The following is a 288,358-nucleotide window of genomic DNA, read 5'->3' as shown; positions in this document are numbered from 1 at the left end:
GAGAGCCCCGCAGGGAACCGACGGCAGGAGCAGGCCTGTGCCACCTCTCCCGCCCACATGGCTGTCAGTTCAGGCCACCGGGATCTCCTGGGACGCGGCGGCCTAGAGCGGGGGACAGCGTCTCTGGCCCCAGGGCCACCAAGCAGCGCGGGCGAGTGCATTTCATCCGACCGGCTGCGGCCAAGGTCTTGGCGGTCTCGGCATCGGCGCCGCTCCCGCCCTCCGTCAAGTCCCAGGGTGGCAGGGGTGGCAGGCAGGGGCCCCTGGAGCATCTCCTTCCCGCAGCACCGTCCTGCTTCAGGGATGGTCCAAGCAGCCTCTGAGTGCCCCCAGGAGAAGGGAGCGGGAAGCCAGGGCTGTTTAGCACAACACAAGCGTCTTTGGCAGCACCAGCGCCACCGCAGCCCTGCTTGCACGGCTCCTTTGATAGTGACTGAAGGGCGGGAAGTGGGTCACTGACCAAAAGATTCCTACATTTTACTATCCATGCCAGAGCCTGTGGGAATACAGTCCTAATCTCCAAAAGTTGAGCCAGGCGGGCCAGGGCCTGTGAGGAAGACAGAGATGAAATTGAAGGGGAGGCTCCCCGTCTCCCTGCCTGGGAGTGTGGGGGAGAGGCTGAGGGGAGGGACACTCCAGTGGGATGGCACCTCATCCCCCAACAGCCCTGCCCTGTCAGACCCTGAAGTCTTGGCCATGTGCTGGGTTACCTGGTCTAGACAGTCTTACCGCCAATCTCCATCTCATCCAGAACCTGCATACAGGCAGCAGGTTGTGGTCACCTCCCCCACTGAGTTTCTGACTGGCTGGTGACAGCAGCCCTTCATTGCCTGCCCAGTGTAACTGCAAAGGCCTCCTGCTGACTCACTGAGAAGCTAATGGACCAGCTTCCTCCTCTGGGGAAGAGGTACACACCTGGTTTCTCCTCACCTGAACCAAAGGGATTTCTGTGGTAGGGAGCAGGGAGCTGAAGTCCGACACTCTCTAAATGGGATTGGTGTGACCACTTTAAAATGCTCTTCACTCCCTTTTCCAGGGCCTGTTTCTCATCATTAAAAGGGGAAGGAGGAATTGTTCTCTTACAGCACCAACTTCTTAGGATTGCCAGTGGGCCTTCACAGAGGGACCTCCCCCCACAAGAAATACAAACAACAGCAGACACACCTAAAAGGTAGTCTTGCAAAGGCCCTCAGAATGCACCAGTACTGTGGTAAGAAGACCTTCAAAACAGGCCAAGTGGATGATGGAATAGTCCAACTCTGAAAAGGATGGCACTTGTGCTGACCTCAGGTGTAAGTCTCAGCTTCAGTCTGTTCTGGGCACAGCAGTCAGAGGGATCCTGCTAAGTCAGACCTTGTCTCTCCTCTGCTCGGGCCCCTCTCTGGGCTCCCCATCTCCCCAGGGTAAAGCCCCAGTCTCCACAATAGCCCTCAAGGGTGTGCACAAGTTGCCCCCCAGCACACACACCTCTGATTCCATCCCTCCATTCTCTCCTTGCCCTGTTCCAACCTCACTCAGGAAGAGCTGCCTCAGGACCTTGGCACTTGCTCTTTCCTCTGCCTGGGACACTCTTCTCCCATAAATCTACAAGGCTCTTGCCCTTACCTCCTTTAGGGCTTCACTCAAATGTCACTTCTCTGACCACCCTATTACAAATCAAAGCCCTTAGCTCAGCATCACCTACCCCATTTCCTCTGCTTAATTTGTCTACATGCATTTCACACCAGCTAAGGTACTGCCCCTTTACAACAGCTATCTTGCTGATTGGCTGTCTTCCCACCCTCACTCTGTTTTGTTCTCTGCTGTCTCCCCATTACATGGCACACAGCATGCATGCCATTAAAAATTGTTTAACAGGCCAGGCGCGGTGGCTCATGCCTGTAATTCTAGCACTCTGGGAGGCCGAGGCAGGTAGATTGCTCAAGGTCAGGAGTTCGAAACCAGCCTGAGCAAGAGCGATACCCCATCTCTACTAAAAATAGAAAGAAATTAATTGGCCAACTAAAAATATATAGAAAAAATTAGCCAAGCATGGTGGCACATGCCTGTAGTCCCAGCTACTCAGGAGGCTGAGGCAGGAGGATCACTTGAGCCCAGGAGTTGGAGTTTGCTGTAAGCTAGGCTGATGCCACAGCACTCCAGTCAGGGTAACAGAGTGAAAAATTGTTGAACAAATGAATGATTTTCCATTGACCTTGGCCGCTCCCCTATCATGCCCTGGGGCAAGAGGACTTCCAGACATCTTCCAGGCAGAATCCCTGCCCTAAAGAAACTTGCAATCTAGAGAGAGCAGACACACCTACAGCTATGAATGGAGTGTGGAAGAAATAAATGCCAAATAGAGGGATAAGCAAAGGTGAAGAGGAAGGCTGTATTTCTGAATGTGGGCAGAGTGGGGTCTTGGAAGGCTTAATGGACAAAGGAGGGAACTTTGAGATGGATGCAGACAGTTAGGATTCCATGGGAAGTAAAGGATTAAGTTATCCCAGCTTGGGGAGAGTGTATTGCTAACTGGTGAGAGGACCTGAAGGCTAGTGTCCAAGGACACAGAGGTGGGGCACAGGCTTGGCAGGCCAAGGCTGATTGTGGCAGAGATTGTCATCACAGGTTCTCACCAGCATACAATGTGGAGCTATGGCACATCTTGAGCAAGGCAGTGACCCAATCAAATCTCTACTTGAGAAAGCTCTGTCTGCTGCTCTGGGGGGGATTGGCCAGAATGGGAAAGAGGGGGATGAGCAGGGGCATAGGAGAGAGTGGGTGGGAAGGGGGCAGAGGCAGAGAGAGCCCGGGGAGGAGATCACAGGCCACAGCTGGTGGGCCCTTGGATTTGGGATATTGGTAGTGAAGCTGGGGAGAAGTAATTGAATTTGTGCCCCATTCTCCTCCCAGCCAACCTCCAGCCAAGAGAAAGTGTAATCTTTCTTCACATTGTAAATTTGACGATCATGTCGTCCCTCCAATGGCTTGTCCTCTCATTGCAGTGAGGATGACCCCCTCTTCTCTGGATCCTGGACACGGCTCCGCCTGTCTGTGCAGTCTCTTCTCCCTGGCTTCCTCTTCATTCTTTTAAAAAAATTATTATATTTTTATCCTTTTTTTCTTTTCTTTTCCCCTCCACTCTTTTTGTTTGTTTGTTTGTTTGTTTGTTTGTTTGTTTGTTTGTTTTTGAGGCAGAGTCTCACTCTGTTGCCCAGGGTAGAGTGAGTGTCATGGCGTCAGCCTAGCTCACAGCAACCTCAAACTCCTGGGCTCAAGAAATCCTGCTACCTCAGCCTCCTGAGTAGATGGGACTACAGGCATGTGCCACCATTCCTGGGTAATTTTTTCTATATATATTAGTTGGCCAATTAACTTCTTTCTATTTTTAGTAGAGACGGGGGTCTCGCTCTTGCTCAGGCTGGTCTCGAACTTCTGAGCTCAAACAATCTTCCCGCCTCAGCCTCCAAAGTGCTAGGATTACAGGTGTGAACCATCGCACCTGCCCCTCCCCTTCACTCATAATGCTAACTTGGCCTTTTCTCCTTTCCCTCACTGGGAGTGCACTGGCTCAGACCCTCCCGACCCCTTGCCCAAGCAAGCACCACCCACCCTCAAGACCTCAGCCCAATCACCAGCACCTGGAAGGTTCCCTGACCTCCCAGCCCATATTTTCCCTTTTTCTCTGGTCCCGCTTGTGGCACTTCTCATATCCATCATTTGGCCACCATTTGGGTGGATACTTGTTGAAAGTCTGTCTCACCCAGGCTTCTCCACAACCAACAGAGGGTGTGGGGCCCAGGGGACACTGGGAAACATTTGGCAAATGAAGATTAAAGCAAGTAAAGGAATGCCTCTGTTATTGGGTGCTGGTTGTGGAGGGCATGCCTTCTCCCTGCACTTGTGGTCTGCTTGACTCAAACAAGGAAGAAGACGTGGCTGTGGGGAGGGACAATGAGAAAACCAGAGGACAAAAGCCAACCCCACAGAGGACTTAATTTAGAGGACTTAATTTAGTCATGCTGGGGCTTCCTTGTATATCTACCTAATGCCTTGAGAGAGGCCCCAGGGCACTCCTCTTTGGCTGCCACAGGGTAGAGCTGGGGACCTGAGGGAGGCTGAGTACCAGGAACACCCTCATTCTATATTTCTGAGCACCTCAGTCCTATAGTTGACTTGCAGCACTAATTAGGGCTGTGACTTGCAAAGACAGTTCCAAAGTCCACCTGGGAGCTGAATAGCATTTATTTAGGTGGGGCGTGGTGCAGAAGAGCAGGAACCACTCTGTGTAGCCCACCACTTGCTGTGTGCCTCAGACAAGTGACTTCACTTCTCTGTGCTCCAGTCTCTCCATTTTCAAAATGAGCCTAGTAATAGTACCCACCTCATAAATTGTTGCGGGGATTAAATGAAATAATCCATATGAAGCACTTAGAGCAATGCATGGCACAACATAAGCGCTCAAGGATTCACTGTTTTAATAGGAGTGAAATCGAAGGTGACCCCAACTCTTCAGACAATGTAGAAGAGCAGCATTTGCAAGACAATCCAAACATCAGTGGCACAAGCCTGAACCCTGTTTGACTACAATCAAAAGAGTTGCCCCTGCTGAGAATTCCATCTTCCCTAGCAAATCACCTCTCTCTGGGTTGTCTGTGACCTGCTATAGGATCAAGACAACATGGCCCAGTACATCTGAACACACTCACCCACCCAACGCTAGATCTATCTCAACAAACATGTGTGCTGCAACACCTGGTCCTGTGGACCTTGCTCTATGTGGGAGGTGAAAAGGGGGCACTTAGGCCACAGCACTGGTGGGGGTTACCAGAAGCTCCCTCCAGAGCAGGGACTGAGTCCCATTCTTCTTTCAGTGGCTCCACCTGCATGGTGCCCAGCCCAAGCCCTGGCATGGAGTATAAACTTGGTGAGTATTTGCTGTGAGGGAGGTTTTGTCCCCAGTAGAACTAATGTGCACTTGGGAAATGGGGGTTCTGAGCAACCTGCGAGGGCCAACCACATCCTTGCATTGTGGCTGAACAGGTGATACCACTCCATGAAGTAAGTATTGGGCAAATAGCTCTATACTGCCAAAACCAAACTGACAAAGGTGCTGTAGAAGGACTAATAACATAGGAGCCACATGCTGTGGCTCTGCTCTCTGCTCTTCTACAGCTTTCGTGAGTCTTAGAAAATCCCTGGGCAAATCTCTGAGCTTTGCTTGTCCTCAGTTTCCCTTCTGTCCAGTCATTGGGTAGGTACTAGATGATCTCCATGGTCTTTTCTTATACTAATATCCACTGGAGTATCAGCTCCTCAAGGGCAGGGATTTTGTTTTGTTTTGTTTTGGTTTTACCCTTGATGTTTCCCAAATGCCTAGAAGAAAGAATATTGTATGTGCTCAGTGAATAGTTGCTGAATGAATGGATGCAGATACTCTGATCCTAGTCTTGTAGTGAAGTGAAAAAGGTATGTTTGTATTTATAAACAGATCTCCTCTGTTTGGCAATCTTTTCTAAGGATTCTGGACAGCTTTTAAAGTGTGGTGCACCTTTTAGATCAGCCTTGCTTGAGATGTTTCAAGTGAAAGCCTTTGTTTTAAACATGATTTATCTATACTATCATCTCAACCTTACATTTATTTTTGGTTATGTTTGTACATGGCCTGCACGATTCACTGGTTATCAGAGAAAAGGATGATCAATAAGAGTAAGGAACTGTACACAGAAACTACAAATGGCTCCAGTCAGATCCAAGAAGACTGCAATGATGATAACACTGCTTATCCTACCTTGCATTTTGTTCCTTGACATTTTGCAAGGTGCCTGCATATCTACTATCTGACTTGCACCCCATAGTGAGCATGTGAAATGTTTTGACATATTTTGGAAAAACTGAAACCCAGAGAAGGCAAGTATTTTGCCCATGTGCACTAGACTACCAGTGATAAAACTGGAACTAGAACCAATGCCATCTGTGCCTCTAAGCCCTTTTAACAGACATTACTGCCTGGTTGTTTTCAGTGAGCAAACAAACCAGGAGAGGGTTGAATGCACAGAGGGCATTTCCCGTGTCAATGACCATTCAGGACTCTGCTATCTACAGACGTGGCAGAGAAGGACAGCAAAGGTCAAAGGGCCTGAGGACAATTGCTGAAGTCATCAGATGAGTGACCTGCCACTTCCACCTGCCATTTTCTCACCCCAGCTTGTCCCAAACTAAACTCCCCAACCTCGGCCCCTGTCCCCATGTCCCACCAGCATCCCCTCAGCTCCCCTCTCTTCCTCACCTCCCACATCCAGCCCATCACCAAATCTCCCACTGCTTCTCTCTACTTCTCGATACCAAGCAATCAGCTCTGTCCTCTGAATGGCCACCCCAGCACCTAACTCGTCTACCTGCTTGGCCCTCTCCTATTATCCAAAGGGAACTTTTATAAATGTGCATTTTTCTGTCTACTTTAAAATCCTTCCATGACTCTCCATAATCTTGAGAGAAAGCCACAGAAAGACCCTTCAAGATTTGCTTCCAGCCAGGTTCCTGCTACCGACCTCCCCAACCCCCACCACACTCCGAGGTCCGGTAATCACGGTAATCACGTCAGCACTGCTCTGCATCTCAGCATTTCCTTGCTACTATTCCTAAGAGCCTGAATACCCTTTCCCCTTCATCTCTATGGAGATGCTGCTTACTCTTCAGTCTCAAACAAATCCTTCTTCCATAGGCTTCTTTTATGCCAATGCACACCTTAGATTGAGGTGAACCACCACAGCAAACACAGCACTTGATTGGCAGCTCTGCAAGAGCCCAGAGCCAGGCAGGCCGGAGGTTCCAGTTGGTTTTGTATCTGCCTGGCTCCTCCGCTGGACCTGGAGTGCCCCTAGGGTGGGCACCACCTCCCATAGCTCTCTATACCTCCCATTGCCCTGTAGAGGGTTTTGTTCCTTACTGGGAGTAAAATTGAAACAGAATTGAATTAGCTTGCCAGTGTTCAGAGATGAGGGGCAGCATCATTGGGTAATAAGTGCAGCAACCTAAAAATCTCTGAGGGAATAAAAGGGATGAAGAGAGAGAAAGAAAGATCTGCAGTGGCCTTGCTCTTGCTGCTGCTGCTGTTGCTGCTGCGGTGGCCTCTGGGAAGTGCCTCCCACCAGCTTCCTGCCTTTAGTCTTAGGAACTGGGTGATGATAATAAGTGAGGGATCCCACAGAAATCCAGCTTCTGCAATGCTTGACTGGGGGATCTAGAGGGCAGAGAGGACCAAATTAGGCATCGCCCTCTCTCCTCTAGATCTCACTCCACTAACATGGCTCCTAATTATGTGATGAGCTCAGCATATGTTGCCAGCTAATTTAAATATTTATGGTGGGTTTGCAAATCACCTCTTAACATACCAGCATGTTGATACCCTATAAATCATACACTTTACAGGTGAAAGGGCCATTAGCATCTGGTATAGACTTTTCCTTTTCTATGTGGGTAACTGAGTCCCAGAAAGGGCGGGGAGCTGGCTCAAGGTCACATAGGTGTAACCAGCAGAACGGGCCTGGAACCCAGGGCTCCTGCCTCACTGCATAGGGCTCTCTGCCCACTGCACTGTACTGCCTGCCTCTTCCACCAGAGTGAGGACTGGAAAACTCCTGACACTTTGGAAATGGATGTGAGCCATGTTTATACTGCACCAAGGGAAAAAGAGGCACATAATTTTCTGGGAAAGGAAATACAGGAAATGGATATAGATGGCAAGATAATTCATTTAAGACTCAGAGACGTGCACATGACCTCCCACCATCTCACCTGACCCCTACTCCAGCAAAGCCACTCTGTAGGGGTGGTGCCATTTCTGTTGTCCTGCCTGTGTGAACAGTCTTTGGAATATACCACTCTGCCCCTCCCTCCAAAGAGGCTGAGTAGAGGGAGAGACTCTTCAGGGCCTGCTGATGGAGTCTTGCTTTTCCCAAGCCTCTTGATCAACTGCTAGCCAGATGAACACCACACCAACTGCACTTTGCCTCCAGAAATTCAGAATGGTACAGCAGCCTTACAGAATGAGACTTCAAGCAAGACAGGATATAATTCAGTCCTGGAAAGGATACATCCTGAAAAGAACACATCCTGGTGAGGATATGACCTGGTAGGACTATATTCTGGTGGGCATACAGTCTTGCTGTCATAGCGTCTCGAGAGCTTTGAATACAAAATGGTACTGAGGGCATGTGGTGGGTGCAGAGGTCAAAAACACTGGCTCTGGAGTCAAAGGGACCTGGGTTCTTGTCTAAACTCTGTGCCTTCCTAGCCGAGCATCTTTGGGCTGATTGCTAAAGCTCTTTGTGTATCAGTTTCCTCATGTGTAAACTGGGTATGATAATACACACCTTGAAGGGTTGCCATGAGACTTTTAGGGGGAAAAGTACAAAGTGTACTTAGTTCTGGCCCAGGCACATAGAGAGTATTCAACAAATGCGGTCACCCTGGAAATGCAGAATGATGGGTGATCTTTTATTCTATACCTTTATACTAAGCAGAAATTACTTTAACTTTTTTAAAATTAATTAACTAATTATTTTTAGAGGCAGGGTCTTGCTATGTTGTCCAGCTGGAGTGCAGTAGCTATCCAAAGGCACAATCATAGCTCACTATAGCCTCTAATTCCTGGGCTCAAGTGATTCTCCCACCTCAGCCTCCATAGTAGCAGGGACCACAGATGTGTGGCACCATGCCCAGCTAGGAATTACTTGTATGACCAGAAAAAAATAGAGTACAAAGGTAGAAAAAAACTATCCTTGCAACAACATATTTTTCAAACAGATCCTAGAAGGCACTGCTGCGAGGCCTCTCAAGTGTTCTCCCCATTGTCAGGGGGTGGACAGATGATGCCAGGTCACAGTGCAAATGAAAGAGCCCAAGCTGGGGGTCATGTACCAGGACTTATGGTCCTAACATGTGCCATGGGACCAACACTCAGTGTTTCTCTTTATACTGCCCCATGGTTATGTATGGCACATGGTATCTTCCAGCAGCAAGACCAAACAAAGCAGAACCAGCCCATAATTACCATTACAGTTATAGAAATAAAAACATCACAGCTCAGGTGGGACTCTCAAATCCACACTTTTATAATGAAGGAATGAAGTTTGGATTCCCTATTCTGGAGTTGAATAAAAAATAATGCTGTGGTTTTAGGTTCGCTTAGACATTAGAATGTAGGGAAAGCTACTGAGATGGGGATTATTTGGGGGGAAGGGGATCTTAGAACCTCCCACCTTGTATGAAGATTGAGGCTACAAATTGGTCCCCCAATAGATATTTACATCCTAATCATCAGAACCTGTGAACATTAACTTATATGGCAAAAAAAAGTTTATGCAGATGTAATAAAGTTCAGGATCTTTAGATGAGGACATTATCCTGGGTTATCTGGGTAGGCCCTAAATGCAATCACATATATCCTGATAAGAGGGAGGCAAAGGAAGATCTGACACACAGAGGAGAAGGTGATGTGAAGCTGGAGCAGAGAGAGATTTGAAGATGCTGGTCTTAAAGATCGGAGCCATGTGGCCACAAGCCAAGGAATGCAGGCAACCAGCAGAAGCTGGAAGAGACAAGGAATGGATTCTCCACACCTTGCTATCAGTTCAGTGATGTTGATTTCAGACTTCTGGTCTCCAGAACAGTGAGAGACTAAATTCCTGTTGCTTGAAGTCCCCCAGTTTGTGGTACCTTGTTATGACAGTCCCAGTAAATTAACACAGGGTCCTTAGCATTCATCTAGTCCAATGGTTTTCACATATTTTTAGCAGCAAAACCAATTACTTTTCAAATGAAATCATTGCCTATAGAGATAACAGATGCAGATAGATGGGGTATGGTTGAAACAGAGGATCTGCATCTCCACAGTGGCTCCTGAAGCACCTCCTAGAACCTTCCACATACAGAGTGTGAAAACACGCATCTAGTTCCAACCACTTCAACTGTTCAGATGAGTAATTTGAGTCTCTCTGGGGGTTGAGTGATTGGCTGAAGGGCTCTCTCAGAGGGTAGCAAGAACATTTGTGAGGGAGAAACAAGACAAGCTAGCGCTGCCTGCTCTCTCGTCTCTCCTTGCCTGGTTTGACTAAATCTTTGTCTCCCAAGCAAACAACTAAGAATATATTGGTGTCTCTAGACGAATTTTGTTTTTAGCACAAGTTTCTGTTTTGAACAAGGACTGCCAACTGTGTCAAATGTGGTGAGGCTCAAATGAAATATTTGCTCAGGAAGAGCACAGACCTTGAACATCTTTGGAGTTGAAAAAGTGCCACTTGATTCCCATCTGGGTATGGAGTCTCCTGGGTGTGAGTGTAACAGTGGGAGTCAGGAGGTGGACAGGAATGAGTAGCAAAGCTAAGCAGCTGTTGGTGAGCCCCAAAATATGAATCTTTAAGTGGATCTAGGAGAGCCCAGACAAGAACACAGCTGAATGCCACAATCAGATTTCTCTGGTTGTTAGATTTAAAAATATTGAAGGTCAGTTTTGCTAAAAGGCCTTCGTGGAGGATAAAGAAAAGGTTACAATAAAATATTCCTCCCCTTTTCCCTCTGGCCTTGGTACTAACAGACAAAATATCAAAAGTCAGGTTCTTTTGATAAGTGTCTGGATTCGGTTAGCTAAGATTTTGTTGAAAATTTTTGCATCTATATTCATTAGGAATATTGGTCTGTAGTTTTCTTTTTTTGTTGCATCCTTTCCTGGTTTTGGTATCAGAGTAATATTTGCTTCATAAAAAGTGTCGGGGAGGTTTCCGTTCTTCTCGATGTTGTGGAATAGTTTCTGCAAGATAGGTACTAGTTCTTCTTTGTAAGTGTGGTAAAATTCGGGTGTGAAGCCATCTGGACCAGGACTTTTCTTTTTAGGGAGATTTTTAATTGCTGTTTCTATTTCAGCTGTTGAGATTGGTCTGTTCAGGGAATCTATTTCTTCCTGGTTGAGCCTAGGGAGGCTGTGTGTTTCTAGAAATTTGTCCATTTCCTCCACATTTTCCAGTTTGTGTGCATAAAGATTTTTGTAGTATTCATAAATTGTATCTTGTATCTCTTTGGGATCAGTTTTGATATCTCCTTTTTTATTCCTGATGGAGCTTATTAGATATTTCTCTTTTCTGCTTCTCGTTAGCTTAGCCAATGGTGTGTCAATTTTGTTTATTTTTTCAAAGAACCAACTTTTTGTTTTATTAATCTCCTGAATAGCTTCCCTGTTTTCAATTTCGTTTAGTTCTGATTTGATCTTGTTGATTTCACTTCTTCTGCTGGGTTTGGGGTTGGTCTGTTCTTCTTTTTCCAGCTCTTTGAGTCGTTTCATTAGATTGTCTATTTGTGATCTTCTTGTCTTTTGGTTATAGGCATTTATGGAGATAAACTTTCCTCTGAGAACTGCTTTAGCTGTGTCCCAGAGGAGTTGATAACTTGTCTCTCCATTGTCGTTTTCTTCATAGAACTTTTTTATTTCCGTCTTGATTTCTTCATTTACCAAGTAATCATTTAGTAGGAGGTTGTTTAATTTCCACATTTTTGTGTAGAAATGTGAGTTTCTGTTAGGGTTGATTTCTAGTTTTATTCCACTGTGATCTGAGAAGGTACATGGTATGATTTCTATTTCTTTAAATTTCTTGAGATTTTCTTTGTGTCCTAGGATATGGTCAATCTTAGAGAATGTCCCGTGAGCTGATGAGAAGAACGTATATTCAGTGGATTTTGGGTAGAATGTCCTGTAAATGTCAGTCAGACCCAATTGTTCTACAGTTTTGTTTAAGTCCATTATTTCTTTATTAATTTTCTGTTTGGAGGATCTGTCTTGTGCTGTCAGTGTGATGCTGAAATCTCCGGTGATTATGGAGTTGCTATTAATCCATTTGCTTAGCTCCAGTAAGGTTTGCTTTATGAATCTGGGTGCACCTAAGTTGGGTGCATATATATTTAAAATTGTTATCTCTTCTTGTTGAACTGTGCCCTTCACCAATATATAATGACCCTCTTTGTCTTTCACTACTTTTGTTGCTTTAAAAACTAAATCATCTGAAATTAGAACTGCCACGCCAGCCTTCTTTTGGCTTCCATTTGCTTTGAATACTGATCTCCACCCTTTTACTTTTAGTCCATATGCATCCTTGCAGGTTAGATGTGTTTCCTGAAGACAGCATATACTTGGCCTGTATTTTCTTATCCATTCAACCAGCCTACGTCTCTTGAGTGGAGAGTTTAAGCCATTCACATTTATTGAGAGAACTGATAGGTAAGGTAGATTACTGTTCATTCTGTTGGGTTGGATGTTGTTGCTATGATTTCTGTCTTGAGCCATTGTAATATCTGGCCTTTAATATCTTTGGGTTTTGGTTGTTTTTATATTCGTGGGTTATTATTATGATGTTCCGTGCATAACGCTGTTTTAAGTACTTCTTGTAGGGCTGGTCTTGTCTTGGTGAATTCTCTGAGCCTTTGCTTGTGTGAGAATGTTTTTATTTCTCCTTCATATATGAATCTTAGTTCTTCCCCAAGCATAGTCAAGATAGGATGGTGTTTTCAAAGGGAGCTTTACAAGGAACTATGAGGAAGCCAAGAAGAAATTAAACATGATCAGACCTTCTTCCAAGGGGTTGAAAATGGCTGATCATTTACCAAAATGATTCAGAATTCATGACCATTTATGTTACTATTTCCAGGGACACTGGCCTCATTCTAGTTTGATCCTTGCTACTTCATCAAGTGGCATTGGGAGTGTTCCAAGAATCTGAACTGAGACTAGTGGGTGAGCCAACAGCATCAACTGCCCACTCAAGGCTGTGGGGAGGCAGCACTCAATACAGGAGATGGAAAACAACTGTCAGGCGACAGCAAGTGGCATTAAGTGTGGCTTCCTTTGTTCTTTCGTGTTGCCAAGGAGGGCGTCCTCCACTCTGGAGGCCACATTGTTTCTCCCTCCCCTAAAGGAAGGGCAGGATGAAGCTTCCTGGCTGCCACCCACTACTGCTGCAAACTAATGGGACTGTGTGTCTTTGTGCAAAACACACTGAGGCACTCCCAGAATGGGCCAGCCTTCCCAAGAAAGGACCCATCACAGGCTTTTTCTTTTCCCTTGTGTATTTTGGCCTTCAGGTAATGCCATCATTGGCTTGTGAAGTCTGGTCAGATCAAACTATCCAGTCATTGTAATCATTGTTTTCCACTCCAATTCCCCTCCCCTTAGTGGCAACCACTCTAATGTGTGCTCTGGCAAACTGTGTAGTGTGTGTGTGTGTGTGTGTGTGTGTGTGTGCGCGCGCGCGTGCGCACGTGTGTGTGTGTGTGCACGAGCCCGCCTGTGTATTTCCATTTCCAGAAGCAGTACTTCCCTGGAGAGCATGTTCAAGCTCTTACTGGGTACTCTTCCAGTTCAGCCTTATGTGTGTTAACTATTCATGCTGCTGTGTTTTCCGGAGCTGGCTACTTACAATCACCAGTTACCTCTCCTTTTCTCCAGTGGTGGACACGTAGGTTGCCTCCAGCCCTCTGGTAGCATAAGCACTGTGCAGCGAACATCCTTGTGTGGGTCCCTGTAGCAGGCAGAGTCATGGCTCCCAGAGACTACCAGGTTCTAATCCCTGGGGCCTGTGAATGTTACATTATATGGAAAAAAGGATCTTTGCAAATATGATTAAATTGGATATTTTGATATAGGGAGATTATCCTGGATTACCAGGGTGGGCTGGAAATGCAGTCATGTGTTGAATTAATTTCCTGTGGCTGCTGTGACAAAGTACTGTCCGGCAAACTTGGTGGCTTAAATCTATGCTCTCATAGTTCTGGAGGCCAGAAGCCTGAAATCAAGGTGTCTACCAGGGCCATACCCCCTCTGAAGGCTCTAGGGAAGAATCCTCCCTTGCCTCTTCCAGATTCTAGTGGCTCCAGGTGTTTCTAGGCTTGTGACAGCATCACTCCAACCTGTGCCTCTGTCTTTACATGGCCTTCTCTGTGTCTCTGTGTCCTTTCCTCCTCTTATAAGGACAATAGTCATTGGATTAAGAGCCCCACCTAATCCAGTATAACTTCAGTTTAACCAACTACATCTGCAAAGACTCTAATCCAAATAAGGTCACTTTTTTTTTCTTTTTTTTTTTAGACAGAGTCTCACTCTGTCACCCTGAGTAGAGTGATGCAGTGGCATCATCATAACTCACTGCAGCTTCAAACTCCTGGGCTCAAGCGATCCTCCTGCCTCAGCCTCCCAAGTAGCTGGGACTACAGGTGCTCACCATGATGCCCAGCTAATTTTTCTATTTTTTTTGTAGAGACAGGGTTTCACTCTTGCTCAGACTGGTCTCAAACTCCAGACTTCAGGCAATCCTCCTGCCTTTGCCTCCCAGAGTGCTAGGATTATAGGCATGAGCCACCACACCTGGCCTGCAGTCACTCTCTTAGGTTCTGGGTGAACATGAATTTTGCGGAAGGCTTTTCAACCCAGTACATGTGTATTCTTATAATAGGGAGTAGGTTTCATGCACACACAAACACACACACACACACACACACACACACACACACAGAAGGCAAAGTGAAGACAGAACAGAGAATGATTTGAAGACACTGGCCTTTAAGATCAAAGTGATTCGGCCACAAACCAAGGAATGCCAGTGGCCACCAGAAGCTGGAAGAGGCAAGGAATGGACTCCCCCCTAGAGCCTCCTGAGGGAGTGTGGCCCTGCTGACACCTGAGTTTCAGCACATAGATAGTAATTTTTGACCTCTGAACCTGAGAATGATGAGAGAATAATTTCTGTTGTTTTAAGCTACCAAGTTTGTGATAATATGTTATAGCAGCCACAGGAAACTCACAGTCCCCTGGTGGGCCTGCAGGAGAATTTCTTGAGGATATACCCAGGAAAGGGCTTACTGGGTCAGTGTGGGTCTGGACGCTTGATTTGGCTAAATGCTGCCAGGTGGCCCTCTAAAGCCACTGCATGGATGTAGCTGGACTCCCAGAAGTAGCACACACACAATGATTCCTCTTTCTGCTTATCCTAGCCAACACTTGGCATTGTGCAGCTGATTTTTGCCAATCTGACATGTGCATATACTATCTCATTGTTTTCATTTGCATTTCTCCTATTACTAATGAATCTGGAATCTGAGCATCTCTTCCCATACTTACTAAGCTAGCCTTTTCGGTTTCTCCTTCTGACAATCGCCTATTCATATGCTTTGCTCATTTTCCTGTTGGGTCTTTTTCTTGCTGATTTGAAGAATTTTCTTGTGTATATTATCCATTAATCTCTCATCAGTTTTAACCAGCAAATCTCTTCTCCCCATCTGTTATCTTTCTGTTAACTCTATTTGTGCTGTTTATGGAAAGAAATCCTTCATTTTGCTGTAATCACATCTATCTAATTCATGATTGACAACAGAGGGGTGGACAGGTCAGGGACTATTGTCCAAACAGAGTGAGTGTTGCTGCGTCTGTGTGCACGTGCATGTGTGTGTGCCGTGCATGCATGCAACCAGACTGTGCGTGAACACCTCTGACTAAGTGTCAACCCCCAGGGATGGGCCTGTCATCCACACTTGTTGCTTAACTGCTCCCCAGCTCCTTCTGCTAATACAAACCATTCAATACAGTGGTTCTCGCACTTCAGTGTGCACTAGCATCACCTGGATCCCTGGGCACCACCCCCAGAGTTTCTAAGTCAGGAAATCTGACTTAGACTTGAGAGGGTTTGCATTTCTGATAAGCTCCCAGGTGCTGCTGCTGCTGCTGGCCTGGGACCATGTCGCGCCCGCCTCGCCAGCAAGGAAAACGCGGCAACCGGAGTTCTTCTGACAGCGCTTTAATGGGGATTGCTTAACTGGTTACATGCGGAAGACGCCGAGGCGTTCTCGGCGGCTGCTTATAAAGGCAGTAAGTACACTGGGCATTGTCTGATTGGATAAGGCACTTGGAAGGGAGGAGACAAACTCTGCACATGCGCTGAGCACTTGTTTGTCAGACTAACAGCAGGGTTTGACCAGGAAGCGGGCGCCATCTTGGAATGGCATTGCCACCGCCCCCCACATCTCCCCCTATTTTATTAATTAAATGAGAACTGAGCAACCGTTTAGCAAGGATGCAGAGCCTCACTTACCCAACAACAACCACCTTACCTCGTGCAATGAGCAAAACTCTGAGGTGTGCAAAGGCTGGTTGTGGGACTGGTGACATGCCTTCTCTGGTGCAATGGGAGAGATCCCTCAGAGTGCAAAGGCCATGTCTGCCAAATGCCTGGGGGTAGGAGCGGGTGCAACCCAAACCTAGGCTAACCCTTAAGCATGGTCAACCACACCTGTGTAGACTGTCCCAGTTCAAGCGCAGCAAATGCCTGTACCAATACCACATGGTCCCTCCGTCTCTGGGCCTGTAGCCTACAGATGCACCACAGCCCACCAACAGCCGCAACGATCAGCAAAACAGCCACGGCTGCAAGACCGGACCATTCCTTCAGATGATGGGTGGCTTGTTGAATCCATGCTGTCAGTCCTGTGGCAAGGCTCAGATCCACACGAGTGGAGTTCACGTGCACGATGGCCAGTCTCAGGTCTCTGAGTGAGGAATCAAACTGTGCAGACCAGTTGCCTGTTAGATGCCTAGACAACTGTCTAGAAAGATTAGCGGCAAAGGTAAAGTTCTCATAGAGCACAGAAGTGACACAGAGGCCGGTCATTCTCCACTCACAACCCAGCTGCGCAAGCTGCCAAAGAGTGTCCACCTGGTCCTGTACTAAATCCACTCGCTGATTCAGAAGCATAATCCCACCCTTCACATGGGCATTCAGAGTGGCTTGAGTGTCGAGGGCTGCGGCTACTCCAGCAGATAGATTGTTGAGAGCCTGAGCAGTATGAATCGCAGCTGTGATCCCGAAATCTCTGCGAGATCTAAACAGAGTCATAGAGCTAGGAGCTTCAACAGGAACAGGAATGTATCAGTAGTCAAGCAGGCATCTCCTCTGTCTTTGTCATTTTTATTTTTGGTACCTTTACATTTCTTTCTCCCTTTTCTTCTTTCTCGGCCTTCTCTTTTGGTACCTTTACATTTCTTTCTCTCCCTTTTCTTCTTTCTCTCCCTTTTCTTCTTTCTCTCCCTTTTCTTCTTTCTCTCCCTTTTCTTCTTTCTCTCCCTTTTCTTCTTTCTCTTTTCTCCTGGCGCTCTGGCTCTGGCTCTGGCTCTGGCTCTGGCTCTCGCTTTCGCGCCTGCCTTGGTCTTCTTTCTTGTCTGACTCTGAAGTACTGTCTTGATGGTCAGAGAGCACCTTTTGCCCTGCCTGTAACGAAAGCAGGGAGCTCACGGGCTCTCAATAACAGTCTACCTTGGTCAGCAAAGGTCCGAATTCGATTCTGTCCCACGCATCAGTTCTGAACTCTCCTCTATCGAGGTCGTCTCTGCTGGTGCCTCAAAGTTGTTTCGGTTCCCGGGTTTCGGCACCACTTGTCACGCCCGCCTCGCCAGCAAGGAAAACGCGGCAACCGGAGTTCTTCTGACAGCGCTTTAATGGGGATTGCTTAACTGGTTACATGCGGAAGACGCCGAGGCGTTCTCGGTGGCTGCTTATAAAGGCAGTAAGTACACTGGGCATTGTCTGATTGGATAAGGCACTTGGAAGGGAGGAGACAAACTCTGCACATGCGCTGAGCACTTGTTTGTCAGACTAACAGCAGGGTTTGACCAGGAAGCGGGCGCCATCTTGGAATGGCGTTGCCACCGCGCCCCACAGGACCACACTTGGAGGGCCACTCTATAGTATGTAGGGAATGCCAGTGTGTTGGTTAAGAGGACATTCCATCTTGCTGATGTTCTGAAGAAATGGAAACTACTGACGCTTGCCCATTGGCCTAGCAGTGCCAGGGATTCTGGAGAGGACAGGAAAATGACAGTGCTGAGAGACACCTCCAGGACCACAAAGGCCAAAATGTTTGACAGAGGAGGAAAATGAGACCTAAATGGGGGCAGTGACTTGACCAAGGTCACACATTGAAATGGTGGCTGAGCCCTGACTGCCTGGTCATTGTCCTTTCCTTTTCATGCTCCCCTCAGCCCCATTATCTTAAGGGACACATATATGCCCCTCCACAGGTTGGGGACTTACTTTGGAATGGCCAAGGGGCCTCCTGAATAGTCACCCTATATTTCCCACCAGCATGACCCTTATTGTGGCTTGTCCAGCAGAAAGAAGACAAGCAGTACCTAGGAGGCATCCACGTGGTACAGCGCTCTGTCATCACTAGCTCTTCCTTCTCAGGCACTTTGTGTACCCAAGAAAGGAGCGTGGGGTAGTGGACAGCCCCCTGACCCCCGAGATTCCATCCCTGCTTGCCTCTCCCAACTGCAGCTGACACCAGGCTTCATGAGGCTTCCTCGTGCCTGCTGGCCCTGCTGTGGGGACCCACTGCCTCTCCCCACTCCCCAGGCAGGAGAGCAGGACGGCAAGGAGATCTGATCCCAGCCTCGTCCTGCACCTGGCAAGATGGCATATTTTCTGGGCCAGCAGCAAAGAACAGAAGGAGAGCGAAGAGGCTAAAGCCAGGGGAAGCAAGGCCTGTGCCCTGCACAGCAGCCAGGACAGGGGGCTGAGGAGAGGAGGGGAAGAGAGAGAAACAGAGGGGAAGGTCACTGCTGGGCTAGGGAAGGAAATAGAGGGAGGACGGAGGGGAAAATCTGAAAGGGGTACAGAGAGGGGAGGGCAAGGAGAGGGAGGGGAGGAGAACAGAGTGAAAGGAGTAGGGAACAGCCTTGGAGAGAATATGGCTGCAGGTGGCTCCTCCAAGCAGGAACCCCCAGAGTGTGTGCAGGGAGGCAGCTGGGTGAGGTGGAAAGAGGCCCCATACCCCAGCCACAACAGGCACAGGGAAAGCTGGCTCAGCATGGGCCCCTGGTGCCCTGGGTGCTCTTGTGGGGAGGAGAGTAGATGGGAGAGGCTTTGGAAAGGGTGGTAGTACAGTGGGATATTCCTGACCCTCCACCCCCCACTTCACTCCCCACCCCTGCTTCTACACCCTCCCGTCCCACCCCAGCTGGCATTCCCCATCTAACTTTCGGTTCTAGAAGTGCAGCTATCCCTAATTTTTAGCCAAACACTGGCCAGGCTGGGGAGATTGGCAGGGCATTCAGAGACCGCAGTGCCCTGGGTTGCCCCACCATGCCAATTTGACCTTCCACCACTCACTGGGCTGCCGGGCACCTCATGGCACCAGGCCCTGCTGGCTGTGGGGCCAGAGAGTGGACTCAGGCTTGGACCCCCTGGGCTGGCACTTGGCCACTGCTGAAGGGCTGCTTTGGGACCTGACCCTCACTGTGAGTCTTCCTGAGGCCTTTGCATCAAATAGCAGGGAGTGGGCCAAAGGAAAGAGGCAAGAGGATGTGGCCCAGAGTGACCTTAAGCCCCTTGGCCTGCCAAGCTCTTGTCTGCTGCTACTCTGGCTGTCCACTGTCCCAGCAGCTGTCACCACCACTTACCCCTGAGCTCATAGTGTCTCATAAAAATGGAGTCCTGGGAGCCAGTGAGGAACCTCCTTTCATTCATTCATTCATTCATTCATTCATTTATCCAAATGCATTTATTGAATCTTTTGAGTCTTCACAATTTGCCAGGCACTGAGCAGGACGCTGGGGCTTTCAGGGCCACTGCTCACAGGGGAGCTGCCATGAAATGGCCAGGGTGGTTCCAGTACTGCCCCAGCTTTCCTAAGTTTCCCCAAATCCCACTTCAGCCAAATTCCCTGGGGGCTGGCTCTGGACAGGCACTTTTCCAACAAGCTGTCAGGCCAGCTGGCCTCTGGCCTTCAGCATGTATTCCACTTCCCAGCAAGAGTGGAGGGCACTGCCCTTCCCCGGCCAGCACGGGGAGCCGGCCCTGCCACATGCCCTCCCTTGAACTGCATGTCCTTCTCTCCCTGTGCCTCAAGTGCCTGGCCAGGCCCTTGCCTTCGTCCTTACCCCAGAGGTAATCCTCTAATCAGCCATCCCCAGCCCCGAGCACTGTTCAGTCGCCCCACTAGCATGTGACACCACTGACTGCTTGCTGCTTCCTGCCTTCCAGATTTTCCTCCTCCTCCTCCTCCTTGGTCTCATTCAGACCTGTCTTCCTTTTTTTTTTTTTTTTCCTGTTGAGACAGTCTCTCTCTGTCTCTTGGGCTAGAGTGCTGTGGCATCAGCCTCGCTCACAGCAACCTTAAACTCCTGGACTCAAGCGATCCTCCTGCCTCAGTTCCCAAGTAGCTGGGACTACAGGCATGTGCCACCATGCCTGGCTAATTTTTCTATTTTTAGTAGAGACGGGGATCTTACTCTTACTCAGGCTGGTCTCGAATTCCTGATCTCAAGCGAACCTCCTGCCTTAGCCTCCCAGAGTGCTGGGATTACAGGCGTGATCCACCATGCCCATCTTAGACCTGTCTTCCTTAACCTATCTCTTATATGTCCACATCCACAGAACAAGTGCTGGAAAGATGTGGAGACTCTGGAACCCTCACACTCTGCCTATGGGTATGTAATGTGCAGTTGCTGTGGAGAACAGTTTATTTCCTCAAAACGCTGAAAATAAATTACCATATGATCTGGCAATCCATTCCTAAGTATATACTCCAAAAAACTAAAGCCAGGGACTCAGGAATTGTACACCAAAACAGGGATTGCACAGTGATTTCACTGTGGCATTATTCATAAGAACCAAAATGTGGAAACAGCCGAAATGGCCACGAGCAGGTGACTGGACACACAAAATGGAGTCTGTCCGTACAGTGGAGTATTGTTTAGTCATAAGGAGAATGAAGCACTGATCCTCGTGCTGCAACGTAGATGGATGTTGGAAGCATTACGCTAAGTGAGAGAAGCCAGACACAAAAGGCCATATACTGTGTGATTCCAGTGATATCAAATGTCCAGTGTATGCAGATCCATAGAGACACAAGCAGATGAGTGGTGGTCAGGGGCTGGGGGAGGGGACTGGGGAGTGACTGCTAGTAGGGACAGGGTTTCCTTTAGGGGTGATGAAAATGTTCTGGCACTAGATAGAGGTAATGGTTGCACAACATTGTGAATGTACTCAATGTCATTGAGTTGTACACTTTAAAATGGCTAAAATGCTAAATTTCTTGTTATATGTATCTTACTACTAAAAAAAAAGCCGGCATCCATTCCCTTTTGTCCTGGGCCCCTTTCTCACTCCACACTCTTCCTCTGCTTCAAAGCCCAGCTCGGGCATCAGGTCCTGGCCCCCCACACCATTCTGGGCTCCCTTTCCTCTCTGCCTCCCCCAAGTCCTCGGGCCCCATCCTGTTCTTCGGGACCTGGGGCTTCGTCCAATTTCTTTCTGCATCCCCGGCACCTGGAATAAGCCTGAAATACAATAGGTGCTTAATGCATATTTGGCCAACAAGCGAATGAATGAATGAATCGAGTCCTACCCTTTGTGTTCGGATGGAGAAAGTGAGGACCAGTGAGGGGAGGTGACTTGCCCAAGGTCCTAGGTTGGCCAGTGGCAAAGTGGAGACTAGAAGCCTTGGCTCTGCCCCTTCAGCAGGTGACTTTTCTATCCTACTATGCCCCTTTCTTCCCACTCTTCAGCATCTTTTCCCTCTGCTTGCCCTCATGGGTCCCCATCTCATGTTCTTGGCTGCTTCTGGAACAAATGACCTCTGGGGTCTTGGCAGCCCTGAAGCCCTGGAGTCAGTGTTGCCCTCCACATTCACCCCAGTGGTTACTAGCTGTTGTATGCAAAGGAAACCTGTGGGACCCAAAGGCAGCTGATAAATAGCCCCTGGTGCCAGGAAAGCCTCACCACCCCTGAGACAGTGCTCCCTACACAGGAAAACCTCAGGGAACAGGTGGAAGGGGAAGCCTGTGTGTCCACTACATGCTTGGCTCTTAAGGACTGAATCTCCTGTCTCTGCCTAGAACTTTCAGCTCTGTATGTGCTGCTGCAGGCGTGCTCCGTTCTGACCCCAGTGAGAAGAGGCCAGCAGGCAAAACCCTGCCTGGCCTTTGCAAAGTTCATACAGCTCCACTGTGCACCAATACCACCGTGCACTACTTCTACCCTGGTTTGCAGAAAGGGTACGGGTATGGAAGCTCACAGAGAGGCCCCAGGAGCAGGCTGGAGGGCAAGGACCCCTGAGGGCAAATAGGCCAGGGCAGGGCCAGTGGGCAAGTGGGTAGGGCATCTGGCAGGGTGGGGGACAAAAAAGAAAATAGGAATTCTATGAAGTGCCAATGAACCAATCTCATGTTATTTTGCAAAACGATACCACTTAATTTCACTGCTGCATTTCTTCTTCTCCAGGGCTACTCTGCGTCAGTCCCTGAGGAAGGAGCACTGCCTGGGGAGTTTGGCATCTGGCCTCCTTGTGCAGCCATTCCCTGTCTTTGTGCCAGGAGGAATGGCATGGATTTCTGGGTTTTGGCTCACATGCTGGGGGGAATCGGAGGAAAGGCCAGCAGCAGATCAGAGCTGCAGGCCGGTCCTCAGGGCAGATCCCCACTCCAGTCCCCAGACTTAAGGAGGCAGGAGAGCCTTGAGGGACCATGGCTGAAGTACTGGGGCTGCTTTAATGGCAGCTAGAGGAGTCTACAGGGTTTGAAAAACTCTGCAGGCCTCCCACAGACCTAAATTCCATCATTAGAGATGCAATTCTTTGAGTTGAATATTGCCCTTTTTCCTCTCTTTCCTTTTGAACTCTATAATAATATTTCTAACAATGCTTGCCATTTGTACAAATTAGACATCCCTCCTTCCTGCAGTCATTGCACTAGTGCCTGCAGGCAGGCAGGGCAGGGATTATGAATCTGATTTTTATCACTGCAGAAGCCAAGGTCCAGAGAGGGCAATTGACTTGCTCTAAGGAGCCCAACTAGCCCAGTACTCTTGACCTTGGGCTCATCTCTCGCTACCCACTGTTACAATCAGTCCACAACTGATTGTAACATCTTCCCCCAATACAGGACAAGTAAACAACTCCAAAACAAACCTTTGCTTAGAGGTCCAGAATCCACTTGGAGGCTACTGGCTTTAGAGTTTAGAGTTCAAACTACAATTCATTCAGCCAGCCTGCAAACATCTTCTGGAAAATATCTCTTGTGCGCAGGGCCCTAGGCTAGGTACTTGAGGGGTATGGGAGGCTAACAATGGTTCCTAATCCCTGGAACCTGTGAATGCTACTTTATGTGCAAAAGGGTCTTTGTGGATGTGGTTAAATTTAAGGTCTTGAGATGGGGAGAGTGCCTGGGGTTATCCAGGTGGCCCCAGATGGAATCACACACATCCTCATAACAGGGACATTTTATGACACACATGCAGAAGAGGAGGAGCTCATGTGAAGAAAAAGGCAGAGGTTGGAGTGACATGGCCGCAAGCCAAGGAATGCCTAGAGCCACCAAAGCTGGCAGAGGCAGGGTGTTGGTGGGGGATTCATTCCTAAGGCCTCCAGGGAAAGCATGGCCCTCCAATGCCTTAGTTTTGGACTTGTGGCCTCCAGAACTAGTAGACAATAAATTTCTGTCATTTTAAGGCACTAAATTTGTGGTAATTTATTACAGCAGCTACAGGAACAAGGTTCAGTGTCTGCCCTTGTGGAGCACCCAGTGAGTTAAGCTGATAAATTCTGCAAAAGGGGGATAAATGCCCAAGTGCAGTCACCTTTTTCACAATCCCAGAATGCTGTCCAGGAACCAGAGGGATCCCGGGAAGACACTGTCTGCTTTTAACACGTAGTAAACGTAAAACTGGCTCTCTCTTAGGTTGATGCCTGGATTTCCTATAACAGAGTTCTGCCCCACCCCCTCAAGTTTCAAGATCACAGGTGAGTATAAAGGATGGATTTATTACCATTCCCAGAGACACTTGCCTGCTAACAGGTGCTAAAATGTCAGATCAAAGAACTGAGTCTAATAGTGGGAATTCAGGTCCCTGAAGTTCTCTCATTATCAACCCAGCTGAAGTGGGTTGTAGCCAAGAGCAATAAGGGATTCACCCCCCACTTCATGCCCTCCTGGGTTGTCCATCCTGCTTGTGATGGAGAGAGGGGAACCCAGACCTGGACAGAATTAATTTAGTGTTCCCTCCACCCCCACCACCCCAGGCAGATATCCCTTCCCTTCCTGGAGCTCATTCACGGTGTTTCTCCCATGGAGATGGTGTCAGTGGGATGTTCAAAATATCCATTAAGTCATCCCAAGGAAAGATCAGCTACCCTGTGGAAGTGACATGGAGCCAGTGACACGTGTGTACTCCATTATTTTTCCCTCTTTGGCATTTCTTACTGAAGCTTGACGCTCAGTAGCTCCAAGCTGAACCTGCTATTTGATGATGGCAACGGTAGTGCACGTTCTCCTTAGCTGTTGCTATGGCCAGGATGTTTGCTTCTCCCAGATTCACATGTGGAAGCCTTAACTCCCAATGTGACTGTATTTGCATATAGGGCCTGTGAAGAGGTGATAAAAGTTAAACAAAGTCATAGTGTGGGTCCCTCCCTAATCAGGCAGGGATAGTGCCCTTATAAGAAGAGGCAGAGACACCAGAGATCTCTCTCTCTCCATGTAAGGATACCATGAGAAGGTGGCCATCTGCAAGCCAGGGAGAAAGCCTCCACCAGGAACTGAATCAGATAGCTTCTTGATCTTGGATTTCCCATCCTCCAGAACTATGGCTGAGTCAGTCTATGTTATTTATTGTGGCAGCCTGAGCAGATTGATACAACTATGGTTTCTTTCTGCATCATCAGTGGCTTGATGCACACATCTTTTTTTTTTTTTTTTTTTTTTTTTTGAGACAGAGTCTCACTCTGTTGCCCTGGCTAGAGTGCCATGTTGTCAGCCTAGCTCATAGCAACCTCAAACTCCTGAGCTCAAGCGATCCTCCTGCCTCAGCCTCCCAAGTAGCTGGGACTACAGGCACTCACCACCACACCCGGCTAATTTTTCTATTTTTAGTAGAGACAGAGTCTCACTCTTGGCTAGGCTGGTCTCCAACTCCTGGCCTCAAGCGATCCTCCCACCTTGCCCTCCCAGAGGACGCACACATGTCTTTATTAGAAGCTACTTCAAGTCCTTTTTGGAAGTAGTGGGATATATATCATAGATTTGTATCAAAGACTTGAAGGCCATGTGATGGAGATTGGAACCCAGGGTTTCTGCTTTCTAGACCCAGAGCCCTTTCCCTGAATTTCATCCTAGAAGATCCTCTCACCAGAGGCCAGGGGCCAGATCTGGGCTCCAACTGGGCCAGCACCTCCCCGCTGACTAGCTCCTGGTCACCAGTGAACACACACACACACACACACACACACACACGCTGTCTTGTGTGCCCCAGGGGCTCTTTCCTACCATCTTTGGTTGGGGGAAGGAGAGAAAAGGAGAAAAGGAGAATAGGAAACGAATACAGTTGCCCTTCCATAGACATGAGCCTTTTCGAGCTGAAGCCACACTCCCTCAGGTCTGACGTGACCCTTCCCCTTCGTGCACTCCCCTCCCGGTGCAGGCTTCCACGCGCGGGCATGAGAGTTTGGTGAGCTGATGCAGTGGTTCTCCAAGAGTGATCCTTGAACCAGCAGTATCAGGTCACCTGTGAACTTCTAAGAAATGCAAATGCTCTGGCCCTACCCCAGACCTACTGAATCAAAAACTCTGGCCTAGGACCCAGGAATCTGTGTTTTAACAAACCATCGGGGAGATATAGATGCACCCTCAAATTTGCCAACCACTGAGCTCATTTATTTGCATGTCTGCTTTCCCTCCGTAGAGCAGGCAAGAATGATTGCTCCCTGGGGTTGTCTTTGGCCAGGAAAGGGACCTTCCTCGGTGTGCCCTCAGAGTGCCCTTGTCCCAGCAGTTCTTGGGCCACGTTGTCATTCTCTGTTTATATGTATTTCCCACTAGACTGTGAGTTCTGCCAGGGCAGGAGCTGTGTCTTCTTGTTCAAGGTGAAAGGTGATATATATTCTTGACATCTTCATGCTTAGTAGGTGCTCAGTCAATATTTAAGAGTATCTGACTGACTGACCGACTGAGTGCATGAAAGGTGCTTCCCTGTTGCTTATGAGGCACTCGTGCTCTGTATTTGCTGCCCCCTGGTAATGAGATCTAGAGGCTTGGTCAAAGGAGTGTATTTTTGAAACACTCTCTAGGTGTTTAAAAAAAAAAAAATCAAACTCTGTCCTATTCCCCTTTCAACCTAGGTACCCACCCTCCTTTTCTCACAGCTTTGTGAAAACCATATTCTTCACGCAGACTTCTGGAGCTGCTTGTTTCCCCAGCTCATGAGGATACCCAGGTGGCCTGGCCAGGACTGCCCCAAGTGACTGTGGAGAGAACCATAACTGGGATAAGTGAGCGGGAGGGTGTACAGGTGTGTGTGAATATATGCAGGTTTGTGTGTGTGAGTGACGGAGCATGTGGGAGAGTGTGGGGGTGTGTGTGTGAGTGAGGGAGTGACATGTGTGTGTGTGTGAGAGAGAGACAGAGACAGAGACAGAGAGCTGAGTAAGTGTGAGGGAGGGAGTATGAGGGGGCATGTGAGTGTGACAGAGGGGATGAGTGAGATATGCATGTGTTGGGGAGAAGGCTGCACAGTGACAGTGGGTGTCTGGCCTCTGCTACACAGGAAGGGGTGTGACCACCAGCCACATGCAACTGTGGGCCTCTGCAAAACTGAGGCCCCTGGGCTTTACAACTCTAGGCAGGTACTGGGCCTGGGCCTGGGAAGAACAGAACGACAGAGGTCAGGGCCAGAGCTGCTGCTTTACCTTGTAACTTCAGGGCACCTGCCAGGAAATATGGGTTACATTGAATTGAAAATAATTACTACTGGCTTCAGAGGGCTCAGTGAGAGTTTGCCTTGTCTGCTCTCAGGCCCTTCCCTGCTGCTCTCCTCAGGGGCTGGGACCACCCTGGGCTCCCTGCCTACGCAAGCAGCTATGGATCAATGAATCAACAGCCCAAGATAAGTGGGTTATGATATGGTTTTCAAAGTCTGTAACAAATAATCACTGACTGCTAACAGTTTATAAAGCATACAATTATGTAGGAGCTGGATTAATCCAATAGGATCCAAGCAGGCTTGTTGCTTACAAGCCTGGCCTATGAGCTCTGTCACTGTGGGTCCCCTGCCTTACTACAGATGTACTAGGTTAAGAGGTAGACAGTGCTTTGGGTGCTGCTGATGAGCAGTTTGGAGGATAGTGCCATGCAGGGGGCAGAAAAAGGCCCAGGCTGTTGGGGCCAGCCCTCTGTTCATGTGCCAGCCATGAGCACTCTGGAGAGGCCAGGTGACCTCTAGGAGAGTTCTGAGCCTTCTCGGGAAGGTAGAGTCAGAGGAGGAATGAGAGGCTGGCTTCAGGCTCTAGACAAGGGAGGGAATGGGGTGGGAAGAGTAGCCAGGGCACCAAGAAGTACCGGGCTGTGTGAGGACCTGCCACAGTGTGTCACCTGTGCTAGGGGGTGATATGACCCATGTATATTATTTTCAATATACATGGTTACATTGCTTCTGGGCATGACCGCATCTCCTCTCCAAGCCTGAGCAGGAGGGAAGACAGTAGTGTTATCAGGGATTGATTCCAGGCCACTGCTGGGTGCCCACTTTAGCAAAAATTCGGCATGCACCACTGGGGCTGAGTGATGTGAAAGGGGCCTACTCTATTGAAACCGTCAATGGAGGATTTACATGTGACCCTTCAGGAACGTCTGAATCCTCAGAGCCTCCTGCAAATCCTAGTCGCTTGCCTGGAGGAGAGGGTGCTTAAAGACTGAGGAATCCATAGGGTTGAATGGGGCCCATGTGGATGAACTGGCGACCAACTCAGGCTTCCTTCAGGTGAGAGACGTTGGGGATCTTCATGTTAGATGATCTCCCAGGTGATTCCACCATCCAAATGTTAAACTCCATTTTCTGGAGTTTAACGAAAAGAGTCACTCCAGAGATGCAAGAGGGTCACAGGCCAGGACCCCACAGGGGATCCCACTCAGCCAAGGTGAGCCACTGTTCCTCCTCCCCTTCCCTTCTACCCTCTGCCTCCTGCCCCGGCTCTTCTTTTTCTGTCTGATGCTTCCCCACCCCAACTGCCCAATACCCAGATCTTGGCCTGGGCCCCACTTTCTCTGCCCAGAGAGCTCCCCCCTCCTTTTGTGCCTCTTCTGAATTCTGTGCCTTCATCTGCTTGTGCACCACCCCACCACTAGCAGTTCTCCCTCCCAATCTCCAGTCTTTGCCTGAGGCCTCTCCATAAGTGCTGCAGCATGGGGAAGGTACTCTGACCTTAGCCATCCCAGTTTCTTGTCCCCTCCTCTGCCTCTGCCACTGCCTTAGTTCCTACACCTATTCCCCCTCTCTGGACTCTCGCAACAGCCTCCTAACTGGACTCCTCCTTGATTGTGTCCCTCCCTCTGCCAGCTCCTCCCTCCCCTCCCACACTCCAGCAGATGCAAGTTTGGTCTGCTGGCTCCAGTTGACACACGACCCAGTACTGATCCAGACTCCTTCTTCCTTCAGGAGCTGCCCACACTCGCCCACACTGAGCTCCAGTTTGAGAAGCACTGACCCAATCCAAACTCCTCATTCTCCAGGAGGGGAAACAGAGCCCACATCTCTCACCTCATCCTATGCCAGTTGCCACCTTGCACTATGGCCACACACATAGCACTCTGCACATTGCTCAGAAGAGGTACGAACCTCTGCCAGCCACTCCCTTTACCTGGACCAGAAAAAGGGAGTGGGCCAAGGTCACACAGCAGGTTGGTGTCAAGTTCAGTTCATCAGTTGCCTGGGCAGAGTGCTTCAGCAGGTATAGCTGGCAGCTTCAGTGGGGCCACATCTGAGAAGGCCTTTGTGGCTAGGACAATAGTACCATATGAGGAAACTGAGCAAAAATAGTAAATATGTTGAGTATTATAAGAACCAGTTTTCTCATTGTAGGGAAAGGGAAGTGCAAATATGGAAGAATGGAGTGCACGAATAAACTCTGGGTTGTTCGATGTGAGTGGCAGGAATTGGTGTGACTTCCTGGTTTTAGATAAATGGCTGTTTTTTCACTGGGTGCTCATATGGCAGAAGGGGCAAGAAAACTCCCTGGGCTTTATAAGGGCACTAATCCCATTCATGCAGCTCCACCATTGTGACCTAATCACCTCCCCAAGGCCCCACCCCCTCATATGATCACTTTGGGGGTGATGATTTCAACATAAGGAATTTGGGGGGCACAAACATTCAATCTATAGCAGTGTGTGTATATGTGCATGATTATACACACATCTATTTCCTAGTTCTACCCACTGAGAGAGACTAGAAGCAGACACCCCGTAGCAATGAGCACACCTAGCACCCAGATATTGGTTTCTAAACAATACTGTGTTGTCCACTAAAAGGAACCATGATTCCTCAGAGAAAAGGTTGATTCTTTGGGATAGTGAAGTTTCAAGATGAGCCTGGAACATCCTGTACTCCAAGAAAGGACGTGCTCAGAAAATGACAAGGCCATGAGAAAAAGGGCTCTCACTAATCAAGTCTGAAATAATATGAGCATCAAAATAAATAACAAATAATATATAATCCATGCAATAAAATAGGAATTCATGAGCCCATGCCGATATAAATAAACAAGCAAATGGGAGGGAAGGAAAAGATCTTCCTACAGCAGAATGGCAAATAATATATGTAGAAGGAACGATGGCATTAGAAAGTCATGGTTTGACAACCATGGTAATAACAATTGATTCCGGCAAGAATTATCAATAGATGCTAAAACCAGTGGGTGAAAGCTTAATGAGGAACAGATGATATTTATACAATTGCAAAGTACCTCCCCCCAAATGCTTATTACTTGTAATTAGTAAGTACAAAAGCCCTACTATTTCACCTTACAGTAGAAAAAGCTGGGAAACAGTGTCAGGGCATTCCACCAAAACCCTCCTGTTTCGCTTATCCCGCTCCTAAATTGAGCAGCTACTAATACTCACAGCTGATGAGGTGATTTGGGGTCATACTTCTGATTGGTTGACTACCATGTAAATGAAGTAACTTTTGGGACATACTTCTGATTGGCTGACTACTATGTAAATGAAGTAACTTTTGGGACATACTTCTGATTGGCTGACTACTATGTAAATGAGGTGACTTTTGTGAAAACTTGCCATTGGCTAACTGTAATCCCCCAAAAGGTATAAAACTAAAAGAAAACGAAAAAGGGGTGCTCAGAGTTTGGTGGCAGATATGCCTCTCTGAGCCCACCAGTGAAATAAAGCTGACTCTCCAACTCTCCGTGTGCCGCTCGGATTTTTCTTCAGCCAAGAGCTGTTCACACCTGCCGGAACAACAGCACTTTAATCAACTAACCAAAGTTAATGTTATCAGTAATGGGACAAATCCATATCCTATACCTCCTGATGTGATGTACTGAGAACACATCATTCCCTGGGTGTTCCTCAAGAAATACCAAGCAAGCCCAAGTTGAGGAACATTCTATAAAATACCTGATAGGTACTCTTCAAAAATGTCAAGGTCATAAAAAAATAAGGAAAGACTGGCCGGCGCGGTGGCTCACGCCTGTAATCCTAGCACTTTGGGAGGCCAAGGCGGGCGGATTGCTCAAGGTCAGGAGTTCGAAACCAGCCTGAGCAAGAGTGAGATTCCCGTCTCTACTATAAATAGAAATTAATTAGCCAACTACTATATATAGAAAAAAAATAATTAGCCGGGCATGGTTGTGCATGCCTGTAGTCTCAGCTACTTGGGAGGCTGAGGCAGCAGGATTGCTTGAGCCCAGGAGTGTGAGGTTGCTGTGAGCTAGGCTGACGCCAGGGCACTCACTCTAGCCTGGGCAACAAAGCGAGACTCTGTCTCAAAAAAAAAAAAAAATAAGGAAAGACTGAGAAATTATTCCCCATTGAAGGAGACTAAAGAGACATAACAACTACATGTAACATATGGTTGGGGATTGGATTGGATTGGATCCTGGACCAAAAAGGAAACTGAGTAAAAGAAAGTTGTTGTTGTTGATGATGATGATGGCATAGATTGTTTTTGTTTGTTTTTGCTACAAAGAGCATTAATTATTTGGAGAATCAGATAAATTTGGGGTATGTGGATTAGGTCATAGTGTCAAATATTAATGTCCTGATTCTCATTGGTATACTATGGTTTTATAGGAGAGTGTCTTCAGTTTTGGAAAACACACAGAAGTGTTTAAGGGTAATGGAGCATTATGTCAGTAACTTACTTTCAAGTGGTTTGGCAAAAATAACAATGAAAGAGAGAGGGAGGGAGAGAGACAGCAAGAAAGAGAACCATAAAACATGTGGTAAAATGTTAATAATTGGGAATCTAGGGAAGGGTATACGAGAGTTATTTGTACTATTCTTACAACTTTTCTGTAACTTTAAAATCATTTCAAAATTAAAACTTCTCTTTAAAAAATGTAATGAACCCAGGTCTCCTGCTCTTTTTCTTTCCACCAAAACTGATTCATATGTTTATTTTATTTATTTATTTATAATGTGAGCTACATGGAATTTTTTTTATAGCCAGGTTCTCACTATGCTGCCAAAGATGTCCATGTCCTAATTCCCAGAACCTGTGAATGTTACCTTACATGGCAAAAGAGACTTAGCAGATGTGATTAAGGATCTTCAGATGGGAAAATTATCCTGGATTATTTGGGTGGGCCCAATGTAATCACATAGCGTTCTTATAAGAGGGAGGCAGGAGGATCAGAGTCAGAGAAGGTAATGTGATGATGGAAGCAGAGGTTGGAGTGATGTGTCCACAAGCCAAGGGATGTAGGCAGTCTCTAGAAGGTAGATAAAGCAAGGAAACAAATTCTCCCCAGAGAATCCAGAACAGACACAGCACTGCCTTGACTGTAATAAGATCCATTTGGGACTGCTGACCTCTAGAACTGTAAGATAATAGATTTGTGTTGTCTTAAGCCACTAAACTTATGGTCATTCATTGCGGCAGCCATAGAAAACTAATACACATTTTTTCCTCCACTGTAAAGAATATGGGGCTCTCCAAGGCCTGAAGTATGCCTTGTTCATGTTCCCATCCCTTGCAAGGCCTTCTCACCTGAACCTTGACCCCATAGTTAGTACTCAGGAAATGTGTGTTGAGTTTATTCAGCCAGGGAAGGCATTGAGGGAAGGAGGGGCATGGCAAGTGTGTGAAGCTTCTTGGACTATAGTTACACCTCCAGCTTCAGGGATAGTATGTGTGCCTGCTGGGGATTGGGATGGAGGACATTTTAACGTGTGGGAAAGAAATCCCGGACCTAAGCATTCTGCCCAGAATGCATCTGGAAGCTTCCTTACCCTGGCTCCCAGCTGTGCAGGTATCAGCGGGGCCCAAGTATTGAGCTCTAGACCTGCAGGGTCCCAGAGCTCCTGGTCTTTGCTCTGCTATCCTGGCCAGGCAGGGGAAACAAGTCCCAGAGAGGAGGAAAGACTTGTCCAAGGTCTCATAACCACTCAGTGGCAGAGTTGGGTTGAGAACCCAGGTGGTTGGGCCCTGGGTCACTGAGTTTTTCACTCCCTGTATCCAGGGAGGGGGAAAAAGGGGACATCTTGCACCCCTAGGTGTATCATAATATGGGGCAGTATATGGTTTAAAAGGCCTATTTAGTGATGGAAATGTTCTAAAAAGTGATTGCAGTGATGGTTGCACAATTCTATAAATTTCCCTAAAAATCACTGAGTTGTACACCTGCAATTTATGGTATCTACATTGTACCTCAATAAATCTGGGGAGAAAAGGCATTATAACATCTCTTTGGAAAACCCATAAAGAAAGCTATATTTTTACAGTGCACACTACTGGAAGTTAAGCTTGCATTAATATTTTTGTCTAGTGAGGTGTGAGTTTAAAAAGCTGGGGCCCCTCGGCAGCATGCCAGGGACTTGCTGTGGCAGACGCTCTCAGGGGAGCACACAGCTCTCTTTTGTCTACAGATGCCCCCTCTCTGCCCTCAAGGAGCTCAGAGGAGGGAGGGAGATAAGATGCAAACAGAAATATCCAGAATGCCAGGGATACCCAGGAATGACAGGGATCAGTGTTGCCAGGGGGAGCAGACTCTGTACCAGGGACTCCAGGGTGGAGAGAGGAACCCACAGGAGACAGAGTTCCCAGACTTTGGCTCCAGTGCCTCTCCCCCAACCAAGCCTCTCACGAGCCCCACTCACCAGCTGCCTCCCCCTGCATTCCCTCCAGCCCTCCTTCAGCTCAATCCATTATCTTCTGTTTACAGCCTCTTCAGACAGTTTTCCTTGGCTTGATGCCAAGCCAATTTGAATTAATTTTCCAAGCATGACCCTGTGAGTCACTATATTAAATGCCTTCCAGATAGTTCTCATTGCTGCATACACACAGTGCATTTGGCCAACCATCTGCAATCACAATGAAGTGTCCAGCCCAACGGAGTGGCGCCCAACACGAGCAACAGCAGCCCAAGAATGGTGCTGGGCAGGCCAGGCAGACAGTCTCACCATGTGTGTTCTTCTGGGGCTCCTTGGAAATTTTATCTATCTATCTATCTATCTATCTATCTATCTATTTATTTATTTATTTATTTTAGAGACTCAGTTTTGCTCTGTCACCCAGGCTGGAGTGCAGTGGCATGATCACAGCTCACTGTAGCCTCGAACTCCTGTGCTCAAGCCATCCTCCTGCCTTAGCTCTCAAGTAGCTGGGACTACAGGCACGTGCCACCACGCCCTGCTAATTTTTTAATTCTTTGTAGAGATGGGGGTCTCCGTGTTGTTCAGGCTGGTCTCAAACTCCTGGCCTCAAGCAATCCTCCAGCCTTGACCTCCCAAATGGCTGGGATTACAGGTGTGAACCACCACCCAGCTTCTGGGAATTTAGAGAAAAGTAGGATAGCTAAGGAAAGACTGCCCAATGATGGGCTTTCTTTTATTTAATTAACAAAACAGTTTTATTGAGATACAATTCATATACCACACAACTCACTAATTTAATGTGTACAGTTCAATGGCTTGTAGTATATTCAGTTGTGCAATCATCACCAGTAAATATTAAAACATTTTTGTCACCCCAAAAGAAAACTTATACCCTTTAAGCTACTTATTCTCCTACCTCTCCTGCCCCACCCCTGGCCCTGAGCACACTAGCCTAGCTCCTGCCTTTACAGACTTCCCTAGTCTGGATTTTCATTTGAACGGAATCATATGATTGTGGACTTTATTGCTCAGCTTTTTAAAAGCAAAATTGTCAAGGGACTGAAGAACAGGATTTGGGGAGTAGGAGGTGGGTTCCTCTGTATTGAGAGGAGGGTGAGCAGAAAAAGGAGAGGCCCTAACCCTATCTTTGCAGGAGCATTCCAAGGTAGGGTGTTTAAGGGGTTGCCCCCCACTCAGTGTGGACCAGCTCCACCTGGCCACAGCTTCTTCCCCAGCGGAAGGGCCTCGGGCTCTGTGCCCACAGACACCTACCCTCCTTGTGCCTTTATTGCACCCCCTAACCCCCACCTGGCCTCTCCTGGAGCTGCTGTCCCAAGAGGAGAGGGAGAGAAGGAGAACGACCTATTTAACTTTCAGGAGGGAGCCCTGTTTTCCTGTGTACACCAGGAGGAAAGGTACACACAGCCAGTACACACACACAGGCAGCCAACCTGGCAAAGAGCAGCTTCTCCACCTACTCACAGAATCCATTTCCTGAAGGGTGCCTGCCATCACATTAATTTACTGTCATCCTCCTTCCTTCTCCTCCTTGCTGAAACAAATTGGCCTTTCTCCAGTTTACAAGAGCATCACGGAGGTTGGCAGCCTCCCCATGGAGTTATCACCTGACTCACTGTGTAATCCACAAAACTTGAGCTTCTCAAGGTTGGAGGCTTAGAGGTCTGGCCCAGACTGCTACGTGCAGCGTGGACCCATCCACAGCAGCCGTGCCAAGGGCTCGTCTAGGCTCTACTTGCACACCTTCAGTGTCCTGTTCCTCACTACCTCTCAAGCAGCCCCTTACCTCCTGGTAAAGCCTTATAGAAAATTCTCCCCTACCTTGGGCTGAAGCCTGCTTCCCTATACCATCCTTCTTTTGCTCCCATTTTTACCATTCAGGCTTGGGGAAAAAATCGAATTCTTTCTCTCCTGGTAGCCCTAAAGAGATTTGAAGACAGATATTAGCCCACCTTGAGTCTTCTCTTGTCCAACTGAGAATAACAACCACACCACAACCGTAATTATATCATCACTGACTACATTTATTAAGTGCAGTACACACACACACACACACACGAAGTAATTGGCCAAGAATTTTCTTGATTGGCTATCTGCAGGCTGGAGAACCAGGAAAGTCAGTGGTGTAATTCAGTCCAAGTCCAAAGGCCCAAGAATCAAGAACTCTGATGTCCAAAGGCAGGAGAAGATGGATGTCCCACAGAGAGGACAGAGCAAATTCACCTTTCCTCTGTCTTTTTGTTTTATTAGGGCCCCCCTCCAAAGATTGGCCTATGCCTACCCACACTGGGGAGAAAGGTTCTGCTTTACCCAGTCCACCAATTCAAATGCTAATCTCTTCCAGAAACATCCTCACAGACACACCCATAAATAATATTTTACCACATACCTGGGCATCCCTTAGCACAGTCAAGTTGATACAGAAAATTAAGCATCACAGTAGTTTGTGTTTTTGGTGCCATATCTAAGAAACCATTGCCTGATCCAAGGTCACAAAGATTGACACCTATGTTTTCTTCTAAGAGTTTTATATTAATAGATTTAGCTCTTGAATTAAGGTCTCTGATCCATATTGAGAGAATGTTTGTGGTGTGGAGTAGGAGGTCCAAATTCATTCTTTTGTATGTAAATATCTAGTTTTCCCAGCACCATTTGTTGAAAAGATCATTCCTTCCCCATTGAACTGTAGTGGCACACTTATAGAATATCATTTGGCTATAATGTGAAGTTTCATTTCTGGACTCTCAATTATATTTCATTGATATATATGTTTATCCTTATGCCAGAACTATGCCCATTAGATTTTTATTCAGGGCTATCAAGATAATATAACTGCAAGTAAGTATTCTCAACAGGACATATCCTTTGAAGCAGAAATGTTTTTAAATTTTATAAAGTCCAATTTATCTATTTTTTCTTTGGTTGCCTGTACTTTAGTTATAATATGGAGTAAACCATTGCCAAGGTCACAAAGATTTACCCTTATGTTTTCTTCTAAGAATTTTATAGTTTTATAGTTGTAGCTCTCATATTTAAGTCTTTGATCCATTTTGAGTTAATGGAAAGGATGAATGGTTTGATTTACATTATGTCTAGCTCAAAGTCTCAATTTCCTAAGGCTGTTTCACTTTGAGTTTCTGAAGGTGAAATTCAGTCAGTGCTCATTTTGCCACAACTTGATCAAGAAGTTTGGAAAAAGCAAGATTCTATCAGTAGAGCCTGAGGAGCCTCTCGCCACACCCCCACAGCTTTTGGAGAGAGGAGCTGAGCACAGGGATTTTAACCAACCCCAACCCTAGCCCCAGCTCTCTTTCAAATGAGCAGACTTAGTTTCAAAGATCACACAGCCAGCGGATTCACAGCTGAACTCTAATCCATAATCCATGTTTCCTTCCTTTTCTTTCTTTCTTTCTTTCTTTCTTTCTTTCTTTCTTTCTTTCTTTCTTTCTTTCTTTCTTTCTTTCTTTTTGTTTGTTTGTTTTTTGAGACAGGGTCTCACTCTGTCACTGGGCTAGGCTAGAGTGCAGTGGCATCATCATAGCAACTGCAACTTCAAGCTCCTAGGCTCAAGCAATTCTCCCACTTCAGCCTCCTGAGTAGCTGGAACCACAGGCACACATCACCACGCCTGGCTAATTTTTTCTATTTTTTGTAGAGACGGGGTCTTGCTCTTGCTCAAGCTGGTTTCGAACTCCTGACCTCAAGCAATCCTCCCACCTCGGCTTCCTGGAGTGCTGGGATTACAGGTGTGAGCCACTGTGCCTTGTAACATGGCCAATCCATGATTTGTGACGCAAGCTGAAGCGAGCTGTCCGTGGGTCAGATTGGCCGAGACCCAAAGCCAGCAGAACAGGAGCCCATTGCTTGTTCCCACAATTAGCAGGACGTAACTTGTTGACCAGCCAAGAGAACTGTTTCTCCGGGAAAATGGCCAAGGACCTGTGGTCTCCCATGAGAGCCAAGGTTGTCTGGTATCCTGCACGTGGTGCCAGACGTTGCAAGACGGCCAAGGACTTGTGGTTTCTCACTCGAGCCAAGATTGTTTGTTATCCACAAACAGTATCAGGCATAAAAAGGCCATGTCTTGTGGAGGGCCATCTCTGATGCTTTGACTCAAGAAACAGGTGTTGTTGGCCGTGGGAAGTCGCGTACCAAAAAGTGGCTGGGAAAGTAGCTGGCATGAGAAAATAGCTGTGCAACATTTGCCCAATTAAACAGTATAAAAATAAAATGACTGGCACTTTACGGTGCTGCAGTCTCCAACTGTGTCTCTGTCTCTGTGTCCTTTATTTTTCTGGGACTGCAGCCAACTCTGTCTGCGTCTTATGTCTATGTCCTATATATTCATCCCCCGTCCTGCAATCCGGCCACGATATTTTGTGATTACAAATCCTTATTCTTTCTATTCTGCCATGATATCTCACTACAATGCAATAAGCAAGAATCAGCCAGGGTCAGAAACCAGGCCAGTGGGGAAAGAAGGAAAGACAGTGACTTTATAGCAGATCACTCAATGAGTATCTCTTAGCAGTGAAAGATTGGACATAGGAGAGTTTCTGGGTCTTTTAGAAGAATAGGAGTAACGTTTGTCACAGTGTGGGTAATTTCTGAGAAAGCAAGCCTTGGGAAGAAAGCATAAAGGAATTGACATGTTTTCACCTTCCCAAAAGGCGTAACAGTAAATTAATGGTGCTTTTCCAGACTACAGATGTTCTGTTCAGAAGGTTTCATACACTTGCCCTGAGAAGCAAAAAAGAGAAAACAAAATGGGCTTCCATCATGGTAGGAGAGATTTAAATTAGCTCCCAAGAAGAGCTGCTATGAGTGGAGTTGTTAATTAAAAAGATTCTTTAGTGATGACCTTGAAACAGCCCATTCACTGGGATCTTTTTAGTCTGACCTCCATCCTCTCCTGGGGCTGGCACCCAGTGAGCCTTGAGCTAGTGGTTACCAAGCAGGTAGTATATGCAAAGCAGTGCCACCAGGACTGGAGGCACCAATCCCTCCCATTGCCTTGGGAGGAGAGGCTACTTCACACAGGAAGCAGGAAATTTTGCCTCGTGGCATTTTCAAATGGCAGGATCCTCTACAGAAGACACAGAATAACTAGGTTGCAAAGTCTCTTCATTTCAACTCTCACCGGTAGTCTTGGAACTTCACTGTGGGCTGAATAACAGACCCCAAGATGTTCATGTCCTAAATGCAGGAACCTATGAATATGCGACCTTATGTACTTAATTAACCACTTTGGTAGGAGCGTCGACTATAGTCGATAGCCACAGATAAATGCACACAGCGACTTTAGCCAACAGCTGTGATATGACTTTTCTAATTTTTCATTTATCAAAACAAAATTGTGAACATTCTAAAGAAGACAGAAGACTGGCCAACAAACATATGAAGAAATGCTCAACATCTCTAATCATCAGGGAAATGCAAATCAAAACCACAATGAGATATCACTTAACCCCAGTGAGAATGGCCTTTATCAAAAAATCTCCAAACAATAAATGCTGGCGTGGTTGCAGAGAGAGAGGAACACTCCTACACTGCTGGTGGGACTGCAAACTAGTTCAACCTCTGTGGAAAGCAATATGGAGATACCTTAAAGCGATACAAGTGAATCTACCATTTGATCCAGCAATCCCATTGCTGGGCATCTACCCAAATAATCCAATGACACTCTACAAAAAAGACACCTGCACTCGAATGTTTATAGCAGCACAATTCATAATTGCAAGGCTGTGGAAACAGCCCAAGTGCCCATCAATCCAAGAATGGATTAATAAAATGTGGTATATGTATACCATGGAGTACTATTCAGCTCTAAGAAACAATGGTGATATAGCACATCTTATATTTTCCTGGTTAGAGCTGGAACCCATACTACTAAGTGAAGTATCCCAAGAATGGAAAAACAAGCACCAGATATATTCTCCAGCAAACTGGTATTAACTGAGTAGCACCTAAGTGGACACATAGGTGCTACAGTAATAGGGTATTGGGCAGGTGGGAGGGGGGAGGGGGGCGGGTATATACATACATAATGAGTGAGATGTGCACCATCTAGGGGATGGTCATGATGGAGACTCAGACTTTTGGGGGGAGGGGGGAAATGGGCATTTCTTGAAACCTTAAAATCTGTACCCCCATAATATGCCGAAATAAAAAAAAAAGTGAAAAAAAAAAAACCTAGATCCTCTGCTGAGAGTATATATGCTCAGCAAATATTTGTTATAAATAAACATTTATATTTATATAAACATATTTATAACATTTGTTATAAATAAAAAAAATAACGTAATGAAAACATATATGTATATGTTACCTATTCTGATTTACACTACAAGTAAAGCTGCCTGTAAAGTAAAACAAGCTTTCAGTGCTTTAAAGCTTTCCTCATCACACAAGAGCAAAACGGATTCATCGTCAATGTACAGCACAAACTATCGTGTGGATTATGAGTGCCGGCTGTGGGCAAGGTTTCTCGGATGGTGAGCGCCGTACCGAACTGGTTAAAGGGACTTTGCAGGTGTGATTAAGTTAATGATCTTGAGATGGGGAGATTAGTTTGGATTTTCCAGGTGTGTGCAATGTCATCGCAAGGGTCCTTGGAAGAGGGAGGCAAGAGAGAGTCAGAGAGAGAGATTTTTGTTTTTGAGACAGAGTCTCACTCTGTTGCCCTTAGTAGAGTGCCATGGCATCAGCCTAGCTCACAGCAACCTCAAATTCCTGGGCTCAAGCAATCCTCCTGCCTCAGCCTCCTGAGTAGCTGGGACTACAGGCATGCGCCACCATGCCCGGCTAATTTTTTCTATATATTTTTAGTTATCCATATAATTTCTTTCTATTTTTTTAGTAGAGACGGGGGCAGGAGGGGGAGGGTCTCTTGCTCAGGCTGGTCTCTAACTCCAGACCTTGAGCAATCCTCCCACCTAAGCAACCCAGAGTGCTAGATTACAGGTGTGAGCCACTGTGCCCAGCCCAGAGGAGAGATTTGAAGGTGCTACACTGCTGGCGTTGAAGATGGAGGAAGGAGCCTTGAATCAAGGAATGCTGGCGCTTCTAAAAGCTGGAAAAGGAAGGAAATGGATTCTCCCCTAGGCCTCCAGTAGGAATGCAGCCCTGCTGATACCTCCATTTGTAGAGTTTTTGACATCCAGAACTGTAAGATAATAAATTTGCATTGTTCGAAGTCACTAAGGTTGTGTTAATTTGCTACAGCAGGAGCAGGAAACTAATCCATTCACTAAGGTAAAGGCCAGTCTTACTATTATTATATTAAAAGAACAAGACAGAGTAAGGGAAAATACCAATTATCTTAAAGAATGAAGTGCAGTTTATTTAGTAAACTTAGGTTTCGTTGTTGCATGTCAATTGAATCCAAGTGATAATTTTAAAACATGGGTGGGACTGAGCAGAAGATTCTGAGTTCTTGCCATTGGTTGTTCACAGTCGGTTACAGGTGGAACTCCTTGTTCTACTCTTTCCCCCTTCCCACCACTGCACTTGACTAGTCTAAACACAAATTTAAAGAATACAAAAAGTATATATATTTGTGAGATTACCCCAATGTAATTAAACAAAACAACCATGTAACAACAAGATAGTTGAGTGTGAGACCCTCAAATAAGCATAAGTAAAATGGGAACTATACATTATATATGTATTCTATATACTATGTACAGATAGCAAGAATCTGTAGCACATTTTTAAACAACTTTATTGAGATAATTTTCACATTCCATACAATTCGCCCATTTAAAGTATACAATTTAATGGTTTTTAGTATATTCAAAGAGTTGTACAATCATCACCACAATTTTAGAACATTTTCATCACCCAAAACAGAAACTCCATGCCCTTCAGCTATCATCCCCCCATTATCTCCCACCCATCCCCCACCAGGCCCTAAGCAACCACTAATCTATTTTCTGTCTCTATAGATTTTCCTGCTCCGGACTTTCATATGAATGGAATCATACAAGTGGTCTTTTATGGCTGGCTTCTTTCACTTTGTAAAAAGTTTTCACAGGTTCATCCGTGCCATAACATGAATCAGTACTTCACTCCTTTTTACAGCCTAATAATATGGTTGCTTTTCTATTCATCAGCTGATGGACATTTAGGTTGTTTCCACCTTTGGACTATTATAGATAATGCTGCTCTGAACATTAGTGTACAAGTTTCACTTGATCCAAATTTGGGGCAGAGTGTAGGGCGAGTAGTATTTGAGGCAGGCCTGTGAGATTAGCTACTTCTCCTCACGGAGCCAGGTCCCTAAGATAGGGGTCGCCACAGAGGATAAGGAAATTGATAGGCAACAGAGAGAAATAAAAGAATTCACAGAGACTAAGGTATAGTTTATAGTTTTATATATATATATATGAAGATCAGATATAACACAGCGGGGGTCACCTAGGGGACTGGCGGATCTCCATAACCGCCAGCAATACGGTTAGATTCATGCAGGTTTTTATAATCACAGACATCAATTACCAGTTGTCAGGGTAATATATTTGCATATCAGGGAATGCAGATGCTAAGGGATACAGGTAGTGGGTTAGGGTCAAAAGTCCCCTCAAGGGGCTTCTAATCTATCTAGGTGAACAAACAGGTACAAAGTTTTTCAAGGGCTAACTTTTAAAGAGGTCGTTGTCAATTAACAAAGGTAAAACAGGCTGGGCGCGGTGGCTCACGCCTGTAATCCTAGCTCTTGGGAGGCCGAGGCGGGCGGATTGCTCAAGGTCAGGAGTTCAAAACCAGCCTGAGCAAGAGCGAGACCCCGTCTCTACTATAAATAGAAAGAAATTAATTGGCCAACTGATATATATATAAAAAATTAGCCGGGCATGGTGGCGCATGCCTGTAGTCCCAGCTACTCGGGAGGCTGAGGCAGAAGGATCGCTCGAGCCCAGGAGTTTGAGGTTGCTGTGAGCTAGGCTGACGCCATGGCACTCACTCTAGCCTGGACAACAAAGCGAGACTCTGTCTCAAAAAAAAAAAAAAGGTAAAACAAAAGAGGTATAGGGGCTCTATATTTCTTTGATTAATTATGGTGGACTTAAATGTAGACAGACAGGAGAGAGCAGGAAGCCCATCTCTATAAAACAGGTTGTTTATAACCACCGGGGTGCTTCTCTGGGAAAAGTGCACCCATTGTCTCCAGTTCCATCCTGTGGGCCATATTTGCCTTGTCTTATCTTTCAAGACACAGGGAAGCTCACAGATTTTGAGATACCAGGAAGCCTTCCTGGAAAACTTCCCCACCAGAGATTTGAGAGCTCTCCCATGATAGCAGCCTCTAATAAGTGAACCATTGAGTCCACACACTCCTTCAGGGTAAAACCCTGCAAACTTCTGTTTCTGTCTTTAATATAGTAATATTGGGTTATATAATAGAATAATGACCTTATGAGCCACATTTCATTAATTCCTCAATCATATTTCCTGAACATCAGAGGAGTGCCTATCATTGCTGATAGCCCCTCTCAGCTATGCTTGCTTGACTGAAGCCAGCCAGGAGACTGATTGTTTCACAGTGTCTGGAGTATCCATGTTTGTTTCTCCACCTACTGTCAGCCAGGGGGGGAAGGTTGACTGAGACTACTGGCCAATTTGAATACCCCAGCCCTGGAGATGGCAGCTTCTCATCCTCATGTCCTAGCTAACAGAAGGAAGAAAAACACAGATGGCACTGGATGGGGGGACTGTCAGCTTTGCTCCAAAGCAGCAACATAATTCCAAGACTGGAAGGTGTTGTGGATTGAATAACATCCCCTAAAAAGATATGTTGATGTCCTAATCCTTGGTACCTGTGATGTGACCTTATTTGGAGATAGGTTCTTTGCAGATATAATCAAGTTAACGTATGGCCATACTGGAGTATAGTAGGCCCTAAATCCACTGACTGGTGTCCTTGACCAAAGGCCATGTGAAGATACAGGAACACGGAGATATATATGAGGAGAAGGCCATGTAAAGACAGAGGCAGAGATTGGAGTGATACATCTATAAGCCAAGGTACCCCCAGAATTGCCAGCAACAACCAAATGCTAGGAGAGAGGCCTGGAACAGATTGTTCCCTAGAGCTTCAGAGGAAGCATAACCCATGGTGAATGTTTGGTGAGTGAATAAGCAAATACAGCCAGCCCTCTGTATGCATGGGTTCCAAATCTTTGGATTCAACCAACCTCAGATTGAAAATATTCTGGGAAAAAAGAAACAATAAAAAATAACAATATGATAATAATAAATGCTATACATTTTTAGAATCAATATGGTATAACAACTTTTTTATTAATACATAGCATTTATTAATATATTGTGTTAGGTATTATAAGTAATCTAGAGATGACTTAAAGTATAGAGGAGGATGTTCATGGGTTGTATGCTAATACCATGCCATTTTATAAAAGGACTTGACCACCTGTGGATTTTGGTATCCATGGGGGTTCCCAGAACCAATCCCCCTCAGATACTGAGAGATGACTGTGGAGCTCAGTCTTTAAGCCAAGGTGAGGGCACATGATAGAAACTCAGAAAGGCCTGATGATTGTTAGATAAGCCAAGAGATACCTGGGAAAGAGCCAGGAATATGAGACCACAAAACAGCCTGGGAAAATGTATGTGCTTCCAGGCTACAAGGCAGAATTTCTAGGGCCCATAGACCTTTGCTTCTTTCCTCCTCACTTTCTGATCCACTAATAGTCTTTCAAGCCTGGAGCATGGTCCAAACCAGAGAGAGGTGAGATCTAAGGAGTTCCCTGGAATTCCTTTCATTTCATGTGATTCCACTCCCCTTGAGGTCTCACTTTAATTTCTCACCCAAAACTCTGAGGTTCCTCTAAATTAGCAGGACTTGTTTGAAAGGAAGAGAGAAGTGCTTGAATTAAGTCACTGGATCAGGAGTTTTAGTCATTTCTTGGAGGAGACCCTGCAGAGTAGGCTTTTAAGACAATGAAAGAATACCCCTTGTGACCACATTGTGCCCTGATACTGTCAGATAGCACTTTCAGATGCCTCAGCAGAGTTGGGTAGGACAAGCCCTGCCCACAATCCTAGGCTAAGGGAACAGGATCCTGTACACTGGGCAAACTGGTCTACTAGGACTGAAGAGTGTGTCCATCCCTCTTCTATATCTCCCATTATTCCATGAAACATTCCAGCAAGTCACAGAGCAGTCAGGGCACTTATTGCACATTCTGAGTTGCAGAACTCAGGCCGGTGTACACAGTCCTTGGTGAGGAGAAAATGGACACCAAATATCCTGTTCCTGAACCCAAACCTCTGATTGCAGTAGCTCTTTAAAGATCACATCTGGGCTGGGCCCAGTGGCTCACATCTGTAAACCTAGCACTCTGGGGGCCAAGGCGGGAGGATCACTTGAGGTCAGGAGTTTGAGAACAGCCTGGGCAGGGGCAAGACTCCATCTCTACAAAAATTAGAAAAAAAAATAGCCGGGCATAGTGGTGTGCACCTGTAGTTCCAGCTACTTGAGAGGCTGATTTTGAGGTTGTGGTAAGCTGTGATGACACCACTGTACTCTAACAGAAGTGGGACTCTGTCTCAATAACAAATCGCATCAGGGGAGTTGTATCTGTTTCCTGTGCCTGCTGTAACAAATTGCTACCAACCTGTAGCTTAAAACAACATATATTTATTCTCTTACATTTCTGGAAGTCAGAAATCCAAAATCAGTTTCACAGAGCCAAAACCAAGGTGCATGTCAGGCTGGCCTCCCTCAGGAAGCTCTAGGGGAGAATCCATTTCCATGTCTTTGTCATCATTTAGAGCTGTCTTCTTTACACTTCTTGGCTCATGGTCCCTGTCTCCATCTTCAAAGCCAGCAGCACAGCATCATGCTTCAGTGCTTACACCTCCTTCTCCCCTGTGTGCAATGTCCCTATGCTTCTCTCTTATGAGGACACTTGTGATTTCATTTCAGATCCACCCACATAATCCAAGGTAATCTCCCCATCTCAAGAGCCTTAACTAAATCCAACTGCAAAGTCCCTTTTGCTGTGTAAGAGCATATCCACAGGTTGTCAGACTCAGGATGTGGCTATATTTGCAGGCCCTTACTCAGCCTCCCATAGATGCAGAGGGGAAACCGTCTGCCGATGAGTTTGGAGTCTACATTGACAGGCCAAACCTTCTTCCCAAAATGGCAATGGGAGAGGCTTCAGGATCCCTCAGGAGGTCCCCTTTCTGTTGTCTCAGTTACAGCAGCCACCAGCCCTAGGCCTGCACCACATTCCCTGACTACTGCTTCTTGTCAGTAGGCCATCTGCTTTTGTATGCTGATGTATCATGGCACTTTCCAGCTTTCATATACATAGCAGAGCCTGTTATAAACACTGCAGAGTGGGCCACATCTACTCCCCAAAGGAAAGCCCTGCTATCAATGCTAGTCTCCTTGACTATCCTCCTGCCCCCTCACTGCCCCAGAATGAACTTCCCAATGTCCATGTCTCCCCATGTCACACCCCATAAGCCCTTCAATGGCTCCCCATGACTGATGGCTGGATCAGGCTCCCTACTTGGCTTCAAGGCACCCCATTGTGAACTAAAATGCTCAACCCCTACCGGCTGACTAAATGGACCCCCTCGTGGCCAGAAAAATATTCAAGGGCAAAGTTGCCTGCCAAGAAGAGGGAGGTCAAACAGGCCTTATCATGCCCCCCTCCCTTCTTAGAGACTTCCTTTGTAACCCATTAACAGGCCTAAGGGTATGCAAGACAAACCTGCAGGCCCTCAATTTGCAACAAAATGGTGGCTTATCTCTGGTAAACAGTTTATGTTAAAACATTCCAGTCTTTAGACAAAGCTTCATGTCTTTAGCCAATTACAATCTAAAGAATCTTTAAACCCACCTATAACCTGTAAGCCCCTGCTTCGAGATGGCCCTCCTTTTTAGGCCAAACCAATGTATGCTTCCCACACATTGATTGATAGATTTACCCATAACCCTTGTCTCTAAAATATATAAAAACCAAACTATAACCCAGCCACAGCGAGTCCACTTGCCCAAGGCCTCTTGGCAGTGGCTCCGGGTCATGGTCCTCAAATTTGGCTCAGAATAAATCTCTTTAAAATTATTTTACAGAGTTTGGCTTTTTTTCCGTTAACAATTTTGGCGTAGTTGGCAGGACTTCAGAGAAGACTCAGGGCCGCCTAAGGAGCAGCGCGGACTCGGCGCCAGGTACTGGCATGGCCCTTTTAGGCCTCTGACTCCAAGCTTCTCCTTTGGCGGGAACTGGTAAGTCCTCCTGAGATCCGGACCTCCCGTTTTTGGTTGATGGTCTTGGTTTATTCTGAGCTGGTTATTTTCCTAGGAATTGTTGTTTGGGATCCTAATTTAGTTTTAGAGGTGCACTCTAAAGGGCTTTCTCCGTTGCCTTTTTTCCACTTAAGAGTGAGGAAGGGCAAAGAAAATGACTCCTGTTGGGGCACCCCAGTTGGTTTTGTTAGGGACCGGCTTCCTGCACCCCGCCAGGCAGACGAACAAAGACACCAAGGATGCAATCACTCAAGAGGAGCTTTATTTTCTGGCTAGCCAGGGTCCAGGCCCTAGAGTGCCAGCGCAGTGGCCGCTCTTACAGGCAAGGACCCTGACCAAAGCTGGGGCTCCCCTTTTATCCCCCCTCCTTCTTGAACACCCACGCTGTACAAGCTGATTGTGCGTGTTAGTCTTTAAAATGATTGGTGGACTGGTAGCCGGCAAAGGGGGCTTTCTCCCTTATCTGGCACCATACCTATGCGTCCAGCTGCAAGCAAGCGATTCTCAGAAGCAGAAATATGCGTTTAGCCGATAGCTCTACCTTTGGGCCCCAAGCTAGCAGTTTCCAGGAGCCGATTACTCCTCTCCTGGGCCCATTTTCTGTTATCCGGGCTCGCACAAGTGAGCCAGCAGCTTTGGGGTGCAATCAGGCCCTTACATTCCCCCCTTTCTTTAGACCATTGACGAGCACTCTTGCTCGTCCCTTGTGTTTAGCTTTTGGTATTGTTGTTGCAACACTAGAAGCTGTACAGTGCTAATCCGCTCTTTTATAAATGCCACTAGTCTATTAACTAGACAAGGCCCAAACGTGAGGGCTAAGAGTATTATAATGAGTGGGCCCAGTAGGGTGGATATCAGTGTAGTTAACCACGGGGAGCTGTTAAACCAGGACTCAAACCAGCCTGCTTGCTGCTCCTGTTCTCGTTTGCGGCGGGCAAGTCCTTCCCTGACCTTAGCCATGGATTCTCTAACAACTCCCGTATGATCTGCATAGAAACAACATTCTTCTCTAAGAGCAGCACATAGTCCTCCTTGCTGGAGGAACACTAGATCTAGCCCCCTCCGGTTCTGGAGCACTACCTCGGATAGGGAGGTTAGTGACTTTTCTAGGTGTGAGATGGACTCTTCTATTCTCGCTATATCCTCATCTATGGCTGCTCTTAGGCTATGAAACCCCTTTTGCTGCATTGCCAGGGAAGAGATACCAGTTCCTGCTCCGATTGCTCCTAAGCCAAAAAGAGTAGCCAAGGTTATGGCTGTGATGGGCTCTCTTTTTCTTCTAAAAATTAGGTTAGCAGCTCTTTGCCCTATCATACCCTCATACATTGTCTCTTTAGTGTGGTATATTATTTTTGGGAACACTAATACCATTATACAGTAATCTTCAGACTCATTGAAAATAGACATACTAAGGCAAGGAGTCAGACCGGTCTTGGAACAAACCCACCACCCACCTGGCCCGGGGATAACCCACTTTGTTTTCTTAGATAGGCTTAGCGTCCTGTTACCCTTGGCACAGAGTGGTGCATGGCTGGGAGGCACTGTTCCTAAACAGATACCTTTACCAAGAACTGACTGGAGGGTGAGTCCGGGGCCCTTACGATCCCACTGGCACGTTTTAGGGGAGTCTTCTGAAGACAGGTTAAAATAAGTGGCCAGCCCCACTGCCTCATAAAAAGGGGGCCTTATGTCATAGCACAACCAACAGGCCTGTGTGGCATTGGGACTTGTACGGTTCAGTGCATTATATGCTGCTGTCAGCATTTTCCATAAGGGATCTGTGAGCTCTCCATTGGGCGATGGGCCTCGGGGACTACTTGTGCTAGCCATTAGTTTGTGGAGAGTCCCTTTGCTGGAGGTGGTCTGGGGTGCTGCCGGGCTGGGCCTGGCAGTAGCTGGCCATGGATGTAGTACCTGGTTGGGTCCTACTGCTGTTGGGAGCGGGGTAATTTTAAGTTTGATATATATTAGTGAGCAAACGTGTGGTCTTTGGTAGAGACATATCCCCCATGAGAGTCCTGTTATCCACCGCCTATCTTTCTTTCCCTTTTCTGTAAATTTTACCCTTATTAGGTTGCAGTCTCTGGCATACCTGTTTTTAGTACAAGGTTGGACATAGGACATGCTAATGAGAAGAGGTTGTGCCTGCCATTTCCATTCCCCATCATTGGTGGTCACACACCACCATTTGGCACAATAATAACTTCCAATACCCCCACACTGACGGTTTTCCTGAGGGGGCCAGAATCCCGGACAGGCATAAAACCCATGCTGGCTCATAGAGGTTCGTTCTATATCTTCCCTCCATGGTCCAGTTACCCAAGTACTGGGGATTGGGGCAGCACCAGGGCCTCCTGAGGATGTCGCTATTGTCTGTGCTGGCTTTTCTAGGGGGTTGACTTTTTCTAAGTTAAAATATAAGTCCGGCCACCAACTGTTTAAGGGGGCCACCCCAGAGGTCACGTTCCAGACCTCATGAGTTTCTTTTTTTTTTTTTTTTTGAGACAGAGTCTCGCTTTGTTGCCCAGGCTAGAGTGAGTGCCATGGCATCAACCTAGCTCACAGCAACCTCAAACTCCTGGGCTCAAGCGATCCTTCTGTCTCAGCCTCCCAAGTAGCTGGGACTACAGGCATGAGCCACCATGCCCGGCTAATTTTTTCTATGTATATTAGTTGGCCAATTAGTTTCTTTCTATTTATAGTAGAGACGGGGTCTCGCTCTTGCTCAGGCTGGTTTCGAACTCCTGACCTCGAGCAATCCGCCCGCCTCAGCCTCCCAGAGAGCTAGGATTACAGGCGTGAGCCACCGCGCCCGGCCTACTCATGGGTTTCTTGATTGACAATTTCCCATGTCAGACTATGGGGTTTGTGGGGATTGAAATTGTTCATCACACTTACAACACCCCCACCCATTAACAAAATGCTCTCAAGGAGATATAAAACAAACCCTGCATACATTTTTGTAGTGAGGTCCAATCTCCAGGTGCCACAGCCCCAAGTCTGAGTCTAGACAGTATAAGCAGTAGTCCAAGAGGAATAGGACTCAGCTGGCTTCTTGTGGCGCTGCTGCTACTCGAGTCAGCCTGACCTTCAGTGGGTTCTCTGGGTCCACCGTCGCTCTCCACTGGCTCTGGCACCGTTCTAGGTCGTTCTTGTTGGCTGGTCTTACGTGGGAGTGGTGTATCCAAGTTGATATGCCGTCTACCTTGAGAGCAGTGGGGGTAATGAGAATAATTTGATGAGGTCCCTTCCACCTGGGCTCCAGGGTTTTACTATTATGTCTCTTTACCCACACCCAGTCACCCGGTTGGTGCAGGTGATAAGGGAGGTCAGCATCTGGTCCTGCCGCATCGTATACGGCCTGAAGTGCTGGCCATATCCGACTGTGGACATGCTGTAAGGCCTGTACAGCTTGTAATATTTCTTTAGGGTGTTTTGGAAGTGCCCCACTGCATTTTGGCCTAGGCACCACTGGTGGGGGAGTACCATACATAATTTCAAATGGAGTTAGTCCCAGATGGTAGGGGGTGTTCCGGACTCGGAACAGGGCGAAGGGAAGGAGGGTCACCCAGTCTCCGCCAGTTTCTAGTGCCAATTTAGTCAAAGTCTCCTTTAGTGTTCTGTTCATTCTTTCTACCTGTCCTGAGCTCTGGGGGTTGTATGCACAATGTAACTTCCAATTGATCCCCAGGGTTTGGGCTAATTTTTGATTTATCTGACTTATAAATGCAGGTCCATTATCGGAGCCCATTCCTTCTGGCACCCCGTATCTAGGGATAATTTCTTCTAATAACTTTTTGGCTACAGTTAGGGCAGCTTCATTTTTAGTAGGGAAAGCCTCGACCCACCCAGAAAATGTATCTATCATGACTAGTAAATACCGGTATCCGTATTTCCCAGGTTTTACCTCTGTGAAATCTACTTCCCAGAACAGTCCTGGCTGCCTCCCCCTTTCCCTCGTACCTGTGTGAGTCCCCTTGGTTTTTCCCGGTTGCATAACCTGACAAGCTTGGCAGTCATGGACGATATCGGCGGCCACCTGTCTCTGTGACTTGAACCTCAATTGAGCAGTATCCAGCAGCTGGAGCATTTTGTTTTTTCCTAAATGGGTGGTCTGGTGTAGATGCTGTAACACATACCGTCCCAAAGCTTCTGGCATTATCATGCGATGCTCTTTGTCCCATATCCATCCGTCCTCGCCTTGGTGTGTATTTTTCTGTTCTTCGGCCCAGGCTTTGTCTGTCTCTGTATAGGTGGGCACTGGGGGTATCTGTACCATTCCCGGAGGCGGCAGGCCGGGGCCCGTGTGTAGGACGCTTAGTGGCATGCCCTCGTACGCAGCCTTTTTGGCTTCTGCGTCTGCCTGCCTGTTTCCTTTTGCTTCTAGGGAGTTCCCACTTTGGTGTCCCGGGGTGTGGACTACCGCCACTGCCTTTGGCAGTAGGATGGCTTCTAGCAGGTGGAGAATCTCGGGCTTGTGCTTGATCTCTTTTCCCTCTGCCGTGATGAACCCCCTTTCTCTGTAGAGGGTCCCGTTTATATGCACCGTCCCAAATGCATAGCGACTGTCGGTGTATACAGTCAGCCTCTTTCCCTGAGCCCGGCGGAGTGCTTCTGTCAGCGCTATCAGCTCTGCCTTCTGAGCAGATGTTTCCTGTGGAAGGCAGGCCGCCCAGATAAGCTTGCCCTGGTTATTGACTATGGCCGCCCCTGCATACCTGTGTCCCTCTCGGACGAAACTGCTCCCGTCCGTGAACCAGATGAGGTCGCTGTTCGGAAGGGGGCGGTCCTTCAAGTCTCTCCGGGCCATCTGGGTTTCAGCCAGGATTTCGAGACAGTCGTGCTCGGGTGCTGCTGATTCTGGAACAGGCAGGAGTGTTGCCGGATTCAGGGTGGCGGGGGCCTGGAACTCGATGCGAGGTGCATCCAGCAACAGTCCTTGGTAGTGAGTGAGCCTTGCATTTGTGATCCATTGCCCCGGAGGCTGCTTTAAAACCCCTTCTATGGCATGCGGAGTAGTGACTATCAGTCTCTGTCCCAGGGTAAGTTTATCAGCATCTTTTACTAATAGGGCTGTGGCCGCGATCACTCGTAAGCACGCCGGCCATCCGGCTGCCACCGGATCTAACTTCTTTGACAGATAGGCCACTGGTCTCTTCCAGGGCCCTAGGGTTTGTGCGAGCACCCCCTTTGCAATGCCCTTTTTTTCATCTATATAGAGGTGGAATTCTTTGGTGGGGTCAGGGAGCGCTAGAGCAGGTGCTTTTAGCATGGCCGTTTTTAGGACTTGGAAGGCATTTGCCATTGTCTCAGTCCATTCCCATGTTTGCCCTGTTTTGCATCTTTCATATAAAGGGCGGGCCTTTTCCGCGAACCCCGGGATCCAAAGGCAGCAGTAGCCTACCGACCCCAAGAATTCTCTTAACTCTCGGCTCGAGGTCGGAGTGGGTATTTGTAACACAGTCTGCTTCATAGCTTCAGTCAGCCACCTTTGGCCCCCTCTTATCTTATACCCGAGATAAGTGACTTTATCTCTGCAAATTTGGGCCTTCTTTGCACTGGCTCTATACCTCAGCTCGCCGAGTGTTTTAAGTAAGTCTTTGGTACCTTTTAGGCAAGTCTGGGGGTCAGGGGCAGCCAGCAGCAGGTCATCCACATACTGCAGCAAGGTTACCTCGGGGTGGTTGGCGCGGTACTCACTCAGGTCATCCTGGAGGGCCTCGTTGAAGAGGGTGGGTGAATTTTTGAACCCCTGAGGCAGCCTGGTCCATGTCAGTTGCCCATAGACCCCTCTCTCTTCGTCCTGCCACTCAAAGGCGAAAATCTCTTGACAGCGTGTCGCCACAGCCAAACTGAAGAAAGCATCTTTTAGATCTAGAACTGTATACCAGGATAACGTGGGAGAGAGCGAGCTTAGCAGAGTGTAGGGGTTTGGAACGGTAGGGTGGATGTCCAGAGTCCTTGCATTGACTTCTCTAAGATCTTGTACTGGTCTATAATCTTTTCCTCCAGGTTTCTTTACCGGCAACAGGGGTGTATTCCAAGCTGACTGGCATTTTCTGAGAATCCCACTGTCTAGGAGTCTCCGAATGTGGGGTGTTATCCCCGCCTTTGCCTCCCGGGACATGGGGTACTGTCTGACACGAGCCGGCTCAGCACCCGGCTTTAGTTCGATGTAGAGGGGCGGCCTGTGCTTGGCCCACCCCGTACCCCCGTCTCAGCCCAAGCCATGGGAAATTCTCGGAGCCATTGATCTATACTGTCTCCCCTGCTCTTTGTGGGCTGGTACAGTCTATATTCATCCGCCTGTGTCAATGTTAGAACCTGGGTGACCCGGGGGCCACTGAGGGGTCTGCCTTCATTGTCAGTTACCATTATCCCCCCCTCTTCGAAGTGAATTTGGGCCTTGAGCTTGGTGAGTATGTCTTTGCCTAGTAGTGGTGTGGGGCACTCAGGAATGACCATGAAAGCGTGACTCACTTGTCCTGTTCCCAAGTCTAGTCTTCTCTGTGTGGTCCACTGATATAACTTAGTTCCAGTCGCTCCCCGCACCCAGCTGGTCCTTTTAGATAATTTCCCTTTATCTTGACTTAGTACAGAATGTTCAGCCCCGGTATCTATGAGGAAGTCTACTGGATTCCCCTCCACCTGTAGAGTTACCCTGGGTTCGGGGAGGGGAGCCGAACCCCGTCGCCCCTAGTCATCCTCTGCTTGACCCACCACCATGACCCCTTTAGATCCCCCCAATCCCTGCCCCCCTTTCTTCTTGGGGCACTCTTTTGCCCAGTGCCCATGTTCTCTACAACAGGCACACTGGTTCCTGTCAAGCCTCTCTCTCTGGAATCTGGGCCCTGCTCTGTTCTCTGATCTTTCCTCCCACCTTCTCTCTCTCTCGGCTAGCAAAATTTTAGCCATTTCTTTATTTGCTTTCCGCATCTCTCTAGCCTGAAATTTTCTGTCTTCTTGTCTTATCCTCTCTGTCTTTTCTTCTGATGTCTCTCTATTATTGTAAACTTTTTCTGCTACCTCTAATAGGTCCTGTAAGGTTTTCTCTCCTAGTCTGTCTATCTTTTGCACTTTTCGCCTTATGTCTGAAGCAGCCTGATTCACAAAGGCCATCAAGACAGCGGCCTTACTTTCCTCTGAGGTGGGGTCTATGGGGGTGTACTGCCGGAAGGCTTCCATGATTCTTTCTAAATATGCTGCCGGGCTTTCTTCTGGGCCCTGACGCACATCTCCTACCTTGGCCAAATTGGTCGGCTTTTGCGCCGCCATGCGGAGACCGGCCATCAGAGTCTGGCGGTAGACCCGGAGACGCTCCCTACCTTCAGCCTCATTGTAGTCCCACGGAGGTCGTTCAAGGGGGAACACTTGGTCAATGGTCCGTGGGTTTGTTGTAGGTCTACCATCTTCTCCTGGGACCAATTTCCTTGCTTCCCCCTGTATCCTTTCTCTCTCTTCCGTGTGAAGAGCACCTTAAGTAGCTGTTGGCAATCATCCCAGGTGGGTTGATGCGTGAAGAGAACAGAGTCTAATAGGTTAATTAAATCTTTAGGGTTATCAGAGAAATTAGAGTTTTGGGCTTTCCAGTTATAAAGATCACTGGTGGAGAAAGGCCAATATTGGTAATTCTGTGTCCCATCTCCCCCCCGGGATCCGACTGCTCGCAAGGGGAATGTTTTTACAGGCTCCGGGTCGGGGGTTCGACCCGTGCGCTGTCTGGTGCCATAGGCTGGCCCTTCTTCCCCTCCCACAGCTCTTAGTTGGGGCGCTGTTGCCTCGGAGATCGTGGGTGCTGTCCTGGGGTTATAAGGAGGAGGGGCATCAGGCTCGGTCAGCCCAATCAAGTCTGGGTAAAGGTTGGACTCCGGGAGCACCTGGGTGGATGGGGAGTCCTGCTGTTCTTTCTTAGTACTACCTCGCACAGTGAGGACCTCAGAGGACCCCCTAAAGGGCGGCACGAATGCTTGCATCCAAGGTGGGGGATCTCGCACTAAATCCTGCCAGACTATAATGTATGGAATCTGGTCTGGGTGCCCAGGGTGCCCAAAGACTTTCTCTTTTACTTTTTTTTACCATGACTCTGTCAAAGGATCCCTCTCTAGGCCACCCAACATCAAACTCGGGCCATTCAACTTTACAAAGGGTGACTAGTTTGCCCCTCCTGATTTCCAGGGACAGACTATGGGCCCTTTCCCTCACGTCCTTAAAGTGGCCTGTTAGGAGAGAGAGAGGCGTTGTCATGGCTTGCCCCATAGTTGTGGCGGAGTCCGAGGGCGCGGGCCCCCCTCAGGGCTTAGGCTGGGGCAGGATTCCTCTGAATCTACTATGGGCAGGTGGCGGTACCGGCACTGGCCTAGGGCAGAGGCCTCTGGGGTGAGGATCCGACAGCAGATGACACAACAGGGACCTTTGGCCAATGCTGGTCTGCCCCGGATCGTGGCTCTAAGTTCCTCCTCTGCTCCTCTTCGCAGGTTTCCTAAATTGAAAATCTTGCTCTCGAGACCCATGCACACTCTCACTCTCCCCGGTGGTAACAAACAGTGATGACAGACAAAACGTGATGACAGACAAAACAGACAACAGAAGCTAGACAGATTACAAGAGACAATGCCCTAACCTGGTCCGGACTTCCTTTCTCCGAATTCCTCCTGGCCCCCCGCCTCTGGCGGCGAGACCAGTACCGGAGTCCTCCCGGAGCCAGAGGACGTCTCCGTCTGGCTCCGACCGGCGACCCTCCAGCGCGTCCGCCTAGGTCCTGCGCCGGCTTAGCAATCCCGGGAATCGTTCCTCGTCCTAATACACAATCGGCTAGTCCGGGTGTGGGGTCTCGCTCACTCCTCCCTCAGCTTTGTGTTCTACTCAGCGGATTGCAGGGGAGCCTTATCCCGGACGAGCCCCCAAATGTTAGGGACCGGCTTCCTGCACCCCGCCAGGCAGACGAACAAAGACACCAAGGATGCAATCACTCAAGAGGAGCTTTATTTTCTGGCTAGCCAGGGTCCAGGCCCTAGAGTGCCAGCGCAGTGGCCGCTCTTACAGGCAAGGACCCTGACCAAAGCTGGGGCTCCCCTTTTATCCCCCCTCCCTCTTGAACACCCACGCTGTACAAGCTGATTGTGCGTGTTAGTCTTTAAAATGATTGGTGGACTGGTAGCCGGCAAAGGGGGCTTTCTCCCTTATCTGGCACCATACCTATGCGTCCAGCTGCAAGCAAGCGATTCTCAGAAGCAGAAATATGCGTTTAGCCGATAGCTCTACCTTTGGGCCCCAAGCTAGCAGTTTCCAGGAGCCGATTACTCCTCTCCTGGGCCCATTTTCTGTTATCCGGGCTCGCACAAGTGAGCCAGCAGCTTTGGGGTGCAATCAGGCCCTTACAGTTTGTGACGTCTCTACTTGCAAGTATTTTTGTAAACGAAAAGATTCAAAGGCATGCCAGGTTTTCTAGAGCTCCAGCTGGTTATAGCTAATTCTTGTGCACAAGGTTTTAAGAAAGGGCAAAATTACATCAAGAAAAATTCAGAGCTGAAATGGTCGACCCCCCACTATTAAAATGTCTCAAGCTATCTTCCTTTCTGGCTACTCTAAAATCTGCTAACTTTTTCTAGTGATATTAAGATAACTCATTGTTTGTGGTATTTACAATTGAAAGGCTACCTGGAGACCTTGCAGCCAGTTCCAGCTAAAATGCTAACATAGAAAACTCATTTTGCACTAAAGAAAAAAAAAATCAAACTGCCATAGAAACTGCTTTACCCAAAACTTTGATCCACAGGCCTAATTAAGTTACCTATCAGGTCAACTAAAGTTTGCCAGGTGTACAAGTTCCAGTCTCATTAGAAGAAATTTAGATCCAGCTTTCTTTTACAGACTGGTGAGTTTGTGTTACCATTTCATGGCTAACATTCTAAGGTAAAATTTATCAGAACTTTGTGTGTATGTATGCGTCTGAGAGAGTGTATATGTTTGGGTATGTTTTTTTTTATCTTTTTTTTTTTTTTTTTTAACACAACGTACATCTGTTAAATGTTTGGGTATGTTTTATGTCTGTCCATGTATCACATGTTTGTGCTTATAGGTTTCGGAGTGTTTTAAAATTAAGGAAGCGCTCATAAATTAAACCCAAATGCTTCATATACATTTAGTAACCGTTGGTAAATAAGCTGTGTTATTATTAATAAATAAGAAGGTGTTATTAGTAAAGTAATAGTAAAAATGCTTTCAAACTGTCAGCATACATTTGTTTTTGCCTGGGTTTTACTGGACATTTTTAAGTTCTTGAGGTGTAAAGGTTTGATAAAAATGTAAACTCAGCTAAAGACAAAAGTAATGGGTGATTTTTGATAAGTAAAGTAAATTTAATATTTGGTCAAATAATATTAACTGAATCTGGGTTACCAACAAAAATACTTGTGTGTTTAACTTTAAGGTAAAAATGCAAATGTGCGTGAGCCAGCAAATTAGAATAAATAAAACAACAAATAGAGGGAAAAAAACCCAAATTTAATCGTTACAGGTGTATAAAAAAAACCAAAACATTTCGGTTTTGATCTTTTAATCCTAACTGCAGAAATAGTTTACCTCCACTCATTCAATGCCTGTAGAGAGGTGCACAAGGTGTGTTCAACTCATTTAACAGTACTGTTAGGGATTGAAAGTTGTCCTGAAAGTTGAAAGATCTTAAATTGAAAGCTTTAGTGTTACCTTGGTCTTGTCCATTTTTGTCCTACTCTTTACAATCTAGCTGGTTATAATTACATTGTGTTACTGTAATAAAGTTTTTGCCTAAAAAAAAAATTTCTAAATTAATTTTTATATAGCAATTTATTTTAAGATAAAAAGTGAATGATGGTTAAAATCCATGAGAATCTCAAAGTAATCTTACTCTATAAATGTGCTCAGGTTTATGCACTAAACATTGTTTTGAGACCATTTAAATAGTTTTTTATTAACAGCTTAATCTTAAGCCTCATGTAAAAAGCATGTTACCACTTTGTATCATTGTTTGAGGTGCTAACAAATGATGCTAAAAGTTTTTTTCCTCAGTCTACAGCCAAGAGATCTTATGTTAATAGGATCAAAAAAAAAAAAAAACTAGCTTAAAATAAAGGCTTCAAAAGCAAAATTTTCTGACCTTGCTTGCCTCTTGTGCCAATTCTTCCCTGAAGCTAGCCATAAAACCTAAAATTATTCTATGTAAAATGGCCATAAAGCAATTATCTGACCTACTTTGTTTGTACTTTGTTTTACTATAAAACCCCATGCCAAAAAGGGCTTTGTCCTACACCCAGAAGAGAAAATGCACACTCAAGAGGCCAAGCAAAATCTAAATATAAAATGCCTTGCTGGTTCTGCCACTAAGCCTGTTAGAATTAGCTCATATCCTTTTTGTCCAATCATCTTTCTACACAGCTGTCCATACTTTAAACATAAAAAATGGACAATTTCCCCTGCATCTTTGTGTTCATTCTAAAAACGTCCATGTATAAGTTTTAAGTCCTTCTCTTATTAATCCTATTAATTTTAATGTCAGTAAATTTTCAGCAAGCCTTTAAGAGAACAGTGGCCTTTGCTCCCAAACTTTGGGTGCCAGAGACATTCCCCTATGATGCCAATAGATTTTGTTTAGAGATGTAATATTTTAGAAAGATCTAATTAGCAAATACCTTTAAACAAAATATTCTAAAATGACTACTATGTTTACAAAATTTAAAAGTGATGTTATATTTTGTTTAAAATAACAAGTCTTATTTAAATGCTTATTGTTTCTAATAAGATTTGAGTTTCTATTTTAATCCATGTTCTGTTATATATATCTAGTTTACAAGGTATAAAAATGGTTAATAAAGTAACTTAAACTTTTAATAGCTAAAATCTAAGTAAGCTGCTAATATAGATAAATTAAATAAATACAAATGCAATAAATACAAATAAATCTTAAAGTCATGTTAAGTTAAAAAATAATCATAAAATGTCATTATATGTCCCTTATAAATGGGTCATTTGTAAGGTAAAATACTAAAACATCAGTTCTTAAATATAAGTTTAAGTTTATACCTTCATAGCTTTATATTTAAGAATATTAATACAATTGGTGACTAACAGTTCAAAATTAATTTAACTTCCTAAGTTTTTCTAAGAGTTAATATTATAATCAGTACATATAATTAAAACTTCTAAATAAAAGAAGAACAATTCTATACAAAAATTCTTTTAATAAAATGTTATACAGCATAAGTATTAGTTTTGTTAAAAAATAATTTTGTTGGCCGGGCGCTGTGGCTCACGCCTGTAATCCTAGCTCTTGGGAGGCCGAGGCGGGCGGATTGCTCAAGGTCAGGAGTTCAAAACCAGCCTGAGCGAGACCCCGTCTCTACTATAAATAGAAAGAAATTAATTGGCCAACTGATATATATATATAAAAAAAAAAAAATTAGCCGGGCATGGTGGCGCATGCCTGTAGTCCCAGCTACCCGGGAGGCTGAGGCAGAAGGATCACTCGAGCCCAGGAGTTTGAGGTTGCTGTGAGCTAGGCTGACGCCACGGCACTCACTCTAGCCCGGGCAACAAAGCGAGACTCTGTCTCAAAAAAAAAAAAATTAAAAAAAAAAAATAATAATAATTTTGTTTATAGGCATTTATAGAAACAAACTTTCCTCTCAAGACTGCTTTAGCTGTGTCCCACAGGTTTTAATAACTTGTGTTTAATAACTTGTGTTGTCATTTAGTTAAAAAAAAAATCTTTTAATTTCCATCTTAATTTCCTCATTTATGAAGTGATCATTTAATAGAAGGTTGTTTAGTTTCCATAATTTTGTGTAAAAATGAGAGTTCCTGTTAGGGTTAATCTCTACATTTACTCCATTATAATCTAAAAAAGACATGGTATAATTTCTATTTTTTTTAAAAAAATTGTTTAAAATATGCTTTGTGTCCTAAAATATGGTCAATCTTAGAGAATGACCCATGAGCTGATAAAAAGAATGTATATTCAGTGGTTTTGAGGTAGAATGTCCTATAAAATGTCAGTCAGGCCCATTTGTTCTAGAGTTCTGTTTAAGTCCATTATTTTGTTTAATTTATTTGTTTCTTTAAAACTACTTATTCAATATGTAAATAATCATTAAAAATTAAGTGGCTATAAAAGTTAAAAGTTATAAAAGGTTTATAAAAGTCTTATAGTCTTATAGGTTAAAATTAGATAAATTTATTTATAAAATTTTATTAAAATTAACTTTAATCATTAATACACTAATACAATAAAATTTGGTTTCCTCTTTTAAACTAAATTATCATATAATATTAATAAAAATAACAAAATTTTTCACCTTTTAATAAACTGAAAAAAAAAAGAAAAAAAAATACACAGATTCAGTTTCCTTAAAACTTGCACTGCAGTCTGTCTAGTAGGTCTTATACTTGGTTGAGACACTAAGTCTCCTTTCTTAAAAAAAAAATATGATTTTGGCAAAAAATTATATATTTAAATTACTAATTTGGCTATAATTTTATAATAACCTACAATTTTGTTTCATGACAAGTGTCTTATAATAAACAATTCATGACTTTTTAAGCTTTCACTAAAATTTAAAGTTACTAAAAATAAGAATTCTAGTCAATATATATAATTCTATATATAAAGTGTACCAAAAAATAGATTTTTTAATAAGAAAAATTATAAAACAAAATGTTCTTATTAAAATGTATAACTTTGTCTAATTCAGAGGTTATTTAAGGGTTAAATCAAAATAAATTTAAAAAGGAAATAAAAACAAAATTCCACTTGTGTAAAAAAAAGATATAAAGGGACAATAAATATAAAAATATATTTTTGGTACAAAAGGTTAAACAGAAAAAATAATATAAAAAAAAATCTTGCATAAAATTTTTGTCCTAAAATAAATAGTTATTTAAAAAAAAAATGTTAGGACAAAACCGAAAGTTTTAAGGTATGTTTTGTAAATGGTGTGTGGTACGGTCCAGGTAAAAATAAAGTTTATAAAAAAATTTATTAAAAAATTTTAGCTAAAACAAAAATTTCTGTCAATATTAATTTACTCTTAATAAAATAACAATGTGTACTCATTTTAATTTTATAACATGTTTTTTTCTTTTAATATAAAAAGTAGTATAATACAAAATATTTTTGTTTAATTTTGGTAATTGGCATTTTATGCTTTAGTAAAACATTTTATACTTTGTCAAATAATCCGTGTGCTCTCTTTATTAGGTTCTGACTAACTAAAAAAACTAAAAAAAAAGGGTTAAGATTTATATCCATATAACTTTATCACCTTTAAATTTATTTAATGTCTCTCTTTCTTTGTTAAATTATTTTATAGTGATTTATAATTATATATAAACAAATGCTTTAAGCCTTTAATATTTAATGACCTTTCCGAAAGTTAAATTCTAAATCCAGCCTTTTGACCTTAAACTAGCTTTTTATACATTAAAATCACTAAAAGTCTAAAAAAGACATTAAATTTATTTAATGTGTCAAAACCATCCAAAAAACATTGTCAAATATAAAATGGTGTTTAATTTTCTTTAGACTGTACTTATATGTTATTAATATACTGGTTTTGCGAAATATTGGCATGTCTTAGTATATGTATCAATAATAATTATGGTTATTATGTAAATTGCTATGTCACAAAATAACCAATTTGGTTTGTCAACTGTCTGTAACCATGGCTAGTCAAGTTTTATCATCTTTTAAGTTATTATTTTACTTTAATTCATTTCAAAAAGTAGTTCTTTCTAGCTAAGTCTAAAATTGGCTTCTTCAAGTAAAGGCCATAAAAAAGACTAACAAATCCACTTAAATACTGGTTTCTAATAACTTTAGAGACTATATATACCACTAAACTAAAACATAACAAAGTTCCAAGACTTTAATTAAAAATCTGGTATGACCATGAGTATAGCTAACTCAAACCTCATGAGACAAAACTAAATTTTCATATAAAGACTCTATTTAAAACATTACTAATTCTTTTGTTTTCCAGAGTCCTGACAAATTTTAAATAATTAGCAAGTTTACCTAATCTCTGGGACCTTAAAAAACCATAAAATCTGCCAAAGCCCTGTTAAAATATCCTCCCTCTGAGCCCAAAAAATATCGCAAAAGAGGGGGTGTGCCAGATTATAAGGGCCAATTCTAAAGAATAAAATTAGTTACTCTCCAAATATAAGAGAGATGCTCAAAAGCCTAAAAAAATACTAAAAAAAAATACTTTGTCTTTTCAAGCCACATGCTCCAGATATCCATCCCAATCATAAAAGTTCTTTTTTTTCCTGCTTTTTATAAACTTAAAATTTACTAAGTGTAATTTTTATCAGTTATAAATTATACAAAAAATATAATGAGTAATTTATCAGCCACCTTAGTATAAATTACTAAGCTTCCTTAGCTTAAATGTTAATTAATAATGCTTATATTTGCTACAAGTCTATCACTAAACCCAAAAATATAGTATATCTCAATACTTATAAATAAATTAGTTTTATAGCCTTGCCTTTAATATTTTGCATTTTACCCTTATGTCATCTAAAAAATTTTAGCGTATTAATAAATGCCTGTCTACCTCCCATCCTATATGGCTTATTTAATTGGCTATAAGCCCCAGTTTGGCTCCTTGGTCCTCTTGACCACAGGATCCCACCGAGAGACTAAATAGACCCAGGGCAGGTAGCCACACCACCCTGGCAACAGATGAGACAAAATAAAAGTTTGGCCATAAATGCTGCCTATAACAAATCTTAGCCAAAAAGAGAGAATTGTAAACTAAAATGCTCAACCCCTACCGGCTGACTAAATGGACCCCCTCGTGGCCAGAAAAATATTCAAGGGCAAAGTTGCCTGCCAAAAAAAGGGAGGTCAAACAGGCCTTATCATGCCCCCCTCCCTTCTTAGAGACTTCCTTTGTAACCCATTAACAGGCCTAAGGGTATGCAAGACAAACCTGCAGGCCCTCAATTTGCAACAAAATGGTGGCTTATCTCTGGTAAACAGTTTATGTTAAAACATTCCAGTCTTTAGACAAAGCTTCATGTCTTTAGCCAATTACAATCTAAAGAATCTTTAAACCCACCTATAACCTGTAAGCCCCTGCTTCGAGATGGCCCTCCTTTTTAGGCCAAACCAATGTATGCTTCCCACACATTGATTGATAGATTTACCCATAACCCTTGTCTCTAAAATATATAAAAACCAAACTATAACCCAGCCACAGTGAGTCCACTTGCCCAAGGCCTCTTGGCAGTGGCTCCGGGTCATGGTCCTCAAATTTGGCTCGGAATAAATCTCTTTAAAATTATTTTACAGAGTTTGGCTTTTTTTCCGTTAACACCATGATCAGGCCCCGTAGATGAGTCAGCCCCACCTCCACTGACACCTCCCTTTACTACCCACAGCCTCTACTTCCACCTCCCTGGACTACTTTTTTTCTCCTGGAACAAACCATACAACTGCTACCTTTGTACCTTTGTTGGTGCCATTTCCTCAGCCTGGAATGCCTTCACCTGCTTCTCAAATTCTCCAAATGCACTCAGCATTCAAGGCTCCACATATTTCAGAGCATTGAGGAGGCAGTACATGCTTACTGGGCATCAGGCCCTTGCTGGGTCACATACAGTATCTTTCCTTCAGTCATGCAACAGCTCTGCAAGGTAGCAAAGACTAGTCCTGTTTCCTGTTTTCCTCCAGATATTAAAACTAAAGCACTGAGATGAAAAGTGACTTGTTCAAGACCACCTAGCTAAAAGGTTATGAAGTCTGTGTTTGGTTCAGTAATGACCCCCAAAGGCGTCCACATTCTATTCCCTAGAATCTGTAAATGTTACCTTATATGGCAAAAGAGACTGTCAGATGTGATTGAGTTAAGGACCTTGAGATGAGGAGATTATCCTGGATTGTCTGGATCAACTCTAAATGCAATCACAAGTGTCCTTATAGAGGGGAGGCATAGGAAGATGACACACAGAGGAGGAGGAGAAGTGAGGATGGAAGCAAGAGCTTTGAGGGGCCAGGGGCCAAGGGATGCACACAGCCTCTAGAAGCTGTAAAGGGCAAAGAAATGGATTCTCTCCTAGAGTCTCCAGAAGGAACACAGCCCTACCTACACCTTGATTTTAGCCTAGTGAGACTGATTTTGGGTGTCCGTTCTCTAGTACTGTAAGAGAATGAATGTGTGTTGTCTTAAGCCACTAAGTTTGTGGCAATTTGTTACAATAGCCACACTAAACTAATACCAAGCCAGAATGTGAACTCAAATCTCTCTGGCTCCAGAACTCATGTTCATGCTTCTCTCTGTGCAGCTTCCCAGGGGTCACTTCCTCTAGGACAATTTCCCTCACCACCTTCTCCAAAAGAAATTCTTTTGTTCTCTGTCCTTGCACTTGTGTGTATCTGTTATTCACTGTGAAGGCCTGTCTCACCCATGCCACTAGAAGCCCCCTCAGGATAGGGACTGGGATATGCACATATCTGTGTCCCCAGCAACTGCAGAGGGGTTCCAAATACACACATGAAACAATATATGTACGAATGGCCACATACAGCCCAGTGGGCTCATCGGGGGTTGATTGGCCCCCATGCCTTGACATCAAGGTTATTTAAGAGAGCCCTGCTCCTAACATGCAGGGAAACCTCACATCAGGACATAATGCTTTTTAAATTGAGATAAAATTCACATAAGATAAAATTTATTTTAGAAATTCCGATACATGCTACAATGCAGATGAACTTTGACGACATTATGCTAAGCGAAATAAGCCAGACACAAAAGAATGAATTCTGTAAGGCTCCACTTATATGAGGTACCTAGAATAGTGAAATTCATAGACAAAGAAAGTAGAATAGAGATTGCTAGGGGCTGGGGGCAGGGAGTAATAGAGAGTTGGTGTGTAATGGGTATGGAGTTTCAGTTTGGGATGATGAAAAAGTTCTGGAGATGGCTGGGCACAGTGCCTCACACCTGTAATCCTAGCACTCTGGGAGGCCGAGGCGGGCGGATCTCTCGAGGTCAGGAGTTCAAAACCAGCCTGAGCAAGAGCAAGACCCCCGTCTCTACTATAAATAGAAATAGAAAGAAATTAATTGGCCAACTAATACATACAGAAAAAATTAGCCGGGCATGGTGGCACATGCCTGTAGTCCCAGCTACTCGAGAGGCTGAGGCAGGAGGATTGCTTGAGCCCAGGATTTTGAGGTTGCTGTGAGCTAGGATGATGCCACGGCATTCACTCTAGCCTGGGCAACAAAGCGAGACTCTGTCTCAAAAAAAAAAAAAAAAAAAAAGGTTCTGGAGATGGATGGTGGTGATGGTTGCACAACAATGTGAATGTACTTAATGACATTGAATTGTACACTTAAAATGATTAAAATAGTAATTTATGTATATTTTGACACAATAATATTTTTCAAAAAGACAACATTTACCATTTAACCATTTTAAAATATACTATTGGTGGCTTTTAGTACATTCACAGAATTGACCAGTTGCCACCACAATCAACTTTAGAATATTTTCATCACCCCAAAAATAAACCCTGTACCCATTAAGTAATCATTCTTTATCCCTTTCTCCCCCCAGCCCCTGGCAATCACTCATCTGCTTTCTTTTTTTTTTTTTTTTTTTTTTTTGAGACAGAGTCTCACTTTGTTGTCCAGGCTAGAGTGAGTGCCGTGGCGTCAGCCTAGCTCACAGCAACCTCAAACTCCTGGGCTCAAGCAATCCTGCTGCCTCAGCCTCCCGAGTAGCTGGGACTACAGGCATGCGCCACCATGCCCGGCTAATTTTTTATATATATATCAGTTGGCCAATTAATTTCTTTCTATTTATAGTAGAGACGGGGTCTCGCTCTTGCTCAGGCTGGTTTTGAACTCCTGACCTTGAGCAATCCGCCCGCCTTGGCCTCCCAAGAGCTAGGATTACAGGCGTGAGCCACCGCGCCCGGCCTTCATCTGCTTTCTGACTCTATGGATTTGTTCATTCTGTACATTTCATATAAACAGAAGCATACAATATGTGACCACCTGTGTCTGGCTTCTTTTATAATGTTTTTAAGGTCCATCCATGTGCCAGTACTTCATTACTTTTTATGGTCAAATAATATTAATATTCCATTGTATGGATAGACCACATTTTGTTTATTAATCCTCTACTTGACAGACATTTGGGTTGCTTCCACTTTGGCTACTATAAATGAGCTTTGGCTGCTGTGAACTTTCATGAACAACTATTTGGGTGAACATGAGTTTTTATTCCTCTTGGGAATGCATCGAGCAATGGAATTGCTGGCTTATGTGGTAATGCTATGTTTATCAAGACGCAACTTGCAGTAGAATCCAGTGCATCAACTCTGAGTCTCTGAGCTAATGGAGACATAGCCTAGAAAACAGAGAGCCAAAGGCAATTGAAAGAATCTCCTTTTTAGCTCATGCTTCCATTTCTCTCCCCTCTGCAAACTGCCACTGGGGCTGTTACTGTGTCACAAAATTCACGAGTTTGAGTTTCAGCTCCCCTCCTGAGCCATGAAATGACCCCAAGAGCAGGATTGCAGGTGGGGAAGGGATAGCCCACTGGTGCATCTGGAGTCCATTTCATCCATTATCTTTCTAATCATCAGTTTAGACTAGAAAACATTTGCCTTCAGAACTGTTGGGCCAAAATCTAAAATCAGCTTGTGAAAGTGCTATCCCACAGCATTCTTATATGTGATAATTTGTCCATACTTGATGCACAAATAACTATTTTATAGTGACTGTTCCTCTACCTAATCCATTCAAGTGAATCTCTTTGAAGACATGCTACCTACAGGTCAGGGTATTTCAACATCATTTGAACTGTTTCCAAGTACAATCTGTAACAATTTCTCCATTTTCACAATATTTGCCCTTTGAAACTGGCCTTGAGCTTGTGCATTTAAAGGGGGAGTGGGATTTAGAGAATGTCGAGCAGGCCAAATGGTTTAGGTTGGTTCGTTCTGTTCTGTGCCCGTGAATAGCGCTTGATTCATGGACCAAGTGGAACGTTGAACAGGATGGGCTCATCGTGGGGTACAGCAGAATTAGACTCGGCAAACTCTCCGAACTTCTCTCTCTCCCACCAGATGGGCAAGCCAAACCCCAAATAAGCACAAATCCTCTGATAACCGCTTACACTTTAGAGCAGCCCACAGGAATGGGACCCTTGATAAGAGAATCAGCTTCACTTGTAAATCACAAGCATTAACTTACTAACATTTAAACTGGCAATTATCACCACTTCACATGCTGGGCTCCATCAGAAAGAGAGTCAAGCTGTTCAGCTGTTGGGTCAGTGGCTGGTCCCTCCTGTGGTTTGTTTACAAGTGAAAAACCCTGCTGCTAGTTGAGAACCATTCTGCTTGATTTGGACTTGGAAGAAGAGTCTAGTACAAAGGAAAAGGACTCTTAAAAGCAGGGAGAACAGGACAGTAGGTGCAGCCCCCAGTGGGCCACTGAGCAGCCATAGCCCAGAAAGCCACACCGCCCATAACTCTGCAGCGGCGCTGAGTCCACATGGAGACAGGAGGAGGCCTGGTTTACATTACCACTACCTTGCTATGTGACCTTGGACAAGCTGCTCCACCTCTCTGGGCCTCAGTCTCTTCATCTGCAAATGGGGGGCTGAAGCAGATGATACTGAAGGAGCCTTCTGCTCTATTGTGCTGTGCTTGGAAAATCTTCCATGTACCTTTCAATGGAGATCTGATGAAGAACTCTACAAAGGCATGGATTATATTTAAATGGCAGTATTTAATTTTCAAACGATGAAGGGGAACATTAAGAAATGCACTTTACAATGTGTTGTTTGGAAAGGATGGGTTGGCCCCCAATTCAGCAGCAAGACCCTGGCCTTGCAATCCTAGGAATTGTTTCAGTATGTAGCCTTCCCCATTCAGCCATTCATCCTGTTTCTAAAGAAAAGATAACACCTTCTCTTGACAACTAAAAGCTCCTGGCAGGAGTTGTCTCACGGTCTCACTCCTTCAGTTCCAGATCACAGGGTGAGTGTGGGAAGGTGAAGAGAAAAATGTGCTATGGTTCAGTTCAGCCACAGGCAGGACATGACAGAGCCTCAAAGGTGTGTCTCAAATTTGGGCTCAGACTAAACAAAGGACCTGCCAAACCCTCTTGTTGCTTTTCTTCAGCAATTTTGGAAACTAGCCTTCCATTTAAGCCTGGCTCAAACCCGGTGGAGGAGGTGAGTGAGTCATAGGGCCTCCAGGTTGGAAGGGACCTCAATGGGAGACAAGATAACCAGGCTTAAACATCCCCAAGAGGCCAGCCAGCTGGGATAGCTATCTCAAGGAATGGGAATTCCCTCCCTACAGAGGCAGCTCCTCCATCTTGAGGTTGCTCTGCCTCTTAGAAAGTTTCAGAATCCATCACCCCATACCTTGTCCCCTTTATATTTATTTCCACAAGTTGAGGCCACACACAACAGAACAAATCCCCCAGGAGTTTCCCCCAGGCCTCTCCCCCATCATGCTTTTCCCTTTTGCCCCTTAAATTCATCTTTTCTCCTGCCCAGTCATTCCCCGAGATTATTCCTTGTATGAAAAATTCTGAGTTCCCTTTAACATCCTGATCACTGGTTCCTGGAGAAAATCCAGCCTGTTAATGCCTCTCAGAGAGGCTACTGGTACCCAGAACAGGGCATGCATCCAGGCACTGTGGGATGACCAGGAGGCAGTAGGACTTCACCTCCTTCTAGAGCAGAACAAGCTCCTTACAGGGAAAAAAAGATGTACAGATCTTTCCATTGTGGTTCAGGAAGCATCTATAACTGTCTTCGTCTGTTTTCTGTTGCTTATAACAGAATACCTGAAACTGAGTAATTTCTAAAGAAAAAGAATTTATTTCTTACAGTTATGGAGGTGGAGAAGTCTTGGTTACATCTGGTTAGAGCCTTCTTGCTGGTGGGGACTCTACTCTCTACAGAGTCTCGAGATGGCACAGTGTATCCTACAGCAAGGGGCTGAGTGCGCTAGCTCAGGTCTCTCTTCCTCTTCTTATAAAGCCACCAGTCCCACTCCCATGAGAACCCATTAATCTGTTAACTAATTTGAATCTATTAATCCATTCACCTCTTAAAGGCCCCATCTCTCAATACTAGCACACTGGGGATTAACTTTCAATGCGGGCTTTGGAGAGGACGTACATTCAAACCATAGCAATAACCCAGATGTTTGTCTTACTGTGCCTCCTTCCCTCTCATTGACTTAGCCAAACAAAATAAAAAGCTATCATTTGTTGAGAGCTTACTATGTATCAGGCGCTGTTCTGTACACTTTCTGTGTGTGTTAATATCCTTTCTTTACACAAAAGCCCTAAAATATAAGTGCTATTGTTTTGCCCACTTTGTAGAGCAGGCCACTGAGGTCCAGAGAAGCAAGATAACTTGTCCAAGGTTACACAGGTTGGCTGGCTCCAGAGTCTGTGCTCTCTACCTCTACAGATGAGTGCCATCCTCTATACACTGAATGACCCATTCCTTTGGGCTCTCACTAGCAACAAGCAATATCAAACCCCAATATTGGTGTGAGGAGCTCCCTTCCCTGTGCCTCATGTCCATGCTGCAAGGTTTAGCATGTATAGAGGCAGAGACCCTGCTCTGGCATCAGGAAGGTTGAAGGCCACAGATGCTCACCTTGGCTCTCTCCTAGTTCCCCTGAACAGAGCCCTGGGACAACAAGCACCTCTGCTGGCTTGGCTTGGTCTACCAGCCCTTATTTCAAGGTCAAGGCAGGGCAGAGGGCAGCAGAAACCCACTCTATGAAGCTCTTCTGGATGGAAGCAGAAGACCCCCTTCCCACTGTCCTGGCCTTTGTAAAAAGGATCTGGAGGCTTTGGCCTGTCTAGGGATATGGTAGAGATCTGGCCACTAACTTCTTAGACTCATTCTGCCAGGACTACCCAGGAAAACACAGCTATTGGGGACCCCTTGAACTGTTTTTCTGAAGCAGTGCTAATGAGGAACCAATTATATTTTTTCTGGCTGCAAACCCTGTAGCACACATTTGTCTACCTGAGAGGCAGGAGTTTGCAAGCCAGGCTCCCTGGGTTCATGTCCTGGTGCTGCCACTTACAGGCTGAGTGACCTTAACCACTTCGGTACGGCCCTCACCAGCCACGAAACCTTGCCCACAGCTGGCACTCATAGTTTGCACGATAGTTTGTGCTGTGCATTGACGATGAATCCGTTTTGCTCTTGTGTAATGAGGAAAGCTTTAAAGCACTGAAAGCTTGTTTTACTTTACAGGCAGCTTTACTTGTAATGTAAATCAGAATAGGTAACATATACATATATGTTTTCATTATGTTATTTTTAAATGTTCACAATTTTGTTTTGATAAATGAAAAATTAGAAAAGTCATATCATGGCTGTCGGCTAAAGTCGACGCTCAGCTGTGCTCCTTCATATCACGGTTGTCGGCTAAAGTCGCTGTGCGCGTTCATCTGTGGCTATTGACTATAGTCGACGCTGGTACCGAAGTGGTTAAGCAAGCTATTTTTTATGTCTCAATTTCCTCTACTGTAAAGTGGATATAAGAATAGTATCTACCTGTCTTAGCTCAGGCTACTATCTCAAGATACCATAGACTGGGTTGCTTAAACAACAGAGATTCTTACACTTCTGGAGTCTGGGAAGTCTAAGATCAAGATAGGGGTAGATTCAGTTACTGGAGAGGGCTCCCTTTCTGATTTGCAGACAGCTGACTTTTCACTGTAGCCTTATGTGGCAGAGGGAAACAGCTCTTGTGTCACTTCTTCTTACAAGGACACTCATCATAGGCACTCACACTCATGACCTATTATGATTACCTCCTAATAACATCACCTTGGGGGTTAGGGCTTCAACCTGTAAATTTTTTTGGGGGGGAGGCACAAATATTCAGTCCATTACATTACTTTATAGTGTTTTGATGAGCATTGGGTAAATAAGCATTGGGCAAACCACTTGTGCAGTGTCCAGTATGGAGCAAGTGCTCAATATACACTTGCCAATTGCTTTCCTTTTTTAACAGTTTTATTGAGATATAATTCACATACCATGTAATTCACTCTTTTAAAGTGTACAATTTAGTGGTTTGTAGTATATTTAAAAAGTTGTGCAACCATCACCACTATCTAATTCCAGAACATTTTCATCACCACAGAAAGAAACCCTGTAACCTACAGCTATTGCCCCCCTAAACTTCCTTCCACCCCAGCCCCTGGAAACCACTAATCAGCTTTCTGTATCTATGGATTTGCCTGTTTTAGACATTTCATGTAAATGGAATCACACAACATGATCTTTTGTGTCTGACTTTTTTTACTCAGCATCATGTTTTTAATGCTCATCCACATTGCAGCACATATTCATATTTCACTCCTTTTTATAGCTTAATAATACTGCATTGTATGTATATGCCACATTTTGTTTATTCAAATAAACATCTATTCATCTGATAATGAACATTTGTGTTGTTTCCACCTTGGCTATTATGAATAAAGGTGCTGTGAACACTCGTGTACACATCTTTGTGTGGACATGTGCTTTCAAGTCTCTGTTTATATACCAAGGAGTGGAATTGCTAGGTCACATGGTAACTCTACAGTTAACTTGTTGAGGAACCCCCATAGTAGCTGTACCATTTTACACTACCACCAGTAGTGTATGAGGGTTCCAATTTATCTATACTTTCACCAACAGTTGTCATTGTCTGCCTTTTTTATTATAGCCTCCCTAGTGGCTATGAAGTGGGATCTCATTGTGGACTAATTGCTTCCTTTAGAGAGTATTTATTGGCTTCCTACTGGGGCCAAGCTTCATACTGGGATTAAGACCTGGGGCAACAGGCTTCAGAGAGGAGGTGAATATCTCAGGATTGGTTGTGGGTGGTCAGAAACAGAGGCGAAAGATGTCCAGGAGGAGAGAACTGCCCAGACTGAGCCCCAGATGCATCAGTGTGCTCACTTCATTTTGGAAATGGACAAGTTTGTGCTGCAAGTGCAGAATCAGAGGTGTAGGAGGCATATCAAAGGCTGACATTTGGGGTGACTGGAACCCCACCCTCAGTGGCTTGGTTTTAGCTTGAAGATAAGTTGCCATTTGTGAGCTGGGGACTGAAAGGAAGAAATCTGTTTCAGGATGGCCACTCTGACTGATGGATGGAGGCTGGGTTCATGGGGGCAGCACTGAAGGCAGTGGAACCAGGAAGCAGCTGGCCCAGTAATTCCCATTCGAGATGGAGACATCTGGAACCAGGCAGAGGCAGTAGTGGCAGTGAGGAGGGGGGACTCCCGGAAGACAGAGTGAACCGCCAGTGAGCAGATCTCTGAGTTGGGTACTTTCACACAGTTCTGTCCTGATCATTCAACACAAGAAGATAGTCTTGGAAAAACTCAAAAATCAGAGTTTCTAAAGGAAAATTCCCATAGATGACAGGGACAGGGGTTAGCAGCCAGGGCACTGCTCACCTCCCCATGCTCTGGGGTCAGGGCCATGCCCCCATGCTGGAGTCTGATGGAAAAAGAGACCCCAAGTGCCAGGAACACCAAATATTTCCTTCCCTCTTCGCCAAGCCAACTTGGCCAATGTTCATTTTGTGCCAATCACATGCACAGCTCCTGGAGAGAAACTTAAGGTAAGTTGTGTCCCTGGCTTCCAGAAGTTTTTTTCTAGAGATAAAATCAACATCGGGGTATTTTTGAAAAATAATGGAAAATGGAAATGCCCACCCAAGGGAATCACAGATGATTCCTTGCTAAACAGATAATATATGCCCTCCAAAGCCTTCGAGAAAGAGGTGCATCTTGATCTGTGGCTCAAGAGATATTAGCATTTGGATACCAGGATGAAAGGCTAAGAGAAGGTACAACAGGCAACAGGAACCACATAAGCAAAGGCAAGGAGGCAGGAAGGCACAAAGCCCATTCAGGGAACAGTGAGACCACCTGTTGGGCCAGATACACTAAGATAGGAAGGCTGGGCATGGAAAGCCAGGCCAAGGCACAGTGGCCTGGTCCTGTAGGCAATGGGGAACCAAGGGGAGATATTATATCCAAGAAAGGAGATGATTGAGGTGGTGGATGGTCTAGAAGGTAGCTACCACTTATCAGCAGGAAAATCAATATGCCTTCCAAGGACAAACAAGGAAACTTGCAATCCCGAGACTCTGTCAGAGATCAGCAACAGAGTGCTCAGAGGTACAAAATGGTAAATGGCACCCCCAGGGCCCTTTTAGACCTGGGCAGGGGCCAAAAAGAAGTTGCAGGGCAGGGCGCGATGGCTCACGCCTGTAATCCTAGCACTCTTGGAGGCCGAGGCGGGAGGATCACTTGATCCCAGGAGTTTAAGACCAGCCTTGGCAACATAATGAAACCTCATCTCTGAAAAAAAAAATAGAAAATTTAGCCAGACATTATGGTGCATGCCTGTTGTCCCAGCTACTCAGGAAGCTGAGACAGGAGGGTCATTTGAGCCCAGGAGTTTGAGATTGAAATGAGCTGTGATGATGCCACTGCACTCTACCTGCGGCAACAGAGCGAGACTCTGTCTCAAAAAAAAAAAAAAAAAAAAAGAAGTGGCAGAAGTGGAGACCTGAGATCACAGGGGGGCTGGATATAGAGGATGATGAAGAGTGAAAAGAAATAAGAGGAGATAAAGGAACACAAGCCTCTTTCTCTTTAGGACTCTGCCTATGCAGAAGGAAGATGATGAGAACCAGATTCAGGGAGTTACAAAGAGAGGCTTCAGGTAAGTCATTCCAGAGGCAAGGCGAGGTGGCAGGAAGTGTGCTGTGGGCCAAGCAGTGGGTGGGAGCTGAGAGTCCAGCTGGTGGTCCTGTATTCGAGGAGGGCAGCCTTCCATTTCTTTTTCTAAAATGCTTTCCTTAGAAGCTCACATTTTTTTTTTTTTTTTTGAGACAGAGTCTCGCTTTGTTTTCCAGGCTAGAGTGAGTGCCGTGGCGTCAGCCTAGCTCACAGCAACCTCAAACTCCTGGGCTCAAGCGATCCTCCTGCCTCAGCCTCCCGAGTAGCTGGGACTACAGGCATGCGCCACCATGCCCGGCTAATTTTTTTTATATATATATCAGTTGGCCAATTAATTTCTTTCTATTTATAGTAGAGACGGGGTCTCGCTCTTGCTCAGGCTGGTTTTGAACTCCTGACCTTGAGCAATCCGCCCGCCTCGGCCTCCCAAGAGCTAGGATTACAGGCGTGAGCCACAGCGCCCGGCCGCTCACATTTTTTAACAGTTTTTTTTATTATTGTGGTAAAATATACATAACATAAGATTTATCATTTTAACCATCTGTAAGTGCACAATTCAGAGGCATTAATTACATTCACAATATTGTGTACTCATAACTACTATCTATATCCAAAATATTTTTTCCTGGATTTTCTTCTTTATTAAAACTGAATAACATTCCACTGTATGTATATACATTTTACTTATCCCTTCGTCCATCAATGGGCATTTATTTTTTTCCCCTAATCTTGGATATTGTAAATGATGCTGCAATGAACCTGAGGGTATAGATATCTCTTTGATATCATGTATTCAATTCCTTTGGATATGGTCAGAAGTGGGATTACTGGATCCTACAGTAGTCCCGATTTTCATCTTTTGAAGACCCTCCATACTGTTTCCATAGCAACTACACCAACTTACATTTTCACCAACAGTTTGCAAGGATGGGTTCAAGTTTCTCCACATCCTTACCAATATTTGATATCTTTTGTTTTTATGGTAATTGCTTCCTAAAAGGTTTGGGGTGATCTTTCATTGTGGTTTTTATTTGCATATCCTTGGGGATTAGTGATGTTGAACATCTTTTTATATACATGTTGGCCATTTGTATGTCTTCTTTGGAGAATGCCTACTCAAGTCCTTTGCTCATTTTAAATCTAATTATTTGGGTTATTTTGCTATTGAGTTGTAGGAATTTATAATATATTTTGGATATTAACATCTTATCAGATATGTGGTTTGCAAATATTTTCTCCCATTCTGTAGATTGTCTTTTCACTTAGTTGACTATTTCCTTTGCTCTGCAGAAGCTCTCTAGTTTTATGTAGTCCCATTTGTCTATTTTTGCTTTTTGTTGCTTGTGCTTTCAGTGTCATATTCAAGAATTCATTGTCAAGGCCAATGTCATGAAATTTTTTCCTTATTTTTTCTTCTAGATGTTTTATAGTTTCAGGTCTAACATTTTAATATTTATTTATTTATTTATTTTCTGCATATTATGGGGGTACAAACGTTTAGGTTACGTAAGTTGCCCTTGCCCACCACCCCCCCCTCCAAGTCAGAGCTTCAAGCCTGTCCATCCCCCAGATGGTGCCCCTCGCACTCATTATGTATATACCCATCCCCTCCTTCCCTCTCCCATCTGCCCGACGCCCGACGCCTGATAAATGTTATTCCTATATGTCCACTTACGTGTTGATAAATGAAACCAATTTGCTGGTGGGTACATATGGTGCTTTATCCAAAATATTTTTCATCATTCCCAACATGAACTCTGTAGTTATTAACTAATAACTTCCTCTTCCTCCCCAGTTCCTCCCATGGTAACTTCTATTCTATTAATACTTTTTCTGTCTCTAAGAATTCACCCATTCTGGGTGTATCATACAACTTTTGTCAACTTTTATCCTTCAGTGTCTGGCTTATTTCACTAAGCATGTTTTCAAGGTCCATTTGTATTGAAGGATATATCGAAATTTCATTCATTCATTCATTTTTATGGCTGAATAGTATTTCATTGCGTGTATAAGTCATATTTTGTTCATTCATTCATCTTGTCAATGGACACTTGGGCTGTTTCCACCTTTTGACTGTTGTGAATAATTCTGGTATGAACATGAAGGCACAAATATCTGTTCAAGTCCCTGTTTTCAATTCTTTTGGGTATATACACAGAAGGAATTTCTGATAATTCTATGTTTAATTTTTTGAGGTACCACCATACTGTTTTCCATTGCAACTACATAATTTTACATTTCCACCAGCAATGTATGAGGGTTCCAATTTCTCCACATTCTTGCCAACACTTCTTATTTTCTATTTCTTTTTTTAAATTATAGCCATCCTAGTAGGTGTGAAGTACTATCTAATCCTGGTTTTGATTTGCATTTCCCTAATGACTACTGATGTTGAGAATCTTGCTTACTGGCCATTTGTATATCTTCTTTGGAGAAATGTCTGTTCAAGTGCTTTGTCCATTTTTTAATTGAGTTGTTTTTTGTTGTTGAGTTATAGGAGTTCTTTATATTAATCCCTTGTCAGATATATGATTTGCAAATATTTTTCTCCCATTCTATAGTTTGTTGCCTTTTCACTCTGTTAATAGTGTTCCCTGATGCACAAAAATTTTCAATTTTGATGAAATACAATTTATCTTTTTGTTGTTGTTGGCTAGGCTTTTTTGGTGTCATATGCACAGTCATTGCTAAATCCAATGTCATGAAGATTTTCCCCAATGTTTTCTTCTATGAGTTTTATAGTTTTAGCTCTTAAGTTTAGGTCTTTGATTCATTTTGAATTAAATGTTGTATATAGTGTAAGATAAGGGTCACATCAGGTTTTGTATGTGCTTTTATTTTTTGGTCTTATGAGAAGTAAGGGTTGAAATGATCCAGTACTACACATTTGTTCCAAAGTCACTAAAGTACTAGTTACGGGAGCAACTGGTCTCATGGAATGAGCTTCAGCTTTCTCATTGGTAGACTGTGGAATAATATTGCCCTTTGTACTGGGTTGAATAGTGTCCCCTAAAATTCATGTCTACCAGGAATCTTAGAATGTGACTTTATTTGGAAATAGGGTAATTGAAGATGTAATTAAGTTAAGGATCTCAAAATGAGATCAAACTGGATTTAACATGAGCCCTAAATCCAATCCCTGGTATTCTTATAAGAAGGCCATGTGACGATAAAGCAGAGAATGGAGTGACGCACCTACAAGGAAAGGATTCTCCTCTTTAGCCTGCAGAGGGAGTGTAGCCCTGGTGACACTTTAATTTTGGACTTTTGGTCTCCAGAACTGCGAAAGAATAAATTTCTGTCATGTTAAGCCTCCAAGTTTGTAGTAATTTGTTACAGCAGCCACAGGAAACTAATATACCCCCAATATACACCCTCATGGAGTATTGAAATAATTTTTTATTTTTTTTAATTTTTTTCCCTTCTCCAGATACCAGCAGGAAAGTATTGAAATAATTAAACATGATATTTGTTAAGTGCTTATCACAGGACAGCATTGGGTACATTGCCCAAGGCTTCTCAAGAAATTATTATTATTCTCATCTTGGATCTTACTCACAGCTGCCCACATCGACAACACAAAACACACCAGCTACCACCTGCCAATGTGCCCTCCTCACCTCAACAATTTTGCTGAGGCCTCATCAGCTTAAATGGCAGGCCCGTGGCATGTCTTTCTTACAAGAGCGAGTGGGGTTAGCTGGACATAAGTTTGAACACTGTGTTGGCCACTGACTTGCTGGGTGACCTGACTAAAGTCACTTTTTCTCTCTGAAGATTTGTTGTGCCATCTGTAAGACTGTGTTAATAATAGAAATGGTGCCCTCCTCTGTGGGTTGCTGGGAGGACTTGACAAGATAATGCAGATGACAGTGCTTGGTACTGTGATCATCAGAGAGCTTGGAACCTCAGAGATGGTCTTATTCAACTGACTCATTTCACAGAAGAGAAAAACAAGGCCCAGAGAAGGAGAATGCCCTGCCCACAGCCATGAAGTGATCTCCTAACACCTCCCCCACCCCATCGACATCTGTATGAGGGAGTGGAAATGCCTCAGCTCCTGGACACTGGGCACCACAGCCCCAACCCCAGTGGAGCTTCCCCAAGCTCTAGAGAGGCAGCTCTAGAAGACAGTGAGTTTCCAGCAGTGAAACTGAAGAAAGTATTTCAGGCAGTAGAGAGTGATCAACTGTGCCCACAGCTGCTGAAAGATCAACTAACAAGAGGACTGAGAATCGATGAAGGTAAGGGCTAGCAAACTTTTTCTGTAAAGGACCAGAGAGTAAATATTCAGCGTTGTGGGCCACACAATGTCTGTTGCATCTCCTCAACTCTGACCTGGTAGCATAAAAGCAGTTATAGAGAATTCATAAACCAATCAGTGTGGCCGTGTGCCACTAACACTTTATGGACACTGAAATGTAACTGTCACACCATTTTTGCATGTCACAAAGTATTCTTCTTCTTTTTTATTTTTCTCAACCATTCTTAGCTTGCAGGCCATGTGAAAGCAGGCAGTGGGCAGGACTTGGCCCACTGGCCTCAGTTAGTCCAGCCATGATCTCAGCCTTTAGATAAACATGAATGCCTTAGCCTACCCAGACCAAGTACATCGAAAACTTGGAGAGTAGGGCTTGGGCAAGTGTAATTTTAACCTGTACATGCATGTGCATAGCAGCATTATATACAACAGCCCCAAACTGGAAACAACCCAAATGTCTATCTACCCATGAATGGATAAATAAACATGGTATATTATACAATGGAATATTATTCAGCTATAAAAAATCATTCAATTCTGATATATGGTAGAACATAGATGGGCCTCAAAGTCATGATGCTAAATGAAAGCAGCCAGACACAAAAGGCCACCTATTGTATGATTCTGTTTATATAAATTATCCACAATAGGCAAATGCTGTTAGACATAGAAACAGAAAGGAGATTAGTGGTTGCCAGGGGCTGGGAAAAGGGAGGGAGGGAGCAACTGCTTAATGGGTCTGGGGTTTCCTTTTGGAAGGATGGAAATGTTCTGGAACTAGATAGAGGTGATGATTGTAAAACATTGCAAATACAGTAAATACCACTAAACGACACTTTAAAGGATTAATTTCATATTATATGAATTTCATCTCTATTTTTTTAAAAGCTTCCCTAATGATTCTGTCATGCTGACAGGGTTAAGAAACAGGGGACCAGTGTGAGGAGACATCAAATTTCAAAGCAAGTGGAACTCAAAACTGAACTCATTCTGCAGAAGAATGGGTTAAAAAAATACTGGACTCAAAAGCTCATCATTATAGTGAGCACAGGGTCTGTGGAGTAGAGGGCATGGACCCCTAACTCTTCCTTGCTTGGGAGGGAACAGGATGTTCTAGTGTGGACTAAGGGATGAACTGGGGCCAGTCAAGTGAAGAAGGGAAGGAAAGTCATTCCTGATAGGTGGAATGGTGGCATCAGGGAGGCGATGGAGGTGGGTAGAAGGGAAGTGCTGGTGAAGAATGAGTTGGACAGGAAGCAGGGGCCAGATCCGATCATGTGAGGCTTTTGTAGGCTATGGACAGGAATTTGGATTTACCAGGAGTGAAACAGAGGGCCTTGGCTATGACCCTGGAGGGTTTTAAGCAAGGGAACAACATGGTCTGATTGACTTTTTAAGAGTCTCTCTCTGGTTGCCAGGTAGAGCATGGGCAGGTGTGAGTGCACTCATGCAAGACTATTTAGAAGGCAGAGTTCTCCAGACTGGGTCATGGAATGGGAGAAACCCAGGGAGGGGTCTAAGGCTGCCTCCTAGGTTTGGGTGGTGCCACTTACTAAGATGGGGGAACACTAAGGGGAGAAGTAGAGTGATTTGGGGGACAGGGACATACAGTTCTGTTTTGGACATTGCAATGCCTCTGAAAAAGTCATTTCTGAACAAAATGTTATTGCTATTACTTGGATGTTGTATTCCACATTTGTGTTCTGTAACTTTTTCTGGGTGTTTCTTGGGCTGCTTCAATTACATGAAAAGACTTAACACAAACAGACCAAATGTTAGTTTCTGCTATTTGAGTCTCCCCCACTAAGTGCTTCAAGGAGACTTCTCTGGGTAAGTTACATAAAGCCCTATTCCACATTTGGGAGGCAAATGTTAAGTCCTGTTCCTATAGAGGTCAGGATTTGGAGTAGAAAATACTGCCTTGGAAATATTGCAGAGACATAAGTTATTTCTTGCCAAGTGCTTATGCAAATTCCATATTAACTCGACTGAGCACTAGAAAGAAATTTACAGAACATTCTCGCATTAGGAAAACATGCAAGTATAAGGTTTTGCCCTGCCTGACTTGGCATGTGTGCAGGCTTCTTGAATACAGCTGGGTGTTCTGCATTTAGATTTCCAAGGAAGAGGATGCCTTCTCATGATAATGAGCCTTGAAACGAAGTTGGGACCCACTGGCCTTTTGCACTGCCTTCTTTTCCTTCAGAATTGTTGTTATCATGTCCATTTTTGCCATTATTGTCACCATCGTGTAGTCATTGGTATGTTAAGAAAACCCCTCAAACCCCAAGTGGGCATTCTAACATGAATCAAAAAGGATGAGATGATTCGTAACTGTGGGAATTTGTTACATTACATTACCAAATGCCCTGCTCAGAAGGTCCTTTTGGGGAATGAGCAACTCTGTTGCACGTAAGACAAGAGGGATTTGAGGTGAGAGTGGTGGTGGGGGGGTGTCTTTGCAGAAACACAGGGATGGCAGACGCCCTGCCTGTGGAGCTGCTGCTCCTGACCGGTCACATTGGGTTGTTTCCGGGGACGAGCAGGCAGGGCAGGAGAGCACCCATGCCACCTTGCCCATCCTCCTGAGCCTGCTGAAGCATTCTCGGACTTCTGCACTGGCCGCCTCGCTCTTCTCCCTGCCTCCATTCTCCACCCCAATCTCTCCTCCACCTTTCCTGGCTCTGCATTCTTTAATGGCTCCTATCACCTAGAGAAGCATCTTCTGGGGTCTATACAACAGAGTCCTGAGACTCCCTGGAGAAATGGATCCATGAGATGCCAATCTGATATTGTCACCCTGCAGCACCACCTCCAACCCGTCTTAAAACTCTTGGGGTTCACAGTTGCCTTTGGGTAGAGCCCAAACTTCATCTGGTCTATAACCCCTGTATGACCTGGTTCCTGCCAACTCGAATTCCATTTGTCCTGCTTTCTCTCATTTCTGGCCCTTCCACTTCAGCAGTTCTCTTGGAACACACTGCCATCTGTGTGGTGAACTATTCCTTTTCCTTTAAGTTGGCCCTACCCTGACCATGCAGCTGAGAAAGGGGCTGCTCCTCTGTGTCCCCACCATGCCCTGTGCTCCCCTCTTTAACTGCCTGTATCACACGGAATTATAATTGCCTGTCATCTGCCTCCTCCCTACAGGGCACCACCTGAGTCCCTTGGACTTCCTGTTCTCTCCTGCCCTGAGAACATGGCCAGACAAACTCAGCCCCTCTTTTCTTATGGCCACTGCTACCTCCACCACATCCGCACGCTAAAGCCAAACCCTTCTCTCCAGCTCCATGGCTCCCAGCCTCTCCCCATACAGGATGCCAGCAGCACTACTGTGGACCACTTCCTTGGCACTGCTGCTTAAAGCTCAGAACCCTTCTGTGGCTCCCGTCTGTTCTCTGGACAAAATCTTTGCTCATTAGCATGGCATTCGAGGCCCTGCTTGACCTTGCCATACTATAAAATCCAAGAGAGGAGAGACTAAGAAGTCTGTGGAGAGGCGGAGGAGACTGAAGGATAATCTGCTTACAACTCAAATATCAGAGGGAACATTGTTTTAGAATCCATTTTCAGGGCTTCTGTTTACATATGGGGTGTGTTCCAAAAATTCCTATGTGTCAGGGCCCTGGGTGGGCTGAATATTGCTGGGATAGCCAGTGGTTCCCAGACTCGTTAATTTCACCAATGAGTAGATTTTTTTTTTTTTTAATTTGAGGACGGGTAGGGTTGCCAATTTTTTATTTTGCTAAGAAGCACATTAAATAAAACACTACCATCTTTTCATGAAATAAAGGACTTTTGTATAAAAAAAATGCATGATTTCAGAATAAAGGTCAATACTCTAGTTTTATGGGGGAAAACTTGCCACAACAACCTCATTTTTCTTATTTCTCCCGGGACTGGTGAAACTTGAGTGTGAAGTCAGGCATTTGGAGAAATTTTCATAGAGCCCTGAGTGCCCCTCCCCCAGCTGGCCAGAGCAGTTCTCATTCCCATTGATATGCAGGGAGTCTTTGTCTCTTAATTGGCCAGCACTGTGTGGAGTCCAGTGGGAAGGGAGAGTGTTCTGTCCTTTTCCCACCCCCTTCCCAGTCTGGGCTGTCAAACAGGTTTGGTTAGAGGATTAAGGCCAAGGCTTAGAGGTTAGAGGAAGCAGAAGGAAGGTCTGCTGAAGCCTGAGCACCAGCTGAGCTGCTTTGGGCCCCAGGGGACACAGAGTGACCCAGGGACAAGACCTTGTCCTTGCCCTCACCCCCCCCATGTGGACTCCCTCTCAGCTCTGGTCCCCTAGGATCAGTGGTGGCAACAGTGGGATATTAGGAAAGGGCACTGTCACCATGGACAATGGTGCTCTCCTTCAGCAGTGGTGGGGGCCCTGGGTGGGGCTTATTTTGGCCTTGGGTGAGGAAGGCCCCCTTCGGAACTCCCCGCAATACCAAGGGTGGGGACTTCGCTAGGAGGGGTTTTATGTCAGTTGGGAGCAAGACCAGGAACTCTGTGCTGGTGATGGCAGTGGGACTTCGTATGTTCTGGCAGGCTGCTGAGGCCCAGGACTGAGAGATAACAGGTAGCTGTAAGGTTTTTCGGCGGTGGTGAAAAGAAAAGAGACACAGAAAGAGAAAGAGTGGGGGGCCAAACCACGTGGCTTTATTATACACTCGTGGACGAGGTTCTGGGGCCCCAAGAGCAGGGGCCCCAGAAGCTGCCGCAGTTTGAAGGGGCTGAGGCCTTTTATATCCTTTGGGCCTGGCTAGGGACTTTTGGCGGGAAGAGCTGGGGATTTTAGGAGGGGCTGGAGGTGTTTGTGGAATCCAGGAGCCAAAACATTCTTATCTAGGTGGACATCTGGGTGTGGATCCTCTCAGCAGGGCCTGACAGCTTTGTCCTTGGCGGGTCTGGTCTCATGAGTCTTCTCTTTTTGATCCAGGGAAGGGAGGGGGCCCGCCACCAGCCTTACAGTAGCTATTTGGAATCTGTGCCTCTCCTGTACTCACAGGCTAGCCTGGTGACCATTTGCATGCTACCCCTCTCTGCTTGGGCCAAAGTTGGGAAAAGGTGGACATTTTAAGAGAGGAGTTTGTCAGACCAAGTGGTTTTTCAATTCGTGGCAATTTTCAGGGCATGAGAAGTTCAGGGAGAGACTAGGTATACCAAGAGGAAGGTAACTAGGTGGTCATCTGTAGATAAGGCAGGCTTGGCCAGGAGTTAGTCCCAGAACCCATGTCCATTGGCAGTGGGAGTATGTGTGTGTATGGGGGGGGGTCGCACACAGATCATGGTTTCTAAGTGCAGAATTTTCTGTAAGTCAACTCCCTGTTTGTAAGGTTTTTCGGTGGTGGCGAAAAGAAAAGAGACACAGAAAGAGAAAGAGTAGGGGGGCCAAACCACGTGGCTTTATTATACACTCGTGGATGAGGTTCTGGGGCCCCAAGAGCGGGGGCCTGGAAGTCGCTGCAGTTTGAAGGGGCTGAGGCCTTTTATACCCTTTGGGCGGGGCTAGGGACTTGTGGCGGGAAGAGCTGGGATTCTCTATTGTGACCTTGGAAGGGTCTGGAGGTATTGTGGAATCCAGGAGCGAATCCAGGTGGAGATCTGGGTGTGGTTCCTCTCAGTGGGGCCTGGCAGTTTGTCCTTGGCAGGTCAGGTCACTAAGCGTTTTCTTTTTCCATCTAGGGAGGGGAGGGGGCCCCTGCCACCAGCCTTACACTGTTCAGTTGCAATTCAGCAGGGTTAGCGGTATCTGACTGGGAGGCTCACAGAGCCCCAGGCAGGTCCTCAGTCTGGCAGGCACACGGGCCATCTGACTAACATTAACCTAACTTACAAGAGACTGAGAGACAACCAGGACTCCGATGAGTCATTTTACAAAGGCAGAGGTATCTGGTAGGATAACTGATCTCAAACATTTGCAATATTTCTATTAAACTTTTTTTTTTTGAGTGGGCATCCTTTGGCCACAATAATAAAGATTGTCCTTTTCTCTTGGTTCTTATTCCTGTATCAAAGCAGGTTATCTTCTGAGTTCATGCTGTGTTTTAGAGGAGCACACTCTTTAGGTCCCACATTATCACCTGTTAATTAATATACATCCTTGCCATGGTTCAATCTACTAGGATGGAGGTCAGCAAACTTTTTTTTTGTTTTGGAGACGGAGTCTCGCTTTGTTGCCCAGGCTAGAGTGAGTGCTGTGGTGTCAGCCTAGCTCACAGCAACCTCAATCTCCTAGGCTCAAGCGATCCTCCTGCCTCAGCCTCCTGCGTAGCTGGGACTATAAGGCATGCGCCACCATGCCCGGCTCATTTTTTTCTATATATATATTAGTTGGCCAATTAATTTCTTTCTATTTATAGTAGAGACGGGGTCTCGCTGTTGCTCAGGCTGGTTTCGAACTCTTGACCTCGAGCAATCCTCCCGTCTCAGCCTCCCAGAGTGCTAGCATTACAGGCATGAGCCACCACGCCCAGCCAGCGAACTTTTTCTGTAAAGAGCTGGATAGTAAATATTTTAGACTTTGTGGGCCCCATAGTCTCTGTTGCAACTATTCAACTCCATCCTGGTAGCGAAAAAACAGCCACAGGAAATACAGAAACAAATAGATGTGGCTGGGTTCCCATGAACTTCATGGACCCTGAAATTTGAATTTTGTATAACTTTGCCATGTTATATGATTTTTTTCAATTATGTAAAAATGCAAAAACTACTTTTAGCTAAAAGGGTGTACAAACAGGTGGGGCTGGGGGCAGATTTGGTCCATGGACTGCAGTTTGTGAACTTCCCCTCATCTAGAAGATGGTCATATTGCACATTCCAGTTGGGTGTGACTATGTCCACTGTATGTTGACTGAGGTGGCCTCAACTTAGAGGCTGTACTCTCCTCACCTCCTCCTTGTAGATGAGAGTATACGCTCCAGGGTTCAACCATCAGAGTCTAAAGGGCTCTCAACGTCCAGGAAATCTAGCGCCTTCCTAGTAGAGGGCAAGGGAATGGCTCAGGGCACTCAGACTTAGTGGGAAAGTTGGGGACATGTCCCCAGCCTGGAATACACAGTAACCTCCCACCCTTACAGTGGCCAATATTTCTTTAGCTGTTACAAGATTAACAAGTAACATCCGCCTCCCTGACTGTGTGCCAGGCCACCTACCTTCCACCATCTCATTTGACCCCTAGCACAGTCTTGTTGGATCTAGCCAAGATTTGTACCTGGTCTGGCTCTAAAGCACATGTTCTTATCCATTTACCCGCTGGGGTTCCTAGTGATCCTCTGCTCCCTTTGACACTTATGAGGCTGGACCTGGCTAACTCTCTAACCTCAAGGAATCTCCATTTTGCTCCTTTCCCCTGGTTATTAGGCGACATATAAGGCCATTATGAGAAATAACAAAGGCAAAGTGCCTGGAATATTTCATGTATATATAGTGTGTGTTCAATAACCACCAGCTGTTTCTGTTAATTCTCCAGCTAGTTAGTGCCATAGAATAAGCAATGCCCGGAAAATGGGAAGATCCACTCCTTAGATGCTGTTTTGGTTTTGCAGCCCCAGGATTCAGGCAGTAGATGTAAATCACAAGGGAAAAATCTCCGCTCCATCTCAACGAGCCCCCCGCCCCACGCTACGGCTGAGGGGTCGGCAGGAGCCACTGGGGGGCCTCCAGCAGGCTGGTGCTGGCAGATGGGGGGCTGCTGAACGAATACTGGGGTGAGGTAGTAGTAGCCGCTGGCTAAGGAGGATGTGGCCCAGGGCAGCCTATGCCGCCTAATGGCAGGGACAGGCGCACACTGCCACTCTGAAGAGTAGCAGCATTTCCTCTTTGTCCTCAAAAGCTGGTAGCAGCCCGGGTTGTTTTGGGGAGCGTTCACGTCAAAGGCTGCATCTTGCTGGTCCAGTTAGTGTTGGAATCTGATTTCTTCAGGTCTGGGAGACGGACTCCGTTTGCAGAGGTTCATGGGAAAGGACTGCAGCGCGTTTGTCAGTCATTAAGCATGTCTTTCAGATCGACCCTGCAGATGTGAACTTGCACTTTCAGCGCATTCATCAAAGCTTAGGGAGAGCCGACCCAGTCCCACCCTTGAGTCTCTGGAGCCCGTGGCGCTCCGGACCCCGGCCGTCCCGCCACCCCTGCGCCCCCGCCTGCCCCGGTGTCCCTGGCCTCAGCCTTGTTTCCCCAAGACTTGCCGCTGTTTGCCCTTTGCTTTAGTCTCCTGACAGGGTTCCACTACTGCTGCCAGCAGGTAAGGGAGGGGAGGGGGCAAGAGCACGGATGCTTGGTACTAGAGCCGCAGCTGCAAGGGTCTCTAGGGAACAGCTTTTCACCGCGAGAACACCAAGGCAAGAATGGGGACGAGCCCTGTCCAAGGTCACCCGGCTGGCAGGCGCAGCTGGCGTGGGTGCCGCCTTGGGTCCCGCCTCGGGCCAGGAGGAATCGGGCGCGCCAGTGGAAATCAGCGAGCACCCTCGCCGCGGCCGCCTCCGGCTTCACGGCTACTGGAGACTCCCTGCTCGGGGTTCGCGGGGGCCAGCTCTGAGCGCCTGCATGGGACCCGGTCTGCAGACAAGGAGCTGGTGCCAGACCCAACCCAGAAGGCCCAACCCACCTGGTGCCCGCGGGCCCCGCCTCGAGCGCCAGTCCCGCCCCTCATCCAGTGTCCTGGTCCCCAGGCCTAGGCCCCGCCCTCAGCCTCGCCCCAGTCGGGAGCCCCCAGGCGCTGGCCCACACGCGCGCCCTCCCTCCGCCCTCCCGGGGTCGCGCTGCGCGCGTGCGCCGGCTCTGGGCGCGGCCCTGCAGTGGCGGTAGGGCTACACTCCGTCCGGGCTCCTCCTCGGGCTCTCCCCACCTTGGGCGCTCTAGCGCTAACTGTGCTCCTCTGGAAGCGCTCCGCCTGCTCCCAGCCATGGCCTGGCGCTCGGCGTTCCTCGTCTGCCTCGCTTTCTCCTTGGCCACCCTGGTCCAGAGAGGTAAGGCGGGCGAGGGGCGCGCGGGGACCCCGCCCTGCGGGCCGAGGGCGGGGGAGCGCTCTGCGCATGAGCGGCGCGGCCCCAGCCTCGCGGGCCTGCGGTGGAGGCCGCAGCAGGCCGGGCTTTTCAGGCAGAGGGGCGGGAGTCCGAGCCTTGAGCCCACGAGGGCAGTCCCCGCTGCGGTCTGAGTTGCGGGAGAGGAAGGATGGGATTCTTCCTGATGCTGGGCTAGACACAGCGGGATAGCACCCGCTAAAATCCTGAACAAGCAGGTGTCCACAAGAGTTTACCTTTGAGAACACCTTGAAGAGACCTGTCATTTTCAAAATTTGCTCTAGGCCACCTACAGCAGGAGCACCTGAGGAGTTTCCTGAGCAGATTCCTACCCCCTTTCCTGCGGATCCTGACGGGGAAGGGGCGGTGGGGGGGGGGCGGCGATGTGTAGGTCTGACCAGCTCCCTAAATACTTCTGGTGTCCGCTCCATTTTTTGAGACTTTGGTCATATTTTGCCAAGGAGGGGGACAGAGAAATTCTGCTGAAACAAGGGAGCAAGTTTATTAGACCCTCTGCTACTCCAAATGTGGTCCGGGGTCCAGCTGCATAGACATCACCTGGGAACTTGTTAGAAATGCGGCATCTCACGCCCTGCCCCTGACCTACTGAGTCAGATTCTGCATTTTAACTAGATTCCCGGGTAATTTGCAGGCACAGTCAAGTTTGAGAAGCATTTTCTTAGAATAAATGAAGGCTGTGGTTAAAAATAGGGTCTTAAACATCAAACAGAATCTTCTGACATTTATATCCCATGTCCACATCAGAAAAAGGGATTAAGGAAAACACTGTAATTGAGCCCAGAATTGTGCTTCCTGACAATGAAAACAAATCCAGCTGGTGAAAGACATGAGCTCAGCAAAAAACAAACTTTGTCCTACTACTGAGTCTAGTAAGATTTATGTCACATAAAGGAACACTGGAGGCCGGGCGCGGTGGCTCACGCCTGTAATCCTAGCTCTTGGGAGGCCAAGGCGGGTGGATTGCTCAAGGTCAGAAGTTCAAAACCAGCCTGAGCAAGAGCGAGACCCCGTCTCTACTATAAATAGAAAGAAATTAATTGGCCAACTGATATATATATAAAAAAATTAGCCGGGCATGGTGGCGCATGCCTGTAGTCCCAGCTACTCGGGAGGCTGAGGCAGAAGGATCGCTCGAGCCCAGGAGTTTGAGGTTGCTGTGAGCTAGGCTGACGCCACAGCACTCACTCTAGCCTGGACAACAAACCGAGACTCTGTCTCAAAAAAAAAAAAAAAAAAAAGGAACACTGGAGAACAGTGGACGGTACTAGCCAAGGTAGTTTTGCAAAAGATGCAGAAATATTTTTCATGTGGGCAACACTCCTGGAGTCCATACAAGAAGGGCCATTCAACATTCTGCAAAGGTGTCCTCGTGGAGCTGATGTTCTGGTGGGGGAAAGAAAGGAAGCACAAACGTCAAAATCTATATAATGTATTGTTAGTGCCGTGAAGCAAAATAAAACAAGTTGCAGGGGTAAAGAGTTTTTGAATTTTTTTCTCATTTTTCCCTTTGGGGATAGAATGTTTATTTTGTCTACGATGCCTTTATGGGGAAAAGTATGATCACTTGATTGACTTGCATCTAATGACATGGAATTTTTGAAAGTGGAATCAAAACAAAAGTTAGAAAAATGGTACTCCCTTTAAGACTATCTTCTGAAAGTCTTCAACATGGTATGCACATTGAGGTGAGGAATATAAATGAGTAGGTCTCAGGTCTTCACTGTTGTCTGTTATACTGGTTGATTTAGGAGGTGGTGGAGGAGACTGAGAACCAGTGCAACCATTTTACAGATGAGGAAATGGAGGCACAGAGAGGTGAAGTAACTGATCTCAGGCCACACAGTGATTAACTGGCAGTTAGCATTTGATCCCAGGCTTGTCTGACTCCACACTTGCTGCCTTTAAGCACTAGTTATAATGCCTTCATACCTGGAGGCGGCCCCACTTCTACCACTTAGTGGCCTTAGGAAAATGAATTCTCTGAACCTCTGTTTGCTCATCCATGTATCACCTAAAAATTACAAAAGTGTCTTGAGGGGACCAGGCATATGTCACTCTTAGATCTGCAGCCTTGTCACCAGCTATCATCCCCTGAATGCTTGCTGTGTGCCAGGTACTTTACATATATTGTTTGAAATGGTCTCAACAATTTTGCATTTAGGTATTATTGCTGCCTTCCAAATGAGGGGACCCTGGACCCTGGTCACATACCTGTGAAGAGATAGAGCCAAGATTCAACCCAGATAAGGCTTACCCAGTGATTTGTTTTTGTTTAAATGAAGAAAGCTAAACCAGCAGAAACTTTTATTTCAAGGTAGGGACCCAGTTTTCTGGATCTTTTATCCAAAATAAGATGACAAGATTTTTGCATTGGCCATCTCCTCCTGGATCCTGGCAGTTAGTCTCAGAGCTGCTGTATCAGAATGAATGAACTCACAGCAGGTGCTCCAGGCACCGACAGATTCTCCTTGAGTCCTAAAATGATACCTTGGGAAGGCCTGAGAGCCACTTTATTCTTGGTCCTGGTCTTGGTCCTGGTCCTCAGTAGTGGGGTGTAACTGAGAAACCACAGCAGGCCTCAGAAAGCACACAAAAGAACCTTCGAGCATGATTAGTGAAATCCTTGCAGGCTCTTGGCAAGTAGAGTCTGGCTTTAGGCTCCCAGGAGTTTAAAGGGCAGTTAACAACTGATCCTTGTTCTGATTACAGACGGGTTTTCCATCTATTGTGCATTTTACTAGTTCTGAAAAATTCTCCGAGAACAGGTATGTCACCTGCATGTGCCTCCAGCAATGGGAAGCTGTTCTTTTGAGCAGCTCGGAGAAGACTGTCAGTAGTGTGGGTGGGTAGTAGTCATAACCAGGGCACCATTTCTTCAATGCCTGCATGTGCCAGGCCCTCAGTGCTTCACTTGCATTTACCCTAGACCGTTGGCACTGTGACCCATACCACCTCCTGATGTCCATAACGGTCCTTTGCAAACAGTCTTGAAAAACAACTGGGTGGTAACCCATTTCTCAGTTGAAAACATGGGGTCCAGAGAGGTTTAGGAATTTACCTGATATCACAGTCTCTGATAGAACTGGATTTGAACTCAGGTTCACCTGAATTACCAAAGCGGGGATCATGAACACAGATACCTTCAGGCATCAGGCAGGTATAGAAATGTGAGAAGTGGCCAAGAACAAGTGGTGAGTGGGCTGGCAAACCGAGTGCCTGTACCCTTAAGAGAGGCCCAGCTGGGCTGGACATGGTGGCTCATGCCTGTAATACTAGCACTCTAGGAGGCCAAGGTGGGAGGATCACTCAAGGTCAGGAGTTTGAAACCAGCCTGAGCAAGAGTGAGACCCCCATCTCTACTAAAAATAGAAAGAAATTAATTGCCCAACTAAAAATATATACAGAAAAAAATTAGCCGGGCCTGTAGTCCCAGCTACTCAGGAGGCTGAGGCAGAAGGATTGCTTGAGCCCAGGAGTTTGAGGTTGCTGTGAGCTAGACTGACACCCCGGCATTCTAGCCTGGGCAAAAAAAAAATAAAAAGAGAGGCCCAGCTTACAGGTGGCCACAGCTTTATAGCACGCCTGTCTAGTGCTACTGTGACTCTGGGCAATTCACTTAACCGCTTGCTGCCTCAGTTTCCTCAACAGCACTATCCACCTCATGGGGTTGTTATTAGGATCCAGTGAGTAGAAACATATAAAGTGCTTAACACCTTTCGCACCGCTCACGAGTTTTCTCGTGTTTCGCATCTGTTAAGGACCGCTCACAAGTTTGCTCAAATCTGTCCAGCCCTTCCCCTGGGGATACAAGGAGAGAACCCCGTAAAGATCCTCTCAAAAGGTTGTCAGGTGATATGAAGCAGCATGAACCTACGTGTATTCCAGCGAGTGGAAAGAAAAAATTTCCTAAGAGAGCCTGTAGGAAAAAGGAACGCCCATGGAAAAAGGAGCGAATCTAGATACTTATGTAAATTTTGTTTGGTCCCTCTTCATAGAGGAAAATGTTTTACACAGTACCATTCGTTAAAGTACTAGGAACTTTAATTGTTTAATTAGTTGTTTAATTGTTTAATGGTTTTTGTAACAACACCTAAAGTGCATTATGATCTGTAGTTATGATGATTTAAATAATGTTCAGTTTGCCCAAAAGCGTGTGATCCCTGGCATTTGTCTTAGAGATTTGTATGCGGTAGGAAAGGTGTTAACACAACACCTGGCTCCAGGGGAGCGCTATTAGTGATTATTATATTAAAACATTTCAAACCACATTTTAAAATACATGATGCTAACCTTGAAAGCAGAATTTATATAAAAGTCCAGAGTTGGCAAATTCATGGAGACAGAAAGTAGATTAGTGGTTGCCAGGGGCTGGGGTGAGAGGAAATGGGGAGAAAATGCTTAATGGATACAGGGTTTCTGTTTGGGATGATGAAAATGTTCTGGAACTAGATAGAGGTGATGGTAGCACAACACAACCAATTGGAATTGTATACTTTAAAAGGGTGCATTGTATGGTATTGGAATTATATCTCCATTTTTAAAAAAAAATCACTGTATGGTCCAATCAGAACAAGTGTGACAAGTGGCAGCATATGATCCCTGGGTTGGGGCTGATCATCAGGTCCCTCGTGCTTGGTTCAGGAAAGGGTGAGAGCTGAGCAGGCCCCAGGTACTGGTGGTGCTGAGATGTCAGACTGGGATCCAGGCAGAAGCCTTGTGGGCGAACTTTGAGCATCAGGCCCCAGCCAGATGGGCTGCAGGGGCATGTGCAGGGTTGGCCTAGAGCTACTTAACCCTGCCTGAGTTCGGGAATGGTCCATGGGAAGGTGGCATCATGGAGAAGGGGAGAACCTCCCTGGTTGCCCTTGTGTTGCACTTGACTGACCTGGAGAACTCTGCCTATTAGTCTCCACTACTCTGATGGGTAGCCTCTTCCTCGCTGTCACAGGTCACATCCCATCCCTTCCATCACTTTGAACATCAGGCAACTAAAATGCATTTGTTTGTTTAAACACGCACGCACACAAACCTTCCAAGAGTCAGCGTTGGTGGGCACTGAGGAAGGGCCCGAGTTGCCTGCAGTAGCGACGGTGATGATTAGGCCCATTGTGTTGCTGGGGGAGATGTGGGGGAGGAGCTGGGTTTGGTTCTTGTAAGTTCAGGTAAGATACCTTCCAGATACACTGACTTTCCCCTCCTGGGTTTCATTCCCCACATGGTGTTTTTTGCCTTTCCTGCTGTGTGTCCACTGGTAGTTTTCCACTTTACGTGTTACTCTTCTGCCGCTCTCAGGTGCTGGGGTGGCCTGGCCCTCCCTAAGGCTTGCTCAGAGGTCCACCAACTGGTGAGTTTCACTTTGCATATAAAAGCTTAAAATCATCATAAACACCTATAAAAACAGGCAGGGAAATCTTTCATGTAGGTAGGTGTTCCCAATGGAGGAGGGTGGGAAGCTGCATTAGGGGGAATAATGATGGGCCTCCAAAGACATCCTCGTTCTAATCCTCTCGAACCTGTGAAAATATTAGGTTACGTGGCAGGGGGAACTAAGTAAGGTGTTACTTAAGGAATTAAGGTTGCCAATTAGCTGACCTTAAAATAAGATTATTTAGGTGGGCCCAATGTAATCGCATGGGTCCTTACACATGGAAGGGGGAGGTAGAAGAGTCAGAGCCATGCCCTGCGAGAAAGACTTGACTGGCTGTTGCTGGCTTTGGAGATGGAGGAATGGTTCCTGCCCTAGAGCTTCCAGAAGGAACACAGTCCTGCTGACACCTTAATTTTAGCTCAGTGAGACCTGGTTGGGCTACTGACCACCAGAACTGTAAGAGGATAAATATGTATTGTTTTAAGCTATTAAATGTGGTATGTTTTGTTACAGCAAAAATAGGACACTAATAAGAAGTTAAGAGTTAGGTACTGGCATCCCCTTCATTCTTCAGAAAACTAGTATGTGATGTTTCTTTACGTTGCTTCAGTTTTTCCATTTTGAAATCCTTCCACAGTTTGCTCAATGTTCAGTATTTTAAAATAAATGTGCAGAAAATTGGATTGTAGTGATGTTCTTGGTGCAGCAACGAACATTTAGAAACACCTCTGAGGGCCCTGGAAGGCAGCTGGTTCTGGTGCTTGGGTTTGATTCTAAACTGCTTTACAAGGAGATTAGAACCTGCACTCTGCCTTGGAGCACCCTCCTCCCATGCTGTGGGCCACCTCCCAAGGCCTTTCCCACTCAGTCCCATGGCCGCACTTGAAGCAGGGTACATTTTGGGGCCAGCAGACAGAGAGTTTCTGATTTTTCCGGGCCATGCTTGCTTCCTTGCTGAGGAAGAGGAATGTGCTGCCAGTTCACCTTTCTCGAAGTCCTTAGCAATACTGTGGCTTCAGCTCATTGTGTTAATTCCTTCTTTTCCAAGGTGGGTGTGGGGAGCAGGCCAGAGCAGAAATGCATGCATCTGGACCCGCACTCTAGCTTCAACCATTTTTGAGCTCTGTTTTTATTAGTTTTCTACCTAGGGCTTCTCATAAAATGTGAGAGGATTCTGCAGCTTTGAAAATTGCTGTGGTTGAATCTCACAAAGAGGCCCATGTTCAGTGAACATCTGCTTAGAATAGAGGCTAGAAAACATCTGGCTGACGTTGCTAAGTGGTTCTAGTTGGGATTATTTTTCAAGTTAGAAGTGATACGTTCCACAGGAAGTATTGCTGCAGTGGAATTCATTACCACCAGAATCGTGCCACAGCACAGTGGGGGCTCATTTAGACATTTTTCTTTTAGTTTTTAATGCTGCTTCAACTAGCCTAGGATGATGGAACTATTCGATATTTCTTTTGGCCTAAGGGTGCTGTGAAAAAAACACTGAGTTGCTAAGGGCACTTGAGACACCAAGGGAACCTGTGGGCTAAACCCAACCAGAAGCCAGAGGGCAAAGAAGCCAGTTGATGTAGCTTATACAAGTCAGTGGCCTAGGGTACGGAGGATGGAGCTGAAGGGCACATGGCAGGTAGCAGGCCTAGTGCTCCATAGTATCTGCTAACTCATGAATGAGCGGTCACTTAGGCAGGACCCAGTGGAGCAGAATGAAACACAGCACCTGCCCTCACCTGTGGAGTTTATAGTCCACACAGACCTGGAAGCAACTATACATAGTCACCTGTGTCTTAAGAGTTACAAGAATCCGTTGTTGCTGCAATGCTATATGTGGGGAAGGCCTTTGTGCCCTTTCTCCCCAGGTTGAAAGCTGTGCCTGTTGTCTTTTGCTGCATAATCAACCTCCAAAAATTTTAGTAGCAACAAGTGGTTTACTATGGTCATAGATTCCATGGGCTGGGAATTCAGAAGAACACAGCAGGAATGGCACATCTCTGTTCCACGGTGTCTAGGGCCTCATCTAGGAAGACTCAAGGGGCTGGGGGCTAGAATCATCTGGAGGCTTTTTCATTCACACGCCGATGGGCTCAGTTGGGGCTGTCCATTGGAACACTCACACCCTCTCCATGTGGTTTGGGTTCCCTTATAGCAAGGTGGCTGTTATTTGAATTTCTTACATAGTCCCTTAGGGCTCCAAGTGTGAGTATTCCAGTGGATAAGGTGGAAGCCACATGCCCATTTTAAAAAAAATACTTTTTAAAATTTGTAGTAAAATACACATAAAATTTACCATTCTAACCACTTTAAAGTATACAATTCAGTGGCATTAAAAACATTCACAGTGTTATATGATCATCACCACTGTCTAGTTCCAGAACTTTTTCATCACCACAGTAGAAACCCTAAACTCATTAACCACTTCGGTACCAGCGTCAACTATAGTCGATAGCCACAGATGAACCCACACAGCGACTTTAGCCAACAGCCGTGATATGAAAGTGCACAGGTGAGCGTCGACTTTAGCTGACAGCTGCGTTATGACTTTTCTAATTTTTCATTTATCAAAATAAAATTGTGAACATTTAAAAATAACATAATGAAAACATATATGTATATGTTACCTATTCTGATATTTACATTACAAGTAAAGCTGCCTGTAAAGTAAAAGAAGCTTTCAGTGCTTTAAAGCTTTCCTCATCACACAAGAGCAAAATGGATTCCTCATCAATGCACAGCACAAACTATCATGTGGACTATGAGTGCTGGCTGTGGGCAAGGTTTCGTGGCTGGTGAGCGTGGTCCCGAAGTGGTTAAACAGTCATCTCCCCAATCCTTTTACCTCCAGCCCCTGGCAACCACTCATCTGCTTTCTAGCTCTATGGATTTGCCTATCTAGATATTTGATATAAATGGAATCATACGATATTTGTACTTTTGTGCCTGACTTCTTAGCATGCTGTTTTCTTGGTTCCTAGATGTTGTAGGTTGGCACTATATTCCTTCTCGTGGCTAAATAGTATTCCACTGTATGGATGGACCACGTTTTGCTCATCCAGCCATCAGCTAATGGGCATTTGGGTTATTTCTCCCCTTTGGCTATTGTGAACAGTGCTGCCATGAACATTCACGTACAACTCTTTGAACAGCTAGCTGTCTTTGGTTCTTCAGAGTATATGCCTAGTGCATGGCCTTTTTATTAATATGATCTAGCCTTGGAAATCACCAGTGTCACTTTCACTGTGTTCTATTATGAGTCACTTGAAGATAGTCCAGATTCAAGGCGAGGACATATATCATACCTCTCAAGGGGAGAGTGTCAAATAATTCTTAGCCACAATTTAAAGCTGCCACACAAATCCACTCATATTTCAAGATCCAGCTAAAATGCTGCCTCTTCCCTGCAGCCTTCTCCAGTTCTCCTAGTTGATAGTAACTGCTTGTAGCTCTATAATGATGCTGATTTCTCTTATCTCTCTGATTCTTTATGAGATAATTGTCATTATCTCATGTTGGTTAGTGTATTGGTTCATGGCCTAGCAGCTCCATGTCTACATTTTGATTTTCTGCCCCTTCCCTTGATGCCATGCTGCTGCCATCAGCTGTCATTCCCTCTCCAGTGAGGGGTTGGACCAGGTGGCTCTGAGAGTCATTCCAGCACTGATGAGCTTGACCTGATCTCATTTGCACACATTTTCTCAATGAGGGAGGCTGCTTCCAGAGAGCACAGTGCCCAGCTTGCAGAGTGTAGGTCTCAAGGGATTTGGATTAACCCATCAAGGTGAGGCATCCTGGGGATTTGCCTTTCTCCACCTTGGAGAAGAGCCACTGAGGATTGTGCATTTTCTTGGAATTTAGAGGCTATTGAGTGGAGTTTCTCAAGCATGGTACTGTTGTCATTTTGACTAGATAATTTTTCTGCAGGAGGTGAGGTGGGTGGGTGTTCTGTGCATTGTAGGGTGCAGCATCCTTGGCCTCTACCTGCTAGATGCCAGTGGTACCCCTGTCTCCAGTCTTGCCAACCAAAAATAACTCTAGCCATTGCCCAGTGTCTCCAGGGGGGCAAACTCATCCCTGGTTGAGAACCACTACTGTACAGACAGTCATGCCTTACTTAATGACAGTGATGCATTCTGAGAAATGCCTTGTTGTTAGGCTATCTCATTGTTGTCTGAATGGCATAGAATGTACTTACACAAGCTTGGATGGTATAGCCTGCTATACATCTGTGCTATATGATATAGCCTATTGCTCCTAGGCTACAAATCTGTATAGCATGTCGCTATAGATAGTTGTAACGCAATGGTATTTGTGTATCTACACATAGGAAAGGTAATGTGTTGCACTAAGATGTTATAATGGCTACAGTGTCACTACTGTGTTTCCCTGAAAATAAGACCTACCTATAAAATAAGCCCTAGCAGGATTTCTAAGCATTTGCGCAATATAAGCCCTATCCGGAAAATAAGACCTAGTGATGGGTGTGGCTACGCAGCGTATCTGCACAACTCATGCATTTTGTTGCGGAGTGGTAAAGAAGACAAACAGCCCTTCTCATCTGTCCCATCGTGACAGCTACTATCCCAGAGGCGACTGGAAAGGTGTGGGCAGCCCCACCAACAAGGTCGGCTCCCCCTGTCAGGTCCCGGCCATCCTGTGTGTGCTGCAAGCCGAGGCTTTGAGGGAATAATAACACATCCCCTGAAAATAAGCCCTAGGGTGTCTTCTTGAGGAAAAATAAATATAAGACCCTGTCTTATTTTTGGGGAAACACGGTAAGTGATAGGAGTTTTTCAGCTCCATTGTAATCTTATGGAACTACCATGTATGTGTGGTTCCTTGTTGACTGAAACATATTTATGTGGTACATGACTGTATATTCTTTGTAATTCTCTGTTTTCAGTTTTCCTCTTGTCAGTAACATTTTCTGTCATCATCACATAACCTCAGGATAGACATGTTGGGGTAAATCAGATTGCAGCCCGTCTTCGTGGATTGGTGTCAGCCTAGCCAACTCTAGGAATACGCCCTGGACTCCTTGATGAGCTTTGCGCTCATCCTAGTTAGCTGGTGCACATCACCAACCTCTTTAGGTATTTTCTGCATAGATTTCCACAGATGGCTCATCTCATCTCTTTTGTATTGATCCTTATTAGTGTCAATTTTGGATGGCAACCTTGTCTTCTTAAATACATTTTATGATTTTGAGAACGAATGAAAAAGAATAAACAGCAAATTGAGCCAGAGATTTGATCAGGCAATTCATAAAAGTAGAAGTCAAATTGGACAATAAACATAAGAAAAGATGATCAACCTCATTAGTAATTGGAGAGATGCAAATTAAACTATAATAAAGTTATATACCCTCCAGTAGGCTAAATATTATAATAAAGTCTGATAATATCAAATGTTTACATGATTATAAGAGTAATGTGCTCTTCATAAGTACCCTTGGAAAATGTGGAAAAGTGTAGAGAAAATACAAACCCCATAACCCAGGGATAACCACTGTTAACATGTGGGAATACAGCATTTCAATAATTTTTCCTGTGCTCAAATATGTACTTCACATTATTGGTATCAAACTGTGTATATAGGTTTCCTCCTTTATTGTGAAATATAACATAGATGCAGAAAAATGTGTCAGGCCTATATGTACAGCTTAAAGAAGTATAAAGTGAAAACCTGTGTCAACATCAACCAGGTCGAGAACTAGAACAATGACTATACCTGCGTAGACTCCCATGTGGCCCTCCTAGTCACAGCTCCGTCCCTCTCCCTGGGGCTAGCCACTACCCTGACTTTTGTGCAGTAATTTTCTTGCTATACCTTATACTTCTGCAGCCTATGTATATAGCCCTAAGTCATATAGTTTAGTTTTGCCTTTTAACCTTGTAGAATCACACTGTACATAATCTTGGGTCTTTTTCTTTCCCCCAACATTGTTGGTGATCTGTTGTGTGTAGCTGTAGTTCATTCATTTTCATTGCTATGTATTGTTCAGCTGTTTGACTATACCACAAGGTTTCTGTTTTTTTAATCTGTTCTCTTATTAATGGACATTTGGGTAGTTTCCAGTTTTTGGCCATTTCAGGTAGTGTTGCCAGGAGTGGTCTTAGGCAGATGTGCATGAGTTTCTCTAGGGTAGAGGTTTACAAACATCATCTGGGGACCCTTGAGGGGTGGTCCATGAGACCTTTTCAGGGGGTCTACAAGATCCAGCTATTTTCATAGCACTAAGATGTTACTTGCCTTTTGTACTCTCCTCTTGTGAGTATATGGTGGTGTTTTCCAGATGCTATATAATGTGTTGCTATATAATGTGGCCATCACTCTGATGGCCAATGGAATGTGTGCTCGTGTCTTGTGCTTTAAAAGTGTCTCAGTTTTAATTTCTAGTACAGTAGATATCACCCACATAAAAGATCTTTGAGACCCTCAATAATTGTGTATACAAAGAATCCTTAAGGCCAAAATGTTTGAAAATTGCTGCCCTAACGTTATCCTGAGGTGGAGTTTCTGGTTTATACAGGATTTGTAACATCAATTTTACAAGGTGGTGCCAAATTGTTTTCCATAATGGTTGTACCGATTGATATTCCCATCAGCAACATACAAAAGTTGCTGTTGTGCCAGCCTCACCAACACTCGATATTGTCAGACTTTAATATTAGCCTACTGGTGGGTTTGTAATTTTATATTGTTATGGTTTCATTTGCATCATTGGTTACAAAGGAGGTTGAACATCTTTTCATATGTCTATGGTCCAATTTTATTTCTTTTATGGATTGCCTATCTTTGGCTCATTTTCCTATTATTCCTTTTCTACTGATTCTCATGATGCTTTAGTTCCTCATGTGCTTGTGTGTTTTTTGTGAGGAGAGGGGCTGTGTACTGCTTACTGTCATTGAAATATATATGTGGGGAATCTTTGACGTCTAGAGAAAATGTGCCTTCTTCCAAAGAAGATATGATATTGGCTTTTGTCAGATCCCTTGCATGATTAGCCTGGGACCACCTTAAACAAGTTTCTAACATTTTCCCTTTCTTTTACCAGGACCAAGGCAGCGTTTCTTGCAGTTCTCTGGGTTGAATTTGGGAGGTACAAGTTTCTTTCAGAGTCACTTTTACCCCAAGGGTACAACACTTTGGAGTCCCAGATTAATGTGGGAAGAATTTTATGTTACATTCCTCAGTTTAGTGGTTGTGGGCCTGGACTTCAGTCCCCTTTGCCTGCCTTGGAAGGTTGCTAAAACCAAAGTCAAAGTTTGTTGAGATTGGCAAATGCCCTCAGAAAAAAATGACTGGGTGTGCATGGGCCTCTATCTCCCTGGATTTCCTCCTGGTCCTTAGGGTTTGTTGTGGTAGTTTTTGCCATCTTGTAGGTTCTTCATTGCTTTTAAATGTTTTAATATGTTATGAAAATCAACCATGTTAGTTATTTTTAATGGGGAGGTTGGTCCAAATCTGTTATTACTAGAAACACAAATTGATATGTCTTTATCCTGTTTACCTGTGTAACCTTATATTGCAAATATTTTCTTATGTAATTAAAATACGTTTTGAATATGATTTTTGATGAATATTTGGGATGATATTGATCATAAATATTGATGAATATTTATGATTTTTGATGAATATTAAACCTGACTCCAGGCTTTTTCTGTTATAAATGACATTTCATTAAATATCTGTACATGTTTGGTTGAGGATAATGGTCTCTAGTTACTGGGTGGCAGGGAGAGGTGGGAGGGAGAGGGTCTAAACCTTAGTACTTGATGTTAACTCTTGTTACTATTATTATCACATGTACATGTGGGGTTGCCAAGGGGGCATGTGGAGCAGTCCTGCCTAATGGCCTTAGTCCTTTCTTTGGAGGAGATGACAAGGTCTTGTGCTGAGAGTGCAAGGAACCAGGTAGAGAGTTGAGATTGGGAGGAGTACTGTCAGGGGACAAAGGGAGCCAAGTAAGGAAACATAGATTGCCACGGTACCCCAAGGGCCTGGCTCAAGTCACACACGCTGAGCTGGCAGCTATGCCAGTGCCAGTCACCACAGTGACAAGATTTTCTCCTATAATGTGGCACTACTCAGGAATACAGCAAGGCCTACTCATCATGGTCAGTTTTCCTCCAGGAAGCATTAATTGAGTGTCGCGTATGTGCCAGGCACCTCGCTTGGTGCCAGGCCAATGGTGATGATGCAGGCACTGGCCCTGTTTCAGGGAGCTCCTAGTCCAGTGGGGCTACAGAGAGTTCTTCTTTCAAAGTTGATGATTGGCAGGAGGAGGGGGCAGACCATTGTGACAGATTGCTGGTGTTGGCTAAAGTCTCTGCAGCAACCAACATGGGATAGTGCTAGGTGGCAAAGGAGGAGGAGCCAGTTGAAGTCCCTGGGGAGAGCCATAAAGGATGGCAAAGGGCAGCCTGGCAGGCTCTGGAGGGGTTGGAGGTTGGGCCAGAGAGTGGAACTTTCAAGGCGGGGCATTTTCTTGTCTAGTGGTGGATGGAGTTGCTTTTAGCAAAGTGAGGGGATGATAAATGTCGGAGATAAGGATGGCGGTGAAGGGGCTGAGAACGGGTTCTGGAGGACACCCAGGCCACGGATGTTAGCACAGCCCAGCATGACTTGGGGTGGAGAGAGAACCCAGCTACTGCCAGACAGCTCCACCTTGCTAGATGACTGGGAGGGACTGTGCCGAAAGTCAGGAGAGGACTGCCTCAGAGAGGCAACAGCAGGGTCTGCAGCCTCAGGTGTTGAACTAACAAGACGGTAAAAACAACCATGACAATGCTTAAGAGACAGTAGGGAATCTGGAGTGGTAACTAGAGAGAGGCTGGTTTTCCTGGAGGGCCCCAAGCTTCCCTATAGAGGAGAAAACAGAGGTAGAAAGTCACAAAGGGACTTGCCGAAAGTCACAGGTGAGACCTTTGTAACCACTGCTTCTGAACTGCAGAAGCCTTTTGTATGTAGTGGGTTGATTTCTTTTCTCCTCCCACTTGTTAAAACAGTTCAATTTTCACATACCATACAATTCACTCATTTAAAGTTCAGTGGTTTTTAGTATTTTCAGAGTTCTGCATCCATCACTGTTACCTAATTTTAGAACATTTTTACTACTCCAAAAAGAGACCCTTTAGCAATCCCTCTCCTTACCCTGCCTTCCCTCCAGTCCTAGACAGTTACTAACCTACTTTCAGTCTCTATGAATGTCCCTGTTCTGGACATTCCATATATGTGTATAACATGTGGTCTTTTCTGTCTGGCTTCTCTCACTGAGTATAATGTTGTAGCATGGATCAGAAATTCATTTCTTTTTTTGTTGTTTTTTAAGAGAGACAGGGTTAGTTTGGAGTACAGTGGCCCAATCATAGCTCACTGTAATCTTGAACTTCTGGACAGAAGCAATCCTCCTGCCCCAGCCTCCCAAAGTGCTGAGATTACAGGTGTGAGCCACCATGCCCAGCCCAGAATTTCATCCCTTTATGGGTAGACTACACTTTATTTATCCATTCCTCAGTTGATAGACATTTGGGTTGTTTCTACTTTGGGCTGCTATGAATAATGCTGCTATAAACATTTGTGTGCAGTTTTTTGTGTGGGCTTAGGTTTTTACTTCCCTTGGGTGAAATTGCTAAGCCATATGGTAATGCTTTAACTTTGTAAGGAACTATCAGGCTATTTTACAAAGCTGCTGCATCATTTCATAATCCCACTGGCAGTGTAGGAGGGTTCCAATTTCTCCACATTCTTGCCAACACTTGTTATTTTCTGTTTCTTTTTTTATTCTAGCCATCCTAGTAAGTGTGAAGTGGTATCTTATGGTTTTGGTTTGCATTTCCCTGGTGACTAATGAAGTTGAGCATCCTTTCTTGTGCTTGTTGGATCATTTGTTCTTGAGTAAAAGTCTGTCCAGGGCATGGTGGCCTGGACCGGGAGGCCCCAGCCTATGCTGGTTCACAGTGGGGTCCTTCACGTTTCTTGTTAGATTTATTTATTACCAGGTACTTTATGGCATAACATTGTTTTATAGATGTTTCTTAACATCCATATCCTCCTTCTTGGCAGCAGGGACTTTGTTAATAATATCTGTTACTTTTGTTGTATGTTTTCAATTGTCACTCTTTCCCTTTTCTTGATTCTCCTCACTCACCTAAAAACATGTTCAAGTTTTCCTTCATTGTGTAACATCTTTTCTTCTTCTGCCTCGCTTTTAAGCTAATACCCCATCTACTTCCTTCATATCTCCACTTCCTGCCTTTCCTCCTCATCTCCCTTTAATTTTGCAATAAAATGGACTATGGCTTCTCTCACTTGCTCTACTTGTCTACTGAAAGGTTTCTCTCAGGCCATCAGGGTATATGTATTTTTTCGGTTGATTATTGAAGTAGCAGGTCTCAAACCATTGATACCAGTGACCTCTTTGGGGAATATAATTGGAAGGAGGAAAGTGACCTTCTTGCTGTAGAGTTGGTATTTGGAAGGATGTATATAGGAAACCTGTTAAATTAGCTCAGTAGAGAGCAAGCAATAGAAGTAGTGAGGCATAGAACTGGTTACTTAGAATTGGTGGTGGGAAATGTCTAGACTAGTGATACCCGAATAGTGGGCCCTAGAGGCCTTATCAATTGACAAGAATTGTCTGTAAACACAGTGATACAGCTTGATCATACATGTACTTCAGTTTGAAAAAATGTATCTAGATGTTTTGATTAATAAATCGTAGAGGCCGGGAGCAGTGGCTCACGCCTGTAATCCTAGCACTCTGGGAGGCCGAGGCAGGCGGATGGCTCAAGGTCAGGAGTTCAAAACCAGCCTGAGCAAAGACGAGACCCTGTCTCTACTATAAATAGAAAGAAATTAATTGACCAACTAATATATATAGAAAAAATTAGCCGGGCATGGTGGCGCATGCCTGTAGTACCAGCTACTCGGGAGGCTGAGATAGGAGGATCGCTTGAGCCCAGGAGTTTGAGGTTGCTGTGACCTAGGCTAACGCCACAGCACTCACTCTAGCCCGGGCAACAGAGTGAGACTCTGCTGGGAAAACTGGATAGCCACCTGTAGAAGGCTAAAACAGGACCCACACCTTTCACCTCTCACAAAAACCAACTCACGCTGGATAACAGACTTAAACCTAAGGTATGAAACTATTAGAACTCTAGAGGAAAAAGTTGGAAACACTCTCCTAGACATTGGCCTGGGCAAAGAGTTTATGAAGAAGTCCCCAAAGGCAATCACAGCAGCAACAAAAATAAATAAATGGGACATGATCAAACTACAAAGCTTCTGCACAGCCAAAGAAATAGTCATGAAAGTAGACAGACAACCTACAGAATGGGAGAAAATTTTTGCATCCTATGCATCCAATAAGGAACTGATAACTAGAATATACTTAGAACTCACGAAAATCAGGAAGAAAAAATCAAATAACCCCATTAAAAAGTGGGCAAAGGACTTGAACAGAAATTTTTCTAAAGAAGACAGAAGAATGGCCAACAAACATATGAAGAAATGCTCAACATCTCTAATCATCAGGGAAATGCAAATCAAAACCACAATGAGATATCACTTAACCCCAGTGAGAATGGCCTTTATCAAAAAATCTCCAAACAACAAATGCTGGCGTGGTTGCGGAGAGAGGGGAACACTCCTACACTGCTGGTGGGACTGCAAACTAGTTCAACCTCTGTGGAAAGCAATATGGAGATACCTTAAAGCGATACAAGTGAATCTACCATTTGATCCATCAATCCCATTGCTGGGCATCTACCCAAATGATCCAATGACGCTCTACAAAAAAGACACCTGCACTCGAATGTTTATAGCAGCACAATTCATAATTGCAAGGCTGTGGAAACAGCCCAAGTGCCCATCAATCCAAGAATGGATTAATAAAATGTGGTATATGTATACCATGGAGTACTATTCAGCTCTAAGAAACAATGGTGATATAGCACATCTTATATTTTCCTGGTTAGAGCTGGAACCCATACTACTAAGTGAAGTATCCCAAGAATGGAAAAACAAGCACCAGATATATTCTCCAGCAAACTGGTATTAACTGAGTAGCACCTAAGTGGACACATAGGTACTACAGTAATAGGGTATTGGGCAGGTGGGAGGGGGGAGGGGGGTGGGTATATACGTACCTAATGAGTGAGATGTGCACCATCTGGGGGATGGTCATGATGGAGACTCAGACTTTTGGGGGGAGGGGGGGAAATGGGCATTTCTTGAAACCTTAAAATCTGTACCCCCATAATATGCCAAAATAAAAAATAAAAAATAAATAAATAAATAAATTGTAGAAATTCTAAATAGAAACTGATAGTGTAGGCCTTTCTTAAATTACTTTTTAAAAACTTTTATTCATGCTTTTCATCCACATATACTTTAGAGTTAAATTTTCAAGTTTTTGTTTTGTTTTAAAAGGAGTCTGTTGGGATTTTAATTGGAGTTGCATTGATGGAGGTAGGTTGGTCTCAGGAGACTCAACTTTTTTTTTCTTATACAGTATTGAGTTTTCCCATCCAAACTCAAGATCTCTCTCTGTATTGTCTGTGTTTTATTTATGACTTTCCTCACGTTCATTCTTCATATTGCTTGTTAGACTTATTCCTAAGTGCTTTATAGTATATATTCATATTGTAAATGTGATCTTTATTCACTAAATTTTCTAAGTGATGATTGTTGGTGTCTGAGAAAGCTACTAATTTTTGTGTGTATATATATTTTATTACCAGCCACCTTACCTCATAATCTTTTTATTTCTCTTAGTTTTTCACTTGATTCTCTTGGCATTTCCAGGTATACAGTCATGTTATCTACAAATAGTGATGACTTTGCCTCTTTTCCATTTTTTCCCTTTTATAATCTTTTATCTGATTCTACTGGCTATCACATAATAGTGCTAATTGGTCTCCTTGCTTGTTCTTGGCTTTGGTTTATGGTACATAGTTTTGTCATGTTAAGGATAAATCCTCCTATTTTACTAAGAATTTGTCTTTCTTAAAAATCAGAATTAGATGCTGAATTTCATCAAGTGGTGTTTTGGTGTCTCAAGACCTTGTTTGCTCCCCTTTAACTTATTGTAGCAAATTATATCAATAGATACCCTCCTTAGTGAGAATCCAGGTGATCCTGGGAAGCCCACTGTGATTTGGATGTATAGTTTTTGTGTGCATTATGATTTGTATCAGTATTGAAAGGTGAGATTAGACTGTAGTGTACTTCTTTGCTATATTTTCCAGGTGTCATTAAGAGAAATGGGAAGTTTTTCTCATTTTTCTGCTCTGAAAAATTTGAACAGTAGAGAAATCATCTGTCTTTTGAGGGCTGAAATAATTATCCTGTAGTTTGAGCCTGTTGATCCTTCTGGGGGGTGCCTAAATAGTTTTCCTATTTTTCCCTTTGGCGTTTGTTCTATTTAGGTTTTCTCTTCCTAATTTTTGAAAACATATTTCTGCAATGTCCATTTAATCTATTGAACATAAGCTCCATAAAGGTAGGAGTTTTAAAAATCCTTTTTGTTCACTGTGTTATCCCCAGAACTTAGAACAGGGTAGGCCACATAGTAGGTGCTTATGAATATTGTCAAATGAATGAAGGAATCAATGAATAAGGCCAGATTTTCCCATTCATGAGCATGGGGCTGTAGAAAGCTTTGTCTTATTATTTTGATTTCCTTTGTATTAGCAGTTACTTTCTCATTCCTAATTTATGTCAGCTCTTTTCTCCTTTTTTCTTGATTAGGTTAGTGGTCTCTTTTTGTGAACATTTTTTTAAAGAAACTTAGGCATAAGGAGCAAGTCACCTATTAGAGGAAAAGGCAGGTTAATTTCACCTGTCTTCATGACAGTGTCTGATGCCAGAAGACATTGGCGTAATACCTCTACATACTTTGAGGGAAAAGTGTGTCATCTAAGCTGTCATTCTCATGGAGAGGCAATACAAAAGCATTCTGAAAAACTGTAAGGCTTCCAGTACATGAATGTTTATCGTAGCTTTATTCCTAATTGGCAAACAGTAGAATCGGCCCACATGTCTCGTACCATGGACTACAACTAGCAATAAAAGGGAACAAACTCTTGATAAACACAGTCACCTGGATGGAGCTCAAATGTATTATGGTGCATGAAAGAAGGCAGTCTTATATGAATCTATACTGCGTGAGTCCACTTACAACATTCTTGGAATAACATTATAGAGGTGGAAAGCAGATTAGTGGTGATCAGGGGTTAGGAGCAGGTGTTGGGGGAAAAGAGAGGTGGCAGGGAGGTGGGTGTGGTTATAAAAGGGATCTTTGTGGTGATAAAACTGTTCTTTATCTTGACTGTGGTGATGGTCACATGAATCACTTGTGATAAAATTGTGTAGAACTTATACAAATGAACACAAGTAAAACAGGCAATCTGCATAAGATTTGTATCTTATGTGCTTGTATCTTATGCAAGCACAAGATGTGCTTGTATAAGCACATCTTGTATACAAGCACAAGATGTGCTTGTATCAATGTCAATATCCCGATTGTGATAATGCACTATAATTTTGCATAATGTGACCTTTGGGGAGAACTAGGCAAAGTGTACAAAGGATCTTTGTATTATTTCTTGGCAACATATGTAAATCTGTAATTATCTCAAATTTCAATTAAAAAGTGTAGTGCTTTGGTAGCTACATATCACTCAGCAATCCTCCTGGAAACATTTACTTTATAATATAGAACAGCCAAGCAAGAAGGAGTTCTCAATAATGTATTCAGAAAAGGGAAGCCAAGGAAGGAGAGAGTTGTGAGTGAACACTGAAGCATTTAAACAGGTCTCTGACAGAGAAAAGTAGAGAGAGAGGTGCCTGGCAAGAAGCCCTGGATCCAGAGCTCAGGAGCCACTTTGAGTGTGGGAACTTAGATTTGGGGAGGCAGTATGAGCTACAATTATAGGAGCAGGTGGACTCACTCTGCCCCAGTGAGTGGACGTGAAAACTAGCATTCTGAGGAATGGCAGCAATGCAAAAGAGCCAGATCAGTGAAGGCCACTGAGAAGGGGCAATGAGCAAGGTAGGATAAGAGCCAGACAAGGAAAATGTGGAGATTCAAGACAAACTGTTTTAAGGTGCTCAGTGGCATCAAATCCAGCAGAGGGGTCAGAAGGATTGGCTGCAAGCCCACCACATGCACACCTGGGCCTGGCATTTTTCCCACTGCCCCTGGTTTGGCGGATGGCATCACCATTCTAGCCCCTGAATTAATGGCATCTCATTCCTATAGCCCCTCTTACCTCTCCCCACTGGCCTTTCTCACCTGCCTTCCTCTCTCCCCTGGAATTCCCTGCCACACACTGTTCCTGCCCTTCCAACTGCTCCCTGTTCCAAGCATGGCAGGCTCCTGGGCTGCTAAGGCTGAAAGCCCGCTCCCTCTGCTCCCAGAGAATGGCTGCTCACCTAGCTGAGCCTAGCTCTGATGCTGGCCACTCCCTATGGCCTACGGCAGAGGTAATGGCTACTGCTGGGATGGCAGAGGTAATGGCTACTGCTGGGATGGCAGAGGGACTAAGAGGAGGCTCTCATAGCCTCATTTGTTTAAATGTCTCTGCCATTAAGACTGAGGCCAAGAACTCTGGTTCTCTCATCTTTCTATCTCCCCTGGTACCTGGAACCTGCAGTATTTGACTAAATAGTCTTGTGCTAACTTTCTGGTTCTGCAATACTATGAAAAGCATTCATGGCAGGATTTCCTTTAAATGAATGCTCCTTAGGTCATCGAAAATAGCATTGGATTTCTAGAAATTTGAGCCACAGCAGTAGGTTTGGAAATTCTGCTGTGTTCAAGCGAGGCACACTGGTCCTTGGAAGTACACCCTGTTTCATGTTTAGGTAGCCAGGCTCAGACCCTGGTTGCAGGCCAGGTGTATTTATAATGAGCTAGTCATCTGACCTGCTTCTCCCCACTCATGCCTTGTCACTTGGCTACTTCATGTCCCTTTTCCACTTCTTATTATGCAAACCAGCCCTGGTTTTAGAAGGGATCCTAGTTCCCTGCAGTGTTTGTCTGGATTCATCTTTACACTGCCTTCCCTGTGAATGTAGGATCTTGAAATGCAGTTTTTTATGGCTTTTTAAAAATTGAGAAATAATTCACATACCACAAAACCAACCATTTTGAAAAGTTCTGAAACATTTTCAGTAACCCCAAGAAGATACCTTGTCCCTATTCAGCAGTTACTCCATATTCATCCCTCCCCACAACCCCTGCACCCACTGATCTACTTTTCGTCTCTATGGATCTGCCTGTTCTGGACATCTCATAGAAATGGAATCATGGTGTGCTGCTTTTTGTGACTGACATCTTTCACTTAGCATTATGTTTTCAAGGCTTATCCAGGTTGTAGCATGGGCCAATACTTCATTCATTTTTGTGGCTGAATGATCTCATTGCATGGTTGTATTATTACCACTAGACTTCTGCTCTGTGAGGGCAACAATTTTAGATGTCTTGTTGTGGAGGATGTTTCTTAGGACTGAGATCAGAGCTGGACACTTGGTCATGCTTGTCAGTAACAAATTGTTGGATAAATGGATAGAGGTTGCTGGTTTTCCCCCAGTGTCTGGTGACACTTGGTGGCATTCTTCAATGAAGAGCCATCTGGGCCGCTGGGAGGTTGGGCATGGTGGGCACAGTGTGGAAGGGGCTATGGGTGGTGAGTGGGCAGGCTGGGGCAACTTGAACAGGGACCTCTTCTTAATACGAGGTCTGCTCAGGCTGCCAGCTCCTCCTCGCCAGCTTGCTCAGTTTCTTTAGAGGGGGAGTGTCCAGCTTTTTTGCAGCAAGGGGGCTACCCACAGTTCTTCAGCCACTTTTCTCTTCCCCCACACAAGGAGGGGCTGGGGATCTTCCTCTCAGCCTCTGCACCTCTTTCCAGGCAGGGGGTGAGCCTGAGCTTGGCTCCTTCCCCTATCTTTTCTTGTCACTATTTCCATCAGAAACGTGTTATATTTAGAAAGTAACATAGAATTGACATCTTCATGATGTTGTGTCCTCCTGTCGACAACCTACTATGTCTTTTGTGTTCTTCAGTAAGGTTTTAATTTTTTTTCTTCACTAATCTATTTTTTTATTTTAGCATATTATGGGGGTACAAGTGTTAAGGTTACATATATTGCCCATGCCCCCCTCCCCCCTCAAGTCAGAGCCTCAAGTGTTTCCATCCCCCAAGCGTTGTACATTTTACTCCTTGTGTTTGTATATACCCATCCCCTCCTCCCCCCTCCCAGGGCCTTGCTCCATATCCCAGGCTAGGCTAGAGTGCAGTGGCATCATCATAGCTCACTGCAACCTCAAACTCCTGGGCTCAAGCGATCCTCCTGCCTTAGCCTCCTGAGTAGCTGGGACTACAGCCATGTGTCACTGTGCCCGGCTAATTTTTTTCTATTTTTTGTAGAGATGGCAGCTCACTGTTGCTCATGCTGGTCTCAAACTCCTGACCTCAAGGGATCCTCCTGCCTTGGTTTCTCAAAGTGCTGGGACTATAGGGGTGAGCCACCGTGCCTGGCCTTCACTCATTTTTAGTATAGTTATTCTTAAGTATTTTTTGTATTGAGGTGTAATTTGCACACAGGAAAATGCTCAGGTATTAAGATCTTCAGTAGTCATCTTCAGTAGTGTTTTAAAATTTTTGTTCACTCAGTTCTAGTATGGTTCCTAGGAATTTTTTTTTATTGAGGTTTAATTCACATACAGTAAAATGCTAAGATATTATTAATAAGATCTTTAAGCTCAATCAGTTTTGATGAATGATATCAAGATAAAACTGAAAGGGGTAGCCTTGTGAAAATAACAGGAAAATATCTAATTCCACAATTTCCTAATAACAGCTAAAGATCAATCCTGAGCTCTCTCCCCACTCTCTGCTTTCTCTTCCTAGCTGGCAGGCACCCTGCAGGATTCCATTTTCACAACATTGAAAAGGAGCCTAACAGAAAGAAAGGAAATGTAAATTTTTTTCTTTTTACCACCGCTAGACCTATTGACTAAAACTGCCTTTTAGAATATGTTTCTATAGCCTCCAGGGGTTCTTGAGAAGCTCCTGGACAGACAGCAGGAGGGGCATACTTCAGGCCTCAGATCCTGCCCCAAATCATATCCTGTGGGCAGATCAGACAAGATCTGTAACAGCAATTTCTGCTAAACAAAAGGAATATATACAGCAGTTTCACACAGTGGATTCTATTATCTGCTTGCCGCTCAGAAGAGAAGGAGCAGATACAACAGTTCACAGCACCTGTTAATTTTACAACTATAAATCTTCTTTCGCCCCCTTTTTTACACTTTCATAAATAAAAGGTCTGAGTAACTGGTTTTCTAGGCCAACATACTCTTCTTCCTCTTTTACCATGTTGGCCCTTTCCCATATGGGAAAGTAAAGAAATTTTTTCTTGGAAATTTTTTTCCAACCGGCATGCATCAGCAACATTCTACCCAACAAGAAAATTTTTGTCACCCCAGAACATTCTTTTATAGCACTTCCCCATCCCTACCCCAGCAACCACTGATCTGATTTTTATGCTGTAGGTTAGTTTTATCTCTTCTAGAATCTCATAGAAATGAAACCATACCATATTATTTATGCTTTTGTGTCTGGCTCTTTCATGCAGCATAATGTTTTCAAGGTTCATCCATGTTGTTGTATGTGTCAGCATTCCTTTTCGTTGAGCAGTTTTCCATTATATGCATTTATTCTAGTTTATTCTGTTGATGGACATTGGGTTGTTTCCAGTGTAGAGCTCTTACAAATCAAGCTGTTATGAACATTTGTGTATGAAGCTTTTTGTGAACATGTTTTCATTTTTCTTGGATGAAAACTAGGAGTGGGATTGCTGACTCAGATATGAATATGTTTAACTTTTTCAAAGAAACTGCTAGTTTTCTAAAGTGGTGGTACCATTTTATACTCCCACCAGCAGTGTACGAGAATTCTAGTTCCTCCACGTCTTGTCCAATAATTTGATATTCAGCTCCTCTTTGATTTTTCTGTTATTGTGATCTCATCAACATTCAGTCTTCTGGAAATTCATCTTAATCTTTGGATCACTCATACTCTCCTCACCCAGTCCTGTTTCTACAGTTTTTATGTATATACTCATGTGTTCCTTTTCTGATATTTCCCAGGAGTATTGAGAGATAGGGGATATAAATATGAGTGCTAGAACAGGAAGTCAGGGCACATTTTTAGTCATCTGAGCTGTCTCTAGCATTAAGTTATAGCTTGAAATTCTATGTAAAAAAGGGCCAGCTGTTCCCCTGTCTTGTCTTCTTCCTCCCTTCTCCACTTGTTTTCAAAGCATCAAATAACAGAAATGGTGATTTCTGTTTCTTCCAAGCCTTCTGATAAAGGAATATTAATCTTTTAGCCTAAGCCTTACTGCATATCCAAGAATAACTTATGTAAGAGGAAATGGGACTGTTGACATTTTCCATTTTAAATGCTAACGATCTTTTTGTGACTGGGAACAAATGGGAAAAGTGTGTGTGAGACAGAGGGTTGGAGGCATGGGAATTGTTTGACTAATATGCTTGGCCCCCAGCCAGTGAGGTGTGATGGATGTGAGTGGTCCCATCGCTCCTTGGATTTCCCCTTCAGGAGTGTGCGCATGGTCCTGCTTGTCACGTTTTCAGGAAAATAACTGCTTGATGCCTTTTCATCCTTCCTGGAGCAACACAGCCTCTCCCCAGAGTTAGGGATTTTAGGGCTGGTAGATGGGGGTGGGATGGGGTGGGGTATGGTAGCAGCTCTGGCTGTCACAGCCCTGTTAAAGGAGGCGCATAGGAGGTGGGGCCTTTCTGGTGTCAGTGGTTCTTGGGCCTGGGGGAAGGAGGAATACTTGAGGAGGACATCCTTTCTGACCAGGCATTAAAACATGCTTCATTTACAACACCGTAGTTTTAGGGTTTTAGGTATTGCTTAGGTTGTATCTTTTCAAAAACAGTATTGATACCTCCACAGGGCAGGACAACAAATTTGCATGGTACTAAACTGCCAGGAAGCAGTTTCACAAGCTAGAAGGCATTGCTACTTTTTTGCTCCCACCATTAAAAGTATGGCTCAAAACCTCTGCTCTTGGTAATTTGTCCACCTCTCTTTGGCTGTCTGTTAGTCCAGTAGAGATGAGTCATAGAAACATGAACATGCTTTCAGAATGGAACATTGTAGCCTGGGAGGGAAGTCCAGGCAGTAGGCTTGCTGACTTTAAACATCTCCTTTCAACAGAACTTATCATAGCCAGGGAAGGTGGGGGTGGGCCAAATAGGAAAGAAACCTAATTATGCAAATTTTGATCTTAAAGCTTTACTCATATGTTTCCTGGCAGGCTGTTCTTTAATCTGAAGAGCAAGATTGCTCAGAATTACCATATATTCCAGTTAATTGCATTAAAATTATAGCAAAGGTTGTTTTTGTTATAATCAAGAGTGATTTTGATTAATACTTATGAAATCAAATTCCTCAGCAGCCGTGGGGATGAAAATAACCTTCCCAGTCAGCCGTACTTTCTCCCTCTTCCCTCCCCTTCTTCCAGAAGGCCAAAGATACAAACATATTTGAAACGTTTTTAAAACAATCTACTAATGGACAGTCATTTTTACAAATTTTTATTTCAAAATATTAGGGGGTACAAGTGTTTTTGTTACATGGATGAATTATATAGTGCTGAAGTCAGGGCTTTTAGTGTGCCCCTCACCAGAATACTATACGTTGTACCTGATAGATAAGTTTTTATCCCCTCACCTGCTTCCCACTCTCCCCCTTCTTAGTTTCTAATGTCCTTTATACCACTTTGTGACCATATGTACCCTTCATTTAGCTCCCACTTACTAGTGAGAACATGTGATGTTTGTTTTTCCATTCCTGAGATACTTAAGATGTTTTCCAGTTCCATCCAAGTTGCTGCAAATGACATTATTTAATTTCTTTTTTTAATTTTTAATTTCTTTTAATTTTTTTTAAATTCTTTTAATTTTTAATTTCTTTTTTCTTTTAATGCTGAGTAGTAATGCACCATGATCAAGTGGGTTTCATTCCAGGAATGGCAAGGATGGTTCAACACATATAAGTCAATAAATGTGATTCACCACATAAACAGAAGTAAAAACAAAGACCGTATGATCATCTCAATAGATGAAGAAAAAGCGTTTGATAAAGTCTAGCATCCCTTCATGATAAAAACCCTTAACTAGGCATAGAAGGAACATATCTCAAAGTAATAAAAGCTACATATGACAGACCTTCAGCCAACATCATACTGAATGGGGGAAAAGTTGAAAGCATTTCCTCTAAAAACTGGAACAAGACAAGGGTGCCCACTGTCACCACTTCTATTTAACATAGCACTGGAGGTCCTAGCCAGAGCAGTCAGGCAAGAGAAAGAAAGGGCATCCAACTCAGGAATTAGGAGGTCAAACTATCCCTTTTTGCTTAGGACATGATCTTGTCTATAGAAAATCCTAGACTCTACCAAAAGACTCCTAGAATTGATAAATTCAGCAAAGTCTCAGGTTATAAAATCAGTGTACACAAATTAGGATTTCTATATACTAATAGTCAAGCTGAGAGTCAAATTGAGGACTCAATACCATTTGTAATAGCTGCAAAAAAAAATACCTGGGAATATACTTAATCAAGGAGGTGAAAGATCTCTCCAAGAAGAACTATAAAACACTGATGAAAGAATTCATAGATGACACAAAGGGAAAAACAGCCCATGCTTATGGATTGGCAGAATAAACATTAGTAAAATATCCATGGTACCCTAAGTGATTTGCAGATTCAATGCAATTCCCATCAAAATACCAATGTCATTTTTCACAGATATAGAAAAAATAATCATAAACTTCATATGGAACCAAAAATAAGCTCAAATAACCAAAGCAATCTTAAGCAAGAGAACAAATCTGGAGGCATCCCATTACCTGACTTCAAATTATACTACAAGGCTATAGTAACCAAAACAGCATTGCATTGGTATAAAGGTAGACACATAGACCAATGGAACAGAATAGAGAACCCAGAATTAAAATCATATAGCTATGACCAAGTGACTTTTGACAAAGCAGACAGAAACATTCACTGGGGAAAGGATGCTCTAGTCAATAAATGGTGCCAGCAAAATTGTATAGCCACATGCAGAAGAGTGAAACAGAATCCCTCTCTTGACAGTCATTTTATTTTATTTTTTATTTATCTTTTTTGAGACAGAGTCTCACTCTGTCACCTTGGCTAGAGTGCCATGGCATCAGCCTAGCTCACAGCAATCTCAAACTCCTGTGCTCAAGTGATCCTCCTCAGCCTCCCGAGTAGCTGGGACTACAGGCATGCACCACCATGCCTGGCTAATTTTTCTATTTTTAGTAGGGACAGGGCTTTGCTCTTGCTGAGGCTGGTCTCAAACTCCTGAGCTCAAGTGATCCTCTCACATCAGCCTCCCAGAGTACTAGGATTATAGGTGTGAGCCACCATGCCCGACCTTGATAGTCATTTTAAAGAAAAATTCTCAAAGAGGGAGTCTGATTATTTTCTGTTCTCTTTAGTGCAAAGGCTATAAAATAACTCTTTGGGGAAGGCAAAGAGAGGGCCTAAACAGAGGTCTTGCCTGGCAACAGTACACAAGCACATGTTATCTTCTGATTTGTTGGCTGTGGACCGGCAGCCTTTCAGGGATCTCTGAAGGGTGTTTTCTGTTGGATCAGTGGGGCACATTTGGAAGATCTAAGAGACATCTGGAGAAGACATTAGAATTACATATATAAACATGAAATGGAAATGAAGGTATGTCCAAGGTGCTTGGTTAAAGGACCCAAGTGGTGGCAGTGGACATAAAAGAAATGACTGGATGCAAAAGAGAATTTTTTTTCAATTGAATTGGCTGGTGTCATTGATGGGTTGGATGTAAGTGGTGAGGGGACAGGTATCATGGGTAATGTCCATGTTTCTGGCTTGAGCAGCAGTAGCTGGTCGTGCCATTTCCTCAGATGGCAATGATTTATGTAGGTCTCCCTATCCATACTTAGGAGGTGGATGCTGAGAAGCGCACATGCAGGGCAACATTTCCAGGAGGTTCCTTTGGAGGTTCTTAGGCTGAATGCAGAACCCAGACTTTCTTCCTAGCAATGAGAGAAGCAGACTCCACAAGAGGTGAATATCTGTTAGGTCTATTTGGTCTAAAGTATAATTTAAGTACTCCGTCAGGACAAGCTCATTCCCAGAAACACTAAACTGATAGCTAGGAAAGTCTCATTCACTTTCCTTGACCATGAAAGAACCTATAGAAGAGCAGAAAATTTGGCAGATTACAGAGGAGAAGATCAGAAAAATCTGATTCGGTGTCATAATGGTCTTTGTTTCTTGATGCTGATGTGCATAACTCAGTTACTGTGTTTCCCTGAAAATAAGACAGGGTCTTATATTTATTTTTCCTCAAGAAGACACCCTAGGGCTTCTTTTCAGGGGATGTGTTATTTTTTTTAAGTACGGTACAACAATCTACATTTATTCAAATATAGTTAAGTCGTCGTCTTCTGGAACATCATCATAACTCTCCAAACCCTGAATTCTATCCTAAATTTCTTGTGACTCTATTTCCTTTAGAATCATTGGCCCCAATCTCTCATGTCGAGCAATAGAGCTCTCATGGGGCAGATGAGAAGGGCTGCTCGTCGTCTTTACCGCTCCGTGATGAAATGCATGGGTCCTGCAGATACGCTGCGTAGCCACGCCCATCACTAGGTCTTATTTTCCGGGGTAGGGCTTCTATTGCGCAAATACTTAGAAATCCTGCTAGGGCTTATTTTATGGGTAGGTCTTATATTCGGGGAAACAAGGTATCTACCATGCGGCCTTTGTAAGTATGTTTCCATGGGTTCTATTCAAAGGAATGAAGTCTTCACAGGAAACTACCTACATCCCTAGGCCTCTGTCCCTTTAAAACACAGGCTGAATAGTAGCATGAAATGGGTCCAGGGAGCTACACGTTTACTTTTTAATTTTAGAACATTTTAGATTTGCAGAAAACTTATGAATAGCACCGTTCCCACATACCACACACCCAGTTTCCTCTGGCTTATTTTTTGTATTTTTAAATTGATATAGTTGTACATATTTTGGGGGTACATGTGATTATTTTAATATGTGTATACAACTTATAATGGTTAAACCTGGGTAATTGGGATATCCATCACTTGAAACATTTTTCTTTTGTGTTGGGGACATTACAACTCTTCTAGCTATTTTGAAATATACAATAGATTATTCTTAACTATAGTCTCCCCATTGTACAATCAAATACTATAACTACTTCTAATTGTATTTTTGTACCCATTAACTACTCGTCATCCTTTCTCTATTGACATTTTATATTAGTATAGTATGTTTGTCACAATCAATAAACCAGTGTTGATGCATTGTTTTTGTTGTTTTTTGAGACAGGGTCTTTCTCTGTCGCCCAGGCTAGAGTGCAGTGGTGTGATGATAGCTCAGTGCAACCTTTAACTCCTGGGCTCAAGTGATCCTCCTGTCTCAGCCTCCTGAGTAGCTAAAACTACAGGCTCGTGCTGCCATGCTTGGCTAATTTTTCTTATTTTTAGTAGAGACAGGGTCTTGCTATGTTGCCTAGGCTGGTCTCAAACTCTTGGCCTCAAGTGAACCTTGTACCTTGGCTTCCCAAAGAGCTAGGATTATGGGTGTGAGCACTATTAATTAAAGTCCATGCTTTATTCAGATTTCTGTAGTTTTTCTCTCATGTCCCTTTTCTGTTCCAGGAACCCATTCCCTATCTGGGTATTTTGCATCTGAGAATTACTGGGCTGAATGGTTAATAATTCCAAGGCCAGAGTTCCCCATGTTTTCAAGTTCTCTATAGCTTGATAGTTAAAGTTTTCCTAAATTACATTTTTAAAAGCACCACTACCCAAACTTCAATATAGATTTCATCTTCTTTCTGTCACTATTATATCTGATAGAGTTTGAGGTGACTCAGTGATTGTTTCCAAGTAGGCCCATGGTTCCTGCTGGGGAAGGGAGAGAGTCTCTACTTCCTGTGGGCCTCCTGGCACAGCCACTGTGGTGGTTGAGGCCTTGTTTGCTGTAGAGAATGGAACTCATCTCACACCTCAGGTCACCATGGCAGGCATGCATGACCCCGCTCTCATTTTATATTAGTTCTTATTTGCCTTCACCTCCCCCCATCTCCTCTACTATTTCCCTCCCCCAATTAAGTACCATTCTCACTTTTTTTTTTTTTTGAGACAGAGTCTCACTTTGTTGCCCAGGCTAGAGTGAGTGCCCTGGCATCAGCCTCGCTCACAGCAACCTCAATCTTCTGAGCTCAAGTGATCCTACTGCCTCAGCCTCCCGAGTAGCTGGGACTACAGGTGTGCGCCACCATGCCCGGCTAATTTTTTGTATATATATTTTTAGTTGGTCAATTAATTTCTTTATATTTTTAGTAGAGATGGGGTCTCGCTCAGGCTGGTTTCGAACTCCTGACCTTGAGCAATCCGCCTGCCTCAGCCTCCCAGAGTGCTAGGATTACAGGCGTGAGCCACCCCGCCCGGCCTCTCACTTTTTTTATAACATTATTTTTTTCCCAACTTTTTCCTGTGGTGAAATACACATAAAATTCACTTTATAGTTATTCATCATTTTAAGTGTACAATTTCATGGTATTAAATACATTCCTATTGTTATGAAGCACCTGTTCTTGACATGTGTCAGTAAATATGCACATATCCTGGTGAAATATGTAGAGTTTGTGTGCTTTTTGTAAATGGTATTGTGCTGTTCTGTTTCTTACTGTTTGCATTCGGGAGCATGTTTTCAAGATCGCTTCATATTGTTATATCTGCTTTGTTGTTTCCAACTGCCCTAGAGTGCGAATATTTGTAAGTGTCCACCTGTTGTCCCTCACTGCTCTCTTGGATACAGACATTCACCCAGGGTGTCTCCAGTTCCCTGCCTCCCTTTTGGTGCTGTAGCGAGCATCCTCCTCTGTGTGCCCAAGGATGGGACTTCAGGTCATCAGATGTGCACATACGAATCCACCCATGCTGCCACGTGGTTTCTAGGATGGCTATGCTGATTCATACTCCCACCAGCAGGGCCCATGGGTTTCCATGTTCCCACATCCATTCTGTATCTCAGCTTTATTCATCTTTCTAACTTTTGCCTTCACCACAGGTATGAAGAGGTATCTCAATATGCTAAACAGCCATGATAAATGTTGCACATCTGCAGTGTCATGCATAGTGACTTGCACAGGCACGTGTGGATGCCTGGCCCAGGAGGGATTCCATATTCTAGTCAAATGCAGATGCCATTTGTTTCCTGTCCTCCTTCCTGAGCTGTGTTCTTCCTCCTTTAAGAACCTTTCAAGGATGCCTTACCAGATTAACCCTTCTGACACTACTCCTTACTCTGGGTTATTGCAGAATACTTAGGTAATGTGTGCTTGTATTGCTTTCCTAGGGCTGCTGTAACAATGTACCATAAATTAGGAGACTTAAAAGGACAAAGAAGTGTTTTCTCGCAGTTCTAGAGGCTAGAAGTCTGAGGTTGAGTTGTTAGTAGGGCCTTGCTCTCTTAGAGTCTAGGTGGAATCCTTCCTTGCCTCTCCTTAGCTTCTGGTGGTGGTGGTCAGTCCTTGGCTTGCAGCTGTATCATTCCAGTCTCTGTGCCTTCATCTTCACTTGGAGTTCTCCCCTGAGTCTGTGTCCAAATTTCTGTCTTGAGGCTGGGTGTGGTAGCTCACACCTGTAACCACAGCACTTTGGGAGGCCAAGGAATGAGGATCGCTTGAGCTCAGGAGTTTGAGACCAGCCAGGGCAATATAGGGATACCCAGGCTATATGAAAAATTCAAAAAAAATTAGCCATGTATGGTGGTGCACACCTGTACTCCAAGTTACTCTGGAGGCTAGGGCAGGAGGATGGCTTGAGCCCAGGAGTTTGAGGCTGCAGTGAGCTGTGATCATGCTCTTGCACTCTAGTCTAGGTGACAGAGTAAAACCCTATTTCTTAAAGGAAAGCAAAATTAAAAAAAAAAAATTCCCTCTTATAAGGATGCCACTCATTGGATTCTGGCCCACTTTAATCCATTATCACCTCATCTTGATTTACATGTGCAAAGACCCTTTTTCCAAATAAAGTCACATTCACAGGTTAAGTTCCTTGTGGATAATTGATTCCCACTGGAAGCTGTTCTCTGTTTTGGGTTGGAGTGATCAAAACATGTTTTCCTTAGGTAAATAAAAGGCTCTGGTAGTTGAACCACCATCATTTGTCACCTCACCTCACACAAGGGCCTTGCAAGTGCAATAATTGGAGGACGCTATGCAAATGACAGAGCCATGGTGTAATGTTCACAAATGCCAACTTGTAGCAAAGGCCTAATAATATAGTAGTTGTGAATTATGGACCATAATTAAGGCTTTTGTCAGTCATATTGCCCAATTAGAATCTACATAATTGTAAGTAGGATTTTTAAAAGAATAATTGCTTGTTGAAAGTGTGACATTAAAGGGTTGGCAGAATAGGCTCTGGAAAGATTTCCAAATAAATATTGCAAACCTATTAAGAATAAAGGTAGGCACCTGGCTTCATTCAAACAGATGCCAGCTGCTCTGGTAGCTTCTCCAGGGCAGAGAGTCCAGTGTTCATGCTATTCTCCAGTCCTAGGATGGTGTCAGACATGGAGTAGAAGCTCAGTGAAGGTTTGTTGACAGAGCAGATGAACACATACATAGAAGAAAGGGGCTAACGGTCTCCTATGGCCTCTATAACAAAGTACCACAAACTTAGAGGCTTAAAGCTACACAAATATATTCCCTTCCATTCTATATTTTTTAGAGATGAGGTCTTGCTCTGTCACCTAGGCTGGAGTGCAGTGGCATGTTCATAGTTCACTACAGCCTTGAATACCTGGCCTCAAGCAATCCTCCCACCTCTGCCTCCCAAAATGCTGGGATTACAGGCATGAGCCACCATGCCTGGCTCCCTTCCTTTCTGGAGGTTGGCAGTTGGCAGGGGTCTCACTGGACTAAAGTCAAGGTATTAGCAGGGCTGTATTGCTTTTGCAGTCTTTAGGGAGAACCATTTTCTTGTCTTCTCTGGTGTCTGAAGACCATCTGTATTCCTTGGCTTGTGACCCCTCCTTCTAGTCACACTGGCTCTGATCCTCCCTCATTCCCCTTTTACTTATAGGGACCCTTGAGATTATCTTGGGCCTACCTAGGTAATACAGGATAATGTCAGTCATTTTTGCCATGTAGGTGATTAATTCACAGATTCTGGGAGTTAGGATGGGAACATCGTTGAGATTCTGCCTACCACAGGGGTATTGGATGTTGTAACATTACCTTAGTATTATATCACATTGCTTTTTAAAAACAATTGTATTTTGTAAATATAAGTTTTAATAGATTCTCAGAAAATAAGAAAATAGACTTCATCTGTGGACAACTACCATTAACATTTTGGTATATATTATTCTAGACTTCATGAAAACAAGATATGAAAAAACCTAGAAGAGGCTCTTGTAAGGATTTAGGCATTTAATTTTTTTCTTCTCCTAAGAGGTGTCTATTTTGTTATTCACTGCTTTATTGAAGTATAATGGACATACAATAAACTGTTTATGTTTGAAGTGTACAACTTGGCTAGTTCTGGCATATGTACACGCCTATGAAACCATCACTGTAGTCAAGGTCACAAACATCTCCATCGGCAGCCAAAGCTTCTTTATGCCCTCTGGTGCTCCCTTTATGCCCTCCCCCTCTGTGTCCACAGGCAACCATTGATGTTTTCTCTCACTATAGATTAGTTTACATTTTCTAGAGTGTTACAGAAATGGGATCACACAGCATGTATTTTTGATCTGGCTTCTGTCACTCAACATAATTCTGAGAGTCATCCATGTCATTGTGTATTCATTCTGCCATTCATTCCTTATCCTCCCCCAGATGAGGATAGCCTTCTCTGGAAGGTTTTGGTGTTACTAAAAGATGCCAGGCTAAGTGGCTCCATGTGACAAGCATGTTGAGTGCCCAGTGGGGCCATGCTACACCTGGCTTCAGGTGCCATGATCTCAGGCCTTTTAGCCCTCCTTTCTGTGAAGAAGTTAGCCATGAATGGAAGTTAGAATTCAGCTTGCCTAGAACCACCACAGGGACATGATGTGACACAGAGGAGGAAATTTTCCTCTGCTTGGCAAACTGAGTCCAAGCTTGGACAGGATGTTCGATTTGCAAAGTAACTTTCCCTGGCCATAAAAGGCAGAGAGGAGTTCTTCAGGCTTAGAAAGTGGCAGGTGCCAAAGCATGGGCAGGGTATGTTCTTCAGGGAATCACTCCAGCTGGGGCATGCAGAATGTGTACAGTGTGCAGTGATTGGGAAGAATCTAGAAGTGGCAGGTTGGGGCTAGATGGGAGGGATTTGTGTATCAGGCATGAGAGCTTGGACTTTAGTAACTGTATGAGTTTCCTGGGGCTGCCATAAAAGAGTACCACAAATGGGCTGGTCCCAGACAACAGAAATGTATTCTCGCAATTCTGGAGCCTAGAGGTCTGACATCAGGGTGTTGGCTGGGCATACTCCCTGTGTAAACCTGTACAGGAGAGACCTTCCTTGCATCTCCCTAGCTTCTGGTGATTGCTGGCAACCCTTGATATTCCTTGGCTTGCAGATACATTGCTCTGGTCTCTGTCTGTCTCTTCACATGGGCTTCCCCCCTGTGTATCTGTCTTCTTTTTGAAGGATACCAGTCATATTGGATTAGGGCCCACCCCATTCCATTATGACCTCAACTCATTCCACTTGCAAATAAAGTGACATTCACAGGTACTAGGGGTTCAGACATCAACACCTCCTGTTGGGAGACACAGTACAACCCACAGCAATAACCGTGGGCATAGAGTGCTGGTCTTGCATCAGGCATAGTGATTGTGCTCAGCGGCAGTCATGGTTCCCATCTTACAGAACAGCAGGGCCACTCCTCATGGTTGCCCAGAGTCCTGGCAGAGGCAAGCATCTTCTTTAGACCCATCTGGCTTTCTCCAAGGGTTCCTTTACCTTCTTCATCTTACCAGCTGCAGTGAGCACCCGGAGCCACTGGGAGCCATGGAGGTCATGTTAGTTCCCTGGACTGCTGTGACAAAGTACCACAGACTTGGGGACTTCAGCAACAGGAATGGATTGTCTCACAATTCCTGAGTCTGGGAGTCTGAGATCAGGGTGTCTGCAGAGTAGGTTCCTTCTGAGAGCCCTGAGAGAAGGCTGTGTTCCAGGCCTCCCTCATGCGTGTGTAGATGGCCATCTTCTCCCTGTGTCTTTTCACATCATCTTCCCTCTGTGTGTGTCTCTAAGTCCAAATGTCCTCTTTTTATAAGGACACTAGTCACAATGAATTAGGGCCCACCATAATGACCTCATTTTAACTTGATTACCTCTGTTAAGACCTTCTCTCCAAATATAGTCATATTCTGAGGCACTAGGGTTAAGATTTCAACATGTAAATTAGGGGAGCACATTCCAGCCCATAACAAAGATATAAGGCCTCACCCTTTGTCTTTGTTCAGGAGAGACTTTGTGGATTAGCTGCCAACAAGTCTCCATACAGTTAGCACCCAAGGAATTCCTAAGCAGTGTTGCATATTGTTATGAGTAGCAATAATTAAATGACCCAAAGTGGGGGTGGGGAGAGTGGGAAGATAAAACAGATGAGATAATTTCAGATTAAATTATTTCAAGAGTAGCTTACTCTTGGGAAACCACAAGGTAGGGTGCTTGTTTTGCAAGTAGAGTTTAATGAGAGTTAAAGTGTGCATCCTTTGGGCCAGATTGTGGGCTCGGGGCTAGGACCAGAGAGAGGACTGGCCCTTTGCTGCCCCCACAAGTTCCTATTGTGGGGAGACTGCCAGAGCCAAAATACAATACACCCTGTATTTTGGGGATGTGATGGGGACACATCAAGGATGGGCTCCTGGCTATCCGACTGGAAATTTTTGGCTCATCAGCCATTCTCTGGTGCTTGGATTTTCCCCCCTTCTCTTTTGTACATTACACTGGTGCATCTCTCAGGCATATCCTTCTCAGGTATGTCTCTGGGCTCGGCCCTTCATGGCAGTAACAATGAGTGCCAGATGGGGAACTGTGCACAGATTTGTCATTACCCTTCAGCAGGTTTAAATATGGTACATTGGATTGTTCCCGTGAAATGGAGCTTGCAGTGCTGCTCTTGTTATAGAAAAGGGTCATCACTTCTGAAGTTAGTCCCCTAAAAGGGTTTTTAGTGTACCTTTATCATGTATCATTAAAGAGTTCACAGCTCTAGGACTGTCCAAACCAGCTAAGCAAGGGGAGGCCTCCTTGAGGAGGTCCCTTCTTGCTGGACCTATCTTAGCAGAGTCATAAACTGGGAGAACTGGCTGGCCTTGACTGCTGAAGAAGGCCCTTGAAGCCCCTAGGGGAAGGGATGGCCTGTGCACACTTATTGAGCACTGTGCTTTTCCTGTGTGTGTACACTGAATACTCACTAGAACCCTGTATGGCAGGGACTGTTTTACAGGAAACTGAGGTGCTGAGCAGTGAATTGGGGGCAGAGGCAGGACTCTAATCCCAATGGTCTGGTTCTAGCACATATGATCTTTGCCGCCCTCCTACACTCGGCATAAATGTCAGACTAGGTTACAGTGTTCTTAGGTCTCCTTCCTAAATCATCTCCAGATATGTGCAGGTGAAACTCTTCCATTTCTTGGCTTCATCCTTTATACATATCATTCCACTTTAACTCCAGCATGTGTGTGCATATGCACGTTTGTCTGGTTGCTGGTGTGGGTGACATGGCTTAAAGTGTTTGTGACTGGCAAGGCAACCATACCCTCTACACCTCCCTGAAGGCAATGAGTTGGGAGGAGGCAGCTGTAAACAGCAGGAGAGTACAGTGTGAATGGAATTCATAAACCAACTTAGTGATGGCTTGTTGCATTTTACTGCCAAAAGTAATGAGTCTACTCCTAGGTATAGACCCAAGATAATTGAAAACATGCCCATACAAAAACCTGTACATGAATGTTCATAAAGCACTATTTATAATAGCACAAAATGGAAACAACCCAAATGATCATCAACTGATGAATGGATAAACAAAATGTGGTCCATCAGTACAACAAAATATTATTTGGCTATAAAAAGGAGGGAAATTCTGATCCATACTAAAACACGGATGAAGACACCATGCTGAGTGAAAGAAGCCAGTCACAAAAGACCACATATTGTATATTTCCATTCATCTGAGATATCCAGAACATGCAAATCCATAGAGACAGAACGTGGATTACTGGTTACAAGGGTCAGGGGAGGGATAATGGGGAGTGACTGCTTAATAGGCTTGGGGTTTCCTTTTTGGGGATGGAAATGTTTTGGAAAATGATATAGGTGATGGTTACTGAACATTGTGAATATACTAAAAATCACCGAATTTCACACTTTCAATAAAGCTGTTTAAAAAAGAAGAAAAGGGGTCTGCGGTATCTGAGCAGAATTTGGTGAAGGGAAGAGGTGAGAGGAATCTCCTAGGCAGAGGGACTGGTGAGGGCCCTGAGGATATGGATTTTGAGATGGGAAGATTGTCCTAGATTTTTCTAGTGGGCCTAGGTTTAGTAGCCAAGGGAAGTCCAGAGGACTGGGCCATGGTGGGGAGCTGTCATCCTCTGGCAAGCCATTGTCCTCACAGATTTGGATAATAGCTACAGCTCCCCAACTGGCCACATACAGACAAGTCTTTGCACAACAGGGGGATCTTTAAAAAAATGTCAGTTTTGCCAAATATGCTTCCCCAACTCCACAGAGTTGGCCCCTTTTAGGGAAAGTTCACCTCACTGACACCCTCCACAACTGCCTAGCCTTAAGTAGGTTTTCACTCCTAATGTAACAACATGGAGAAGAGATCTTTCACCCAAGCAGCAACAATCAATTTAAATGCTTTCAATAGGAAAAGGCTGATTGTTATTGGCCACTGTGTTCAGCAGAATAGTGCTCCCTCTGCCCCAAGATGTCCATATTCTACTCTCTGGAGCCTGTGATGTATTAGCTTGCATGGCAGTAGGGACTTTGAGATAGGATTAAGTTCTGGATCTTGAGGTGGGAAGATTGTCCTGTATTATCTAAGTAAGCCTGGTGTGATCACAAGGGGCCTGGTAAGTCAGGGAAGGAAGCAGGAGAGTCACAGATGTGATGATGGAAGCAGAGATTGGAGTGATATACCCTGGAAATGGAGAAAAGGCCATGAGCTAAGCAGTGCAGGTGGGCTCCTGAAGCTGGAAAAAGCAAGGAGATGGACTTTTTCTTAGAAACTCCACACAGCCTACAAGTGCCCTGATTTTAGCCCATTGCACCCATTTTAGACTTTTGACATCCAGAATGTAAGAGATTAAAATTTTGCTATTTTAAGCAACTACATGTGTGGAAATTTGTTATACCATCAATAGAAAACTACTACAGCTGTCTTATCATAGCACTTCTATGGGACCTTGAGGGCAGGTATGCTGGGGTGGAATTGGCCAGAGCTGACCAGCTGTATGAACCATTGCGGCTGCGGGGCCAAGTAAAAGGCTGCTTATTGGCACCATGCCAGCTTGTTGACCACTGGATTGTTGATGCCAAGAACCTAACATGGCAGCTGGTCCGTACTAGATACTCAATAAATGGGTGTTAACTTTATTTTATCATCTAATCCAATCCCTTCCTGCCACAGAATGGGAAAATGGAGGCAGAGGGAAGGAGCAACTTGCCCAAATTAGAAGACACAGAACCAAGCCTAGAATTCAGATGTCTTGACTTGGGTGGGGGCCCTTTCTGGTTTGAAAATGGTTAGATGTGTTAGCTTGCATGGCAATAGGGACTTCCACACATGTAGTTGCTTAAAATAGCAACTATCCTATAGCTAAATTGATTAGAAAATGCTCCAGGTCAGGGTATTTCTTCAGTCCTGGCTTGGCTCTGACATGAGAAGAACCTTGCTTCTCAGTCAGGGCCTATACAACATTGTTGCAACTGGGACTTGACCCATCAGTGGGCTATACAAGCAGTTTAGTGGGTTGCAATTAGCATTTTTAATGAGATAAAATTGAATAGAAAATATTAGTCCATCACACAAATAAGGGTGAGTATCCTTTTGTTGCAATGTTTGTTTCTATGAGTATCGTTTTGTTGCAATATGAGTGCACTTTGTAATATTTGTTTCTGTGTGCATGTCTGCTGGTGCCTGCATGCCACATGGAATGTATGATCTATGTCAGGGGCACGTGTGTTCTGTGGAGTTGGGGGATAAACATAGTCTGCTAAGTTGCTGAGTTCTTAATGATGAGTATGCTCCCTGCAGAGTCAGCCTCAATGGTGAGGTTCCTGGCTTGGTGTTAAGGGATACCTTTGGGCTGAAAAGAGGCTTAGAAGAGGACAAATTGGATTCCACTTTAGAACACACAGGAGACTTTCTCTGGGCTCCTTGCTCTTCCCTTTCCAAACTGATCAGACATGGTCAACAATCTAGACTTGCAGGATACTTGTCATTTCTAGTAGATTTTAAAACTGTCTTATTGTGTCCTCACAACATCTATTATATATCTTTAGCACACCACCCCCACTGGGCTTGTGTACAGAGGCATTAGTACAGAGTGGTAAGAAAGGGAAAGGTCAGACGAACAGCTGTAATTTTATTTTACATAGTATTAAATAGCTTATTTAATTTATATTCCCCCATAAAACTGGCTGATTTAGGGATTAGTCAAATCAAGCAGATGCAGGCCTGGTAATGTTCCTTGAAATTGCCATATAGCCCAAGACACCAATCTCCTGTTTTTCACAGATGCAAAAACCAGTGGGTTGTCACTCCCTTGGAGGATTTGTATTGTGGGATAAGCCAGACCGATTGCCTGCTTCAGTGATAAGCTGACCCCAGAAAGAGGTTATAGAGCAGGATGTGTTGATATCTAAGGGCTGGCACATTGTTTTTGACACTGCTAACCACATTGCTTAGTCCCCATTGCAGAGCATCACATAAGTGCCAAGGGCTCTTAGGGCTTCGTGCATAGGTGTTAAGTTTGAGTGTTGTTGTAGATAGAAGCAATGATCTGCTATTAGGTGTATTGGGGAAGGGAATCTGAGCAGCCTTTTGTTGGCAGCAATGATGCACACAGACAGGTTCATCGAGAAAAGTTGTATAAGTCAAAGGGAGGAAGTGGAGTGTGTGGCGGGAAGACGAAAGCTCTTGTTGTTGGCAGCCAGTGACCCTTACCACATGATGTAGCAGACACCAGGGGATGAACTTATTCTTTGTAGTGCCAGTAATCTTCTGGCCAGTTTTTGAGTCAATACAAAAAGTTTTCCAAAATCCTAACTCTTGTAATGAATGAACTTCTTCAAAAGCTCATGCCTGGGTCCTTACCCCAGGCAATTCTGAGGGGGAAGAAATTCTTGATCTTGGTCAGCCCATCTCTCTGGCTGAGAATATCTGGAGATGAGTTTGCTGCATTCTAGGGATGATTGATTAGATGACATTTCAGATTCTGTCTAAGGTTAACAAGCCCCGTGATAGCTGGCTTTGTCTTTGTGAAATTTGGTTTTTAAAAAGTGTTACTTGCTGTTTGTTTTTGATTGTGGTTAAGAAAAACACATAAAACTATCTTTGACTATTTCTAAGTGCATAGTCGGTAGTGTTAAGTATATTTTCATTGTTGTGCAACCAAAGTCCATAACTTTTTCATCTTGCAAAACTCTGTGCCCATTAAGCAATAGCTTCCCATCTCCGTTCCCAGCCTCTGGCAACCACTACTCTACTGTCTATCTCTGTGAATTTAACTGCTCTAGGTACCTCAGAGAAGTGGAATCATACGGGTTTTTTGTGTGCGTGTGTGATTGGCTTATTACACTTATACTGTTTTCAGGGTTCATCCATGTTGTAATCACTTGCTATTATTTTCTTCATTATCTAAGATTTCCACAGTGGACATGCATTATTTGAAAACAAACAATACAAGGTATTTAAAACAGAGGCATCATACAAAGGGGTCTTCAGGGGCTGGATCAGACTGGGTGGCTTTGCAGGACATAGACATGTGGCATTTATATTCAGTGTAGTGAAGTTATGGGGAGTTTTGAGCAGGGAAGTGATGTGCCATGATGTTTGTTTAAAAAGGAAAAAGGAGGTCTCCCTGCTTGCTGTGTGGAGAATGGTTTGGTGGGGGTGGGGGGAGTAGATCTGGAGGAGCAGGTTGGGACTCTTGTGGTTGTCCAGGTGAAAGATGATGGCTGCCTGAGCTCAATGGTGGCAGTGGAACAGTGGTGGACTCCAGGCCTGTGGTGAAGGTAGAATCTACGGTTGGTGGTGGTGTGCCTGTGGAGCAGAGCATGAGGGAGAGGATGTCCAGTGAAACAGATGGAGGGATCTCAGAAAAGGGTTCTAAGAGGTTGGAGGCACAAGCTCCAGCATTGGGTTTGGGGCTTGCCAAGTGTGAGGCGGCTTGAGACATTGAGTAGTGATTCACATGGGAAGGAGTGGAGAGAGGACAGTCAGTAATTTTATGAGTTTGGTTATGAAGAGGAGAAAGAGATGGCAGTATTGAGATGGGGATGTATAGTCAAAAGAAGATTTTCTAGTTTAAAATGGGAGAGATTTGAGCATGTTTAAAAATAGATGGCAGCCAGGCGCGGTAGCTCACACCTGTAATCCTAGCATTCTGGGAGGCCGAGGTGGGCGGATTGCTCAAGGTCAGGAGTTTGAAACCAGCCTGAGCAAGAGTGAGATGCCGTCTCTACTATAAATAGAAAGAAATTAATTGGCCAACTAATATATATAGAAAAAATTAGCCGGGCATGGTGGCGCATGTCTGTAGTCCCAGCTACTCGGGAGGCTGAGGCAGGAGGATTGCTTGAGCCCAGGAGTTTGAGGTTGCTGTGAGCTAGGCTGACACCACGGCACTCACTCTAGCCTGGGCAACAAAGCGAGACTCTGTCTCAAAATAAATAAATAAAAATAGATGGGATGATACTTCCCAAATTTATCTAAGAGTCAATGCAATTCCTATTAAAGTCCCAGCTGCCTTTTTTGCAGAAATTGAAAAGCTGATCCTAAAATTCCTACAGAAATTCAAGGGACCCAAGATAGCCAAACAATCTTGAAAAACAAGAACAAAATTGGTGGACTCACACTTCCCAATTTCAAAACTTATTGCAACACAACAGTAATCAAGACTGAGTATTACTAGCACAAGGATAGCTAGGACAAGGATTACTAGCACGAGGGAACACAGAGGCCAGCCAGTTCAGGACATGCTACCATGGAGGAGCTGTGGAAATCTCCCCTGGGTAGCGTAGGACCCACAGGATTGGAGTTCAGGAGAAAGGTCTGGGTTGGGGACGTATAGGAGGAACTACTTCAGGCTATCAGCACCTTTCTCCCACTTGCCTGGCTAGGTGGCAGGGATGAAATCTTGATGGGGCCTGGCAAGTGTATACATGGATTCTACCTTGGAGCCTGTCTTGAACACAAATGGGGAAGTCCCTAGCTAATGCTGGATCTCGTGACTTACTTGCTTTGCCTTCAAGACTGTCTTGGTTCCATCAGGCTCTCTGTCCAGCCTGGCTCTTTGGGTGACCATGATGCAACCCAAGCTTCATCCAAAGCCTGGCATTGGCACTACACAATGAGCTGTCTTGTAGGGGAGTCTCCTGTTGTTGTTTAACCAACTTGAAACAAAACCTGACAAAACTCAATCTTTGAATGGATTCTCTTTATCTCTAAAATGAGTCGACTAGAATCAGTGGTCTCCAACCATTTTGGCACCAGGGACTTGTTTCATGGAAGAAACTTTTCCATAGGCAGGGAGCTCAGGCAGTGATGCAAGTGATTTTGAGCTGCTGTAAATACACATGAAGCTTTGTTTGCTTGCCACCACTCACCTCCTGCTGTGTGGGCCCATTGCTAAGTTTCATGGAACATAATTTTTTCCAAGGAGGGGTGAGGGCAGGGAGGTGTGGAGCTCAGGTGGTGATGTGGTACGGCCAGGTTCCTAATAGGCCACAGCTCAATACTGATCTGTGGCCTGGGAATTGGGGACCACAGGACTAGATGATCTCTGAGATTCCATTCCCCTCTGCTTGGCCATGATCTGGAAATTTTCATGTATGTAACATCAACCAGACACAGCTTCTCACCTCACTTAAGAAAGTATACAGAAATCCACTAGTGTTTATGTTGGCTGTAGGGGAAGGAAATGACACATGCATTGTTATTAGTCAAGTGGCTGTGGCTTAGAAGTGTCTTGGGATGGCCTTGTTCAAATTACTGATATTCTTGTGCCTCAGTTTCCCAGGCTTACATTACATCAATAGAATCTAAAGACTCATCAGACATTGGGTGAGTTTAGATAAGAATGTGGTTTTGTTCTCTCTGCATCTGCTAAGCTTTTGAACATGTTAATATGACTCTCTTTTAATTAATTACTTATATATTGAAGGCCTTCTACTTACTAGTAGATTTAATAGTAGATTCTACTTAATACCAAATATAACAATAATAGTAGCTAACATTTGAGGTATTTCTGTGTCAGATACTGTGCTAAAGACTTTATATATAATGACCATTTCATCCTTACATTAACCCATTGCAGTAGGGTCTGCTGTTATCTCCATTTTACAGATGAAGAAACTGAGGCAGGCTGGCGTGGTGGCTCACGCTTGTAATCCTAGCACTCTGGGAGGCCAAGGTGGGTGAATCGTTTGAGCTCAGGAGTTCGAGACCAGCCTGAGCAAGAGCGAGATCCCATCTCTACTAAAAATAGAAATAAATTAATTGGCCAACTAAAAATATATAGAAAAAAATTAGCCGGGCATGGTGGCACATGCCTGTAGTCCCAGCTACTTGGGAGGCTGAGGCAGGAGGATTGCTGGAGCCCAGGAGTTGGAGGTTGCTGTGAGCTAGGCTGACACCATGGCACTCTAGCCGGGGCAACAAGAGTGAGACTCTTCCCCCCGCACCCCCCCCCAAAAAAAAGAAAACTGAGGCATACAGCTGCCAAGTCCCTTGCCCAAGATGTTGCTGCTGATGAGTGGCAGAGTTGGGATCTGCATCTAGGCTGTTTGGCTCCAAAGCTGATCACCAGTACTGATGTCCTCATGCGTTGTCCTGGAACAGCCTTGGACCAAAGTTGGGGAGCCTTGGCCCCATCTCTAAATGTGACACTAGCAGTAGCAAAGCACTTAGTATCTAGCACTGCTTCATAGAAACTGTGAAACTGAGAGCAGTGTGCCTCTTGTCATAGGGCTATTATGGGACCCAAGCCTCTTGATACACTATGATAGCACCTTATTTGCCCATGGTGTTTTTATTTCCATCACATCATCCATCTTATTCTGTGAGATGGAGCATTCTGTGAGCATTCAGGTATAATAACTTTATTTTACATATGAGGAACAGGTCACTCCTATGGGGTCAAGTGATTGCTCTAGGACCCACAATCAGTGGGTAGAAAACTGGGATGAGACCTCAGAACTTCTGGATTTAGGGCTGTTTTTATTTCTGCTACCTAATGATGAGGGCATCTGATCTCTGAGGTCCCAGGGGACTCCCCCACAGAGCTGAATGCCAGGGACAGTACATGGAGACAGCTGCTTCTTAAAAAAAAATAAATTGAGATATAATTCACAAAGCAAACTTCACCATTTTAAAGTGTACAATTATATGTTTTTAAATATATTCATTATATTGTACAGCTATCACTATCTAATTCTAGAACATTTCCATCACCCCAAAAGAAAGCCCATACCCACTAGCAGCCTGTCTCCATTCCCCTCCCCCCGAGCCCCTGGCACCCACTCCATTTTTCTTTCACTAAGGCGTCCCCTAGCTCTCAGCTCTGTCTTCTGTGGAAAAGGTTATCCTTGCTCACATTCAAAGCACAGTTGGCATTTCCTTTGTGAACATCCATGGTAGATGTTATCCTTTCTGTGTGGAAAGGGAGAATGAAACTGTCCTTCCAATTACAAACTCATCAGTGAAATGACTTTTATACAGTTAAAAAAAAAAAAAAAGAAAACCTTGGCTGGGCGCGGTGGCTCATGCCTGTAATCCTAGCACTCTGGGAGGCCGAGGTGGGAGGATCACTCAAGGTCAGGAGTTTGAGACCATCCTGAGCAAGAGTGAGATCCTGTCTCTACTAAAAACACAAAGAAATTAGCCGGACAACTAAAAATATATAGGCAAAAAATATGAGCTGGGCATGGTGCCACATGCCTGTAGTCCCAGCTACTTGGGAGGCTGAGGCAGGAGGATCGCTCGAGCCCAGGAGTTTGAGGTTGCTGTGAGCTAGGCTGACACCACAGCACTCTAGCCTGGGCAACAGAGTGAGACTCTGTCTAAAAAAAAAAAAATAGAAAGAAATTAATTGGCCAACTAAAAATATATAGAAAGGAATTAGCCAGGCATGGTGCCACATGCCTGTAGTCCCAGCTACTTGGGAGGCTGAGGCAGGAGGATCGCTTGAGCCCAGGAGTTTGAGGTTGCTGTGAGCTAGGCTGACGCCACAGCACTCTAGCCTGGGCAACAGAGTGAGACTCTGTCTAAAAAAAAAAATAGAAAGAAATTAATTGGCCAGCTAAAAATATATAGAAAGGAATTAGCCAGGCATGGTGCCACATGCCTGTAGTCCCAGCTACTTGGGAGGCTGAGGCAGGAGGATCGCTTGAGCCCAGGAGTTTGAGGTTGCTGTGAGCTAGGCTGACGCCACAGCACTCTAGCCTGGGCAACAGAGTGAGACTCTGTCTAAAAAAAAAAATAGAAAGAAATTAATTGGCCAACTAAAAATATATAGAAAGGAATTAGCCAGGCATGGTGCCACATGCCTGTAGTCCCAGCTACTTGGGAGGCTGAGGCAGGAGGATCGCTTGAGCCCAGGAGTTTGAGGTTGCTGTGAGCTAGGCTGACGCCACAGCACTCTAGCCTGGGAAACAGAGTGAGACTCTGTCTAAAAAAAAAAAAATAGAAAGAAATTAATTGGCCAACTAAAAATATACAGAAAGGAATTAGCCAGGCATGGTGCCACATGCCTGTAGTCCCAGCTACTTGGGAGGCTGAGGCAGGAGGATCGCTCGAGCCCAGGAGTTTGAGGTTGCTGTGAGCTAGGCTGACACCACAGCACTCTAGCCTGGGCAACAGAGTGAGACTCTGTCTAAAAAAAAAAATAGAAAGAAATTAATTGGCCAACTAAAAATATATAGAAAGGAATTAGCCAGGCATGGTGCCACATGCCTGTAGTCCCAGCTACTTGGGAGGCTGAGGCAGGAGGATTGCTGGAGCCCAGGAGTTTGAGGTTGCTGTGAGCTAGGCTGATGCCACAGCACTCTAGCCTGGGCTAGAGTGAGACTCTGTCTCCCCCCCCCCCAAAAAAAATAAATAAAATAAAAAGAAACTGAGGCATTCAGCTCCCAAGTCCCTTGCCCAAGATGCTTTTCAGAAAAAAAGAAAAAAGAAAAAAAAATCCTCCCTGCACATTTAAAATCAAGCAAGCTGCTATACAGGACACAGAGATACTTGCTGGAAGTATGTAAAAAGACTTTCAGCCATGTCAGCTGCATGTCAATGATATCATGTTACCAAGTTTTCCATTCCATGGCGGGTAACTGGAGGAGGTGTGCCTGGTGAATGCTGAGGCTGGACTTTGTGTCCACTGCAGATGGGCTGATGGTCATGGCCATTTTCAACTGAAATGCTGATCCCTGCCTTCTAGTGAATGACTGCTTTCATGTCATCATTGTCCTCCCTGGGAGTGCCTTAAATTTATTCATGAAACTAGTTGGAGCTCAGGTGGCAATAGCTAATCCATTTAATAATCAGAATAAGAGGAAAGACATTTTCATGTTCACTTGCAATGCTGCATCGCCTAGCTAACCCAGAAGATATTAATTACTCAGCATACTTTGAGGTGTGAAAGCATAAAATTATCAAGACAAATATGTTTGAATCTAGATTGAGGCAACAGGAGTTCAAATGATACACAAATTCAGGGAAATCTGGGACTAACATAACTAGCATGTTTGGTTTGCCCTCACCCTGTCTAGCATGAGGAGGGAAGAGGATACCTACTTGTTCGGGTTAAGGGGGAGAAATTTTCACCAAAGAGACATTTGTAAAATTGACCATATATGCCAGTGAGTTTGTCTCATAGGTTTCCCACGAGCAATTTTTGGGAATGCTTCCATGGTAGGCAGGGAGGTGTGAAGTTGTTTTTCTGACCTGCAGGCTTTCCTTTTATTAATCTTGGCCTCATGGCCCCTGGCAGAGATCAGGAAAATGTAAGGCTTTATAAGCAGCTGCATCGGATGAGGGCTGTATGGTACTGTTGTGGAGCATCCTTACTACATGGCTCATTTCTGGTTAAATCAAGCTATGTCCCCCTCCTCTCCATCAGTAGGCTCAATCTATTGGGACTGATTGTAGTCTTATTCCTTGAACACAGGTGATCTAGAGGCTTGTGCCACAGTCATATTTGCTGGGTCATGATTTGATCCTGCAGGTCCGACTTGATTCTGGTCCACCCTACAGCGGGCTTTTCTTGCATTTGTTAATGGTCTCATCATTGACCAAATTGGTTTCCTTTTTGAGAAGTAGCTCCATTCCCTTGGAGTTGTGTAGATGCAGGCACTAGCCCAGATGACAGGCAGATGATTGGCATTATGGCTTTCCTGGACAAACTTAAGTATAGTGTGGGTATTTATGGAACCCCCATTAAGGCAGCCAAATGGAAAATCCTGAGATGTATCTATATTTTACTAGTCTAGGATGTCCCTGGTATTCTTTCTTTCTTATCCACAGAAGATGGTCAAGATTTTAAAATCTGAAAACCAAAGCACTGTAGGTGAGTATTTGTTCACTTAAGATTTATACTGGATCTTTCCCCCCCACATTGCAAACTGCTTACATGTACAGAGGAAACAATAGAATAGAAACCATCCTTAGCAGGAGGGATAGATGTAACTCGCCACTTGAGAGGTGCCGATCTTCCTGCTTGAATCCTGACTTTGCCTCTGAAATCCCGGCTGCCTCTGCAGTTATTAATCCAGCAGCAGGCAGCAGACATGTTCCTCTGCAGAAATGTCTGCTCTTGGTATGAAATCCAAATGGATTTTGTCACAAAGTAATATCAGGTACCATGTGCTGGTGACAGAGTTCAGATAATCAGAATGTACACACCTTTAGGGAATGTTTCCTTGTTGCTAGGTCTGTGTTTGGCCTTGGCGTGAAGATGACCAAGTCCCAATTCCTGCTTCAAGCAGCATGCTGTCTAGAGCAGTTGCTGTCTTATGGAACTATATCTGTGCTGTCCAACACAGTAGTCACCAACCATATGTGTCTATTGAGCACTTGAAATGTGGTTAGTGCAACTAAGGAACAAAAATTTAAAAACATACTGGATGTTAATTTAAGCAGCTACACATGGCTAGAGGCTACTATGTTGGACAGGGCAGATGTAGAGAGAGGATGCACACACTTAACTGGAATGATCATGCTTTCACGCTTGAGCTACGTGAGTGCAGTGGATAGGAACAACAGAGGAGGGAGTGATTAATTGATCTAAATGAAAGGCTACTTAAGGGACCCATCAGATGATCTCTCTCAAGGATCAGACATTTCAATGAAGTTTTGCCAGGTGCTGGATCACAGCCAGCTCATGACAGAATTCTCTAACAAGGCTTGGCTGTGCCTTGTTTTGCAGCCTTCATTAAAATGTGCCCTTTGCTTTAGACGCTAGGCACTGTGGGTCAGGTTGCACGATGAAGTCAGGCTTGTATTTTTCCCAAAGGGACAAAACCTACCCCAGGACAGACACTGGCTGCTGGGATGTCTGTGGGTAGAACTGGCACTTTTCTTATGAAATAGATCTTCTCAAGGATATGCACAAGTTCATGGATAACATTTCCAACATTCTGCTCTATCTGAAAGGACACTTTCAGACAGATACTACCAGCTCACCACATATTTTTTCCATTAAAAGAAATTCTTTGTGGCCCACTGCAGTGGAATGAAGTAAATTTCTGCTGAATACTTAAATACTGGCCCCCTAGATAAGGGATTTGGGGGCTGTGAATTAAGCCTACCATAAATCAGCTGCTTTTTAATGTGTTTTGGTGCCAGATGGTGAGCTTGTGTTATCCACACAGAGGATTCCTGTCTGCCTGTATCCAAAACTGAGTTGTTTATTTATAGATTGCATAGAAAGGGTATAGACTACGACTGTGTTACACCATTTGAGATATCTCTTATGAGACTATTTCTTCCCATTTTGATTTTTATCAGCCATGCTTGGTTGTAGGCTTTGAGGAAGTCTTTTTTTTAATTAATTTATTTTTATTATTATTTTTTTATTTCAGCATATTATGGGAGTACAAATGTTTAGGTTATGTATATTGCCCATGCCCCCCGTTCTGCCGAGTCAGAGCTTCAAGCATGTCCATCCGCCAGGCAGTGTGCATCTCACTCATTATGTATGTATATATCCATTCCCTTCTCCCCCCTCCCATCTGCCCAATGCCTGACAAATGTTACTCCTATATGTGCACTTAGGTGTTGATCAGTTAATACAAATTTGCTGGTGAGTACATGTGGTGCTTGTTTTTCCATTCTTGGGATACTTCACTTAGTAGAATGGGTTCCAGCTCTATCCACCAAAGTACCAAAGGTGCTATATCACCATTGTTTCTTATAGCTGAATAGTACTCCATGGTATACATATACCACATTTTTGAATCCACTCATGGATTGATGGGCACTTGGGTTGTTTCCGCATCTTGGCAATTGTGAATTGTGCTGCTGTAAACATTTTAGTGCAGATGTCTTTTTTGTAGAATGTCTTTTGTGCTTTTGGGTAGATGCCCAGTAATGGGATTGCTGGATGAAATGGTGTATCTACTTGTAGCTCTTTGAGGTATCTCCATATTGCTTTCCAAAGAGGTTGCATTAGTTTATAGTCCCACAAGCAGTGTATGAGTGTTCCTATCTCTCCACATCCATGCCAACATTTATTGTTTTGTGACTTTTTGATAAAGGCCATTCTCACTGGAGATAAGTGATATCTCATTGTGGTTTTGATTTGCATTTCCCTGATGATTAGAGATGTTGAGCATTTTTTCATGTTTGTTGGCCATTAGTCTATCTTCTTTTGAAAAGTTTCTGTTCATGTCCTTTGCCTACTTTTTGATAGGGTTGAGATTGAGATTGAATGGTTTTATCCATATGTGGTTTAGGTCTGTTGAATCCAAGGTGAATAATGGATTAATAAATACTACAAAATTGTGTTATATTGCTCTTAATATCTTTACTTGATGACTTGTAGCAAGTTATATCAGCGAATAGGGGAATGACTGAGGCTAGATATATTACTTGTATAAGATGTTATTTGGAGGAACCTACTTTTGTAATTATTGGGTGAGGAAGTAGAGCGTTTTGAAGGAAGACCCAGTAGAATGATGGGCTTATGGCTTTGGATGGATTGATACAGAACTTGTAATTATTATAAGAGAAATATACATATGTGATTAAAAACAAAAAAATCCCTATTCTCATTCCCTAAACATAACCACTGTTACCAGTTTCCCTATTTAAACTTCCAGAAAATTTTTATGGATATAGATATACACACAAATAGAAAAATACCCTGCACTTTGCTTTATTTAATACTGTATCTTGGAGGGGTCTCTCATGTCAGTATATAGGCTTATACCATTCCTTTTAACAGCTCTGCAATAATTCATTGTGTGGAAGGAACTGTATTTAACCATTCCTCTTTGCTGAACTCTTAGACTGTTTCCATTTCTTCTTGCTATTGTAAGCATTCTTGTACATACTTCTTTGGGTACATGTTCCAAGTATTTTGGTGTAACAGGTACCATGTTTCCCCGAAAATAAGACAGGATCTTATATTTATTTTTCCTCAAGAAGACACCCTAGGGCTTCTTTTCAGGGGATGTGTTATTTTTTTGTAAGTACAGTACAACAATCTACATTTAATCAAATATAGTTAAGTCATCTTCTTCTGGAACATCATCATAACTCTCCAAACCCCACATTCTGTCCTGAATTTCTTGCAACTCTATTTCCTTTAGAATCATTGGCCCCAATCTCTCATGTCAAGCAATAGAGTTCTCATGGGGTAGATGAGAAGGGCTGCTCCTCTTCTTTACTGCTCCGCAACGAAATGCATGGATTGTGCAGATACACTACGTAGCCACGCCCATCACTAGGTCTTATTTTCCGGGGTAGGGCTTATATTGCGCAAATGCTTAGAAATCCTGCTAGGGCTTATTTTATGGGTAGGTCTTATTTTCAGCGAAACATGGTACCTATGGTACTTCTACATACTTCTACAACCTAGAATTGCTGAGTTGAAATATATGCATATTTTAACTTTTTAAACGTTGAAACTTACGGAAAATTTGCAATCACAATACAAGGAACTTGTTTCCCTCCTCCCCAAACCACTTGAAATTAAGTTGGTTATCTGATGCCCCATCATTTTCTCCAATCCTTTAGGGTGCATTTCCTACAAATAAAGACATCCTTTTACAAATCTGCAATGCAACCACCTGAATCAGGAAATTAACCTTGTTACATTATTACTACCTAATCCTCAGACCCCATTCAAGTTTCACCACTTGTCCCAAAAATCTCTAATACAAAGAGGTCACATACATTGTTTACCTAGATTTCCCAGTTTTATCACATTTTCTGTGTGTTTCCCCAATATGCATGTGTGCATGTCCAAATATCTTCCCCTGAACCATTTCAGAATCAGTTGCAGATATTATACCCTGAATCATTTCAGAACCAGTTACAGATATTATACCCATTACCTCTCAATACTTTGGTATGCAATTCCTACAAACAAGGACACCCTCCTCCCAACTAGAGTATTTCCATCGAGATCAGGAAGTTGACAGTGATCCAGCATTACCATCTGGTCCACAGACCTCGTTCAAATTTTGCTGATTGTCCCCATCATGGCCTTTATAGGTTCAGGATCCAATCTAAGATTACCTGTTAGATTTAGCTGTTTATAATTTTCCTAATCTCAGGGATTACAATCTCTTGCTGCTTGTTCAATGCTGATAGCAGTGGCCTCTTGTGTTCTTTCCATTTTATGATTATCTGATACCAGTTACTCCCTCATAGCACGAAGCAGGCTGGACATGGTGTCTCTCGTGCCTGTAATCCTAGCACTTTGTGAGACCAAGGCAGGAGGACTGCTTGAGTCCAGGAGTTTGAGCCCAGCCTGGGCGATAGTGAAACCCCATCTATTAAAAAAAATTAGCTGAGTATGGTGGTACACACCTGTAGTCCCAGGTTCTTGGGAGGCTGAGGCAGGAGGATCACTTCAGCCTGGGAGCTTTCAGGCTACCGTGAGATATGATGATGCCACTGCACTCTAGCCTGGGTGACAGAGTGAGACTCTGCCTTATTAAAAAAAAGTCTTACCTTAGAATTTTAGAAGCTAGGTTAAGTGCCATTACTTTTATTTTCTTGGAGGATGATATACTTTATTCCCATAAAATATTGTTCTTTTCCTATTTAGAGCTTTGGGTCTCGAATTTTCCTGTTATATTAATATCTCTACATCTGTTTCCTTCCTGTTAGTGTTTGCCGGTATATATTCATTTTCTTCTCTACTTTTTTTTGCCCTTTTGTTTTAGATATATATTTTATCAATAGCATATAGTTAGATATCTTTTAATCCCATTTGTCTTTTAATAGATTTAGCCCATTTACAGTAATTTTTTACTGATATGGTTATATATATTACTGTTGTTAATGTTTTCTATTTAACATGGTTCTTGCTGCTTTCTTCCTTTGGTGACTTTTTTTTTTTTTTTTTTTTTTTTAGTTTTTTGGGACTAATTTTTTTTTTTTTTGAACTTTTTTTTTTTTTTATTTTGGCATATTATGGGGGTACAGATTTTAAGGTTTCAATTTATTTGTTGGATTGAATTTTGCTTGTTGGTGTTGTCTTTTAATTTTTCTTTTCTTGAATGGCTTTGAGATTATATAACCTGCATCTCTTCATTTAATGGTTACTCCTAATTTTTTGCTATAGGAAATTGATTTTTTTAGATAAACTTTATTTTTGAATAGTTAGATTTACAGAAAGATTATAAAGCTAGTGCAGAGAGTACTCATATGCTCCATACCCAGTTTTCCCTATTAACATTTTATGTTACATAATACATTTGTCACAATTAATGAACCAATATTGATATTTATATGCTATTATTAACTAAAGTCTTTATTCATATTTCCTTGGTTTTTATCTAAAGTCCTTTTCTGTCCTAGGATCCAATCCAGTATCTAATCCAATCCACATAACTGTCAGTCATTACGGCTCCTTAGGCTTCTCAGGTTGTACCAGTTTCTCAGACTTTGCTTTTCCTGACCTTGATAGTTTGGGGGAGGACTAGTCAGGTATTTCATACAATATCCCCAATTGGGATTTGTCTGATGCTTTTCTCATGATTAGACTGGGGTTATGGGTTTGGGGAGGAAGACCACAGAGGTAAAGTCCTATTCTCATTACATCATATCAAGGGAAAAATACTATCAACATGACTCATCCTTGATGTTGACCTTGGTCACCTGGCTGAGGTTGTGTTTGTCAGGTTCCTCCTCTGTAACATTTTTCCTCCTCACCCCCAATACTGTAATCTTTGGAAGGAAGTCACTATTCACAGCCATCACTTAGAGAGTGGGGAGTTATGCTTCACCTCCTTGAGGGAGAAATATCTACATAAATTTTAATTCTTCTGCATGGGAGATTTGTCGGTTTTCTCTGTTTTCTGTATTTAGTCAATCATTTCTTTATATCAGCATGGACTCATGGATATTTTATACTTTGAGTTATAATCTGATACTACATTATTTGTTCAAGTTGTTCCAGCCGTAGCCATTGGGAATTCTTTCAGTTGGTTCCTGTGTCCCTTTAACATATACCCATCAATATGAATTTTAGAAAGTACTATGATTTTTAGAAAACACTATGAGATGCTTCAGGCTCACCTTATATATTTCCTGCCCTAGTCCTAAAATCGGCCATTTCTCCAAGGAGTCCTGATTCTTTTTATTGGAGAGTGGTATTTCAGACCACTGGGGTGTTGTTGTTTCCAGGTTCTCTCAGTTGATGGAGCAAGGAAATATATATTGGTGTACTAACCCATGTCTATAAATATTTCTATATGTACCTATCGACAGTTATACCCTCCATAATGATGTTTCAGTCAATGACAGACCACATATACAATGGTGGTCCCATAAGATTATAATACCATATTTTTACTCTACATTTTTTCTAAGTTTAGATACATTTAAATACACAAATAATTACCATTGCATTACAGTTGCCTCAGTATTCAGTACAGTAACATGCTGTACAGATTTGTAGCCTAGGAGCAACAGGCTATACCATACAGACTAGGTGTATAGTAGGCTATACCATCTAGGCTTGCATAAGTACACTCTATGATGTTTGCACAATGACAAAATTGCCTAACAATGGATTTCTCAAAACATATCTCCATCATTAAGCAACTCATGACTGTATATACAAAGCTAAACATGATTCATACTAAGGTCCCCAACTCTAATCCATTATCACATGGATCATTCTAGCCTGTCCCTTTTATCTGTAACTTTCCTCTCTCTGACAGTGAGAAACCTGGCTCCCATTATCCACTGCCTATTTACTTATTTGATCAATTCCAGTATGCACTAGTAGTGATTTGCTTGAGAATTGATAAGCCATACACCTGCATGCCAAACTATGTGCCCATCTAGAGGGAACAGTAGCTGTCAAGTTCAGTAGGACACAGGGTTGGACAGATGGGTTCACTCTGAGGACTGATTCTTTTGTGAAAAGCTTTTCCCCAGAGCCTTTTCAGTTATACATGATTAGTCAGAGTTGGTAGTCTAAATGGGGGTGCTGGGGGTTGGGGAGATTTAAAATGCAGAGTAGCCTTTGTGAGACTTGGGGTGGGGTAAGAGAACTTAAGCCAATCATCAGTGGAGCTACAGGCTCTGCCATACCCTCTTGTAGAAGTCATCCTATGGAGAAGGTGTTCTGTGAGTTTGTATGTCATGTTCTAAATACCTGACATACCAATTTCAATTCCTTCGGATATATACCCAGAAGTGAGATTGCTGGATCATAGGGTAATTCTGTTTTTAGTTTTTTTGAGAATCCTCCATACTATTTTCCATAATGGCTGTACTAATTTACATGCCCCCTGATGGTGTAAAAAGGTTCCCTTTTCTCCACATCCTCACCAATCTTTTTTTTTAATAATAGCCATTCTAACAGGTATGAGATGATATCACATTTTGGTTTTAATTTGCATTTCCCTGATAAGAGATATCAAGCATCTTTTAATATATTTATTCCCATTTATATCTCTTTTGAGAAGCCCCGTTGCCCATTTTTTAATCAGGTAATTTGTTTTATTGCTATTGAGTTGTTTGAGTTCCTTGTGTATTTTGGATATTGACCTCTTTGTTTTCACATGTATGGTTTGCAGATATTTTCTCCTAATCCGTGAGTTGTCTCCTACTCTGTTGTTTCCTTTGCTGTGCAGAAATGTTTTGGTCTGATGTAACCCCATTCATCTACTTTTACTTTTGTTGTCTGTGGTTTTGGAGACCTATCCAAGAAATCATTGTCCAGACCAATGTTGTGGAGCTCTTTCCTCATTTTTTCTAGTAGCTTTATAGTTTCAGGTCTTATATTTAAGTCTTTAATCCATTTTGAGTTGATTTTTGTATATGGTGTCAGATAAGGGTCCAATTTTCATTCTTCCATATGTGGATATCCAGTTTTACCAACACCATTTATTGAAGATACCATCCTTTCCCCAATGTGTGTTCCTGGCATCTTTGTTGAAGATCAGTTAACTGTAAATGTTTAGGTTTACTTTTGAGCTTTCTAGCCTGTTACATTGGTTGATGTGTCTGTTTTTATGCCTGTACAATTCTGTTTTGATTATAATAGCTTTGTATTTTGAAATCAAGGAGTGTGCTGCCTCCAGCTTTTGTCTATTTTGTTCAAGATTTTCTTGGATATTCAGGGTCTTTTCTAGTTCTGTACAAATTTTAGGAATGTTTTTTCTATTTCTGTAAAACATGACATTGTAATTTTTATAGGAATTGCACTGATTTTGTAGATCACTTTGGGCATCATATGGACATTTTAACAATATTTTTCCAGTACATGAACATGGAATATCTTTCCATTTATGTGTGTTTTCAATTACTTTCATCAATGTTTTATGGTTTTCAATGTACAAGTCTTTCACATCCATCGTTAAATTTACTTCCAATTATTTTATTTTTTGATGCTATTGTAAATGGGATTGTTTTAATTTTCAGATAGTTCATTGTTAGTGCATAGAAACACTGCTGATTTTTGTATGTTGATTTTGTAACCTGCAACTTTACAGAATTTTTAAAAATAATTCTAACAGTTTTTTGATGGAAGTCTTTTGGGTTTCTGTGCATAAGATCATGTCATCAGCAAATATAATTTCATTTCTTCTCCTATAAGGAAGCCTTTTTTTTTCTTTTTCTAGCCTAATTACTTTGCTAGGACTTCCAGTACTCTGTTGAATAGAAGTGGTGAGAGTGGGTATCCTTGTCTTGTTGCTGGTGTTAGATGAAAAGCATTTAACTTTTTGTTATTGAGTATGATGTTAGCTGTGGGCTTGTCATATTTAGCCTTTATTATGTTGAGGTACAGTCCTTCTGTATCTATTTTTTGAGGATTTTTAGCATGAATGAATGTTCAATTATCTTAAATGCTTTTCCTGCAACTCTTGAGATGATTATGTGGTTTTTGTTTTTCATTTTGTTAGTATGATATATCACTTTTATTGATTTACATATGTTGAACCAGTCTTGCATCCCTGGGATAAATCCTACTTGATCATGGTGAATGATCTTTCTAATGTGCTACTGAATTTGTCTGCTAGTATTTTGTTGAGGATTTTTGCATCTGTGTTCATCAGAGATATTGGACTGTAGTTTTCTTATAGTGTCCTTGTCCAGCTCTGGTATGAGGGTAATGCTGGCCTCATAAAATTAGTTTGGAAGTATTCCCTCCTCTTTAACTTTTTGGGAGAGTTTGAGAAGGATTGGTATTAGTTCTTTAAATGTTTGGTAGAATTCAGCAGTGAAGCCATCAGGTCATGGGCTTTTCTTTGGGGAACTTTTTTTATTTTTTTATTTTTTTTTTTTTGAGACAGAGTCTCACTTTTTTGTCCAGGCTAGAGTGAGTGCCGTGGCGTCAGCCTAGCTCACAGCAACCTCAAACTCCTAGGCTCGAGCGATCCTTCTGCCTCAGCCTCCCGAGTAGCTGGGACTACAGGCATGAGCCACCATGCCCGGCTAATTTTTTATATATATATCAGTTGGCCAATTAATTTCTTTCTATTTATAGTAGAGACGGGGTCTCGCTCTTGCTCAGGCTGGTTTTGAACTCCTGACCTTGAGCAATCCGCCCGCCTCGGCCTCCCAAGAGCTAGGATTACAGGCGTGAGCCACCGCGCCCGGCCTGGGGAACTTTTTATTACTGATTCCATCTCCTTGTTACTGGTATGTCCACTTAGGTGCTGATTAGTTAATACCAATTTGCTGGTGAGTACATGTGGTGCTTGTTTTTCCATTCTTGGGATACTTCACTTAGCAGTATGGGTTCCAGCTCTATCCAGGAAAATACAAGAGGTGCTATATCACCATTGTTTCTTAGAGCTGAATGGTACTCCATAGTATACATATACCACATTTTATTAATCCACTCATGGATTGATGGGCTTTAAGATGCTTTTTAATTTCCCTTTCAATTTGTTCTTCGACCTATTGCTTGTTTAGGAGCATATTGTTTAATTTTTACACATTTGCGAGTTTTCCGAGATTTTTCCTATTGTTGATATCTAGTTCCATGTCATTGTAGTCAGAAAAGATTCTCAGTATAATTTCAATCTTCTTAAATTTAAGACGTTTTTGTGGCCTAGCATGATCTATCTTGGAGAATGTTTTATGTACATTTGAGAAGAATATGTATCTTGTTGCTGTTGGATGGATTGTTCTTTAAATATCTATTATTAATATGTCCATTTGGTCTAAAGCATAGTTAAAATCCCTTGTTTCCTTATTGATTTTCTGTCTAGATCTGTCCAATGTTGAAAGTGGGGTATTGAAGTCTCCTACTGTAATTATATTACAGTCTATCTCTCCATATCTATTAATATTTGCTTTATATATTTAGGTGCTTCAATGTTAGGTGCATATGTAATTGTTATAACTTCTTTATGAATTGAGACCTTCATCATGATATAGTGATCTTCTTTTCTCTTTTTACAGTTTTTACCTTAAAGTCTATTTTGTCTAATATAAGCATATCTACCTATGCTTTCTTTTGATTTCCATTTGTGTGGAATATATTTTTCTATTCCTTCAAAAGGGAAATGATCATTTTAAGAGATAATTTCAATATTATTTTGTTTCATGAAAAGATAGTTAAATTTTAAAATCTTTTTTTTTTTAATTTTTAGGATCTGGAGACTTTGATGATCTTATTCTGGAGGATACATTTATAGAGACTTCCTCAGTAAAGCGTGAGTAGTAAATCAAATAAACTATTAAAAATAAGTGATAGTAGCCCATTCTACTAAGTGAAGTATCCCAAGAATGGAAAAACAAGTACCACATGTACTCACCATAAATTGGTGCTAATTGATCAACATTTATGTGCACAAAGTAGTAACATTCATTGAGTGTTGGGCAGGTGGAGAGGGGAGAAAAGGGATGGGTAAATTCATACCTAATGGGTGTGGTACACGATGTCTGGGGTTTAGGCATGCTTATAGCTCTGACTTGGGTGGTGCAAAGGCAATATATGTAACCAAATTATTTGTACCCCTGTAATATTCTGAAATTAAAAAATAAATTAAAAAAACAAACAATAGTGATTGATATGTGCCACCCATTCAGAATACAGACTCAAGAAAAACAATAGGTAGTCTGTATTTTACTTGATTAGGTGAAATATAGTTACATCATAAGTTATATTATTTAAAAGACAATCTGAATGTTTAAAGTTCTTTGAGAATACCTAACAATGTGTAATAGCTGATATATTATTTTCTCCAGCTCAACTCATAGCCCCTACTGGTGTGACATCCCAGCAGTGGCCTCCAAGGACTGTCTTTCTCAGCTCAAAAAAGACACTTAGAAGTTAATAAGGAATTTCTTTCTCCTTTTAGACTGTTTTTTATAATGGCTTTTCTTAAAATGAGGTCTATGTGTGGAGTTTCTCAAATGCTAAGCTTTATCAATTTTCCTTTTAGCTTTTTTGAAAAACATTTAAACCATTTAAAAAAAAATGCTTGAATGCTTCCAAAGCTGAGGCCTCCCTTGGCCTCTCTCCATTCTACTAATTCCCTCTCCCCTCCCAAGAGGGAACTACTTCAGTCAGTTTGGGGTATGCTGATACCAATTAATTTTCTATGCTATTATGTACATCTATAGACAGAGATTGCTTGGGGGCATTTTGTTTTAAATATGTCTGTGACTTTTTCACAAAGCAAGTTGTGAAATAATATATGCATGATTATATGTGTAGTCATGTGTTATTTCATGTGCAGTCATATATGTATTATTTCACAACTTGATTTTTCCTTTAATGTGTATTGAAGACCTGGGAGAATATATCTATAATAGTTTGTTCCAGCTGCCTTAACAATGTACCACAGTCTGGATGGCTTAAAACAACAGAACTTTATTCTGTCATAGTTCTGGAGACTGGAAGTTCTAAGTCAAGGTGTTGGCAAGGCCACTTTCTCTGAAGCCTTTTGGGAAGAATCCTTTCTTGCCTTTTCCAGCTTCTGGTGGCTTCAGGTGTTCCTTGGCTTGTGGCCGCATCACTTCAATCTCTGTTTCCATCATCACATGGTATTTCCATTTCTGTGTCTGTCTTCTCTTTCTTGCAAGGATACTTACTGGGTTTAAGTCCCACCTGGATAATCCAAGGTGATACCATCTTGAGATCCTTAATTACATCTGCAAAGATCCTTTTTCCAAATAAGGAAATTTATATTAATATATATAAATGTATACTATATATGCATGTGTGTGTACATACACGTAGACACGCATGCACACATATACACACATATATACCTTATTCTTTTTAACTGTTGCATAGTATACCACAGTGTGCATTCAGCAGACATCAGAGTGCCAGCTGTGTGTCAGTTACTATTTTAGGCATTGAGGATACAGCCATGAACACATCAGACACAAACCTGTGCTTCATGGAACTAGCATTCCAATGTGATATGGATTTGGCCATGGCCACTATTGTCATTTTCTTCCTGGCAGTCACATGGTTCGTTTCCTTTTTATGCAATGACAAATAGGGCTACAGTGGACATGTTTGTCCATATCCTTTGTGCCCAAGTTCAAATGGAATGGCAAGGCAAAAGGGTGTTTTATATTTTAATAAATTCTGCCAAATCATTTTCCAAAGTGGATGTGTCATTATGTACTTCCACTGATATTTTGATAATAGTATCTGTTTTCCTAGACCCATACCAACCCTAGATTTTACCAATCAAAAATATTTTACCAATATGACAGATAAAATAATATCTTGTTGCTTATTATACATTCCCCTGCTTATAGTAAGATGAAGCATCGTTTCATATATTTATTGGCCATTTGCATTTTCTTCTTTGGTAAATTACCTGTTCACATTATTTCCCCATTTTTCTGCTGGGTTGTTTGCCTTTTTTTAATGGGCTTGTAAGATCTTTGTGTATATTCTGGGTGGAGAAAAGGGGCTTTGAAGTCAGACCTCCTGGGTCTGAACCATGCCTCTACCACATACTAGCTGTCACATTGGATGAGCCACCTGACTTCTCTGTACCTTAGTTTCCTCACCTGTTACATGAGGATAATAGTAAACTCTACCTCCTAGGGTCATTATAAGGATTAGATTGAGATGACCCATGTGAAGTGCTCAGCACAGTACTTGGAACAAGGTGAGTGGCTTGGTAAGCATTAGCCTTATTGCTGTTCTTTGACTGACTTGATTGGAAGGACTGATTGTGGCTGGTCCTCTGGTGTGAGAGTCAGGCATACCTGAGAAGTGCATACCTGCCTCAATGGAGTGACTGACTCAACATAGTTCCTGCCCAAATCCCAGCTGGAATTTTCGCAGAAATGGACAAGGTGATCCTAAAATTCATATTGAAATTCAAGGGACCCAGAATAGCCAAAACAATCTTGAAAAAGAACAAAAAGGTGGGGGCTCATACTTCCCAATGTTAGCACTTATTACAAACCTACAATTATCAAGAGTTGTGATACTGGCATAAAGACAAACCTAGAGATCAATGGAATAGAATCAAGAGTCTAGAAACCTTTATATCTATGGTCAGTTGATTTTTGACAAAGGTGCCAAGACCATTCAAAGAGGAAAGATAGTCTCTTTGATAAATGGTGTTGGAGCAACTGGATATCCACATACAAAAGGATGAAGTTGGGCGCTTCCCTCACACCATACATACAAATTAACTCCAAATGGATCATGGACCTAAAACTATGAAGCTCTTAGAATTTAATTTTTGTGTATGGTGTGAGGTGAGAGGTTAGGACACTCTGAGGTCTTTTCCTGAGCTTGCTTGCAGCCTTTTGCATGCAGGTGGCCTCTTATATCCCCAGGAAAATAAATACATCTAATTTTTTAGCAATGATGGTTTTAATGAAATTTATTAATGTCTCCAAAACAGAAAACCCAAAACAAATGTGATAAGTATAAACAAACTCTCAATAAATTTGTTAACTTCTTGATGGGCACTTTTTAATATTAATATCCCTTTCCAAGTGATGCTGGCCCATCTGATTGTCATCAGCACCCATCAGCCAAAGTGTGTGGGACCCTTAGAACCACCAGCACGTGACATCTGTGGTTCAGTGACAGCTCACAAGAACATATTATGCTGCCATCCTTTTTTCTATCTTAACTTACATTTCATGTAATTGAGATTTTAAAGAAGAGAAGCCTGTCTAACTCTCCTCGGTCCAATTATTCATCTAATGGAGGATTTTCTCCTCGGCACATTGTGTATCTCTTCTCTTATTTAAAAAATCCCTGAACCACCTAGGTCAGGGTATTGTAAATGACCTTCATTTATTCATTAACCAATGTTTCTTGGGTACCTACTTGGCTACCAGGCACTGTTTGAGGTGCTGGGCATACAATGTGGACACAGTCACTGCCCTCATGAAGTTATTTTGTCTAGAAGGAGATGGTACATAAAATAACTTCAGATATTGCTGAGTACTGTGGAGCAAATACAACAGGGTGTTGTGATAGTGAGGGCCCAAGGAGATGGTAAGGCCCAGCCACTTCAGGTCAAGTGGCGAAGGTGCCTCTGAGGGGCAGTAATGTGCTTGGAGTGGAGAAGGAGCCTTTGAGGCCAAGGGATCCAGGTGTAAGAGCTCTGGGGCAGAAAAGAGCTAGGATCCCTCCAGGCCTGGCAGACAGCCTGTGTGGCTGGAGTTTAGAGAATGTTGGAGAAAAGACAGAAGTTGTCAGGAGACAGATCGTGCAGGGTCTTATCGGGCACAGTGACAACTTTTATTATAAGTGGAAGGCGATTCTCCTCGAGGATTATTAAACCACTTTACTGGGATATAGTTGACATACGATATAATTCACCTGTTGCAAACATACAATTCAGTAGTTTTTAGTGTATTTACAGGGTTGCACAGCCATCACTGTAGTCAATTTTAGAACATGGCTATGACTTCAGAAAGAAACCCTATACCCTTTACCTATCACTTCCCAATTCCCCAAACCTTCTTGTTTCTACCTCTTACCCCAAAGCAACCACTGATCTCTTTCTGTCTACTTAGATTTCACTACTCTGAACATTTCATATCTGGAATCACTCGATAAGTGGACTTTATGTCTGACTTCTTTCACTAAGCATGTTTTCAAGGTTAATCCATGTTGCTTTCAGAATGCCTGTGCACCCTCACTGCATTCTGTGTCTCCCCTTTTCTCTGTAATCATCTTATGGGGGAACACACTTCTGATTTTGCCAAATAAAACTTCTTATGAGTGTCCCCATTTTCTGGGAATGCTGTGAGCACTGTATCGGTCAATTTGGGCTGCTATAACAAAATACTTTAGGTAATTCATAAAGAATCGAAATTTATTGCTTATAGTTCTGGGGGCTGGAAAATTCAAGATCAAGGTGCCAGCAGATTCAGTGTCTGGTGAAGGCTGTTCTCTGCGTCATAGATGGTGCCTTCTAGCTGCATCCTCACATGGTGGAAGGGACAAAAGGGCTGCCCCAAGCCTCTTTTATCTGGGCACTAATCCCATTCAGGAGTTTATTTTGAGAAAGGCTTCACAGAAATTGGTTTCTTTATTTTAGGACCTCACTGCTTTGATGAAGCTGACCTACTGTTGGTAGTCTTTGATAAGAGTCTACTGTTGGTAGACTTTTCTCATCTCAGTTATGGATAAGAGATCCTATTTAAAGACTCAGGACAAGAAAATCTGTAGTTAGTAGTTAAAAAGTACATAAATTTAAGCTCTTCTTCTATATCACTGCAGGCTCAGGTTGTGACAGAGCAACTGGTTCCACTTGCATGTAAGGACCATCCTCTCTTGAAATGGCATGTGCAAATATTCAGAGAAACCAGACTTTTCAGGAAACTGTGCATGGTAGGGCAGAACCCAACAAGGCTGTCGTAATTAAGACTGTGGTACTGGCATAATGTAGACCAGTGGAACAGAATTGAGAGTCTGAAAATAAACGTTTATATTTATGGTCAGTTAATTTTTTAAGACAGATAAACAAATATTTTTATACAAGAGCTGTTTGAGTTATACAAATTTTAAGTTAATATTTATATAAGTGGCAATTGCTTTTCTGCAAGTTGCTCAAATAATGGTTTCAGTGATGTAATTCCTCTTTTTTGCCTAACTAGTATCACAGTAATGTAAAGAACCTCATTTTGACAAGTAAGCTATACTCCTGCATTTTACAGGTGCAAAGTCAAATGGAAATTATAGACATAAAAACATCTCTAAATTGATGATGAGCTGGGTGAGATACACATCCACATACATACACGTATATACACACATACTTAATGACAGCAGGTTATCACATGTAGTTCTCTTACCATGAAAATCCATCTACTGGTGCAGCCTTCACATTAAGGTATGTATTAGGGTACCCAAAGCCTTTCTAAGGAGTAAGATGCGAACATCATTTTAAAGGAAAGACTTTCCATATTCTTAACGTCCATGAAGACTTTTTACTAAAATTGAACTGCGATAGAATGCATGTGCAGTTATGGTGTGGTCTCCTTTCCCAGTCCCCTTGCTATGGTTTGAATATCTGTCCCCTCCAAAACTCATATTGAAATTTAATTCTCAATGTAACAGTATTGAGAAGTGGGAGCTTTAAGAGGTGATTGGGTCATGAGGGCTCTGCCCTCATATAAATGGATTAATGCATTTATAGATTAACAGATTCATGGATTAATAGATTTATGGATTAATGGACTAATGGGTTCACATGGGAGTGGGACTGGTGGCTTTATAAGAAGAGGGAAGAGAAACCAGAGTTAGCACATTCACCCCCCCCCTTGCCATGTGATTTCCTGCATCACTGTGAGACTCTACAGAGAGTCCCCACCAGCAAGAAGGTCCTCACCAGATGTGGCCCCTTGACCTTGGACTTCTCAGCCTCCATAATTATAAGAAACAAATTCCTTTTCTTTACACATTACCCAGTTTCATGTATTCTGTTATAAGCAACAGAAAAGACATCCCTTTTTAAAAAATGTATTAAGGTAAAAAATTCATATAAAATTAACTATTTTATTTTTTAAATTTATTATATATAAGGTATATAACATATTATTAGATACATATAGATAGTAAATAGTTAGTATGGTGAAGCAAGTTAGTATGTCCATCATCTCACAGTTACCTATTTTATTGTGTGTGTGGCAAGAGCAGTTAAAATCTCATTTAGCAAAAATTCTGACTATGATACAATATTATTAACTATAGTCCTCATGTTGTACATTAGATTGCTAGACTTGTTTATCCTATGTATCTGCTACTTTGTATTTTTTGACCTTTCTTTTAAAATGAACCATTCAATGGCATTTTAGGACATTTTAGGACATCACAACATCATGCAACTAGCACCTCTATCCAGTTGCAAAACATTTCTATCACTCCAAAGTAAAATCCCTTACCCCCATTAAGCAGTTTCTCCTAAATCCTCCCTCATCATGTCCAAATTCAAGTAACCACCAACCTAGTTTTTCTATCTATAAATTTATTCTGGGTATTTCATATAAGAGGTGTGTGACCTTTTGTGTCTGACTTATTTCATGTAGCATGTTTTGGAGGCACATTCATGTGGTAGCATTTATCAGTACTTCATTCCTTTTTATGGTTGAGTACTATTCCATTGTGTAGATCAGGTGTCTTGAAACTACAGCCTGCGGGCCACATGTGAGTATTTTTGCCCTTTTTTTTTTTATTTCGGCATATTATGGGGGTACAGTATTAAGGTTTCAATAAATGCCCATTTCTCCCCCTCCCCCCACAAGTCTGAGTCTCCATCATGACCATCCCCCAGATGGTGCACATCTCACTCATTATGTATGTATATACACTCCCCCCTCCCCCCTCCCACCTGCCCAATACCCTATTACTGTAGTACCTATGTGTCCACTTAGGTGCTAATCAGTTAATACCAGTTTGCTGGAGAATATATCTGGTGCTTGTTTTTCCATTCTTGGGATACTTCACTTAGTAGTATGGGTTCCAGCTCTAACCAGGAAAATATAAGATGTGCTATATCACCGTTGTTTCTTTTTTTTTTTTTTTTTTTTGAGACAGAGTCTCGCTTTGTTGCCCAGGCTAGAGTGAGTGCCGTGGCGTCAGCCTAGCTCACAGCAACCTCAAACTACTGGGCTCAAGGGATCCTCCTGCCTCAGCCTCCCAAGTAGCTGGGACTACAGGCATGTGCCACCATGCCCGGCTAATTTTTTGTATATATTAGTTGGCCAATTAATTTCTTTCTATTTATAGTAGAGACGGGGTCTCGCTCTTGCTCAGGCTGGTTTCGAACTCCTGACCTCGAGCAATCCGCCCGCCTCGGCCTCCCAGAGAGCTAGGATTACAGGCGTGAGCCACCGCGCCCGGCCTCACCGTTGTTTCTTAGAGCTGAATAGTACTCCATGGTATATATATACCACATTTTATTAATCCATTCTTGGATTCATGGGCACTTGGGCTGTTTCCACAGCCTTGCAATTATGAATTGTGCTGCTATAAACATTCGAGTGCAGGTGTCTTTTTTGTAGAGTGTCATTGGATCATTTGGGTAGATGCCCAGCAATGGGATTGCTGGATGAAATGGTAGATTCACTTGTATCGCTTTAAGGTATCTCCATATTGCTTTCCACAGAGGTTGAACTAGTTTGCAGTCCCACCAGCAGTGTAGGAGTGTTCCCCTCTCTCCGCAACCACGCCAGCATTTATTGTTTGGAGATTTTTTGATAAAGGCCATTCTCACTGGGGTTAAGTGATATCTCATTGTGGTTTTGATTTGCATTTCCCTGATGATTAGAGATGTTGAGCATTTTTTCATATGTTTGTTGGCCATTCTTCTGTCTTCTTTAGAAAAGTTTCTGTTCAAGTCCTTTGCCCACTTTTTAATGGGGTTATTTGATTTTTTCTTCCTGATTTTCGTAAGTTCTAAGTATATTCTAGTTATCAGTCCCTTATCGGATGCATAGGATGCAAAAATTTTCTCCCATTCTGTAGGTTGTCTGTTTACTTTCATGACTATTTCTTTGGCTGTGCAGAAGCTTTGTAGTTTGATCATGTCCCATTTATTTATTTTTGTTGCTGCTGTGATTGCCTTTGGGGACTTCTACATAAACTCTTTGCCCAGGCCGATGTCTAGGAGAGTGTTTCCAACTTTTTCCTCTAGAGTTCTAATAGTTTCATACCTTAGGTTTAAGTCTGTTATCCAGCGTGAGTTGGTTTTTGTGAGAGGTGAAAGGTGTGGGTCCTGTTTTAGCCTTCTACAGGTGGCTATCCAGTTTTCCCAGCACCATTTATTGAAAAGGGATTCTTTTCCCCAGCGTATGTTTTTGTCTGCTTTGTCAAAGATGAGATGGCTATATGAGGATGGTTTTATATCAGGATTCTCACATCTGTTCCACTGGTCAATATTCCTATCTTTGTGCCAATACCATATTGATTTAATTACTACAGCTTTGTAGTATAGTTTGATATCTGGCATATTAATACCTCCCATTTTGTTTTTGTTGCCTAGAATTGCTCTTGATATTCGGAGTCTTCTTTGGTTCCATACGAAGCGTAAAATTATTTTTTCTATATCTGTGAAGAATGCTGATGGGATTTTAATAGGTATTGCATTGAATCTGTAGATTAGTTTGGGTAGTATAGACATTTTGATGATATTGAGTCTGCCGATCCATGAGCATGGTATGGATTTCCATCTGTTTACATCCTCTGCTATTTCCTTCCTCAGTGTTTCATAGTTCTCCCTGTAGAGGTCTTTTATGTCCTTGGTTAAGCATATTCCTAGGTACTTTAGTTTCTTTGTTGCTATTGTGAAGGTAATTGAGTCTTTGATTTGGTTCTCAATTAGATTGTTGTTGGCGTATATGAATGCCTCTGATTTCTGTGTATTAATTTTGTATCCTGAGACTTTACTAAATTCATTGATCAGTTCCAGGAGTTTCTTGGTTGAATATTTGGGGTTTTCAAGATACAGTATCATATCATCAGCAAACAGTGAAAGTTTGATCTCTTCTGCCCCTATTTGGATACTTTTGATTCCATTTTCCTGTCTGATTGCTGTAGCCAAGACTTCCAGCACTATGTTGAACAGAAGTGGAGATAGTGGGCAGCCTTCTCTGGTTCCAGTTCTAAGTGGGAATGATTTCAATCTTTCCCCATTCAGTATGATGTTGGCTATGGGTCTGTCATATATGGCTTGTATCATTTTTAGGTATGTCCCTTCTATGCCTATTTTCTTAAGTGTTCGTATCATGAAAGGGTGTTGAATTTTGTCAAAAGCTTTTTCTGCATCTATTGAAAGAATCATGTGGTCTTTGTTTTTGCTTCTGTTTATGTGGTGAATTGCATTTATAGATTTACGTATGTTGAACCATCCCTGCATCCCTGGGATGAAGCCCACTTGGTCATGGTGGATTATTTTTTTGATAAGTGTCTGGATTCGGTTAGCTAAGATTTTGTTGAAAATTTTTGCATCTATATTCATTAGGGATATTGGTCTGTAGTTTTCTTTCTTTGTTGCATCCTTTCCTGGTTTTGGTATCAGAGTAATATTCGCTTCATAAAAGGTGTCGGGGAGGTTTCCGTTCTTCTCGATGTTGTGGAATAGTTTCTGCAAGATAGGTACTAGTTCTTCTTTGTAAGTATGGTACAATTCAGGTGTGAAGCCATCTGGACCGGGACTTTTCTTTTTAGGGAGATTTTTAATTGCTGTTTCTATTTCAGCTGTTGAGATTGGTCTGTTCAGGGAATCTATTTCTTCCTGGTTGAGCCTAGGGAGGCTGTGTGTTTCTAGAAATTTGTCCATTTCCTCCATATTTTCCAGTTTGTGTGCATAAAGATTTTTGTAGTATTCATAAATTATATGTTGTATCTCTTTGGGATCAGTTGTGATATCTCCTTTTTTATTCCTGATGGAGCTTATTAGATATTTCTCTGTTCTGCTTTTCGTTAGCTTAGCCAATGGTGTGTCAATTTTGTTTATTTTTTCACAGAACCAACTTTTTGTTTTATTAATCTCCTGAATAGCTTTCCTGTTTTCAATTTCGTTTAGTTCTGATTTGATCTTGTTGATTTCACTTCTTCTGCTGGGTTTGGGGTTGGTCTGTTCTTCTTTTTCCAGCTCTTTGAGTCGTTTCATTAGATTGTCTATTTGTGATCTTCTTGCCTTTTGGTTATAGGCATTTATGGAGATAAACTTTCCTCTCAGAACTGCTTTAGCTGTGTCCCAGAGGAGTTGATAACTTGTCTCTCCATTGTCGTTTTCTTCATAGAAGTTTTTTATTTCCGTCTTGATTTCTTCATTTACGAAGTAATCATTTAGTAGGAGGTTGTTTAATTTCCACGTTTTTGTGTAGAAATGTGAGTTTCTGTTAGGGTTGATTTCTAGTTTTATTCCACTGTGATCTGAGAAGGTACATGGTATGATTTCTATTTTTTTAAATTTCTTGAGATTTTCTTTGTGTCCTAGGATATGATCAATCTTAGAGAATGTCCCGTGAGCTGATGAGAAGAACGTATATTCAGTGGATTTTGGGTAGAATGTTCTGTAGATGTCTGTCAGACCCAATTGTTCTAGAGTTTTGTTTAAGTCCATTATTTCTTTATTAATTTTCTGTTTGGAGGATATGTCTCGTGCCGTCAGTGGGGTGTTGAAATCTCCGGCGATTATGGAGTTGCTGTTAATCCATTTGCTTAGCTCCAGTAAGGTTTGCTTTATGAATCTGGGTACACCTATGTTGGGTGCATATATATTTAAAATTGTTGTCTCTTCTTGTTGGACTGTGCCCTTCACCATTATATAATGACCCTCTTTATCTTTTACTGCTTTTGTTGGTTTAAAAACTAAATCGTCTGAAATTAGAACTGCCACGCCAGCCTTCTTTTGGCTTCCATTTGCTTGGAATATTGATCTCCACCCTTTTATTTTTAGTCTATGTGCATCCTTGCAGGTTAAATGTGTTTCCTGAAGACAGCATATACTTGGCCTGTATTTTCTTATCCATTCAGCCAGCCTATGTCTGTTGAGTGGAGAGTTTAAGCCATTCACATTTATTGAGAGAACTGATAGGTAAGGTAGATTACTGATCATTCTGTTGGGTTGGATGTTGTTGCTATGATTTCTGTCTTGAGCCATTGTAATATCTGGCCTTTAATATCTTTGGGTTTTGGTTGTTTTTATATCCGTGGATTATTATTATGATGTTCCGTGCATAACGCTGTTTTAAGTACTTCTTGTAGGGCTGGTCTTGTCTTGGTGAATTCTCTGAGCCTTTGCTTGTCTGAGAATGTTTTTATTTCTCCTTCATATACGAAGCTTAGTTTTGCAGGGAATAATATTCTAGGCTGGGCATTGTTTTGTTTCAAAAGAGTGAGAATGGGGCCCCAGTCTCTCCTTGCTTGTAAAGTCTCATTAGAGAAGTCTGATGTTATTCCAATTGGCTTTCCCTTGTATGTCACTTGCTTCTTTTGTCTTACAGCTCTTAGAAGGGCCTCTTTAGTTCATACTTTGGTCAGTCTGATGACTGCATGACGTGACGTCTTCCTGCTTGCATTGAATCTCCCAGGGGTCCTCTGAGCTTCTTGAACTTGTATATCGAGATTTTGAGCAAGGCCTGGGAAATTTTCCTCTATTATATCTTCAAAAAGCTTGTCCAGCCCTTGAGCGTTGTCTTCCTCCCCTTCGGCTAAACCTATGACCCTCACGTTAGGTTTTTTCACATAATCCCACAGCTCTTGTAGGCTTTGGTCTTTTCTCTTGTTTCTCTACTGTATTTCTGTGACTGATTTATTTAATTGGAAGGTGTTATCTTCAAGCTCTGAGATTCTTTCTTCTGCTTGATCTACCCTGTTCTTGAGACTTTCCACAGTATTTTGTAGTTCTCTGAGTTGATTCTTCATCTCCAGGACTTCGGGTAAAGTTTTCTTCACTGTGTCAATCTCTTTGTTGTACCTTTGTTCCATTTCTTGGAGGTTTTTTGTGTTTTCTTGGTGTTGGTTATTGAGTTGTTGTTGCAGCTGGGTGAGTGTTCTTATGATCCACATACGAAATTCCTCTTCTGTCATATTGGTTGCCTGATTTTGGTCGGTGTCCGTTTCTAAGGGGCTGGTGCTCTTCCTTGGGGGTGTGTTTTCCGTTTGGTTCTTCATATTTCCTGAGTTCTTTCGCTGATTTCTTCCCATGTCGATCAGTTGTTGTTTCTTTCCTTAGGTTACTGTTTTGGTATTCACACACCTTGTTTAGTTTCTGAGGCGTTAGGTGGTGCCTGTGGGTGAAATTGGACCACTCCCTGTATATTGAGTCAGTGGATGCCGTCGAAAGGCTGTGCAAGATGCCGTCCCTGTCAGTAGGTGGCGTTTGCTTGGAGGAACAGGCTATGGTGTTGATTTTGAGTCCTGTTATCAGCTCTCGTTCTGGGCGGAGCTGGGTTGGATAAGCCTGCCCTCAGGCCGTTAGCAGGGTTCAAAGTTCTGTTCTCAGCCCCCAGGGAAAGCTTTCAGCTGGAGGCTGGAATGGTCCTGCTCAGCCAGAAAGTCTGGGTGTGGGGGTGGGGCTGTCTGAGACCCGCAGTCTGCAGCAGGCCTCGCTTCTTTCCACCCTCTCCAACTCTGCAGCTACTCCTGGGCCTCTGCCAGCAGGCCAGACCACAAGCCACCAGGCCTCCCCGGACTGTGATGCCGGCGGGGAGGTTCCCTGCACAGGAATGCCACCTGGGTTGGGCGCACAGCCTCCTCCTGGGAGGAGGGTTGCCCTCTAGGGCGCCGATCCACCCCTGGAGGCACAGAGCCCTCAGTAGGCTGTTCACGTATAGCCCTTCTGTGCCCCGGGCAATGCTAGCCCTCGGTGCAGGGGATCTGGTCTGTAGGTCCGACCTCTGGGTCCCAGAGTTCAAACTGTATTCCCACCAGGGAGAGGATTTCCGGTCCTAATTCACCCACAGGGAGCCCAAGCTGGGTCTATGTCTCTCAGCCTCTGAGTCGGCACCGTTTTCCTGGGAACACGGTGCCAGCAGCACCTGGGAGGGCGGGTGGGGTCCCAAACGGGAAGGTCCCGTTCCCTGGAGGTGCCTCCGGCTGGTGGCTGTATTGTCTCTCTGGGCAGCCGCGGGTAGCGTCGGCGGAGGGGAGGAGGAGGCAATATGGCGCCTGCCGCGCGGCTCGGGTCTGTGCACACGGAGGTGCCCGGAGGAAGTTGGGAACCTGGTGCCACATCTGCTACAGGCTCACTGTTGGCAGTCGGCGGCAGTCTCTGGGCTGGTGTCCGCAGGTCTCTCCACCCGCTGGGGAGCCCACCAGCAGTCCCGAATGCAGGGGAGGGGAAACAGCAGATCCACCTACCCTTGCCGCTGGTCTCCGGGCTGCTCCGGTGTTCTCAGCCTCCAGTTCTCCTCCGCAGCCTCCTCCCGTGGAGTCTCCCGGGGTCTCAGGTACCCCTCCTTCCGGCCCTTGTCCACTGTATGCTCGTCTTCTTGCTTCTTTCCTCTAGTTTCTGCTAGAATCGGTCTTTTCTCTAGAGACCCTCTGTCTGGCGGTGTTATTCGTCCGCCATCTTGTAATCGTGTTTTTGATAAAGTCTCTGTGTCCTGGGGCATCAATAATAGTCACATAATATTTGCTGGTCTCAAATTTCCACAGGGAGATATCAATGGTGATAACACGCTCACGCTCAGCTTTCAGTTTATCCAAGACCCAGGCATACTTGAAGGAGCCCTTTCCCATTTCAGCGGCCTCCTTCTCAAATTTTTCGATGGTTCTTTTGTCGATCCCACCACATTTGTAGATCAGATGGCCAGTAGTGGTGGACTTGCCCGAATCTACGTGTCCGATGACGATGATGTTGATGTGGGTCTTTTCCTTCCCCATTTTGGTTTTTATGGGTGGTTTTCACGGCACCTGTGTTCTGGCAGCAAACCCGTTGCGAAAAAGTCATTGATTGTTCTATATTGCTTTCCTATTTTCAATTTCATTTATTTTTGTTCTTGCATTTTTTGTATCTCTTTTCTTTGGTTTTATTTTTCTAGTATATGGGTAGCTTTTTCTAGTATGTTGTGTTAGTAATGTGGACTATTGATCCTGAGACCTTTCTTTATCTCTAACTTAAGCGTTTAGTATTGTAAACTTCCCTCTGAATACTGCTTTAGCTGCATCTCACGTTTTTTGATATGTTGTATTTTCATTTACAAATAGTTCTATGTATTTTTAATAATTTCCTTTGAGACCTTTTCTTTGACCTTTGTTTTATTTAGAAGTATGTTGTTTAATTTCCAAGTGTTTAGAGATTTTCTTATTTTTTGTTTTTTTGTTTCTAATTTGAATTATGCAGAGTGGAGTCTCTTTGACCATAATGGATTCAAACTTTTGAAATTTGTTTTTTGGTCCAGGATATGATCCCTGGTGAATAGTCCATTGATGGTTAAACAATTGTTTGTTCTGCTGTGATTCGGTGGAGTGTCCTATTATCCGATTAAATGCCGTTGGTTGATTTTGTTGTTCATTTCTTCTGTATCCTTGCAGATTTTCAATCTGGTAGCTCTACCGGTTGCTGAGAATGGAGTGTTTGAAGTTTCCAACTATAAACGTGGATTGGTTTATTTCTCCTTTCAGCTCTATCAGGTTTTTACTTCATGTGCTTTGAGACTCCGTTGTTAGAAGCATACATATTTAGGATTGTTATATGTCTTCCTGGTAGCTTGATCCTTTTATTATTATGTAATATCCTCTTTACTCCTGCTAAGAACTGTTGGGTCATGACTTACTATATTTTTTACACTTTCTTTGCAGAAGATTCAGACCTATATTTCTTTGATCCATGGACAACACTGAGGCCCTCTCCAAAAATGATAGGCAATGCATTTTAAATGGCCTTGGGCAGTTTGGCCATCAAATTATTGATCTATAAAAGTTATTGAGGTTCCCCCCCCCCAACATTGTTGTTTCTCTTCTGGGTGCTTGCTGTATACAGCACTGTTTCTGCCTTTTCCCTCTATTAACTTCAATAGTAGGAACAGTTATAGCACAGTCTTCTGAAGTTTAGAAAGTAATTAGAAAACTCGTGAAGGCCATGCTGTGTAAATTGAGTGAAAGGAACCCATATTTTTAAAGGAGTCTGGTTTTGCCCAAAGAACTAATATTTACAACAGTAACCACACTTATATAAAATTGTGTATGTGTTGTAACCATTTTCAGTTTATAAGATATTCCCATTCTCTACTGAGAATGTAACCTTAGTTCATCCCAGGGCAGTATTATCTATGGCTTAAGTGCCAGGTTTGACAGTGGTGGAACTGAGGCTTAGAAATCTCAAGGGTCACATTCAAGTTGTAGAACTCCCTGGTCTGTGTGGTCATGTCCCACAAATCTGGGCTCAAGTCCTAGCTTTACACTCACCTGGTCATGTGGGACTGCATCTGTCTGGTATTCCCCATCCACTGAAGAAAAGTGAACATAACCCACATCATTTAAACCTTTACATCTCTGTCATCTATATCAAAGTGCGTCTTCAGAGGTGATACAGAGGCCTCAAGGACCAAGATAAGGGTACTCTATTCATGTGACTTCCCTGAGCCATAAGTAGCTATTGCCTTTTGTTCCTAAATTTGCTTCCTTTGCTGTCCTCCTTCCCTCTTTTAGAGAAATGGGACCATATCACCACCACCACAACCAAGAGGCCAGCAACCCCTAGAGCTCTAGCAAATCCTGCAGGTAAGGTGGCTACTCTGAAGAGGGCAGTAAGGGAGGATCCCATGGAGCTCGCTCTGGGACAGTATCCAAATGAGCTACCCATAGATTAACTAATTGTGTCTTTTGTTTTGGGACCCCTGAAGTTGATGATTTTGACTTGGCTGATGCTTTAGATGATCGAAATGATCGAGATGATGGCCGTAGGAAACCGAGTGCAGGAGGAAGAGGTAAGTCCTGCCTTGCTGAAACTACCGGGCAGCTCTGCAGCTCCCTGGTTGGGTCCTGTCTCATTAACTACAACAGCCCACAGAGCCACCCTGGGCCTGGCAGAGCTCAGGGCACTTCCAGCCACAGGAAAACCCGAAAACAGTGGTTCTCAAACTTTTTGGTCTCTGGACTCCCCAAATCATTGAGGATCTCAAGAACTTTTGTTTATGTGGGTCACACCTCTTGATATTCACCATCTTAGGACTTAAAATTGAAAAACTTTCAACATTTGTTAATCTAGAATGAACAACACTAAACCCACAGTCTTAACATAAAATATTTTTATGAGAAATAAGTGTGTTTGGCAAGACAAAAACAAAATCTAGTGAGAAGAGTGGTATTATTTTCTATTTTTTGCAAACTCCTCTGATGTCCAGCTCGATAGATGACAGCTGGATTCTCACCTCCACTTCTCTGTTCGGTTGTGAGATGATGTTTTGCTTTAAGTATATGAAGAAAGTCCGGCCTCACACCCATATGCAGTGGGGGAAGGGAGGAATATATTAATAGACTTTTTGGATGATTGTGGACCTTCTTTGATAGAACAGCAAAACTCAACCGGTGGCTGTTTCTTACAGGTTAAGTACAGTGTGGAATGTGCAACTCAGTCAGTGAACTTTCCACACTTGGTTCCACGGGATCCTGTAGCCCTTTCAATGTGTCTTTTTGCCCATTCATGATTTTGTGATGTTGTACATAAGTTACTTGGAAAATATTGGTATCCTGAGGTTTTTTGAGCTTCCAAGTAAGCCACGTTTCATTATGCAAAACAAAAAAATCACATGTATTCATATCATGACCCAGCTCATTAAAAGAAGTCTGTAAGTATTAGGAAGCTGTTAAACGCACAGTGGTTGATATAGGTTTTCAGAATTCTAATTTTTTTTTTTGAGTGGCGCCATGTTTTATTACCTTTTCAAATATACAAACACAGTTCCTAGTGTTAGGGACCGACCTTCCACAGCCCCACCGGACAGAAAAGCAGAGACATCGAGGATGCAATCACACAAGAGGAGGTTTATTTTCTGGCTAGCCAGGGTCCAAGCCCCAGAGCACCAACGCAGTGGCCACTCTCACAGGCAAGGACCCCGACCGGAACAACGGCATGCCTTTTATCCCCATGGTGCACAAGCTGCGCACAAGCCGACTACGCATGGATCATGCGTTGACCTTTAAAATGATTCGTTGCCCACTATTGCCTTTTGAAATAATTGGCGGGTTGGTTGCCCTCTATTGCCTGATGGGCCAGTTGCCCGTGCTTCAATGACCTCATCCCATAATTCCCCATACAGCGGTGTAGCAAGCAAGCAATGACCAGAAGCAAAAGTTTGCAGTTAGCTCATTGCCCCACCCAAGTAAATTCCGGACAATTGGAAAAATTCCTCTGCCCTTCCTCTGTTCTACAAATTCTTCTGCCCTTCCTCTGCCCTACATTCCCCCCTTTCTCTAGGTAGCAGACGAGCACTCTTGCTCGTCCTCAAGGTCTCTTAGGTGCTCTAGTTCTATAGCACTTGACCACAGGTGCTAATATTGTTGTTGCAATACTAGTAGCTGGACAGTGTTTATCCGTTCTTTCACAAAAGCTACTAGTCTATTAATTACACATGGCGCGGAAGTAAGGACTAAGATTAGCATAATGAGTGGGCCTAGTAGGGTGGATGGTAGCGTTGTTAACCAGGGGGAACTGTTAAACCAAGACTCAAACCAACCTGCTTGCTGTTCATATTCCCGTTTGCGGCGGGCAAGCCCTTCCCTGACCTTAGCTATAGGTTCTCTAGCAACTCCCGTATGGTCTGCATAGAAACAACATTCTTCTTTGAGGGCAGCACATAGTCCTCCTTGCTGGAGGAATACTAGATCTAACCCCGTCCGGTTCTGGAGCACTACCTCGGATAGGGAGGTTAGTGACTTTTCTAGGTGTGAGATTGAATCTTCTATCCTTGCAATATCTTCATCAACAGCTGCCCTCAGAGTATTAAACCCTCTTTGCTGCATTGCCAGAGAAGAGATACTAGTTCCTGCCCCTATTGCCCCTAAGCCAAAAAGAATAGCCAGGGTTATGGCTGTGAAGGGCTCTCTTTTTCTTTCAAAAATTAGGTTGGTGACTCTTTGCCCTACTATGCCCTCATACCCGTCCATGTTTGTCACCCAGTCAGTCTTTAGATGCCACAACCCGAGTCCGAGTCAGCAGTCCTGGACTGTCGCCGCCACGCGGGTCAGTCTGATCTTCAGAGGATTCTTCGCGTCTGCAGTTGCTTTCCACTGGTCCTGGCACTGCTCCTGGTCTTTTTTATTAGCAGGTCTCACGTGGGAGTGGTGTATCCAGGTCGCTACTATTCTATCGACCTTAAGAGCAGTGGGGGTAACAAGAATAATTTGATAGGGGCCCTTCCACCTCAGCTCGAGCGTTCTGCTGTTATGCCGTTTAACCCACAACCAGTCGCCCGGCTGGTGTGGGTGAAGTGGGTGTCTGGCACCCTCCTCCTCAGGCCGGTAGATAGTACGGAAGGCCGGCCATACTTGACTGTGGACACTTTGCAGAGCCTGAACCACTTGTAACACTTCTTTGGGATGTCCCGGAAGAGCCTCAGGGCTCATCCTAAGAACTACAGGAGGGGGTGTGCCGTACGTGATTTCAAAAGAGGTTAAAACCCAAGTGATAACGGGTGTTCTGGGCTCGGAACAGGGCAAAGGGAAGGAGGGTCACCCAGTCTCCGCCAGTCTCCAGGGCCAGTTTAGTGAGGGTCTCCTTTATTGTTCAATTTATTCACTCTACCTGCCCAGAGCTCTGGGGATTATATGCACAATGTAATTTCCAATCTATCCCCATAGCCTGGGCCAGCCCTTGACTAACCTGACAGACAAACGCAGGTCCATTGTCTGATCCTATCCCTCCCGGCAGTCCATACCTGGGGACTATTTCTTCTAATATTTTCTTAGCTACTGTCAAAGCTGTTTCTCCTTTCGTAGGGAAGGTTTCTACCCATCTGGAAAACCATGACCAGTAAATCTCTATCTATCTACCAGTAAATATCTATCTACCATGACCAGTAAATATCGGTACCCGTATTTTCCAGGCTTGACCTCTGTGAAATCCACTTCCCAAAATAGTCCTGTCTGCCTCCCCCTTTCCCTCGTACCTGCGTGGGTCCCTCTGGTCCTCCCCGGCTGCATGACCTGACAGGCTCAGCAACTTTTGACGATGTCATCTGGAACCCGTCCTTGTGACTTGAACCTTAGTTGAGCAGTGTCCAGCAGTTGCAGCATCTTTCTCTTCCCTAGATGTGTGGTCTGATGCAGGTGTTCTAACAGGTGGCGTCCTAAGAGTTCTGGCACTATTAGGCGATGCCCTTCGTCCCGCAACCAGCCATCTTCACTTTTGCTTACACGTAGCTGCTCTGAGGCCCAGACCTCATCTACACTGGAATAGTCCGGCAGAGGAGGCAACTGTCCCATGCCCGGGGGTGGCAGGCTAAGGTGCAGGATGTTTGGCTGCGGAGTGCCTTCTGCAGCCTTCTTAGATTCAGCGTCCGCTCTCCGATTGCCCCGTGCTTCCACTGAATCCCCGCTCTGGTGTCCCGGGGTATGGACTACCGCCACTGCCTTTGGCAGCAAAACAGCCTCCAGTAAGTGGAGTATTTCAGGCTTGTGCTTAATTTCTTTTCCCTCTGCCGTGATGAAGCCCCTTTCGCTGTAGAGGGCCCCATGTATGTGCACAGTCCCAAAGGCATAGCGGCTGTCAGTGTACACCGTCAGCCTTTTTCCTCGGGCCTGGCTAAGAGCCTCCGTCAGCGCTATTAGTTCTGCCTTCTGAGCAGATGTCCGTTGCGGAAGGCATGCCGCCCAGATAAGTTTACCTTGGTCATCTACTATGGCCGCCCCTGCGTACCTGCTTCCGTCCCGGATGAAACTGCTTCCGTCCGTGAACCAGGTCAGGTCGCTACCTGGAAGGGGGCGATCCTTCAAGTATCTACGGGTTGTCCGGGTCTCGACTAGGATCTCAGGGCAATCATGTTCAGGTGCGGCTGCATTGGGGGTTGGCAGAAGCGTAGCCGGATTCAACGCGGCAGGGATCCGGAACTCAGTGCGGGGTGCGTCCAGCAAAAGTCCTTGGTAATGAGTCAGCCTCGCATTTGTGATCCACCTTCCCGGTGGCTGCTTCAGAACCCCCTCTATGGCGTGCGGGGTGGTGATCTGCAGCTGCTGCCCTAAGGTGAGCTTATCAGCGTCTCTGACCAACAGGGCCGTGGCTGCGATGATTCGCAAGCATGCTGGCCACCCCGCTGCCACCGGATGTAGTTTTTTTTTTTTGACAAGTACGCCACCGGTCTCTTCCAGGGTCCCAGGGCCTGCGTGAGTACCCCCTTGGCTATTCCCCTCTTCTCGTCTATGAACAGGTGAAACACTTTTGTAGGATCAGGGAGTGCTAGGGCCGGGGCTTCCAGCATGGCTGTCCTCAGGGCCTGAAAAGCGTCTTCCATTTGCACAGTCCACTCCCATGCTCGCCCTGCCTTACACCCTTCATACAGAGGTCGTGCCTTTTCCACGAACCCTGGAATCCAGAGGTGGCAGGAACCCACCGACTCCAGGAATTCCCTCAGTTCTCTGCTCAAGGCTGAAGTGGGTATCTTTAACACAGTCTGCTTCATTGCTTCGGTTAGCCACTTTCGGCCACCTTTTATTTTATATCCCAAATAGGTGACTTCATCCTTGCAAATTTGAGCCTTCTTTGCACTGGCTCAGTACCCCAACTCGCCTAATACTTTGAATAAGTTTTGGGTGCCCTCTAGGCAGGCCCGGGGGTTAGGTGCAGCTAACAGCAAGTCATCCCCGTACTGCAGCAGAGTCACCTCTGGGTGATTAGTTCGGTACTAACCAAGGTCATCATGGAGGGCCTGGTTGAACAGGGTAGGCGAGTTTTTAAACCCCTGGGGCAGTCTCGTCTAAGTCAGCTGCCCATGAATTTTCTCTCTTCTTCCTGCCACTCAAAGGGAAAATCTCCTGGCTGCGTGTCGCCACCGCCAGGCTAAAGAAGGCATCCTTTAGGTCTAGGACGGTATACCAAGACAGTGTGGGAGAGAGAGAGCTCACAGAGTATAGGGGTTAAGGACTGTGGGGTGGATATCCAGGTCCCTTGCATTGACTTCCCTGAGGTCTTGCACAGGCCTATAGTCCTTACCCCCCCCCCCCCGTTTCTTCACCGGCAACGGGGGTGTTCCAGGCCGACTGGCATTTGCCGAGAATCCCACTGTCCAGGAGTCTCCGAAGGTGAGGGCGTAATTCCCACTCTGGCTTCCTGGGACATGGGGTACTGTCTGACTCGGGCTGGCTCGGCTCCGGGTTTTAACTCAACGTAAAGAGGCGGCCAGTGTTTTGCCCATCCTGTGCCCCCTGTCTCGGCCCACGCTATGGGAAATTCATAGAGCCATTGCTCCATGCCTTCCTCTCTGCTTTTTGTGGGCTAATACAGTCTATATTCATCTGCCTGTGTCAGGGTCAGGATCTGAGTGACCCGGGGGCTGTTGATGAGATTGCCTTTATTATCAGTTATTATTACTCCCTCTTCTTCAAAATGAACTTGAGCCTTAAGCGTGGTAAGGATGTCTCTTCCCAGTAGCGGCGTGGAACACTCAGGGATGACCATAAAGGCATGACTCACTTGTCCTGAACCCAAATCCAATCTCCGCCGTGTGGTTCACCGATATAGTTTGGCTCCTGTTGCCCCCTGCACCCAACTGGTCTTACTGGACAGTTTTCCTGTATCTTCCGTTAGTACCGAATGTTCTGCTCCTGTATCTATGAGGAAGCTGACTGGGTTCCCCTCCATTTGCCAAGTTACCCTAGGTTCAGGGAGGGGACCGAACTCCGTCTTCCCTATTCGTCTGTCACCTGTCCTGCAACCATGACTTTTTCAGGACCTCCAAGTCTTCGCCCCCCCTTCTTTTTGGGGTACTCTCGGGCCCAATGCCCATGCTCCTTGCAATTGGCACATTGATCCTTCCTAGCCTCTCCTGCCGGGGCCTTTCCCTATCCTCTGACCCTATCTGCCCCCCTCTTGTGGGGGCTAGCAGGATTTTAGCCATCTCTCTGTTTGCTTTCCATGCTTCCCCAGCTTGGAATTTCCTATCTTCTATCCTGATCCTCTCTAACCTCTCTTCTGGCATCTCTCTATTGTTATAGACCTTCTCCGCCACTTCTAACAGGTCCTGCAGAGTCTTCTTGCCTAATCTATCTATTCTCTGCACCTTGCACCTAATGTCGGGGGCCGCCTGATTGACAAACGCCATCATAACAGTGGCTTATTCTCCTCCATTGTGGGATCTATGGGGGTGTACTGCTGGAAGGCCTCTATGATCCTCTCTAAGTATGCTGTCGGGCTCTCCAGCCCCTGACGAACATCTCCTACCTTGGCCAAATTGGTCGGCTTTCGCGCCGCCATACGGAGACCGGCCATCAGAGTCTGGCGGTAGACCCGGAGACGCTCCCTACCTTCAGCCTCATTGTAGTCCCAAAGCGGCTGTTCAAGGGGGAAAGTTCAGTTGATGGTTCTTGGGTTTGTAGTAGGTCTGCCGTTCTCCCCCGGAACCAGCTTCCGTGCCTCCCCCTGAATCCTTTCTCTTTCCTCCGTTGTGAAGAGCACCTTAAGCAACTGCTGGCAATCATCTCAGGTGGGCTGATGAGTAAAAAGAACAGAGTCTAAAATATTAATTAGGTCTCTCAGATTCTCGGAGATTGGAGTCCGGCAACACTGGCGTCCCAACGGACCTCGGACTGCGTGCCCTCTCCTTTCTGGCCTCTTTAACTGCCAGAACTTCCGCCTTTCCCCTCGGGGCAGGTAGGAGGGCCTTCAGCCAGGGTGGCGGGTCTAGAACCATGTCTTGCCAGACCACAATATAGGGGATCTGATCAGGGTGGCCGTGGTGGCCAAATACCACCCCTTTTACCTTTTCAATCAAGGAGGCATCAAACGAGCCCTCCCTGGGCTACCCCACTCCAAACGTGGGCCACTCGGCCTCACAAAGGGTAACAAACTTTCCCTTCTTGACCTCCAGGGACAGGTTGTGTGCCCTTGCCCTGATATCCTTAAAATGGCTCACCAGGATGGACAACAGCGTTGTTAGAGCCTGTGCTATGGCTAGTGGATAATAGGCAGATGTGCAAACCGATATTCTGCAGTTGGGGCACTGGGGACAAGGATCTGAATCCCTAGCCTTTCACACTCCCTACGGAGGTAACGGCCGTGCCCCTCCCGCACTAGCCACTCCTGGCACGGGCGGCAGGAGATACACTGTGTGCTGCCAGCCCATGCAGGGGAATACTCACCTGGAGGTTCTAGTCACCTCTGCGGATCTTTTCGTGGGTCCCCTGATTCCACGGCCCCAGCCCGAAAACCCATGCAACCCTGATGGGTTCTCGGGCTGAAACCACAGAACCCAGAGACTCCAACAAGCCAACGAAAGATGTCACACTCACTCACACACACACAGAAAGCCGGCGACAAACAAAGCAGACAACAGACAAGTGTACAGTGAGGTAAACAGACAACCTAACCTGGTCCAGACCTACTCCCCGGTCTCCTCCTGACCGAGCCCTTGGCTACAAGGTCAGCTCCGGAGTCCCAACGGGGCCAGAGGACGTCTCCGCCTGGCTCTGACCGGCGACCCACCAGCGCGTCCGCCTAGGTCCTGTGCCGGGGTCCTGCAAGGGGATTCCGCATCCCTTGCCCAACACCACACCCGGCTAGTCCGGGGGTGGATTTTCACACTCCTCCCTCAGCCCTGAGTTCTATCCGGTAGTCTGTGGGGAAGGGAAATCCTGGACGAGCCCCCAAATGTTAGGGACCGACCTTCCACAGCGCCATCGGACAGAAGAGCATAGACATCAAGGATGCAATCACACAAGAGGAGGTTTATTTTCTGGCTAGACAGGGTCCAAGTCCCAGAGCACCAACACAGTGGCCACTGTCGCAGGCAAGGACCAGAATTCTAATTTTTACTTAAAATCTTATCATTGGCAACAGATGCCATCAGTGGTTTTCCTTGAATTGATGAGCTCATTTCATTTATTTTCAAGACAACATCTGCCAAATATTCAAGTTGATAAAACTATACTTTGCTCATCATTCATTCTGTCGAATAAAAGTGGTCTTCCGTGACCCAGAGCAGCTAATATATCTTAGAACTGGAATAATCACACAGTCCTTTTGTGAATCAACTATAGTACTTTGGAGTGCAACAGAAATGCTTTAAGCATTGCTTTCCATTTCATCCCATAGAATACTAAAAGACATGTACTCAAAGGTTGAGCTGTAATAAAATTAATAATTTTTCTGCCCCTTATATTAGTTTGCTATTGCTGCATAACAAGTTACCAGAAAGCTAGTTAAGACAATACTCATTTGCTATCTCACAATCTCCATTGGTCAGGAGTTCAGTGACAGCTGAGCTGAGTTTCCTGTTTAGAGTCTTATACAGCTGCAGTCAAGGTGTTGACCAGGGCTGGGGTCTCATCTGAGATTGGGCTCTCTTCCAAGCTCGTGTGGTGTTGACAGAGTAGATTTCCTTGCAGCTGTAGAAATAATGGCTGCTTGCTCCTTCAAGACCAGCAGCAGTGAGGCAGAGAGGGAGGTGGGGAGGGGAGAAGGAGGAAAGCATCCTGTTGCTGCTTATGTGTGAGCTCAGGTAAGGGCTAAACCTGTTTTTAAAGGGATTGCTTGATTAAGTCATGCCCACCCAGCGTAATGTTCCTTTTGATTAATGCAATGTCAAACTGATTTGGTGCCTTAATTACATTTGCAAAATCCCCTTACCTTTGGCATATAATATAACCTAATCACAGGCGTGATACCCATCCTATTTGTGGTCCCACTCGGTCAGAGTGATGGAGCATTATCCAGAGCATGTGTACCCCTTTGGAAGGGATCTTGGGGGCCCTCTTAGAATTCATCAAGGACGTTCTCAAATGCAACTGGCAGTCATTTTCTGTGAATGTTGGGCAACATTAACACAAATTTCTTGTTGCTGAAAATTTTTTTGTCATTGAAATGTATATTTTATTTTCTTTAGGTTTTTCAGACAAGGATCTTGAAGACATAGTAGGGGGTGGTGATTATAAACCTGACAGGAATAAAGGTAGGAGTGTTGATTTGTTCAAACACACATCTTACTCTGGTTAAAAAGGTGATTATGCAGCAACCCAGTGAATTGAGCCATTTTTACCCAGCTTCTGGGAATTGATAGGTAGTTCCTAGATATCCCAGCTTCCAAGCTGGGTTCACTTGGAATGATGTGGGCTGTGCATGCAGCTTAAGGGGAGATTTATAAGCCCACTTAGAAAAGTTAAACATTTCCTCTAATATTCCTTAAGCCAAGGGTACTGCATGGGTTAACATTTCCATGCTAGCAGAAACCTGTCTGCTGAGGTAGCACCAATTATAATAACTGAAGGCAGGGAACACATTGTCTCTCTGGGATGGGGGGAGCAAAACTCATCATGACAAGCATTTTTTAAGAGACCCACACCAGGTCAGATATCTTTTAAAATACCTTTTTATTTTGAAATAATTTAAGACTCGTAAGTTAAAAAAATAGTTTCTGTAATACTCTTCTCTCAGCTTCCCCCGAAGACAGTCTTGCATTGTCAAAGCCAAGAAGTTGACATTGGTACAATACTGTTAAATCAGGTACAGACTTTATTCAGATTTCATCAGATTTTGCATGTGTTCAGGTGTGTGTGTGTGTGTGTGTAGGTCTGTAAGATGTTATCACATGTAGACTGGAGTATCCCTCACCAGGATTGGGAAGCAGAACTGTTCTATCACCACAGAGAAGCTCCCTCAGTTTGCCCCTGAATAGTCATGTCCTCCCCAGGGCCAGATATTTTTAGTTCCCCTCAAACTACCAAAGATTTCAACATTTTTACATAGTATACTTCAAGATCTGACACTGTATGGAGGGAATATTACTCAGACTTACAAGTTAGTGTTATAACTTTTGGTTGTAACCTGTTGTGATTATAACTCATGGTTGTTACAGCAACATGTATGGTGGGAAGTTGTGGTTGAAACTCTTTCTTTGTAACCTGTTGGGATGGTAAGTTGTTTGGTGGCAAGTTGCTGTTATAAGAAGTTCTAAGGGTTATGAGTTATGAGTGTATCTGGTTGTAACCCTGATACACTCTCCGTAGTCCCACATTCCTGGCTGTGATACTAGCATTTACTCCTTTCTTGAAAGAATTGTGTGCCTTTAGCATGGGAATAGTGTTCCCTTCTGATTAAAGGAACCATAGTGAAATTTGTCCTTTGAAACACCTTTCCAGATAGTGTCATCTCTAGTGAAAAGCCCTAAAAGCCTCTAAATGAAACTCACAGGTGTCAGGAGAACATGGAACATTTAAAGGGCAAACCCAGCAAATTAGCCAGTAACTCCTGGGTGACAAATGGTATTTCCAGACATTAAGATACAGGCAGTAGTTTCGTGTGTAAGCACACACGTGAATGAGAGTCTAAATGAAGTGTCAGGGGCTTTTCCTTATTAAAAGTACATGCTAAAAAAAAAAAGTACATGCTTTAGCAAGGAAGAAGTGTTAGGAAATTCTTTAATTAGGCTTATATTTGAACTTATCTTGTAAAGAATAATCAATTGTTAGCTTAAATTATACCCTCTGTCATTATAGGTGTCAGGAAAGAAGACAAAGTGGGTCCTGGCAAAAAGGAAAAGTATAAAACTGAAACATGGTTATGATAAGCACACAATAAAATGCTCAGACACTATCCTTTACACAAAAATATGCTAATGCTGTGAGCAAAGGTAAAACATCACATTTCGGTAAATTATGATCTTCCACATAAACGGAATGCTAATTAATGCATTTTCCAGCCTTGGGTCTTAGGCACATGGACTCGGCTGTACTTTTAGATTGTATTTCTGAAATAATACATTATCAGTTATGGAGTTTTTCCTCAAGAAAACATTTTTACTTACCCGGTAGGACCTCCATATTTTGTCTGTAGGTGACAATGGCTGTCTTTCATTAACAGATCCTATTGCCTTTCCCTAAGAAGATGGCGTGTAAGCCCTCCTCCTCTGCCCTTCCCTGCTTCCTGCCTAGCCTGGACTCTGTCTCCCATTTCTGCCAACAGCTGCCTCTGTTCCCTAGCACTTCGACTGACTGAGAAACTTGAGGCCAATAAATTTCAACTCCTTGTTGTCACTGCCTGGCACTGACTTCCTGATGCTCACAGCCCTCTGTCCTGTGTGGTCTCTGTAGCATTTGACTTCAACGATCACCTTCTCCTCCTCAGTAGTCTTTTCTCCTCGGCCCTTTCATACTCACTCACTAGTCTCATTCATTGGTCTTATTCACTGCTGCTTCATAAATACTGTTGCCCAATGTGTTTATTTCCTTGAGTGTTCAATTCAGTATGTTACTATCTTCTACTGGGGAAAAGAATGGTAATACAAACCAGGATCTAGTGTATCCGCTGCTTAGTGGGTTACCACTACTTATAGACCATCTAAGCAGGCAGAGGCAGGAAATAGTTAAGAAATATATGTATATGTATTAACCCATGTCTCTAAGTTCAGGCTGCTGTAACCAACTGCCTTAAATAACAGATATTTATTTCTCATGGTTCTGGAAGCTGGGAAGTCCAATATCAAGTCACTGTTAGATCCAGTGTCTGATGAAGGTTCTGATTCTGGTTTGCTGTCTGTCATCTTGTGTGTCCTCATATGGTGGAGAGCAGGGAAATGGGGGAGCAAACTCTAGTGTCTCTTTTTATAAGGGTCCTAATCCCATTATGACCCTCAGGACCTCCCAAAGGCCCTACCTCCTAATACCATCACATTGGAGGTTAGGATTTCAACATATGAATTTGGGGGAGAGGATATAAACATTGCATACATGACACAATGCATGCATACATATCTATAATTATTTCTCTATTTAACCGTTAGTAGGTATATTAACCTAAGCATGACTTTATACTTATGCTGCCAACTGTAATCCAGTGCCAAAAGGTTTATTTCTTCCTTACCTGTAACTTTTCTCCCTGGCAGTGAGAAACCTGGCTCCTGTCAGTCATCCATTATTTTCTTGTGCAATTCAGGTGTACACATATAGCAGTATCAGAATTATTAGCCCATACCCCCGTGAGAAACAACTTTAGCAACTAGAGTCCAGCATTTATGTTGTGGTTTTTTTTTTTTTTTTTTTTTTTTTTTTGTCTTTACCTTACAGTTTCATTCAAAATACCATTTTCCAAAGTTACTTAGGTCAGTTCCTTCCCCCTTCCGTCACCCATTCAGTACAGTTTGCCACATGTTTATAATGGAGTTAGCTTAATTTGTCACAGTCTGCATTCCATCCTGAGATTTCCTCACCCACCTAGTTGATGTTTTGCTTTGTTCTTTTGCTTGCAGACATTAAAGTTCATTCTTTGTTATATACAGTTCCGTGGGTTTTATGACAATTGCATAAAACCATGTGTCAACCACCCAAGTACCATACAGAACAGTTCCATAACCATATAAGGTCTTCTATATATCCCCTTGGTGTAGTCAGCTAGTCCCCTTCTCTCAAGTCTAATCTATTTTCTATTATTGCAACCACCAACCTGTTTACCATCTCTACAGTTTATTGAGACAGGGTCTCAGTCTGTTTCCTGGGCTGCAGTACGGTGGCATCAGCCTAGCTCATAGCAACCTCAAACTCCTGGGCTCAAGTGATCCTCTTGCCTCAGCCTTCTGAGTAGTTGGAACTACAGGCATGCACTACCACACCTGGCTAATTTAAAAAAAAAAAAATTCTAGAGACAGGGTCTCACTGTGTTGCTCAGACTGGTCTCAAATCCCTGGCCTTAAGCAATCCTCCTGTCTCAGCCTCCCAAAGTGCTGGGATTACAGATGTGAGCCACCACACCCAGCCCATCTCTATAGTTTTGCCTTTTTCTAGAATGCCATATAATTGGAGTCGTACAATATATATATACCCTTCTCACAATGACTTCTTTCACTTAGCAATATGCATTTAAAGTTCTTCCTTGTCTTTTCATAACTTGATAGCTTGTTTCTTTTTAACACTGAATAGTATTCCATTGTATGAATTTACCACTGTTTATCTGCATTGCTTCCAGTTTTTTGGTGAACATGAATAAGGCTGCTATAAACATTTATAGACACTACATACAGGTTTCTGTGCATACATAAGTTTTCAACTCAGGTAAATACCTAGGCATATGACTGCTAGGTAATATGGCAGGTCTCTGTTTAACTTTACAATAAATTGTCTTACAAAGTGGCTGTGCCATTTGCATTCCCACAAGCAATTAGTGAGAGTTCTTACTGCTATACATCCTCATCAGCAATTAGTATTGTCAGTGTTTTGAATTTTAGACATTCTAATAGGTATGTAGTGGTATCTCATTTTCATTTGCATTTCTTTAATGAAAAATAATGTTGAACATTTTTTATTTGGTGAGGTCTGTTGAGATTTTTTGCCCATTTTAAAATTCATGTTTTTGTGTTCTTCTTATTGACTTTTTGAGTTCTTTATGTAATCTGGATACAAGTCCTTTATCAGATATATGATTTTGCATACAACTTCTCCTCTTCTGTGGCTTGTCTTTTTCTTTTCCTAGTGTTGTTAGCAGAATAAAAGTATTTATTTTTTATGAAGTTCAGTTTATCAGTTTTTTATTTTATGGATCATGCTTTGTTGTTTAAGAACATCCATCCAAGGCCATGAAGACTTTTTCCTGTGTCTTCTATATGTTTTATAGTTTTAGCTCTTACATTTGGGACTTTTCTCCATTTTGAGTTAATTTATATGTGGTGTGAGGTAGGGATCCAACTTTATTCTTTTTTTTTTTTAATAAAAAAATTGTATTTACTTAGAAGCATTCAGAATGTCAACAAAACAGCTGCAACTTTTTTTTTTGCAATTACAGAGTGGTATTCAGTTAACAGAACAACAATATTTCGTATAAGCTGCATCAGAGACAACTGAAGATGAAAAAACTACCATCCCCATATATAACTAATTTGTGCTGTGCACCAACAAGAACCTGCTTTAAATTTCCATGCCAATTTACAACCCCTATACTGTACCAGGCAAGGTTAGTGGCTATTGAAAATACCACCAGGACAGGGCTAGCTAAAGACACATTCGGTAGTGTGTTAACTATACAAAAAAAGACACTGTACAGTTTAAAAACAAATCTTACACAGCCTTACATTTCAATTTTTTTCTTTAAAAGGAGTGAGTTGTGTACAGGGGGGTTAAATGCTTTATAGACAAGAAAAAAAAACTGCGCTAGAACCAACTTATTCATCATCATCATCTTCTTCTTCATCTTCATCTTCTTCATCTTCCTCCTCCTCTTCATCCTCTTCATCTTCCTCATCTTCCTCCTCTTCCTTCTTTTTCTTGCTTTTTTCAGCCTTGACGACTCCCTTTTTTGCTGCATCAGGCTTTCCTTTAGCTCGGTATGCAGCAATATCCTTTTCGTACTTTTCCTTCAGCTTTGCAGCCTTCTTTTCATAAAGCTGCTTATCATCTGCAGCAGTGTTATTCCACATCTCTCCTAGTTTCTTTGCAACATCACCAATGGAAAGGCCAGGATGTTCTCCTTTGATTTTAGGGCGATACTCAGAACAGAACAAGAAAAAGGCCGAAGGAGGCCTCTTGGGTGCATTGGGATCCTTGAACTTCTTTTTTGTTTCCCCTTTAGGAGGGATATAGGTTTTCATTTCTCTTTCATAACGGGCCTTGTCCGCCTTTGCCATATCTTCAGACTTTCCTTTCTCTTTAGCAGACATGGTCTTCCACCTCTCTGAGCACTTCTTAGAAAACTCTGAGAAGTTGACTGAAGCATCTGGGTGCTTCTTCTTGTGCTCCTCCCGGCAAGTTTGCACAAAGAATGCGTATGATGACATTTTGCCTCTCGGCTTCTTAGGATCTCCTTTGCCCATGTTTAGTTATTTTTCCTCAGCGAGGCACAGAGTCGCCCAGTGCCCGTCCGGCTCTCACTTGCCCCGGTGCTGTCTCTCCCAACTTTATTCTTTTACATGTGGATATTCAGTTGTCCTGGCACCATTTGTTGACAAAACTATCCTCTCCTTCATTGAATTGTCTTGGATCCTTTGTTGGGAATCAGTTGGCTGTAAATGTAAAGATTTATTTCTAGAGTCTTAATTCTGCTTTATTGATCTCTATGCTTGTGCTTCAGCCAATACCAGACTGTCTCTGCTCAGCATGTGTTTAGCTTCAGGGCAATCAGGGTGACGTAGACAGTTTATCAAGCCCTCTGTTGTTGTCTCACCTCCCTGTCTCCCTATTAATTCCCTAGTTAGTTGATTGGTTGGTGGCTTGTCCAGGCTAAAAGAGCTGCTGGCCCTCCCTGTTCACTTGCTACCAAGACTGGCACGTTAACTGACAGCGCTTCAAGTTAAGTGAGCCCCCTTTGGCAGCTAGCTACAGCACAATTGCTAGGATTTGTGGCCCCAGTGGAATACTCTGCTGAAAGATCTGGGGGAAAGGGAAATGAGATCAGCCTTTGGCAAAAATGCCACGAACTTGAGCTCTTCCTGCTGGAGCTAAATTAGTTTTCTGAAATGGCTATCTTTAAATTTTTATCCAAGTTTATAGTTGCTTTTTTGAAGAAATGACATGTTGATTTCACTCGTGCCAGAAGTCCTCTCCCCTGGTATCTGTTGAATCTGGAATATTGTTTCTCATTACCTCCTGTCAAGCCCAGGTTTTCATTACCTTCTCTTGAGATGACCCCTAAGAGGTTAAGGGTGGTTACCTTAACCTTTTAATTGGTCTCCTTGCTCCAATTTGTCCTTCATGCAGTTGCCAGAGTGAACCATCAAGAACATGAATCTGATCATGCCACTCCTGTGTTTAAAACTACTGTGTAATAATGAAAAGACAAACCAGCCCAATTAAACAATGAACATAAGTTTTGAACAGATACTTCACAAAGGAAAGTTATATGATGTACAAAGTTGTTATTCTTTGGGGAAATGCAAATTGAAACCACAATGAGATACCACAGCACACCCTTCAGGATAGCTAAAATGAAAAAGATTTACAATATCAAAGGTTGATGAGGATGTGGGACAAGTGAAATTCATACATTGATGGCAGGTATGTAAAGTTTATTATAAAACTGAACATAGACCTACCTAGTGACCCAGCAATTTCATTCCCTATTCAAGAGAAATGAGAGCTATGTCTCAAAAGAAGACTTATAAAAGAATGGTCATAGAAGCTTGATTTATAATAATAGCCAAAACCAAAACCTAGAAACACCCAGATATCAGTAGGAGAATGGATAGACAAACTGTGATACATTTATATGTTTATACAACAGGATGGTCTACTTATACACACAGCGGCAAGGTAAACATCAGAAACACTATGTGGAGTAAAAGAAGCCAATGGCAAAAGAGTACATATTATGTGATCCCAATCACATGAAGTTCCACTATGGGCAAAACTAATCTATAATGGTGGAAATTTGATCTGTGGCTACTGGGATTGGAGTGTGGATAAGACTGATTGGGCAGGAGTTGAGGGGACTTTCTGGGATGATGGCCATGTTCTGTATCTTGATGGGGGTATGCGTTTCATTGATATAGGCATATGTCAAAGCTTATCAACTGGTATGTATAAGGTTTATATATTTTACCATATATAAACTTAACCTTAAAAAAGGAATCATAAGCAAGTGTAGAACTCTAATAAGAGCTTGAGGTACACTGCTGTCTGCAACTTTACTTTGAAATGCATCACAAAAATAAGATAGATTGATGGGTAGAAAGATGGTGGACAAATGATAAATAATGCAAAATGTTAATTATAGTATCTGGATGGTGGAAATATGGGTGTTCATTGTATAAAGTTTTCAACTTTTTTGGCTGTATGCTGAAAATTTTTCTTAATTTGATGTTGGAAAAAAAGAAAGAAGCAGTAACAACATTGACAAAAGCCTCTTGAATGAGGCTTGAACGAGATAAGTTCAAGCCCCTTAGTCAGCTGACATGGTCTTTCCACCCTAAGCCACCAGATTCCCATCATCTCCAAACAAACATACAAAAAGGCCAGTAGGTGCTGTCTTCACTCTAAACTGCCTGCCTTCTACCAGCTGAATTCCCACTCATCCTCCAGCAAGTGTTAAGCTACCCATGCCTTGAGATCCCCTCTTCCTGGGAGGTTCACCCCCTCTGTGGCCTTCTCCCAACCCCCTGCTTGGTCCTGTGGCTCAACTCATGTCTCTGATTCTCTTAGAACTTCCATTATCCTGGTAAAGAACCTTGAGGGGGGAGCAGGAGTGTCATTGGCACCTCTGGATCACCATCACTGGCATGTAGTAGAAAACCCTTGGAAAATGGACACAAGGAACCAAATGGGGATAAGAGTGCAGCTAGCAGAGATGGGTGGGGGTGCCTGGGAAGAGAGGCCATTTGCTGCAGCTCCCCCTTGCCCGTGGCAACAGCTTCTCCATCCACAGCGAGAGTCCTCCTGTGCTCCCTAAGGATCATTCAGGACAGTGTGTATTTCACTGCTCCAGAGAGATGTTTTACCCTCTCTTTCATTGTCTCTGAGTGTTTCCTGAATTTCTCAGTCTGCTCAAAGCTAGAGTTTTGGAAACCAGCTCTCTCAAGTGGCATGCCTTGTGTGGTAGGGAGTGGGTGTCTTCAGGGTAGGCCCTCCTGCTTCAAATGCAAACTCTTTCTGCATTGCAGAGAACACCATATGGGAGCCCCATCCGAACTTGTCTTTCAAGGTATATAGGTGGAACTTGTTTTGCAGCAGCCAGTGCTTCAGGGCACTGATTCCTTTCTTCTCACCACCTCCTGCTGCTGGATTAGGGTCTGCTTGGTTATATGCTGCTTGTCCGTAACTACTGTGGGCTCACAGGGTCAAAGCACTGCCTCATTTTTCTTAATCAGATATTGAAATGTTAGAACCAAATTGAGCACATTTTTGCCACCAGATGGCAATTTTTAACGCCAAAAACATGCAGTTCTTTAAAACTGAGGTAAGAATCAAAACCCCCACAATCTGAAGAGATACAAATGTTCTGTTACAGACGTGTCTGAGGCACATATATAAGGCTATCTTGAGATGTTCCCAAGTGTGAAGCATGAATGTCTTCGCTTGTGGTTTGCAGGGTTAAAGGAGATGTTAGCGACTACAGTCAGTTGGTTGGCAGTCACTTAGAGTGCTAGTTGCTCCCAAGTGGAGCCTGTTGGTTCACAGGAGGAATCTGCAGGAGCCTCTGTCCTTGGCATCCTCACTGGGTTTTCACAGCCCACTGCCTCTGCTCTACACGCTCACCTCACAGGGGTCCAGACCCAGCAGGCTTTCTCCTGTCTTTGAATTTTCATATTTTTGTTTCTCTTGTTCATGTTTTTGTTTCTCTTCTCCACACATGGGAGCTGTACTTCAGCCTCTGAGTCCGCTCTCCACTTGGAACCTCCAGTCTTCGGGCATCTTCCAGGCCCCCAAGCTTTCCTTCTGAGTCTTAAAATTTTTTTATTGTGGTAAAATATACATAACATAAAATTTACTTTCTTAACCCTTTGCACTCGCTTGCTTTTTTCTCAATTCCTTTATTCTACTTGGGATTTAATTTTTTAAATGCCCCAGATTTTATAAAGCATGGCAGTAGAATAAAAAACTGGAGTTTCTTTTCATACAAACTTATTTATTTGGATTTTTTAATATTTCAAATTATTGATACATTCAAAGAGTAATTTTAATCTCTATAATTTTTGCTAACCGTGTCAAGTCCCACTCGACATCTGAGTACAAAGGGTTAACCATTTTTAAGTGTACACTTCAGTGGCGAATTCACATTGTTATGCAACCATCATCGCTGTCCATCTCCAGAACTTTCATCATCCCACACAGAAACTCTGTCCCCATTAAGCAGTCACTCCTCATTTCCCATCTCCCCCGGGCCCTGGTAATTTCTGTTCTACTCTCTACATCTATGAATTGGACTATTCTAGGAATCTCATATAAGTGGAATCATAAGTATTTGTCCTTTTGTGATTGGCTCAGTATAACGTCTTCAAGGTTCCTCCATGTTGCAGTATGTGCCAGTGCTTTCTCCCTTTTTAGAGCTAAATAATATTTCATTGCATGGATAGACCACATCATTGTTTATCCACTCATCAGTGCATTGTCATTGCCTTTTTATGGCTGAAGAGTTCGTTGTATAGAAGAGACTGCATTTTGCTTATCCATTCTCCCTACGGTGTCTTTGAAGACAACCTTTCTCTTTCATTTTTATTGTATTTAGTTACTGTCTTACAGTATCTATACCCTCTTATGATCCCTTACTGTTATGGACTAAATGTTTCTGTGCCCCCCAGATTCCTATGTTGAAGCCCTAACCCCCAGTATGATGCATTTGGAGGTGGCGACTTTGGGAAGTGAGTAGGGTTAGATGAAGTCCTGAGGGTAGGACTCTCATGATGAGATTAGTGGTTTTATGAAGAAAGACACTAGAGAGGTCCATTCTTTGGACCTATGTCTATTCTTGTCAGCTTTCAGAACCCGTGAGAAATAGGATGTTTCAGATGTGAGGAACAGATCCCTGGTTCTGGTGTACTATACCTTGCTCCTTTGGACTCCCCACGCTCAGGTGCACCAGGGGGCGCAGCATGGACGGGTTTTCTCTGAGATGACCTCCTAGCTGGACTCTTCAGAGCTTGACACATGAGAGTGGGAGTTTTAGGGATCTGTGTCAGATTGGAGCAGGGCACCCATCATGTTATCTAAACGGTGGGTGTTCTCATCCCTGCAGTGGGGAATGGGTGGGATCTGGGCCTTGAAGACTTTCTGGAATAGTGAGGAGTGCCATCCCCAGTGGCTAGCCTAGGCAGCTGTGCTTTGACAGATGTTTTCAGTTTGGTTTGATTTGGTAACTATTAGGTCATTTGAAGCAAGGTTTTTCCTTAATTTATTTTTTGAAAAAATTATTTTTATCTTGCACTTCTGCCACTAACATGATGAAAATACATTTTTAAAATATCTAAAAGTCCTGACTATATCTATTGGAAGTCTAGAACACTTACAAATGTCCTTATGTGCTTCAGTTTCTCCCCCTAGCAGTTCTAGGTATAATCTTCCTACTGTCACGTGACTCTCTGTGCCCTCGGTGACCAAGTGTGTCAGGTGTTCACTGGGAGCCTGGATTGTGCTGCTGTCAGGGAAGAGCCTCCCCCAGGTGGTGGCTGTGTAGGACATGAGCCTGTTGTGTATTTGTGAGCTGTTTCCTTCTGTATTTGAAGTACTGCGGGTCTGATCTGCTGTTGGCCACAGCGCCTATTCAGCACTTCCTCAGTGAGGTAATGCCTCCTTTTCTACAAGGTTTCTATGGCTGTGGTGGTCACTTTAGCTAGAACAGTCCTGATAGCGATGGTAGCTGCTATAGCTACAGGGTCCTTGTAGTTACAGGACCTACTATGGCAGTGGTCACTATTGCTACAGTGCCAGTCGCTAGGGCTATCAAAGTCTACATAGCTGTCTGTACTCAAAGCAAATTGCAGCATGGGATGCACTGCATGGGGGGTTCCTTTGGTATATAATTGTGAACCCCCAAGGCCAGTGGGAATACAAAACACGGTGTTATAGAAAATGAAGACCGTGCCAGTGACCTGTGAGATAGTTTAAGCTCCAGAGAAAGCTCTACAGTTGTGGGAGATAGATGTGCATGGGACTTGCATATTTAAGACTTTTAAAAAAGTATATGAAAAATATTGTTTGTTGTTTCACTATCTAGGAAGAATCATCAGTAATAGTTTAGACTGTGCTTGGAGTACTTTTTCTGTGTATAAGTATACATTTATAAATATCTGTCTTTTTTAATAAAAATGGGCTCATGCTATCCTAAAACCAGTTTTTTAATCAATAATGTTCTGAATATTGTTCTGTCATTAAAGAGTATTCTATTAGTAAAATATCATGTCACTGACTACATGATATTATGGTATGCCATAATTTAAATAGGGCCCTAGTTTTTATGGTTTCCCCCAGCTTTTTGCTACTGTATACAGTGCTGTGGTGAATGTTGTCATAGCCAAGAATGCACAATCTTAATTGTTTTTGTCAGATAAATTCCTAGAAGTCATGGCTGGATCACAGACGGTTGACATTTTTAAAGATGTGACTCTTTTAGTGGTGCTGCCATTATGACTGTACCAACCTCCATGTTCCCTACTAGTAAGTGAACAGGTGCCTATTTTCTCAAATCCTCATCTCCACTGGGTATTATATTTTTGTCATCTTTGCAAATTTGATGAGAGCAATATGCCATGCTGTGTAAATTTTTATTTGTTTGAATCCAAAAGAAGTGAAATACTTTTTTGATGTCTCATTATACTCTTAATATATTTTGTGACTTGCCTGTTCATATCCTTTGCTTGTTTGTTTTTTGTTTGTTTGTTTTTACTGGGGTCTGTATTATTTCTCATTGATTTGTAAGGGCTCCTTTTACATTAGAGATTAGGAAGCCATTATATATTATATAAACATTTATCTATCCATCAATTGATGGACCTCTGAGGTCGCACTTTGTGCCTTTTATGTGTGTACAAGTTCTTATGTGGACATAGCTTTTCAGTTGTCATGAGCGCATATCTACAAGTCGAATTGTTAGGTCATGGTTACCTCTGACTTTCTGAGGAGCCACTAAACCTTTTTCCACAGCCGCTGCAGCAGTTTCTGTTCCCGCTGGCAACATAGGGTCCCCGTTTCTCCACGGCCTCCCGACACTTCTTCCTTCCCTCCCCTCTTCCACTTTTCCTCTCTTCTTCTCTCAATACTAGTCCTCTAGCAGATACATAATTTGCAATTTTTTTCTCCCATTCTGTGGCTTCTCATTCCACTTTCGTGATGATGGCCTTTGAAGCAAAACAGTTCTTAATTTTGACAAAGTCTGATTTATTTTTGTTGTTGTTGTTGCTTGTGCTTTTAGTACTAAAATTTTTACTTTCAATATGTGTTTTCCAGTTTGGGTTTCTAGCTTTAGGATTTTTTTTATTTTATTTTATTTTATTTTATTTTATTTTATTTTATTTTATTTATTTATTTATTTATTTATTTATTTATTTATTTATTTTTGAGACAGAGTCTCGCTTGTTGCCCAGGCTAGAGTGAGTGCCGTGGCATCAGCCTAGCTCACAGCAACCTCAAACTCCTGGGCTCAAGCAATCCTTCTGCCTCAGCCTCCCGAGTAGCTGGGACTACAGGCATGCGCCACCATGCCCGGCTAATTTTATATATATATATTAATTGGCCAATTAATTTGTTTCTATTTATAGTAGAGACGGGGTCTTGCTCTTGCTCAGGCTGGTTTCGAACTCCTGACCTCGAGCAATCTGCCCGCCTCGGCCTCCCAGAGTGCTAGGATTACAGGCTTGAGCCACCGCGCCCGGCCATAGGATTATATTTAGAAAGTTATTTCTTAGCCCAAGATAATATAAATTCCTTACCCCTAAATTTTCTCATAGTGCTTTATGGCTTCATCCATTTTACTTTTATTGGGAACTTAGTTTCATGGGTGGTATTGGGTTGGACGACTTTATTTTATGCCACTGATCTGTCCCTTGTTGCAATATCATCTTTTGTGCAGCATGCATTTTGTGAAGGAACTGGGTTCAGCTTGTGCTCAGAGGAAGTGAGCAGAGCTCAGTAGCTAAGCAGTAGTACTCAAAGCCATGACCTTTGCTTGGCTAACTCTAGTGGCAGGTCCACGTGGCCAACTTCAGCTTGGGTCATGCAGTGAGAAGGGACAGAAGGACCTAGGATGACTGGCCTTTTCTTTTCCAATTATTTTCAGCCTCACAGTTTTTCAGCTCACATGGCCATCCCAGCAATGACTTGATGGCCTTGTTGTTTTTTAGGAGGAGAATCACGTTTTTTGTCATCTTAGGACAATAACTCCTGCAATCACAGATGGTCAGGTAGTCAGGAACCACTAGAGATGTGAAATATTGAGCTTCTGAGTCTTGTTGACAGCGTGGGAGAGCAGTGCCAGCCTTTGTCTCTGTGTGCCCCTGGGGGGAGAGTAGAAAGGGGCTGTCCTGTTTATGTGCCATGTCATAGGCTCTGGCTCAGCAGTCCTGCGGATTATGATGTTCAAGTTGCTAGGGATACTTGTAGCCAAGTATCAATAAGGGAAAAGAGACTTGGGAACACTCAGCTTCATTCTACCTTCAGGTAAAATAACAGGTTGAATGACAAATAGTCCAAACCTGGAAATCGAGCGAGATGAACAGCACAGCAGAGGGGACCATTGACAAGCCAGCACTGTTAGACTCTAAGCTCTCTCAGGTGACATTCTCGTCGCTGCCAATATGTTAACATACACAGTGGCTCTCGTCCTTTCTGCTCTGCCTTCTTCAGCAGCAGTGACTGTGTGTTTTTAATGCCTGCCACTCCTTGTTTTCCATATAGCCATGCATAGCCAATCAGGGACCTTTGTGAAGTGTATGAAACTCTAAGATTTAGTCCTACGTGGGAACATAACAAACTTCATTTTACCCTAGAATATTTTTAAAAAATAGACTTTGTTTTTTAGAGAAGTTTTAGGCACACTGAAAAATTGAGAGGAAGGTAGGAAAACTTCACATACAGCCCTGTTACCAGCACACCCCCACTTCCTACCAGTGGTGCATTTTTACAGTCCATGAACCCACATCCCTCAGAACTCTTTGGTCAAGGAAACGTTGGCTTGTCGTCTCCGACATCCCAGGGCAGTTTCCCTCCATCCATGAGTGTTAGGCCCTGAGAAGAAGAGGGTGGCATGAAGGGTGAACTCAAGCATAATTAAGGGCCTGAAATGGCACCAAATGCTTGTCAGGGAGTCTCGGTCTGGGGAAGGCGTGTGTCTGTACATGCAGCTCCATGCAGTTCCATCACCTCTAGATACGTGTGACCACCACAGTCCAGATAACAGTTCTTTCGCCACAAGGATCCTTCCTGTTGCCTGTTTATGACCACTACCAACTCCCTCCCTGTTCCCACCAGCCCTTGTCAACATCAATCTGTTATTAACCTCTGTGACATTTTAGAGCCTTTTAAATTTCAAAATAGCAGATAAGAGACTGTGAGCCTACATTTATGTTCTGAGAATAACTCCAACTATGGTTAAGGCACTAAATACTGGAGACACATGGTGGTGGTGTTCCAAGTCAGGCTCTCCTGGCAGGACCCCCTCTGTCACCTGCTGTGGCCCCATACTGCCAGCCTCTGCTCCTTCTCTGCATGAAGAAGAAGCGCTGTGCCCAGAAGCTAGGAATGTAACCATGCTTGGTGGCCACCATTTTAATAACGAAAAGTTGCCCTTGGAAGCAGGGGCTTTGCAGGCAGCAGGCATAAGGAATAAGGTCTTGTCATAGTCTGGTAGAAACCCACAGGCCATGTTCTGGTGGGTGCCTATGGCAGAGGTGGGAGCAAAGGGCCTGGCCCTGAGCAGCCGGCTGGTCGCAGGGTCACAGAAGACACTAAGTGCTTTGTCTTTTCTCTAGGTGATGGCGGGTATGGCAGCAATGACAACCCTGGATCTGGTGCGTTTGGGTCCTGAGGTTTTTGCTGGCCAGCTCTGGCCTCAGGGTTGGCCTTCCCCGGAATGTTTCCGATGGAGAATCATGAGGCAAAGGGCGAAGGGGCATGGTCACTTAAAGGAATTAAGCATGTGAAGATGGGGATCCCCGGGGTTGGTGGCCTAAAGGGGGAGCCTGCTGGTGTGAGACCAGACACCTGTCTGGGCCTCAGAAAGAAAGTCCTCATGGAAAACAAGAAGCCCTGGCAAATGCAGGGTCTCTGTGTTGTCATAAAGCCTTGGGGGTGTGTGGCGTGGTGCTGTGCCTCACAGCTCAGGGCTAGAGGATGAGCAGGTTCCTGAGCTGACCCCACCTCTCCTCGTTTCTGCCCCTTCTCATTCTCACAGGTACAGTGGCAGAGACCGGCACCATTGCCGGGGTGGCCAGCGCCCTGGCCATGGCCCTCATTGGTGCTGTCTCCAGCTACATCTCCTACCAGCAGAAGAAGTTCTGCTTCAGCATCCAGCGTAAGTGTGGCTGCTCCCGGCTGGGAACCAGTCTCCTGGGGGAAAGGAACGGGGATTCCCTTTCACAGCCTGCCCAGGGTAGGGGTTGGGGGCCACACTTTTGGAAATCCTTAGGGACAGATCTAGACTGAACTGAGTGTAAACCAGCCTGGAGGTATGGATGGGGCTGGACTTGGTGACCTCAACCTTCCAAGGACCCCAGTTCCCAGAAGCTGTATTTCTGTGGGGACAGAGCTTAGTGACAGTTGTGACTGTAGAATAGGAGGGACCCTGGGCTATACCCATGGCCTTGGATCTCACCCAAGGGGATGTGGGGACTCCAGAACCCTGGGTCAACAACTCCCTGTCGAGATGCTGGTTTCTCAGGAGCAGAAGGCAGCGGTGCTCCAGGGTCTGTAAGACATGCTGTCATTGTTCTGACAGCACCCCTTTCACATCCTGAGGAGTCGCTGCCTGGTGGCTCGCTCCTCCCCCACAAGCCAGAAATTTAAAAATATATGGAATCATGTATTGTTCTGAAGAAGTAGGAATGGAAGAGAAGGAATAGGGTGTGGTTTTGCCCCAACCCTGTTCACACTAGATTTTTAAGACAGGTTGCTTTCATCTTCTGCTGTGGCTGGGAGTCTGGAAATCATGGGTAAGTTGCACAGTTACAAATGGTGGCCTGTGTCAGGGATCTCCATGATGATACTGTTGATGGTGAATGGGAGAACCATACTTGTCAGTTTCATGAGTATAGCATTGACACATTGCTGTTTGCTGAGTGGAGCGTGTCACTCTTTCAAGGCTGGTGATTTTTAGTTCCAGTGGCAGAATGTGGCTCAGCCATAGTTTTTCTCTTTCCTCAGCCCCTTTGATGTGATGGGAAGCTTATGAACATCCCCAGGAATCCTCCCCTACCCTTGCTTGTGGGCCTCTGCCTTTAACCACTTTGGTACCAGCATCGACTGTAGTCGACAGCCACAGATGAACACGCACAGCGACTTTAGCTGACAGCCGTGATATGACTTTTCTAATTTTTCATTTATCAAAATAAAATTGTGAACATTTAAACATAACGTAATGAAAACATATATGTATATGTTACCTATTCTGATTTACATTACAAGTAAAGCTGTCTGTAAAGTAAAACAAGCTTTCAGTGCTTTAAAGCTTTCCTCATCACACAAGAGCAAAACGGATTCGTCATCAATGCACAGCACAAACTATCATGGGGACTATGAGTACCGGCTGTGGGCAAGGTTTCACAGCCGGTGAGCATGGTACCGAAGTGGTTAATTCCTGCCTGGAGCTGAGCTTCCCAGGAAACGAATCTGGGTTCCAGGATGCCTTGAGTGTGGGTGTTTCTGAAGTCCCCAACCATTTCTTAATCTGGTCATCCTGTTTGCTGCTTTTGCTCTCGTAGAACATTCTTGACTAAGGTCACCACATACAGCTGCACATACTGTGCACAACACTACTCCAGGGGCATTCACATGTCAGTGTATAACCTGCACAACTGTTCATGGTTGCCCTGCTTCAGATCCCATCGACCCCACATGGATCCAGAAGCTTGGCCGTAGAGTGGTGTGAACAGGAAGAGGGGCAGAAGGAGCACAGGGCTGGGGGCTGGATTGTTCTTAGAGCTACCCCTTCCCCCAACTCAAAAGCAAAGGGATCTCAGACTGGTGAAAATGATGGGAGTCCCACCTCCTGATGGCTGGGATGCTGATAGTTGGAGGGCAGACTTTGGGCCACATTGGGCAAGGGGCCAAGGTGTGCTTGGTGTGGCAGGGGGCAGTTATGCATCATCCTCCTGCGCTGTGACTGGAGCAAGGAGTCCCAAGGCAACCAGGCACAGAGTCACAGCCCTTGATCTCTGACTTGTTACATTTGGAAAGAAAAAGTAGAAGAGATCTGACGTGGGGGTTTCTGTCCGAGGAAGCCCCATGGATCTCTGAGGGCGCCCCCTCTGGCAGGTGGATCGGAAGGAGATGGGAATTCTGGGACACAGCTCCCTACATGTGGCTTCTCTGTGGCCAGGGATTGTCATTTGAAACTGGTATCCTTTCCCTGTTTAAGGGAAGGAAGTGAGGACCTGGCCTGGGATGCTTTGGAAGGACGACTCATCTGGCTCCCTACTGGCAGGAGAGGGGTCAAGGTTTTGGGGTAGCATCCAGGTTCCCAAGGTGGTGGTTTTGGGAAAAGGCCAGGTTGGGATTAAACCAGGGCTATAGGGCAAAGTTGGAAATTACTAAGAGAACAATATATTGTCTGTACGATTGATTAAACGAGTTGGTAGCTGAAATGTCATTTAGCAAATAACTATTTCAAAAAAATCCCATACCCAGTGATGTTCCCAAAATACAGGCCACAAAGTCGTGGGGGATCCTGGTGGCTGGTTGGAGGGCTTATTTGGCTAGAAGCAGCACATCAGATACATTCTTGCCTTATTTTCAGATTATTTTCCCTCCTGGGTGGCTGGGGAAGGCGGGGGCTTGCCTTCTAGCAACAGAGGAGTTATGAACACTTTAGACAGCAGTGACTTTTGTCTCAGACACGTGTACCAGTTTCCTGGGGCTACTGGAACAAAACCACAAACTGAGTGGCTTAAAACAACAGAAATTGATTCTTTCCAAGTTCTGGAGGCCAGAAGTCTGAAGTCAAGGTGTCAGCATGGCCACACTCCTGCAGGCCCTAGGGGACTCCTTGTCTCTTCCAGCTCCAGGGGGCTCAGGTGTGGCTGCGTCACTGCACCCTCTGCTTATGTCCTAAATCCAGCATGATCTTCTCTTGAGATCCTTAATTACATCTGTAGAGACCCTGTTCCTATATAAAAAAAAGGTCACATTCACAGGTTCCAGAGATGAGGACAGGGACAGATCTTTCCGGGGGAGGAGGGCACATACCATTCATCTAATTAGAGCATCATTGCCCTAACAGTAAGATGCGACCAGGCCACAGTTGCCAAATACATGCAGATTATAAAGTGGGGCAAGGTGGTTCCTATGCCAAGGGGCGGCTTTATGAGACTTTACAAAGCGTGCTGGAGAAGAGAAACGGTTTAAAGCTGGGTTCACAGTTCCTGGTGAGAACTGCTTCCCAGGCATCCGGCGTTGCCTCCCTTCTGCATATGGGTGAAAAGCCAGCCCTATACCTCGGCCAGGCAAAGGCAGGGCCGCGGATCGGGGAGGGACAGGTTTTGGGCTGAGCAGATAGGGTGGCAGGGCTGGGTCCTTCCCTGCTGGGACGTCAGTTTTCTCATCAAGGGCATCTCAGCTTCCTTCCTGCTCTGGAACAAATCGTCTGACCCAACAAAATGCCAGAGACTGGCTTTAAGGCTGCTCAGGTATCAGTAGGAACAGAGAGGGAAGGAAAATAGGTTGGTTTCCAAAGCACAAAATATCTTCATTGTATCTGTTGGTCTCTGTGAGGGCACTAAGGCAAAAGGAAAATACATTTGCACACTTACTCCCTGAAATGAGCAGGTGTGATGTTCTGTGAGTTGGATGGGAACCTGCCCGCCCAGTGTGTTGACCTTGGACTTTACCACCTTCCCCTTCAACTTTTCTTCCCATGTCCCCTTCCTTGTGTGTCTGTTTCCCCAAGATAGAGGCCAGGAGTCCTCTTGAGTCCTCCCCAATCCTGGGCCATGAGCCATGCCTCCCTATCACCACTGTCACGCCCTTGCCTAGCCAGGGCCAAGCTCTTCTCACCTCTAGTCTGGAAACTGACCTTTTGCCAATCCCGGTCTCCCCTATTTGGCACTCTTCTCCAGAGGGACTTATTTAAAAATGCCCAGGAATTGCTTTGGTCCCATGTTCCCTGCTGCCCTCAAGGACATGGCCCGGGTCCTGAGCTCAGCATTCAAAGCCCTTCATGCTTTGGCTCCAACCACATCCTTCCCCCTCCCAGCCCCCAGGCCTTTCACTCTAGAGGGAGGTGCTGCCACAGCGCCCCCTGCTGACCTCACTGGAGCCCCAGGGCTAGATCAGGCCAGTTGGTTTCTTGAGTCTCCGTCACCCCCATCACTCTGGATGGGCCATTCCACGAGGGACATGTGTACTTCACCCACTGATGTATCTATCGCTGGCACCTAGGTCAGGTCAGCATCGGGAAGAGTCCTGTGGATGTCTGTGGGGTGGCTGACCCCTAAGAAGCTGGGGTTGGGACCTGCCACCCCCACCCTTCCTGCTGAGACTCTGCTCAGAGTCAGTGTAGCTGCTGTGGCGTGGAGACGAGGGACGCCAGAGCACGAAGGCTCGGGAGTTGGCAGGTGGGCGCTAGGAGGGTCTGGCCCCACCACTGCAGCCCCCAGGTGCTCTTGGCCTTTGCTGTCAACAAAGGGGCCCATGCTTTGGGGACCCTCAGCTTCCCTTGCTTCTGATCTCAGTGCCAGAAGTCAGTGCGTCTCACGGAAAGCGTGTGTGGTTTGCTGCTGGGGGCTGAGTTCTTACTCTAGGGTTCTAAGCTTTGTGTCTTGCCTTCAGATGCAGCAGAACGTCAAGGTAATGACTGCTTTGACTTATTCCCTTTCGCTTTGGCCTTGACACCCTTCATCCACCGGTCTTCCCGCTCTTCTCACCCCCTTCACCCTTCCCTGGCACCTACTGACTTGGCTGTGACTACAGTCATCTCTAGCTTTCCCTGGTGCGCATGTGAGGATGCCACCTGCCAGACCCTCTGTCCCCAGTCTGGGTGCACCTGGGGTCAGGGATGTGTACGGGATGAGGTCCTGTGGGGGGGGGGACTGCCTGCAAGAAGGAGACAACCCAGCTCACACCAGGTCGGTGGTTGGGCAGGATTGGGAGGCCCAGGGTGTGTCTCCATGCCCTGCCTATCAGCTGGGAGGGTGCACCCAGGGCAGCCTCCCCTGGGTCCATCGCCTGCCTCGCTCCACATGGGGGCTGGCCATACCTGCCAGAGAGCAACACCTCCATTTTTCATGTGCCCATCTGGCTTCCACCTTGAGCCCAGCAGCCACCAGGACAGGCAGGTAGCAGGCATACTTGTCTAGGCCATGAGCCTGCAGCCCAGGATGGCAGAGTGACTTGTGCTAGTGCCGAGTCAGTCAGTTGCTTGGAACCGTGGCCCAGTTGTCCCCCAGCAGAGCTAGAGGTCCCCAATCCCTGGGCTATCCAGGGATAAGGTGTGGACTCGTGACCCTCCCCAAGCAGCAGCAGGGATGGGGTCCACTTCAGGTCCTTGAACAGTGACTCTTGCTGGCATCAAGGATCCCCCTTGGAAATAGCTGTGGGAAAAGCCCAGGTAACACATCAGACCAGAGTGGCTGTAAGTGAGCTCTGGGCCCTCCAAGCCTGGGTGGAGACAGCAGTCATTCTTGCCACCAGGAGAAGCCAGTTGGCTTCTGTACGCGGGTGTTGCCAGGAAAGGGCATAGATTGCTGGCATCTCCCCAGTGACCCCCCTCAGCCACCTATCCTCTTCCTGCCCTGAATACAACAGTCTCTCCTGTGCCATTCAGCCCCCTCCCTGGCTCCTGGGCCACATGAGGACCTGTGGATGGTGCCGAGCTATTGGATGCTGCTGGGCGGAGCTGCCATGTTGATGTGGCAGCTGCCCTACAGGGATGGGATACAGGGGCCTTTGGCACATGTTGTTATTTCTGAGCACGATGATAACTCCTGGGCAGTGTGTTCCCAGACGGCCACGGCCACCCTTCATCCAGATAGGGATGCGCGGGGCTCTGAGTTCACTACGGACCTGTGCTTTGCTTTTTTTTTTTTCTTTTAACTGTACTAAAGGACTTGATCAGGAATTCTTGATCACAGTTGGGGACCCTTCATTCTGTGCCCATCATTAACTCTGCTCTTTGCCCTTTGCAGAGGGTCTCAATGCAGACTACGTGAAGGGAGAGAACCTGGAAGCCATTGTGTGTGAGGAGCCCCAAGGTGAGGATTTCTTGATCACTCTCCTTCCCTGAAGGTCTCTTAGTTGGTGGCCCTAGCACTGACCAGAACTATGCTGGGGAAACATAGAAGTGTCTGCTTCTAGAATGGTCAGCCAGAGCAGAAGGCTAGAAGGCACAGGTGTCCCTGCACTCTGCCTGGATCAGCTTGTCTTCCAGCTTCATGAGACTGGGATGCTGGGGTGACAGCCAGGGACATCTGGTGCCACGTCGATGACTTATGGGCAAAGTTGCTGCTCAGCCTCTGCTCTTGATTCATCTGAGCTGGAGCCAGGGCACCTCTGCCCCTGGCAGTGGAAACAGACGCATCCTGGACAGATACGGACAGAGCCAGGGAAGGCTTTTAACTTAGACCTGCAAGCTTTGAATTTCCAAATTGCTGGAGGTAAAGGGAGTGTGGTTAAGGCCCAGACCCTGTTATCGAAATCCACGGCCCTGACTGCCTCCCCCTTCTGTGGTCATTGAGCATTTTCTGAGTTCAGGAACTCTGAGTGATTTGAGGTTACATAAGGTGAGGCTGCCAGCCTGAAGTGACAGACATGACCTGTGGCCCTAGAATGACAGGGAGGAGGTCCAGAAAGTCTTGCCGAGGTGGAGTGGCTGGCTTTTTGTCAGCTGAGGCCAGGGTGGCATGGGTGAGGAGACTAGGAGGGCCTGGGTGTATGTGTTGACTAGAACTGCAGGGCAGTGGCCGTGGGGATGGGATTTGGGAGACCAGGTGGGGCCTGGCCCATATTGTGGGGGATGAGATTGCCCAGCCTCTGCCTGAGAGGGATGTCTGGCAGTGCTGCACTGAACGGACTGAGACAGCCCTGGAATCCAACGTGGAAATGGATTCTACAGTAGCATTCGCTATCATAATTTTTACCACTTTTAGCTGCTATTGAGTGAGCACCTATATATGAGCCAGACACTGTGTTGACCGGTTTATTTAGAATAATCCCTCCAGCAGCCATCGGGAGCATTCCCATTTTGCAGATGAGGAAATGGAGGCTGAGCTGCTCATAAGGTCTGTCCAGCTTCTTCCTCTCCCCCGACCCACCAGGCTCAGGGTAGTCCTGACAGGGAAGGGGGGTGGACCCCCCCCAGGGGGAGGGCTGCCTGGGGATGGGCTGAGCTGCCCTAGCTCCTGGACAGGATGGAAGGGAAAGCAACTCTGTTCCCAGCCGTTGCTTGCTTGTGTATCTGCTGCTCATGTGCAGGACAGAGCTGAATCCTTCTAACCAGCCTCTTGTCTCCCCAGTGAAATACTCAACACTGCACACACAGTCTGCAGAGCCACCATCTGAGCCGGCCCGGATCTGAGGACCCCGTTCAGCAGCAGGTGCCACTGCTTGTGACCTGGCTCTTTCGTTTGGCCGCACAGCTGCTACGCTGCTCTTTCAATGTCATTGACTCCTTGTTCTAAGCTTTCCGGATGAGCTTTAGGTGCTCATAAGTTTGGTTTTTGTGTCCTGCCATCGAGGGTGGGGTGTCCACTCTGCCACAGGGGCTCTGAGAGACCTTGGTGCTGAAATTCAAGAGCTGGCTCTGGCCGAGAGCCGGCCGTGGCAGCGACTGGGTCACCGACTCCCCCAAGCCAGCCTGCCCCTAGCCTGACCGAGCACGGGTCGGAAGAGGCATGATGGGAGAAGAGGATGCTGGGGATGACTACAGAGGAGGACTCATGCTCGGGACAAGAGTCTAAACCTAGGATACTGCGATCCCCCTGCACGCTGGAGTGGCTCACTCTGGCGGGTTTCTGCCACTAGGCAGCCCCCAGCAGAGACCTCGAGGAGCTGCCATTCAGGAGGCCCAGCCAGTACCCGGAGCCCCCGTGAGGAGTGAACAGCCAGCACCAAGTACCAGCACACGCACGAGGCACCGAGGGCGGCATTTTCATTTTGGTCTTTCTCTCCTATCCCAGGTTTTATGTTCCTGCTCCAAGTGGAGGCTGTTCAGTTGTTTAAGTGCAAACGTGCATCTCACGAGAAAGTCCTGCCCTGAGAATTTAGGAATCTTCTGGATAAGTAGCAAGCTGCAACTTCCAGGCCTAATTCCTAGATGATTCCCTAGGGGATGGGGTGTGGTCTTAGGGCTAACATGTTTACTCTTTAGGAATCATTGCTACGTTGGGAATGTTTTAGACTGGGCAGGGGCAGGTGCTCACCCTCCACCTGTCTATGATCTTACTTTGGTAGCAAGAGCTAGACATAGGGAATAAGCATCAAAGCCAGAAGCATGCTGATTTGCTTAAAAAGATATTAGGGGTGGGGAGGGAAGGGGAGAGATGCTACTTAGTATGGTGAGAGACACCTGACTTTCTAGCTCTGCGATCAGCCTGCCATCGCTTGTTCTGATGAAGAGCGGCTCCCAGGAATGTTCCTTTGGACCCTATGTGGCTCTGGCCCAGTGAGCTCTGCTGTGGGAAGCTGAGCTAGGGTCTACTGTCAATCTGTTTGCCGTGTCACAAAGCACTTCTGGAAGCAGAATGAGTCACTGGGCAGGCAGGATCCTATTTACAAAACTCTCAGGCCTCTTTGGCCTGGACAACGGCTCCACACGTTCCACAGGCTTTTTAAGGAAACCACTGGAATCCGCAGCCCCCACATGCTATGATGCATGCCTCATATGTTTGTTTTAGAAACTTTCCCGTAGCAGGCGGGTGGTCAGTTGCAGCACTGCACAAGGCCACCTCTCCGGGCCACCCCAGTGTGTGCCTGTGGGCCCCGAAGCACCACCCCTCCTGCTCAGCCCTTTGAGCCCGAGCAGCCCAGGACCGTGTGGCTGAAAGGGGGCTCAGGGCATTGGGGCAAAGCCATGAAGGAAGGAAACTGGCCTGGAGAAGCTCACTGTGCTTCAGCAAAGCAATTAGCAAGGCAGGCATTGCGTGCAAGATTGGTCTATTTCTAGGGCTTCCCATCCTCATTGCTCAGATTGTCTATTTGGTCAGGTTTGTCCCTCCCTGACACAAAGGCCCTTCGCCTTGCCCCCTGGCCAGTGCTGGGCTGGAGGTAGCTATGGAGGATTTTTGCACCCATAGCTTACTGCTACCTAGATGGTGTGACCTCAGTCAGGGGGGTTTCCACCTTACTTTACGGTGAGACCTATCTGATGGCAAAGACCTTGAAACCCTATAGCTGTGACATAAACATTCTGTGAAAACCATGTTCTCAGTAGCACTGCATTCAAACGAGAGACCTGTTTTGCTGTCCCCTAGCTAGGTACCTTCTGCATAAAGCCCATTGCTTGCTCCCAGGCCTGCAGGCGGCAGCCTGTGGTGACTGGACATGCCCAGTGGACCCCTCAGCCTCCTGTTTGCAGAGTGCTCATCCCACGGACGTCACCTTCCCACAGGCATTTTATGCCTGCTCTGAGCGGTGGTCTGCAGAAGCCTAGGTGGTCTCTTATGATTATCTGAAGGTTGCATGGACCAGCTTGGGCCTGTCCCAGGTGATGGGGATTGGGGGATAGTGGACTAGATGGGCCACTTCAAAATAGCTAATTTGGCAGAGAAAACTAACAACTCTGAGCATGTGCTGATGAAGTCACAGCCCAAGGAAACAAAGCTGAGGGGCAGGGAGGTGGGGCACCCCTGGGGGGACCTAAGGGAGGCTCACCAGTGCTCTAAGGAAGGAATGGAGACTGATCTCAGAATCCCCTATACATATGTTTATGTGCTTGTGTTCAGGTGTGAATTGTGAACTGTCTAGTGTTTGCATTAAACAAAATGGCACCTAACCAATCCTTGCATTCTGATAGTATGAAGGCACTTTGTCAAGTGATGCCATTTCTTCCTAAATCAATCTGTGATGTGGAGTTGTTCTCATTCCCCACATCTCTAGGTGAGAATTCTTGCATTCACCACTCGGTGAGCAGCTCAGTGTCGAGCAGCTCAGTGTCGGGGGTAGGGGGGCTTCCAGGGGTGGTCCCCCATTGCTGAGCCTGGAGCCCCAGGCTTACACATCCCAAGTCTATGACTCCACCTCCTTCAGAGCTAGACAGTAACCACAGCAGGTTCTGGTTATGTACAGTTGCTCCACCAGAGAGCGGAGCGAGGAAGGGGGCCCTGCACCCCAGTGCTTGTTGCAACCCCATGGAGAGTGGCCTGTTTGGGATAAAGTGTGTCCTTGTCATTAGCTCACAGTTTGGCTTGCAAACTGAGAAGACAGCTGGGTGTTCCAGTGTGAACAAGATACAGTGGACCCTAAGGTTGGTTGGTGGTTTTTTTTAATTTTGCTTTTGGCTAAACTAGGCTTATAGCAAAAATATACAAAGTTGTTAAACCCAAGGCTACCACATGATTCTCCTTTGCAGAAGATCTGGAGAGCCAGTGGGGGCCTGGCTGCTCTGGCCTCACTGCTGGGGATCCTTTGTGCCAAATACCACAGCAGTGATGTGACCGGAGAGGGACAGGGACCCCCAGGTCTCCCTATGAGAGGGGTGACATGCAGGGGCTGGTACAATTTTATCCAGGCCTTTACCACCCTGAAAAAGCAAGCAATCCTCCCAAAGATTGGGGGAAACGGCGATTTTAGGCCTCAGAGCCCTACGTGTGCACATGCCAGGTGGCTCCAGACCTTTTCCATGTCTTTGAAATTTTCTGAAGGTTACAGAACACAGGTATTTCCAATTTTAAAATTGGAGTACTTGCCCGTTTCAGCCCACTCAAGACTCATAAATTACATTTACAATTTAGTAAATGAAAATCACGGCATTTTACATATATTAACTGCTTGGCATATAGCAAACATTCAATACATGTTATTTTACTACTAATTTCCTTCAAGGGAAAAATCTGAAATACTTAAAAAGGAGACAACAAAAAAGAGCAGGGAGCAAACATTTTAATTACAGACTGAAATACAGTGTATCAGATGAGATGAATACAATACTGTACCAGTTTTTAAAAACCTGAACCATACAGGTTTCACATCCTAGTACACTTTAATAAAGCAAAAAAAAAATGCTTAGATAATAAAACTATGCTTCAAGTTGTTTTAGAAACAGTCCTGTGCTAGGAACATATGACAGAAAATGATCCATTGTGCTGCTTTAAAATCGAATGGGAGTCTCTAGGGATCCCACTGGCAGAGTCCCCTCCACCTGGTGAGGGTTCATAGGGCCCAGTCTGGGTGTCAGGTTCTCCCAGCTTCGCTTCTCTGGCTCTGTCAAAAGCATACACTACATTTAATAATCCTAGTTGGCTGGGGAATTAAACGCTACTTCTGGGAAGAAAATGGGAAATGTCTTCATTTAAAAAAAAATTATCAATGAAAATATCCAGTTTATGTACTTTCAGATATGTTGGGAACATATAAGCTAATAGCAATTGCACTACAATTTAGAAACAAATTCCCCAGATGATAAAAATGGAGAATTGACTTTAGGTTATCAAATTACATTGAAGAAATTTTTCTGGTATCATTTTCTCTAAGAATCAGAAAGTTCCAAATGTAAAAAAACAAACAAAAAAATCTATTCTCTATGTATTTGACCATAAAAACATTTAATATATTTTCAAATAAGGTCAATACGTAGGACTTTGCATTGAATCCAATAATTTGAAACCAACCAGCTAATACTGTGATGCAGGTGTACTCAGGACTGCCTTATGAGCTTCTGAGGCCACCTCTGGCTCAAAAGGCGAGCCTCAGGCTGGTGGGGTCCAGGTGAGCTGCCGCAGGGTACACAGCTCAAGGGAAGGGGTGTGGCCTGCTAGTGCGGACCCAAACGTGCAGTATTCACTGTGGCACGTGTCACACAGAGCAGCTAAGGGCTCTAATGCTCTAGCAGATGGGACCAGCTGATGGTAAACTAATTCCTGCAAGGACTTATGGCATCACAGAGCTCAAAGTTGCTAAATGAAGGTGCAAAAGTGGGAGGAGAGGCTGCGGTCGGCTCTGAGAAGGGAAAAACCGCAGAAAATGCGTGCTATGCTTTTCCAAACCGAAGCCATGGTACAGTGGTTGCTTTCAAACATTGACAGGCAGCCATGGCATAAAATGAGATATTATTTCATACAGGCATAGAACGGAGAAAGGTAGGCTTGCTTGACACAAGCAGCCAGCATCTGTAAAGAGGTGAGGGAAGCAAGGTCCGACGGCCCAGGAGTGACGGCCAGGTGGCCAGCACCTGGGCACAGCTTCCCCTCAGAAGAGCCAGGGACTGAGCATCCAGGTGCACGCCCTCCCCAGTGATGCACCTAGCCGCCTCAGGAGGCCAGTACCAGGGTCAGGTGAGGACATGACACATTGCCAAAGCAACCGTGTTCAAACCATTTCAAATGTACCACATCAAAATTAGCATGAGGTTTAGTGGAAAATAATTTCTCACACAGTCCAGTTATGCTGATACCTCCTCAGGTGACTAAACATAAAAAAGGACATAGGAAAATAAAAGCATGTTTCTTTTTTTAAAAAATACCTTATATGTATATGTACACAACAGTAATTGTTAACATGAGGACTCCTTGCACAAAGAGAACCATAGAATAGATGGCAATGGTTTGTCTTCTCCCCTAAATATTTAAGAACCAGTTTCCACATTGTGGCAACAACCTGAAGGAAACCATGTTGCTGGCAATGTGTTCTTTAAGTGAATGGTGTTTGTTTTCAGTGAAAGATGTAACTTGGAAAGAAATGGCATGAGACTTAAGTACTGCGTTCCATTCACTCTGGTTTCTCCCAAGCTGCCTGGATGATAGGAAGTCACTTCACACAGTGGGCATGACAGATGTCTCTAGTGAAACCACTGACAGGAAGGTAACAGGCTGTTCACAAAACAATAAGCACTTGCCAACAGTGGGGGCTGTCACCCAAACACATAAATGGTCTCTGGGCCTAATACTAAAAGACAAGATCACAAGCTACCGCCATAACAGCTAGTACCAGGTCCCTTTCCTGAGCCACCAAGAGACAGTGGAGCAGCAGGATGGCCTGAGATGGCTGGCCTTGCCTGTCAGACTGAGGTGTGAATGGGAGTGGCTGAGTGGGAAGGTGAGGAGCCCCGCTCGGACGAGGATGAGATGGCACGTGTGGCCACCTCCCGCTGGAGGTCCTCTACCCGCTTCTGCAGCTCTGCTCTGACGGCCAGCAGCTCCTTGAGATTCTGATGGATTGGCATCTGCGGTGAACATGAACAAAGCTAGTTAACAGGTCATTTCTTACCATGGCGTTTCCACATCAGCATAGCTGGCTTCATGTTTCACCACCACGGCACCTCGGTGTCGCTGACCGGCCCCTTGCCCAGTGTACAGTGACCCTGTCCCCACAATATTGCCGCGAAGGGTGCCATGAGGGCTTGTCTTACCCTCTGCTCCCCTCCCCCAGCCTCAGTTGCTCAGGACACAGGCTCAGGTAGACCACACTCCACAATCCATGGAGGAGGCCAAGTGTACATTGTGTCAGATGTTTATATGTCAACCCCCTCCTAGCCTCTCTAATCTCTGTATTTCTGCTATTTCTGCTTTTTTTGTAAATAGCTCAGCTGCCTGAAAATAATTCTGTTAAATCAGCATTTTCTACAATTTGTGTTTTCATCAACTGAAGCTCCCCCCAGGGGAGTTAGCACCAGAGGAAGGAGAGCCAGCCCAGTGTGCTTTTCTCAACTCCAGTGAGGGACAGGGCTAGTTAAAGAAATGAGAAGGGTTTTCCTTCAGCCTCACTATTTTATGGTCATAGCACCCAGCTTAGTCAATACACTGTCCTTTGCACCTACTGAGGCTTAGAGCCCCAGAACCTGGCTTCTCCCTCCCCCCAGCCAGGCCATGTGACTCACCACCTAACACCCTCCAGGGGTTTCTTCCTCCTGAGAGTAACCTGACGTTGGCCTCAAAGCCCTTTGCAGTCTAGCCCTAGCCTGCCTCCACTCTGCACCATCACGGGTGCCACTGATGATCAGCCCTCCTGGAAGGATGGAAAGAGGAGACACACTGAGAGAGGGTAGCCAGGGGCCTCCAACATAACACAGTGCGTGGCAGCCAGCACCAAGGAGCTAGGAACAAACACTGCACTTGGAGAGGACAGTACTGGGGTCTGACAGCAAAGGCTGGGGAGGTGGGCACCAGTTCCCCTCTTACCCTTAGGACCTATCTGGTATTTTCCTCTGTCTGTGGGATCACGTGATTCCAGTCAGACAAGGAACCACTTTGCAATCAAGCTCCCTTCACTGACATGCAGGGGAATACACAATCTTACGTGCACACAGGGCTACTCAAATGCACCACTATCATACCCTCATGCAGCTTTTTGTATCTTTTTGCATATTTCATTTGCAATAAATCAAGGGCATGCCTGAAGGAATGGAAAACTGAGGCTTAAATATAGGATTGTATTAGAAAAAGTTACCATCTAAGGGCAAGTTGTTCTTGCCTCATGGGTGCCAGCATGCATGAGACACAAGCCCAGAGGGTCCCAAAGGAAACAGGAGGCCCTCCTCTCCAACCAGCCACCCTCTGACAGATGCCCAGGGTGACCCTCTCTCGGCAGCCACCCTGCCGCTGCTGCCACCACCACCTCAGAGAAGAGGCCCAGCAGGCTCACACCCTACCTAGCTCCCTGTCACTGTCCAGCCACACCAGTCTGCATGCTGATCTCTGCCAGTCTGCACTGTACTTCCCATTCCCACCCACCACAGTGCTGCCAGAGTGAGGAGGAAGCTGCTGGAAGGCGGGTACAGGCTTTGGTTCTTATACCTGGCCCTGTCATGTAGATACTGGATGGCTCCCACAATCCTTGGGATAAAGTCCAAACTATACCTGCCCCTGTAGCCACCACCACCAACGCCCAGTCTGCTCCCCAGCATGCCGTGTGCCTAGCACCTGGGGTATGTACATGCTGCTTGTGTTGAGGACAAAAAGCTGTGGCCCATGAATTTCTCAATTCTCCCTCCTATGTAGCACAGTATAGGGAGAAGGCAAAACACTAGGCCACCCACCTACCACTGTGCCATGCACTTGGTATGGATTCATTTCATGTTCGGCGAGCATGTGAGGTCTCAGTGGTGATTAGGACCTTGCCCCAGATCAGGTGGTGACTCACTGCCAGAGGGGATTTGGCCCTGCTTGGGTCCATCCTTCCATGACTGCACACACCGGGCAGCAAGAGCTTGGGCAATTTATGGCTTCCTTGAACCTTCCCTTCACTCTCTGCATCGTGTGATTGTTGTGAGTGTTAAGTGAAGTCACATGTGGACAGTGGAAAGACGGACATGCTCTTAAAAAGAAAAAAAGATACCTGAGGTCTCATCCGTGGATTCCATCGTACGTAATAGTTTACCCACAATTCCAAATGACTCAGACTAGCAACAGGATATAACACATGGTTTTCATAATTCACAAAGAAGGGATTGGAGAATTCATCTAGCTGGCTATTGATATATGACCATAGAGAAATAGTCTTTGTACATACATCCTGAAAAACAAAAAAAAAATAATGAAATAAACTTTTCTTCATATCCTCAAGAATTAGTATAACGTGGAGAAAAGGACTAGACTAATGAAGTGAATTCCAATGCTGAAAAATTCAACATTTGCTAAGCCCTACCCCCATCTCCCTACCAGTCATGGTCTCATGCCAGGACAACATGGAAGGAAACACACACTGCTTGGTCTCCTGGAAAAAGGTATTGCTGAATTTAGGTAGCATCTGGCAACAGTGTCTATGGGAAGGCAGAATGAGAACTTTCTAACCACAGGATGATAGTGCCCATCAATAATATTTTATTCTGGTATAAAGTTTGCTTTTGTGACTTTTAATATTGAGGAACATGGGTAAAATTTACAGTTAAGATTCCTCACACTGAAAAATCATCACTATCTGGAGAAAAATGTGCCATGGTGGAAGGCTGGAGCAGTTCTATATAGAGAAGTATGTCATTAAATTATACTCTGTAACTACCTGGATTGCTCATTTGAGTGAAAACACCCACATTTGCAGGAATGGTGGGGCGGGTAAACATTAAACAATAGATCAAACACAATGGCAAAGTCAAATGAGAAAATGGTGAGACCAAGAAAATTTTCTACTGTCCTGCTGCTCACTTCCCACAAGGTAGCTAAATGTAGGAACATTCAATTAGGACCATTTCATTTTTTATATATTGTACCAGAGAAATAGCAGCAATAATTCAAGGAATCCAGAATAACCAAAATAATCTTTAAAAACAACAAAGTAGGGGGACTTACACTTCCTATTTTCAAAACTTACCACAAAGCTATGGTAATCAATACTGGTGTTGCTGGCATAAGGATAGACACATAGATGGATACAATAGAGAGTACAGAAATGAACTCTCTCACATTATGGTCAACTGAGTTTCAACAAAGGAGGCAAGAAAATTCAATGGGTGAAAGATATTATTTCCAACAAATGATGCTGAGACAACTAGATGGCCAACACACAAAAGAATGAAGTTGGATCCTTAATTCACACTATATAAAAACATGAACTTAAAATGAGTCACAGACCTAAATGTAAAAACGCTTTAGTTCAGTTTTCTATAGTCTATCACTTTTCCATAACTTGATGCTATCAAATACTTTTGACAGAAAATCTACACTAAGACATTTTGCTTTGGCTATTGAAAATTCCAACCCTAAAACTAGGCCAATTAAGTTTGAATTTCTTTTGGAAAATAAAATAACTAATGCCCTGTTTTTTTTTAAAAAAAAGTACAATGATTTTAATAAAATTGGTAATGGCAAAAAAAAAATGTAAAACTATTAGGAGGAAACATAGGAGGAAATCTTCATAACCTTAGGTTATGGTTTCTTAGATATGATACCTAAAGCACAAGCAAGAGAAAATAGATAAATTGGACTTTATCAAAGTTTAAAACTTTTGTGCTTTAAAAAAGGATACCATCCAAAAAGTAAAAAAATCCATAGAATGGGAGAAAATTTTTGCAAATCATATATAAGGGACTTGTATATATAAAGAATATATAAGGAACTCTTACAATAAAAGATAACCCAATTTCAAAATGGACAAAGGATCTGAATAGACATTTCTCCACAAAAGATACACAAATGGGCAATAAGCCCATGAAAAGATGCCTGACATCATTAATCATTAGGGAAATGCAAATCAAAACTACAACATACCACCTCCCACCCACTAGGATGGCTATAATTTTTTTAAAAAAGGAAAATAAGTATTAGTGAAATTGGAAGCCTCAGACATTGCTAATGGGAATGTAAAATGGTGCAACTACTCTGGACACAGTTTGGCAGTTCCTCAAAATGTTAAACAGAGTTACCATATGACCCAGCAATTCCATCCCTAGGTAAATGCCCCCAAGAGAAATGAAAGCACATGTCTACACAAAAGCTTATACACAAGTGGATATGGAAAGCAGCATTATTTATAAAAGCTAAAAAGTAGAAACAACCCAAATTTCTATCAAGTGATGAATGGATAAACAAAATATGGTCTGCTCATAAATAAAATGGAATATTGTTCAGCCATAAAATAGAAGGAATTACTGGTACATGGATGACCTCTGAAAACATGCTCAATGAAGTAAGACAGTGGTAAGCCTACTATTGTGTGATTCCATTCCTATGAAATGTCCAGAATAGGCAAATCCATTGAGACAGAAAATAGATTGGTGGTTGCCAGGGGCTGGGGGTAGAGGGAATGGGAAGTGACTGCTAATGAGTAGTCATTTCTTTTGGGGGTGATAATTTTATGAAATTAGAAGTTAGTGATGGTTACACAATGTGTAAATATACTAAAAGCACTAAATTGTACACTTTAAATGGGTGAATATTATGCTATGTAAATCATATCACAAGAGAGGTGATTGTTTCTTTTTAAAGACAGTAAATTTTGTGACCCTCTCAAAAAAAAAAAAATCTCAAGATAAAACCATAGTTTAAATTCTATATATAGACTTCATTCTTGTGTTGCTGGTTTTGTTTTAAACAGTTTTATTGCGATATAATTCACATACCATAAAATTCACTCTTTTAAACAAGTTTTTATTTTTATTAAGAAGTTAACAGGGCCCCATCACACTGCACCTACAGGAGTGTGGATATGATCCTAACTGCAGTGGGAAGCAGGGGCAAGGCACGTGATCAGATTTAAGTTAATAAATGCTTGCTCTGGTTGCTCTGTCTAGAATAGACTACTGAAGCCTGTCCCCGGGCTGCTGCCTGAATCCAGATGCGAGACAATAGAGGCTTGAGCTAGGCTTGTAGCTATCTGTAAAGCAGTTAAGAAGTGGACAGATTAAGAATATATTTGGGGGGACAGGACCAGCAGTGTTCGCTGATGGACAGCTGGAGGGAGGGTAAAGGAGGGATTGAAGATGATTCCTGTGTATCTGGCCTCAACATCTAGATGGCCAGTGGTGTCATTTACTGAGAAGCAAAAGACCAGGAGAGAAGCGGGAAAGTGTCATTTAGATCCTTGAGGCTAGAGTCCAGGGGTCCTCAAACTTTTTAAACAGAGGGCCAGTTCACTGTCCTTCAGACCGTTGGAGGGCCAGACTATAGTTTAAAAAAAACTATAAACAAATTCCTATGCACACTGCACATATCTTATTTTGAAGTAAAGAAACAAATGGGCAAAAACACCTGAATGTGGCCCGCGGGCCGTAGTTTGAGGATGCCTGGGTTAGACAAAGTCACCTACAGAGAGAGAGCAGGGTTCAGGGTGAGAAGACCACCCAGGACTGGGCCCAAGTGACTACAAATTTAGAGACTGGTTAAAATGGTAGCCAGCCATAGACTGAGCAGGGGAGGCCAGTGAGTGAGGTAGGGCAGGGATAAGGGAGGGGTCAACTGTGGGGAGGCTGCTGCGAGGGAGGGAGGTGGGCGTTGCTGACAGACTGTTTTCCCCTGAATTTTGGAATGTTCTAACACACTTAGTTCATTCATAGGCAGTAGTCCCTTTGAATTAGTGGGACGATATTCTCTAAGCTGCCTTTTACCAATGTCTTCTCATTTTTGACCATTTCTTTCTTTTATCCCTGAGGATAAAAGGAAGAAGAGGTGACATGTAACTCTGAGAAGCTTGGCAGATATATTTTTTTTAAACCAGCTCCCTCGGGGGGCGGGGGGGGCAAGGGAATTATACGTAACCTCAATATTTGTACCCCTATAATATGCTGGGAAAAAAAAAAAAAAACAGCTCCACGGACAAGAAAGTTTAACTTGCTACCTAAAGTGAGGTTTTTGGCTAGACTTGATTTTTTAAGTTTTTCAAGTATGATTCTGCCCAACACCACAGAGAATGAAAAGCAGATTTATACTATTTTGGAGTCAGTGCAATGGAAAGTACATGAACTCAGAGGCAGGAGTTCCAGGGTCTAGCACTGACCCTACATTTTAGAGAGCCCTGGGCTCTCTGGGTCCTAGCTCCCCACATCTATGAAGTAAGGGGCTTGTCTTAGACATATGTGGTGGGGCTGCCAGAGCCCAGGAAGGATATCTAGTGCAACCTGCCTTACACTCAGCAGGGCTGGAGCCCATGTCCTGCCTCCACTCAGTCCTTCTGTTGCAGTGGCACTTCCTGGAAGAGAGGGCTGAGAACAGGGCAAGCAACAGACGAGAACCCCACACACTTACCTCTTTGAATCGCTGTTGTTCACAGTTGCACAAAAAGGTCCCAAAGAGACAGCTATAAAGGTGATCCAAAATTGTAATCAAAAATAGTTCGTTAAACTCAAACGCTGAAGGAAACTTAAATGGAGAGAAAAATAAGATTTAGTCTTAAAGTCCAATTTCTAAAACAAAGTAATACTACTTTTTGTGAAAGACAGCTAAACTGCAAATTAGAACACAAAGACTGAAAAAAAGACTGAGCCGATGTAAAACTTAACTATCTATAGTTTCAAGACCAAGCTTGTAGACAGATCTGGCTGAGAAACCATCAGAGGCAACAGAGTTTGTTGTACTCTTCAATATCCAAAGTAACTCGTGCAGCTTCCACTCCTTACCATGGTAGGAGAAGAGAGCCCAGACTCAGCCTTCGGACAGAAACAACAGGCAAGCTGGACAAAACATATAAAATGACTGTTTTCAGATACTGACAACAAACAGCACAGGACTGTGACCCTGAGAGAAGAGACACAACTGAGGGGAGCCCTACTATTGTTCCAACTCCCACCTGCGGGCACATTCCAGGCCACAGAGCTGGGTGGATGGTGGAACCCAGGCATATTATATACCTAAAATGATTCAAGAAGAAATAGAAAATTTGAATAGCTCTGCATCTACTAAAGAAACTGCTAACTAAGACTTTCCCATAAACACAACTCCATGAACATACATCCTCTAATCATTACCAATGTATATGAGCAAGTTGAACCCAGCAATACATAAAAAGAGTAATACAACAAGACCAAATGGGGCTTACCTCAGGAATAGAAGGCTGGCTTAACTTTTGAAAGTTGATGTTATAAAAAAAAAAATCAATTGCTGTAATTCACCATATTAACAGAGGAAGAAAAACCACACAATCATCTCTGTTGTTTTAGGTAATGCTTAGTGGAGTTTTGCAGACTTCCAATGAAGACTATCACCATTGCCAGCAGATTCTAGCCATGAAATGATCTGGAAATGATAATGATGATCCTAGCAGCAAGCATATACTGAGTGCCTACCATATGCCAGAATTCTCATTTAAAAACATAGTGAGAGGAGGATCAAGATGGTGGACGAGAAACACCGCCAGAAAGAGTGTCTCTGCAGAAAAGACAGATTCTAGCAGAAATTAGAAAAAAGAAGCAAGAAAGCGAGCATACAGCAGACGAGGGCCGGAAGGAGGGGTACCTGAGACCCCAGGAGACTCCACAGGAGGAGGCCACGGAGGAGAACTGGAAGCTGAGACCACCGGAGCAGCCTGGAGACCAGTGGGAAGGGTAGGTGGATAAATCACCTTTCCCCTCCCTTGCAATTGGGACTGCTGGTGGGCTCCCCAGCGGGTGGAGAGACCTGCGGATACCAGCCCAGAGACGGCTGCCGCCAGCTAGCGGTGAGCCTGTAGCGGACGCAGCACCAGACTCCCAAATCCCTCGGGGCACCACCGTGTGCACAGACTCGAGCCGCGTGGCAGGCACCATATTACTTACTCCTCCCCTCTGCCGACCATACCCGCAGCTGCCCAGAGAGACAATACAGCCACCAGCCAGAGGCACCTCCAGGGAACGGGACCTTCCCTTTTGGGACCCTACAGCTGACTAAGGGGAACTCAGATTGTGAGCTCCCTACCCGCCCGCCCTCCCAGGTGCTGCTGGCACGCTGTTCCCAGGAGAACGGTGCCGACTCAGAGGCTGAGAGACACAGATACAGCTTGGGCTCCCTGTGGGTGAATTGGGACCAGAACTCCTATCCCTGGTGGGGATACAGTTTGAACTCTGGGACCCAGAGGTCAGACCTGCAGACCAGATCCTGTGCACCGAGGTCTAGCATTGCCTGGGGCACAGAAGGGATATTTGTGAACAGCCTGCTGAGGTGTGTGTGCCTCCAGGGGCAGATCGGCGTCCTAGAGGGCAACCCTCCCCCCAAAGGGAGGCCTTGCGCCCAGCCCAGATGGCGTTCCTGCTCAGGGAACCTCCCTGGTGGCATCACAATCCGGGGAGGCCTGGTGGCATGTGGTCTGGCCTACTGGCAGAGGCCCAGGAGTAGCTGCGGAGTTGGGGAGGGTGGAAAGAAGCGAGCGCCAGACTGCGGGTCTCAGACAGCCCCACCCCCACAAGCAGACTTTCTGGCTGAGGGGGACCATTCCAGCCCCACCCTGACAGCTTTTCTTGGAAGCAGAGAACAGAACTTTGACCCCTGCAAATGGCATTGGTGGTGCCTGAGGGCAGGCTTACCCTACCCAGCTCTGCCCAGAACAAGAGCTGATAACAGGACACAAAAACAACAGCATAGCCTGTTCCTCCAAGCAAACGCCACCTACTGACAGGGACGGCATCCTGCACAGCCTTTTCACGACACCCACTGACTCAATACAGGGAGTGATCGAATCTCACCCACAGACACCACCTAACGGCTCAGAAACTAAACAAGATGTGTGAATACCCAAACAGAAACCTAAAGGAAAGAAACAACAACTGATCGACATGGGAAGAAATCAGCGAAAGAACTCAGGAAACATGAAGAACCAAATGGAAAACACACCCTCAAAGAGGAGCACCAGCCCCCTAGAAATGGACACCAACCCAAATCAGGCAACCAAAATGAGAGAAGAGGAATTTCGTATGTGGATCATAAGAACATTCACCGAACTGCAACAACAACTCAATAACCAACACAAAGAAACTACCAAAAGCCTCCAGGACCTAGAACAAAAGTTCACTGAAGAAATAGACACAATGAAGAAAAGTTTAACCGAACTCCTGGAAATGAAGAATCAATTCAGGGAACTACAAAATACAGTGGAAACCCTCAAGAACAGGGTAGATCAAACAGAAGAAAGAATCTCAGAGATTGAAGATAACACCCTCCAACTAAATAAAACCATCACAGAGATAGAGCAGAGATCAAGAGAAAAGAGCAAAGCCTACAAGAGATGTGGGATTATGTGAAGAAACATAATGTGAGGGTCTTAGGGTTACCAGAAGGGGAAGAGGACAACACCCAAGGGTTGGACAAGCTATTTGAAGATATAATAGAGGAAAATTTCCCAGGCCTTGCTCAAAATCTCGATATACAAGTTCAAGAAGCTCAGAGGACCCCTGGGAGATTCAATGCAAACAGGAAGACGTCACGACATGCAGTTATCAGACTGACCAAAATATCAACTAAAGAGGCCCTTCTAAGAGCTGTAGGACAAAAGAAGCAAGTGACATACAAGGGAAAGCCAATTCGAATAACATCAGACTTCTCTAATGAGACTTTACAAGCAAGGAGAGACTGGGGCCCCATTCTCACTCTTCTGAAACAAAACAATGCCCACCCTAGAATCTTATTCCCTGCAAAACTAAGCTTCATATATGAAGGAGAAATAAAGACATTCTCAGACATGCAAAGTCTCAGAGAATTCACCAAGACAAGACCAGCCCTACAAGAAGTACTCAAAACAGTGTTACGCACGGAACACCATAATAAAAACTCACCAGTATAAAAACAACCAAAACCAAAAGATTAAAGGCCAGATAATACAATGGCTCAAGAGAGATCAAAGCAACAACATCCAACCCAACAGAATGAACAATAATCTACCTTACCTATCAGTTCTCTCAATAAATGTGAATGGCTTAAACTCTCCACTCAAGAGACATAGGCTGGCTGAATGTATAAGAAAATATAGGCCAAGTATATGCTGTCTTCAGGAAACACATCTAACCTGCAAGGATGCATATAGACTAAAAGTAAAAGGGTGGATATCAGTATTCCAGGCAAGTGGAAGCCAAAAGAAGGCTGGCGTGGCAGTTCTAATTTCAGATGATTTAGTTTTTAAACCAACAAAAATAGTGAAAGACAAAGAGGGTCATTATATAATGGTGAAGGGCACACTTCAACAAGAAGAGATAACAATTTTAAGTATATATGCACCCAACTTAGGTGCACCCAGTTTCATAAAGCAAACCTTACTGGATCTAAGCAAATGGATTAATAGCAACTCCATAATCGCCGGAGATTTCAACACCCCACTGACGGCACAGGACAGATCCTCCAAACAGAAAATTAATAAAGAAATAATGGACTTAAACAAAACCTTGGAACAACTGGGTCTGACTGACATCTACAGGACATTCTACTCAAAATCCACTGAATATACGTTCTTCTCATCAGCTCACGGGACATTCTCTAAGACTGACCATATCCTACGACACAAAGTAAATCTCAAGAAATTTCAAAAAATAGAAATCATACCATGTATCTTCTCAGATCACAGTGGAATAAAAGTAGAACTCAACCCTAACAGAAACTCACATTTCTACACAAAAACGTGGAAATTAAACAACCTCCTACTAAATGATTACTTCATAAATGAAGAAATCAAGATGGAAATAAAAAAATTCTATACTCCTACACTGCTGGTGGGACTGCAAATTAGTTCAACCTCTGTGGAAAGCAATATGGAGATACCTCAAAGCCATACAAGTGAATCTACCATTTGATCCAGCAATCCCATTGCTGGGCATCTACCCAAAAGATCCAAAGACACTCTACAAAAAAGACACCTGCACTCGAATGTTTATAGCAGCACAATTCATAATTGCAAGGCTGTGGAAACAGCCCAAGTGCCCATCAATCCAAGAATGGATTAATAAAATGTGGTATATGTATACCATGGAGTACTATTCAGCTCTAAGAAACAGCAGTGTTATAGCACATCTTATATTTTCCTGGTTAGAGCTGGAACCCATACTATTAAGTGAAGTTTCCCAAGAATGGAAAAACAAGCACCACATATACTCACCAGCAAATTGGTATTAACTGAACAGCACCTAAGTGGTCACATAGGTACTACAGTAATAGGGTATTGGGCAGGGGGGAGGGGGCGGGTATATACATATATAATGAGTGAGATGTGTACCATCTGGGGGATGGTCATTCTGGAGACTCAGACTTGTAGGGGGTGGGGGGGAATGGGCATTTATCGAAACCTTAAAATCTGTACCCCCATAATATGCCGAAATAAAAAAAAAGGAAAAAAAAAAATAAATAAAAACAGTGAAAGGCTGGGTGTGGTGGCTCATGCCTGTAATCCTAGCACTATTGGAAGCCGAGGCAGGCAGATCACTCAAGGCCAGCAGTTTGAAACCAGCCTGAGCAAGAGGCTCTGTCTGTACTAAAAATAGAAAGAAATTAATTGGCCAACTAAAAATATATAGAAAAACTTAGCTGAGCATGGTGGCACATGCTTGTAGTCCCAGCTACTTGGGAGGCTGAGGCAGAAGGATTGCTTGAGCCCAGGAGTTTGAGGTTGCTGTGAGCTAGTCTGGCACCATGGCACTTCTAGCCGGGGCAACAGAATGAGACTCTGTCTCAAAAAACAAAAACAAAAACAAACAAACAAACAAAAAAAACAACCACCACCACAAAAACATAGTGAAATATTCATCAATTACTAAATGAAGCAAAACCAATTAGAACAAAACCAAATACAACTACCCAGCATGTTTTTTATGAAGGTCAGTTTACTTTACAGACTTATTCTTCATTCAGAGTGATGTCTGTACACTGTCATGACTAATCCTGACATCTCTCGAGTGACAATGAGGATTACTGACAGACAAGTTTATTTTTTAACTTAGCTTTACTACTTTAAAGACTAGCGACAAACTTTTCAATGAGAAGCAATGGTCAACCCAGGATTGTCCAAACTCTACTTGAAATTGTTTTTTTCCTCACCAGTCTAACTTAAGAAATTCTGCTCAGATACATTGGATTAAGATTTGCCTCCCTCCCAATCTTAAGGATTACTGTCACAGAGACACTCAACTCTGTTCTAAAGAGCCCCATCAGAACATCACTTTCAGAAAGCCCTGGAAACTAGCTCTGGTGCTGGTTCTTACTAGCATTCTTGTTCTTAGATGAACTAAGTCAATGGTATAACATCTCTGGCTGAAATGCTAATGATAGGTACTGGTTAATCCTCTCCTGGAGCCTTTAAGATTGCCCCTCGCAACTCCCACAGTGGCCTCACATTCCAAATGGCTATCTTTTAAAAGGCCAAGCATACTATGTCTACTTTTGCCAGTATATTTTATGCTTAGTTACGCCCTATTCATAAATTATTGGCAACACAGAATTTATGAATTTTAAGCAGATTTATAATATTTATGTATACTGAAGCTTTATTAAATCAAGAATAGGAATGGAAGACTTAGGGTTTTATCCTATATTTTCAAACATTTAAAAACAAACATTAACTAACAAGATAGCAATTTATTGACATATTTTATAAGTCATGAGTGCTATGAATTTGTGTTCCTCCAAAATTCATATGTTAAAATCCTAACCCCCAAGTTGATGGTATGAGGAGGTGGGGCCTTTGGGAGGTAATTAGATCATGGGGTAGAGACCTCATGAATGGGGTTAGTGGCCTTACAAAAAGGCCCAAGAGAGTTCCCCTGTCTCTTCTGTCATATGAAGACACAGTGACAAGACAGCCATCTGTGAACCAGGAAGTTAGCCTTCACCAGACACCAAATCTGCTGGTGCCTTGACCTTGGACTTCTCAACCTCTAGAACTATGAGAAATAAATTTCTGTTGTTTATGAACCACCCAGTTTATGGTATTTTGCTCTAGCAGCCCAAACAGACTAAGATAATCAGTCTCTATTCCTAGCCCCTAAACCTGTATTCTAGATCTGGGTGCTTGTGTGGGTGTGTTCTAGTGCCACTGACTACAAGCCTTATTCTGGCCAACTGGGTACCTGATATGGGAGGGTCAAAGTGGGCAGGGCTCAGTCCAAGCCCATCAGCACTAGAAAACAAAGACTCTACCTACTGATGGTGGGTCAAGACTACCATTCACACTTTCAAAGGGCATCATGGCATTAAACTCAATTCAGAAAACAGCTCAGGGGGAAAACAGTAGCAGCTTGAGTAAGAAAAATAAAAGACTAAGTCTCTGCAGTACATAGTTTGTTTTGGTCTCTTCTGGAAACTGTACCATTTGCCTAAAAAGTACAGTCCCCCAAAATCTACAGTAATCTATAATAAAATTCTACAAGTCTTGCAGAACAAAAATATCAATGACTATTAAACCTATCTCAAAGGGTAAAGATTCTATTAAACTATGGATACAATAGAATGTCTTTGGGACTCTTCTTTAAATATTCCTTCATTTATTTTTTCCCTTCCTATCAGTTTGTTCACATACTGACTAGTTCATTTTATTCTGATATTTCTGACAACTTTACACTGACTTAGCTTACTCAATTTAGCAGTAGGCAAGCTAAAAATAATCTTTTACATGAATGAATCTTTTACTAGCCTGCTACATATTTCATTCACTTATTAACTGATAATTAAAGACTGACCATTAATGTCTCTGCTTCTAAAGCATTAATGTTATTTTAAAAGAAATTATACACACATTTCATGGATAGAATCTTAGAGCTGTGAGAGACATCTGAAATGTTCTAATTCAAACTCCTTAATTTCTTTTCTTAAAATGCAATAAACGGTACCAAAACGACATAGCTAGGCACTAAGCAAAATGAAAATGGAAGTCAGTTTGAAGATGTCGAAAAATACACATTTAATCTAGGCATTTTGGAGAGATGAAACTGTTTTGCATCTTCAAAAATGATGCTTATCCCTTTAGAAGCACTGGAATTATTTTTTGTGTTTAACCTTTTTATGCAATTTTTCTAACATGTATCCCATACTTTCTTGTCTTAATAACCTGACTGTATCAATCATTTAATTGTGTTAATGGCCTTTATCAAAAAGTCCCCAAACAACAAATGCTGGCGTGGATGCAGAGATAGAGGAACACTCCTACACTGCTGGTGGGACTGCAAACTAGTTCAACCTCTGTGGAAAGCAATATGGAGATACCTCAAAGCAATACGAGTAGATCTACCATTTAATCCAGCAATTCCACTACTGGGCATCTACCCAAAAGATCAAAAGTCACTTTATGAAAAAGACACCTGCATTCGAATATTTATAGCAGCACAATTCACACTTGCAAAGCTATGGAAACAACCCAAGTGCCCATCAATTCATGAGTGGATTAATAGAATGTGGTATATGTATATCATGGAATACTACTCAGCTTTAAGAAACAATGGTGATATACTACCTCTTGCATATTCCTGGATACAGCTGGAACCCATTCTACTAAGTGAAGTATCTCAAGAATGGAAAAACCAGCACCACATGTACTCACCAGCAAATTGGTATTAACCCATCAACACCTAAGTGGACATATAGGAGTAACATTTATCGGGTGTCAGGAGGGCGGGAGGCGGGGAGGGGTATATACAACCACAACGAGTAAGATGTGCAACATTTGGGGGATGGACATGCTTGAAGCTCTTACTCAAGGGGAGAGGGGGACATGGGCAATATAAGTAACCTTAACACTTGTACCCCCATAATACGCTAAAATTAAAAAAAAATAAAATTACAAAAGCCCAAAATTCTCCCCAATAAATTAACTCAATGAATCTTGAAAAAAAAATGTGTTATTGGCATAACGTCAATACAAATGGCAATAGTGCATAGCACTATAAAACAGTAAGGCTTCTGGCCAGGCTCCATGCCTTTTGAGTATATGTTTGCTGTTAACTTTCACTCGAACTGCTGCCATGCCTACCTCCAGGACTACCCACTCTGACCTGGGTGGCTCTCTAACTGGGTGCTTTTAATTAGCTGTGACCTGGCAATCAGATTGTGTGAGACCACAATCAGTTTTTTGAAGCTGGGTCTAAAAGTAAGTATAAGTTCTTAGCGAGGGCCTGAGGACTCTGCAGAACCTACTTTGGCTACTCAGAAACCCCCTCCCTTTGATTCTTATTTCTGAAGGTAGTCTGTGCTGTCTAGACCCGTTGGCACTCAAAGTGTGATCTGTGAACCAGCAGCATCACCTGAAAGCTTGTCAGAAATGCAACATCTCCAGCTCACCCCAGACTCACTAATCAGAATCTGCATTTCAACAAGAACAGATTCATGTGCTCATTAATGTTTGAACAGTGTTGGTCTAGAGCAACACTGTTGCTCAAAGTTGAATCTCAAAGTTCAGCATACATTAGAATCCCCTGGAGGGCTTGTGAAACCAGAGTGCTGGGCCTCCCCGCTAAGAGCACCAGCAGGTCTGTAATGGGGCCTGTATATTACCATATCTAACAAGTTCCCAGGGGGTGCTGAGGCTGCTGGTCCCAGGACCACACTTGGAGCATCAGTCTAGCTCACTGGTCTTCAAATTCACTTGCCATCTGAATCACCTGGGGAACTTTTTACACACACCTAAAGCCTCTCCCCAGGCCCACAGGAAGAAGGCTCTCCAAAAGTTCCCAGGTGCTGACAGCATGCACTCAAGGTAGACAGCCATGGCTCTGGGCCCTCCAAGTCCTCCTCAGGGCAGAGCTGCTGGGGAACAGGTCCAGCTGAGGTAGAGGGGGTGGCACAGACAGTGTGGTGGTTGTCAACCTTCTTTCTGCCCTACCACCCACACTGCCATCAGTAACAGTAGCTCACAGTGGGGAAACAAGACTGCTATTTCAGAGTTTCTGCAGTGAAGAGGCAGATGTCCTCTACAAAGGCCCTATGATGACTGTGATAAGGCTACCACGAGGATCAATCAGGAGCATCATGGCTCTTGGTAGAATCCCCACAGATCACCAGCAGCTTTCTGTTCCCTTTCCCATGACAGAAGCAGCCACAGCTATAGCTATAGCTCCTGGTAAATGACTAGGAAGGAGAGGTCCCAGACCCTGGTTCTCAGCCCCCTAACTTACTCTTTTTCCCATAACCCCCTCAGGCACGCTGGGCAGGAGACACTGCAGGAAACTACTTTCTCCTTTGCCTCCCCCCTCCCTCTGGTTCCAGGGCCATTTCCCTGGCAGTGTCTCATATCACAAGGGTAAGAACCCAAACTCAGGTTTGGATGTTAGAGATGAGGGAATAAACAGCCTGGCCCCCATGGACTACTTTGAACTAAAGCTGTCGGGCCTGACTAGCTCAGGGAAGGGGATCCCTGTGTGGCTCCCTTGCTTAAGGTGCTCTGTGCACTGGGATTTGGGAACTAAGCACTGGCTAACGATGAAATGCTATCAGCTTCTTATCTGTCACTGGTTCTTGGACACTCATTTCCCTTGGGATGGGAGGGGCTGTGGCCTGGGACAGAGTGCAGAGATCCCTGGAATCCCTGGTCTAATCCCACTGACCAGTTCATTCCCATCCTCGCTAACATCTGGCCACATCTTAGCTTAACTGCTCAGCAGGAGACCATTTCCTTAACCTGACAAACTGGAGCGATAGAAGCAGAATCTGCTGAGGAGGAGGGCCATGGTTTGCAAAGCTGGTAGACAAGATGATTGACAAGAACCATTGCAGAGACAAGTAACTTGGTGTGAAATTGACAGTTTCTGATTTTCTGTGTATATTTCCAAGTGAATCAGAATCAAATTGTATTAAATAACAGAAGGGGTCATATTTTACACATATGCATTATTTTGAATGAAACAACAATGAAAATTTATCTAATCTTAAAGATATATTTAAATCAAAGACTACATAGGTCAGAAATGCACTTGAAATCTCTCACCTGTCTTGTCATTTGCCAAACACAATCAATAAACTGAAGAAATATTGGAGAGCGGTCGGCGTCAGCATGGTTGTCATTACCGTGGCCCACTCGCTGAAAAGCAGCAAAAGGTTAGACATTTTAATGTATGCTACGGTCCTCTCAAAAGTCACTTTAAATTGCCTGGTGGCAAGAATCACACCTCACCAGGCCTCACAGAATTCCTGGTACATAATAGGCACTCAGAAATGTCACTGGATTACATTGACTTTCATTACTTTTAGGAAACAAAATTTCAGTTTATTATACAGTATTTTTACATGTTGACTATTTTATAACTTCTCTTTAATATAGTTTATATCAAGAAATTATAAGCAACTGGATAGCAAACTTTTTAGTTCAAATGGTGGGGTCAAGACCAGCCATCACACCAAGTACATGGTATGTACTAATTTGCAGCTCATAGAGCACATTATGAATACCATTTTCTCCACGAGTATAAAAACATTTTTTTTTTGCATTTTTCAGAAATGTCAAGAAGTCTGTGAATCAAAATAATGATTAACAATCTACAAGTTTTAACCAATTCTACATGACTCAAAGAACCCCAAAGTCTCAATCTTGAATGGTAATGGAGTGAGGTCCTTGCTCAAGGCAGTCCAGTATTGTATTTCAAACCTTTTGATATAAGATAGTAATAGATTCATGCTAAAAGGTAAAAGATAATATTCTCAAACACATAAACAGGATTGCCAAAAACACTGAAAATGCCCCAAGTAAACAGATAGCTAAAGAGTGACCATTCTAAGAGAAGCTTCAAATAATCTACTAAGCAAAAGGATGAAAAGACATGAAGATACATGATCACCATGTAGAAAGAGCAAAATATATGTGTGAAATTGCCACCTGTAAAGACACAAAAACAAGGAAATGACCAAATCAACATTAGCATCTCAAATTAACAGTGTATTGCCTTTTAAAGAATTTAATTATGGTGAAATATATGTAACAAAATTTACCAACTTAACCGTTTTCAAGTTCAATGGCATTAAACACACTCACGGTATTATGCAACTATCACCATCATCCATCTCCAGAAATTTTTCACCTTCCCAAATTGAAACTCTACACCTGTTAATGACTAACTTCTGGTTCCAACTCCCCACAGCTCCTGGCAATGACTGTTTTACTTTCTGCCTCTATGCATTTGATTGTTCTAGGTTTTTCATATAAGTGGAAATATACAGTATTTATCCATTTGTGGCTGGCTTATTTCTCTGAGCATAATGTTTTCAAGGTTCATCCATGTTGTAGCACATGTCAGAATTTCTTTTTAAGACTGAATAATATTCCACTGTACAGCCATTCATGACATTTCAGTCAATAACAGACTGCATTTACAATGGTGATTCTGTAAGACTAGAATACAGTATTTTTCCTGTACCTTCTCTGTTTAGCTATCTTGAGATACAGAAATACTTACCATTGTGTTATAGTTGCCTACAGTGTTCAGTACAGTAACATGACATATAGTATATAGCATAGGAACTTGACAGTGTAGCATAAGAACAATAGGCTATAACATATAGCCTTGGTGTACAGCAGGCTGTACCACCTAGGTTTCTGTAAGTGCACTCCATGTTCGCACGGCAACGAGATCATCTCGTTTCTCAGAATGCATCCTCATAATTACACAACACACGACTGCATACACAGACCACAGTGAATTTATCCACTCATTCCGTCAGTGGCCACTTGGGTTGCTTCTACCTTTGGGCTATTGTGAATGCTGCTGCCATGAACACTGATGTACAGATATCTGTTAGAGCTGCTTTTTTCACTTCTTTTGAGTACATATACTCATAAGTGAAATTGCTAGATTATGTGGTAATTCTACATTTAATTTGTTGAGGAACTATCATACTGTTTTCCATAGTGACTGCATGTGTTGCTTTATTTCTGTACTTCTCCTCTGTACAATAACTTGTAGAACCTGCTCATCAGCAATTAAGGCACCTAGGGAACAGTTTTGCACTGACAGTTCACAATTTAGAATTTATTCTTTAACAAACAGCCATTGAACTCCTATGCTGTGTGCAAGGCATCATGTCTGGTCCTTGGAATTTCGGGCATCTTCATGGTGTCTGGTAAAGGCCAGGTCCTTAGCTAGGCACCTAGGGCACCAAGACAAATGAGGCACTGTACTTATGCTCAATGAATAATTCATTTGTGGTTTAGTCAAGGGAAAATAAAAACATGTAAAGAATGAGGGCAATGAAGTGTTCCAAGGGCTTCTGAGTATGCAGTGGGTACAATGGGGGCATAATGGAATGAATGAGCCTTCCTAGGATGGGGTGGAGGAGGGAATGGGGAGGGAAAGTCATAGTCATGAAGGAGGTCTCTTGAGATAAACCTTGAAGGACAGGGAGGTACCTGCCTCCTGGGTAGCCAGGAATTAACTATTAGCAGTGGGAATGTGGCAGAGGACACCAGGGGACCCATAAGCAGCTGGGCATGGCTGAGCCTTAGAGGATGGGGCAAGGGGAGGAAGGTAAGAGATGAGGCTAGAGAGGTGGATGAGGGCCAGATCACCAAGGCCTCTGAGTGCCACGCTGGGGAGTTTGCCCATAAATCCCATGGGCCACAGAAAGGCCCCGAGGGACTCACACTAGGGAGTGGCAGCATCAGATCTGGCTACAGTGGGGACAACAGATTGGATGGGAATAGGTCACAGAAAAGCTACTTAGGAGATTGCATAAGGGAGATGATGACGCCTGAATTAAGGAGGCATCAGTGAAAATGGAGAGGAGACGAAAGATCTGAAATACATGCATTTCAAGTCGTAAGACTCGCTGCCATTGCTAAGGGATTAAGCACAAAGAAGAAAAATGATCCCAGGACTGACCCTGTGGCACTCCAACATTAAGAGGTTAGAGAGATGAGGTAGGACCTGAAAGTAGGAGGAAATTCAAAAAGTTGTAGAGCTCCAAAAGCCTAATGAAGAAAGTGTTTGGAAGAAAGCAAGAATCAACATCATCAAATCTTAGGCCAAATAAGAGAAGGACTTGGCAAAGTGGCAGTCATTGGTGACTGTGACAAGACCAGTTGTTGGGGGCACTGTGAGAAGGAAGCCTGGCTGAAGTGGGTCCAAGACCAGATGGAGGGAAATGATGACAGTGAGTGCAGACAACAGTTTTGAGGAGCTTTGTTGTAAAGAGGAACAGATAAATAATTAATAGCTGGAGGGGGCTGTGGGGTAAAGAGGGTTTTTAGGGTATAATAGCACATTTCCATACCAATGGGAACCATCTAGGGGAGTGGGCACAGAGGTAGGATAGAGGGAAGAACAGTCAGAAAGGTCCATGGCACAGATGATGGAGGCAGGTGGGCAAGGGCAGGCACTGGCTCATTCACAGAACTTGAGATAAGAGAAAGTACAGGGACCCAGCAGGTGGATGGTTGCAGGCTTGAAATGACTGTATAAATGCTGGCTCCACCCTAATTAGCTGTGTGATCTTGGGCAGATAATCCACACTCTTGCAACCTCAGTTTCCCTGTCTGTCAATGACAGTACCTGCCTATCAGGATTAAACAAAATAATGCATGTAACAGTGCCAGACACATAGTTGTGCTCAGTAAACTGACGCCATGGTGACTCTTATGGTCCTGTTGTCCTCACTGTGGCCAGGGTGGTGAGCCCCAGCATCAGCAAGTAGGGGTGAGAGCAGAGCACCGTGGGCACGCCCTGATGCATGCACCCCCAGTGAGCCCTGACAGTCTTTACCACTGCCCATCTGGAAAGGCACCCTGCCCAGCTTTCTCTCCCCTAGGACATACAGGTTGGAGAGAAAAGACAGAAGACAATGGCCTCTGAATCTTCAGAGCTGGCCAGGTGCAAGCATCTGGAAAGATTCCACACTCTCTCCTCTCTACTGAGCCCACCTTTTACTGATGGGGAAGAAACAAAGGAGTTCATTACCTAGCATGGGCCAGGCACCATCCTAGGCACTCAACGTGTACAAACTCATTTCCCCCATGTTTCTGAGAGGAGGAAATCAAGGCAAGAGAGGTGAAGGAAGGTGTCCAGGGATCTGCCAATAGCTCTCAGAAGGCATGCAGCTCAGAGGCTGTGGACTCACCCCCTCCCTCCCTCTAGGAGGGCTTCTTTTAGGCTCTCCACCACCAAAATTGAAAGCAGGTTGTTATAGGATGAATTGTGCCCCTGCAAATTGAAGCTCTAACCCCCAGTACCTGAGGAATGTGACTCTATTTGGAGATAGGGCCTTTACAATGGGGATTAAGTTAAAATGAAGCCATTAAAGGGGCCCTAGCTCAATCTGACCTCATGAGATGAGGACATATGGACACAGAGAAAGACCCTAGAGCTGCATGCACAGAGGAAAGACCCTGTGAAGAGACAGCAAGAGGGAGGCCATCTGCATGCCAAGGAGAGGAGGCCTCAGAAGAAATTAGCCATGCACCTTGATCTTGGACTTTGAACCTCCAGAACTGTGAGAAAATAAATTTCTATTGTTTAAATCACCCAATCTGTGGCCTTGTTGTGGTAAAAACTGGTATACCAATGTTCATACCAGTATTGTCCACAATAGCCCAAGGTGAAAACAACCCAAGTGTCCATCAACAGATGAATGGCTAAACAAAATGTGGTGTATGCACACAAGGGAACACTATTCAGCTATAAAAAAAATGAAAATTTGATATATGTTAGAACATGAACCTTGAAAATGTTAGGCTTAGTGAAATAAACCCAGCCATGAGAGGAGAAATATATTTCCACCTATATGAGGTACCTAGCAAAGGCAAAATTACATAGAGACAGAAAGCAGATTAGTGGTTGTCAGGGGCTAGAGGGGAAGGGGAAATGGGGAGTGACTGCTTGATGGGTGCAGGGTTTCCTTTTGGGCCGATGAATATGTTTCAGGACTAGACAGAGGTGATGGTTATACAGCATTGTAAGTGCACTAAAAGACACTGAATTGAGCATTTTAAAACGGTTAATTCTATGTTAAGTACATTTTACCTCAATTATGTTAAAAACTATGCTAACAAAAAACCCCCAAAAACTCCCTACCAGGAACATACAATGCTGAGGTCCATGTATTATATTATGGCCATTCAGGTCTGATACATAGGAGAAAGCCTGCTAATGCATGTGTGTGCATTTGTGCATCACGCATGATGTGCACATGAATACGGCAGAGCAAACAGTCAAGCACAAACTTCACTGTCTCAACTTACCAGTGCAAACCTATGTCCAAAGCTTATCCACTCCTTTTCTATGATAGCTTCAAATCCTTTAATAGTCCGGTAATAACTGTCCAACATCAGCATAGCCAGAGACGTGAGCTGGGCTGTTCGGTCCCAACCATCACTGCAATGTACCACCACGGAGGTTTTCCCAGATTCTATTTTATCAGCAATTCTTACTGACCCAGCCAGAAGCATCTTCAGAAAAGAAGGCATATTAGACCAGGCTATTTTTAATTCTGACTACAGCATAAAATAATTCTGCAGAGAACTTTGGAAGTTCTGGTCAATAAACCAAATGAGATTGCCATGAAATCAATTGAGAATCACTAGGAAACATTAGCACATTTATTAAAAAAAAAAACCTTACATTAAAAAAGACTACAGTAAATAGGGTCTTTTATCAAAGGGCCACAAAGTTCTTTAAAACCTGACCAGAGAGAAGCACTATCCCCCCCTTTTCATCATGTCACAAAAGCCCTTTACACAGACCCTGCTGTTGCTGGTGGAAACTACGGAGGCTCATGCACACAGCAAAAGGGCACTTATTTGCAATGTTGAGAAACCACTTGGAGATATAGATGTTTATGGCATGAACAGAGAGAAGTCAACCGGAAAGCATTTGAGATATTGGACCTATTTACCCTTATATATTCCAACCAATGTGTCCCGTCCATGTTGGACAGCCACCGTGCCTCATCAATCGAAGGGTACACTATCTCTTTTAATTTACGTAGTGACTCTCTCATCACGTGAATGTTGTGGATCTCCAAGAACACAAGTTCTGCGTTTGGATAAGCACTTTCACTTTCATATCCTCCACCCTTTGCCTGTGAAAGACAAAAGATATGCATCACTTTATCTAGAGTTAACTTTTCTACTCTTTTTAGTGCTACTAGACATAGATCACCAAAGCAGCAATAAACTCATCTGTTAATAAACCTCCTATATTCTTATATGAGTCTCCTAGGGATGCCAGAAAAAAGTACCACAAACCAGGTGGCTTAAAACAACAGAAATGTATTCTCTCACTGATCTTTCAGCTGAAGACTGAAATCAAGGTGTTGGCAGGGCTGTACTTCCACAGAAACCTCAGGGAAGGATCCTTTCTTGGCTCTCCTTAGTTCTGGGAGCTCCAGGCATTCCTAGCTTATAGACACATCACTCTAATCTCTGCCTCCATCTCCACTCCATCTGTGTCTGCCTCTTCTTCTATTCTTATGACCATTAGGGTCCACACTAATTCAACATGACCTCAACCTAACTTGATTACATTTGCAAAGACCCTATTTTGAAATAAGGTCATGTTCACAGGTACTAGGAGTTAGGACTTCAACATATCTCTGAGATGACACCGAGATGTGTTTAAGGAACTGAAAACAGCCTCATAAAGCTGGGCCATGGACCTGGTAGGTGTGATGAGACAGGATGGAAAGGGTCGTGGGTGGAGGGCTTTAGAGGCCCTGTTCAGAATCTGGATATCAATGCCTCAAGGCTCTGAAGGATGTGCAGAGCTGTATGCTTTGAAGGTCACTGTACAACATGGTGACTGTAGTCAATAACAATATAGTGTATACTAAAAAATTACTAAGAGAATAGATTTTAAGTGTCCACAAAAAATAAGTATGGGAGTTATGTTAGTGTTAGCTTTATATAGCCATTCCACAACATATGCATATTTCAAAACATGTTGTACACATCATAAACATACAATTTTATTTGTCAATTACAATAATAATAAAAGTAAATACAATTTTTAAAAAGATCACACTCCGGTCGTATGTGGAGACCAGATTGCAGGGTGTGAGGCAGAAGTCCAGTGACAGGGCTGCTGCTGTAGTTCAGGCAAGGGAGGATGGGTCTTCTAAAAAATAGAAGAGGAGGGAATACATCCTAATTCATTCCATGAAGCCAGTAGTGCCCTGATACAAAAATGAGACAAAGACATCACAAGAAAACTACAGACCAATATCCCTTATGAAAATAGATGCAAACATCTTTAACAAAATGCTAGAAAACCAAATCCAGTGCATATTAAGGGGATTACACAGCATGACCCAATGTGGTATGTCCCAGGAATGTAATGAGATTGTATTAGCTTCTTAGGGCTGCTGTTAAAAAAAAAAGTACCACAAACTTGGGGGCTTAAAACACTACAAATTGATTCCCTCACAGTTCTGGAGGCTGGAAGTCTGAGATCAAGGTGTTGGCAGGGTTGATTCCTTCTGGAAGCTGTAGGGAAGAATCTATTCCATGTCTCTCTCCTGGTTTCTGGTGGTTGCTAAAATCCCTGGCATTCCTCATCTTTTAGCTGCATCACTCAAATCTCTGCCTCTATGGTCATATCACCATCTTCCTTTCATGTGTATCTGTGTCTCTACACGGCCTTCTTATAAGGACACCAGTCACTGGATTTAGGGCCTACCCTACTCCTCCATCTTATGATCTCATCTTAATTAATTACATTTGCATAGGCACTATTTCCAAATAAGGCCACATTTTGAAGTTCCACGTGGGCATGAATTTTGGGGAGACATCATTCAATCACTACAGTGGTTCAACATACAAAAATTTACCAATGAAATATATTATACCACATTAACAGAATGGGAAAAAAAAACACATGATCATCTCATTTGAGGCAGAAAAGGCCTTTGACAAAATCTAACACCCTTTCATAATAAAAACACTCAACAAACTAGGAATAAAAGGGAACTTCCTTTATCCTCATAAAGGGCACGTATGAAAAACCCAGTTAATATCATACCTAATGGTGAAAAATGAAAGCTTTCCCCCCTAAGATTATAAACCAGACAAGAATGCCTTCTTTCACCACTGCAAGTCAACATTTGTACTAGAGGTTCTTGCCAGGAAATCAGGCAAGACAATGAGATGAAAGGTATCCAGACTGGGAAGAAAGAAGTCAAACTATCTATATTTGCATATAACAATCTTATATATAAGCTGATGGGGACTTACATATTAGCCTTATCTGTTTTCTAGACACATACACTGCCACATTTAAAATTATTCTAGACATGCAATTTGGTGTCCTGCTTCTATCTCTTCTGTATGAAATAAAAGACAAACAACTGCCCTTGCCCTGTTGAATATTTTGAAGATTGCCTCTGTGGATATAGCTTTTCTCATGTTTTGTAATTCCCTAGGATATGGCAGTGACAGGAAGGATGTAGAGACTGACATAGTAATGATCCACCAGATGTGGGAGCAAAGGGGACTTACTGACGAAGCCTACAGTAGGCTGAAAAGTGGCCCTCTGCTAATGACATCCACATCAAATTCCTGGCAACTGAGAACATGACCTCATTTGAAAAAAAAAAAAAAGTCTTTGCAGATGTGATTAAGGACCTTGAGATGAAGAGATAATCCCAGATTATCTTGAGTGGGTCCTAAATGTCATCACAAGTATCCTTAGAAGAGACAGGAGGAGACACAGAAAAATACAGAGGAAGAGAGGGTCATGTGAAGATGGAGGTAGGGATCAGAGCATTGTGGCTACAAGCCCAGGAATGCTGGGGAAGCCACCAGAAGCTAGAAGAGGCAAGGAATGGATTCTCCCCTGGAACCCTTAGAGGGAGCACAGCCTTGCCAGATTTTGGACTTCTGGCCTCCAGAACTGAGAGAGAATACACTTCTGGTGTTGTAAGCCACAAAGTTTGTGGTGATTTGTGTTATAGCCTCAGGAAACTCCCTCCCATCTTCCTCCCTGCCCTGTTCCTCTCCCAATCTTCCCCATCTCAGTAACTGACACCACCATTCACCCTCCAGGTCAGACACCTGGGCATCCCCTTGACCACAGAGGTGGTGGGCTTGTCAGCATTGTGTACTATATACTGAGGATGTACCCACCACTGTGCTAAGTCCTTTATGTGAATTATGCTCACTTAATTTTAATCCTCACACAACCCTTGACAGGAGACACTCGTGCTATCCCCCATTTTGCAGAAGAGGAACCTGAGGCTTAAAGAGAGGTTGAGTAACTGGCTCAAGGTTATACAGAGCACCAAGTGGAAGAACCTGGAAGAAAATCCATGTGTAACTGATTCCAAAGCCACCCTACCATGCTGAGCAATTTCAATATACTGAGTGTTTGTGATCTAGGTGACAGCCAAGTAGAGATGTCAACTATACAATGGGATGGAAATTCAGTCTCAACCTTAGGAAGAATCAGCTCAGGATGGAAACTGTGGTATTAAACTCAGCATATACACAGTGTTTAAAGTTATGTTATCAGAGCAGATGGCCTGGTGAGATTGTATAGAGCAGCAAAAAGGACCACAGACTAAGTTCAAGGAGCATTGCCATTTAAAGATTGGAAAGGAGAAGAGGATGAGTGAAGGAAACCAAGATGCCAGACTGGAGAGGGAGAGAAACTCAGGGATATGATGTCATGAGGGTCAAGAGAATGTAGCTGGCCACTCTGAGGTCAATACCAAATGCTTTCTCAAGGATAGGCACTGTTCTGGGCATATTACAGTATTACCTTATTTAACCTTCACATCCACTCCAAGAAGTAGGTAATACTGTCATTCCCATTTTAGAAAGGAGACAATCATGCAGGGGTGGGGAACCTGTGGCCTTCTAATTTCAAGATTGTTCTTTCTTAAGAACCAAAGGAGGCAAGAAAAGCTTCATCTTTCTCTGCTGCACCTTTTAATGAAAGGATCTGTTCTGTAAAATGTGGATTCAGTCAAAAGGCTACACTCAAGGATCCAGAAGGCCACGTGGACATTTTATGCAGCTACTTGTTTGATATGTGTCTCTCCCACTAAGCTGAACAGTTGACCACAGCTATCCCCAGTGCGTAGTAGAATGTCTAGCCCATGTAGGTACTCTAGTGCTAAAGGAAGATGGCTAAGTACACATCTGATGGCCTGTCTGTTCTTTGAAGTATTATAGAAGGCAATGGCTTCTCCCGAGAGCCAGATGGGAATGGTAGGACGCTGGCTTTATGGAGACTGTTGTCAATGATGGCATAATCATTGAGGAAAGAAAAGGAGCAAGCTGACAGGAGAAACCAAGTTGGACTCACAAGCACTGCTGAGGGGGACACTGGACAGAGGGATTACCACACACTCTTAGACATCTTCCTTCTTGCCACTCTTGTGCATGATATGCACTGCCACACAGTTGGACAGGTACTCATGCTGCTTAGAATGCCTTGTCCATCTCTGCTACTGACTATGCAAAGCCAGATCAAATGGCACCTCCTTCATGAAGCCCTACCTAACTCCACATGCAGGGCTAGTCATTCCTCTCTGGCTCGCCCAGTTCATCAAGCTTACACCTCCTACAGATAGCACCTCACTGGTCTGTTTTTTAATGTCCCCTAGCACCTTGTCCCTAGTGGGTGCTCATTAGATTTGTGCTACCCAAGTGTCATTTTACAAGTAGGCCTGAGATGGTAAGGGTTGTCATCACCTTTCTAACACCTGAAATTACTTGAGAAGAGGGCAAAGTCCTCTGAACTGCCAAATGCCTGCCTGCAGCAACATAATCAGAAAATCATTCATGGGAAATAGAAATGATTCAAACCAGAGCCTTTCCTATTAAGATAGCAGGTACTGCAGGCTTGACTTCATAGCTTTTGCTAGATACAAAGGAGCCTACCCCCTGCAGTCAGCAAAGATCAAATGGGAGCTGTTTGCAGAGGTGTTTGGATCATGTCTTGTCACCTGACATACAGTACCAGTGCTCCATGTGATTTATGGAAACTTTGTGTATCTGCAATTTCACATGTCTGATTCCATTCTAAAAGAGCTTCAGATCAGGTATGAATTAATCAAGTAATCACTATATTTCTTAAAGGTAATTCCAAGGACCTTACAATTATTTTATTAAAATACTTAATCCTTGAGATGATAATTTCTTTTCCAAGTCTTTGCTTAATTGATTCAGCAGACAGGATTGTGGGGAAGCAAAGAAGAGACACCATCCCAACCCACATGAAACACCAAACATAGCCCACAGAGTATATACTGGGGAGGAACAGCTCTGGACTCCTCTAAAAGGTTCTAACTTCAGTGGTGAGGAATTCAACAAGTTAGTCGAACCACATAATGATTTATAGATAGTACATGTGCAAATATCCAATGTTCCTGCAATGCTATCGAAAATGTACCTTGTTGGTATCAGCAACGCTATTCTGTCGAGCATCAAAGATGACGAGTTTGTGTGATTGTGCATTAGCATCCATTATTGTTTGTAAGTATTTTTCATCCTCTTTGCAGCGTTTATCATTGGGACCCACGAGAGGCTGGCTGCAACGGGTAATCGTTGCCTGACTTTCTGGATGAATCCATGACAACACCTAGTGTTTTTAAGCAACAAATATTAGTATAGTTCTTCAAGTAATGCATGCTCTAATTATTTGGTAGGAAAAACAGTTCCCTTCTCAAGCATAGTCTCTTCTACATATTTTCCTCAAAAGTGAGAGTGGGCAGCCCAATCACAGAGTATACTGGCTATGGGACACAATGTTTTAGTTAGGTTGAAACAAGTCTGACTAGGTAAGCTCTAAAAATCCCCTTCTACTTCCAAAAATCTATAATTCTAAGCAAAATAAAACCTAAGGCAAACTGTTACTAAAATCTAGCACCATGCCTATTTGATTGACTGGTTTTATCATCTCCTAATTTAAAAAACATTTTTTTTTTGAGACAGAGTCTCGCTTTGTTGCCTAGGCTAGAGTGAGTGCCATGGTGTCAGCCTAGCCCACAGCAACCTCAAACTCCTGGGCTCAAGCGATCCTGCTGCCTCAGCCTCCCGAGTAGCTGGGACTACAGGCATGCGCCACCATGCCCGGCTAATATTTTCTATATATATTAGTTGGCCAATGAATTTCTTTCTATTTATAGTAGAGACGGGGTCTCGTTCTTGCTCAGGCTGGTTTCGAACTCCTGACCTTGAGCAATCCGCCCGCCTCGGCCTCCCAGAGTGCTAGGATTACAGGCGTGTAAAAAACATTTTTGTATCCCAACAACATATGTGGCAGGGGGAGGACAAAATGAATATATAGTTTCTTATAAAATCTAAAACTCTGCCACCAAAACTCCTACTTTCCTCCAGTGGCCAAGACTCAGGATTATAACAGGTGCAAACTCCAGGTTCAAACCATCACTCCCCACTGGCTTCTATTACTTCCATAACAGTATTCTTCCCTTGCAGCTATAGCATTCCGTTCAGCATCTAAGAAAGAACGCATCTCCTCTAGGATGAGTCGGTAAAAACAGCAATGTCAATCGGTAACGCAATGCAGTGCTCTTTCTTGCTACTCCTTTGTATTCTCTACTACGTTTTGAGAGCGTGACTTAAGTTACCCTTGTACTTAGTAACAGGAAATCATACAAGAGGGAGACATAACAAAAAGATTGTTTATATAATTATGTATTTCTTGAGAAGCAAAGATGTGTTCAGGATTAAAAGCTTATTTTTCTACTTTCTATTTTTATTCACTAGATTCTTTTCAGTCTTGCATCTTTCCATATTAGATCTAACACAGATCTAACACAGTATATGTTTCTATCTAAATGACAGTATTTATTACTTACAGGGACTCTGCCTTTTGCTCGAAAGGCTGCCACTTTTGAAAGGTCATCATCTTTTACACTAGTTGGCACAACAATGACAGCAGGGTAGGTGTCACAGAACTCATAATTACTGTTAATTTTGGATATTTTCCAACTCTCATTTGGTAAGCCCTGCAGGGTATTGGAGAGGAAGAAAGAGGGGGGAAAGCGTACTTTTATACTCTGAAAACACACTAAGCATGAACCACATCCACTTTTTATTTTCAACTAAAATCCATTTATAATTTGTTGTTATTACTTAAAGTTAATATATTTATCTCATATAACCCATTTCCCAGACATTTCTAAAAATCTAATGATCCATAAGAATTTCCAAACCATATTAAAAGATGAAAATTATACACTAGAATCCCAGGTCTATATACTTCTTGTCCTATTTTCTATAAAGAATGAGTTTAGTGTTATTCTTTATTTTATTTTAATTTATTTTTTGATTTATTTCAGCATATTATGGGGGCACAAATGTTGAGATTACATATATTGCCTTTGCTCTACCCGAGTCAGAGCTTCAAGCGTGTCCAACCCCCAGGAGTTTAATGTTATTCTTGAAAACACACCTGAAAGTCCTTTAGAAACACGGATACTTCTTACAAATGTCTAAAATAAGTGCTATGAAACATTATACCAAATATAAGGTAGAGACAAATGTTATATGTCATGAAAATAAGATCTTATTGGAATAACTTGAAGCTGACAATACACTGAAGGGTTCCCAGACCCAGGAACACCATATCAGACTGATGTAGTCACACCATATGCTTCAATTCTAACTTAAGTTAGTCGTTTGGATCTTTACTCATCAACTCTTTACCAGAACATCTGATAAAAGCCATCTGGTAGATTTAGTTTTTAAACCCCTGTCCTTGAGTCTCACTTGCCCTCTGGAAACAGGATAAGCAAGAGTGACCGAGTTGAAGGTTTGGCACAGGGAGAAGGCGGCCTCCAGGAGATGGAGAACCTACAAGCTGGAGAAGTTATACCTACACACAACTTGCTTGACAAAGTTTCTTCTCCACCACTGTATTTGTAGCTTTCTAGAAAAGAAAAAGATGCTCAACCTATTATTTTCAGTTTGATAAGCAACATACTTTACCTGTCTCTTATATTCAGATACTGGATCATAAACTTTCCAGCCATTAATTGGAAATTTTTCTTTATAGTTGAATGCAAATAGTGTCTGGATATAAAAACCACAAAATACATGTCAGTATCTCTTTTCTATATCAAATACTCAATATTAAAGCTTTTAATTCTGGTAAGAGCTGAATGTATTAAGATTTCTATTTTCTGTAAATTTTGAAGCAACAAATTATCAGCTTTTCTTAATCACTACACAGAATTGAAATATTCCAAATATTCTAATATTAGTTACCAATAGAGGGAAAAAAGGGATAAAGAAAACCTCTGGAAAAAGGAACAATTAAACATAAAATTTTAGAACCTACCCCCCACAAATACATGCAAAAAAAGGTTTACTTTGGTGTATTTACCTGCCCATTGGAAAGGGGAAATGCATGTTTGTTAAGGTTTTCGAATATTCCTAGCTTACTCTGTTCTTCCTGTTTATAAGCAAGTCGTAAGTTCCTCATATCCTGTTAAACAATTAGCAAAACTCAGTTACTCAACATATATTGAGCACCTAATAGCCAGATACCATACCATAAATCGGTTTCTCATTTTATATTCTATCTTGCTCCAACTAGCAAAAGGCAATTTAATAATACCTGCAATAAGATAAAAAAGAAATTGAGAAAATTGGAACAAAGGGGACATATGTAGGGAAAAATTCATCAGATGGAACCAAGAAAAAGGTTCATACACAAAAGTTGTGCCAACAAGTCCTGTGTACTTAATTGCTAAAGGTGTGCTATGGAATGAATTGTGCTTTTTAAGCTGCCAAAAGAGTCAGTTATAAAATTCACACCATCCATAAAACAGAAATGTGGCAGACGCTTCTCCCCTGCACACTCACAGAAAGGACTCTGTATCATGTAGACTGTAGTCCTCAGTAACATCCTAATAGACATATAATGCTGTTTCTCCAGACCATAGTTTCTTAAAATGCCCCCAATGCAAGCTCAAGGCCAAAAACCCAAGCACAAGTCAGCAGGAATGATTCCCCTAAGACTAGCTCTGATGGTATGGTTTCTTCCCAGGACAGTGTTTTGAGAAGTACCCCTCAACCTTTTAAAATCTATGCCCCTGTTAAACATAAAACCTCATTCTTCTTTAACATTCTATGAAATTTGAAAATATGACAACAAACTAAAGCAAAAGCAATTTGAGAAGTGATGTTATTATGATATTATTTATAACAGCAAAAGAATGGAAATAACCTAAATGTCCATCAATAGGGGACAGCTAGGTAAACTAAGTACAGCTAATGGAATCTTAAAGAGCTGTTAAAAACAAGCAGCAGCTCTTATATGTATTGACATAAAGAAGTTCCAAGATGTATTGTTAAGGAAAAAAAAAAAGAAAGGAGCAGAACAGTATACATGACATACTACCATTTATATTTTCAAAGAAAGACTACACACTTATATATGCATGGTCTTTAGTGTATCTATGGAGGGGTACATTAGAAATTGGTAACAGTGGATGCCTGCAAGGAGTGGAACAGGGTACCTGGGTGTTGGGTGGAGGGACTTATTTTTTACCATATACAGCTTTTGTACCTCTTGAATTGTGTATGACCTGTTAAAAAAGAATTAACCCAAACCTTGCAAGGTTCTCAGGCATGAGTTGAGAGGGCTGGCAGGCATGGCCTCAGTAATTCTAAGCTAGAAAACATTTAAAGGAGTTGTTAGAAATGCTCACCCCAGCCATAAAAATATCTTTGTAAAATAGCCACAGGACACCTGCCTAAGCAACATAATTTCCTGACTTGCTCTCCCTCCAAGCTACGCTGGCTACACACATATACCTCGGTAGCTAACTGAGCTGACTTACTATTTATGATTGCCCAGAAAGAGAAGCATTATAAGCAAAGACAGAGCATGTGCAAAGATCCTGGTGTTTGTATGGCAGGGGGAAAGAGAGGGTATGAGATGAGTATGAGCAACTACAGGAAAGCCAACATGACTGGCATGACAAGAATGAGAAGAGGGCAGGCAGCTTGAGATGAGGCTGCAAAGGAAAGTGAGTCAGGCTCAGACACATGGGGTCTTGATAAAGAGTTTTTCCTTTAGACTAAGGATAATAGGAAGCTACTCAAGATTTGGAAGGGGAATGGCATGCTTCAAAATTGCAGAATTAATCAAGTCACCCCTCTCTGCTTTAAGTTCTGTAACTGCTTGCCATTGTTCTGCACATGGAACCCTGCCTGAGAAGGACAACTAGAATTTACCAAAGGAGACAACTGCCACATAGAGCCTAATGTGAGTCTAATAAGCCAAAAGATTCATGATCTGGAAGAGCAAAGGGTTCTCTGAAAAGCTGGATTCCAGCTTTTAGTCTAGTATCAACCAGAGATAAGGTGCTGTCCTCAGAGATCTGATCAAAACAAATAGATCAGCAGGAATCCAAACCCAAAATTTGGAAGGGGAATTGGATTCTTCAGGCAAGATCTCTTTCTTGGTACTTCAGGTAGGGTTTTTAGTAAATTGTATTACATGAGGTAAAGTCATTGGGAATAAAACATCAGTAGAGTGTTTCTTAAATGACTTCATGATTAAAGTAATCACACACATTTCTACTTAAATCATTGGAGGAAGGGTACAAAATCAAAAATAAGTACAGCTCAAGATGAAAATTCCAACATAGCCAAGAAATTGAGTTGCATTTTTAATCACAGACTTTATAAAACATTGCTGTCCCTTTAGGGAGCCTTTGACCAGCCACTGTTCTGAAAAATAGTCTTAAAACAACAAACTGGAAAAATGTATTGGTCTTTTACTTGATTACTCTGAGATGTAACAGTGTCAGCACTTAGGTTATAGGTCCAGGTTATTTAGAAAAATAGTCAGCCCTCTGTATCCATGGGTTCCAAATACATGGAATGAAACAACCATGGATGGAAAATATTTGGAAAAGAATGAATGGTTGCACCTGTACTGAGCATGTATAGACTTTTTTCTTGTCATTATTCCCTAAACAATACAGTATAACAACTATTTACAAAGCATTTACATTGTATTAAGTATTATAAGTAATCTAGAGATGATTTAAAGTATACAGGAGGATGTATACAGGCTATACGCAAACACTATACCATTTTATATAAGGGACTTAAACATTTGTGGATGTTGGCATATGCCAGGGGTTGGGGTGGGTCCTGGAACCAATCCTCCATTGATGCTGAGGGATAACTATACTTCAGTAGAAAATAAAAGGCTTACTTCAAGGGGTTACACGATGGTTTGAATTTGTTGATATGAGATTTGAAAGGGTCGCTGTCCTGAAATCATGCGAGTTACTAACAGTACAAATTAATCCACTGTCCAAAGACCATGAAGAATGAGTGAGAAAAAGTTCTGAGACGATTGCCCCCTTTTAGTTTTCCCTGGTGTTTGTACTATACCTTGCACACGATCTCTATGCCACAAGAATTATCTCCATGGCTCTGTGCTCCAATCTTCTCAACTCTGCTGATCACTCCAAGGGGAACATCAAGGATGAAATGTGGATCCTAGGTTTAAAATTAAGATTAATGCCTATCAATGTCAGTCAACTGAGTTTTCATATTTAAGTCTTTGCTAGGTTACAAAACATGTCTGTTTGCTTCGCATTTCCTCTTTGTCCCAGCTAATACACTGAAGTCTGAGTTATAGCATGCATTAGGAAGTATATATTGAGAATATAATGAAATTTTCCCTTCAAGTGGTACCTTAACAGCCTTTTTTTTTTTTTAAGATACAAAAATCTGTTTGCAAATGTGCACATCTTAAAACCCAACCTTTGGCTATCTCAGAGTGATGGAATTTTAGAGGAATTTTTACTTTCTTCTTCTAGTGTTCCAAAGTGTTTTTAAAAATAAAACACACTTTTAAAAACTCACCCTCTCTACACTTTTGAAGTACATCTTAAAATCCGTCACTGTCAGGGTTCCACTCACTGCTCCCATAAATGGGCAGATATACATGACATCTTTCACTGAAAGAAAAAAACCAAAATAGCAACCACTGCCATAGACTTGTGCTTTAATAAATCTTAACATGAGTTTCCAAACATATACATATTTGTGATTCCAGTTTTCTAGAAATTTTAAATAAAAGAATTATAGCAAGTGTTATTTTAAATAAAGACACAGATCAACAGTCTTCTAACATATTTCAATTTTTTAAACAAAATTCTGATTTGCTACTTAGTGAGGTTTTATGTAAAAGGCATTATAAGTTACATTTTGCATTATTTTCCCATGTAGCTAACATTTTTCCTGGGTGATAAATTAATCATATTCAAAAACATTAAACTCTGAAGACCCTGGGCTACCATTTCATAAATTGCTGCAACTTAAAACTAATGAAAGCTAATGAAATCCTGTTCTCTAACATACCTCCAAAGGAAACTACTTTACAGATGATAAAAAGTAGAATCACATCAATTTAAGTGGAAAAAGACTTGTTTCAAATTTCTTATCAGCTTCCTTGTCAATTTTAATTTTCTTTTTGTTAATATCAACAAGGTGTACAATGTATTTAATTCCCATGAACATTAAATAGCTCACATCTAGCACAAATACACATCTTCATGATTTTCCCAAAGTTTCATTCCATTGGAATGACAGGAACATACATAGTTACAGATGAGTTCAAGTGAGATAATGAAAGGTACTAAAGTTGTCATTCAGCCAAGTTCTCAAAACAATTCCATTAAACTTTTCTAGAGCTCATTATGTACTGAGTGCCCTCTACTGTTATGGTTCTAGGAATAACTGGACACAGGTCCTGCCTATAAGCAGTCCATGACTCATGAAAGATACTATACAGAAAAACCACCATTATACTATAGTCTGATAAATGCCATAATAATGATGTGTACACAAAGTGATAAAAGCTCAGAAAAGGATCAATTTAACTCAGCAGGAAAGCGGGTAGGGGGAAAGAGAGATGAAAGGGAAGAAGGGGAGAGCAGCACATTGTTAGAGGTCAGTATGGCTGGATCAAAGGGGATAATGAAAATGATGAAATATGAGGCCAGAGAGGTTGAGGCAGTGAGTGGAGCAGGAAGGATACTAAGGTATTATTATTCATAGGATACTAAGGCATTATTATTATTGTTATCCTTAAAAGGTAATTGACTTTTTAAACACAAATAAAAACAATGTCTTGTAGAGTTTATAACATATGTAAACATAAAATAGATGACAACAATAGCATAAAGGCTGGGAGTACACAAGTGAGAGTCTACTATTATAAAGTTCTTATGGTACATATGAAGCAGCATAAACTTATTTGAAAGTAGATGTAAAGCAAACAGTAAAATAACAAAAGAATTATAATTAATATGGAAAAATAGGAGATAAACTGGAATCCTATAAAGTATTCAATTCAACCAAAGAAAAAAGGAAAAAGAGAACAAAGAACAAATGGGACAAAGAAAAAACACTTATCAAGATGATAGATTTAAACCTAATTATATTAATTATATAAAATGTAAATGGTCTAAACACCCCAATTAAAAGGCAGAGATTACCAAATTGAAGACAAAAGACTCAACTATATGTGGCCTGAAAAAGACCCACCTTAAACAGAAAGACACGAATAGTTTGAAATTCAAAGGATGAAAACACCTTTGCAATTCAAAAATATATGTTAATATTAACTAAAAGAAAGTTATAATGTTGATAATAATATCAGGCAAAGTAGATCTCAGAGCAAACCATATTACCAGGACTAATAAAGGTCATTTCATAATAATATAGGGGCCAATTCATCAGAAGGACATAATAATCCTAAACATTTACATACCTAATAACAAAACTTCAAAATACATGAAGCAAAACTGATAGAACTGCAAGGAGGAACAGATGCAGCCACAATTATAGTCAGAGATTTCAAAACTCCTCTCTCAATAATCAATAGAAGTAGACAGAAAATGAGTAAGGAACACAGAAGACTTGAACACCACCATCGACAAAACCTAACTGATGTTTATAGAACACTACTTTACAACAGCAGAAAACACCTTCTTTTCCAGTGCACAGAGAACATTTACCAAAACAGACCATATTCTGGGCCATACAAGTCTTGATAAATATAAAAATATTTAAGTCATACAAAGTATCTTTTCTGAACACAATGAAAGTAGAACCCAATAACAAGAGAAAATACAGGAAATTCACAAATATGTGGCAACCAAACAACATATTCCTAAATAACACAAGGGTCAAAGAAAAAATCAAAAGGGAAATTCAAAAGTATTTTGAACTGAATAAAAATAAAAACACAAGGTCATAATTGGCGAGATGCTGCTAAAGCAGCACTTGCAAGAAATGCCTATACTAGAAAAGAACAAAGGTCTCAAATCAATGACTGCAAGAAGAGTGAATTAAACCCAAAGCAAGCAGAAGATAGGAAATAATAAAGATCAAAGTAGAAATCAATGAAATAGAAAACAAAGAAAATAAAACCAAAAGCTAATTCTTTGAGAAAATCAATAAAATTGATAAACCTCTAGCCAGACTGATCAGAGGGGAAAAAAAGAGAGAAGACATACACATTAACTATCAGAAATGAAAAACAGTGATGTCACTACAAATTCTACAGATATTAAATGAATAATAAATAAATATGGTTAATAACTAATAATTTGACAACTTAGATTAAATGGACAAATTCCTAGGAAGACAAACTACCAAAGCTTACCAAAGAAGAAAAAAAAACCACCTAAATATTCTTAAAACTACTAAAGAAATTAAAATTATAGTTAAAACCTTCCCACAAGGAAAACTCAAGGTCCAGGTAATTTCACTGGTAAATTCTACCAAATAGTCAAGGAAGAAATAAACTCTTCTTGATAGAAGTAGACAGAAAATGAAGAGGAAGGGGGGAAGGAGGGGAGGAAGAGGGGGAGGGAGGGAAGGAAGGGGGTAAGTGAGAGTAAGGGGGAGAAGGGGGGAGGAAGGAAGAGGGAGAGGGAAGGAGGGAGGAAGGAAGGGGAGAAGGAAGGGGGAAGGAAGGGGAGAGGGAAGGAGGAAGGAAGGGGGGAAGAAAGAAGGGGGAGGAGAGGGGGGAGAAAACTGGAGAAGAGAGAATAATTCTCAATTCATTCTATGATGCCAGCATTACTCTGACACCAAAATCTGACAAAGCCATTACAAAAAAACCTCAGACCACTATCTCTCAAACCAATTATTTCTCATAAATACTGATGCAAAATAATATTTTAATAAAAAATAAATCAAAACCAGCAATATATAAAACAAATATGTAATAAGCAAGTTGAGTTTATCCTAGGAATGCAAGGTTGATTTAACATTCAAAAATTAATTGATGTAATCTACCATATTAAAGAATAAAAATCACATGCTTATATCAATAGATACAGAAAGAGCATTTTATAAAATCTAACATCCATTCCTGATAAAAACTCTCAGCAAACTAGAAATAGAAGGGAATTTCCTGAACATGACAAAGGGCATCCACAAAAAACCTACAGGCTAATATCATAGCTAATGATGAAAGATTGAAAGCTTTCCCAAGATTAGGAACTATACAAGAATGTCTGCTCTTACCTCTTCTCTTTTAACATTATACTGGAGGTTCACGCAAGAGCATTAAGGCCAAAAAAAAAGAAAAAGAAAGGGCATTCAGATTGGAAAGGAAGAACTGGAATGCTCATACACTGCTGGTGGGAACATATACTGGTACAATGTACAACCACTTTGGAAAACCCTTAGCAACTTCTTAAACTAACTATATACATATGATTCAGCCACTCCATTCCTTAGGTATTTACCCAAGAGAAAAGGAAATATACATCCATACAGACTTGCATATTAATGTTCACTGTAGCTATATTTGTAGTGCCAAACAGTAGAAACCCAAATATTCACCAACAGATGAATGGATAAGCAAACTTTCATGTATCCATACAATGGAATTATATTCAGCAATAAAAAGGAATAACTGTTAACCTATGCCATGATATGGATGAATTACCAAAATAATTGTTTGATTGGAAGAAGCTAGACAACAAAAAGAACATGCTCTATGATTACATTTCTATAAAATACTAGAAAATATAAACTAGTCTATAGTGCTTGGGGAAGGGGGAAATGGCATGGGAGGGAGGGATTATAAAGGGGCATCAAGAAATGGAGACTTCTGGGAGGTGATGGATATGTTCATTACCTTGACTGTGACGATGGTTTTCCAGGTATATACTGTTAAAACTCTTCACATTCTCACAAAGACAAACTGAAATAATACTCCATAGGGAATATTTTACAATGACCTATTTTAACACTTTGCCTCCAGGAATATATTTTATTTAAAAGGAGAGGTTAATTAACTTACCCTTTGCAAGCCACTGGAGGAGCATAAAGCACACTTATTTGCTTAAGGACTTACATATGTTCTTAACATCTAACTCTAAGATATTTCCGATAATGGATTGGAATGGAGGCCAGGTGGGAGCTTCCCCATCTCTGAGCTCTGTTTCCACAGTGAAAGTAGAAGCAAACAGGAGAGACAGAGCACTAGGACCACACCTGGATCCACTGAAGCCTTCTCTTCTTACTAAGACAACTGCAAGTTTGCAATCCAAGCTTTTATAATACTCCCTGCTAATTCAAAATGTGTCTGTGATGTAGAAAGTGATCAATCAACCTAGATCAGCAATAATCTCTTTTAAGTTAATTTTGGTCCACTAATAAAGATAAAAATAAAGTGGAAAAAAAAAACCTTCTTCACATTGTACACTTAAAAATCTATGAGATTTCTTGTCTGGAAAAGCAGCAGGCCTATGACATAATTAGCTCTGTATTTTAAATAGATCATTCAGAAAGCAGCATGTGAGCAGGGCTAGAACACCACTCACCCAGAGAAGGAACAGATAGGCCAGAGGACATACAGAAGAGAATGAAGTCCCATAACCCAAGGAAAGAAAGAATTTCAAAATCAAGGACAAGGACAGGCTAAGCATGGTCCAGAGGCAGAGACTAGGATATGCAGCAGTAGCAGTTGTTTGGAGGTTCTGGTAGGAGAGCCCAGCTACTCAAACGTTCTTGACACAAATGATCATACTTTGAGACTGTGCACAGATCTTTGGGAGGGAGCCATGAAGGAAAAAGGAAACACTAAGCCTAGAGAGCCAGACTGTCCAATTCAATCAATTGAAAAGATGAAAAGGTCACACCCAGCTGTCCCTCTCCATCCACCCACGGCACAATCAACTACCTCCTAAAAGGCCTGGCAAATACCATGGAAGACTATGGGAGCCCTCATGTCACCACCATCATAAGCCAGCATTGGCAACACATGCCTTTTTCTTGCACTGAGATTGTACTTTTTGGAATCTTATAAGCCACTAAAATTTCCTTGCCAAGTTCTCAAAACTGTTATTAAAATATGATACAGATCTTCTATAAATACATTTTTCTTACACTGAAGGATTCCAACAAAACAGTGAACTGACATTATATTGACTATCTGATCAGCTTCCAGTTCATCACAAAACGTCAGACCCTTCTTTTGGAAATGCCATCAAATACTCAATTGGAGCTTAACAGGATTCTCTACAATTTTCTATCTGTTAGGCCATGATGACACTAATAAGAATGAATAGATTGAGTCCATTTGTCCCCTATTTAAATTGGTCTGGCTGATCTCCAGCACATACATTACATGTGTTGGAAAATAAAGGGCCATTTCATTTTATGGATTTCTATAAGCAAAGTGTATACATTAAACTTACCAATGGCTTTAATTGATTCTCCAGGAAAAAGTGGTGCTTCTTCCATCTGTGCCAATTTATTTCCATCCCTCAGAGCCTGGCAAAGAAGCAAACAGGAGTAACTCTCACTTTCCATCTGCATACCTGAGAAGAATTTTGGTGTTCTGTGCTGTTGCTATAAGCGTGCAAAATGTAAGCCCCCTTCCCTTTAAAAGACAATTTCAAAGCTTAGCATCACAGGACATCATGCTGCATATTCTAGCAAATTGTTACATTTTAAATTTCACAGTTAGAAAGCATTAATACAGAAATGGCTTGACATGACAGATAAATACTATGATTACTACATAGATAGCTATCATAAGGTACCTCTAGAATTTGGAAATAAGGTCCCAAAAAGGTTACCTTCTGAGTGTGAAACTAATACAAATAAAATCAACACTAGATGTGGGTGCTTAGCTAGCTGTAGAAATAACCCAGCCTATGAGATAGTTTGGAGAAGCCTGGAGTCTAATTAAAATGCCTAGGGAATGCTCTCAGGAGAATATATAATTAAGGAAAGTCCTAGGCTTTGGTACTGAAGCCAGTTACGTGCGCGTGCACAGGTGGACAGGGGACATGAAGAGTGAGATTGTCAGTGTTCGCCCAGAGTATTCTCTCATCTGGCAGACAAGAGTATTTCAATCCATACTGCAGAGCAGTATGTGTTCATCAGGCATCTCCCCAAGCCAATTCACTCTGTACTCATTTCACACTCACCAAGAAAATTGCTAGTGACTTACTAGGTTTTTTGGCTACCATTTTACTAGGAAAAGGATGCCATGAATGGCTGGAAAGACACATTACCACATTTTTAAATGACCAGATTGGCACTGCAGCCCAGTAGCCAGTCTCTTGTAAGTCTAGTTGGATAGTGCTGGATAACTATGGTTATTATACATAGTGAGAAAATGGTGTTCTTCAACTACAAAGCTAGGGACCAGAGCCTGAACTCGGGGGCTATTCCAAGGTACTGCCACCAACTATGAGATGTTGCCAAGGAAACCAGTTACTTTCTCCTTGGAATTTCTGACTTAATGTGTCATGAATAAGAATAAGGTGATCATAACCCCAGCAATTCCCAAGCTGTGTTTCATAAAGCATTAGTTTCCCAAGAGATGTGACTAAGTCTTTTTTTTTGTTAAGTTTGGAAAATGCTGGCTTAAACAAAAGAAGTTAAGCTGTTTTTCAGCGAGACAAGTCTAATGTGTTAATGTACACTGAATCAGCAAGAGGGCACTAGAGTATAATACATTTCTCATACCTAGCTTATCAGGGACTGCTTTTTCAAAGGAACACCTGTTAACATCGGAGGCCACTAGTGTTCAGCAGAAAACAGGTCGAACAATACCAAGTTTTCAGCATAATTTTGTGAAGCAAAGTATTTTTTTTTTTTTTTTGAGACAGAGTCTCACTTTGTTGTCCAGGCTAGAGTGAGTGCCGTGGCGTCAGCCTAGCTCACAGCAACCTCAAACTCCTGGGCTTGAGTGATCCTTCTGCCTCAGCCTCCCGAGTATCTGGGACTACAGGCATGCGCCACCATGCCCGGCTAATTTTTTATATATATATCAGTTGGCCAATTAATTTCTTTCTGTTTATAGTAGAGACGGGGTCTCGCTCTTGCTCAGGCTGGTTTTGAACTCCTGACCTTGAGCAATCCGCCCGCCTCGGCCTCCCAAGAGCTAGGATTACAGGCGTGAGCCACAGCGCCCGGCCCTGAAGCAAAGTATTTTAAAATGGATGTCTTTAATAATTCTAAGTTATTGAAAATTCAACAAACTTTTTCATAGTTATCAGAATGTCAATATGTTTTATCAGAGAAACTTAATGGTCAATTTAGAAACGCTAGTAGTTTCATCAAATTTTATAAGATAAAGGAAAAAAGTCAAACTATAAATAGCAAAATTAATGCTAAATATTCATCAGATTTATGTCTGTTCTCTATGGGGAGGGCACAAAATGACATGGTCCATTCTCCTCCTCATCAAAAGATACATGGTTAAAATAATACAGATTAGAAGTCATCATTACCTTCAAACAACTTATTCAATTTAAAATTTTCATCTACATTGCTTTTAAAGATAGTATGGGCCAAATTTTTTTTTAATTATCACATTAAAGGGGATGCGGAGGATAATTTATGGTTTCAATTTTATACTCACATACTCACATTTGATTTGGAATTATATCTCTTCTACAATAAAGCATAAACCAGCATATTTTTAAATGTCCAATTTTAGAAACACTAAAAGATCTTAATAAAAGCCTTAATTTGAGTCTGCTTTAATTTGTTGCCTGAACTAGTGACTAATTTTATAACATAGTCAGAAAGTGAGAAAGCTATTTTAATCAATATCAGAGGTCTAATTTACTTCAAATGTTATATTTTTAAAGCTTATTTTAATGGCTAAATATTACTATATATCATACAGAATTTCTCAACTTATATTTTAAAATAAATGGAGATTATTTTGAAATATATTTACTAACACAAACTGCTTTAATGAACTGAATCTGGAGGGGATTGGGAAGATATGACTCCCTTTAAGTTTTAGAGCAAGCAACATTTTAAAGTCCTCAACCCAGGACTAGCTAACAAAATGTTGCAGATGGGAGATGGAGGTGATTGGGACCATTTTAAGAATGCACAAGACTCTCAAGGTAGAGGCTGAAAATCAAACTTTTTTTCTCTCCCCATAGTCATGTCAAGTTTGGCTTGAAACATCTGTACATTTATGAGGCATGTATGTGCTGGTGAGACATAGTAAGACAAACTTCTCACTAGTGATAATTAAATCTGGGACATGCTTTTTAAATGATGAAAAAGCAACTATCTAAATGAAACAAATGATCTGACTGCTTCAGATTTCCCCATAAAAGGTTCATTTTGTAAAAGAAACACATTTAGCTTTAGCATAGGAGTTTAAGAGGAGAATAGATTTTAAAAGGTTTGTTTTGTTTGTTTTGGTGAGTAGATTCCCTTTTATAAAGCTGGTGTTAGGAGATGGGACTCACACTTATGCTATATTAAGCTTTTATTGCAACTACCAGGTTACACAGGACATAATTTGACCCTTGCTTTATCCAAGCCATGTTCAGCACAATCAAAGGATGGAATATTATTGTGAACTAAATTTGATCTCATAAACACACCTATTCCTCTTGGTGCCTTTGCTCAAAGATTGCCCAGCTGAGGAATTCCCTCTGATAAGCTTATCCCAACCTTGTTCCAGTGACCCTGAAGGTCCAGCTGACACCTGCCAGCTCCCTGAGTTTATTCCTGAGGGCTCCAGCCCACCCGGATGACCCTGGCCTCTCCCACTACTTTTCTCTTCCACCTAAATCTAAGCTGCCAGGTGGATAGTTTATATAATGGCTGCACGCCAAAAGCGGTGGTTTTCAAATTGGGCTCTTCAAGATGCTTCCAGGGCCACTAAAGGAGGGTAGGGCTGAGTGGTGGTAGACAAATACACAGCTGAGCATCTGTGGCTTGCCATGCTTCCCTGAAGCTGCTCTTCTATTGATTTCACATACTGAATTTCTACACAAGCCCTAGGGAAAGTACTGCTGCTTTAGAAAACTCCAGTGAGGGTCTAAAGGTACTAAGCAAAGAGTAAACACTCAAGAATACTCAATGAATAATTCTGTATTCTGATTAATAAATCAGAATGTACTCATTCTATAAATACCTACAAGGTACCAGGTACCATGGTGGGCACAGACCATGTAAATTTGAATAAAGCAACGTCCGCACCTTCAAGCAGCACCCTTAGCATGTGTATCTGTCCCCTCTATGTCTTTGTAAAGGGACTACAGAATCCTACAGTGATGGAGGGTCATTAGATTCATCAATAACCCTATCTGGGGAAACTGAGAAGCACAGATGAACAAATTGCTGATTGACAAAATGTTGGATAAACCAATTTTAGCAAATAATGTCATGATGGAATCTACCAAATTTGAACAGGAGGGCACTATTGTAGTGGTAAAAGCATCTGGAAAGGTTTGCTTATCATCTAGAAATCTAGTATGAAATGGCTTCTAAATACATGATCTGTAGCTACACACAGATGAACATGTAGAACTTGCCACCTGATCAGCTTCAGCTTCAGAAGGGTAGCCATTGTGTTCTTCCTGAATCTCCTGCACAGCACCAGGTGCATGGACAAGAAAAGGCAAAGAGGAGAAAGAGAAACACGTGCAAACAGACAGGTGAAAGGACAGAATTTCTTTTTTAAAGAGACAGTAAGCATGTAAAAGTCAACACACCTTTCACAGCTTTGCAAATCACAACATTTTCCCCCTTGGAGTTAAGGAAATAACGTGTAGGCCATCTATAGCATCCTCAGCCTAAAATGGAGTATCTAGTCTGTGTGTTAGGGTAGAAAAATGAAAAGCAAACAAACATCGCAGATTTCAAAGATGCACTATCTTTTTAAAAATCAAGCAATACTATAGCATATAGCAAAGAAAAATAACAGGCACATAATGTGCTCACAGAAAATAAAGCATCCACAGAAACCAGGTAAAGGGCAAAGTCAAGCCTAAATACAAAGGCCATTCATAGACATGTATTTTAAACACAGTAAGTATTCAAATACTCTAAAGAACTATTATATTGCCCAGGGATCAATTCCACTGCATGCATGCAAATATCACATGCTAGAGATTATATATATACACACACACATGTTATTGCTTATTGCTAATACTGTGATTTATGAATCAATATCATATTAAATATTTCTAATTACTTTATCAACATGTTTCAAAGAAACAGCTAAGAGGTCACACATCCTTATTTAAATTTTTTCCAATCCCTTTAAAGGTATATTGTTCTTAATTTCTTCATAGAATTTTTTTAAACTTTAAAAATTGGATTTTTAATTCAGCAGCTGGTATAAAGAATATGCATACTGAAGACAAGACTACAACTCCTTTCTAAAGTTGTATCAAGTCTCTGAAGCATAAAATATCAAAATTTAGCATAGTTATATTTTTGCTTCATGACACTTTGGTTCTAATGACTATATTTCTTTAAAAGGCAACTAGTGAAGAAACAGTAGAGCTTTTAAAAGAATTTACTATTTCCCACCTTTTGTTTTTGTCAACAAAGTACAATAACTACTTATCACATTTTTATACTTTATCCTCCAATTTAATTTAGCACACAGTTGGCAAAGCTACCCTTCAAGGCAGTGTAATTTTTAAATGCAGCCAGTTTTTGAAATTTCCTTTTTTAAATACAAAGAAAATCTAATCATTCTTTGCTTTAAAATTTTAAAAACAGAAAAATGAACAAAAAAAACTCATACATTTCAAAGTCATGCAAGTGTAAAGCTAAATAGTAATATTTAACAATGTGAACTGATGAAAGAAAATGATTTCCACAAGCAAAAGAAAACATAGTGAAAACAAGATTAAACAAAGGTAAACCGACTAGAATAAGAACTGGATTTAACCTTCTTATTTTTGTACTACTTCATTGGCCTTAATAAAATTAAAAATTTAAAACTGAAATCATTAAATGATACTGTCAAAATCCACATTGTTTTCATCTAATGAAAATAGGTTAATTTTCAATATCTGATACTACGGTTTAAATGCATGCACGTTACCAATCTTTGTCTTGCTTTATGAACACTCTGAAACAAAGGGAAGGAAAATCATGAGGAAAATATAAGCTATAATTTACTATATATGCATTTTTAAAAATACTAATGGGGATTGATTTTACAAACTTTATCTTTAAAATTAGCACTTCTGCTTTTTGGATTCAACACTCAAACACAAACATGACTTGAAATTTTATTTAAGATAGGACAGACAGCTGACCACTTTTTAGGGGGTTGTTGAATTCTTTAGCATGAATTACATGATAAACAAGGTTAAAAGAAGCCTCAGTAGGCCTAGCCTTATAACCCCGGCCATGAATATCCATTTGGTCATAATTCACTTAGTACAAAAGTCAGTATTGCACATTGGTAACAATTTCAGCATCCTGCCCTAACACACATTGGCTTTTATTGCACATTAAAAGCATTGTAACAAATAAAGCATTTCTAGTGAACACTTAAAGCTATGACACAGCAGAGCAAATTCATCTGAGTGACTCATAAAAACCCTCTGAGAGGGTAAAGAACACTAAATAGACTAAGTGTTCAATAAAGCACAGACACACAAGGAGGAGGCCCATCTGACAAAAGCCAAATAGCCTTACCCTTATATCAGGCCTCCTGAAAACCTGTTAGTTAAAATACAGAACATCATCATCATGGACACATTACTATTGACCTGTGAAAGATGCCATTAAGTTCAACAGCCCCTTCCCTAAGAAATATCATAATACTCTAAATAAAACCAATGAGATCAATCCTAATACATTTGTCCTCTAAGTTTCATTCAACATCAAATCAATCTTAACACATTTGTCCTATGATTTTCAGGGAAGTCTATGATTTGGAGAAACATGTTGCCCTTAGGCTGAGACTAACTACATTATTTTAAACACAAAGCCCTCTGTCAAGTGCTATTACAAGCTACTGTGAACAGGCTGTGTTTAAAAAGTTCATTTGTGTTTCTGTTGGAAATACTGAATGCATTTTCCCCACAGAAACAATGATATAAAAAGGCAGTTATTTGCCCAAGCCAGCCCACAAAAACCAAACCAAAAAACCACAGAAATCCCCACATTGGACCCAGAGCACAGCTCAGCTCTAGCATTAATGATATCACGAAACTGAGTTAACTACAAAACTTAGTCTGGTTTCTATTGAAATGACATCTCCAATTCATACTCAGGACTCCAAAACTGAAGCTGCTTTAGGGAGAGCAGAGTGCCTGCTCCCGTCCCAGCACCACTTAGGGAAGCTCCAGGTGGGAAGCGGTAATTGCTGGTCCTGGAGTGGGGAAGTCAAGCTTTATTCAATCGGGACACTGATTTCAGCAACATTTTTCCTGTGCCTGTGAATCCTAACTGAACATGCAGCATATACGTTCAGAAAGCCCTGGTCAGAGGAAACAGCCCACAGAATGGACGGAACTTTTTTTTTTTTTGACAGCTCCAGTTAGCATCACCTACGTCAGCAGGGATGGAACTTTCGAAAACCAAATAGTTGTAATGGCCTAGGGAAGACTTTAATCATCTGTTTCACATTCCAATGTCTGAAATCCTATCATCTAACTACTAAATGTTCATGGAAAAAAAAAAAAGAAAAAAAAAATCACTGGAGGTTCTTATTAGCTTGATGGTTTCATTTAGGATGCATAAGATCACCTGAATATGAAGATGCAGACTTCAAAAACATTGTATCATTAAAAGAAAATAATCCAGAATGTCTTTTTTACTTCAAGGAGTAAGTGATGCTGTAGCTCAATGAGAATTAAAGCCCATACAAAAGTTACTAAACAGACTATTTAGACTAAGAAATTTAAATCTGGCTTTTTTGTGGGGGAGATTTATTTATCTTTGTGGTGCTGGTTTCATGTATGTCAAAACTTATCAAATTGTTTATTTTAAATATCTGAAGTTTATCATTTATTAACTACTCAAGAATGTTGGCAAAAATATAATACATGCTTATGATAATTTAAAAAAACCTCAAAACAGAAAGTCTCCCAGAGTTTCATACACCAGTGCCAAGCATATTCACTAGACCTGTTTTTGATTCTTCTGTGGATTGCCACCACCACTACAAATATGGTTACACCTGTATTTCTTAACTTGTCAATTTTAAACAGTGTTTATTGTCCTATTTTAATACATGAGAAAATAAACTCTCAAACTATTACCTTCCTCTTCCCAATCTCTGCTGATTGAAATCTTTTTAGTTCTGTTGTTTTCCTTCAGCAGCAGCTGCATGAGAAATGCTCATGACTTTTATGTTCCAGACACTCTTTTAAGCACTTGAGTAACATATTTTATTCTCAAAACAACCTTATGAGATACAAACTATTATTGGCTCCATTTTATGATGAGAAAACCAATGCACAGTTAAGTAATCTGGCTGAGTTCAAGGTGGCAGAGCAAGTATTAATACTGAAACCCTGCTAGTTTTGCTCTGGATTTGTACTCTGAACAACTCTGCTGTGCTGCTTAGTGTGGTGTCTTTACAGTCAACACATTTAAACTATAGCCCCAAGCCCTATTGTGACTGCTCAAATGTACATCTCTCTTAACTCCCTTCAGGTTTGTTGAAGAAATCAACACCACTCTCCCTTCCTCCACCTCCTTACCTCCAAACCTCCTTTTCAGCATGCTTTATTATTTTCACACTTGTTCTATAACTACAATTAATGTTTTAATGCTTTGTCTATCAATTGCTAGTAAAAATCAAACACTAAAACACAGCATTCACAATAAAATCTTTATAGCTACTGTCCACTGCAGAACCAAATAGTGCCATTGATGAACTTCATACATGGGAGATATAACTCCTTGTCAATAAGCCTTTGCTACTGGAAGAAGAAACTAACTTGAAAGTTTAGAAGGGGTAAGATAATAATCTGCTTTTAAAAATCACATAATTCTGTACCTACTGTAATGAAATTCTCAATGTTCTTGGCATGAAAGGGAGAAGGCCAATGGAGGCTTACCCGAAAGTCTCTAAGTTAATACCTATGTGTTTCTCTCTGGTTCATTTTTCCCCTCTCCTGAAATAAGCCACTTTAGGCACACACAGAAGTTCATTTTCCTCTTGAATCTGATTCTGATGGAAGCCAGAGAGAATAGTGGTTTTAAGTCAGGAGGCCTGGGGGCCAGCTCTCACTGAGGATATAGGACTTCCTAATGCCTACACTCTGGGCCTCAGTTTCTACAAATAAAATGATGGGTGTCTACAGGATGACTGCATGACCCTGACCAGTTCTAAAATCCTAGGAGTCAAATTATCTAAACCTCATTAAAAGACTTAAGAAAATATCTCCCAGGCTGGGCGAGGTGGCTCACGCCTGTAATCCTAGCACTCTGGGAGGCTGAGGCAGGCGGATCGCTTAAGGTCAGGAGTTCGAAACCAGCCTGAGCAACCTCGTCTCTACCAAAAATAGAGAGAAATTAATTGGTCAACTAAAAATATATAGAAAAAATTAGCCAGGCATGGTGGCACATGCCTGTAGTCCCAGCTACTCAGGAGGCTGAGGCAGGAGGATCATTTGAGCCCAGGAGTTTGAGGTTGCTGTGAGCTAGGCTGACACCACGGCACTCTAGCCTGGGCAACAGAGTGAGACTCTGTCTCAAAAAAAAAAAAAAAAAAAAAAAAAAAAAAGAAAGAAAATATCTCCCAAAGCAAGGTTTAAGGAGGCAAATTGACATAATAGTTTTAAAAATGTGCTCTGGAGTCAAATCCTGGCTCTACCACTTACTTACTGGCCACAAGACCTTGTATAAGCCATGCACCCCTCAGAGGCATAGTCTCCTCTTCTCTAAACCGGCAATGCTAAGTGTACCTCTCCCCCAGGTTGCTGGGAGGGTTAAATCAGTTAAGATAATTGTATCTGGGGTAGATAAGTAACTTTTTTGAGTTGATGGGTCTCAGCTGCCTCAACTTGTACAACTATCTAGACATGTCCAACATCCCCTCCCTCAACTCCTACACATACCAAAAACCTATGAGGTGTAAAAGAGTTGATAGTGATCTTAATCTATTTAACAAAGCAAACATAATGCCCAAAAGTTAACTAAAAATTTACCTACCCTTATCACACTCTAAATGGCTTTTACTGAATCAAAAACAAACAAAAAAAATTAAATTAGTATGAAAGTTTGTATTGGGGGTAAAACTCCCTTCCTCTGGCCTTGGGTTCCTTTGATGTCACCTTCAGGGCACTGCCAAGAAGAGAGGTGAGAGCTTCTGCTGACCACCCATTTTGGGTCGATTTGGGTAAAGGGAGCCAGCATGCTCCACATTGCCCTCTGGGATATGTCTTCCAGGGAGATCCTGAGGGTATAGCCTGTTCTCCCCAGACTGTGGGGAGTTCCCCTGTGTGGGCACTGCCCCAAGAGAGGCCACAGTAGCCCAGGGCTGCCTTTGGGTGCATTTGTTTAATTCTAGAGTGACAGATGAGGCAGCCCACCTAAGCCAGGCCCTCCAAGCCAGCTTTCATCAATTAATAAAGCTGATATTTTGGTTTAAATCTGTTTGGCTCCTCTTAGTTCTTGATAAGGTAACAGGTGATGCCCCTAAATCCTCAACAGTGTGAAAGTATTTTAGAAAGTTTTCAAACACAGCCAGTATTACAAATAACAACAAGCAGTTGTTGAAGGCTTATTTTATACCAGGTACCATGCTACTTATGCTTTACATGTGTTATCTCAACCTTCCCTGTCACCCATATTTCTAATGAGGAAACTGAGGCAGTGAGAGGCGAGGTGACTTGCCCTAGGCCATACAACTAGCAACAGCAGAGCAAGGATTCAAACTCCAGCTGGCTGGCTTTAGAGTATGCTCTTGACCTCAACAAAGTGCCACCTAGGTCTATTCCCCTTCTTGAGGGGGGCTGACAAAGGCCCTCAACTCTTAACTCCCAGAGCACCCTTCTCTGGTCCCCTTTCTCCTCTCACCACACCTTGTCTACATGTCTATTTTAACATTCACCACAGACCAACTTTGCCTCACTATGACTTCCATGGAGCCCAGCCTGGTCCCTGGCACATAATAGGTGCTTACCTTATGTTTCTGGATGGAAGTGGATTACTGTTCAGCAATTACAACACACTCCTGTATTTGTTTTTACACATATAAATGTTTATAGAGTAATAGTGTGCAGTAAGTGAGCGTTTGTATGTATTTCTTTCATATGTTGCCCTATTTAATATATTCAACTTCTGCTATAATACACATTATACAGATGAGGACACTGAAGCTTAATAAGGCTAAATAACTTGTTAGGCAGCTACTCAGTTGTGGGGTAAAGTGCTCTGACTCCAAATTTTATGATCTTTTGGATAAATCACATAAGAAAATTCTAAGTCAAATAAATTTCAATTTTTTATAAATGAGTTATCTTTGAACTTATACCTCAAAAGGCTTCTTTTCAAAAAAAAAAAAAGGTAGTAATATTGGAATAAAACCACCACTGTTTTCTGTCTTAGATATAAAGCCTATAAATAAAATAATTTTGCTTTGCAATCAGATCACTAGAAGATGAGCTTAAAAAAGGTTTTACCCTGCTAAGAAGTTTGATATATTAGATCAGGAGATGGCTGTACTTGCTGTAGTAAAACTGAGCATGTTTGTTGGCACCTCAATAACCAGAACTCTACACAGGTTAGTATTCACCAGCTGGCTTGAGTCAGAGGCCAAATACAGGCCAATACAAATCTCAAAATAGTCAATCTTCCTGTTACACTTTTTTACAAGGTCATCAGAATACAGCCGTGGTCTTTGGGAAATTAGCCACACCTGAACTTTGTTTGATACCCTTCAAACCCTGACTTAAACACTCTGTAAAGCCCTCCAGAAAATGTGGAGAATGAGCTGTTCAACCCCAACCTGGTTGAAGTACGCCAGCTTAATTTCCACTTTCAAAAGGAATGAGTAGGTGGGGCGTGGTGGCTCACCCTGTAATCCTAGCACTCTAGTAGGCCAAGGTGGGCGGATCACTTGAGCTCAGGTGTTCAAAACCAGCCTAAGCAAGAGCAAGACCCCATCTCTACTAATGGAAAAATTAGCCAGGCACGTGCACAGGCCTGTAGTCTCAGCTACTCGGGCAGGCTGAAGCAAGTGGATCCCTTGAGCACAGGTGTTTGCAGTTGCAGTGAGCTATGATGACACCATTGCACTGCAGCCTGGGTGACAGAGAGAGACGCTGTCTTAAAAAAAAAAAAAAAAAAAAAAAAAAAAACGGAATGAGTTTATCTGCAATTGAACTAGAAGGATAACTGTTGATATCCTTTTTGTTAACTAAATTCTAACATCTTTATTAGCATAATTATATTTTTCATTTAAACAATACTTCTGGTATATCATGATTGTTATAAATACTAACTATAATAAAAAATTATTTTACATGCAATATAATTATACAGTAATCTGTAAAAATCTTGACTTTTTCAAGATTTTTTCAACTTTTAATTTTGTGATAATTGTAGACTCACATGCAATAGTGAGAAATACAGAAATTCCATGTACCAGTCACCTAATTTCCTCAATGGGAGCATATTACCAAAGCTACAATACAATATCTGAACCAGGATATTGACATTGACACAATCAAGATGCAGAACAATTTCCTCACCACAGGGATCCCTACTGTTGCCCTTTTCTAGCCACATCCACTAACTTCCCTGTTTCCCCACTTCTTGGTCCCTAGTAACCACTTATCTGTCTCCATTTCTATAATTTTGCCATTTGAAGGATGTTATATAAAGGAAATTATTAATATAGTATTTAACCTTTTGGTATTGACATTTTTTACTCAGCCTAATTCTCTTAAGTTTCACCCAAGTTGCTATGTGTATATTTTTCTTTTTATTGTTGAGTAATATTCCACCGTATGAATGTACCACAGTTTAACAATGTACCTTTTGAGGAATATCTGAGTTGCTTCCAGTTTTTAGCTATTATGAATAAAGCTGTTAAAAACATTCATGTACAGGTTTTTATGTGAACATAGATTTCATTTCTCTGGGAAAAATACCCAGGAGTACCATTGCTGGGTAGGGTAGCTGCACATTCACTTTAAGAAACTGCCAAATTGTTTTCCAGAGTGGCTCTACCATTTTACACTCCTACCAGCAAGGAATGGATGATCTAGTTTCTCCACATTTGGTATTGTCACTGTTTTTTAAATTCTAGCCTTAGGTAAATAATGATATCTCATTGTGACTTTAATTTGTATTCTGCTTTAGATATTGATGTTGAACATCTTTTCATGGGCTTATCTGACATCTGTATATCCTATGTGATGACAAGTCTCTTCATGTGTATCTCTCACTGCTTTCAAGGTATTTTCTTTGTTTTTAGTTTTCAGAAGTTTGACTATAATGTGTCTTGGTATCGATTTTGAGGAGTTTCTCTTGTTTGGGGTTTGCTCAACTTGTTGAACCTGTAGGCTTATGTCTTACGCCAATTTGAGAAGTTTTTCAGCCATTATTTCTTCAGGTATTCTTTCAGCCCCACCCCCTTTCTCTCCTTCAGGACATTGATGACACAAATGTTAGATCCTTTGTTATAGTCCCACAGGTCCACAAGGCTCTGTTCATTTATCTCTCATTCTCTCATTTCTCTCATTCAGATTGGGTAATTTCTATTGCTCTATTTTCAAGTTCACAGATACTTTCCTCTGTCCTCTCTATTCTGGTTTTGAATCTACCCATTGAGTTCATTTCAGCTTTTGCATTTTTCAGTTTTAAAATTTCCATGTGGCTCTTTATCTCTTACATTTCCTTGGTGAAATTTTTCTATTTCTTTTCCCTCATTTTCTATTTTTTCATTGTTTCAAACATATTTATTATTATTATTGAAGCCATTTTATGATGGCTTCTTGGCTTCTTTAAATTCTAACATCTCTGTCATTTCAGTATTGACATCTATTGATTCTCTTTTTTCGTTCAGTTTGAGATCTTCCTTGTTCTTGGTATAAGTAATTTGAAATTCAGACATTTTGGGCATTATGATTTGAGACTCTGGATCTTATTCAAACCTTCTGTTTTAACTGGCTTTCTCTAACACTGCTCCAACAGGAAGGGTACTGTTTCATTACTTCCAGGTAGGGATAGGAGTCCAGGTTTCCCATTCAGCCTCCAGTGACACTGGAGGCTGGGAGGCTCCTGGTTACTACTGAGCAAGGGTAAGAGTTCTAGCTCCCAGCTAAGCTTCCACAGAAACCTCCCTGGCTGCAAGGGAAAGAGGTACCTCATCACTATCTCCCACATGGCCTTCACTGATACCACAGTGGAGGGGGTAACCTCCTTACCAATCGATGGTAGTAAAGTCCTGACTCTCCACTAGGCCTCCTCTAACACCATCCCTGCAGGGGGTTTGTGTACCTCATTACAGCCTGGCGAGGGTGGAATCTAGTCTCCCCAATTGGCTTTGCTGGTGAAAGTAGAGCCACATTTTTTTTTCCTGTGGCATTTGGCTGGAGTAGAGTGGTTAGTGCATAAGAGTATTCCTTTTACTAGGCTGCCCCTTTTCTTGTCCTCTGGCTAGACAGAGTAGGATTTTCTTATCCATCTCTGTTGGCATTTCTATGTGGCTGGCTTCTTCAACAATGTCTAGGATATATGTGGCAAAATCAAAACCCAGGGAATTCACCACCATGTCTGTCATTTTTTGGTCCTGAGATCCCTAGCCAGTGTGCCTCTTCTCTCTACCTTTCAGAGTGTTCTTATATTTACTTTATAGATAATGTCCAGAGTTTTTAGTTATATTTAGTGTGAAGAATAAGTACATCTGCTCCATCTTTACAGTAGCAGAAGTCCAAGTCTTGACATTTTTAAGAAATAATTCTTTCTCACAAAACCCCTGGTAGATAGGATAGCACTTTTCTATCTATTACAGTGGTTACAAACTAGAAGCCTATGGTAGCAGGGTTTTGTTTTTTAAAAAATCTAATTGCTTTTAGGGGGGCATCCTGTATTCTCCAGTTCTCCACAGCACTGCCCCATGTCTGCCTAGCTTGTTCACTATCCCATGTAGGCATCTGAGATCTGAGTTTGCAGCCTCCAATTTAATAAATAAGTCCTGAGGCTAGGCTATCAACAATGGATTATGGGCATAGATTATGAAAGATCATGCTCAAGTTTCCCTTTTCATAGACTAGTACCCAGCCCAATTTAAGAAATATCAACCAAGACCCAACTCAAGCATAATAAAGCATTTCCCATACACTGTCTTCACCTTCCCTCCAAAGACCTTCTAGAAATTTTTGTTGAGGATCCATAATTTAATTCCTGTACTATCCTGTCCAATTATTAAACTTAGTACAGGACCTTCTCCATTTTCTCCCTTTTTCTTCAGAATGTTTAGAGAAGAGATCTAGCTACTCTGTGTGCATGGGTAAGGGGAGGAAAAAGTGGAGGGGAGGCACAGAGAGGTGATGCTGAAAATGATGGAGCCAGTGGAAGGAAGATGATCGTATTAAAACTAAAGTGTCCTAATTTCCATAAGGCTGGCCAGAATCAAATCATTCTGGACATAATTGAAGAATATTGTAGAAAGAAAGGCATTTAGAGGTTTATAATCTAATCTAAGCCCTTTTATCCTTACAGATAAGGGTAAGCCTCCTTATACAAGGTCACAAAGCTAACCAATACTGTTTGTACTACTCCATCATGTTCCCTCTTTCTGGCCTAGTTCTATTTTCCAAACAATGGGAGCTGTGATCAACTGTGTCACTTCTACTAATAGTTCCTAAAAATGTTTAATTACAATCTGTAACTATATTATTTCATCTAATTTATGGAAGATTACATTCAGATCTTGTTCTTAAATTTTTTGACAAATTCAAGACAGAGATTTTTTGCTATTTGTTAGCTTAGTAAAAATAAAAGTAATTGAGTTGGTAGTGTGGGTGGGGGAGGGCAAGTAAAACAAAATATTTTATTACATTTCATCTAGCAGTCTTAATCATCAGGTTAACTTTCAGGAGGACTTGGTATTAAAGCATACATTTATTAATTTAGTTGACCCATAATGTAACATAATAGCTATCTACTCTTTCAGCTGGGACAATGTTTGCCAAACTGCTGTCATTTCACATACCACCTCTACAAATTTGGCTTGCCATATCACATACCACCCATACTAATATAATTATATTCATCTTTATATTGATTTAAAATTCACTCCTTTTTTATACTTTGCCTGCTCTAAGCAATAACATCCATTAAATCAAAAGCTTGATGTGTTAGTTTTTCTAATACACAATAAAATAATTATATAACTATTAAACTATGCCCATGGACATACCATCTAAACTCATCTCCTGTGATACCAGTGATATTCTTACTACGTCTTAGATGATCGGACCCTGCACTGACTGACAATTTATGGTATGAGTAAATAATAAAATAACTGTTCAACATCTAACATGAGTTGCTAATTATTCTGATTTGTAGGAATGTACCAGAAACGCATGGTCCTAGCACCAATTTCAACAGATATAAACCTAAGAAACCTAGGTTTTCAGATTTTATTGTACATAAGAAATATATGAGGTTGGTTGCCTCCCCCAGAGACTCTGAGTCACTAAGTCTGGGATGGGGCCCAGACTTAATTTTTACAGGCATTCCAGGGAGTGCTGTTGCAAGAAGACCACATTTTGAAAAATAGTGGATGGGGGTAGGAGGAGTGGGAAAAAATTTAAAAAACACTCTAACTTTTCGATAGGATGACTTGGGTTTAAATCCCAACTCTAGCTGTGTGATCCTAAGCAAATCACTTAACCTCTCTAGGCCCCAGTTTCCTCATCTGTTAAATGATCATTATAATAATAGCTACCTCATTGCAGGATTTTTGTTTTCTTTTTAATAGACAGGGTCTTGCTATGTTGCCCAGGCTAGAATACAGTGGCTTTTTATAAGCATGATCATAGTACACTACAGCATCAAACTCCTGGACTCAAGCAATCCTCCTGCCTCAGTCTCCTGAGTAGCTGGGGACTAAAGGCTTATGCCACTGTACCCAGCTTCACTGAGTTATTTTAAGGCTTAAATGGATGACATGTCAAAAAGTATTATAAAACCTTAGAGCCCTATATGTGCTAGAACAGGGGTCCTCAAACTTTTTAAACAGGGGGCCAGTTCACTGTTCCTCAGACCGTTGGAGGGCCGGACTATAGTTTAAAAAAAACTATGAACAAATTCCTATGCACACTGCACATATCTTATTTTGAAGTAAAAAACAAATGGGCAAAAACACCCGCATGTGGCCCACGGGCTGTAGTTTGAGGACACCTGTGCTAGAGGGTTGATGACAATGATGATGATGATCATATAGAACCATTCTCAGCAGCCTACAACTCAGAAGACAATCAGCATATCAAATAAGATGCAAGTGCACTCTTCATATAAACATCTGCTCCCATTTAATTACTGATATTGAGTTTAATCTATAATAAATTAGCTCCCAAATTAAGTGTATATTTCAAATAAGATATTTACACAATAGATAATTTCAAATATTACTGACTGTTGACTGAAACTTAAATCTTCAAGGAACTTTATCTGGATCTCCAGGGTTAACTCCAAGCCAGAAGAGTCCCAAAGACCCATCTTGGTTACCCTGATTTTAAGAATTACTTTATAAGTAGCATGTACAATTAATTATCCTTGTGGTTTAGAAATATTTTATGCTTTTTAAAATTTAATTTAATTTTATTTTATTTTTTGAGACAGAGTGTCGCTTTGTTGCCCAGGCTACAGTGAGTGCCGTGACGTCAGCCTAGCTCACAGCAACCTCAAACTCCTGGGTTCAAGCGATCCTCCTGCCTTAGCCTCCTGAGTAGCTGGGACTACAGGCATGTGCCACCATGCCCAGCTAATTTTTTCTATATATATTAGTTGGCCAATTAATTTCTTTCTATTTATAGTAGAGACGGGGTCTCGCTCTTGCTCAGGATGGTTTTGAACTCCTGACCTTGAGTGATCCGCCCGCCTTGGCCTCCCAGGGTGCTAGGATTACAGGCGTGAGCCACTACACCCGGCCTATTTTATGCTTCTATTATTTAAAAAAAAACCTCTCTCCTTGAAGAAAGTGTAACAACTCCTGAATTATAAATTTAACACCAACTTTACAGATTTACTTACAGGGAAAATATAAAAAGATGGTTATAAAACACGCTCTCTTACAATAATTCATCAAAGGCTTTAGCTATGATCTTATATAGGGACTTTGAAATTTAATTTCTAAAATAAAGAAAAGCCTTATTTTTTCTTAATACCATCTGTTAAACCATTCCAACATGAACTAAATCTGCTACACAAAATTTGAAAATAGACTAAAATTGAAAAATCTTAGCTGCTTCATGTTAAAGTACAGATTCAGGCTGACCTAGTAATGTAATGTTAGGAAGCTATGCAAACAGTCAGTATTCAATCTTTTACAGAAACCACACAACACTAACAACTATTCATCATAATGAAAACATTACAGTTAACTCATAATTGTCCATAAAGAAAATTACTCCGAGGTCTGAGAGCTATTCTCTGCTAATACGGGTCCTTGAGACTCTCAACTCAGTGGGCAGTTTCTCAGCTAAGCTGGGGACAATAGGACAACTGGGACCAGTGGGATTTGCAGCTGCTCAGTGGCCAGCCACTCGGGCATCAGTGATGTAGCAAATAGTTCTCCCACCTGGAGACAAGATGTTTGCCTAGCCAGGTTTTAAGGACCAGGAGCCCCAAGCTGCTCCTTTGTGGACAAACATGAACACCAGATAGTAATGAAAATTCTTAAGAAATATACTGTCACTCTTCTAGCTGGGCAGATTATCTAACTTCTACTAAACCACAGCTATGCCTTCCTTTGGTAGGCATAATCAATAGCATCTGCCCACTTGAGTGAAGCAAGAGATAGCACCATATCCAAATCTCAATTACTTGGCTTCTTGAGTCAGTTTCTGCAGTTGTTATGGGCTAAAGAGGAACTGAAGCTAAAGTCCCTAAACAAGGAGCAGCTATTAAGAATTAATTAGGATCTTTATTACAGTCTTTGGACTAGTTGTGAGAGTTGACTGCTGGCAAGGACCATGATTGTGAGACACCATTAACTGATGGTAGTCTAGGATACCAAATGTATTTCAAACATATTTGTGAAAAATCAATCAACTTTTACTAGCAGGCAAAAATAACTATAATTAACTGAAACCTCAATTCAAGCAAACACTATTACTGAAATGCAAATGTAGTTTCATTTAATGTACTTGTTAATAGTTCATTGACATTAAAACAATGTCTTTAGCCTTAACAAAAATGGAACAATTGATTTTTCTGGTTTGTTAATTGATTCAATAAGTATTTACTGACTACATATTATGCTCCAGGATGACGCTGGGAAGCCAGTGATGAGTAAAAGAGCCCCAGTCTCTGCCAAAAAGGAGCTTATCACTCTTAACTTTAGAATAAGCAACGGATTCAACTTTTAAAATAAACAAGAAGAGATTTCTCACTTCAATAAGGACTAAAAAATGAGGCTGCCTATATAACACTCTTTAGAGATTTTGTAATTTTTTTGTTACATTCTAGTATTACATGTTAATGCTGATACTCGAGATAATGCCTAAATACAAAAAAAATTGTGAAGTTAGGGAAATACTATACATTAAGATATTTTATGAAATTCAGAATGTTAACAAAGATATAGTAAAATAGAACTTGATGTTTAAAAGAATCATCATAATCTAAAGATAGATTTTCCTCTCAATTACAAGACTATGACCACATATCTTGCATACTGGTAAAATTTCTCTTCTCAATTTCATATCTAACAACAGAGAACCTTTTGTCCTTACTCCTAAGCAAATGGTAGTTGAGCACCAGAGGCTCTTGGCTACTTAATACACTTAAAAATGAATTAAGCATGCAATGTTGCTTACCTTGTAATCTCTGGATACATTTTCTGATGTCACAGAACCTGAAATCTGACTAGAAATTGTAGCAGCTATAAGCTGTTTACACCATTCAACATGTGATCCTGTAGGACTAAAAGAAACAGAGTGATTAAAAAACTTTAAAATATAGGCTTTTGGTGAGAAAAATGAGCACTGAATAGGAATATATGCACATTTTTTTTAGATTAATGAACTTTTATTAGACTATTTGGTTACCTTTACATTTAATATAAGAATCAAAATAGTGACTGACAAGTAGGAAGTAAGATTAGGTTCCAGGTTAATTTTAAATGAATCAACCATTTTTTTCCCCAAACAAGTATAAGATTCTACTTGTTAGACAGTTCAGCATGTTATTCTCTATCATTTATTGGAATTTTACTCTATTACAATTATGTGGAAGAAATATTCTTAATATAATATATAGAGAAAATTAATTCTAAAGCGAAATATTTATCTTACAGCATACAATTTTCAAACATTCAATCAACTTTGTACTGGTAGTTTTAAATCCAGAATATAGTGGACTTTTGAGTGAACGAAAGTGACTCTTAGTGGAGTAAAGTTGATCATGTGATTTTATAAAGAACAGACTAGGCTGGGTGCAGTGGCTCACACCTGTAATCCTAGTACTCTGGGAGGCCGAGGCAGGCGGATGGCTCAAGGTCAAGAGTTCGAAACCAGCCTGAGCAAGAGCGAGACCCCATCTCCACCAAAAATAGAAAGAAATTACTTGGCCAACTAAAAATACATAGAAAAAATTAGCTGGGCATGGTGGCGCATGCCTGTAGTCCCAACTACTCGGGAGGCTGAGGCAGTAGGATCGCTTGAGCTCAGGAGTTTTGAGGTTGCTATGAGCTAGGCTGATGCCACGGCACTCACTCTAGCCTGGGCAACAAAGTGAGACTCTGTCTCAAAAAAAGAAAAGAAAAAATGACATTCTATGTGTAGTATTAACACTACCTTATATTTCAGTAAGTGCTTTCACAATTTACAAAAGGTATTCTAGTTTTTATTATATCAGAGCCTCACAACCATAGTGTGACAAGAAGGCAGAACAGGAACTAGCCAACTTGTTTTTGAGAAGAAAAACTTGAGGCACAGAGGTGATATGCCCTGTTAGAAAGTGGCTGTCCTTCCAGGACATGGCACAACCAAGAGTGGCTTATTCACAGAGCTGAAGCCAGCAGCACAGATGCTAGTCAATCACCTTATATGAAAACACAACAATGCAAAGAAAAGGGTGTCTTCCACTTCCACAGTGTTCTGAAGTGTTCAAAGCATTTCCACACATGTAGCCTTACCCAGCCCCACAATGACCCATTTTACAGATGAGAAAACCGAGGCTCCAGTTTTACTCAAGGTCACATGACTGGCAAGTGGCCAGGCTTTGCTCACTTGACCTAAAGGACAACAAAAGCAAACTAGACAGTGAGAGAATTAACAATTGCCCCTAGGGGCCAGGCTCCTATCTCAATTTGTCAAGACACTGAAGAAATCAAGCTGGCAGGCAAAAGACACTTACAAAAATTTACCTTGCAGGTAGCTCTCACTGTAAATAATGTTTCAGGCCCTTAAAAAGTCACATCACTAATTAAATCCACACTCACATATTTGAAGGACAGAAACACCTGGAATCCCCAGGCAATAATGCAAAATAACCTAAAAAATAAAATAAAGAAAACTGATGTTCTGTACTAGTGATCTAAATTACAGTCTCTAATCAAGACAGCCCAGAGGTTATCTGTGTGGTTGAAAATATAAGTAAAAACACTTGCTGAGTGGGTAGAAATTCCTATCATATGCCAGGAATCTATTTACCAATCTATTCAAACTAAGAGAGAGAAGAAAGGAAATGGGAGAAATCTGAGTTTCCTTTTTAAAAGTTAAGTCACCTTTATTGCCTGCTTATATCATACTTTTCTTGTCATAATGCTTTTTTCTCTGTCAGCACCCACCCAGCTGCATATAGGAAGAAACTTCAGAAACCCAGCAATTGACCATGAGTGACCTGTAATTACCATCTGCCCAGCATCCCTTCCCCCTTCTTCTGATAAGGACAACCCTGGCTCCAACTGTGCTCATGGCCATCTCTCCTCTTATCTGGAACAGTTATGTAAACCAAGACATCTCCTTTTGGCTTAAGCTAGATTAAGTTGTGTTTTTGTTCACCTGAGACTGGAAGCATCCTGGCCAATGCAGTTACACATAGTGTGGAGTAGTGGGCTAGTAGATGGGAGGCCTAGATGCAAGTCCAACTTTTGTCACCAGCTAGCTCCATGACCTTCAGCAAAACACATCCTCTTACAGTACTGCATTCATCATCTTTAAGAGAAGTACAGTATTCAAAAGGGAGATGAGGGCTCCACAGTCCGGGGGCATGGCCAAGCCACACCAGTAGAGCCAGGCTCCACCCTAGGGGTCACTCTTCAAAGAACAGCATGAATCAGAGCTTGTCGAGATCCCAGAGCTGAGAAGAGAGGCCATGTTTCCTCTTCCTCTCTGTCTCTCTTCTTTGTAGTCTGTGCAATTGCCCTCCACACTCCTAGCATCAGCAACCACTTGCAGACTGGAGGCTCCCAGATCTATTTCTTCAAGCCGGACTCTCCCAAGTTTGATGCCGACATTCCTATAAGACATCTCCACTAGTCTGGCCCAGAGACACTACCAACTCAAACTGTCTATACCAGCATTGGCAGCTCAACCCTGCAACTTAACTCAGGGCAAAGCACAGCCAGTTATCCAGCCACCGAAGGCCCAAAAGACAGGATTTGCCTTAGAGTTCACCTACTACTTCTCCCCACATTTGAATGCTCACCAGGTCGGATCTCCCTTACCTGCTAAGTATCTTGAAAATCCACCCTGCCCTACTTCTAGTCCAATTCCCTTTTCCAGACCTCTTCATTCTTCTGAGTACTCCACCTGCCTCATGAATTTAAGCTACATTTATGTGCCAGTGACTCCACAATTTAGGTTTCCAGCCCAGATGCCACACCTGAACTCCAGGCTTATATAAACCTACTGCCTCTTTGACATCTGCTCTGGGAGATAATTGGCATCTCATACTTGATATGTCCAATGTGAAGAGCCTGCTGTTTCCTAACCCTGCTCCACTTGGAGAGACTTCTCCATCTCAGCAACACCTTTTTTCCACAAGCTAAATGCCTGTGAATACTCCCTGCTTCTTCTCTCATACCCAACAACCAATCTTCAGGACACCCCACTGGCTCTACCCTGCAGGTCTTCAAATTATATCTAAAATGTGACCATGTTTCCCCTTCTCCACTCCAACCCTCTGGGCTAAGCTGCCATCCTCTCATTTATCCTACAACAATAGCCTCCTACCTATTAGTCTCTCTGCTTCAACTCCTTCCCCTCTATTGTCCACACAGCACCCATGCAGAGCCTACTGAAATCTACAACAGATTACTCACTCCTCTGTTCCAAAGCCCCCAATGGCTACCCATGGCCTCCAAGGCTCTCCCTCATCTGTCCCTGTGACTTCTCTGACCTCATCCCTTGCTTCTCCCTCCCTGCTAGTGGCACCTTGTCTCCTTGCTGATCCTTGAACACTTCACTCACACTCCCACCCCAGAGCTTTTGCACAGACCTCTGCCTAGAATGCTTCTCCCAAGATACCTGTATGGCTGGATCCCTCACCTCTTGGAGGCATTACTCAAATATCACCTTTCTCTGCCTTTTCCTGATCTTCAAAAGCTCTGAAGTAAACCAGACTATAAGGCATATTTTGGGATGACATACTCTGGTTTCCTTCAGCTTCTTCAGTAATTCAGATGCATGCCCCATCCTCAGTACTTCTGTGTTCTACCTCTACCCTAGCAATTATCACATTCAATTTCAACTTTTGGGTTGTTCATATTCTCCACTAGATGGTAAGCCAGACAGCAAAAGCCATCTTGTATTATTCTCTGAATCACCAAGACCTCATACGTTGTTGAGTGTCTGCAAACGAGTGACATCCTCTCCATTCCAAGTGCTGTTTTAGCTGTGACTGGTTTTCAGCGAAGCTAATCACTTGGGTGATTAATTTATTAAAATATGTTGTAATGACACTGAGGTGGAAACAAAGTGAGGGAGTGTTTCTTGTTGTTCCTGTGCTTTTGGAAACTCCCAAATGTTCAGCACACTGGTATGACTAAGACAGGCAGGAATGAACATCTCTGACTGAGCTATATTACAACAGTGTCTGTTGCCTAAGCACAGTCTAGTGTCTGGTAAGTGGCCAAGACGTGGGAAAACTGGATGTCCCGGCTATAGAGTAAGCCATCCCTTGTCCTCAGAGGATGGGGTGGCCCTTCCCAGTTGGACATGGTCAGTTTATGCTTTTAACTGATTTCTCTTAGTTCTGCAACTGCCTCTAACGCAGTAGGATTGCTTATGAGTTCATGAAAATAAACCGGTTCCTTCAAAGTGTGAAGTATTGAAAGAATACGATTCTGGTTTTTTGACTCGTGAGCAGTTTGGAAGTTTTCCATCCCAGTTTTTCAAATCAGAGTATCTTTGCCTTGATCTGCACCAGGTCCCATGCTCGCGGGGTCCGGTCCCCCAGTCCCCACTCCCAACTTCAATATCAAAGAACCCAAACAGTAGCAATGGGATTTGGGTTTTAAAACAACAAGAGGCGAGGTGATGCTAAAAGAAGAGAGCGGGGGTGAAATTCCACCCCAACCTCCCCCTCCCTCTCCCCCCCCCCCCCCCCCGAGGATTCGTGGCCCCGGCAAGGACAGCCAAGGGGTCGCCAAGGGCAGTAGGAAGAGGTACGGAAGTGGTTTAACAGCTCCGAAGCCCCTCTTGGGGTAGAGGAGGTGGGCTTACAGGGCGGAAGTGAGCCAGGTGCGCGGCCCGAGGCAGGTCGGAGGACAGCTGCCAGCCGAAGGGGGTGCCGGGTTTCTGGAGGGTGGCAGAGGAAACGGTGGAGGGGCCACCTATCCCCACTTCAGCCCGGCCATGCGCGGCGTGCGGGGAGAGGGCGGCCAGGCCTCGCGCGAGGCCCTCGGGAGTAGGGGCGCGGGAGGCCGTGGCGGCCGGGGCCCTGTTTACCTGTCCAGGGCCTCCACGCTGGGCTGCCGGGAGCCGGCGGTGGCGCCCCCCACGGCCCTAGGAGGCCTCCTGCCGCCCGCCGGCCCCGAGTTCGGGCCCCCTCCGCCCTCGCAGCCCGCCGCCGTCGCCGCCGTTGCCGCCGCCGGCCTGTCCATGGCGCGCCGAGCCCTGCCGCCACCGGGAAGCCACAGTCCGGAAGGGAGCGGTGGCCGGGAAGATTCCACCGCGCGACTCCTACAGCCCGGTTTTGCCGCCCGCCTCAGGCGGTCGCCGCCATTAGCTGTCACCTGGCGGCCCCAGTTACCCACAAGGCCCCGCGAGCAGGGGTCGGGGCGGGTGGGGGCCGAGGGCGGGGGCGTGGAGGACGGCGCGCGGGGCGGGATCTGGGTACCCCCAGCCCGCCACGCCCCACCTAGGCGCCCGCCGGAAAAGCCTGAGATTTGGGGGCTAGGCCATCTTGCTTGGGCGACCTGGGCACGTACCAAGGCGCTGGGGTTTGGAATCTCCAAACAAATTATGCATAACGTGCCTTGCTCTATAGTCAAACCAGGTTGACTGTAGAGATATGGGATGTACAAAAACGTTTGTGGAAATTCAAGGATTAGAAATTATTTTCCTAACAAAATACCATAGAATAGAAAAAAAAAAAAAGTAAAAAAAAAAAAAAAAAAAAAGAAATTATTTTCCCTCTCAATTGTCCTTCCCAGGAAAGTTTTAGGTTAGGGACAACCCAGGCTCCCTGGGTGCCCCTGGTCTTAATATCGTGAAGCACTGGCAATCCCATGCATTTTAGCAATCCTTCCACATCCTATTCTTGCCTCCACTCCCCTCTCCCCACCCACACATTCGCAAACCCTCCTCCATGCCATCTGTAGGGCAACCAAGTGTTCTGATGCCGCCCTCAGAACTTCTGGCCTTGGTCGATGTTAAGAGTAATATTTAACTTCTCTTGATTAGAAATCACTGCTAAAGTATTTAGGACATTTGCTTCCTGGGCTGGATTTATTTCCTTGCTTATTTTGTTTGGGTTGCAATAGCCATCAGCTCTCCCTTCTCAGCTCACCCTTGATTATGTTGGAATTGGGAATCATGACAGCCTCTTTGCTTGTGATTGCTCTGGGTAGGAACAGGAGTCCTATGACCCAGGCTGGCTAAAGACATATAAAGGAAATAGTATACTTCCAGTTAAAAGACAGACCTGCACACCTAAGTGGACACATAGGTACTACAGTAATAGGGTATTGGGCAGGTGGGAGGGGGGAGGGGGGCGGGTATATACATACATAATGAGTGAGATGTGCACCATCTGGGGGATGGTCATGCTGGAGACTCAGACTTGTGGGGGGAGGGGGGAATGGGCATTTATTGAAACCTTAAAATCTGTACTCCCATAATATGCCGAAATAAAAAAAAAAAAGACAGACCTGAAGACAGGCAGTTACTTGTGCCCATCCCAGACCCATCCTGCCCTACCAGCTTAATAACTTCAAACCACACCTTGAAGACATGATGCCTGGAGCCCTGGCAGCCATCTTACACCCAAGAGGGGCTGACCCTGGGCTGAAAGATGACAGGGTGAGAAGGGCTGGGAGGAAGGAAAGGAAGAGCTCTAGACACACTGGAAAACCACCTTCTGCAGTCTTCTGGTTTTCCAAAATTATTAAATCAAATGGTTAACCCATTGTTATGGACTGAATGTGTCCCTCCTTGAATTCATATGCTAAAGCCCTAACTCCCAATGCTATGGTATTTGGAGGGGGGTGGGCATTAAGAGGTAATTAGGTAATAAGGGTAGAGCCCTGGTCTGATGGGACTCATGCCCTTGTAAGAAGGGCCACTAGAGAGCTTGATCTCGTGCTCTCACATGCACACACTGAGAAAAGATGGCCAAGAGGGTGGCTATCTGCAAGCCAGGAAGAGAACCTTAATCTTGGACTTTCCAGAAGAGTGAGGAAATAAATTGCTGTTTTTTAAGCCTCAGTCTATGGTATTTGTTATAGCAGCCTGAGCAAACTAATACACCCACTTTTAGTCAGGTATTTTGTTATGAGTAGCTGCAAGCATCCTAGCTGCCCTGAGATTTTTCAGAAAGAAAACAGTGCAATTTTAAATATAGTTTAAGTACCATATTCTTCAAAGAGGAATTCACTGTGACACTATCAGCACACTTAGGATTTAGGGGACAGAGATGAATCTGACATATACCTGCCTAAGATGTTCACAATCAAGTGAAGGAAACAGATAAATTAACAATGATATTACAAGTTGGTAAGTGCTGTTATGGGGAGAAATTGCACAGGCTATGGGAACACCTACTCCTCCAATCTATGGGAGAAGAGGAAGTCAAGAAGACCTCCTAGAAAAGGTGACATAAAGCTGCATCTTAAAGGAGGAGCAAGCCTTTGATGAGGTGAAGAAGTCAAGTCATAGCAGGCAGAAGGCACAGTTTTGGACAAAGGTGTGAAGTAGGTTAAACAGCTTATTATGTGTAGGAGAACTCAAAGAAATTTAGTGTTGCTGGAACATAAAGTCAGACAAGACAAGTGAGGATCTGGAATGTCTGGAATGTTAGGTTAAGAAGTTTGGGCTTTGTTCTGTGGTTCAGTGGTTCTCAAAGTTTAGCCACTTCGGTACCAGTGTTGCGATAGCCACAGATGAATGTGCACAGCAACTTTAGCTGACAGCCATGATATGACTTTTCTAACTTTTCATTTATCAAAATAAAATTGTGAACATTTAAAAAGAATGTAATGAAAACATATATGTTACCTATTCTGATGTACATTACAAATAAAGCTGCCTGTAAAGTAAAACAAGCTTTCAGTGCTTTAAAGCTTTCCTCATCACACAAGATCAAAACGAATTCGTCGTCAATGCACAACACAAACTATCATGTGGACTATGAGTGCCAGCTGTGGGCAAGGTTTCATGGCCAGTGAGTGCCGTACCAAAGTGGTTAAGATGCAAGAATCATCCCCAATCTGCCTTTTTGGCAAACGCTCCAGGTGCTTCTGATGGTCACTGCTCTTGGAGAAATACTACTATATAGTACACCTGTGGTGGATTGTGCTTCCAAAGACAGCTGCAGTAATATCCTACATTTCACATGCCTTTTTGCAAGATGACCTTGTTACTCACATGTCAAGAAGTGGAGTCTATTTCCCTTCCCCTTGAATGTGGACTGGCCCTGTAACCTCTTTGACCAATAGAATGTGGCAGAAAGTGATGTCATGTAATTGCCAAAGCTAGGGCTTAAAGCAGGGGTCCTCAAATTTTTTAAACAGGGGGCCAGTTCACTGTCCCTCAGACCATTCGAGGGCCGGACTATAATTAAAAAAAAAAAAAAACTATGAACAAATTCCTATGCACACTGCACATATCTTATTTTTGAAGTAAAAAAACAAATGGGCAAAAACACCCGAATGTGGCCCGCGGGCCGTAGTTTGAGGACGCCTGCCTTAAAGGATCTGCAACTCCACTTCGGCTTGCAGAAATACTCCTTCTTGGAACTCAGCTGCCAAGCTATGAGGAAGCCCAAGCAGCCATGTGGAGAGGCCCATGTAGAAGAGAACCAAAGCTCACAGCCAACAGCCCCAGCTGAGTTCCCCAGCCAGCACGGCCAGCAGCCAGCCCTTACTGCCAACCATTTGAGTGAGGCATTTCACCCCTTCCAGCCATCCCAGTGGCCTGGCTAACACCATGTGAAGCTGGAGAATCATGTAATTGACCCACAGATTTTTGATAAATAAACTATCATTTTAAGCCACTATGTTTGGGGGTGTTTTGGGAGCAGCACTAGGAGCACCCAAGCACTGTTCTTGATGACTGGTTCGATCCCCCACCTGCTCAACTCCTTTCCCCACTCAGCTGGGAATCCATGAACAAATCATAGCCACCCTCTAAGGAGCCATTCCACATTGTAAGGTCAGAATCTGTTATGTGTCTGAGATTTTACCCTAGTAGCAAGCTAAAACTGTAGCTAGTTGCCATACTCTGACACCCTGACAGAAAACATGAGGTCCCTGGGTCAGAAACAAAGATGGTTTATTACAGCAAAAGCAGCAGCCAGAGCAATGTCTTGGACTGAACCCAAGTCTCGATGATGTGACATTCTTTGCAATGCAACCCCGCCACTCCTACATCAAGAGGTGGCATTCATTTCCTCTCTTCTTGAATGTGAGCTGACCCTGTAACGTCTTTTGACCAAAAGGGGGCCAGATAGTATCTGCATGTGCAATGGGGTGCGTCACAGGGGAGGAACCTCCAATTTAGGGAACTCTGATCTTGTATTGGGCTGCTAGTGACCTGCCTATTCTCCCCCCGTGAGAGAGTGATTACTCATTACCTTAAAATGCAAGCAGATCTTCTCTGCAGTGATTCACCTTTACTACCCTAGATTGGCTCCAGGAAGGGAGACATCTCAAATGGCTCCTCATACCAACTTTCTTAACTCAGCTGCAAATGCATTTGCTCAGAGGCCCATGACCATGCATAAAAATGAAATAGTCATGGAGAATTGTCTCCCAACACACACATGGTCCCCACCACCCCCTTCTGCCCTGCAAGGCCCATGTGGAGGTCTCTCTATAGTTGTTGGGTTGATTTCTGCATTCCAAGAAATCACTCTAAAGGGACAAGCACATGGCTTCTGAATGCCACCTGGAGCTGGAGTTGTGTGCTAGGAGGAAAGTGAGGAATGAAGTTTCAGGCCCTCCCTCTTGCTCACCAGGGGATAGTCAAAGCCTCGTTTGCCCTCCCCTCTGCACTCCATAGTCCCTGCTGGGAGAGTGGGAGATGTTTGAGTGTATGCTGCCATGTTTATGAAATATTTATGCAGTATACTGTTAAAGGTAGTAGGTTTCAAAATCACATGCATAAAAATGACTTGGGACACTCATTAATATGCAGATTCATAAGCTTCACCACAAAAAATCTGAAAATTCAGTAGCCTGGTAGGCCAGGTGCTGAGAATCCACATTTGATTAAGTACCTCAAGTGATTCTGATACAGATGGTCTGAGGCCCACTCTTTGGGAAACCCTGTTAGAGGTGCCAAAGAGCCATAGCAAGACCCTGGAGAGGGGAGAACAGATCATATTTACTCGCCAGAAAGATCCCAGGCGTTGCATGATGGAGGATGGATTGAGGGTCAAGAGTGGCTGTGGGAAGATCAGTTAGGAAGACCTGGTGCACGAGGGCCAGGCTTTGGAGACGACTCAGTGACTGATGCACTGCACAACCTGGGCACAAAGTGGGGAAGGAGAAGCAGCCAAGATGTGCCAGACCTGGCACTGAGGTTTCAGATTTAGATAACTGGGCAAAAGGAGAGATCAGTCAGTGAGATAAGGAATCCAGGATGACCAGTAGGTGGCAGAGGTGAGTGAGTAGGATGAATTCATTCTGGATGTGTTGAGTTTTATCCACCCCAAGTCCCAGCATATATGGTGCCTTTGTGTGCATTAGCAAATGAGACCCTTTCCTCACAAAGCTGTACTTCTGTTTGTCATAAAATTGTCATAATATGCCAACTTAGTTAAAGCTCAATCTTTGACCACCATATGCCAAGAAACTGCCATAATAGAGCTAGAAATCTATAAGGACTTCATTGTGAATGATCCCTGTCTTAGTCCATTTGTGCTGCTAAACAAAATACCACAGACTGGGTGATTTATAAACAATAGGTATTTATTTCTCACAGTTCTAGAGGCTGAGAAGTGCAAGATTAAGGCTCCAGATTTTGAGGGCCTGGTCTCTGCTTCCAAGATGGCACATTGTTGCTGCATCTTTTGGTGAGAACAAATGCTGCATCCTTAAAGGGAGAAGATGGGAGGACAAAAAAGGGAAAACTCCTCCTTTTAAGCCCTTTTATAAGGATATTGAATTCCATTCATGAGGATGAGCCCTCATAATTTCACCACTTCCCAAAAGACCCCCACCTCTTAACACCACTACAATGGGGATTAAGTTTCAACACATGAATCTTGGGAGACATTCAGACCATAGCAGTCCCCCTTAGAGGTGACTCCCTTGTGTACTGCACAACCTGTACCACAATGCACAGTGGCCTTAGGAGATACCTATGAGTATCCAAGTGGAGATGTTCAGTAGACAGTTGGTTGTTCAGTAGACAGGGGTCTAGAGTTCAGGAGAGAGAGGTAATAAAAAGTTGGTTCATTGTCATAACGTTTGAAAACAGAGAAATTCTTTTTGAAATTTAACTTCCAGCTCCATGATTTGGGAACTGTGGTTGAAACCACCGGTATTGTTTCTGGTAAAGGAATTAAGCAAATGAAAGTGGACCTGATTATTCCTTGTAAAATTAGTTTCAAAAAACCACAATTTTGCTACAAATGAACAATTCTAATCCTCAATGGAACTACATGTGACCAATACTGCAGAGAAATGTTCCCATCATTTGGAGGGGTTGTAATTTCAACAAAAAAGAGCAAGACTTTGAGCCAATCTTTGTGGGTAAACTTGCATGACACTTAAATGAATTACATGTAAAAATCCATTTCTTTGAGGAGTTCAAAAGACTCTCCTCCACAGGTTCTAGGGATTAGGGCATAGACCTCTTGGGGGTACTGCCCACTCCACTAAAGAAACAGAACCAATTTTGTATGTGTGTGGAGAGAGAAAAAGCGGGGGGGGGGAGAGAGAGAGAGAGAGAGAGATGGATATTTTAAGAAATTGGTTCATTTGATTGTGGGGGCTGGCAAGTCTGAAATCTGCAGGGAAGACTAGCAGTCTGGAAATTCCAGCAAGAGTTGATATGCAGTCCTGAGTCTGAAGGCAATCTGGAGCAGAAGTTCTTTCTCTTAAGGAGACCTTAGTCTTTTCTCTTAAGGTCTTCTGCTGACTGGATGAAGCCCACCCACATTATGGAGGATAGTCTGCTTTACTCAAAGTCTACTGATTTAAATGTTAATCTCATTGTTGTGGTTTGAATGTGTCCCCCAAAAAGCATGTGTTGGAAACTTAATCCCAGATGCAACAGTGTTGGGAGGTGGGACCTTTAAGGGCTGTTTATGTAATGAGGGTTCCACTCTCCTGAATGGATTAATGCCATTATTGCAGGGGTGGGTTCTTATTGTGAGATTATGTTCCTTATAAAAGGATAAGTTTGGCCCCTTTTTGTCTCTCTTTCTTGCCCTGCTGCCTTCTATCATGAGGTGACACAGTACAAAGGTCTTTGTCAGATGTAGAACCCTTGATCTTGAACTTGCCACCCTCCAGAATGATAAGCCAATACATTTCTGTTTTATTATAAATTCCCCAGTCTGTGGTAATCTTTCATAGCAGCACAAAATGGGCTAAGAAACTCATCTAAAAAAATGCCTTCACAGCAACATCTAGATTGATATTTGACCAAACAACTGGGAACCATGGCCTAGCCAAGTTGACATACAAAATTAACCATTACAGTGTCCCAAAGGCCCTTTTGTGAAGATGAATGACACTTTGAATAAGCACAGATAAATTAATGAAATTATTAAAACTATGCCTTGATAAGTTTAGTTTGAATGAGTCTCCCAAATTTCATGTGTTGAAAACTGAATCCTCAATGTGGCAATATTGAAAGGTGGGGACTTTAAGAGGTGATTGTACCATGAGGACAGAACCCTAATGAATGAATTAATCCATTCATGGATTAATGGGTTAATAGATTAATGGGTTCTCATGGAAGTGGAACTGGTAGCTTTATAAGAGAAGAAAGAAAGACCTGAGCAAGAACACTCAGCCCCCCTGCCATGTGATGTCCTTCACTGCTTTGGGACACTGCAGAGTCCCTATCAGAAAGAAGGCTCTCACTAGATGTGGACTCTTGACCTTGAACTTCCTAGCTTCCAGGATTGTAAGAAATAAATTTCTTTTCTTTATAAATTATCCAGTTTCAGGTATTCTGTAATAAGCAATAGAAAATGAATTAAGACAATAAACAACATAGAAAACACCATAGATTACTTAACTTTGCCTCCAGAATTTATCTGGAAAGTTCTCAGCCATAGGTTCAATTATTGTCAGGGTTCAAGGGTGGTTTAGGAGGTTTTTGCCTCCACTCCCCATCATCTATCCACCAGCTCCCATTCTTTGATATTGAAATGATCATATCCTCATCCTTACATCAGGTGCTCTACAGATGCAGTGTCAAGCTCTCCTTCACACAGAAACTGCTGTCCAGATACCCCACACTCCAAACGCTCCAGAGACACACTCACCTCAACCTGCCAAGCAGGTTTCAGACACACTTTTTGCCTCACTCAGCAAACACTTCCATAAATTCCCCCAAAATAAACTCCCTTAAGGCAGCCACATGTAAGCAAAGGGCTGAGATATAGTGGTCTGCAAAGGGCTGAGGAGAGTCAGAAATAGGAGGAGATCCAGGAGATGAGATTGTCATGGAAGCCAAATGAAGAGAGAATGTCATCTTCAGAATAAATCTTAGCCTTGGGTGACTGGGTGGAAAATGGTGCCAGGCCCTGAGATAAGAAACCCAGAAAGAGAAGTTATTTGAAGGGGAAGAGCCCATTAAATGCCCAGGGGTGTTTGGATAGATGGGTCTGGTGTTCAGGATAAAGGCTGGGCTACAGATTTCAACCTAAATATGTAAAACTCAAGAACCAGAACTGGCTAGCTACATAATGTGCAGGCCCCAGTGCAAAATGACAAACGCATGGCACCTTGTTCAAAAGTGTTAAAAATTTCAAGATGGTGATAGGGGAGCATTAAACTGGGAGTGGAACCCTTTTAAGCACAGGACTCTGCATGAGTGCACAGGTTGGACAACCATGAAGTTGGCTCTGATGAGAATGTGTGAGTTTGCCTGAGGAAAGCATATGAAATGCAAAGACAAGTGTGCCAAGGAGAGCAAACTCACATCAGATGGGCTCTGATTATTAGTAACAATAATAATGCAACCAACATAGGGTTATCGTGGCCATTAAATGAATTTAATATGTGTAAAGCACTTAGAACAGTGCCTGATATATTGTAAGCATGACACAAATGTAAGCTATTATTATTTAATGGCAACTCTAAAAATGGGTTTATCACTTACCAGCACAGAGTAAAGTCTTTTCCGTGTTGACGTGGACAATGTTGAGGCCCTGAGCAGATCCACTTGATCGGCTTTGCCTCATCCTCCAGCTGCTGTGAGTGTTGTCTGCCAATCCTTCTCTGGAGGATTGCCCCCAGAGGTGAAAGGCAAAATGGGAGCCATCTAGCAAGAAAGTTAGACACACCCACTCCTGCACCCCCACACTGGGGCAGCTTGCAGCCAATGACTGACCAGGGGGAATGAAAGCCTACCCCCTTGCCTCAAAATAAAACCAAGTGTATCATGAAATTCACATTCCAGAGCCCCTGGTGGGATCAGGCTATAGCTGGACTCCCTTTGCCACCATGTCCTTGGCCAGTTCCTTCTTCTGCTCTCTCCTGCTACCTCATCCCCTTTCTCTTCCTTAATATGTCATGTGTTCTCCGATCCCTCATATTCAGTCTCTGCTTCCTGATCTAGGACATTCATGTGCTAGTGTCTTTTAGAGCTGGAATGAATGTTGGAAACCACTTGCACACACACACACTGGGACTACAATCAATGTTTCAACTATGTGTTTGTTGTTCTTCCTACTATACCAAGGTGCCTCAGTTTGAATAGAGTGCTAGAAAATACTAATGCTAATATAAAAATATGAAGTCTTAAGCAAGTTCTAATTCAAAGAAGTAAAACTGCAAAAATAAATTTAAATTCCAGGATCTCTCTGAATTTCTTGCAATTACCGTGGTCTTATTTTATAAGAACTTTGTCCCTGTAAGCTTTTTATTTTTAATAGAAATACATAGAAATTTATACACTCATTAACGTAAATATCATTGAGTCCTTAATATACGCCATTGTACTAGACTTGGACATACATAGATTACTTGTTGTTTTTTTTTTTGAGACAGAGTCTCGCTTTGTTGCCCAGGCTAGAGTGAGTGCCGTGGTGTCAGCCTAGCTCACAGCAACCTCAAACTCCTGGCTCAAGCAATCCTCCTGCCTCAGCCTCCCAAGTAGCTGGGACTACAGGCATTCGCCACCATGCCCAGCTAATTTTTTCTATATATATTAGTTGGCCAATTAATTTCTTTCTATTTATAGTAGAGACGGGGTCTCGCTCTTGCTCAGGCTGGTTTCGAACTCCTGACCTCGAGCAATCCGCCCGCCTCGGCCTCCCAGAGAGCTAGGATTACAGGCGTGAGCCACCGCGCCCGGCCGATTACTTGTTTTTAACTGGGCAGAAACAGAACTTCAGGAAATCTAGTGAATGTGATTGAGGATTCACCAAGACTGTGACCCATGATAGAAAGCCATTCTGGTTTCAGTACTAGGAATAAATGTTTTTCTTGGAGGAATTGATTTAATTTTTTATCTTAGGGATGTCGTGAATTATGTAATCAATTGTGTCATCTGTGCTTTGCTGAAAATTTCAGAGACAAATATATGGCATATTTCTGGTAAGTCTATAGGATCTTGAAGCATGAATTCTACATAATTACCTCATCTATTGTTCCTACTTTTGTTTTCCAGCTTCTCTGATTAACTCATTTATTTTTATCTTGTTTGTATTTTTGTAAGTCACCTGAAATTCTTTTCTTTAATGATTTTGGATATTACATGGCAAGAAGTAGAAATTAAAGCTACAGATTTTCTGTTTCTTTTCTCATGGTGATGATAGTTTTCTAAACTGCTCAAACTCAGTTCTAGGACATAGGAGGCTGGCCCATTACAAACATAGACTGTACAGACAGCATCCCATTATTCAGGTTTCAGTTAATCAAGTGTAGAAGAGATACCAATCATCTTTTAATCATTTGTAATCAGTTTTGCAATGTTTCTAATTCAGGAGATGGGTGCTCGTCAAGTTCCACAATTTTGTTCAGTTCTTTTTTGATTTGTATCACATTCTGGTAATAGATGAGTGGTCTCTACTGCAAACCACAACTTCCCCCTCTCAAATATTACCCAAAGAAAAGATTATTAAAAATGATTATGAGACCTAGTAGAAGGGTATCAGTCAGGATCCAATCAAGAGACAAAAACCACAAAGTCATTTGAACAGGAAAAGTTTAATAGGGAGAATTATTAACAAGGGATTGGAATGACAACAGTTTGACTAGAAATAGGTAAAGAGAACTCTAAAGAAAACAGCAGTAGCAGATTGAGGGGAAGGCTACTACCCCTAGGGCTGAGATAGAGTGACCAAGGAAAAGTCTCCTCCTGCCCCCCATTCCCCAGGGCTGGAATCCTATGGCTCATTGGAAGATAAAGAATTGTTGAGGTACCTATGCTGATGGCATTTGTTGGAAATCAGCCCTCTGGGGTGCCAAAAGGACCCATCCACAGGGAGTCACTACCCTCAGATCTCACAGTGAAGTTGATCAAGAAGGTGCCAGGGAAGGATATTCACAGAGAGGTGCCTCACTGCACTCCATTAGAAACTGCCTGAAGAGATGCCAAGGGACCCTGATGGCTACTGGCCACTGCTGCCCACCACATGCTTTAGAAACTGAGAGCTGGAGAAGCTGGGGTCAATAAGATCCCAGATGTCAAACCATCACAACACAGAGAAAGACACGGTTAATACATGCAGAAGCCTAGCACAAAAGAAAGAGCATTCTTAGGAGCCCAGCACCAGAGAAAGCAAGCTTTGCTTTTAAGGAGGCAAGCAAGAGAGGCACAGCAAAACCTGGAAGAGAAAACCCTTTTCTCCTCTGGTGTTTCTCTGGCGTCCTCTGCCAACAAGGATTCAAATTGTCCCAGCTGGTAAGAAATATTTACAAAGCCCCATCTCCATTATCACAGAGCAGTTAAAGAAGGGTGACTTGAGAGCTGAGACATACACATTGATAACTGGTGCAGAGACTCCTGGGCTTGCTGGATTGAAAGAATTAATCTCATTTCTCCTTATTTCCAATCCACATACCACTTGATGATTGAATTCCCCCTACAGACACTGCTTCTACAGGTGTAGGGGCAAAGAAAGAAAACCATATATTTTAAGCATACTTCTGTCTAAAGTCTCAATCAATACAACAAGGCTTTCCAAAAGAAGCTTACTCCATAATCAGTGATTAGTTATTTCAATGACATCTATTTAAGGATGCAATTTGACCAATGTGTAGATAGATATTGCTTGAGACAGTCATTTCTAAGCACTTGGTACTGGACCAGCTGCACAAAATTACCTGGGGTGTCTTTTAAAAAATTAATAGACTTTTCTTTCAGCAGTTTTAGTTTTCAGAAAAATTGAGTAGAGGGTACAGAGAGTTCTCATATACCCCCTAACAGCATCCCCCTACCCTGTTTCTTTATTATCAATATCTTGCATTAGTGTGGTACATGACTTACAATTTTTTGGTTTTTTTGAGACAGAGCCTCGCTCTGTTGCCCAGGCTAGAGTGCCATGGCATCAGCCTAGTTCACAGCAACCTCAAACTCCTGGGCTCAAGCGATTCTCCTGCCTCAGCCTCCCAAGTAGCTGGGACTACACGCATGCGTCACCATGCCTAGCTAATTTTTTCTATATATTTTTAGTTGTCCAGTTAATTTCTTTCTATGTTTAGTAGAGGTGGGGTCTCGCTCTTGCTCAGGCTGGTCTCAAACTCCTGACCTCGAGCCATCCTCCCGTCTCAGCTTCCCAGAGTTCTAGGATTACAGGCGTGAGCCACCACGCCTGGCCTCACAACTTAACAATTGATGAACCACAACTGACACATGATTATTAACTCAAGTCCATAGTTTACATTCTTTGTGTTTAACATTCTATGGGTTTTGACAAATGCATAATGATAATGACATGTATTCACCATTATAGTATCAAACGGGATAGTTTTACTGCCCTAAAAATATTCTGTACTCTACTTATGCATCCCTCCCTACCTGTCCCTGAACCCCTGGCACCCACTGATCTTTTTACTGTCTCCATAGTTTTGCCTTTTCCAGAATGTCATATGGCTGGAATAACATAGTGTGTAGTCTTTCCAGATTTGCTTCTTTCATGGAACAACATGCACTTAAGTTTCCTCCATGTCTTTTCATGGCTTGATAGCTCATTTTTTTTAGTGCTGAATAATGCTGCATTGTCTGGATGTACCACAGTTTTGTTCACACATTCACCTATCAAGAACATCTTGATTGCTATCAACTTATAGCAACTATATTATAAACAGGTAACAACTGCCATAAACATGTGTGTGAAGGTTTTCGCTTGGGTATAAGTTTTCAATTCTTTTGGATAAATGCCGAGGTGTAGGACTGATTGCTGTATCATGTAGTAAGACTATATCTAGCTTTGTAAGAAACTCAACTGCCTTCCAAAGTGGCTGTACCATTTTATATTCCCACTGGCAATGATAGGAGTTTCTGTTGCTTCACACCCTCAGCAGGAATTTGGTGTTGTCAGTACTTTGGACTTAGTCATCCTAATAGGTGTGTAGTGGTATTTCCTTGTTGTTTTAATTTGCATTTCCCTGATGACATATAATGTGGAGCATGTTGTTATATGCTTATTTACCATCTGTATGTCTTCCTTGGTGTGGTGTCAGTTCAAGTCTTTTGCCCATTTTTACTTGGATTATTTTATTTATTTATTTAGAGACAGAGTCTCACTCTGTTGCCCAGGCTAGAGTGCCGTGGCATCAGCCTAGCTCACAGCAACCTCAAACTCTTGGGCTCAAGCGATTCTCCTGCCTCAGCCTCCCGAATAGCTGGGATTATAGGCACACACCACACCCTGCTAATTTTTCTATTTTTAGTAGAGACGGGGTCTCGCTCTTGTTCAGGGTGGTCTTGAACTTCTGCTGGTGAGCACCACTTCTGCGGGGGGTTTTAATCTTCTTTCCTCTCCTCTGCTCTGGGCCAAAGCAAATTTCCTACAGAGCAAATTTCCTCTGCTTTTGAGGGTGTGGTGCAGGTGTGTAAGAACATTGAGGTAATCACATTATCCTTCCCCCCTGTCTTGCTTCCCAGTGGCTGCTGTAACAAATCGCCACCAACATAGCTGCTTAAACAACATAAATTTATCATCTTTCAGTTCTTCAGGTCAGAAGTCTGACATGGGTCTCACTGGGCTACTCTCATGGTGTCAGCAGGGCTGTGTTTTTTCTGGGTGCTCCAGAGGAAAATCTGTTTCCTTGCTGTTTTCAATTTATAGAAGCTGCTGCATTCCTTAGCTCATGGTCCCTTCCTCCATCTTCAAAGCCAGCCATGGCAAGCCTAGTCTTTCTCACATGGCTCAGACCCTGACTGTCTTTCTGCCTCCCACTTCCACTTTTAAGGACCCTTGCAGTTATAGTGAGCCTACCTCAATAATCCAGGATCCTTCCTCTCGTCAAAGTCAATTGATCGGCAATCTTAATTCTACCTGCAATCCTAACTCCCTTTTGCTATGTACCCTCACACATTCACAGGTTGTGGAGATTAGGATGTGGACATCTTGGAGGGGTGAATATTCCCTCCACAAATGTTTCTTCATCTGTACCCACCCTCCTCTTCTCTAGTTGCTGAGGAAGAAAAGTCCTTTTTGTTGTTCAAAGCAAATCCATCTCTGCCTGTCTCCTTTGGCTCCTCCACACTCTGGGGCCTTGTTCAATCAGGCAACAGCTCTGTTTCCTCTCCGTGATCTTGCACTCTCCACTGGCTTCTTCCTCCCAATATACGATCATACGCAAGTCTCTTCCTTTCAAAAGCCCATTCTCCTGGTCTCACTTCTCCATAGTTATTATCCAATCTCTTGCCTGTCTTTATATTCAACCCTCTAGAAAGAGTGACCTACACTTGTATACCCATCATTCACTCATTCATGCATTCAAATAAATATATATTGTGCACCTATCATGTGCCAGGCACCATCTTGGGCACTATGGCCAAGAACAAGACAGAAAGGGTCCTTGCCCTCACACACCTTATAGCGTAACGAGGAAGAAAGACATTCAATATATGATTTCAACAAAGTATGGCAAGTGCAATGACAGGGGAAATATGAGGTCCTGGGGCAGCATAGCACAGTGGACCCTAAGGACTGAGGGGAGGGGCCTTGGGGAAGACTTCCATCATCAAGTGGCATTTAAGCAGACAGGGCTTATTATACGTAAGTGGATGGATGACAGCAGAAGGTGGGGCTATTCTTCTTACAGTTTCTTTGTTTTCTCTTCACTGTAACATGGCCCTGTCCTGGGATCTGGAATGCAGGCTGCCTTGCAGCTCAGTGATGCTAAAGCATGTCCTGGTGCCAAAGTGATATTTAATAATTTCTCAAACTGGGCACCTCTCCTGCCTTGTGTCTCCCTTAGCTACTAGAATCCTGGCCACTTTTGATTCATTGTTCTTTAGCTTCTGCCTCAATGGAACAGCTCTCACAAATGTCCTCCAGGGACTTTTCACTTTCCAAATTGACTGGACACTTTTTTATCCTTAATTCACCAGATCCCCCAGGCTAAGCACCTGCTCCTTGCAATAATCTTTTCTCTTACCATCCATGCTGTAACTGTTTGCTTCTGCACTCCTCTGACCTTCCTTCTCCGTTTCATGCCAAGTCTCCTCTTCCTCAACTTGCCCTTTACAATCTGGAGTCAGGCTTGCCACTTTTTGCCACTTACTTGCACAAGCAATGTCATCTCCTTCCACAGTTTTATCCCCAATTCTGTATTTCTATCTGACTTCTTCTGTGAGCTTCAGGCCTAAACTCAACCACATCTTGGACACCTGTCCTCTTCACATTCAGCATGTCCCAAACTGGCTTAATACCGCCCCCACTTGCTCCTCTGCTGATATTCCCTATTTCTGGAAATGCCACCCAATTGCATTCATCGACAACCTCAGTACCATTTTCGGCTTTTTTCTCATCTCTTTTTCCCAGTCACACACTCCTTTTGATTCTTTTTCAATTAGCATCTCTAACCATCTCTACTCCAGGCTCAGTCCCCCCACCCCAATCTGGTCAACTACATTAGCCTCAAATGGGTCTTGCCTTGCCTTTCTGCCCTGAAATCCATCCTCAACACATGCCCCCCAGCATGCTCCACGACTGGCCCCTGCCTAACCCTTGGTCACCTTCCTCCAGGCCCGTGCACATCACAATCTGGGAATACCAACTTTCTTTGAGTTCTACACACACTGCATCCCGTTTAATGTACTAGATGTTTCTGCTCATATTGTTCCTTTCTATGGTGGTGGTTCTTTGCTCTTCTTTATTGTTTTACCATCCATACATCCCTAAACAAGAGTTTAGTTTGTTTCTGAACTTACAGGAATTCTGAACTTACAAGAATAATACCATATACGGTAGTCTCTCCCTTACCTGAAGTTTCGCTTTCCATGGTTTCCCGTTACCCATAATCAGCTATGGTCTGAAAATATCAGTATTTTGAGATAGGGAGGTGGAGGGAGAGGGAGAGGGAAAGGGAGAGGGAGAGGGAGAGGGAAAGGGAGAGGGAGAGGGAGAGGGAGAGGGAAAGGGAGAGGGAGAGGGAGAGGGAGAGGGAGAGGGAGAGGGAGAGGGAGAGAGACCGCATCCACATAACCTTTATTACATTATATTGTTATAATTGTTCTATTTGATTACTTGTTATTGTTGTCAATCTCTTACCATATCTAATTTATAAATTCAACTTTATCATAGGTAGGCATGTATAGAAAAATATAGTATGCATAGGGTACAGAACTAACAGCGGTTTCAGGCACTCACTGGGGGTCTCGGAATGTATCCTGGGAGGATAAAGGGGGATTAGTATATATTATTTTGTACCTGGCTTCTTTTAATTAACATGCTTATGAGAGTCAACTGTGTTGTGTAGCTGTGGTTTGATCATTGTGTGAATATGCTACAATTTATCTGTTCTACTATAGATGGATATTTGAGCTGTTTCCAGGTTGCTGTTGTTTTTGGCTATTAATATTAAACAATGCTGTTGTGAATACTCTTGTACCTGTCTTTTGGTGCACAGAAGTTCTTATTTCTCAAGGCTATCTCCATGCCCAAGAGTAAAATTGCTAGGTCATAGGTAGGTGTCACTTCAATTTTATCAGATAATGCCAACTGTTCTCCAAAGCAGTGTATGAGAATTCCTATTGGCTCACAATCTTGCCAATGCTTGGAAATGCCAGACTTTTAAAAGGTTTGCAATATATGGGTGTGGGTAATATCTCACTGTGGTTTGATTGTACATTTCCCTGATGACAGATGTGACTGAGCTCCTACTTAACATTTTTCTTTTTATATAATCTTTTAAAAATGTATTGTACATATTTAAGATGCACAGCATGGTGTTATGATATACATTAGTAAAACGGTTACTATATTTAAGCAAATTGACATATCCATCATCTTACATAGTTACCCATTTTTGTGTGTGGGGGGCAAGAACACTTAATCCATTCTTTAAGCAAAAATCCTGAATACGATATTATTAACGATAGCCTTCATGTTGTGCATTAGATCTCTAGACTTCTCTATCTTACATATCTGCTACTTTGCATCCTTTGACTTAACCTACATTGCCCTATTTCCTCCCCATCACCACTGTTTTTTTGTTTGCTTGTTTGAGACAGAGTCTTGCTCTGTTGCCCGGGTGAGTGTCGTGGCATCATCCTAGCTCACAGCAACCTCAAACTCCTGGGCCCAAGGAATCCTCCTGCCTCGGCCTCCCAAGTAGCTGGCACTACAGATGTTTGCCAGCACACCTGGCTATTTTTTTTCTATTTTATAGAGACAAGGTCTCGTTCTTGCTCAGGCTGGTCTCAAACTCCTGACCTCAAGCAATCTTCCTGCCTTGGCATCCTGGAGTGTTAGTATTACAGGTGTGAGCCACTGCACCAGACCTCCACCACTGTCTTATTTTGTGTATTTGACCTTTTTTTAGATTCCACATGTAACTGAGAATATGCAATAGTTTTCTTTCCGTGTCTGGCTGATTTCACTTAGCAAAATGTTCTTCAGTTTCATCTATGTTGTGGCAAATTTCCTTCTTTTTTGAAGCTGAATAATATTCCATTGTATATATATGTATATATTAACATATATATACACACACATACACACCACAGTTCCTTTATCCACCGGATAAAGGTGGATTTGGTTGGTTCCTTCGGGTGGTTCCTTTATCTAACCGAAGTGTCCATCAATGGACACTTATGAATAATGCTACAATGAACATGGAAGTGCAGATATCTTTACAAGGTGGTGATTTCATTTCCTCTGGGGATACATCCAGAAGGGGGATTGCTGGGTAATATGGTAGTTCTATTTTTTCTTTAGAAAAGTCCATACTGTTTTCCATAATGGCTATACTAATTTACATTCCCTACAAACAGTATACAAGGGTTCCCTTTTCTCTACACCCTGGCCAACACTTGTTGTCTCTTGTCTCTTTGGTAGCAGCCAGCCTATTAGGTGCAAGGTAGTATCTCACTGTGGTTTCGATTTGAATTTCCCTGATTAGTGATGTTCAGCACCTTTTCATATACCCATTGGCCATTTATATGTCTTCCTAGGAGAAATATCTATTCAGGTGTTTTGCCCACGTTTTCAATTGGGTTGTTTTTCTGCTATTGAGTTATGTCAGTCATTTATATATTTTGGATAATAACCCCTTATCAGATATATGGTTTGAAATGTTTTCTCCCAACCCATAGGTTGCCTTTTCATTTTGTTGATTGTTTCCTTTTCTGTGCAGAAGGTTTTTAGTTTGATGTAGTCTTATCTATTTATTATTGGTTTTGTAGCCTGAGCTTTTGGTGTGATGTCCAAAAAGTCATTGCCAAGGCAAACGTCAAGGAGGTTTTCCTCTATGTTTTCTTCTAGGAGTTTTATGGTTTCAGGTCTTACGTTTAGGTCTTTTATCCATTTTGTGTTGATTTTTTGTATATGGTGTGAGATAAGAATCCAAATTAATTATTTTGCATGTAGAAATCCAGATTTCCCAGCACCATTTGTTGAAGAGTTGATCCTTTCCTCATTGTTTCCTCTTGGTGTCCTTGTCAAAAATTAGTTGACCATATATATTGGAGTTTATTTCTGGGCTCTCTATTCTGTTCCATTGGTCTATGTGACTGTTTATATGCCAGTAGCATGCTGTTTTGAATACTGTAGCTTCATAATTTTAAATCAGAAACTGTTTATTTCTCAGAATTGCTTTGGCTATTGTGGATCTTTTGTGGTTTCATACAAATTTTAGAATGTTTTTTTCTATTTTTTAAAGAATGTCATTGGAATTTTCAGAATTTTGATAAGGACTGTTTTCAATCTGCATATTGCTTTGGGTAATATGGGCATTTTCAACAATATTAATTCTTCCAGTCCACAAGCATGGGGTATTTTTCCATTTGTGTTTTCTTCAATTTCTTTCATTAGAGTTCTATAGTTTTCAATGTACTCTTTCATTTCTTTGGCTAAATTTATTCCTAAGTATTTTATTCTTTTTGATGCTATTGTAAATGGAATTTTTTTCTTGATTTCTTTTCTGGATAGGTTATTTGTGTACAGAAATACAAACGATTTTTATATGTTGACTTGTATCCTGCAACTTTACCAAATTATTAGTTCTAACGGTCTTTTTGTGAAGTTTTTGAGATTTCCTACATATAAGATGTCATCTCCAAATAATTTTACTTCTTCCCTTCTGATATGTATGTCTTTTATTTATTTTTCTTGTCTTATTGCTCTTGCTGATACTTTCAGTACTATGTTGAATAGAAGTGGCAAGAGTGGGCATCTTTCCCTTGTGTCATACCTTAGAGGAAATGTTTTCTGGTTTTTCCCATTGATTATGATGTTAGCTGTGAGTTTTTCATAAATGGCCTTTACTACGTTGAGGAAATTTCCTTCTCTACCTGAATGGTTTAGAGTTTTTTTTATCAAGAAAGAATGTTGAGCTGAGCATAGTGTCTCACACCTATAATCCCAGCACTTGGGGAGGCCAGGAGTTGGAGACTAGCCTGGGCAACGTAGCTAGACATGTCTCTACAAAAACTAAGAAAAATTATCCAGGCATGGTGGCATGCACCTGTAGTCCTAGCTACTTGGGAGGCTGAGGCAGGAGGATGGCTTGAGTCCAGGAGTTCAAGGCTCCAGTGAGCTATGATCACATCAATGCACTCTAGCCTGGGTGACAGAGTGAGACCTTGTCTCAAAAAAAAAAAAAAATATGTCGAACTTTGTCAAATGCTCTTTCTGCATCAAGATGATTATATGGTTTTTATCTTTCATTCTGTTATTCGGATATATCCCACTGATTGACTTGCATATGTTAAACCAGACTTGCATGCTTACTTAACTTTGAAGACTTTGTTCTGACAATATTTCCAAGAAGTTCCCTCAACTCCCTGTCCTAGCCCAGAAGCCCTTGATCCCTATCATAGCAGGCAGCACCCTGCATGGAAATTACTGGTTAACTAGACTGTCTTCCCACTAGGCTAGATGCTCCTTATAAGGAGGCTACTGTTTTTGCTATTTGTGCTTCCTCAACACCTGGTGCAGATCTGGGTTATGTAGACAGCATTTGTTGAAGTGATCTTAAAAAACATAAAAAACATTTCTAGCTCTGAACCTTAGTCTCATCTGTAAAATAACCAAAAAATAATTGTCAATTGTATAAGGTTGTGGGGAGACCAAATAGTACAGTGTCTGACACATATGTCTCCAATTAATAGCTCCTTTTCTTACATTTAAAGACCAAGGGAGTTGAAGTACATGGTCTGGCTTTGAGTAGAAGAATAGAAAAAGGGAGTAAAACTGAAGACAACTCTAAGTTTAAATTTTGTCTGACATGTAACAAATGAATTGAACTAGTCACTTACCTAATTGTAAGTAATCATATAGCTTGTAATGGGCGAGGCTAGCAGTGTTTGACCTATCACCTCGCAAGCTTCTCTACCACCCAAAGCTAAAGGGACTGGAGTGTGGGAGGCAGCATAATGACCTCCAAAGATATCCACATTCCAATCCCCAGAACCTGTGAGTATGTTACAAGGGAAAAATAAGGTAACAGATGGAATTAAGTTGATAATGAGCTGACCCTAAGGTGGGTAGATTATCCTGAGTTATCCAGATGGGCCAAATGTCTGGTCTAAAAAGATAAGGGTCTTTCAGATGTCAAAAGAGGAGGCAAAAAGAGAGTCAGAGATTTGAAGATATTATGCTGCTGGCTTTAGAGATGGAGGAAGAGTCACAGAATGAATGAATGCAGGTGGCCACTAAAAGCTGGAAAAGGCAAGGAAAAGAATTTTCTCCTAGAACTTCCAGAAGGAAAGTGGCATTGCCAACACCTTGATTTTAGCCCAGTGAGACCCATTTCAAACTTTTGACCTCCAGAATGGTAGGATGATAAAGTTGTGTTGTAAGATAATAAATTACCACTAAGTTTGTGTTTTCTTACAGCAGAAACATGAAACTCATAAATAAGGCAAACACCATCTTGTGCCATAAATACTGTGTATGCAAATTGAGTAAAATACATTTCTGAGAACATCAAAACTTGCTCTTCCTACTTGACTATAACTTTCTACCCATTGACCAACTTTTTCCAGTCTCCACTCCCTCCCTCCCTCCCCCAGCCTCTGGTAATTGGTCTATTCTCTACTTCTATGAAATCATAGATCCCACATTTTAGATCCCACATATGAGTGAGATCATGTGGTATCTTTCTGTGGCTGGCTTATATACGTGTGTTGAAACATCACATTGTACCCCATAAATATGTACAATTATGTCAGTTATGAATTTTTAAAAATGAAGATGAATCTCTCCATCAGACTTCACAAAAATAATGCATTTCTGAGAAGGACTGTGTTCGAGTTGTAAGGAAACTTTGAAAATGTGCAGCCCTTCGTAGTATCAGGGAGGGTCTTACCTCACACCATCTGTCTAGAAAATAGGGCCATGAGCCAATGCCCAAGCCCAGACAGGAACCAGGTTTTCACACATCCTGTCCAGGGCTTTAATACAGGTTGTGTTCTCATGAAATGAGGTGAACAACTCTTTAAAGAATTTACGTGGAAGTCACTGTGAAATGATTTCAGAACCGCTGTAAGTGAATAAGCCACGTTCTCAAAAGTGACTAGAGAAATGATATGCTAAGCCTTAATGGTTGTGTCTTAACACTGAGCTACTCTGTTTGAAATATGTCATCACCTTTGCTCTTAAAGGACAAATTGAAAATAAGGAATAATCCATATTTGAATCTAAGCCTCATAGGAAGTGCAGATACTTTGTTTTTCAGGTCTTTCCTCTTCCAAATATGTTTAATACAGAAGACCTTGCTAACAATTCCTTAACTAAGTTTTAAATCTACCAATAAATGTTGGCATGTCACGCTATTTCAAATATTAGTATTCTAGCTTCACGCTTTTAGTGGTTCTGAGAGTCTAAAAATATTCAGCTGAAATCTATTTCAGCCATATAACACTTTTTGCAAATGTGCTAATACTCATTCTTGATTATGGGTTGTACACTGCACACATTTCTTATTTATCTCAAGTGTCCCCTGCTTTTGCTTTAATGGCTACCCATGGCTGTGTCCTCCAGTCATAGGTGTGGTGTATACATACACTCTGTACTAAATTCCCACATTTTAAGAATTTTCCCTTTACATAGTCCTACTTTTGCCTAATGCTCCCAAATGTGACAAGTTGACTGACACCACACATCTGCCTTATATGGAAAGGGCTGCAAGTGATGAGATACTAGTCAGCTTATTTTGAAACTTCTGAGTATTATTCCTTTCAATAAAGCAAAAGGATAAACTTTGCTGAATTATCAAAAACAAATCAGAGAGTGCTATGACTGTATTTAGAAAAAAAGCCTGTTATATTACCAAAAATATGATTCCAAACTATTTGAAGGGTTTCCCCAGGAAGAGAAGTTATTCTATTTCAACCCAGAAGGCAGACCTAAGCTAAGGCCATTGAATAGGATTCAAGAAAGGTAGACTTCAGTTTAATA

General features: G+C 43.2%; 2 protein-coding genes and 1 pseudogene across 18 annotated transcripts; 1 reads left to right on the top strand and 2 right to left on the bottom strand.

Moving 5' to 3' along the window:
- Positions 1-86,207: 86,207 nt before the first annotated feature.
- Positions 86,208-196,586, top strand: CD99L2 (CD99 molecule like 2). 6 transcript variants are annotated; one of them, XM_012753338.2, is made up of 10 exons: positions 86,208-86,478; positions 145,590-145,652; positions 161,549-161,620; positions 161,743-161,826; positions 170,932-170,997; positions 186,418-186,456; positions 186,840-186,959; positions 191,429-191,446; positions 192,784-192,849; positions 194,110-196,586. In XM_012753338.2, exons 1-10 carry the CDS (start codon positions 86,415-86,417, stop codon positions 194,169-194,171), a joined length of 654 nt encoding a protein of 217 aa, XP_012608792.1. In that variant the 5' UTR covers positions 86,208-86,414; the 3' UTR covers positions 194,172-196,586. The 6 variants fall into 6 exon arrangements, with proteins under 6 accessions (XP_012608792.1, XP_012608791.1, XP_075855655.1 ...); XM_012753337.2 differs by lacking the exon at positions 170,932-170,997; XM_075999540.1 differs by lacking the exon at positions 186,418-186,456.
- LOC105865031 (high mobility group protein B1 pseudogene) lies at positions 176,068-176,899 on the bottom strand (annotated as a pseudogene).
- A 1,089-nt stretch (positions 196,587-197,675) lies between the features above and the next one.
- On the bottom strand, positions 197,676-265,708 carry MTMR1 (myotubularin related protein 1). Of its 12 annotated transcripts, XM_020285181.2 has the most exons (18): positions 265,381-265,706; positions 260,305-260,410; positions 246,989-247,012; positions 246,387-246,413; positions 244,861-244,911; positions 240,751-240,826; positions 234,890-234,984; positions 234,413-234,520; positions 231,381-231,482; positions 230,984-231,067; positions 229,852-230,001; positions 228,423-228,611; positions 222,925-223,110; positions 222,272-222,478; positions 217,034-217,126; positions 206,422-206,535; positions 202,082-202,258; positions 197,676-199,970 (listed from the first exon to the last, which is right to left on the bottom strand). In XM_020285181.2, the coding sequence occupies exons 1-18, from the start codon at positions 265,533-265,535 to the stop codon at positions 199,806-199,808; spliced, it is 2,109 nt and encodes a 702-aa protein (XP_020140770.1). In that variant the 5' UTR covers positions 265,536-265,706; the 3' UTR covers positions 197,676-199,805. The 12 variants fall into 12 exon arrangements, with proteins under 12 accessions (XP_020140770.1, XP_075855652.1, XP_012608781.1 ...); XM_075999537.1 differs by lacking the exon at positions 231,381-231,482 and having other exon boundaries at positions 265,381-265,707; XM_012753327.2 differs by lacking the exon at positions 244,861-244,911.
- Positions 265,709-288,358: the final 22,650 nt, after the last annotated feature.

Source organism: Microcebus murinus, chromosome X (genome assembly GCF_040939455.1).
Source record: "Microcebus murinus isolate Inina chromosome X, M.murinus_Inina_mat1.0, whole genome shotgun sequence".
Lineage (NCBI taxonomy): Eukaryota > Metazoa > Chordata > Mammalia > Primates > Cheirogaleidae > Microcebus > Microcebus murinus.
This window is presented reverse-complemented; position numbering and strand designations above follow the sequence as displayed.

Coding starts and splice junctions, on each gene's coding strand:
- MTMR1 (XM_020285181.2), bottom strand. CDS start 265,535: ATGGACAGGCCGGCGGCGGCAACGGCGGCGACGGCGGCGGGCTGCGAG. Junction 231,068..231,380: donor TTCCCCTTTCCAATGGGCAG/GTAAATACACCA, acceptor TTTTATATCCAG/ACACTATTTGCATTCAACTA. Junction 199,971..202,081: donor ATCCACGGATGAGACCTCAG/GTATCTTTTTTT, acceptor TGTTCACCGCAG/ATGCCAATCCATCAGAATCT.
- CD99L2 (XM_012753338.2), top strand. CDS start 86,415: ATGGCCTGGCGCTCGGCGTTCCTCGTCTGCCTCGCTTTCTCCTTGGCC. Junction 161,827..170,931: donor ACCGAGTGCAGGAGGAAGAG/GTAAGTCCTGCC, acceptor TATTTTCTTTAG/GTTTTTCAGACAAGGATCTT. Junction 170,998..186,417: donor TAAACCTGACAGGAATAAAG/GTAGGAGTGTTG, acceptor TCTTTTCTCTAG/GTGATGGCGGGTATGGCAGC.